The sequence below is a fragment of the Mus musculus genome, chromosome 18 (genome assembly GCF_000001635.26).
Source record: "Mus musculus strain C57BL/6J chromosome 18, GRCm38.p6 C57BL/6J".
In the NCBI taxonomy this organism is placed as follows: Eukaryota; Metazoa; Chordata; class Mammalia; order Rodentia; family Muridae; genus Mus; species Mus musculus.
In genome coordinates, this window is record NC_000084.6 from 67054005 (window position 1) to 67274650 (window position 220646).

The 220646-nt window shown below is 44.6% G+C and overlaps 3 protein-coding genes and 1 non-coding gene across 24 annotated transcripts; 2 read left to right on the plus strand and 2 right to left on the minus strand.

The window, feature by feature from the left end:
- Positions 1 to 34293: 34293 nt before the first annotated feature.
- Gnal (guanine nucleotide binding protein, alpha stimulating, olfactory type) lies at positions 34294 to 172788 on the plus strand. 3 transcript variants are annotated; one of them, XM_030250337.1, is made up of 13 exons: positions 79070 to 79210; positions 79721 to 79966; positions 80209 to 80281; positions 81308 to 81362; positions 81515 to 81634; positions 137366 to 137463; positions 157044 to 157098; positions 158221 to 158294; positions 159068 to 159126; positions 159484 to 159604; positions 163066 to 163196; positions 164500 to 164567; positions 168565 to 172788. In XM_030250337.1, the coding sequence occupies exons 2-13, from the start codon at positions 79822 to 79824 to the stop codon at positions 168709 to 168711; spliced, it is 1146 nt and encodes a 381-aa protein (XP_030106197.1). In that variant the 5' UTR covers positions 79070 to 79210; positions 79721 to 79821; the 3' UTR covers positions 168712 to 172788. The 3 variants fall into 3 exon arrangements, with proteins under 3 accessions (NP_796111.2, XP_030106197.1, NP_034437.1); NM_177137.5 differs by lacking the exons at positions 79070 to 79210; positions 79721 to 79966 and adding an exon at positions 34294 to 34869; NM_010307.3 differs by lacking the exon at positions 79070 to 79210 and having other exon boundaries at positions 79556 to 79966.
- On the minus strand, positions 120881 to 120987 carry Gm23512. Its single transcript, XR_003952701.1, has one exon. It is a non-coding gene; the product is annotated as a U6 spliceosomal RNA (small nuclear RNA).
- On the plus strand, positions 151355 to 153883 carry Chmp1b (charged multivesicular body protein 1B). Its single transcript, NM_024190.2, has one exon. The coding sequence runs from the start codon at positions 151497 to 151499 to the stop codon at positions 152094 to 152096; it is 600 nt and encodes a 199-aa protein (NP_077152.1). The 5' UTR covers positions 151355 to 151496; the 3' UTR covers positions 152097 to 153883.
- Mppe1 (metallophosphoesterase 1) lies at positions 171039 to 191826 on the minus strand. 19 transcript variants are annotated; one of them, XM_011246910.3, is made up of 12 exons: positions 191378 to 191465; positions 189960 to 190043; positions 183346 to 183728; positions 179597 to 179705; positions 175671 to 175774; positions 174926 to 175000; positions 174453 to 174521; positions 174009 to 174117; positions 173800 to 173871; positions 173593 to 173715; positions 172779 to 172919; positions 171039 to 171880 (listed from the first exon to the last, which is right to left on the minus strand). In XM_011246910.3, exons 3-12 carry the CDS (start codon positions 183618 to 183620, stop codon positions 171698 to 171700), a joined length of 1260 nt encoding a protein of 419 aa, XP_011245212.1. In that variant the 5' UTR covers positions 183621 to 183728; positions 189960 to 190043; positions 191378 to 191465; the 3' UTR covers positions 171039 to 171697. The 19 variants fall into 19 exon arrangements, 14 of the variants coding, with proteins under 14 accessions (XP_011245212.1, XP_011245209.1, XP_011245211.1 ...); XM_011246907.3 differs by having other exon boundaries at positions 173800 to 173874; XM_011246909.3 differs by lacking the exon at positions 191378 to 191465 and adding an exon at positions 191102 to 191190 and having other exon boundaries at positions 173800 to 173874.
- Between the last annotated feature and the right edge of the window lie 28820 nt (positions 191827 to 220646).

Genomic DNA, 220646 nt, shown 5'->3' on the forward strand with positions numbered 1-220646 from the left:
TCAGCTCCACTCAGTTCTTAACACTTCCAATCTGAGTTGGTGCCCCCAAGAGGACACTTCTCTAAGTCCCCAGCAACCCAGCCTGGCCAGTCACATGCCTGCTTCTCTCTCTCTCTCTCTCTCTCTCTCTCTCTCTCAAGAAGTCTTGACCACTGTGAACGATTGTGATTCTTCTTCAGGAGAACATCTATCAGGGCCCCGGCTGACATCTCTGCTCACCTTCTGATCCTTTCTGGCCAGCTTTCTTGAACTCTCCTTCAGGAGTTCCTACCCTTATCGCTAGCCAGCCTTTTACATCAAGGAACTGTTCTAAATTCAAACTTCATGACTCACTTTAACTTTCATACCAGAAACTCCCTTCCAAGGTCTTACCCACTTACTGTGGCATGAATACATTCCCAAGATTTCTACCTCCAGAGTGCAACTCTGTTCAGAGCTTCTGTCCCACTCCCTGTCTCTATATAAAGGTTTCAATAACCCCCATCTCAGCAGGACCAAGAACCAACCAGAATCTGCCTCTTCCAGGAGCACAGTCCTCCCTTCTGACACAGACTCCCCCGCCCCCACTCCCACCCCGCCCCCATGAGTTCCTCCTTTCTGAGGGTCTCTTCTTGCCAAATGGCATGTCAATAAGGAAGCCACTGGTGCCAAAGACACGGTGTCATTGCCCACTTCTTCCTTACCTCCTGCCTCCACCAAACCAAACAAGGGCAGGGTTCTACCAACTCTGTCTTCAGAATATACATCAACTCCACCTCCATCTCAACTCCCCCCCACCAAAATACCCATGGCTTCTGTTATCTGAGGCTCCCAAAAGCACCCTTAGGCTCCCTACATGCTCCACCCAGCAGCCAGTCAGGAGAATACTGCTAAAAACTGTGTAACTTCACGGGATCCTTGGTGTGGCCCCAAAAGTGGGGTCTCATTTACCTTGGACCACGCTTTGGTGCCAGAGTATGGCATCCTGAGCTTCTTGGTGCTAAGAATGGATTGCTGTGCTGCAGAAGGAACGGCAGACCACTGACAAAGCGGTGGACATCTTTGCATAGACTTCGGGGTCATTCAGATATTGAGAAAATTCATAAAGGAGGACCTAATTGAAAACTGCCTGAGAGCCTAAAGACTGGTGCGGCAGACAACGCCAACCAATCGGGAACTGCCACTTGGAAGACATGCTTACTTTGGACCAATGAGATGCGAGGATCAATCGGAGTTCTCACCTGCTCCCCGGAGTCTGAGCCATTGATTCCGTACCACCTCATCCCCAAGCCCCAAGGGTGAGCATTTGGGGGGAGGGGGGGCGGTCCAGGGTGCAAAGCAACATTGTGCTACCGGGGGACGGGAGGCGTGGGGGGGGGGTCGACAATGGGAGGGTAGTGCCTAATCTTTCAAAGACAACTTTGTAAAGTCTTTCTCGCGGCAGAGCTGTTTCCAGAATCTTCAGGGAAAGTGAACATACTTTCGTTGAGAGAAGCAGAGAGTCAATGGGGGGGGGGGGGGGGGGGTCAGCGTGCTCAGCACTCGACCTGATGCCAGCAAGGCTTGAGGGATACTAGATGAAGAAACTGAGGCAGAATCCCACTCAGGCAAAGTGGAACAACAGAACTGGCAATAAGAAAAGCACGAACGTGTGCGTGTGTCTCTACACTTTCAGCAGGTATTCAGGTCCCGTCACACGGAGTAGGAAAAAAAATCGTTAACTACAAATCTAGCTAGCCCTGGACAGCTATAAGCTGGGGCTTCTGACATGCATGGGCCTTAGTGCTTATTTGTTAGGGTACAGAGGAGAGAGCAATTCACAGAAGCAATAAAAAGGCCAGTGAACCCTGATTAACCTGACACAGCTGAGTACCTTCATCTCCAGGTGCGATTGGTGTGCCCTTGAATCGCTCGTTTTTTACTCATGTGCCTGCTTGCTATTCACAGACAGAAACTTCCTTGATTCACCCAGAAAGTCCAACTTCCCAAGGGCTCTGAAGCCAACCATCCACCACCACAGCACAGTCATCAAACAGCAAGTTGTCCTCTATGGGACTACATGGAAAAGTGTGGACTACGCCTAGGCCATGGCCGATTGGGACCTGTGCGTAGAACCTCTCCTTTCTTCCATAAGCAGTGTGACATCCCAGATCCATTCACACATGCACACAGTGCCCTGCCTTGAGCAGCCCAGTGCACGAGGCACCTCGGCACAGACAGCTGGGCCCAGCTCAGCACAGAACCCCAGCTCTCCAGCTGCAGCCTTCCTCTCCCCCCCGGCACCCCAGTCTCTCAGCTTCACACTAAGGCTGTCCCTTCGCTTGCTCCTCTGCATCTCTTCCCCCTGGTGGAAAGTATGATGCTTCTGAGCCCATTGCTCTGGGCTCCCATGGCCAATACACCATTAAAAGAAACCCATTAAAGAAACCAAGAAATAACACAGTGCTGGTGCTAGCCCAGGAGGACTAGAATCGAGAAGTAGGAGAGATTCCCCCTAAACAGCCCTTGTCAACTTCTTGTGGTCACAGGTATGAGAAGCAAGAATTGTAGGGGTTGCATGGTGATTTATGTGTTTCTCTGGAGAGCACTGTCTGCCTTAAGGGCCCACAGCTACTCAGCAGCAGTGGTAGAAGAGAGTCCAAATCACAGCTCTCCCCGATATATACCCTCAAGTTTTACACAGCACGTAAAAGAAGACCCAGTCCGGACACAGCTCAGAAGCCATAATTCCATGAGTTTTTCTTTCCAATAACATTCAAACATTAAACTGGGGGGGGGGGGGGAAGGCAATCACCCAGCACTTTCTACGTCCCAGGTACTTTAAAGAGCGAACAAAAGTAAAACTGAAGCCACTGTTTCCCCCTGGTATTAGGGGGTACACAATCCAGACCAAAAAGCAAGACATTTATTGCTCAGGCGTCATTGAGCAACTACATGCCAGGTACCCCTATGGGTGTCAGTGAAGCAGGAAGCTACACAGACCAGGCTCGACCCCAGCCCATTCTACCACCACAGCTGGGGGAAACCCGGCACCAAAGCAGGCAGAAGAGGGCAGGTACAGATCATCAAAGCCAGGGAGACAAAAAGACACGGGGCAGGGGGGGAGGAGGTGCTGGGGGGGGGGCTGAACCCTGTCTTCTCAGAAGTGTCATTGTTGAGCTGTGTCTCTGGAGAAAAGACTCTGCGAAGTCATGGGAGGAAAAAAAAGAAAAGAGAAAAAGAAAAAACCTAGAGCTAAGAGTGGGGCACCCCCTCCACAGATCTAAGGCCAAAGGAGTAGACACCCCCTCCACAGATCTAGAGCCAAAGGAGTAGACAACCCAGGAGATAAACAGTGTAGGAGGAGTTCAGAGCTGTGCACCGGAATTAGGCAGAGCCTTCTGGGATCTTCATTTTGTCCTAAGGGGGGAAAGGGGCTTTTATGTAGATGAGAGGACTACGGTCCCAAAGCTAGTGAAATAATAAGAGTCCTCTCTCGGTGGGGAGAAGTGAGTACCATGTCCATGGGAGATACAGATGTGGCAAAGAGGGCCAGAAAGCAGGACTGTCAGGGACAGTGCCAAAGGGTCTATCACTCCCAAGCTGGATAGCTGCTCTGAGAGGACAGCAGCAGGGGGGAGGGAAATGCCTGCTGCCAAAAGCGTCTTTCTTTGGACGTGGGCCGATCACGTATTTTTTGCTTATACCTATCCTGAGAGAAAAGACAACCTTATGTCTCAAGGTCACTTGCTCATGCTTAATGGGTATATGGGTCCGAGGATCTTAAATTGCCTGCCTGAGGTACCAGCACGGGAAAGATGCTGCTCACCTGAGAAGGAAATCCTCCCAGACACAGGATGTGCATGCACAATGCATCCTAAAGGAGAGGCCCTATGCTTCTCTTGGGGGGCGGCGGGTGGGGGAAGGAACCAGAGTTACAGAGCAGAAGAAGGTCTGGCCTAACTCAAGAGAGCCAGAGCCCGAGATGGCAGGGAGGGACCGGGAAACACAGCAAGGCACTGCAAAGCAATATTCAAGTTCGCACTGTCTCCTGTGGATGAAGTGGGTGTCCACTGGGAAGGAAGCTACCATTCAGGTTACAATCAAAGAGACTCTAGCTAAGGAGACAAAGGGTCACTGGTGCACCCCCACGGAACATATGAAGTTCCCTTACACAGCTACTCAAAGTAAAACCACCAGACCCTGGGTGTGGGAGGGAGGGAGCTTCAGAACTGAGTGTACCCCCATGCTTCCTGTCTCAGTACCCCCTCCTCCTGTCCCACAAAGTAGACAGAGGCTGTCATTACCTCCAGTTTACAGACATGAGAAAGGAGGACAGAAGGTGGAACTATGCAGGACACAGACTTGGGGGGAGTCACCACATTTTGCATAACAGTACTAAGAGCTTAGGGTGCAGTCATATAACCCTCTCAGCAAATTTTTAGAAAAAGTCCATAGATACATTAACTGCCATTTTTAAATAGAGGAGGGGGTGTGTGTGCAAGATGACTAAAAAAGAAAAAGGATCTCAAAATATGCCAGATATACCAGCTGCACCTTTAACCAGAGCCTGTTCACCCCGTTAGCTGTCCTTTTCCAGTATCCTCACAAACCACCCCCGGCTTCCCCACCCCCACCCCATCCTTGGAAATCAATAGCGAGCTTAACCAGTCACTAATAGAAAGCTGCGCTCACCCCCTTAGAGTTCTGCCCAACTTGGCTCTGAGAAGTGGACCACATAGAAGCATCTTTGAACCCTGCCTGCACCCAGCCTTGCTCCCTGAAAACCAGAAGAAAATGAGGGTGCCCCCCCGGCATTTCTGTGTGTGCCCAATGGCGCTGTGGGGCCCCTTTGTCCCGCCCTCCTCCCTGCCCCCCCCACGGGCCTCCCACCCCATCGCAGTCAAGTCTACACCCTGGGAGCCCTGAACATTAACCTCCTCTTCCAGTTTCCCCAAAAAAGCAAACTTGCACAGAAGCTGTTGGCAAAAAAACGTGGACTTTCCAGATTGTGCTCTGCTACCCCCGGAATAGAATGCCCATCCCAGTCGCAGCCAGAAACCTGGTCATCCGTTGGGGTCTTTCTCAGTGCTTCCTCTTTGGGAGCAGATGCCCACGCTCCTCCCCACCTTGCCTGGTCCCCTACCAGCCAGGCTGGTGGCTCCAATCTTCTCCCTTTCTATCTGTTCCAGCCCAGAGTCCGGACAACCCAGACTTCCCATTCTGACACTATGGCCCCCTTTCAAATGACAGGACCTGTCATCCTATCTTTCCATAGCAAATAGCTATACAGCTGTGTTCACGCAATGACAAGATGAGGTGCTATCTAGTTCTCAAATTACTGTTTCTGATTATACCCAGAAAGCAAGCTTTTTTTTTAAGCCTGTCCCATTGTGTCTGTGTCCCAGAAAAAGAAAATGAGGGGCTCAGAGAAGGAGATGGGGAGGGAGAGAAAGAGAGAAGTGACATTCAGAATCGAGTCACTCTAAGGCTTTCGTTGGTGAGAGCTGGCGACAAACATCATTCAGCAAAATTTATATCAGACATCTCACAAGAATACATACATCTTCGGAAGATTTTTGAAAAGTGAGACAAGGAAAAACTAGTGGGTTTGACCTAAAAGAAAGAGAAGTGACAAAAATTTGGAGTCGGGGGTGGGGGGACCAAAGAGGAGACACAAATCTCCCTCTGAATTTCAGCATGACTTTAGTCATATCAGAATTCAGTACAAGCAGTTGTTGGGAGGAAACCAGGTCTGATTGCAGAAAGGGCAGGCAGGTGGCTGATGGAGCGAGTGTGCATTGTGGCTGAAAAGAGCTAGACCGTGTCCCTCGACAGGGATTTGCCTGGATAAAGCAAGGGAGAGCAGAAGAGGCAAGTTCAGAAGGAAGGGTAGCCTTCCTTCTGTGGTAAAATTAGTGTGAGAGTCCCCACTAACCACCCACAAAGGGCAGAGCCCAATTTTAACCATTTCATCTACAACGTCATCTCAAGCGCCTCGTCCCGGACCTCGGGACTGCGAACCTATGAGAAGTCACTTTCCAAACCAGAGTGCCAGCCCTTTTCCTACGTGTGAGGTTTGTGTAAGCCTCATCCCCATTCAAGGAAAAGTCTTTTCCTACATAAGAAAAAAATAGAAACACCTCCTTGTCTCCAGTATACTCTGTTTTTAGTCCCTCCTTAGCGTTTTCAGCCAACTAACTTTTCCTAGGAACACAAAACAAGAGTAAAGAAATAAATTTTCTTCTCCCCATGCAGCAGAGATGTGTGAGTGGAGGAGGGCTGGATCCTCCCTAGAAGGTTGCAGTGATGGCCGCAGCCGGCTGCCAACTGCACTTGTACCGGGAAAGGCTGCTGCTTGCCTAAGAATCTCCAGTCACATATGGCTAGACAAGAGAAAGGCACGTGGGCTTGCCAAGTGTAAGTTTCTGGCCTCATAAACATTGATGTTTATTGACTTCTAGGCTGGGTCTGTTCTCCAGGAGAGTTAGATGTAGAAAGTTTCCTCCTCTAGTAAATAGATGGCATCTACTACCCTCTTCTTGTAAGTAGAGATCAGTTCATTGCAGGGCCCAGGGAGGGGAGGCAAAGCAGACAAATGCCTCAAAGCCAAAAAGCTCTGTCAATCAGAGGTGACAAGAACTTGGGTTTGGCCCAGCCAGCTCTCACCAAATGCCAGCTCTTCTAGGTTGTTTTGGCGAGGGACGGGGGGGGGGGGGTTTGGGGGGGGGAGTGAAGGGTTCAAGAGAAGCCGTTTCCAGCACTGAGAAACTCCCAGCTGTCCTAAAACACTGTCTGTGTAAATCAAATAACACATCCTGGCTGGCTGGCTTAGACATACAGGGTGTCCATTTGTAATCTCTGGCCTGGGGCACAGTCCTCACGATGACGACAACAACGACCGACGACGGCGACCCAACAGTTTAGATTGTCTGGAGCACCCACACTCGAAGTCCTAATGGGAGCAAGGGTAGGTAGGGCAGGAGCCTTGTGATGTGTTTACACTGGAATCCAGTCATAAGAGGATGTGTTCTCTCTGTGTCTTCAAGGGACACTAACGGGACTTTCCTAAATAAGCTGTCTACTTGATTATCACACAGGACACTTTACTGGATGTTTCCCATTAAGAGATTAAGAGATTTTCTTTTCCCTCCACCTTGGCTTTTTACAGAAGATAGGTGACAATGGAAGTATGCTTTGCTCCAACTTTAGGGAGACCCCACAAGGGAAGTAAGACAGAGAATGGCAGTTGTCCGGGTCCCATAGCTCCTAACCAGCTCAGGCCTGAGACTATACCTTAGCACGTGTCATCCCACTCAGGGCCAAACTCCCAAGTGTACGGGAAACTCTAGCTCATAGAAATAATCTTTAAAAAAAAAAAAAAAAAAACTAACAACTGAAGACAATCGCATTTATCTTCAAATGGCAGCATTCCCTAAGAGTGTCCAAAGGCCCATAAGGATCCCAACCCATCGAGACACTCTGCCATTCGAGTTGCATGTATTTTTACAGTACGTGGGTACCTAGAACCATGCTGTCTTCTAACACAAGATCCCAGAGGAAGGGAAGACAGCGGAGCTCACTAGTGCCCACGGAATAAAGCTGGCTCGCTGGCTCTCACCGGGGCCACTCAGGGCCTGGCAGAGACTCATGGTGCTGTCACTCGAAGTGGGAGCAAAAGCAGGTAGCTCCGTCTCGGCTGAGCAAAAGTGGGAACTTTAATAAGTGGGCAACATATCTAAAACTTGCTCAGTTTATTATCCGGAATATTATCCAACACATGACCTTTGTTCTAGATATCGCTTGGGTTTTTACAGAGGCCGCTATCTCCTTCAGATCGCCACCCCTCCCCCAAAGCCCTCTATGGTTAGGACAAGAAACTGATGATTTTTGCACCAATCAGGAACTGGGGTGATATGGCTAAGTCTCAGCCCTAACTCAGAGTATGAACTTAAATTTGAATCCAGGACCTCTGACACGTGAGTCTCTAGACTGTCCCCGCTTTACTTGGCAATCTCTGAGGGGGGGGGGGCGGGGGGGTCAGGTGTCATACCAGACCTATGCTTAAAGATGTCCAAGAAAAGCTGTAACTCCAGTGGCAAAGAGTCTCCTGCCCAATGGGTGGCCGTATCACATCAAAAAAAAAAAAAAATTAGGAAGTGTAAACAGAAAGAGATCCTCTTGTGGAAACTTAGTAGAAGGACCACCCGCATCAAGCAATTGTACAGGAAGCACTGACTTACATGGTCTAAGGGCCGCTCAGATTCTCCTGGAAAGGTGCCCATAATATGTGATGAACCACCCATTCAACCAGCACCCATGTGGCACTGTAGCGCCTCCCTCCCCATCCGTAGTACTAACATTGGAGGTCCCCCAGACAACAGGCTCTTTGGGGGTTGGGGGTTGGGGGGGGAGGTGTCTCTCCACAGCTGTACAGTGACTACAGCAAAAAAAGGCCTGTGACCCATGTTTGCCCAGTCTGACCTCTTACCAGAAAATTAACTGGAATTATGAGGTAAAAGTCACTTTGTTTTTTCTGAGTCTCAGAGAGCTATGACATAAGCCACATTCACCACTGCGCATGGGGAGCTTACTCAGAAACAGTGCCAACAGAGGGAGACGGGAAGGCTCAAGATCCCGTAAGAATCTTGATCATGGTTAAGCCCCTGGGTATAATCAACACTGACGCTGTTATTATTATTATTATTATTATTATTATTATTATTATTATTATTATAATTTCAAGGCTTCTGAATTATTTGGTCAAATTCTTAGTTTTGCTTAGACAAGTTTGATGTGGGACCACACATCTTGACAGAGATGTGCAGTGATCAGAAGCAGTGGTGTGAGTCTTTAAGACTCTGAAGACCCTCACCGACATGTATAGGCACAGTGTGTGAGAGAGCCCGGAGAGACATTTACAGTCATTGGTAACCATACACATCTGTATCAGTGTTGGTGATCTAGAACTCTTTTCATTGGTCAAAATGAAAGACAGTGGCCATCAACATGTTTCAGGCTGCTGGACTGCCCAAACCAAAAAAAAAAAAAAAAAAAAAAAAAAAAAAAAATGTCATCCTTTCGAACAATCGTCCCGCTCATGAGAGGAAGGAAACAACCCAGGTAGAAGCGAGACATTTTTCTTTACTTGAAATGACAGTGACTAACGGGAAGATCTGCCACAGTGAGCAGGAGACTTAGGGAGAAGCAAAGCTCTTAAGAAACATTCCAAGAAACCGCTGGTTTATTCCACTAGTAGCTGGCCATTCCCATCAGCACAGACAGAGGAAGTCCCTTGCTGCAAGAAACGGCCGAATTCATTTGCACAGCATTTCTTAGGAGTGGGTGTGGGTTGTAGCAATTTTAGCCTTTGGCCCTTCTAACCCCAGAGAAAAAGTCAGTAAACCAAAGGGGTGGGGGGGGGGAGGATCGAGTTGGGAATTTCTCTATTACGCAGAGATTCAAAATTAAATCACATGTTGCCCAAGCTGGGAGGGAGGTCAGGGATCATCTACTTCAACCCTGTTGTTCTGTAGAAAACAAGAGCCACAGATGTCCTTTTTAAGTGTGTTTGGCAAGTGTTTGCCACAAAGGCTATAAAGTTAATGGTGGGATTGTCACCATAGTAAAAGTGAATTTAAGGTGCCATGTCTTCCTCATAACCCTACTACCTGCTTTGGGAGATGCATTTAGTTCTTGAAGATGCTTTTAGTCCATTCTTTTCATACATTGTCTCCTCCAAGTCCCCAGAGGCTAAATCTTTCTGAGCACAGTGACAAATCTCAAGGCCTAAGCTCAGGTCCTTGGCTCTAAAGACCTCCACTTGCTATAGCAAAGGTTAATAGCACAGGTTTTTGTTTTTTTTGGTTTTTTTTTTTAAAGCTCTGTATGACACTTGTATATCTCTGAGGTTAAGCTTATGTTTCTTATTATTTTACTGCCTCCTCTTGCCCCTCGACGTGCCGCCCCCCCCCCCCCCACCACGTGCCCTGCCACCAAAGTTGGCAGTCTCTCACCAGGTCATTTCCCACTTCATCACAGTGACCTTCAGGTACACCACCATGATCAGGAAGTAAATCTCCCAGTATTAAAACTGGAAGAAACCTGATGGAACTCTCTCTTTATAGAGAAGTCTAACAGGCCCCGGAGGAGTGCCTGGTCCAAAGTCATTCCTGTGGTCAATAATAGAAATTAGGGACTACCACCCCACCCCTGCTTCTGCTTTGCACTACTCTTGTTGCAAATTTGTTTCGGTGGATACTACTATGCCTCAGGACTGTATCCAAGGAACTAAATAAGGAGAAGGATGCGACTGCTCCTAGGTATGGTGGAGGAGGTAGTTTATTGTAGATACGAGGGAGAGCACACAGAGTGGGAGAGACAGACATGTGGATGAGTCCAGAGTGGACATGACCAACAGACTGAGCAGGGCCGTGTGAGGACAGAGGAGAGGGGTCCTGTGAGCCAAGAGACCAAGAAGGCAAGAGACCAAAAGGCCAAAAGAGCCAACGTAGTGAAAATGGCTGGACTATATATAGGGAAGCGGAGCAGAGCTGGGGAAAGGACAGTCCAGCCCAGTCCCTAGGCTGGAGAAGTTTAGGGTAGGAGTCAGGGTATGCCAGCCAGGAGGACCCCACAACAGGTAGGGGCTGAGGAATACTGAGAAAACCTCCCAGACTTTCCCTGCTTTGACAATGTTAGTAACACCTCAGTTTGCCATTTGTCCCAGGTCTGAGACCTAACACCCCTGAAATGAATTGCTTGACTGTGATGTAAATTTCTATAATCCAAATAATATTTCTCCATGGAGATCTGTGGTGAAATGGTAAATCCATCCCATTGGTTGAGTTCAATGATGCACAAGTCAGCCAAAAAATTTAAAACCCTATTCATTGCTCCCCTGTTATTTTGTTATTTACTGTAACTTCTAAACATGCCATGGATTAATTAGGATTAGCTTATGTTTATCCTAATCTGTTTTAACAGATCAACTCACTCAATATTAACATCCCAGGCATGGGCTCAAGGATTTAAGGACACCGGAGTAATTAAAATAGTTTTGTCTTGTTTTGTTTAAAAGAAAAAAAAAAGCATGGTTACATGAGGTCCATGACATTATCATGAACGACATACATTACTCTTTTTCATCTGCTGCTTTAATAGAATGTTATTGAAGTTTTGTTTCATCTGTATGTTTACAAGGTACTGTGGAGAGGTACCAAATCCACAATGTTTTTTTTTTAATCCCTTAAAGAGCATAAGCAGTGAGGGAAAAAAATGTGCACATTACAGAAAAAAAAAAACACCTCAATTATCAATCGGGTGGCAAAAGATTAATCACAAAATAAATCCTGCAAATAACTTAGAGGAAGAGAAAACAGAGGAAAGTATTAGGGAGCAACTGGCTCGCCAAGTGAAGAAAGAGCAGTTAGGGTATCTGTCCACTATGAAGAGATCAAAGGGCACTGCACACCAAGAGAATTTGGGAAAACATTTTACATATGTTGTAAAAGTTTCTTGGAGTCCCACAGAATCTGTTTGAGGCTCTGCAGCTTCAGGCTAGAAACATCAAAGCTGCTGACACTCCAGTGCCTTCCTCCTCCTGGCACAAGACATTAAGTCGTAAAGGAGAGGAACTCTACTGTGTCCCGTTCTTCTCCCCCGCCCCTATACACAAGTGTGTGTACACTCCTCGCTGTGCAGGATGAAGGCTCGGCCAAATGAACCTGCCGTGGAGAACCACACCTAGCTAGAAAAGTACTTGTCCTTGTGATAAAGACTCTGAACAAAGTGACAGGAAGCAGGGACCGTGTGCAGTAGGGAGGCCCTGGGGATCTTGGGAAACCTAGGACAAGGCACTTCTTCTGCCGAATCCTAGGGAAGCCTTCGAGTGAGGTGAAGAAAGCCCCCTTCAGTAAGGGATTAACTCTAAATGCTTTAGGGTGAGGAGCTTGGAGTCAGGCAAACAACCTGTCAGGAAAGCAGTGTAGCTGCTGCCCACCAGATGCAGCAGGTATTGGGAAGATGTGCGCCTTCTCTGCACATCTCTGTTTCAGTAAGTCTTTGGGAATTAAAAGTCACAATCAATCAAGTCCAACACACTTGGCCAGGTGCTGCTCCCCTGTTAGATAGACAGACATGACTAAGTCTGCCTGCTCACTTGCTTCTTTGGTTTGTTGGCAACACCATGTGGGCACCACCACCCCCCCCACCATGGCTGCATCTGGTGATAGCCTGGCCACCAAGCTCTGATGTAGGCAATACACCCAAGGAGCCCTGGCCCTGGAAGCAGAAGAAGAGAAGAGCTTGTCCTTTATGGCCAGACCCTTCACCAGCCACTCCCTGCCTCGCCCTGCTGCTCTTTGAGTTCATTCTTCCAGCTGTTCACAAGACGTGATCCCAAACTTATCGGCAGTCACTTTAAGAGTCGCAAGAGGTATATGTGCTTCTTGACACACAGAAAATGCTGGGAGCCGACCTCAGGCCCAGCCTGTGACTGACAGCACCTGCCAGAGTATAAGAGCCTTTGGTTCTGGGATCATCCCAGCTGTTCCATGGAACCACCTTTCCCAACTGCCTCGGATTCTAACTGCTGCCCATCAACTGCCCCCAGCAACTGCCATTCAGTGCCACGGTGGGGCATGGTACCACACCCCTCTTTGTGGTCACTTCAGTGTGTACTCTAGTGTGTACACCGTTAGGTCTCAAACCCTGGGCAAACAGCTAACTAAGGTGCTTATTACCATTTAAAGCCGACGCTGGCTGCCAGGTTCTCCCAGCATCTTCTCAGTCCCTACCTGTTACAGGGTCCTCCTGGTTGGTATACCCTGTCCTTTACCCCAACCCAAACTTGTCCAGCCCTGGGACTAGGCTGAGCTTCCCTCTCCCCAGCTTCTCTGGCTCATATATAACTCATTCATTTTGACTATGCCAGACACTTGGCAAGTCTGTTGGATCAGGTTGACTGCCCGTCTCTCTCCCCCTCTCTACTTACATGGCCCTGCTCAGCCTGACTACATTCACTCTGGACTCTCTCTGATGTCTCTGTCTCTGCCTGTTTTCCCCTTATATCTATAATGAAAGCTTCAACCCCTGAGAAGCCATCATGGCCTCTTTTTTTTTCTCTCTCTCTCTTACTTTTTATTTTAAATTTAAACACTACTTCCTATTTTTCTCAGTGGAGCTGGAGTCTGGTGATCATCGCCCTATGGGATATTGTGCCTTCTCAGCACACAGGGCCTATTGAGGGCCTATATAAGGACATTTGTCTAAAGCAGCTGGAGACCACACATCTATTTCTTGAGAGAGAGAGAGAGAGAGAGAGAGAGAGAGAGAGAGAGAGAGAGAGAGAGAGAGACCCTGGTACACATCCCTGCTTCAGCTCATGGGGCCATCCACAAGAAAGTCTAGTGGTAGTATAAGCCTCTTCCCTAACACCAAAGTGCTTTGAATCCAAAGAATATCTGGCTTCCAGGTCCGGAAATCTAGCATTTAAAGCACAGGCTGCTGTAGCCAAGTCCCATCCCAGGAAGCGTCAACATTCTCCTGGTCTGGGCCCTCCTGCCAGGCTGAGTCATTTCACCTGAATCACTGCACACGGTTTCCTTCAAAACTCAACTTCTTAGAAGTTTGACTCTCTATTCTCCTCCTCCGAATATCCCTCTCAACACTTTTTAAAATTTTGTTTTTATTTATGAGCATTGATTGGTATTTTGTCTGAATGCATGTGTAAGGATGTCAGATCCCCTGAAACAGGAGTTACAAACAGTTGAGCTGCTATGTGGGTGCTGGGAATCGAACCCAGGTCTCTGGAAGAGCAGTCAACATTCTTTTTTTTTTTTTTAATTGTGAAAAATCTTTATTACTGTCTCTTGTGGTAAAATAATATCTTATACAAATAGAATCACCTGATTTGTTTTGGACTGAAGATTTTAAGGACAGAGATGTTTCCTATTTCTGTGAAAAATAGATTTACAGGGAAAATGGACTTTCACAACTTAAATGACAGTATCGTAAAGGCCGTGATCCCTCACGAACAAGAGGGTGCCCACCTCGTCCAGACTCCCTGTGGCTATGGTGCTCTGGACAAGGAATGTGGATGTTTTCAGAATCTGAGTCTATGGCCCACTCCAGACATGGCAAAGTGCTGTCCCTAGGAAATCAGATGCCCGGGGCCAGGAGAAGCTTCAGGAGGCTCATATGAGCCAGCGTTGGGCTAACCTGAGACAAGAGCTTATGTCAGCCCAAGTACTGGCCATCTTTATTCCTGTATTTACGGTTCAGAAGGGCAGCTCAGCCCCAATACATGGGGCAAGGATGGAGATGGAGCAGAACTTTGCCTCATACCAGGAAGGGTTCAGCCCAGGGCGGGGACGAGGTCCCCAGGGGCTGCCATCCTCTCAGATTACTGTTCTGGGCATGGGGCATGCATGCCCGACCCCCAAGCACTGATTCCCTCTTCCGCTGCATCACAGGAAGCCACTGTAGCCACTGGTGTTCCTGGACAGTTTGACTTCTGACTCGGCTTCTGCTTGTTCAGTTATTTACAAAGTATGACTTCCAGTTTACTCAAGTCAGGCACAAAAGTTGGAATTTCAAACTCTAGCAAACAGCAAGCTGCTTCCCTAAGCAGTCAGACACGGACCGCTGGCCCTTCAGAAGCTAAAGACTGCTCCATCCTACCAGGATGACTGAGCACCCGGCCTCAGTGTGCTCTGAGAACAGGCTGAAGAGAAAGGGGATGCAGCCCTTCTCCAGCCAGTAGTGTGGCCAGCTCCTCCATGAGGGCTCTCCAAGCAAAGCCAGCATGACAGGCAGGAGACAGCGTGCCAGAAAACAGGAGCGTCCTATGCTGCACGCTACAAAGCTAAGGCCACGCAGCTCGCAGAAGCACACGCTAGGCAGTATTTACTGATACACTGGGTACCAAACACCTCCCGGACTCTGGAATAGAGCAAAGACTCTGAGGCTTGTCAAGAGCATGGAAAGCTCACCAGACGAGCCATGTGAGGAAAGGCAGAGAGACACTAATGTCTGTATGCAGGTGAGGGAGATTGGCCCCGCAGCTCCCAGCAGCACATGGGGCAGAGCCACACTTAAGGCACCTAGAGTTGGAATGGACTCCAGTTCTGAGATCCACTGGAATGGTCAGGAGGTGCCCACCATAGGGCACCTGGGCCCCCTATCTATCTCAGTGGGTAAATGCAGTGCAGCCAACATTCTTAACCATTGAGTCATCTCTCCAGCCCTTGTGTCATCACTCTTTAACCCATGTCATCCATCCACTGTGTTTGCAGCCACTGTGTCTTACAAATCTGACCGCCTGAGATTTTTTTCAGGATCCACAATATACAATGGGACTATGGAGACAAATTTAGACAGGGCCCCTTTCAAACATCTAAAGAGTGAAGGAGACAAAGTTAACTCTGAGGTACACAGCAGAGGCTCAAAGGAGGCAAAGAGAAGAATGAAGAAGTACTAACCAAGTCAAAAACAATACTAAAGAGCTAAGGGATGGCTCAGGTTGCCAAAATAGTGCTCCTACAAGACTTCAAGGCCAAGAGAACAGCTAAAAAGCCCGGGGAAATTTCTATTTCTTATCTCTGAACAGCTATTTCATTCTTTTCTGTCTGCAAAGCAATTCCTAGTCTCCTGGCCGATCTATTGTCTGCATTTGCATGACATACACAGTTCATCAGGACCAGCATGATGGTCCTATAACACAGAGGTGCCAGCCAGAGCACACCCCTTTCAAAATAGGTAGCCCCAATCCCAGCAGCCAGTGGGCTGGGTTTCAACACAGAGAAAAATAAAGTTGCTTCCACGTGTAGGTTTTGAACTGACCTTCGTTGCTTCGCCACTAAGCTCTCTGCCCTGACAGGAAATCCCAAGCCACTTAAACCCTCGTATTCCTAGGTCATTTTTTGTCAACAGGTATTCCTGGAAAACCTTAGCTCAAAAATGTTCTCAGTATCTGCTCTGTTCAGAGGCTACCCCTGCTCCCAGCCTTCTCCCTGGTGTCTGGCTTCATACGTGGGCATATATATTTAGTTGCTCATCCTATGGAGCCGCTGGCCCAGTCACTCAAGAACTTCTTCCAAGCTCTTCCTAATTCCTTTTCCCTTCAGCTTGTTTCTAAAGGGCACCGCTACCATAAACAGTGGTTATACCTCTGACCTTAGCCAGACCCAAGTTCCATAGAGAGCATGCACTGCCAAGGACATAGAATATAGAAACCCTACCCCTGAGAGCTGCAAGGAGTCTGACAAAGCACGTTTCAGATGCAGGTGGCCCAGACTCTGGAGTTAGGTCCAGGTTTGGAGCTAGGGCATGGCTTGTTTTCCTAGAAAGCAGAAGCTGAACCTTGCCTCTCATCTCAAAGTCACACAGAGAGAGGTACCTTTCTAGGACCCGACTTAACGATAGCAGTGCCTCACAAGTTTTGTAAGTAAACCTGTCACCTTGACTCACATCTATCATCATAGTAAGCATTGGTCTTCACTCGACTAAACACTCAAGAGAAGGGGGTGGATAAAGTGGTAAGAAAAATAAGATGTTATTTCCTATCCATTATAATTCTGTTTGGAGACTATCCAAACTGGCAAGTTATAGGTCTGTTGTCATTTGCATGCTCATAAGTCAGGACCTCTGAGAAGTAAAAAAAGAAAAAGAAAAAAAGAAAAATAGGCCCTGATTTCTAGCACTTGTTAATTCCTCTAGTATACATATTCCCACCATGGGAACCACTATGATATCACTGAGCAAGGTATGTGACCAGGGAAATGTAGAATGTGTGTCAGTGGTTCTCACAATCCAGGTAGCCAGCAATGGTATGCCCACTCAATCCCCAGTCCGTTCCTTGGGTTGTTTTTTTTTTTTTAATCCACATAACTGAGATATAAGTTGAGTAACTTTATGTGTGGCGGCTATGCAGCCCTGTGTCGCCTGTCTACAGAGATTGGTTGCATACACTGTTGTGTGGCTCCCTTGATCTGATGACACGACCTGCCACTTTTCTGGAGTGAGCTATATATTGGTGAGCCTCCTTTCACACCAGTACCTCTCTTCACCTCCTTAATTTCTACCTCTGGGTCTTGCTGCAAGGTTGGTGCCTCAACCTGGAATCAAAAGGCACCTAAGCGGGATAGAGGGATATCTCAGCCATTAAGAGCACTGGCTGCCCTTCTAGAGGATCAGAGTCCAACTCTCAATACCCACATGGCAACTCACAACTATGATTCCTGTTCCAGGGGATTTGACTTCTTCACACATGCAGGCAAAACACCAAAGAACATGAAATAAGAGATAAAAAGGACATAAGCTTAGTCCTTTCTCCTTCCTCAACCTTGGAGACTCTGACTAATTTTGGCACAGGATGTGAGACAGGTGTCGGGGAAGCACTCTCCTCACTTTCTGGATCCATCTCCGTTTTCTCGTCATTTTCTCCAGTCTCTCTTTGTTTCTTGGGAAATGCCACATTTTTAAAAGCCTTCCATTTATTCATAGCCATTTGCTATGTTTGAAGCTATTCTGCTTCCTTGGCCTGAAAGCTACTTGAAAAAGTTTCCAGGCCAAGGGAGAGACAATTTCAAAGGCCCCAAAGTCAGAAAGGAATCCAGTATCTAAGAACTAGAAGGAAAGCCTAAGTGTGAGCAATACATGTGAAGGGAAAGTGGCAGGGGGCAACTAAGGAGGCCGAATCTAGGTCATTCAGGACATCTAACTAGGTCAAAGAGAGGTTGAAAGAAAAGGTATCGATCGGCTCAGGACCCCCAAGACCAAATTCTCAGCACAAAGGAGATTTATTTGCCCCAGAGGGACAGAGAGCAGGGAATAAGAAATGAAGCCTTCAGATAGATGGATGAGGGAGAAGGGGAAGGGAACAAGGAAAAGTGGGCAGGGATGTTTGTCCAGGAGAGGGACAAAGTACTACCTCTAGATAGAATGGAGACAGACATGACCCATAGGAAAATGGTGGTTCATGAAACTCAAGAAGGAAGACCAAAGTGTGGATACTTCGCTCCTTCTTAGAATGGGAAACAAAATACCCATGGAAGGAGTTACAAAGACAAAGTTCGGAGTTGAGATGGAAGGAAGGACCATCCAGAGACTGCCCCACCTGAGGATCCATCCCATAAACAACCACCAAACCCAGACACTATTGCATATGCCAGCAAGATTTTGCTGTCAGGACCCTGATATAGCTGTCTCTTGTGAGGCCATGCCAATGCCTGGCAAATACAGAAGTGGATGCTCACAGTCATCTATTGGATGGAACACAGGGCCCCCAATGAAGGAGGTAGAGAAAATAACCAAGGAGCTAAAGGGGTCTACAACCCTATAGGTGGAACAACAATATGAACTAATCAGTACCCCCCGAGCTTGTGTCTCTAGTTGCATATATAGCAGAAGATGGCCTAGTCAGCCATCAATGAGATTAGTGATCCTTGGCCTTGCAAAGATTATATGCCCCAGAATAGGTGAATGCCAGGGCTAGGAAGCAGGAGTGGGTGGGTTGGGGAGCAGGGTGCCAGGGGGGAGGAGGGGGAAGGAGGGTATAGGGAACTTTCGGGATAGCATTTGAAATGTAAATGAAGAAAATATCTAATTTTTAAAAAAAGGGAAATGGTGGTTTATAAAGACAAAAGAGGAAACCTTGTTTTAGGATGAGGTGTTTAATTTTAATTGACCATGTTAATTAGGGTAGCCAAAGGAGGCTTTCAATTGCTGGACAATACTTTGTCAGATAGACCTTGGCAGCCAGCCTGAGTTGGAGGAGGTGGACAAACAAGGGGCTACTCCTTGGTGGCTAGCTTTAGGAATGTTGTCTAATGGTTTTAAGCAAGGCAGAAGGAACGGGGAGATGGGCAAGGACTGCCAGAGTCATGCTCGCTCCTCATGCTCGAGCTTGCCAGAGTCCCTTCAGAGATGATGCTTGCTTCAGCCGTAAAAAGCAAACACTGCCACACAAGCAATGGAGCAACACACTGGCTTTTTTTTTTTTTTTCAAATATGTAAGAAACCACATTGTAGTGGGAGCGGCAAAACTCCTTCAGTTGGGTACCTTCCGAGCGCAAGATGATAACCATCTGAGTTACTAACAAGGAGGCAGTGGAGACAGAAGGACTTGAAATACATGCCAGGAGTAAAGGAACAGCAGCCCGTGGATGCTCATCTGACTGCCAGGGAACACGATAAGGAGAAGCAAGGGAGGCAGGAGTCAGGAGCTCCCGTTTCCAGCATGCCACCCTCCAGCTCTGAGCAGCTGAAGAGAGGGAGAGAAGCTGAAAGAAGGGAGCGTGAGGTTGAATTGACATGTTTGACAATGAGGTGATCACTAGATGTCCAGGGGAGATGTCAAGGATGTATTAGGCACAGAAGTCCGGAACCCGGAGGCCCAGGTAAGGATCCCATGGGCAGGATTCCTGCCAAGGGCCTCATTTAAATTACAACTTGGAAACAGATGGGGGAAGCTCAGAGCTAAGCTTTAGGATTCACTCAGAGATAAAGGGACAAAAGCAGAGGCTATCTGGGTGACAAGAAAGAAAAATGCTCAGGACAAACAGTCCCCAAAGAACATTACAAAGACAAGTCCCAAGAACTGATCAAATGCAGCTGAGTTTAAGGTTTCTCCAGTAGCAGCCACTGGCTCTGACAGCCGAGGAGGTCTAAGATGGGAGTCACTCACCTAAGCTACTTCTGATGATACCTGAAGGACAGGAGGCTGAGGAGTCAATAGGACTTGAATTCCTGGTGGGAATGATTCAGCAGAGAGCAAGGACTGTGGGCAGACAAAAGAGGGACAGAAGACAGAGACAAGCACCCTGAAAGACAAGGAAAGACTGGCCTTTAATAGGAGCAAGAGGAAGACAGACAATGTTATGGTTTTATATGCTCAGCCCATGGAGTGGCACTATTACAGGGTGTGTGGCCTTGTCAGAGTAGGTGTATCACTGTGGGTGTGGGCTTAAGATCTTCATCCTAGCTGTCTGGAAGCCAGTATTCCACTAGCAAACCAGATGAAGATATAGAAGTCTCAGCTCCTCCTGCACCATGCCTGCCTGAATGCTGCCATGCTCTTACCTTGATGATAGTAGACTGATCCTCAGAACCTGTATACCAGCCCCAATTAAATGTATAGGAGTTGCTTTGGTCACGGTGTCTATTCATAGCAGTAAAACCCTAACTTAAGACAACATAGATGAAAATGGACTGGTGTACTTGGTTAAGAGAAAATGACACCTCTGTTCTTGTTGATTCTAGTTGCCTGAGGAGAAGCAAAGCAAGTCCTTAGAATAGGTTCTCTTACAAGGAAGGACAATCTTGAGAGTAAAATCTTTATTTAGCCATTTCCTCGTGTACTAGTGTGCTTTCTATTGCTGGGATAAAAACCAAAAGCAACTTAGAAAAGAAAGGGTCTCTTTCCTCTTACAGTTTCCGTAGTCTATCACTGAGGAGAGCCAAGACAAAAAGCTCAAGGCAAGAACTGAAGCAGAGACTACAGGGGAACACTATTGACTGGCCTGCTTTCTTATACAACTGAGGACCACACCTGCCCAGGGATATCAGCTGCCCACAGTGGGGAATTGATCACTAATCAAGAAAAAAAGCACTGAGAATTTGCCTCCAGGCCAATGTGATGAAGGAATTTTCTCAAAGGAGGTTCCCTTTATCCAGAGGCTTCTAGCTTAGGTGAGCTTGAAAAGAAAGAAAGAAAGAAAGAAAGAAAGAAAGAAAGAAAGAAAGAAGAGAAGAGAGAAGAGAAGGGGAGAGGGGAGGGGAGGGGAGAGAGGAGAGAGGAGAGGAGAGGAGAGGAGGGGAGGGGAGGGGAGGGGAGAGGAGAGGAGAGGAGAGGAGAGGAGAGGAGAGGAGAAGAGAAGAGAAGAGAAGAGAAGAGAAGAGAAGAGAAGAGAAGAAAGAGAAGACCCATGCTACCGTCACCCGGAGGGGTCTTGGTCCGCTCCCGTGTCATTTTTCCTAGGGGAAGGACACTAGGACACTCAACCTTCTTGAAAGATGACATATCTCCCAGGAAGAAGCTCAAATTAGACCGCAAAGCCATTCCAGTGCAGTGCTTAGCCTCACAACTCTCCTGGGCTGCTAAAGCACACCCGCTCCGCCCCATGCAGCAAGACTCGCCTCAGGGGTTTGTGGAGCTGGATGGCCAGCGACCTTATTGCTTGAGCATCGATAACCATATATCGGGGGAGGCACCATGCTCCAAAGCAACAAGCGCCTGGGTTACTACCATCCTGTCCCTCCTTTTTTGGGCTTTAAGATTGCAGATCATCCATAGTAGGAGCAGTACTCCACCGCACACAGCCACTCCAAACAAACCCACCCCCACCCATTCCTTGAAGTAGGAGAATGCTGCAGAAATCCAGGTAGAAAATCCTTCCGTCAATGACAGGTCAAGACGTGTCGAATTGACTTGTAAGATGGCGATCCTCAGCTCCTGGAGTGTCTGTTCAAATTCTATGGTCCAATTCTGTAACAAATGAGACAAAGCCTTTGACAGGTTAGCTACTCTTGTAAAATTCTCAAATTGTACTGAGGTGATACAGGGGCTAGGCAGCTTATGTTCGCAACCCAGCTGAGCCATTTGCCATAGGATATCCACCTGCTCTTGGACCAGATAGATCCGTTGGTTTGCCAACATGAGGCCTCCCTGTATCTGGGAGTTGGCCGTGGCCTGCCTGTCCAGGGCCGATGTCACTCTTGCCAAAAGGTCATTGATGGTTTGCGTTGTCTGAACCGTAGCAGACAAGGCAAGGGCCGAAGCAGTGACAGAGGCAGCTACTGCTGCTGTTACTACCAAGCCAACTATAATAGCAGAGATTCCAAAATCTCTCTTTTCTCTAAATAAGCTTAAACTGCTAGGGGCTTCCACAGGAACTGGAACAAATCTAGGCATGTGAGTAACCAAAGCAAAGGGATATTTAGTAGCATCCCAACACAGGGCATAGAAACATTCATTAAGCAAGCAATCTAACTCTAATTGATTACTATTTAAACTTTTATTACTTACCACCCACAGAAAGGGGGGCCAAACACAAACCGGGGTGACAGTATAATTCACCCTTTTAAATGCTTTATATTTAGTATTAGAGGAGGACCAATCGAAGGACCCCGAACCAGCACTCAAAGTGCCCTTCCACTCAAAACCCATTTGGCCCTTTTCACTATATCCACCTCCAATCATGGCCATAGGTGAAAAATCGGTACAGCTCCCATTAACCCCACAAAGTAACCATTGATCAAAAGGGTTAGCATCTGCCCGATCAGGATTCATGAAGGTAAAATCATGTCCAGCAAAGATTTCATTAATCTCTACACTTATGTATGGGGAAAAGGAAAAATATCCTTCAACCACCCAAGCGGGTTTTCTGGCCTGGCACCCAGTCCAAGAAAGCATGGAGTCCTCCGAGGATCTTCCTTTACAAAAGGGTGCCATTCTGGGTTGCTGGGGTGGTGCTTTCCTGGATTTACGACTAGGCGACCAGCCTTAGATTACAGATGCCTTGGATTCCACAATGCCTTGTCCCTGAGGGTTGTATGGCAAACCAGTTAAATGAGTTACATTCATCTGGCGACAGAACTGTCTGACATGGGTGATATAAACAGGAGATCTCCTATGTAATAAAACAGCCTGTATTTTTTGAAAAATATCAGTGACTTTACTGGATGATTTTATTACCCCAGCAGCCTCTAGAAGGTTAACTGCATTGACCACATAGGAGGAATCTGACACAATGTTAAGCAGTCCCGGGAAGGCCTTAAGGACCTCCAAAACCACCAAACATTCCACAATCTGAGGTGAAGTTTCATTATATTGTTTAGACACTATTTTGTCATTGGTCACATAAGCGCCTACACCAGTTTTTGACCCATCTGTATACACTACGATTCCTTCCGGAAGCGGGTTTTTTGCTGTCACCTGTGGAAACACTATGGCCTGATTCAGGGCAAATTGTAAAATTGGATGTCTAGGATAATGATTGTCAATTTGTTCTAAAAAGGAGGTGACTAATACTGCCCAGTCATCAGATGTAGCCACAAGGACCTGAACTTGTGTGGCAGTATAGGGAACAATTAGCAATTTAGGATCTCGTCCAAAATGAGTGACTGCTGTTTTTAAGCCACGAAGCGCAAGTTGCGCAACAGCGTTAGGATACCAATCGATTACTTTTGCCAGAGAAGCATTGGGATGGATCCATAATAATGGTCCATCTTGCCACAATACAGCAGTTGGTAACTGAGCTGTCTTAAAGACACACAAGTCGAAAGGTTGTGATTCCTCAATATGCCGTAACTGGGCATTTTGTAAGGCATTCTCTACTACTTGCAAGGCTTTATTAGCCGTAGGAGTAAGGGCTCTGGGGGAGGAGATATGTGAATCCCCCTCTAAAATATCAAATAAAAGTTTAAGCTCGGCAGAGGAAATCTTTAAAAAAGGCCTAAGCCAATTTATATCCCCCAATAACTTTTGAAAATCATTAAGAGTATGTAAATGATCTTTGCAAATTTTCAATTTTTGAGGAAGTATCTTATCTGGGAAAATAATGTTTCCCAGAAAGGAACCCACTTCCGAAATCTGAACCTTTTCTGCAGCTATCTGCAGTCCCCATTGGGCTAACATTTTTATCAAAATGTTAGGATTTTTGTAAAAGCATCATATCTTTATGGCACAAAAGAATATCATCCATATAATGTAACAACAGTAAAGAGGGAAAATATTGTCTCACAGGTTCTAATGCTGACTGTACAAAAAGCTGGCACATAGTGGGGCTATTTGCCATGCCCTGAGGGAGGACTTTCCACTGAAACCTCTTATCAGGCTCCATATGATTAAGGGCTGGAATCGTAAAAGCAAATCTTGGTCGATCTTGGTGACACAAAGGGATGGAAAAGAAAAAGTCTTTAATGTCTAAAATGACAATTTTCCATTGCTTAGGCAGGGCAGATAACAGAGGTAAACCCCGCTGGATTGAGCCGAAAAGGTTCATTTGTGCATTAATTGCTCAAAGGCCATGAAGTAACCTCCATTTGCCTGATTTCTTTTTCATGGCAAAAATTGGAGTATTCCACGGGGACGTGGAAGGTTCCAAATGTCCGAGCTGCACCTGTTCTGTAACTAACTTGTTGACTGCCTCCAATTTTTCAGAGGATAGCGGCCATTGGAAGACCCACACGGGTTCCTCTGTTATCCAGGGAATGGGTCTTGTAACACCAACGACCCCTAGGAAAAACCCAAGCCCCGTCTGCCTGGGTTACCGTTGTGGGAGACAGGCTCAAGTCTACCTTGTTCTTTGCTTCCCAATCCCTTTCCCTTTTGTGTACTCTGTCTTCTTCATAATATTAGCGGCCTGAACTGAGTATTCATTGGTTAATGTGATTCCCATCTCAGAAAGCACATCTCTGCCCCATAGGTTAACCAGCAGCGAGAGCACATATGGAGTAAACAGGCCCCTCTGTCCTTCTGAGGTTTGCCATGTCAGGGTGGATGAACTAATCGCTGGGCAAGATTGATAACCCAGGCCTTGTAAAGAATGAGAAGATTTTGTAACAGGCCAGCTCTTGGGCCACCAGTAAGATGAAATGATACTCTTATCTGCTCCGGTGTCCATAATCCCCTCAAAATCTTTGTTATTAATAAAAAGATGTAGAGTAGGCCTGGCATTCAAAGGCATAACTAGATAGGCTGAATCGGGGCCAGAAGAACCCATACCTCTCAATTCTTTTGTGTTATCTTTATCCTTATCGGGGCTGGGCAAGAATATTAATTGTGCAATTCTATCTCCTGGGCTAATGGAAAAAAATACCTTGGGGGCAGGAGCAAAGGACTTGAATGTCTTGCAGGTGTTGGTGGTCCACTACCCCAGGATGAACCACAAGGCCTTGTAAAGTGAGAGATCCTCGCCCAATAATGAGACCCATAGTCCGAGGGGGTAAGGGTCTAGGAGACTTAACGGGGATTGGTTGCACATTCATTTGGGGCATGAGTAAAAAACTGGAGGTGGCACGCAAGTCCACTCCTGTGACTCGTCGGGTGTCATCTCCTCTGTCCTGCTCTGGCTTTTGACAAAGCGGCTCCCATATTTGTGAGGGCCCTGGGATCGGGGGCCCAGCACCCCGTTTTTTTGACTGTGAGGGATTAACTTCACCTATCAGGGGCAGGAGTCTTCCTTTTACATCTCTGACAGAGCGGCATTCACTAGCCTTGTGATAGTCCTTTCCGCAGCGGGAGCAGAGAACAGCTCCTCTTGCGCGTTCAGGTACAGGGCAATTTCTCTTCAAATGTCCAGCTTTCCCACAATTGAAACACGCCTTTTGTTTGTTGACATTAGGGCGCCTCTGAGATTGCAATATAGCCGCGGCTACTCCCGCATTGGTGAGAGGGCCTCCTAGCTCCCTACATATCTTAAGCCAGTCTTGTAACCCTTTGTTTTTTCTTGGCGTGATGGCCGCCCTGCACTCTTGGGTGGCTTGCTCATAAATGAGCTGTTCAATTAGAGGTGTGGCTTGCTCGGGGTCGCCAAAGACCCGGGCTGCGGCCTCAGTCATTCTTGCCACAAAATCAGAGAATGGTTCCTGGGGGCCCTGAACAATCTTTGTAAGGTGACCCCCAGCCTCCCCTTTTCTTGTGCCTTCCAAGCCTTGACCGCAGCTGCACCTATCTGGGCGTATGCCCCCCAAGGATAGTTAATTTGATTGGCGGCATACTGCCCTTGGCCGGTCAACAATTCAAAGGTCCATTGTCTCTGGTTGTCATCAACTGCTGTGGTATTGGCCCTGGCCTGATTTTGGGCCGCATCATACCATAGAGCTTTCCATTCCATATATTGTCCCATATTAGGGAGTGTAGCCTTTGCTATCATTTGCCAATCTGACGGGGTCATGGCCATATTGGCGAATCTCTCGACCTGAACCAGAGTAAAATTGGCACTGACCCCATAGTTACGGACAGATTCAGCAAGTTCTTTAAGTTGTTTATAATCCACTGGGGTGTGCATACGCCCCGCCTCCCCAGTATCAAAGACTGGAAATGCCACCTGTATCTTTTTTAACTCTTCCTGAGGAAAAAAGGAGTTAGCGCTATACCGCAATTCATAAGGCGGTGGCACTGTGAGCACAGTAGCTGGTATGCTACCCTTTTTATTACTTCCTGATCACGACCATCGGTCAGGGTTATATCTTTGTTCTTCATACTTTGCTGCCTCCTCTAATTCAGCCTCCTCACTGGGGTCTAGATCTTCGGACCCTGAACTATCAATCTCTAAGGCCTCCAAGTCATGGATAGGATAAAAATTAGTATAAGGCTTTTTCTTAGTAGAGGGCTCAGTTTCACTGCCCTTCTTTCTCTCTCCCCTTCCTTCTGAATCCTGGGGAGGGCCCTTTTTCTTAGACATGTCTTTCTTTTTTTGAGCTCCCATTCTCTCGCTCCATTCGGTTTCTGACATACTGTCCTGAACCTCTTCTAGTGTTCCCTGTCCCTCCACAATGGCGGGTCGGCAGGTTTCATCCTCTAGACAGTTTTTTATCAGCTTCCAAATTGCCTTGGTGCCCAGACGTAAGTCTCCCTCTTCATGCTTACGGTCAAGGTCCCTCCCTAGCTTATTCCATGAGGCTACAGTTAGAGACCCCGAACAGGCATACCAGGGAACAACTCGATCCACCTCCTTAACAAAGTTCTACAGCGTACAGGAGGCGACCTGCAGGTCGCGTTGCTTTAGCACTGCCTATAACGCGGTGATCACTGACTGTGAGGAGCCCATGATAGAGTGAGTGCCTGCGGCTGATCTACGCCTGACTTATGGTACTCCTTAAGCAAAGTGAAAGTAAACATGGCACTCTGCTCCCTTATCTACAGGAAGCTTACAAGATACCTCGGTGCTGCCGCTTATCTACGTCAGACTGACCACACCTCAAATTTCAACACCAGCCTCGATGAACAGAATAAGAAACAATAAGAAACAGAATGAGGTCCAGGGCAACCAAGACTAGAGCTTCTACCGCCCCTTCCTAGGGTGCATCTAGATTAAGACCGAAATCAAAAGGGATAAGAGGTTCACGATCAGACATACCTCTCCGAACTTACCTTTTCCCTGCAGTTCTGAATCCACCCCATCTCCGGGGGTTCTCGATGCCGGCGATGTTGATCCCAGGTTTCCGGCACCAGATGACCCACGCTACCGTCTCGCCAGCAAGAACGCACGCAGGACATTCGGATCCTTCTGCAGTAAAGCTTTAATGCATCTCGGGAGATAGATGATCAGCTTCAGGAGAAGAAACCCAGAGAGCAGAAAACCCTTCCCTTATATAGACTGCGAAGTACGGTTGGAGACGTGCACCATCCAGATTGGCTGCCCACCATCAGCCCAGATGACGCCACGGGAGAGGCAGGGCTCAGGTAATGGAAAGATACCCTGACGCCTGCGCACACTACTTGTTTTTCAACATGAGCAACGGATGTCAGCGCCATCTTGTAATGGCTAACTGTGAAGGCGGCTCCTCACAAAGAGAAAAAAAAAAAAACCCTACACTCACTGACCAAAACAACTGTTTCTACTCTTAGACCCAGATCTGAAAGCTCATATGTCACAGAAAAGTTAATGCCCAAAAGAGAAGAGCCGAAGAGAAAAGGTTTCCTTGGTGGCCAGGGTCAGGAAACAGTCACTCTGCTGATGTCTGTCAGTGTGGAAAAAAAAAAAAATACATGGGATAAACAATGTTTCTCTAGGGCCTCTGTTGATGCAACCACTCCAGACAACCCTTAAGTTGGGTCACACTCTAATAAATCGGGGATTTAAAAGTAGAAATTGTGTGTGCAATCTAGGACAGATTTTTCAGTCATCAGCTGTATGTAACTTTTGCTGTCAACAGTGTTGTATACTGGCACGTGGCCTATATGAACCAGGTACACCTGGGAGGCAAGCTGGGGCTGAAAAAGACTTAGATGGCAAGAGATTAATGGAGCCAAGATGATTCACTGTTCAAGTGCTTATAAGGGGGAAAGCCCATTCCCTTCCCCCAAGTCCACTCTTGGTGCCTGGAGCCATTCCATCAGCACTCAGTTGCCAGGCTTCTTGATGTATTGTTGCCAAGTTGTTAGCACTTGTCTGCCAGAGCTGTTAGCAGTAAGTCGCCAGTTCCACAGGTAGTCAGCTATCTCAGGAACATCTCAGGAAGACAGGTTCAGCCTTTCAGCAGGTAGCAGAAGAGCAGGGCGGTTGTCACTTCAAAAAGGAGTCAGCCAAGTGAGAAAGCTGCACCGCAGGTGGCCCCACCTACCAGCCTGCTTCAGGCTGGGGGAGGCTACACAACAGGTCTGTGCATTCCTTCCAGCTGGGACACAAGTTTCTGTTGAAAACCTGAAAAGCAGGATCAATGGAAGACAGGTTGTACAAGGCATAGATGGACCCACAGGCAGTGCTTCTGGGGGCACCAACAGCAGTGGAGCTTGCTAGAGAGATGCCTCGGACGCTCTACAGTGGGATAGAGAAGATGTCTCAAGATCACTGGATATCCAAGTAAGATTTAAAGCTCTGACCCATTGATACAGTCCTGGGTACTCTATGTGGGAGTGTCTGCATGAGCGTGGACCCACCTAAAGACGGATAGAGGAGCAGAGAGTATCAGTGTCTAAGGCCATCAGAAAAATATTTGTGTTTTCAGATGGTCTTAGGAACCTGAGAAAGGGATGGTCAACCTCCATGGGGGGTCGGGACCCACCGGCTGAGAACCACCACTCTATGAAGCTGGCCAGAGATGCCTGTGTTCTTAATGTTTAGACCCCTGTCCTGCAGCATGACAAATGCACCACTTCGCTGTAATGAAAACAGCTGCATGTACTTGGCAAAAAGCATATTGGATCCTTCTGACCTCTGCCTTCTGGGCAGATGCGTGCTGAACAGAATGCGTATTCACATAGCGTCCTGAGGCATGTGGGTCCATTTTCATCTATATTGTCTGTCTTCCTCTTGGCAGGCAGCAGGGCCTACAACACTACAGCTTACTATAAAAGGCTGATAAACCTGTGACCCACTCTGATACCTGTAACTCAGGATACAATGCAGCTAGAAAAGAACAGTCCTGCTGGAGGTAAAGAGGCACCTGCCATCACAGGGCTTGGGTCGGGTTGACCGTCTGGCCAGAGGAGCAAGACTCGATTCTGGAGTGGCTGACGGTCATGTGGGCCCTTTTGCTGTCTAGACACGAGATCTGAGTTTTCTAGGGTGTGAGCCTGCTGCCTTCTTAGGCAACAAGCCCTGAAAATAAGTGAAGTTCTTCAACTCCTGTCTCTGTTCATTGGCATTAGTGGTGACAGGCATTACAAACGCCAGTGTTCTGGTCATGGGAGACGTTGTCAACAAAACCAGGATGAAACTAATAATGCAGGGCCAGCTGTGTGACCTCCAAAAACATTGAATAAGAGAGAGAGAGAGAGAGCTAGCAGAGCTTATTTAGGTTTTTCCATCCCAGTATCACCATTGGCACCAAAACCAGTTTCTACATTTAGGAAACCAAAAGGTGCAGCCTACAAAAAGAAAATAAACACTTAGCAGCTGGACGTGGTAGTGCAGGCCTTTAGTCCCAGCGTTAAGGATGCAGAGGCAAGCAGATCTCTGTGAGTTTGAAGCCAGCCTGGTCTACAGATTGAATCTAGGACAGCCAGGGCTACACAGAGAAACCCTATCTAGGGAAAAACAAAAGAGAAGAAAAGAAAAAAAAAAAGAAATGCTTAGCAGGACAGCTAGCATCATAAGCCCCAAACATTGACCACAGTATGAAATATCGATGCTCTGAAAGCAAGAAATGAGGTTATAAACATCAGAGGAGAACAGAGTCCACACAAAAATCCACTAACAATCAAAAGTTTCAAATGCATCAATAAAAGCTAAGTAGATGAGGCTGAGGAGATGACCCAGAGTCTAAGAGAGTGAACCATTCTTGGAGAACACTCCAAGTTCTGTTTCTAGCACCCACAATGGGTAGCTTACAACTATCTATAGCTCCAGCGCTAGAGATCAGATGCCCACAGCAGGCACGCTCACTTGCACTGACCCACACACAGATCCACAAATACACACTTAGATTCTTTAAGGTTGATTTACTTTTCTGTGTTCAAGTGTTTTGTCTGCATGTATATTTGTAACCTTCCCTCAGCCTGAAACTGGCTGAGCCAGAACTTGACTTTGCTGCCACTAAGGAGATTATCTAGGGTGGAGCCTTCCTCCCTAGATCACTCTATTGTTCAGCCACTGTCAACTGCTACCTGCTGAGAGCTATTCCGGAGACTACACCCTATCTTGCACATCATCACCTGCAGCTGGTTCCAAGCTCCAAGGATGAATTGGTGGGAATGGGCCTCCCGCCTTTTTATAAGCGCAGTCACCATTAAACATTTGAACCTTGAACAGACTAGTATGTCTTGGTTCCATTATTTCTCGACCTGCCTAGGTTCCCTCTTTTCTTTCAGCTCCAGGTTGCCTCCCAGGCTCGAACCTGGACATGAGAGCCGCAGGCTAGCCCCAATATATATATGCAGCACATGCACTCCTGATACCTGCAGAAGCCAGAAGAGGGAATTGGATCCCCTGTAATTGGAGTTACAAATGGTTGTGAGTGGCAATGTGGGGACGGGGAACCCAGGCTGCATCATGAGCAGCAAGTGCTCTTAACTGCTGAGCCATCTCTTCAGCCCTAAAAATAAAATGTTTATTTTACATGTATGAATGCTCTGTCTTCTATGCACATCAGAAAGGGAACCAGATCTCATTACAGATGGTTGTAAGCCACCATGTGGTTTCTGGGAATGGAACTCAGGACCTCTGGAAGAACACCCAGTGCTTTTAACCACTGAGCCATCTCTTTAGGCCCCATAAAGTAATTTTGTAACAAAGAAAATGAATGCTTAATGTCAGCTGACTGTTAAAGTGTGCTGTCAACCCTGGAGTCTGGTTGATATAGCAGGTGTCAACTCTTTTAGTTACTTTTCTATTGCTGTGACAAAATGCCATGACCAACACAACTTACAGAAGAAAGAGTTTAATTGACTTACAGTTTCAACAGGTTAGAGTCCATAATGGTGGAGCAAAGGCATGGGTGGCAGCAGGAACAGCTGAGAGCTCACATCTCAAACCACAAGCAGGAAGTAAAACTAGCCTGAAGACTGTGTTAATCTTTTGGAACTTCATTGGCAGGAAGCCGGGGCACACCAAAGCCTCCTGTCATCCCCAGGGCGCACTCTCTGCCTTCGGCCTGTGGATGGAGATGTAAGCTCTCAGCTGCCTGCTTTCGCCATAGACTTCAGCCCTCAGGAAATGTAAGCCTACTTTTTCTCGTTTATAACTCATGGTGTTTTTATCATCACAACAGGAAAGTAATAAAAGTCGTTTTATAGTTACAAATTAAATTAGCTGCATTCAAATTCTTTGTAACTGATAATACATATTTAAGGGCATGATGTAATGTGTAATGTATATTTTACACAGTACATAGGTTAAATAAAGCATGGGCATGATCTCATAGTGACTTTTATGTTGAAGGCACTACTTGTGCTCCTTCAAGACTCTTGTGACATAAGATAGAGTATGGTCGTTACTCCAAAGAAACCAAAACACTAAAATTAGAAACTACCATATCAGGGCTAGAGAGATGGCTCAGCGGTTAAGAGCACTGACTGCTCTTCCGAAGGTCCTGAGTTCAAATACCAGCAACCACATGGTGGCTCACAACCATCTGTAATGGGATCTGGTGCCCTCTTCTGGTGTGTCTACAACCATCTGTAATGGGATCTGGTGCCCTCTTCTGGTGTGTCTGAAGACAGCTAGAGTGTACTTAGCTATAATAAAAAATAAATCTTTGGGCCAGAGCAACCAGAGGTCCTGTATTCAATTCCCAGCAACCACATGATGGCTCACAACCTGTACAGCTACAGTGTGCTCACATACATAATATAAATAAATAAATCTAGAGAAAAAAAAGAGAGAGAAAGAAACTACCATACTTTGGTCGATGAGAAGGCACAATTAGAAAAGGCCTGACCAGAATGACCTTGGTGGAAGAAGGGGCCCAGCTTCAAAAATTGTGCTCTGAACTGGGCAGTGGTAGCACATGCCTTTAATCCCAGAGGCAGGCAGATTTCTGAGTTCACGGCCAGCTTGGTCTACAGAGTGAGTTCCAGAACAGCCAGGACTATACAGAAAAACCCTGTCTCAAAAAGCTAAAATAAATAAATAAAAATAAAAATGTGCTCTGATCTCTACATGCATGCCATGGCAAGGAGGCACGTGCATGCATATACATACATATTTACATAAAACATTTTTAAATGTATTAGAGCTACCATATGACCTAGCCATCTATTACCAGGTATATATCTAGTAGGCTAGCAGAAAGCCTAATGCCAGGAGTACATTACTTCTTTTGGACTTGTTGGTCCCTGAAGTCCCAAAAGCACCCCCAACTTTAAAAGCCAGTATTGGTGCTCCTGGCTGCCCCTCCTGAAGATGCCATATACTTGAGTCACAGTTTGTGAAGAAATTGGGCTGGCCCTACTGACAGCTTCATCTCTATTGGCTAGCTTTCTTAGGAAGGTGCTAAGCATGCTACAGGAGGGCTGAGGAAGTTATATCTAGGTGTGTGTGTGTGTGTGTGAGAGAGAGAGAGAGAGAGACAGACAGACAGACAGACACAGACAGACAGGAGAGTAGGGGGTGGGGAGGGGAGGGGGAGAGGGAGAGAGACCATGAATTCATGCAGGGAGGAAAGAGAAGAGGGAAATGATATAATCACCCAATTTTTTTAAAAGTACTCCCCTCTCCCTCTCTTCCCATAAAAGAAGTCTTCACCCTTTACCCTCTAGCCTTCTTCTACGTGCTTTTTTGTTTGTTTGTTTGTTTGTTTGTTTTGGAGAGAGGTGTGTTTTGGTTTTTTTGAGGCAGAGTTTCTCTGTGTAGCCCTGGCTGTCACTCTGTAGACCAGGCTGGCCTCGAACTTTGCCTCCCCAGTGCTGGGATTAAAAGCGTGTGCCACCACGACTCCAGGCCTTAGAAGCCAGAGACTTGTGGCTCCAGGTGTGCTCCCTGCCCCTCCAGGGTCCAACCACAAGCAGCCTGGCACTCTGCATCCTGTGACACTCTCTGCCCTTGAGTGACAACAACAACAACAGGCAGCAGCGGTTAGTGTCAGCTAGTATTAGGGCCCTGGAGAACTTCCCATTGAGACTCTCCACTCCTATCCTACAGTGACCATGAAATTATAGCTCTGAAGCAGACCTGAAGTATCTGCCCTCAGTCCTGAGGGGCGGGCAGCTCCAGTGACCCCAGCTCCTCTATTTTTTCTTTTTTTCACTTTTCATAGCCTTCCTCCTTCCAACTCTGGCTTGTCACCTCTGCCTTCCGACACTGCCCTTCCCCACTGGGCCTCAGGAGCTGCTGGTGGTTGTTCTCCCGACCCTTCAGGGATCTTCTTTGACATAGCTGGTTGTTCCCACTATTGTTTCTAGCTAAGCTGGATGTATCCATGATAAAGATCACACGCAGGCAAGGAAAGACCATTCGGGGAATCCTTTTTATTAGACCTAATGTCGCAATACCATGGACACAACGTGAAAAGTAGCCGAACCCCCAATTTATATAGCCCGGAGAAAGGCATGGTAAGGATGCATCATGTAAGTGAAGAATTGTATTTGCCCCGATCCCAGCACAGCCTCCAGTTCCACGGCCCTGGCCTCTTACTGCTTCCCCTCCTGCTGTAAATGAGAAGAGCTTCCAGGTCATCTAATAGCCACCAAATCCTATCTTGCTGAAGATACTGTCTTCCAAAGCTGGCAAGGGATGTCTGCAGTGATGGTCACGGCTGGAATCAAGGCCTTCTGGATCCGGAGTCTTTGCTTCAGTTGCCGTTATCCATTCAGCTGGTGTGTGTCACCGGGCTTTTAAGTGTACAGAGCAGGGTGCTGTTTAATATCCTCCCAGCTCCAAGCTGCCAAGCTTAAGGGAACAGTCTGTCGGATAGACTCTATCCATTGCTGCTCATAGGTCTCACCAACCCTCTCTTGGGAGTTTTGCTCACTCATAGAAACTAACATTTTCAACAGTGTTTAACAATGCTCCATCCTGCCCCAGCACCGTAGGTCGCTTAGTCTCTGGCTCAGCCCTAGCTAGTGGTAACCTAACCATCCCTGCAACAAGGCAAGGAGTTCTGCCCGGCACTTATGATAGGCAGCCAGGGTACCAATACTTGCCACAGGAGGCAGTATTTACGGTAACCGGAGCAGTCTGCGCGGCGGTTTTACGGTAAGGGGGGGGGGGGGGGCGGGCTGGCCAAGGCCCTTGGTCAGCTCCGCCTGCTTGGGGCGCTCTCAGGTGCGAGCTCGCGCCTGGGACGTTCGAAGGATGCACAATGGCCCTTCGGGGCAGTGAGGGGCCGTGGTCCCCCAGCCGGACCCACCGCAGCCACGCCCCGCAGCTGGCGCCCCAGGGTCCGAGTGCAGCGCTGCCTCCGGCGTCGGCGGGAGCCCCGGTCTGACCCGCGGGGACTTGCCCGCGCCCCGCGCCCCGATGGGCCTATGCTACAGCCTGCGGCCGCTGCTCTTCGGGAGCCCAGAGGACACCCCGTGTGCGGCCTCGGAACCCTGCGCAGAGGATGCTCAGCCCAGCGCCGCCCCGGCCCCTGCCTCGATCCCAGCCCCGGCTCCCGTAGGGACCCTGCTCCGGCGTGGCGGCGGCCGGATCGTCGCGAACGCGCGGCCGCCAGGCGAGCTGCAGAGCCGCCGGCGACAGGAGCAGCTACGAGCCGAGGAGCGCGAGGCGGCTAAAGAGGCGAGGAAAGTCAGCCGGGGCATCGACCGCATGCTGCGCGAGCAGAAGCGGGACCTGCAGCAGACGCACCGGCTCCTGCTGCTGGGTAGGTCTGCACTGGTGGGAGCTGGGGGGATTCGGGCGGGACCCTGCCTTGGAGAATGTCAGGCGTGGACACTGCAGACAGAATGACTTTCAGCCTGACATTTAAATGGCTTCGTCGCCAGAACGCTCCTGGGTGATTTTGCTCTCTTCCATGCCTTGTGACCGCGGGCCAGTAGCTCACGAATTACTAATTAATGTGCCTCTCTGGGAAATTTCCGCCTTTAATCCATTGATTTCCTCAGCGTGAACTCCACCGGGACGCCTTATCCTAGCCCTGCCATTTCCTGCCACAGTCCGGGCAGCTTAGTTTGTTCTAAGAACGCCAATGATAGGAGACTTGGAAAGCCTTTTAGTAAACCACAAAGCTTTTATTGAAAGCACGGTCTTGAGAACAGAGCTGGGATGGATTTAGGGTGCTGGCTGCTGAGAAAGCGCACCCTTGGCCACCTAGTGTTATAAGTTCCCGGTGCCAGAAGGGTGTTTGCTCTTCTCAGAACCAACGACATAAGAGAGTGGCCTGGCCTGTCTGTTCCCACCCTGTGCCCCGCCCCCAGCCTCAATCGTCCCTCCCAACTGTAATAAAGTGGACATAAACCTGCCAACACTGGGAGGTCCCCTGGTATTTTTCAGAGTTTAGCATGAGTGTGCTCTTCAACAACTGAAAAACATTTTCTGTACAGTCGAGTGTGCGATGAAAATGGGAAACGGGTCACGAATTCCTTGTGCCTGTGTACACAGTGTGTCTGCACACGGCAGAGACCAGAGGAGGACATTGGGGGTCCTGCTCTGTCGCTTTGCTCCTTGTTCCTCTGAGACAAAGTCTCTCCTTGAAGCTGGACTAAGATTTGTAACCGCCAAGCGTTGGGGTTGCCGGGCTTCCCTGATGCTGGCATCCAAAGGCAGGTCCTCGCGCATGAGCGTCAAAGGCGTGTCTTCATCCTCTAAATCGTAAAGTGATTGCTTTGTTTTACAACTTTATCACACTTATTTGGGTGTGTTGGCACACATGTGTAGAGGTCAGTGGACAACTTACGTGTGTCTGTTCTCGCCTACCAACTTGTGGTAGACAGGCATGAAACACAAGCTATCAGGCCGGGCAAGCACTGGCCCTGAATCTTAAATTCTTTGTTCTACTTGTTGCCTTTTAGATTTCGAAGGTGAGGGGTTGGTGGGGGTTGGGGGGGTGGTGGGGTGGAAATGAAGATGTCAAAATCTGATCCAATTTTGTGAGCTATCAGATGGAATGGCTAGCCATCTGCACTCGGCTCTGTGGAGGGGGCTATGCCATGCAAAGTAAAAACTGGCTTCCAAATGAGCACAGCTCTTAAAATCTCAGGAAGAAATATTGAGTTTAAACAGACTCACCTACTTTAAGAGTGAATGATTGAAAACCAAAACTAGCTACTGTATCATGGTGAAATGTATGAATTCTAAAACAAAGGGAAATTTTCTTTTGAAACAAGAGACAAACTATAAACATGAGAGCCCCCCCTTACCTTTTCTTCAGGAGATACATTTCCATATCTCTATGGATAGTGGAGATCATGTATAGAACCCTCTACATACTATGCTTTGCCCATATATACACACCTACTGTGGTGCTTAATATGTAAATTGGGCACAATTTAAAGGAACAACTTATTTAAACTAACACAACAGAGACTAACAACTAATAGAACACTTATGAACAATAACCTGTAATAAATGCCATGTTACAGAATACAGCAAGTATCCTAGCCCATTCTCACACCTCCTATCAATAACATTGTAGTATTAGAGCTGCTTGAAAATACCAAAGTGTATCAAAACTAGGTAACTACTAAATGATCAACAAGCAGGTAGCATATACAGTGTGGCTTCTCTGGACAAAAGACAATTCACCTCCTAGGCAGGAGGTGGAGGGACAGGGTGGGTGCTCAACACAAGATTTCATTGTGTGGGCTGGAGAGATGGCTCAGTGGTTAAGAGCACTGACTAGTCTTCCAGAGGTCCTGAGTTCAAATCCCAGCAACCACATGGTGGCTCACAACCATCTGTAATAGGATCCAATGCCCTCTTCTGGTGTGTATAAAGACAGCTACAGTGTACTCAGATACAGTAAATAAATAGATAGATAAATAAATAAATAAATAAATAAATAAATAAATAAAGATTTCATTGTGTTAATTAAAAGGGTCATTAAAAACTTACAAATAGTTTATTCCTGAAAATTTCCATTTAGTATTTTCTAACCACTGTTAACCTTGGCAACTAAAACTGTAAGTGAGCCCCAAACTTCAAATGAAGAGTTAACTACCATATACCAAGGAATAAAACAATTGGCTCAAAAGAGGAGAGCACAAAGCATCAGTTCTACTCTCCAGCGCCAACTTCTAGAATGCGGTAAAGCAAATGTTTCAAGAGAGCCTGAGGATACAAAATCACATTTCTAGACTTCCGTGCCTATTTTGAACCATAGTGGCAGACTTGAGCACTAAAGACATTTTTTTGAAAGGCAAAAATAAATTTCAACTGCTTGTAAGGAGTTTTGAATGGCTGTACTCTTTAAAGACATTGTCTCATAGCCTGATACAGCTTGTTTGCTACCTCACATTTGAAATAACGAGAGCTCGAAGTTCACACATACTTCTAGTGTTTAATGGATCGTATTCTAAAAGCTCATAACGAGGAGGATTATGGGCTCAAAAGTAGGTTAGTAAGGTAAGGCCGTGAGTTAGGATTAAAATAATGCTTTTATTTTAATTAAATATTATTTATTTAATTGTAATAATTAAATATGTAAAAATAATTAAATAATGTAAATAAACAATATTTATTAAATTATTTTATTTAATTCCTTTTTCTTTTGTATGCATGGAGTTTTGTCTGCATGTATTTCTGTGCACCATGTGCATCCAATATCCTTGGAGGCAAAAAGATGGCATCAAATACCTTGGGACTGGAATTATAGACAGCTACAAACTCCCATGTGGGTGCTGGGAATTAAACTCAAGTCCGCTATCAGAACCCAAATGCTCTTAACCACTGAACCCTCTCTGCAGCCACTAACATAAGGTTTTTCAGTGTGATTGACTAGTCAGACATAACTCCTAAAAAGTAATAGAAATGGGGCTTAGGACATGTAGGTGCGGCTTTGGGTCAATCCCAGAAGCACCACCATCAGAAATATATGAAGCAAAAAGCATTTGATTTGTGATAAAGAAGGCTGAAGCTATAAAAGAGAAGTGAGAAATGCCCTCAGAAGAATGCTCTGGAGGGCTCTAAGTCATAAGTTTCTTTAGCATATGTTTGATTGTTATTCTCTCTAAAGACATTACCTCATAGCGTAATATAGTTTGTATAATGTGAGTGGCCTTAGCTCAAATGACTCATTTTGTGGAGTACATTGAATCTTCCACCCAAGACTATCAACAGGAAAGCCTGGATCTAAGATGAGTTCAGTGGTAGCAGGTACTGGCCCTGGGCTCCCAGCACCAATCTTAAAACACACAAGTAAATCACAATAATAATTTTTTTAAATCTGGTATGGTTTATATATTTTGAGTGGATTTGGGTTATATACAGAAAGGTCGTTGACATTTGTTACAATTTAGAAAGGACTTGACCAGAAATCATGGATCAGACTTGTAGGCCCTTGGTCTTAGATTGTCTGCTTCTGTTGCTCCTATGTCTGCCAGTGATTTGCTTGCCCGCTCCTTTAATAATCCTAAATTGTGAGCCCACATTGGGAACTGTGGTGGTTTGAATGTGCTTGGCCCACCGGAAGTGGTACTGTTAGGAGGTGTGGCCTTATTGGAGAAGGTGTAGCCTTGTTGGAGGAAGTATGTCACCAAGGGGTGTTGTCTGCTGTCCACAAGCAATGAACAGGTTCCATAAGGCTCTGGTCTGGTGGGGAATGCTAGGACTGTTACAGATCTTAGAAGAGAAGCAATGGAGGTTTGGGTGGCCTGCATAAGACAGATAGCACAGGGCCCCAGGTTTCTTAGCAGCTACTGCAGCGGCAGCATAGGCAGCATGAGCCTGGCCAGCCACCAGGCAGGTCTAAGATCCTTCAGCTTTTTTACGAGAGAGAATTCCTCCCCACGTGTTACAGCTCAGTAAAGACAGCCACTCTCAGACAATCCTCAGTGAAATAACTTGTGTGCTTTATTCCATGTGGACAGGGACTACATACATTGAGGAGTAGGGTGGGATTTAGGGGTAGGTGTTTTCTATTGGCTCCGTTTGAGATGTTAGTGACGCTCTACTTGCGTGAGGAAGGATTCCAGGTGTTGCATTATGTGACTGATTACCCACGGTCCTCTCAATGGGAGGTCGTGGTTACAGGTTCCAGAGCAGGTACAAAAATGGGTAGGGAGCTGCCCTACTCCTGCTGATCTCAAGTCTCTGAGCTTCCCAGGGTCTGAGCTCACTCAACCAACTCTCCCTACAGTAGAGGTGGGCTGTGGAGGTCTTCTCCTATGTTCAGGTCCCACCGATGCTAAAGAGAGACATTCTTCCTGGCTGCCTTCAGGCAAAGATGTAGAACTCTCAGCTGCTTCTCCAAGCACCGTGTCTGCCTGGATGCTGCCATGCTTCCCTTCATGATGACAACGGACTGAACCTCTGAAACTGTAATCCAGCGCCCGTTAAATGTTGTCCTTTATAAGAGTTGCCTCGGTCATGGTGCTTCTTCAGAGCAGTGAGACCCTAACTAAGACAGGGACAGAGTTCATAGACTCACTCGGTACACTTGCTTCCATGACCCTCTGACCTAGCCCACTATGTTGAGGATGCTCTTATCCACACCCACAGTAACTACTTAGGCCAGGATGTCATCCCAAAGTCTAGCTCTTCCATAAGGTGGATCAGACAGTTTGACTCTCTCCCGTATATCACTCAGCAAGGTTTCCCAGTAGCATCACAAACAACTACCCCTAAATCCCACCCCACTCCTCAATGTTTATGTAGTCCCTGTCCACACGGAATAAAGCACACAAGCTATTTCACTGAGAATTGTCTGAGAACCTCACTGGAACAGTGAGGACCCTTGATGGGATGGATGATAGGGGAAGCATCTTTCAGGAATACAGGATATTATCGTATCTATGGATGGGATGTGAATGGGATGGAGTCAAGTTTGACCAGCATGGTAAGAATTGGGAGGTGTGGCCTTGGGGAAAGGGTCAGTTGCGGAGAGAGGTGGGGAGGGCCGGGGGGTGTGGGGGCAGCCCCAGTGTGGTGTGTTTCTTCTTTCTTGTTGGTTCTTCTTGAGGCAGTGGAGGGGGAAGAGCGAAGGCAGAAGGTAAGACTTTGTCTTATGAGATACTGGGGTAAGACTTTGTCTTACAAGAAATTTAAGGTTGGTATAATAAAAAAGTTTACTTATCTAAGTCTAAGTTACTATGCTATTGTAGCTGACCTGCCTTCTGTGATCCTCTGAGGCCAGAAACTTCAGTCTCTGGCACTTAGCACCTCATCCTAAAACAGCAGGAGATTAAGTAAAGGACTAATTGCTAGAGCCTTCTCCTTATTGTCCAGATGCCCCCTGCTTGTCGGGCTAGGGGGAAGTTTGGAGCAATGAACTTCTATTGAACCAGGAGACGAGAATAACACTCGAAGAAGGAAAAACTTTTACATAAGCAAATATACATAATCTCACATAAATTCATATTCAGCTTCATTCACGATCATTTATTCATTTTCATTCAAACCCAGTTGGGCCCAGCTTGCATGCATTCTCACAATTACACACACACACACGCACGTATACATTCTCACAATTACATATTTACACACTCATCCATGCTTACATATGCACACGGAGCAAAAGTCCAAGCACTGGTGCAGAAAGAACTCACTCATTCTCATGGAGCACTAAAAATGTGCTCCAATTTTTATTACATAGAAAAAGAAAAGGCTTCTACATTTTTAATGCTAGATGAGTTAAACCCATGTTTGCAAGAAAAAAAGCTTTGTTTCTTTTAATAAGACTAAACCTGCCTTGTCCTTACCATGGGACCTGTTCTGTCCCATGGTAAGGGGAAGCCTGCCTGCTCCTTCTGTTCTCTGCGACATCTTTTTCATCGTTCCCTCTGCATGCTGCATATTGCTCTCTTAGTATTTTATGTTACCTATAATTTCTAAGTTACTCCACTCTGCATTTTCCTTCTAATCTAAAAAGTATTCTGTCTAAAAACTTCTCCTCAGCTGAGTTCTTCTCACCTCCGTTCCTCTCACCCCAGTCCCTCAGTTCTGACTCTTCTCTTTGTCCTCAGCTCTTAAACATCATCCAGAATACATGATCACATGTGAAAAAGTTCATCAAAAGTTCACACAGAAAAATCATAAATTGAAGTAGAAGTTTACAACAGCGAATGTTTACATGCATATCCATTAGGAGTGATTATCTGGCTAAACATCCATTACCTGTCTGAGCTCCACAGGTTCACAGAAGGTCTAAAACCATAACTAAGTTATAAGTGAAATTTGGTATAGATAAACCCAGTCAATATTTTACCTTCTGTCCTAGCACCTATAATAAGTCATTAGTTGCCTTTTTATGACCTTTGGTTAACTATTTTACAACCTCTTAGAATGTGCTCCGGGTAGGAGAAAGTCTGGTTACCATCTAGGAGTAATTAACTGGTGACACTTGAGAGACTGGCAGAGTTCTCATTGCAGCTTTGACTATCAGAAAAGGACCTAATAGCAGTCCCATTATAAAAAAAAAAAAACGTAATAATTACAGATAAAATTTTAGGAATTCTTATAGGATCATCATTAAGACTTAAGTCATCTATTTGTCTATATAGCATCACTACAAAACAGTACATCTTTGTGGATCTGCAGAGATTGGCTCCAAAGGGGTGTGCTCCTACTTAGTGATTGTTATATATGTTTAATAATAACAGGAAAAGTATATTAATAGCAGGACTCTTTCCTAAAATGAGTCCCTCACAGCCTTGATTAATGAGGGCTTACCTGTCGCAGATTATATAATAATCCGAGGCAGGCCACTTCAGGATGATCACCTGCTGGTTCTTAGCTTGTCACATCATGGCTCCTGACAGTCAGTGGCGAGATGTGGAACACAGGCAGTAGGGAGGGATCTGAGAGAACTCTGTTTTGTAAGCAGGAAGTCTGTGATGGAGGTGCTAACAAGTCTGTTTTCTGGGGTGGATTCCTGGTCTTGTAGTCAGCCTCTTTCACATTTGCTATTAAAATCTTCTCTCTGTGTGTAGGTGAGGGGCTCTCTGCTGTTTCTCCTCTTATGAGGACATCGGCACTATCAAATTAGAATCTTGCCTTATAACCCTATTTCATCTTAGAGACCCCCCCTAGGCTCTGTGGCAAAAATAACATTGAGGATTATAATTCAATATGAATTGTAGATGCAAAATTGTGTCCTAACCAGCAGTTAAAGCAGAGAGTTCATGCCCTGTCTTACAAGAGGAAGCTTCATTTCCTTGATGCCTTGTGAGGACCTACACTGGTTCCCACAGTGGCCAGGTGTTATGAATTCCTAGAATAAGATGGGAATACCAGTTTTCCTCTGAAGACTAATTTTTTAAGGCAGGATCTATTGTGTAGCTCCGTCTGTCCCCCAACTCAGAGATCCACCTGCCGCTACCTCCCAAGTGCTCAGATTAAAGGCATGTGCGACCACATCCAGCAAAGCTATTTCTTCATTAGCATCATTAGATCATATTTTTGTGAGCCACCGACTGACTACATGGTCAGCTTGTTCTTGCCTCTGGTTTCCCCCAGGCCACACTGAGAAGGCCCATTGATGACAAGCCTGGATCTATACTAATTAAAAGCATAATTGGCTTGACGAAGTGTATCAATCCATTTTGCAACTATAATGAAACACCTGAGGCCAAGTAACTTTATAACAATGAGAGGTTTACTATGGCTTATACTTCTGAAGATCAAAATTGAAGGGCTTGCAAGTGGTGGTTGTCTACTAGTTAGCCTCTTGGTAATCTCTTCATCTCAAGGTGGTTCTGTCTTGACATCCAAGAGTGGGGAGGAGAAAGAAGAGGAAAAAAGGAAAGAAAAGAGAAGAGAAAAGAGGAGAGGAGAGGAGAGGAGAGGAGAGGAGAGGAGAGGAGAGGAGAGGAGAGGAGAGGAGAGGAGAGGAGAGGAGAGGAGAGGAGAGGAGAGGAGAGCAGATGTCCTAGTCTCTCTCTGTCTTCTTATAAAGCCCTTGGTTATTCAGTCATGGAAATCCATCCTAATGACTTCATCTAGTTTCTGAACAGCTCCTATAGGCATCACCTCTAGACACCACATTGGATTAAGTGTCTACTCTCTCTCTTTTGGTTTTTTGAGACAGGGTTTCTCTGTGTAGCTCTGGCTGTCCTGGAATTCACTTTGTAGGCCAGGCTGACCTCGAACTCAGAAATCCACCTGCCTCTGCCTACCAAGTTCTGGGATTAAAGGCATGCACCACCACCGCCCAGTGTGTCTACTCTCTTAATACCTTCAATTTTCAATTAAGCTCCACACATGAAGCTTAAGGTGCAAACTCAGGGCTGTGCATGGTGGCACACATAATACCAGCCTTTGGGGGAGGCTGAGGTAGGATTGCCATGAATTTGAGGCCAGCCTGGGCAATAAAGTGAATTGCAGGCCAGCCAGAACCAAATAGCAAATAGCAAGACTTTGTCAGAGAGAGAGAGAGAGAGAGAGAGAGAGAGAGAGAGAGAGAGAGAGAGAAAAGGAAAAATGGAAAGGGGAAAGTAATAGATGGATAGAAGGATGGGTGGTTGGGTGAATGGATAGATAGATAGATAGATAGATAGATAGATAGATAGATAGATAGACAAGACAGACAGATAGACAGATATACATACATATTTCAACCATACCTCTTTCATGAAGAGCAGTCTCTTTAGGGACAGTCACTACCGTTTTTTGTTTATTTGTTTTTTTGTTTGTTTGTTTGTTTTTAACCAGAATACTGCTGTGACTTTAACTCACATCTTTAGCTCCTTTAGAAGCACAGGGTGAAGTCCCACAGGAATTTTTCACCACCCTGTGAAGTTAGTTGCTGGTTTTTTTTTTTTAAGTCTATTTTTGATTTGTATGTTTGTGCTGGCTAGTTTTTATGCCAACTTGACACAAGCTAGGATCATCTGGAAAAGTGGAATCTTAATCAAGAAAATGGCTCAATAGGACTGGCCTGTAGATAAGTCTATGGGGGTATTTTCTTGATTGATGGTTGATATGGGAGGGCTCAGTCCACTGTGGGAAGTGCTACCCCTGGGCAGGTAGTCCTGGGTCCTATAAGAAAGCAGGCTGAGCAAGCCATGAGGATCAAGCCAATAAGTAGCACTCCTCCATGGCTTCTGCATCAGCTCCTGCCTCCAAGTTCCTACCCTGACTTCCCAGGATGATGGATTATAAACTGTAAGATGAAATCCTTTCCCCAACAAGCTGCTCTTGTGTTCTATACCAGTGATAAAAACTCGAAGACAGAAATTGGAGCCAGGTCATGTAGTATTGCTGTGACAGATCTGACTGTGTGTCTGGGGGAGGATTGTAGTAGGAGCTTGGAACTATAAGCTGGGAAAGCCATTAAGTGCCCACAGCTCAGTGGGCTATTCTCCGGGAGCTTCCATTAAAATGCAGTCAAAGGAGACATGGAATGTGAAGCTTCAGAGAGGAGTTGGAGAGTCCTTTCACGATTATCCAAGCCATTTGCTACTTGGTATTAAGAATCTGTGGTTTTGGTTGGCTGTAATTAACAAGAGACCAGAACCACTAAAGTGAAACATTTTCTTCGCTGAGACAGCTAATGCTGATCAGCTGAGCCTGAGAATCAGCTGTAATTACGAAGACATCAACATCATTGAGGCGAAATCTTCTGGGAAGTGTTTCCTTCACCCAAGGTCAGTACACAGAAGCTGTGTTCCAGAGGGGGATCCACCAAGGCTGTGCTGTGTGCAGATAGCTGAACTTGGTAATACATAAGAGTTTTCTAGGTGGTGCTGGTCTAGAAAGCATGAGGAGGTCATGGTGAGCCACTGGGGCTTCATACAATGTGGCTTGCCTGGCATCCCTGAAAAGAGGCTGGGAGAGGCCACGGGTGAAGGTACACCCTCAGCTGCAATAGAATTCCATCTTTTGAAGAGATCATGAAGAGACGCCAAGGCTTGGCACCATATGATGGGATCAGAGCCCCTGGAGAGAGCCTAGGAGAGGGTATTGGTAAAGGTGCAGCCCAGTTGCAGAGACTCCAGCATTTTGGAGAGATGGTGCCATGGCTGCAGAGGACGGCCACAGATGTGGAATGGAGCCGGCCTGAGCCTACGAGATAAGTTGTGTGTGCTGTGGGTGGCAGAACCAGAAAAATGGAGTTTCGAGCCCAGGGAATTGTGAGTGAGTCCCAGTAGTCAAGCTCTGAACTTTTTATACTGTTGAACTTTGATCTGGTTTAGCTTGATTATAGCTGTGCCCTGGTTCTTTCATCTTGCAGTAAGAACATACTTACCTGCTTAATATTTAACAGGCGTCTATCGTTGAGAGGTTTTGAAATGTCAAAGAGATGGAATTTTATAGAAACTTTGCAATTTGGATATTTAAAAGAGACAACTTCTAAAGTGATGGACCGTTTAAAAACAGTGGGATTCTTATTTAAATAATAATGTTTTATATTGTCACATTAACATGACATCTTGGGGACAACAAAAAATTTTGTGGCTTAATAAGTGATGTGTTGTGTGACAAGCTGAGAAGGACTCCATTTTTTTCCTTTTTTATTTTTATTTTTTATTACATATTTTCTTCATTTACATTTCAAATGCTATCCCAAAAGTCCCCTATACCCCCCCACCCCACCCTGCTCCCCAACCCACCCACTCCTGCTTCTTGGCCCTGGCATTCACCTGTACTGGGGCATATAATCTTCACAAGACCAAGGGCCTCTCCTCCCAATGATGGTCAACTAGGTCATCCTCTGCTACACATGCAACTAGAGACACAGTTCTGGGGGGTACAAGTTAGTTCATATTGTTGTTCCTCCTATAGGGTTGCAGACCACTTTAGCTCCTTGGGTACTTTCTCTAACTCCTTCATTAGGGACCCTGTGTTCCATCCAATAGATGACTGTGAGCATCCACTTCTGTGTTTGCCAGGCACTGGCATAGCCTCACAAGAGACAGCTATATCAGGGTCCTGTCAGCAAAATCTTTCTGGCATATGCAATAGTGTCTGGGTTTGTTGACTGATTATGGGATGGATCCCCAGGTGGGGCAATCTCTAGATGGTCCTTCCTTTCATCTCAGCTCTGAATTTGTCTCTGTAACTCCTTCCATGGGTATTTTGTTCCTCATTCTAAGAAGGAGCGAAGTATCCACACTTTGGTCTTCCTTCTTCTTGAGTTTCATGTGTTTTGCAAATTGTATCTTGGATACGTCTTCAAAGACAAGGCCTGAGTACTGAGGCCCTACAGCAGATGGAAATGATCCTCAGGAGATGCCCACCACAGGAGCTTGTAGTATAAGTAGCTCTGCAGCAGAGCTCTGGCCTAGCACTGACATGCCGACGCCCTCTCTCAGTGCCCAGCACTGACCATGGAAGGGGGGTTAGTGGTGAACCTAGAACCAAAGTTCAATGACAGAACTAAATGAGAATGGGGAAGGGGTTGGCACTGGAGAGCTGGCTGGGTGGCTAAGAGCACTTGCTCTAAGATGTGTGGACTAAAGGTAAAGTGTTGGACACACTGTGACACACTACAGCTTCCACAGTGAGAGATTTTTTTTTCTTTTGGGGAGGAAAGTTTGCAAGGTCAGAGAGCTGGTATGAGGGGTTGGGAAGGTGAGTGGGAAGGTGAGTGGTGCATGACGTAAAATTTACAAAGAGCTAATAAAAAGTAAAAAAAAAAAAAACAGAAATGGAGCAGATACACAACATTTACCCCTCCCTACCCCCCAACTCCTACCCCTCACCCCCCCACCCACAGTGGAAAAGTGAATGACTTACTGAAAAATGAGATCTAGGGTCACATTTAAAAACAGTGTTTCTAATTTTGTATCTCTGGTGTATACAGTACTTTTTTTTTTCCTATGAGAATAAGCAATAAATACATTTTATTCTTCTCTCCCCTTCTACCTCTCTCCCAAAAGAACAGTCGCTTTTGCAGAAAATCCCGCACCCAGGTTCTCAGTCACATACGGCTCCATTTCGGGGATCTGACCCCCTCTTCTGACCTCCGCGGCCTCTGGGCATGAACATGATAGACATATATACATGCAAACAAAACACTCCTACACTTAAAATGAATAATAAGTTAATCGTTAACATTTTTTTAAAGAAAAAAAAAGTACTTTTAACAAGGGATGGTTATTTACGTCATAGCACTCGCGGTGTCTGGAGCACACACAGTGCTAAAGGTACTGACAGCATCTGGAGGGGAAAGGGTGGCCTCTAACTACAGTCAACTGCTTCCTCTGGGGGAAAAAAAAAAAAAACGTGGAAATGAGATCCTACCCACGGGGCAGTGACCCTGTGTGTTTAGGGGCCAGTGAAACTGTCCGCTGTTTCAGGTGCCCTTGGCAGGGCTAGGAGGAGCCAGGCATCTTTATGGTAGGGAAGCTGACCTATCCATCGCAGCCACCCAATGCCCAGCAAAAATGGTGCACTCTGATTGCAGACCCAATGAGAGTGATGTGTCTGGCTGCTTCATCCGTGGTGCCAGATGCATCTCTCTGGGGAATGATGACAAGGGAATGTGGGACATGGAGGGCAAGGGACAGATGGAGAATCTCTGTACCTTCTGCTCAGCTTTGCTGTGGGCCAGAATGCCTCTAAAAGCTTAAAATCTGCCAAAAAAAAATACCCTGGGGTGTGTCCTTGGATTGGGATCCAGAGCAAAGGAGTTAGTGAGAAGGAAGAAGAAACAGTGGTGAGAACAGAGAGGTACGAGTTACTCCCAACAGCCTGTCTGAGAGCCACAAGCACACATTTATCCTCTTAAAGAGGCCAGGTAAGTTCATTTAAACCAAGCCAAGAGACGCAGCGTCCTGCTGTTGAAAGTCGTGACTTATGAATAAGAAAATCATTGTTTAAAGCTCTTTCCTAGGCTGGAGAGGTAGCTCAGTGGTTAGGAGCCCTGACTACTCCTGCACAGAACCCAGGTTCAGATTCCAGCCCCAGGGGATCCTGCACCCTCTTCTGCTCCCACACGCACTTCACAGAACACACTTACGTGCTCTAAATATCCTCATAACCACTCATAAGTATAGGTATCACCCTTCATCAAAGAAGTCCCTTCGCAACAGACAATTATAGAAAAGCACAAGTCCAAATGCAGAGAACAAGTGACCGTGTGGTTTGAATGAGGACGTCTTCCCATAGGCCTATATTGAATACTCAGTCTCCACTTGGTGGAACTGGTTAGGAAGGATTAGGAGGTGTGGTCATATTAGAGGAGATGTGTCAATAGGGACAAACAGGCCAGTTTCAAAAGTCCAGGTCATTCCTCTCTCTTTCTCCCCCTCCCCCGCCCCCGTCAATGGTTGTGTCTCAAGATAGAAGGTCTTAGTTACTGCTGCAGCACCATGCCTGCCTGCCTGCCTGCCTGCCTTCAGTCACACTCCCCACCGTGAAGGTCACTGTCTCACCCTCTGAATTGTAAGCCCCCAATACACCTTCTTTTTTTGAAGTTGCCTTGGCCGTAGTATCTAATCGTAGCAATAGAAAACTAAGGCAGGTGCCCAGGCCCAGCTGATACATCTACAACAAAATCCCTGCCACCCAGGGATCACAGCATAAAAGATGGCAAGAGCCAGAGGACCAGGAAGTTTGCTGTGCTCCATAGAAAGGTCAGAGAGGATACGCCCATGGAGCCTCATCAACATGGCTGCCTAAACAAAACCTGAACAAAGACAATGTTCCAACAGATACATGAGCATGGAAGGGGAAAATCTCATGACAAGAAAACTTTGGGCAACTAAGGGGTGCTGGGGGTGGGAGAAACCGTTTTCCTCAGAGAAGACACCCTCAATTGGTCATCTGCTATAAAGTGGTCAGCTCTACAATCACAAACAAGTATGTGGACTGAAAGAGGTGTGTGTGTGTGTGTGTGTGTGTGTGTGTGTGTGTGTGAGAGAGAGAGAGAGAGAGAGAGGAAGAGAGAGAATGAATGAATGAATGAATGAATGAATTTGAGATAGAGCATGGGGGTACTTGCAGGGGACAAAGAGAAGGGGGAATTATATAATTATATTTTAATCTCAAAACTTTCTTAAAAAATTTAACACTAAGATTTAGCGCTTAGCTAGGATGCACAAGTCCCTACTATGATCAGTCTTCAGTACTGCACAAATAAAATAATAATATTCCCCTCTCCCAGTATATCGTACTAGTGGGGGAACACAGGAACAGTAGAAACAACTGCTGCCATAACGTTGATGCTGGCAAAACGATGCTGCTGTCACCCGTGGATGCAAACTCTCTGTAGAAGCCACAATGAGCCTGGTGGCAGCCAGCTTTCCTGTGTTCCAGACAGCCACTGGAAGAACCCTCAAGGACCCGTGGCTCCTGGACTTAGCGCTCATGCTCACCTAATGTCACCCAGTGGCCTGTGAAGGCCAGGACAGCATGAGCATGCTGTGACATTAACTAGGGATTGCATGTTTGTCATATCATATCATATCAGACTGTTGCAAAAGCCAATGTTAGGAGCTTTTTTTTATATATAAATCACAGCATCATGAGTGATTGGAGATTGTCATCCAAGAATAGATATAAAGAAAATAGATGAAGGTTTATCTTTCACGTGTGAGTATATTAATTGCCATCCACTACAAAAAGGAGCTTCTCTAATGTGGGCTGAGAGGTAAACTAGTCTATGGTTACAAAGGTAACTCAGGAGACAGTTTATTATTATGTCCATTTGGCACAAAAACAGTATTAGGTTCTCTCTGATGGCTTGTGACCTTGCCAACCATGGGTTTTGTCCCCAGTATCAGTGCCAGGAATGAATCCTGTCTTGTGGAGTTGCCTTTAAATACAATCAGACAGTGAATGGCTACATAACATTCATGCCATGATTTTACCAGTGCCCATCTCTTAGCAGGTTAGTCATTATTGTAGTTAACAGGATTCACAGCTACATAAGATGGACGATGACTTTCCTCCCCCAGCAGTATGCATAGAACACTCAAGCGGTATGAAAACAAATCCATTACAGATGAACCTTCTAGGCTGTTTAACTTGATTTCACCATGTCCCGTGACTTAAGTATGCAGTGCCTTCAGCAATAGGATCTTACCAAAAAGTTCTGGAAGGGTAACCAAGGCAATAGCAACAGGCTACAGTATTGGTGGAGGTTGATGGGACACCACTGACCAACAACTCAGAAAGAGGTCATCTATACCTCTCGCACTTTGCTTTTTCCTTAATAGCCTATGGTGTCTGGGAGAGGCATTGTCTCCGTTATAGGGTAACTCCATTTAAACTCCTCTTCTATGTGTATGTGTTTTAGGAAGTATCTACAGTAGCAGTATTTTCAAAGTCCTTAGTGTTATCCCTCCCCATACCTCCTCCACTACTCGGCCTTCACATCCCCCAATCCATTTATCCATCTTAATCCGTCATTTCCCCTTTCTCCTTCATCACCTGGGTTCTATCCCCAATTCCTTCAAAATCTCCTTGTTGCCCCTAAATTAGTCAGGATTCTCTAAAAGAACAGAAATAAAGGAATGTATGTGTTTGCATGTGTGTGCGCACGCGCGCATGCATGCGTGTGTGTTATATTCTGTTAGACTGGCTTACATGATATGGTCTAGGTGGCCCCCACAGTGACTGTCTCACACTGGAGAGGCTGAGAATCCAATACCTACTCTGTAGTCCCAATCCTGTGCTGAAGGCCTGGAGGACTCCTGGAGAGCTGCTGGTCTTCAGGTTGTGTTGGAATTCTGAAGACCTGGTCCTAATGACTAATGTCCATCAAGGGATTCCATAGCAACAGGAAGGATGGACTTGCTGGCAGGAGTGAGAGCAAGCAGACAGAATGCAAAGCTCCCCTCTTTTACGTCCTTTGATCCGTGTGACCATCAAAAGGTGCTTCCTACACTTAGGGTGTGTCTTTCCACGTCAAGTAACCTGATCAAGAAACTCCCTCCCAGAAGTGCCCAGTGACATGCATTTTGATTGATTCCAGGTACAGTGAAGTTGGCAAAGGTATGGTAAAGTTAGTCAGCACAGCCTCTTACTACTTTTCTTATTTCTATGGGTACTGAGTATCCGTAGCATTGTTTTATCTATTAAATCATGATGTTTCTCAAAAGGAAAGAAATTCACTGAGGGGTTCAGGAGCTATTATTTGCCTTTGAAACCTTTGACATGGGTTGGGGGCATGGCTAGCTAATCTGGGGGTATAGGCAATAGCTACTCTTCCCTGGTCAGCAGCACATAAGACATTACCACAGTAGACACCACAAAGGAGCTCTGATTAACCCTTGTGCTGGCAGCTGCAAGGGAGTCATTCTAAGAAAGATGGACAGTTGCTGATTCAAAGTGGAGAAACCTGACTGTTGAAGAAGATGCATTTTATAGGCACCTCTGGAAACAATATGTTCTGGAGTCTCCACAGAAAGGCAGCAAGAAAAGAACAAGTCAGAGTTTTGAGCCCTGAGGCTCACACTCACCAAGACGCCACTGTTCTTCCTCTCCTAGAAAGAGCATTCCCTGGAAGTAGGTGACCTGCATAAATGTGTAAGTGTGTTTCTCACCGGCACAGGTGTGAAACAGAACAACAGGACAGAGCAGCGCACCCAGGCCTGAGCAGGATCCACAGAACAGAAGCAGTCAGCAGACCTTACCCTCCTCTGCCCCTCAGAGGCCAGAGGAGACAAACCACAAGCTTACACTTAACCCTGAGAAGGAAACCTGGGATGCAGCCAAAACCAGCATAGCCCCAAAGACTGAGTGGCTGACACAAATCAATCAGCCATTGAATGTGTGGCACAATACGTGTATTGACACAGATACTAAGCTGTGCTCTGACCTACGCACTGTTGACTAGTCATTATTGGGATTCAGTAGTAACGTGAACCAGGTTCTGAGAATCTACTTACAGACTTGTCCTCGTGAGCTCGTGGCCTCCAGCAGGAGACAAATGAGTAGGCAGCCATGGCATACAGCTCTCTCTATCCCAGGGGGATGAATTCCAAGATGTTTCCACAATGCCCAAAAGATTGAGCCATGCCCCATAGACACTATGCTTTGCTTTATGCATCATAGCTATGACAAAGTTTAATCTATACACTAAGTACAGTAAGTTATATTAATTTATATACCTAGATTAATACCTAAAACTATTATAGTAATATAGTGTAATAAAAGCTGTTTTAAAATTATGTATTGTTTATTTCTGGAATTCTTCATTGAATATTTTCAGATCTCAGTTAACCATGGCTATACCTTGCTAATGGAGGAAACTACTATACTATATACTATAGATATATATAGTATATAATATATATACATATATATAGTACTGTAGTTTATACTATACAGTATAAACTAGCACATAGTAGACACAGAGGAGCAACAATCAGAGGGGCAGGTGGGAGGAGCCTGATACCCAGAGGCATCTTTTGAAGAACTCACTAAAAAAAAAAAAAAAAAAATTAAAATGTGGACTATACTAAAGTTTTTTAAGCAATAGCTATTCTTGCGGGGGGGTGTCCTATCCTTATAAAGAAGCACATTAAGGTTCCATCTAAAATAAATACGAAATACTTTGTAGTTTCACCTATTCTACATATGTTCCATCTGTTAAAACCCATGCAAAGTGCCTCTCATTGACTTAGGTGGTGGTGAGGGAGTGTCTCTGCTCTTCAAGAAGTATAGAAAGTGTATTTGGTCATGATGAATTTTCATTCTACAAAGAACAAGTTAAACTTTGGGGGTGGGGCATTTCACAGCCAGGTGATGTCCTTTTGTTCCTATAACTTGGAGGAGTGGCTGTGGAGTTCCTCTCCCCTGGAGATTTTTAACTGGCACTTTGCTTCAGAGCCACTTCTTATACAACAACATCCTGAATATTAGCTTCCTCCCACAGAACTAAAAAGCTTACATACAGGCAATTTACCTAATCTCCTCTGCTGTGCCTAATGGACAGGCTTTCAGTTTCTCAGAAATAAAGCTACCGGCATTGGGGCTTCTGTACGGTAACAGTAAGGCCTAGAGGGCAAGCATCAACAATCTGACATGCAGGTGACAAATCATGCAGTTCTCTGTGCATGTAACCTTTGTCCCCTGTGGCAGAGGGAAGGAGATCCTTTCTAGGGGTGGAGGCAGGGAGGCCTCCCCTGGGGCCACAGTATCAGAGAGGATATCCTGCTTCGGCTGACAGGAACCACCCTTGGCCTCTCTACTTCAGTCCCTACAAGGTACCCTAAATGCAACCTTGCCTTGACTTTAGCCAAGTATGGCCAAATGCTTCTTTAGTAAAATGGGTTTCTAGAGTAGTCTCAAAATCCTTGTATTAGTTTCCTTTCCATGGATCTGATAGAACACCACAGCCAAGGCAATTTATAGAAAGAAGAATTTATTCGGGATTAGAGATGGGATGAGTCCATGGTGACTGGTATCCAGGCCGTAAGCAGCAGGCATGGCAGCAGGCATAGGAAACAGAGAGCTGACTGACATCGTTAAATGCAGTGGGAAGCAGAGAGAACTGGAAGTGACTCAAGTCATTGACTGTCAAAGCCCACCCCAAGCGATGCACTTCCTCCAGCAAGACTGTACCACCTAAACCTACCCCAAGCAGTGCCACCAACTGGGAACCGAGTGTTCGAATCCCTAAGACTATGGGGAACGTGTACCCTTCAAGCCACCACAACCAAAGAGAGACACCACCTTAGGGCAAAGGGATGGATGATGATGGTTCTCCAAGCAAGTACAACTAACAACTAATCAGGCTTAGCTTTTCCAATACTTAACAAAATAGACTTCATCCCAACTAGACAGAAGGGATAAAAGAAGATTGCACCATTCTCATTAAGGGATCAATCCTTCAAGAGGATGTTACAATCCTAAATACATGCACACAAGTGCATCCAACCTCATAATGCAAGAACTGATAGATGTCAAGTCACAGATTAGCCCCAACTCAGTAATAGGAGGTGATTTCATACCCTACTGTCCCAATAGGTAGCTGATCTAGACAAAAGGAGACAGAAGAGACATTAGCATTGGATGATGCCATTGATCAAATGGAATAACAGATGTATAGAACCTTCCACCTAAACACCAAAGAGCACACATTGTTCTCAGCAACTTGTAGAACTTTCCTCAAATAGATCACACATTAAGACACAAGCAAGTCTTATTAAGTGTACGATTAAAGTAACATCTTGTATTCTGCCTAAGCAAACTGGGATAAGAGGAATGTTTATAGCTCAAAGTACTGACATCAAAAAACAAAACAAAACAAAACAAAACAAAACAAAAACAGTCGAATGGCTCTGAGTAAAGTGTTTGCCAGGCAAGTCTGATGACTCAAATCAAGTCTCTGAAATACAGATAAAGGTGGAAAGAGAGAAGCAACTGCACAAAGTTATCTTCAAGCACATGTGGGCCCCAAACACCACACACACAAACACCACAAATAATGATAGTATAATAATAATAATAAATATGTTTAAATCAGAAAGAACACAAGTAAATAACTTAAAATTTTGATGACTTAATGACTAAGTCTTTGGAAAAACAAGAACAAACAAAATCTAAAAGCGGTTGTCTTAGTCAGGGTTTCTATTCCTGCACAAACATCATGACCAAGAAGCAAGTTGGGGAAGAAAGGGTTTATTCGGCTTACACTTCCATACTGCTGTTCATCACCAAAGGAAGTCAGGGCTGGAACTCAAGCAGGTCAGAAAGCAGGAGCTGATGCAGAGGCCATGGAGGGATGTTCTTTATTCGCTTGCTTCCCCTGGCTTGCTCAGCCTGCTCTCTTAGAACCCAAGACTACCAGCCCAAAGATGGCACCACCCACAAGGGGACCTCCCCCTTGATCATTAATTGAGAAAATTCCTTACAGCTGGATCTTGTGGAGGCACTTCCCCAACTGAAGCTCCTTTCTGTGTGATAACTCCAGCCTGTGTCAAGTTGACACAAAATTAGCCAGTACAGTGATAGAAAGAGACAACTAAGACCAGTGTAAACATTAATGAAATTGAAACAAGCAAACAAGAACCACAAAGAATCAATGAAATGAAGTGAAATAAAGAGATGGTTCTTTGAAAAAATAAATAAAATTAACAAACACTTAGACAATTTACCCCAAAAGAGGGAAAAGACCCAAATTAGAGGAATTAAAAAGACGACGTTATAGCAGATACCAACAAAATTCGGGTAGTTCAGGGGACATACCTTAAAAACTTGTATTTCACTACATTTGAAAAATCTAAAATACGTGGATGAATTTCTAGATGACCTATAAAAATTAAAGCAATGCAAAACATATAATTTAAGCAGATCTACAACCATCAATGATACAGAAACAGTAATTTTCAAAAATGAAGGATTCCAGCAACCTTTGAAAGAACTAACACCAATGCCACTCAAATCATTCCATAAAATAGAAAAGAAAAGAAAGATTTCAAGTTCATTTTAATGATTTAATGATTTCAAGTTCATTTTAATGAACATCACCCAGATGCCAAAACCAGACAAGCACAACAGAAAAGGAAAAATGAGCTGCACCTGGCGCTGCATGCCTTTAATTCCGGCACTCAAGAGGCAAAAGCAGGTAGATCTCTGTGAGTTTGTGGCCACCCTGGTCTACACAGGAAGTTCCAGGCTAATCATACACAGATCCTGTCTTAAAAGACAAGCCAAGTTCAGTTAACATCAAAGACATTATTCACCAGAATCAGGTTGACTTCACTCCATAGATACAAAGATGATTCAACATAAATAAATCAATATATTTGTCACATAAATGGATTCAAAGACAAAAGTCACATGGTCATGTCTGTAGACATAGAAAGACCATTGACATATTGTGAGGTCCACTTGGATTCAACATAACTCAAACACCAGGTCTGTGCAGATGACAAAAATTTATTATAATCAGACCACTACTGATCGATCAGGACCACAGAACAGACTCTGGTGCTGAACCGCAACCCTGAGCCAGAATGTCACAGTGCTTTTAAGCTTGAAAACTGCAAACAGCTGTGCCAAGTTTCAGCTACGTTTTCCTACCAATCAGATTTTAGGGATAAGGACATCCTTGGGAACATGTCTTGGTGCTACATACACACTTATCCCATTCCCATTGATTGGGTTATTCAACTGTGGAGGGATGACTTCCCTAGCATTCATGTCTCAACTTGCCAGCCAGGATGTCAGTTACCCACATACATGTCTCCTTCTTCCAAGCAGGATGTCAGTTACCCAGGGAGGTCTTGGGAATTTAAACTTTATTTGACTCCCTATTCGAAATGGAAGTTTTATTCAAGATGACTTTAGTTTGGTTCTTTCTTAAAGACAAAATCTAACATGGAAGTCACAGACAGAATAAGCATGCAAGGAACATACATCAACATAAAGATGTTCTATACGGCAAATCTCGAGCCAACGTCATGTTTAAGAGAAAAACTCCCAACATTCCCACTAATATCATGATGCAAGAAGACAAAGGTAGCTGGGCATGGTTGCGCACACCTTTAGTCCCAGCACATGGGAGGCAAAAGCAGGCGGATTTCTGAGTTCGAGGCCAGCCTGATCTACAGAGTGAGTTCCAGGACAGCCAGGGCTATATAGAAAAACCTTGTCTTGGAAAAAAACAAAAACAAAAACAAAAAACAAACAAACAAACAAAAAAAAAAACCAAGAAGACAAAGGTGCTCACTCTTCCTGTTCCTGTTGAGTACAGTGCTTGCAGTCTTGGTGAGAGCAGAGAACAAAATGAAAAGAATACAAATATAAGAAAGAAATCCAATCTCCCTTTTTGTAGATAATACAACTCCATACACCATACATAGGAGACTCTAATGGTGACACCAAAAGATCTCTCAGATCTGATAAACACTTTTGGCAAAGTGGTACAAGATTAACATATTAAAAAAAAAAAAACAAAAACAAAAACTCCACTGCCTCCCTCTAAACCAGAGACAAACATACTGAAAAAGAAATCCGGGCGTGGTGGCACACGCCTTTAATCCCAGCACTGGGGAGGCAGAGGCACGTGGATAATTGAGTCCGAGGCCAGCCTGGTCTACAGAGTGAATTCCAGGACAGCCAGGGCTACACAGAGAAACCCTGTCTCAAAAAAACAAACAAACAAACAAAAAACAAAAACAAAAAAAAAGAAAGAAAGAAATCCTGGAAACAATCCGATTCACAACGACGACAATAAAAAACGTAAGATACCTGGAAGAAGCTGAACCATGGAAGTGAAAGACCTCTACAGTAAAAAAATTTGAGATATTGAAGAGAGTGGGGAAGATGGGAAGATGGGAAGATGGGAAGAGCTCCCGTGCTCAGAGAGCAGAAGAATTAATGTTGTGAAGATGGGTGTCCTATCGAAAGCAACCAACAATTCCCATGCAATTCCCAATAGAACTCCAGGACCATTCTTCATAGACGTAGGGAAAGTCATTTTAACTTTTATATGGAAATACAAAGACTGATAATAGCCAAAGCAATCCTGAACAAAAAGAAGACAGCAGAAGGAATCACTATGCCTGATTTCAAGTTGTACAGAGATAGTATAAAAGCCATAGCAATAAAAACAGTATATGTCACAAAGCAGGGGTGCAGATAAGTGGGAGAGAACAGAGAACACAGATATAAGCCCACACTTCTTCAGCTAACTCGTGTTTTTTACAGAAGTAACAAAAATATACGGTGGAGGAAAGTCAATAGTATCTCAACATATGGTGTGGGGGGAACTGGACATCAGCAAGTGGAAGTGTTGAAGGGGATCCTTATCTCCACCTTGCAGAAAATCAGCCCCAAAGGTATCAGAGACCTCAACGTGAGATATGGTGCTCCAAAAGTGTTAGAGGACAAAGCATGTGCGTCCCCCTGTAAGCGCGAGTTGGCACCCTCTGAATAGGACGCTGGTAGCACATTCAGCAAATGGGGGCCCCATGAAGCTAAAAAGCCTCTGGACAACATAGGAAACTGTTAACTGACTGAAGAGGCAGCCCTGGAAAGGAGAAGAAAAGACTTGGTCAGCTGTACACCTGACGAAGAGTTAGAGCTTAGTGTATGAAAAGGGCTTTATTATTTTTTTTAATCAAGAGAGAAAGCTATCAGCTTGAAACTTGACTGTATTAACAATCAAGTTTCTCAAAAGAAAATCCTCAAAAGAAGAAAGTGCTTGCAGCTAGTAAACACTTACAATGTGTTCACAGCATCCTCAGCTGCCAGGGAGATGCAGATTAAAACCACCTCACCCCTAGTCTGAGTGACCATCACCAAGAAGACAGATGAGAAGAGATGCAGACATGGATGTGAAAGGGGAAGGGACCCTAATACACCGCTGGTGGAATGTGAAGCAGTGGGACTGCCTTAGAAATTAGTTTGGAACCAGAGAGCACACATGGAGGGACTCGTGTCTCTAGCTGCATATGTAGCAGAGGATGGCCTAGTCGGTCATCAATGGGAGGAGAGGCCCTCGGTCCTGTGAAGGCTCTATGCCCCAGTGTAGGGGAATGAGAGGCCCAGAAAGCAGGAGTGGATGGGTTGGTGAGCAGGGGGAAGGGGGGGGGTATATGGAGTTTTGGGAGGGGAAACCAGGAAAGACGATAACATTTGAAATGTAAATAAAGTAAATACCTAATTTTAAAAACATAGAAAGAAAAAAATCAGTTTAGACATTTTTCAAAAAGCTAGAATGATCCAGCTATATCGCTCCTGGGTGCGTTTCCAATCCCACTACACAGAAACTTGCTCAGCAGTGTCAGCTGCTGTACTACTCACAAATGTAGCAATGTCAGCTTATATGTCCGTCAGCTGAAGAACAAATAATTAAAATGTGATTTTTTTTAAAGATCTATTTATTTATTTTATGTATATGAGTACACCATTGCTCTCTTCAGACACACCAGAAGAGAGCATCAGATCTCATTACAGATGGTCGTAAGCCACCATGTGGTTGCTGAGAATTGAACTCGGAACCTCTGGAAGAGCAGTCGGTGCTCTTAACCACTGAGCCATCTCTCCAGCCCTAAAATGTGATCTTATTTACACCACAGGATTTCATTCAGTGGTAATGAAGAATGAAATTACGAAATCTGTAGGAAAATGGATGGAATTGGAAAATACCGTACTGACTGAGGTAACCCAGAGCCAAAAAGTCAAACACTACATGTCTTCTCTTATACGTGGATCATAGGTCCCACCTTTTTATATTTGTTTGTTTAACTTGGAATGTTCGTAGATAGCTGGAAATGACAAAGGAAGCATCCCTTAAGTGGGGAGGGATATTGGGGATGAGACAATTTAAATGGGTGGGTGAGGAATAGGGTATGGGGTTTACTCAGTGAGATGTAATCAAAACAAGGATGCACAAAGAAGTCACGTAGAAGTCCACGACTTTATAAGCCCATTTAAAATATAACTTTAAGAAGACATCAAAGAGGCTGGGCATGGTGGTGCACACCTTTAATCCCTGCACTTGGGAGGCAGAGGCAGGCGGATTTGTAAGTTCAAGGCCAGCCTGGTCTACAAAGTGAAGCCAGGGCTACAGAGAAACCCAGTCTCAAAAACGCAAAACCAAAAAAAAAAAAAGACCATCCAGAGATGCATAGTGAGTGACACCCGGTCTCAAAAGGGGTGGGGACTTTACGTGAAGCTTCCTGCGTGGGTGAATAACATCAATCCCAGAAACCATGGGTTATTGAAAATCCTAGTATAAGGCTTGGAACATCTCCCCAGGAGTTGGCTAGAATGGACTTGCAGCCCCACCCCACAAGCTATACAAGTTATAGCTACTGCCTTTGGTTGCCCACCAGAACTGGTAAGACCCAATTGCTAAAGATACAACATTTCTTGACTGCAGAATGCAAAGCAACTATGTTGAACCTGAGCCAGGAATTGGAAGTGATGCTGGCTAGTCTTCCTAACGCCAGAATGACTATTCAGGAAGCCGAGGGGGGAAAATCAGCAATGGTCTTGCTTATCTTTGGAGCTTGCATGCTACAATACCAGCTTGGCAGACAAGAGGCACTTACTGGCAAAGTAGTGGCACAACTGTTGTAGGGGCAAGCAACTGGTTTTGTGTGTGTGTGTGTGTGTGTGTGTGTGTGTGTGTGTGTGTGTGTGTGTGTGTGGTGTATGTGCACGTGTGGTGTGTGTGTGGTGTGTGTGTGCTGCATTGTGTGGTGTGTATGGGGTATGTGTAGTGTGTGTGTGTGCATGTGTGGTATGTATGTGGTATGTGTGAAGACCGTGTATTTAAAACAAAAGTGACAGGTATTGGTTGGAGAAGAACTAATTCTAAGGCAAAAGCAAGTTAAAAACAAAAGCAACGGAAGAATCTCTGTCTCACACATGCACAAACCCCTGACCTAGGTTATTTACACCTAAACCTTACAAAATTGCATTTCAAGTCAGCACGTAAGTTAGTGCTATTAGTTTCTGTTACAAAAGACTAAAGCTACAAACGTCACAGTTTTGAATTGTGCATAGGCAACACCATTTAAGATCCTACTCCCCCAGGGTGGTTTGAGTGAGGACAGGCTGATGGGAGGGTCCCTGCCCCAAGCACAAAAAAGAACATGGATTCCAAAGACAGTGGGTGTAATTCTAATTACAAATACAATATGCTTTAGGGGGGGGCAGAATGAGAGATGTGGTTTGGGTGGGAACAATCTCCCCAAAATAAAAGGCTGCAGTCGTTAGAGGCAACCGGTAAGGACAGTGTATAAGAACCACAGGAATGAGATTTGGATCCCGACTTGTCTGTATTCTACTGGTGTGACCTTAAGGAACAGCCTTTGTCTGAGCTTCAGGTGCCTGCTCTATAAAATGAAGAAAACCCTGCATCTCTCAGATGCTATCAAGTTTGGGTAGAAAGGGGGCTATGCAGATCAAGCACAGGGAGACACAGTTTTCCCTATAAATATTCTGCAGCTGTGAGCCACTCATTTTTAAAACCCAGATCTGAGATCTGCCCCAGAGAAGAAAGTTCAATATCAGTACTGAGGACCTGGTGCATGCCTTGGGAAGCCGGAAAGCAGGAGTGAACCTATACTTTTTTTTTTCTTGAAATTGACAATTTGTCCAACTGTCTCCTAAATATTTATACTTATACCTCAGTCTTTTTTTTTTAAGATTTGTTTATTTGTTTTATGTGAGTACACCGTTGATATCTTCAGATACATCAGAAGAGGGCATCATATCCCATCAGAGATGGTTGTGAGCCACCATGTGGTTGTTGGGAATTGAACTCAGGACCTCTGGAAGAGCAGTCAATGCTCTTAACCACTGGGCCATCTCTCCAGCCCTATACATCAGTCTTGATCAAAGAAACTTCTCTTTGCAGCAAATGATGGTTAATAGAGAGATTCATGGCTAGTCAAGGTGCCAAGAGCAAGAAGTGACCTTTGAGTGCTTAGCCCTAAAAAGTGACAGCCATGTCACCTCCTCAGGGAACATTGCAGCAGAGGGAGTGGGAAGAAGGGCCATAAAATGCTATTTTTACAGACTTGGCATGGCTGTGTGACTCACGAACTCACAACAGCTGTGTTTGCCTGCATACAGCCTGCACCAGACTGAACCTACAAACATGCAATCCTAGATGAAGAATGGTTGGTGGGTCATACCTTAGGGCATTAATGGCTGTCAACCACTGCTAGGTGAGAGGATGTCTTTGTCCTTTAGTGAAGTAACCACTGGTGAGTTACTCACGCTCCTGTGGATAGCCTCAAACCCATGCCCAAGCAAGGGACCCTGGTTAATTCCAGTGGGTCGCAAAGCAAGAACAAAGCACAGTGAGATAGGGAATCCATGGGAGGAGGGGATCTGGTGGGGTGGGAGAGGGATAATAAAGGATAGGGGGTGTGACAAGAGTATATAATAAACATGAAATTGTCAAAGAACAAGTCGATTAATAATTAAGGTTTTAGAAGAAATAGCAGGAGGTGGAGTTGGAAGTGGGGAGGCTGCTGAAAGACAGACCTGGAGGTACTTCCTCTGCCTTCTGCTCTATTCAGCATCTATTCCAGAGATGCTCAATGTCTGTGCTCACATGTTGGTTATCCCTTGAAGCAGCCACTAGGTGGCGGTGTTGCACAGAGAAACCACCCTCCTGCTCCCCTCCAGCTAGACTTTCCAGTCTACCAAGCACACCAGAGCCTTGGTATGGTGCAGCCTTGGCAGGTGACTGCCCATCCAGGTTCATGCTGTCTGAGGGGGTCACAGGTGCTTATTACTCCGGAAAATACAAAATCAACTTAAGGGATGATGGGTTTATTTTGGCACATATACAGGCTTTGGTCTGTGGTTGGCTGGCTATGTTTCTAGGCCTTTGATAAGGAGAGCATAGTGGGGCAGAGACCTCACCTCTGGACAACCACAAGCAAAGACACAGGGAAACAGGAAGGGGCAGGGACAAGATACCTTCTGAGGACATGTTCCCTTGTAATCCACTTCCTCCAACTGACCCCCACATCCTAACATTCCAGTACCTATGGGGGGGGCGGTGGGGGGAATGCCTTCAGCTAGAGACTGAGTCTTCAAACCCAAGAGTCTATGGGACATTTTGTTATCAAACTACAAGTGTAAACTAACAGCCCTTCAGCTCTGTCACAAAAGGATTTGCTTCACATCGGAAGTGCTCCCTCTGACAGACAAATGCCAAGCCGGGTGGCTGGGCTACTCGGTGAGCACCCAGGTGGGCAAGACAAAGGCTGGAGCTATGCAAGCTGCCAGAGCTCACCAGTGGCTTTCTGTCCTCCCATGGCTGACCTCTTTCTCTCATAGATATAGTTCTAAAAAGAAAGAAGGGAAGGAGGAAAGGAGAGAGGGAAAGAGGGAGAGGGGGAGGGGAAGAGAAGAAGAGAGGGGAGGGGAGGGAAGGGGAGGGAGGGGAAGGGAAGGGAAGGGAGGGAAGGGAGGAGAAGAGGGGAGGGGAGGGAAGGGAGGGAAGGGAAGGGAGGGAAGGGAAGGGAAGGGAAGGGAAGGGAAGGGAAGGGAAGGGAAGGGAAGGGAAGGGAAGGGAAGGGAAGGGAAGGAGACAGAAGAGAGAAGGGGAGTGGAATGGAGGAGAGGAAAAGAGAGGGGAGGGGAGGGGAGGGGAGAGGAGGGGAGGGGAGAGGAGGGGAGGCACAGGATGTATGTCCACATGGTTCTACATGTTCCTGGACATTCTGGTCCACCCTACATACCCATCTGTCCTGGAAGAGACCCTCAGCCTCACACAAGGATAGGGAGGCAGATCGCCCCAGCACTCTCAAGCATTTGTTCAAAGGACAGACATCTTTCTAGAGGCTCTGTGGTCTCCTGGTACAAGTGATTTAGGAAAAAGAAACAGTCGTGTGTCCCTGCATGAGTTGGTCAAGTCACAGAGTATAAGTTAAATCAGTCTGAGCCCCAGAGCTACAGCTGAGAGGCCTGGCCCAAGTGAGTTCCTCTCAGAGAGCAGTGAGCTCTGGGAGAGGTTGGAACGGCTTGCATCCTGTGTGGCATGGGGACTCTGCAAGCTTGCGATCCTGCCGCATGTTCAATAGGTGAGAGTTGGGTTTCAAGGTGAGCACACCTGACTGAATGGATGTTGCTGGAATCCTCTTGCTCACTTGCAATCATCAGTGCTCTGACAGGCTCCTGAGAGACGAACAGACAAGAGGGACTCATTCTGAGAGAATGACCAGGCATTCAGAAGAACCATAGCAATAAGGCAGGAAGTGGGGGGTAAGAGGGATATAGCGGAGTGAGGTGGTTTGTATCAGAATGGCCTCCACAGGCTCATATATTTGAATGCTTGGCCATCAGAGAGTGGTACTACTCGAAAGGGATTAGGAGGTGTGGCCTCTTGGGAGTAGGTGTGACCTTGTTGGAGGAAGTGTGTCACTTGGGTTAGGCTTCAAGGTTTCAAAAGCCCAAGCCAAGCCCAGTATCTCTTTCTTTCTGCTGCCTGCAGACCCAGATGTAGAACTCCTAACTCCTTCTCCAGCACCGTGTCTGTCTGCATGCCACCATACTCCGCACCATGATGATAATGGACTAAACCTCTGAACCTATAAACGAGCCCCCCAGTTAAATGCTTTCTCTTCTAAGAGCTATCCTGGTCATGGTCTCTTGACAGCAATAGAACAGTGAGCAAAACTACCAAGATTCCAGGGTATTGGAGAACAGCAGGAAGGTGTTTTAGGTCTTGTGAACCACGAAAGACAGAAGAAGCTGGCCAGCACACAGACTGGCAAGTATTTTACAAGATATTAAAAAGAGGTGCCAACAATGATCTGGTCAAATAGAAAGGGCGACTATGAAGGACAGATTGTTTTCATGCAAGCTCTTTGTTGGTTTTATTAAGGAAGAGAAGTACAAGTTGATGCTCGAACTCTAGAACCTGGGAAGGACAGGCAGCCAGGACAAGAGCCTTCCTTTCATGGATCATGATGGACTCTTAGGGTGCCCTTCCTGCTATGCAACCAGAAGCTAGTGGCATGATGGTAGCCACCTATCAAACATGGAAAACATCCTTCACAATGATTTTTCTATGACAACTACACAGTGTGGATTTCCCAGCTATAATAAAAGAGGAACCTTAAATAAATAAATAAATAAATAAATAAATAAATAAATAATTTTTTTAAAAAAACGAAACATTCTCGAAACCCTGGCTTGACTCTTAGAAGAAGGATGACAGTGACTACTCGAAGACATGGATTAGTCTAGATTTCATCACCGGAACTGAATACTTAAAGCTAGGTCCCTTGTAAGTTTTATTTAGTTCAGTTTTGAAGGCTGAAAGTCCCAATAGCACGATGCTACCTGTAAGTGAGCACATTGTGGCAAGGGCATTATAATGGAAGGAAAAGGTTACAGTGATGAGAAAGTAAACTACAGAGGACCAGAACAAGCAGGGAAGCTCTTCTCTCAGTCTTCAGTCTCGTGAAAACTAACTGGAGCCCCATGAAAGCTGCCTCAGATCCCTTCCAAAGATCATGTCACCAATGACCCTCCCCCCAACTCCTCGATCTCTTAAAGGCTCTGCCACCTCTCACACATCCACACCAAGTACCATGAGCCTTTGTCGGGGGTACATTCAGGCCATGTCTATAAGCAGAGCATCCTTGACTAGCTTCAGACCCAGACTAGATGAGTTGACAGAGTCCCGTCACTATGTAAGAGACACTTGTCCTTAGCAAGTAGATATTGAGAGAGGCATAATGTCACAGCCTCCTTTCAAATAGTTCAGGGATGGGGGGAATGAGTGATTGTGAAAACAGACAGAGTGCTTCAAAATGCTGACAGTCTGGGCATGCGGGTGCTGAGTGTGCAGGAAACCCTTCCACACTCCTTGCAGCATCCCTGTAAGCTTGACATTATTTCACATTTAAAACGCATACGTGTTTGTTACTGACCACTCATCTGGGGGCTCCTGTACATACTCATTGGGTGTGATTTTAAAATCCCTACATATGAGAAAAAATAGCTTTCTTCCAAATGGTAATGACATATGCATGCTTTAAACTCGATGTATTTATTTGGAGTTAGTTTCTAATAATCTGGAATTGTTTTTCATTTCCTTCACTCTGACTTATCAACAACAAGGTCTTGCAACTTTGCTAAAATGTTTCTCCCACCCCTCTTCTTTTGGATTGTGTTCTCTTCCACATGGTGTTGGGCCTTGGGCTCTCTGAATTAGGCTCAGCAGAGCATCTAGCTTTGCATATTTCCAGTCCACTGGTTCATCTTCCTCTTGAGATCACAGAGCCAGGACTATCTATACAGTCGTACAGGTTCTCAACTAAATGAAGGCACTGACAGATTACGACTGGGGACTGAGAACCAAGACTTTGTCACAAGCCTTGCCTAGTGCCATCAGCTCAGAGGAAGGCACTTTTCTGTTCGGTTGGGATCCTGGGGGGAAGATAACAAACATTCTGAAATGGTTTAGCAAAGGGTTATTTATAAAAGAGTAGGGGAGGGCTCAGAAAACCACCGGGTGGTAGGGATGTGTCAGAGGCAGCAACCACAGGGAGCCCCTCCGTGCCACATGGATCAGGAATGGCTTTGAGAAAGTACCCTGAGTTTTGTCTCCACCATTGAGCCTCCTGCAGTCCCAGGAGCTAGCACGGGGAGTCAGGGAGAGCCTCTTAGCACATAGGGGCTGCTCTCTGGAGATGCAGTGGAGGTGGCTCCTCCAGAACCCGCTGTGGCTCCGGACAGAGAAGCTGCCTGTCTCTTAGCCTGGAGTGCAGATCTCCCAACTGTGTACCTTGAAGGATGTTCGGACCTCTGGCTGCTGGTCTTTTGCAGCCTATACTACCAAGTCACTGCTGCAACAAAACACAGCTAGCTGCAAGAGGTGCCCTACCTATCCATGAGACCCTGTCCAAAAGGAAAGACACTCTCCTGAGACCACAAATCTGTGCTGTCACTCCAAAGACTGACCCAAGTGTGTCTGCAGGTACAGGGAAATCTTAGCTTTCTGGCTTTTCTCAGCACACGGAGCGATCAGTGCACACACAGGCACACAGACTTACAGAGACCTGAGCCAACCTAGTGATGAGCGTGGCCTCATGCTGCTCCTATGACCCCTGTGTTTTATGTCTTTGATTTTGCTCCTCCAACTCCATATTTAGACACTGCCTCTTCCTGTCAGTCACAGGTTGACACGCCTCTGCATTTGCTTACACAATGGCTTACCTATCTTTGTTTAGGTTTTCGGGGGGGGGGGTTGTTTTTGTTTTTTCGGGAATGAGAGAATCCCTCTTGGAAGTCAGCCTTTGTGGTTTCTTCTTTTATCTTTTTTCTCTTCATTTTTTTTCTAGAGCTGGGGACTGAACCCCCAGCCTCATACAAGAAAGCTTTCTGTCTCTGGCACATCCCGAGCCCTAGCTGTAGTTTAAAGTCTTGGGGGGAAAAATGCAAAGCAGGATATGTAAAACATCAGTGTGCAAACTCCACAATGCACAGATACGTGTCAGGTTCTCTCCCACTTATCCACCACCAGTTGCCCTGCGAGTCTGAGGATACTGAATTTTCCGAGAAAGGGATGTAGTTGGCGCCTGGGATAAAACTAGTTTATGCTCTGTTTAATTTCATATTTAACCTGATACCCAATCGTGCGGAATATGGCGGCTTTCAACTCTGTAACTAAACCAAAAATTCTAAAAGAAACCGGTTGCTAAGGCAACTGGGCTGAGAGATAATTAATTCAACCGTCATTATATGCAGATTAATCTCCCTAATGAGTGGGAGGGGAGCCAAGCTTGTTCTGCAACAGCAGCGGGGTAAGAAAGTGGTGTGGTTTCTTGTAGTGTATAGGGAGCCAGGTTCCAGGTCCTCCAGGGAGGGAGACTGCTCCCCGCTGCCCAGTCCCTCATGTTACCTTCAGACAGAACTGTGGACAGTGATGTGCATCTTGTGAGGATCAAATACGGTGTGGGAAGTCAGCTCCCTTTCGCTGTCTTTTTAAACCTAAGGTGAGCATCGGCTCACCCAGCTCAGGGGAAGTTTCTCTGGGAAAGCAGGAATTTTGTTTTCTACATGTTTAGAATTGAGCACACAACGCGCTCCCAACGTGTTCCCACTGGAATCTGGATAGGAATCACAGAACCCAATGCCAGTCTATTTGTCTTGGTCAGGATTTCTATTCCTGCACAAACACCATGACCAAGAAGCAAGTTGGGGAGGAAAGGGTTTATTCGGCTTACACTTCCATACTGCTGTTCATCACCAAGGAAGTCAGGACTGGAACTCAAACAGGTCAGGAAGCAGGAGCTGATGCAGAGGCCATGGAGGGATGTTCTTTACTGGCTTGCTCAGCCTACACTCTTATAGAACCAAGATTACCAGCCCAGAGATGGTCCCACCCACAAGGGGCCTTTCCCCCTTGATCACTAATTGAGAAAATGCCTTACAGTTGGATCTCATGGAGGCATTTCCTCAACTGAAGCTCCTTTCTGTGTGATAACTCCAGCTGTGTCAAGTTGACACAAAACTAGCCAGCACACTATTCTACTTGACAAGACCATTGTGATATCTGAAGTCAGGGATAACATTTATCCACACTCATAATCACAAGGCCCAGCAATGTGTCAAGGGTATTGTACATATTTCTTACGTGCTTTTGTCGGGCTGTAAGTGCATCTCAGTGAGGGAACACTTCCTTAGCATGGAAAGAGCCTAGGTTTGATCCTCATCACTGTAGAAATAAAATCTAATTTTACAAATGTGCCTCATGTGAGATGGATGGTGAAATGGTGAACTTTAAAGGACCCATGCAGCTGATAGCTGCCCCTCATTCTATATACTGCAACCCTCTAGTGAGGACCTAACACTGGAGTAAAAGTCCCTAAGGAGAAGGAAGATGCTCAGAAGTCAGATCACTAGAGGTGGTGATTGCTGTGTTTTATAAAAAGATAAAGATAAGGAGAGAGAGAGAAAAGAAAGAGAGAGAGAGAGAGAGAGAGAGAGAGAGAGAGAAAGAAAGAAAGAAAGAAAGAAAGAAAGAAAGAAAGAAAGAAAGAGAAGGGAGGGAGGGAAGGAGGGAGGGAGGGAGAGAGAGAGAGAGAGAGAGAGAAAGAAAGAAAGAAAGAAAGAAAGAAAGAAAGAAAGAAAGAAAGAGGAAGGGAGGGAGGGAGGGAGGAAGGAAGGAAGAAAGAAAGAAAGAAAGAAAGAAAGAAAGAAAGAAAGAAAGAAAGAGAAGGGAGGGAGGGAAGGAGGGAGGGAGGGAGGCAAGCTAGCCAGACATGAACACCTAGAGAGAGGGGAGTGGGGAATGGGGAGAGAGGGGGAAGGGGTGAGAGGACAGGGTGAGAGCAAAGGGCTAGAATAAGAAGGAGAGAGAGCAAGGAGGGGGCAAGCAGCCCCTTTTATAGTGAGTCAGGCACACCTGACTGTTGCCAGGTAACTGTGAGGCAGAGCCTAGACAAAATGCTAACAGTGATGAAGCACTCAAAAGGCTGAGGCAGGAGGACCATGAATTTGAGATCAGTCTGTGCTATGGAGTAGAGCCCATTTTTTTTGGAGGGGCAGAGTTAAGTTGGCAGAAGCCTTCTCTGGAACTATAAACCTGTGTTCTCACTCCAGAAGACTCTTTCTCTTCTACTGATACCATGCCGAAGATTCTGCTCGTTCTTCTCTTTTTCTCATTTTAATAAAATGTTTATATGACGTGCCACTCTAAACACTTGCAATTGTCCCATTCGGTGAGTGACACTAAGCACACTTACATCGTTGTAGACCGTCCCCACGGTCCGTGCTTAGAACTTTGTCGTTCTCCAGAACTGAAACCCTGCCTTCATTAAACCATGCCTCCTTATCCCCTCCTCCCAGCACCTGACCACCACAATTCCATTTTCTCTCTATTTGCTGACTGTGTATGGGGATGCATGGGGTGATGCAGCATTTGTCCTTCTGTGACAGGTTGGTCCTCTTCACGTGATATCTTCAAGATGCATCTGTTCTAGTGCATGTCAGTTCCTTTCCATCCTAAAGTCAACTCTTCCTCCATTCTGCCCGGGTCACATTCTCTTGTTGATCGATACACATCTTGTTCATTGATACACGTCCCATTGCCTTTATGCCCTCAGCTGTGTGAAGGTCCTCAGGAGATCTCTGTCGAACGTGTGATAGCTCACTTTGAATGAGCCTTCCCTAGTACATAAGAAAGAAGAAGGGCACAGCCAGGGCTACACAGAGAAACCCTGTCTCGGAAAAAGAAGAAGAAGAAGAAGAAGGAGGAGGAGGAGGAGGAGGAGGAGGAGGAGGAAGGACATCTTTAAGGGTTTCAGCATGTTGCCTTGTCTGGAAGACTAAAATGAATAGGTGTGTCTGTTCAATTGCTACTAAATGATAATATTTACTAGGTTTATTGAGAAATTACCACCTAGTACGCACTGTGTAAAATGAGTTCATTCAAACCAGTCTCGTCACAATCCTATGGGCTTGGTCCCATTGCCCTCAGCCATTTGCAGGGCAGTCACAGCCTAGAAAAGGATTTTGAATGTTCTTGCCAACAGACACTCCACCAGAGAGATTATAGCTGAGGAAACATTGCCGTGTTGGCAATGTAAGTTTCCCCAAAGCTCTCCTCATTCAGCCAACCTTGACTTGGTCTTCACTTCTGTCCATCTCATTTCCGGCAACCCCCTGTCCTTACCTTTGCTCTCACATCTGCATTTCTACTTCTTCCTCCGCCTGCCAAGCAGGGCTTTTCTTGTCCCAACACACACTGTTCAAGCAGTGCCGTGGTCTCTCTTTCCCCGTGAAGCGTTTCCCTGTTCTCCAGATCCTCCCACATGTAGTAAAGGTTGTTTGGCACTATTCATCTGTGGGTGCATACAAACTGTCACACTTGGCTCTTGGAATGCCTGGGGTATAGATGTTGTGTGTTGTTTGTTCAAATGCCTTCCAGATTTGATAAGTTTTGGATTTTGGAATATTTGTATTCTGTTCTGGCTTCCTTTCTGTTGCCGAGATTAAAAACACTCTGACCAAAAGCAACTTGGGAAGAAAAGGATTTATAAGACTTACACTTCCGGGTCACAATCCATCAGGAAGGAAAGTTAGGGCAGGAATTCAAGCAAGAACTTGAAGCAAGGTCCATGAAGGAATGCTGCTTGCTGACTCACTCACAGACTCGTGCTTAGCTAGCTTTCTTTTATAGCCTAGGGCAATCTGCCTAGAGAATGGTGCCGCCCATGGTGGACTGGGCCCTCCTACATTAGGCAAGGCAGTCCAAACAACCCTTCATGGACCAGCCTAATAAAGACGATTCCTCAACTGAGATTCTTTTCTCACGTGATATGTACTGTGTCAGGTTGACACCTAATGTAGCCTAGGACACATACATGCACATCATGAGATAATCATGTCTTTCAGATAAGACTCCAGGCTTAATACTAAACTAGCTTGTTACATGTACACCTTACACACACAGCCTGAAGGTAACTAACTCTGTGTTATATTTTTAATGCACCTGTGCTTCAAGTTCAACCTGTCACTTGAGGTCAGATGGAGAATTTTCCACTGCAGTATCGTGTAAGCATCCAGAAAACCTTCAGAATTCATACCATTTTAGGTTTGGATTTGTGAATTAGAAGTAAAGGACACATGCTCCACTATGTTCATAACAGCCTTATTTATAATAGCCAGGAGCTGGAAAGAACCCAGATGTCCTTCAACAGAGGAATGGATACAGAAAATGTGGTACATTTACACAATGGAGTACTACTCAGCTATTAAAAACAATGACTTCATAAAATTCTTAGGCAAATGGATGGAACTAGAAGATACCATCCTGAGAGAGGTAACCCAGTCACAAAAGAACACACATGGTATGTACTCACTGATAAGTGAATATTAGCCCAAAAGCTCGGAATACCCAAGATACAATTCACAGACCACATGAAGCTCAAGAAGAAGGAAGAGCAAATTGTGGATGCTTCAGTCCTTCTTAGAAGGGGGAACAAAATACTCAATGACGGAAATATGAAGAAAAAGTGTGGAGCAGAGACTGAAGGAAAGGCCATCCAGAGACTGCCTCACCTGGGGATCCATCCCATATACACTCACCAAACCCCGACACTATTGTGGATGCCAAGAGGGCTGGCGAGATGGCTTAGTGAGTAAGAGCACTGACTGCTCTTCTAAAGTTCCTGAGTTCAAATCCCAACAACCACATGGTGGCTCACAACCACTCGTAATGAAATCTGACACCCTCTTCTGGAGTGTCTGAAGACAGCTATAGTGTAATTATGTATAGTAATAAATAAATCTTTGGGCCGGAGTGAGCAGGGGCCAACTGGAATGGGGGAGGGGGCAGGGAACAACTGGAGCAAGTAGGGCTGACCGGAGCGAGCAGAGGTCCTAAAAGTTCAATTCCCAACAATCACATGAAGGCTCACAACCATACACAGCTACTGTGTACTCATATACATAAAAGCAAATAAGTATATCTTTAAAAAATAAGAAAGGGTTGGGAATAGAAATACTTGAACTAGAACTATCTCTAAATACTGAAACTAATTTTTTTAAATTCCTTAAAATATATGCTTTGATCATGTAGCTTCTATTGGCTTGCAAAAAAAAATTTTTTTTAATTTTATTTCATGTGGCCATTGTTAGTGAAGAAAGAGTATCTTTCAACCTTGGTAGACTGTTTTTTGTTTGTTTGTTTGTTTGTTTGTTTGTTTTTAACTTCACATTACTGTTTCAATATTTTTGTTAAACAACTTGTACTGGATATCGATCTGCTGGAGCCCAAAATTTTGCTTGACTTCTTAAGGTTAAAGAGCAGACTAAAACCACCAGGGTGCTACTTGTTTTGATTTGCCCTCCTGCTATACCACTGAGCCCTTTGTTTTATGTGTGGCTTGTAAAATATGTTTCAAATGTCACTGTGATACATGCAGTTTTTCTTAAAATACTCTAGTCCCTAGATGTGCCTCTGCCAACCGCCTCTGCCTCAGAGTTGGTGTTTGTCAGAAGCGGTTACAGACACAGATGCTGGCGCGGGTCGGGGGGGGGGGGTCTCGGCTTTACTTTTCTCACAGCTTTGAATGTTTTAGGCCATCAGTATCTCGTTCCATTGATGACACCACTCAGCAGAAGAACCACAGAGAGAGGGAGACAGAGACACAGAGAGAGACAGAGAGAGGCATAGACAGACAGACACAGCAACAGAAACAGACACACACACAGAAACAGAGAGACATAGACACAGACAGACAGACACACACACAGAGACAGAGAAACAGACACAGACAGACATACAGAGACAGCAACAGAAACAGACACACGCAGAGAGACAGAGAGACATAGACACAGACAGACAGACAAAAGGCAGAGACAGCAACAGAAACAATAGACAGAGAGTCATAGACACAGACAGACAGACAGACATAAGGCAGACAGAGACAGCAACAGAAACACACAGAGACAGAAAGACAAAGAGAGACATAGAAAGAGATGACAGACACAGAGACAGTAACAGAACTAGACACACACACACACACACACACACACACACACACACACATATCTTGGCCAAGATGTAAAAGAAAAAGAGGCTAGAGTCTCAATGTCCCTTTGAGAGCTTACCTTCAGTGACCAAAAGAAGACACACTCCCTCCCCCACCAGGCTCCACTTCATGAAAGTTCTACCACTTTGCACTAAGTCCTCTGGCCTGGAGACCAAGCTCTTACTAACACAGAGACTTTAGAAGACATCCACTCAAACATAACAGGGCCTGGTCGAGCTTGGTGGCTTTCCCAGGATTTCTGGACCTGAGTCATTGATGGCTCCGTTCTACTTGCCAGTGTCCTTCTGTGGCTTACAGGATAGGATGCTGTGTTGGGTTTGTTTTTCTAATGTCGATGGTGGCCTCCTACCCCATGTCCCACACAGTAGATAAACTCAGTGCCACAGTGACTATTCTAACAGGGACACCATAATCCTGAGCTTTGGACACAGAGAGAAGTCAGGGACATTTAGCATCTCTTCCCTACTGGTGTGCTGCCATGTTGGTGTTTAAAGCCATCAGTTCCCAGTGCTCTGTGGATGACGCCTTTCACAGCCACTTCATATTACTTTTGCTGTAGGAGTAAGAAGAGACACATCATTTCAATACATTTTAAAATATTTGATCTCAGAGTATGTACAGAAAAGGAAACTTGAAGCTATTTCCCTGCTTTTCTGTTTAAAATTTTAAAAAGGTTAAAATGTACCATAATACTTTCTATGCATATTGTAATTGGGTCATACCATGATCTTGGCTGCTGAAAATGAATGACGGGCTGTTTCCGTATTTCCCACCAAGACTCTAAGTGGTCGGCTAAAACAATGGGCAGCTGTGCGGTTGGCTGTGCAGGAACCCCTGCATGGGATACCCTGTGCTACCACATGGCCCAGTTTGTGGACTGGTGGCTGGCTGCAGCTTCACCAACTACTGTTCTTGCTCTGAAATTAGCGACTCTTCAGCTTTCACGATTGTTCTGTTCCTAGAACATTTGATGAGCTCGCACCAAAGGTCTTGCTGCAGTTTTAGCATTTAATATCATCAAAAGTTCCGATCCGGCAGAACAACAAGCAGAATTCTTTCACTCACATTTAGCGCCTGACAGCAGCTGGCTCCTTTTTTTTCAGATTTGCTCTCATTTTCTGAATCTAGGGCCATCTCTAATTGAAACAGCTGTCCTGAATGTTTTTCATCTACTTGCTAATTAATTTTTTTTTTCAGGGTACTGCCTCAGAAGAAGGCACAATCCCTTCTTGCTTTCCTGGACTTCATTCCCAGTTCACTAGAGAGAAGCTGTGACTCTGATTCAGTGTTGACGATCTTCATTCAGAGGGACTAAGGCACACAGAAACTTTTAAGTCATTAATTTTAAATTTGTAAAACAAAAAAAAAAATGTAAGAGATTTAAATTGGACTTTTGAAACACTCTACCTGTCTTTATCCTCAGTATAAGGAGACTACCACTTGGTTACCTTTGACTTTGGGCCTTGTCTTGGTTAGGATTTTATGGCTGTGAAGCAATAAACACCGAACACCATAACCAAGGCAAATCTTATAAAAAGAAAACATTTAACATTTAACTAGGGCTGGCTTACAGTTCAGAGGCTTAATCCGTTATCATCATGGCTGGAATCATTGACAGCACCCAGGTAGACATGGCTCTGGAGAAGGAGCTGAGAGTTCTATACCTGGATGTGGGCAGGAAGAGAGAGACACTAGGCCTGGCTTTAACTTCTGAAAAGTCGAAGCTCACGCCCAGTGACGCACCTCCAACACGGCTGTATGTCCTAATAGTGCCACTCCCTATAGGCCACTAAATGGCCACTCATAAGCTATGGGCCTATGGTGGCCATTTTCATTCAAACCCATAGATCTCAAAGGCTTTTCCTTCCTCTCTCTCTCTCTCTCTCTCTCTCTCTCTTTCCCCTGATCCAGTATGCTGGCGCCCTCTGCTGGTAAGGCTCATAGGGCTGCCCTGTAGACCCTGCAGGTATTAAGTGCCTTGCCTGGGGATCCTCTTAGTGCTGCCATGTTCAGCTTGCCTAGCAACAGATGCTTCTCCTTGCTCTGACCACAAATTAGTTTTCAAAGTGACCCTACAGCTCTGCTCCCCGGCTGCAGGTGAGCCACTGAGTAGTTTGGATTCTGATTCAAATTTTGGAAACATGGATGGGGGGGGGGGGCGTATAAGAGCAAAAGACAGATTATTGGATTTAAAACTTTTGAAGTTTGGGGGCCAAGAGTGTAACTCAATGGAAGGGCACTTGCATGCAAAAGTTTCTGGGCTTGGTTTTAAACACAAGGAGGAGGAAGAGGAGGAGGAGGAGGAGGAAGTATGTAGGTAGGAAGGAAGAGGAAAAAGGAAGAAGAGAGAGAGAGGGAGGGAGGGAAGGACAGAGACAGATGGACGGACAGGTGGGCAGACAGGGGAAGGGAGGCCTTGAACCTAATAACAGGCTGAGATTGTCTTTAAGATTTTCACTGAAATCACTTAACAAAGCAGGCACCGCCACGATTTAGAGTATGGAGCATGCAAGTTAGCACAGTGCCCTAGTGCACACATGGTTGTATTGGACAGATTTTGAGCCAGACAGTCATCCTTCTAAGTCATCACTCTGAACTCTTAAAAAATGATAGTGACAATAATTCCTATGTTTTGCACTAAAAAATTTTTTCCTAGAGACAAGAGTTAGGACAGTACCAGCCATCACTCAACAGCCAGAAGCCACTTTTCCCGACATGTATGTTATCATAGTATTGGTATCTACTAACTTTCTGGGTGCAGTGTGGTCTGTTTTTCATTACATCAATGTATTTAATCCTTAAATTTTATAACCCTAATTTTTTTTCTGTCTCACACAGTTTATTTCACAATAGGTAATATGGAATCAAGTTTAACAGTCTATACAGCGATCCAAAGTTCATATTTATAAGAAGTCAACTTTAATTGTATGATTTACAGCAGCTGAGGGTTTTTGCTTTTTATTTTCAAGTTTTACAGAAAGTGGTAGCGGGGGGGTACAAAGAGAGTAAGACTGAAAGCAAGCAAGAGACCCCAGACATTTGCATGTTAAAAGCACCCCCACTGGAGTCATTTCTTGCCCTCTTATTAAATGTTGTTCCTTTGTCACGTGTGAAAATAACAACCAAAATCACTCTCAAGAAACAGAAACTACAACATTACATCAGTCTGACTGTAACCCTAGTTTATATAGCTGATCAAACTACAACCTGAGTATCATACTACCTTAAATATGTGTTTGGGGGTCTAATCTAAATCCCCCCTTTATAACTGTTTGGTAAAACCTGTTTTGTTTCCACTTCTTTTAAATAATGTATAGATGTCTTGGCATCTAAAAATGGACAAACCCTTACAAAGCTACACACACAATGCTGTGGTGTTCATCCTGACTTCCTTCCTGTCCTAATAGCTATGGTGTCTTCTGGGTTGGTACCTGTGTTAACACACTCACAAATGTGGCAACTGTGCTAAACAGGTTTTCTACAAAACCAGAGCATTGAATGTAGTTCAAAATGGAACGTGGCTGTGTGTGTTTATATCTACCAGTCAGTGCCAAGATGTTGTTGCTTTTGTTTTTAGGGGAAAAGTGTTTTTCTTTTCAATACAATACCACACTGGAGAAATACTTTATAGATCTAAGAAACTTCTGTCACAACAGCCCAGGCCTCAGCCAAGAATTGTCTCTGGCTTTTGTGAATTCTTCTTACATTCAATAAATATTCACAGTGAATCTCTGGCTCAGACACTGCTGTGGGTGCAGGGGCAGGAGGTGCCCAGCCTGGCCCTTGAGGTGCCCACAGTCTAATGAAGTTGTGATGCATCAGGTGTGGAAAATGAGAAGATCATGGGCTCCATGGGCTCTATGAGAGACAAAAAGGGACTTCTGGGGATGCGGGGTGGCTAATTGTGGTCTTGACAGGATCTGGAATCTATTAAAACAGCAAGCCTCTGGGCACTCCTTCAAGGGCCTTTCTTAGTCAGATTACTTGAAGCAAGAAGACCTACCCTAAATGTGGACAGCACCTGCGGGTGGCAGCTCAGATAAAAGGACGTGGAAGAAAGAAGCTTTGGTTTTTTTTGCCTGCTTGCCCTCACTCTCACTGAGAAGTTCATTCATCCTGTTCTGGAAGCTTTCCTTTGCTGATCTTAGAACAAGCTTTTTCTAAAGTAATCTGAAGACCAGCAGCTCTCTGGAAGTTCTTCAGATTGCCAGCCCATGACTGGTATATATATATGGTCATGTGTCCATTACAAGCTACCCAAACCAAGTCTTTTAAGCCAATCTAATAAATCCCCTTTAGTCTATAGTCATGTGTTTGTTCTGTTCCTCTAGAGAACACTTACTAATACAGTGTGGCTACAAGGGAGACACTGAAGCCAAAGAGGATAACTAGAAGTTGGCCCAGAGAAGGGGCCCATAGGTATCCCCAGAGAAGAGCAACAGTGCACCTGAACCTACCTTGTTGGGAAGGAGGGGGAGGGAGGAGAAGGGGCAGTGGTTGAAGGCTGAGGTCTAGGTGAACTAGGGAAGGAGTTTGCAGATGGGGACAGTGGTATAGTTAGAGTTGTAATGTGAGAGCAACACATCTCAGGCTGCAGTTGATTGAGGCTGGAGACAATGGAAACGGGTCTCTACTGCTAAAATTGTGCTTAGAATTAGTGATCAAAGACCATCGTGGTGGTAAAGGACAGGACGCACATTTAGGAAACATCCAACAGGACACATGACTTTTTTTTGTTTGTAAGAAAGAAAAAGAAGAGAAGGAGAGGAGGAAGGAGGAGGAGGAGGAGGAGGAGGAGAAGAAGAAGAAGAAGAGGAAGAGGAAGAGGAAGAGGAAGAAGAAGAAGAAGAAGAAGAAGAAGAAGAAGAAGAAGAAGAAGAAGAAGAAGAAGAAGAAGAAGAAGAAGAAGAAGGAAGAAGGAAGAAGGAAGAAGGAAGAAGGAAGAAGGAAGAAGGAGATCAGTCTCATTTCACGTAATTTAGAAAATCCAAAGAAAGAGCAGGTTGTTGAAGGTGTGGATAGTCACAGTGGCCAATCTTTATGTCTGGGGAGAAAGGACAGGCTGATTGAGATCCACTAGACAGAGATGAGCAAAACTCGAATGGTGGTGTGTGGCAATTAAAGGCCAAGATTCGAGGAGAGGATCTGACTGGACTGGCTTTCCTGAGAGGACAGAGACCAGACACCCTCAAGTCTACTGGTAATTCTGGTGACTGTATTCTCTGCTCCAGTCACTGTCAGGCTACTGGGATTGAAGTTTTAGGAGGCAGGAGAGATTCAGGACAGGAGTCCCGGAAGGAGGATTGGTGGAACCAATGGGATGGGGGGGGGGTGGCAATGCTTTAGGAAAACAGACTTCATCAGGAGGCGGGTGGGACAAGGAGGGAGGGAAATTAGATTAAGTGGAGAAAGCTGGAGGCAGTCAAAAGAGATGTGACAGAGAGGAATCAAGAGGGCACAGTCTGACTACAGGATAAAGAAACCCAGTCAGTATCTGCTCTCTGGAACACAGGTCAGGTCATGCTGATAGCAAGGGGGAAATGTGAGGTCTGAAGAGAGCTGAGTAAAGGCTCAGTACCTAGGTGTCGCCACATTGAGGACCATCAATTTCTCGTGATCTCTAGGAGTCCTTTCGCCTTCATGTCTCAGTGCTGGAGTCAAATACCTGGACCTGGTCACCTCTTTTGTCCTGCTGATCCCTGGCACTTGCGCTGTGAACACAAAGCGCAGAGCTTAGCAAAGCTAAAGGGCTCTCATAAAGAACCAGGGAGTGCCAGGCTCCTGTTCCTCACCACTTCCTCGGCTCTAAGGTCAAGTTCAAAACCAGAGTGTGTTCTAGAAAAGCAGTGGAACTGCTCGACAGAACTGCAAAGAAAAACGGGGGCTGGAGGTAAAGACGGGCTGGAAAGGTGGTAGCGGGGGCGAGCTGGAAGAGTCTAGAAGCTGAACGGAGCAAATGCGATGTGACTGGTGAGCCTCCTAGCGATCCTCCTCCCTGATAGAATATGCATGATCCCGAGTGAGGACTCGCCTGGGAACAAGGAGGCGTCGGAGCAGTGGGAGCGCGTGGCCAGACTGGGGCACCGCACAGGGGCGCGGGGTACGAGAAAGCCACGCGGACCAGCGTGTACGCAAGCACCCCCTGTCCCTCTTCTGACTCACCAGGTTAGGGAAACGCTCCTCTGACACCCCCCACCCCCAGCCAACCGGTACCCCAGTCCCCATCTCCTTCCTGGGGAGTGGGACCCGCAGCGGTCGCGCACATCAGACAGTAAGGCAACCATCCGCCCTAGCTGATGGCCACAATCGCCCTGTGAGGACCCTTTGGTACGAGCTCTGGCCCTCGGTGCTGTGCTTAGCCACTACGAGGGGCAGGACCCCGCTTTCGGTTGCGCACCACCCCCTCAGCATCTCCGTGGGGCGGTGCTGAGGCAGGAGCAGGCTGAGCCCGGGCACAGCGCCACCCGGCTGTCTCCAGCAGAACCCGGCGCCAGGGGGGCTCCGCGCGCTGTGTGCGCTGTTTCCCCAGCAGGTTCCTAAGACGACCTGCCTTTAAGGAGCGTTTCCCTGGGCGCGCCTGCCTCCCGGCGCCGTTAGCCGGGAGCGTGCGGTGGGCAGGGGAGGGAGAAGCCCGTGCGATCGCAGATCCCCGGGAGACCTGGCCGTCTCTTTCAGTATCAGAGAGCGGAGACGCCGTCGCGGGAGCGCACATCTCGGGGTCTCGCTGGCTCTGGTGCGCCTTCCTACTTGCCTGACCGCAGAGCGAGCCAGCAGGCATGGGGTGTTTGGGCAACAGCAGCAAGACCGCGGAAGATCAGGGCGTAGATGAAAAAGAACGCCGCGAGGCCAACAAAAAGATCGAGAAGCAGTTGCAGAAAGAGCGCCTGGCTTACAAAGCAACTCACCGCCTGCTGCTTCTGGGTAAGGCCGGGGTGTGTGGTAGCTCCGACCCCGGCGGCTCCCGGTGTCCCAGAGTGCACAGTCCTGGCCTCACCGCCACCGGCACGGGCAGTCTGCCAAATCAGACTGAGCATCGCTGGGCGCCTGAGCCTGGCCAGGGCGCACGAACTACTGCGAAAGTCCCCGCGTAAGAGACATTGGATAGCGACAGGATGGTCCGTTAGGAGGACATGGCTGACCACCTTCTTTCTGTTTATTCACAGGGGCTGGTGAGTCCGGGAAAAGCACTATCGTCAAACAGATGAGGATCCTGCACGTCAATGGCTTCAACCCCGAGTAAGGATACCCAAATTCTATGTCAACTGCGTCATTTCTCAGAAGTACTTTCTCCGCGGTTCTGTTCATAATGTAGTAGATCTAGGTGGTGGGGGAAGACGAAATCTAGTATCGAATTTGCTCCATTTAAGCAAAATCCTTCTTTGGCAAAGTCTAGTTTTAAAAGTAAACTGCTTGCCAAACAACAATTTGTTAGGAATTCTTGGGGGAATTGGTTTCTAATATTGGTGTGGGGCTGAACCCTCAGCCAATACGTTGATCCATTATTATCTGAAGGGGGGGGGGGCTTGAAATCCAAGAATATTGGAATCTGTTTCTTAAAGTGACATATTAGTTAGAAAACATCTGTGAACATTCTTCAGTTTACTTCGGATCGCCTCGAGATTCACAGTACCTACTGCAATGCATTAATAAAAGCAGCGAGTGTATCGTGTTGGATGGTTTAGGGAATAGTCACAAGGAAAACTGTCTGTATACATTCAGTGCAGATACGGGTTTTGTTGTTGTTGTTGTTGTTGTTGTTGTCGTTGTCGTTGTCGTCGTCGTCGTTGTTGTTCATTTGTTTTTTTTGCCAAACGTTTTTTGATCTGCAGCTAGTTGAATCCACAGTGTCAAACTGCCTGTATCGCAATACATTCATTCTCTATAGTATAGCAAGTTACATCTACTTCAATTTCTAACCATCAATATAAAGGATAGACTTGAATAAAACTGTAGAGTCATATTTGTATGCACGATCCATGATAACTATTGTGATTCTGTGACCTGGATGTTTGTTTGAACTGTAGATTTTTTTTTTCTGAAGCAGATACGTTCCATTTGTTTAGAGCACAAATTGGAAAGGGTGGTGATGTTTTCGTTTCTGGGGTAAAAACTTGGCAGATGCCTTGGGGGCTTGGTGCTGACCTCTGTCTGGTTGAAACCAGATCTACCTGATGCTGCACATTCACTGGAAATTTAAAATCTTAATTGGCTTCTATCAGTGAAAGGTGAATGAAATTAATAACAACTTCTCCTTCAATGCAGGGAAAAGAAGCAGAAAATTCTGGACATCAGGAAAAATGTCAAAGATGCGATCGTGGTAAGGACTTCCCTTAATGTCTGTCCGCTCACCTGAAGTGTTATAAGTAGGCTAAACAGGATAAACACAAAGTATATATTTCTGATTAATATTCATAGGATTCTTACCTGCTATATCTCTCTGTTTTGTTTTTCTCCTTCATCATATTTTAGACAATCGTTTCAGCAATGAGTACTATCATACCTCCAGTTCCACTGGCCAACCCTGAGAACCAGTTCCGGTCAGATTATATCAAGAGCATAGCCCCTATCACTGACTTTGAATATTCCCAGGTAAGAAAAACCTTTCCTGGAATACTTTATAAATAATAAGAGATGGATCCATGTCTAATGAGGTTGCCTCCTGGAAAGCAGCCTGAATTCTCTAACCCTATAGGCACATCCTTTGTGCTTGTTAAAAAATGGCAAAATAATAATAATAATAACAACAACAACAATAATAATAGGATTGTAAGAAATGTCTTTATGGGTGTCTGTGTGGCTGATCATCAGGGAGACAGCTTGTCTTTCAGAAATGCGACGCTTTTTCCTGTATGTTTTTAAAGCATCGTCTCTTACAACAGAAACATAAATTACATGAGCAGAGAGAAAAGGTTTATGGTGCCTAACTGCCTCTGTGGAAATTTAAAAAAAAAAAAAGTTTGTCTGATCACAAGATAAGAGCGTGCATGATGTAAGTTAACACAGACCAGCATTCTGTGTGTTGTATCAAGAAAGATACAGTGAGGTTTACCTCTGTCTCACAGACAGCTACGATCCATCATTCCTTGGGCCAGAGGGAGGCCAGCCAGTAGGAGTTGTTTCCTGTTTGATTTGCATGTCTTTAAAATATTGTTTATTACTGTGATGTAGCAGATTTAAATCAAACTGTATACTAAGTTTCTGAGAGAGTCAATTGTGTTCCAGTTGTTGCAAAAGCATCTTTGTGTGTGCATGGGTACATTCATACACCTGCCAGCACACTACTTCTGAGTTTTCACTCCCTGGCAGGTGGTTTACAAATACCTTTCCACTAAGTGCCCATTTTGCAGATTACACTGTGTAAATAGAGGCTTAAAGGCCTGGTGCACTCTCTACTCCGCCCACCCTCCTTCCTTTTCCTCCCTGTCAAGTGTCATTCTGTGGGCTCTGTATCAGTTAATGGATAACTTTTTTTTTTTTTTTTGAGACAGAATTTCTTTGTATAGCCCTGACTGTCCTGGAACTTATTGTATAGACCACGCTGGCCTCAGACTCACAGAGATCTTCCTGCCTCTGCCTCTCAAGTGCTGGAATTAAACATAAACACCACCACAGCTGGCTAACAACGTCCTTCTAATTTTCATCCTTCAGTATAGATTACTTTTCTCTTTTTCTGTATCCATAGATAGTCATTATATTTCCGTCCTTTAGTATACTCTTGCCTCTGATAAGCACCAAAATATAGCCAGAACTATCTCTGCAGTTTCTGAAAAGCAGTTGCGGGTGATGTAATGAGTCAAAGGAGCTCGGTGTCTGGCACAGGACACATCGGCTCTGAACTGGGTCTTTACTTACGGATAGCTGGGAACAGGATGAGGAGATGGTAAGGGGGGATGAAAGGTAGCCGGATGCTTCTGCCACACCAGGAAGCCTTCCTACATCCTGCTGGATCTGCAGGGCTTCTGCTCTGTTCTCTGTGGCATTTTGTGCATTGAAGAAATCCCCCAAAATGAAATGGAGAGTGATATTCTCATGCTGCTCCGGGTGTGGACCATCCTGTCAGGGCTTCCCAGAGTCGTTGTAAAAGACCTCCTCTATTCCCCAAGCATGTGTCTTTAGAACATCACTGCCAGCCTGGGAGACGTGAAGACCAATCGCTCTGTTCTGTATCATTTTCTCCCTGCTTATCCACACTCATAGATGATCCCTTCCTTTCTCAAATTCTCTAGTGCTGTCTTGGGCATCCTCGTGAACTGTGAATGTGCCTCTGGGGTTAAGTCTTACATATTTTAATCAAAGCATAAAACTTGAGGAACCATTTTCCACATACGCATAAGCTCTCATAAAATTACCATAAGCCATATTTAATTATCCATTAAGTAAAAGAACATTTGATACCCACTGATACCAATGTAATTAAAATGCAGTGTGAGGCAAACTCTTTTAGGGGCTGCCCTGTTGGGGATTTTGTTTTGTTTTGTTTTGTTTTTGTTTTTTATTTTTCTGCCCTAGCATGTTATGGGTTTGCATATCTGTGCTCACATAAAATGAGAGTGTCTTATTTGTTTTTTTTTTTAAATCTAAAATAAGAACTTAGTACTAATAGGAAACATTGTTTCTGAAAGTGCTATTTCTTGTTGAATATACACGCACTCTCCAGAGACATTATTTCTCAGTTCTTGGAAGCATTCAGACTACTTGTGTGCAAGAATTTGGAGGATGCTGAGTGGAATTCAGGATACAGGCTAGGTGTGGAGAATGGCTTGCAGAAGGCAAGTGTCAAGGGTAGACAGATGATGGTCATTTGGAGCTGACTGAAATTATCCAGACATGAGATGACAGGTTGGTGTGGTATGGGATGCCTTTTACTGGGGACAAGTGAAAGGGTCCTGGGTTGGGTTACATTTTGGAAATGGAGTCATTCGTTGGTCTGTTCTTTGCATGTGGGTACTGAGCCTGGATTTCTGCACAGAAAATAGGGACAGGTTGGGAAGATAGGGGGAACGAGAAGTGTTATTTTCCTGAGAAACTGGAGACCACCGTTAAGTCACTCGGATGTGGGCGTGCAGGGCCTGATATGAGGGATTGGAGTGAGAAGGGCTGAAGGCTGGAAATCCTCTGCACAGAGATTGTAACGTGGGGTGGGCCAATTAGGACGACTTGGAGAAACACTAAGAAGATGGCCGGGTTGCAAGTAGCTAAGAGGCTGTCTAGGATGCCATGGCAGGACACCGTAAAGCAAGGGAAATCAGAGCTGGGGTGACGGGGGCACTAAGAAGAGCCATCCAAGATTGAAAGAGATCCCCACCACAGGCAGTGTAGAAAAAAAAGTAGATCTAAATAGGCATTCACGGAGCATGACGTTTGTAGCCTGAAGATCAGCAGTGACCTTGACAAAGATTAGTTGGTATGCCGAGAAGAGGATGTTGACTGAAGGCAGCAAGAGTATCCTGGGCTTACCACAGGCTCTGCTGTGAAGAAAAGCCAAGAAGCAGAGATAAAGAGGGATATGAAAGGCACAGAAAGATCCTGGGTTTGCCGTGGACTCGGCCTCTAAGAAAACACAGGTAGCACGGACCCGATGCACATGCGAATGTCCAGGATTGACTTACAGAGTTAGTTTCCAGAGAGGTCACTTTTAGGATAAAAGGTGTAAAATCACATCTCAACTCACGTGACGTGTTCTTTAGCAAGGAGAGAGAAAACAATGACAGTGCAAGGGAAACGGACTAATGACAGAAAGAGGCTATGGGCAGAGCCTGGACAGAGAGGGGCGCTATGGGCGGAGCCTGGACAAAAACAGGCTATGGGCAGAGCCTGGACAGAGAGAGAGACAGAGAGAGACAGAGACAGAGAGACAGAGAGACAGAGAGTCAGAGAGACAGAGAGAAGCAGGCTCTGGGCAGAGCCTGGACTCTCACAGAGATGGGAGGCCAGACTTCAAAGAGACTGCTTTTGAGTATGACAGAAGGCAAGGTTAGATATAGACCTAGGTAAGACAGTAGAAATGAGACAGGAAAGAAAAGGAAGGCTGGCTTGCACAAACCTCTTGAAACAAACTGTTAAAGCAAATTAGCAAATGTGCATAAAAACAATTGTCTGATTTGGGAATTTCCATAAACTGCCCAACATGCTGTTTATGGTATTATTCATGGTTATGATGAACAATGCATATGAGGGGATAAAGATTAAGCCCTTGAACCTAAGTGATACCATGATTCCTTTCACAAGCCAGACATTGCAAAAGGAGACTTCACACAAGATGTCAGAAGCAAAAAACTACAATTGTCCTCATAGCTCCCTTACAAGCTATCTGCTGCTAAAACCATGAAATTTTGGGAGACAAAGCAAGCACAGTATGCTAAATTTTAACGTCAACTAAAAGCAAACATCCTCTAAAAAATATAAGTTATATTGGACAGGAAAGGTGTGGCCCTTAAGTACAAATAATTAACTAACAGCTGCATAGTTAGCTTTTGTTTTTTCATGGGTATATCTAGACCTTACATCATCTTGGTTTGAGACTCAGTCTACGTAAGAATCCTTTCACTAGTCAATACCATGTACTTGCAATCAAATTTTGTATAGCAGCCTGCACATCTACAAAGGAAGAGATGGAAACTAAGCAAAACAATGTAAGCGGATTGGTTGATCACTAAATAGGAAAAATGTTGTGGTTGCCTCTCACCCCCAAAATCTGTCAACCTAACACTGGACAAAGCCACTGGTGAGGTGGCTTCTCCACTTGAGTCATTTTTCTTTTTCAAACATGGAGAGCTTATTAGCTCTTTCCTAAATGTGCTTTGTTAGGATATTTTCAAGACAAAGAAGGCCTTATGAGGATGCAGAAGCAGAGCTGTGTGGGGTAGGTGGTTGGTATACCTGTCATCCTGGCATTCGGGAGGCCGAGGCAGGAAGATTGTAAGCCCAAGGGCAGCCTGGCCTGCATAGCAAGCTCTAGAACTGTCAAGATTCTGGCTCAAAAAAAGGAAAAGGGGGGAAGAGGATAGAAGAAGGAAGGAAGGCCCCTGAGTGTGTCCAGGTCAAAGCTGGGGGAGATCTGAGATCCCAGGCAACATGTTGAGTCTTGTGTAATTAAGTTATCTTCTGCTTTTGAGACAGTCAGTGTGTGTAGCCCCAGGTAGCCTCAAATCACTATCTAGTCTAGGCTAGCCTCAAACACAGAATCCTTCTGTTTCCTACTCCCCTGTACCGAGATTTCAGGCCTGGGCATTACATCAGGCTTAAACTATATGCTTTGAAAAAGAGGTACTAGGGACCCAACCCAGGACCTCACGAATGGCAGCTTGACATGTTAGCACTGAGCCACTATCATTTTTATGGGGTAGAGGGCGGGGGGGGGGGCAGCTTGTGGTTAGTTGGTCCAAAGCCTACAATGTAAGCCAGCGTCAGCGAGCTGTTCCACGGAAGCCCAAGCTATAGTTACACTAGGATTCTCCAGTCTCCCGTATCACAGCCTCAAGTCTCCCAACCTCGATGGCCATGGAGTGGGTGTGGCTGCCAGTGCTCCTTGAGACCCACGTGAGGAAGCGGTCTCCATCCCCACCGTGCTCCTCCCCAAAGCTCACAACAGAAAATGTCACTGAATATCTGTTCATTTACAGTGTAACACATGATTCTCTTGTCAGCGTCATTCAGGACAGTGAGTGCGAGATGCCAGCGGACGGGCTGATTAGAATATCATGCTATTGAGGAAGCATTCTAGTGCACACAGCAAAATGCTAGCCCACACTTTAATTCAAAGCAGTGGGAATCATTCTTCCCGAGCAGTTTTCTCATCTTCTTGGAACTGATGAAGCCATGTGCCTGTCTTAAAAGGAACTGAAGAGGGGCTGGGGCTATAGCTCAGTGGCAGAGCACCTAGCATGCTCAAGTCAAAAACCTCAGGACTGGTGTTCACCTCTGGGTGAGCACTATCACTTTTCCTTAGGGAACCGAGATGCTTAAAGACTTCTATTTATGGCATGAAAAGAGCTCTCATCTCAGCTACGGTCAGGCGTGAGGGGCCAACAGAAAACACTCTATGAGATGCTTTTAGGGACAGGCTGTTCCTGTGCTGGGTGGGAGAGAATGGCTGCCTTGGAGGACCCACAACAACGAAGGACTATGAGCCTGGCTGCTTCCATGCTGTCAAGGAGATTGAGGCATGGTCAGGGAGGGACATCCCTGCATTCTCACTGGCAAGGAAGCAGTAGAAGGAGCCGGCTGTATAGAGGCGTCGCACAGGACTGCTGTGCTCAAACCCCAGGCAGACCAAGTGCTTGCCGTGTGACTCTGAGACCTTTACTTCATACTTCATACTTCTCCTATAATTTCTCAACAGTGCAGCAGAGTGGATCATGCCAGCTACACCGTGTGGCTGTGTCGGGGTTAAATAGAGTGGCACCTGGGAGGCAGCCAGCTCGGGAGAGATACACTTTACAATGAGTGTCCATGCTCTGTGAGAGAGAAGATCAGGTAGAATCAGTTATACAATGTCCTCTGATCCCAGCTCAGGCTATGTCCTCATCCTCTTCCCGTGTTATCCATCCCAGAGGTTCTGCCAACTTTTCCTTCGAGGGAGCTAGCAGACCCCAGAGCTGTCCCACCCTGCCTTAGACAGCATTCACAAAGCAGTCTTTTTTGTCCTATGCCAAGTGTCCCCTAAACCTCAGGACACTCCTAAGGGACCTCACCCCTAAGTATCACAATGGAGGCAAGCAAAGGAACTCTGACCTCTGACCTCTGGCCGTCTCAGAAGACAGATTTCATGAGGAAAGTGCTCCATCTCTGTCGCCAGCTGCCCCAGGTCCCACCCTGCTATGTTATTTTAACATTTTTATTTTTCCTTCTTGATTTCTTTGTTTGAGGAAACGATTTGGTTTGGTTTGGGTTGGGTTGGGTTTTTTGCTTGAGATAGAGTTTCCCATAGTCCAGGCTAGCCTCAAACTCAGTATGTATCAAAAGATGACCTTGAACTTGATTTCCTGCTTCCTTCCACCTCCTGAGTTTGGAGATTATGGGTGGTGCTGCCTTGCTGTTTATGGGATGCTAGGGTTTGTGCCCAGAACCTCGTGCACGCTAAAGAAGCACACTACCATCCGAACTCTGTACCAGGCCCTTCACTTGGATTTTCACAAACCACCACAGTCGGTCCTTCTAATGTCTGCCGACCTCCATCCTGCTGTCTGACCCTGCGGTTTCCAAAGCTGCCTGGAACTAACCAGGCCTTGCTGGATCGGGGTGGGGACTGTTATTTAATCTTATTTTTAATGAAAATAGTCACGACATTTTAGTTAAATATTTTAATTAAATTAATGTTCCGTTTGGTTAAAAAAAAAAGTCTGTCCATGTTTTTACCCAAAATTTCACAAGTCCTGTCTAACTCACTCTAGGATTCCCCATGTGTCCAATAAAAGGTGGAGGCTCTCCTGACCCTTGGCCTTAGTTAGGGTGATAACCAAAGTACTTCACATTTTGAGTGACAGGTTCTTTGTGAGTCAAGTTGTCAGCATTCAAAATTTTTGTAATAAAATATTTTGACTGCCCTGGGATATACACTCTGTTCTTTTAAAATGTTCTAGAAATTTTCCTTCTAAAATGGAGCAAGACTCTGGGGGCAGAGGCAAAGGGCTCCTGAGTTTGAGGCCAATCTGGATACTATCTCAACAAAACAATAATAAAATAATAAATGAACAAGTTTTCTCTAAATTTGCACCTCTGCTCTTTGGTATGGTTTGATTTGGTTTGGTTTTGGTTTTGTTGGTGGTGGTGGGTTTGTTTGTTTGTTTGTTTGTTTGCTTGCTTGCTTGCTTACTTCTGGTGTTTAATGAAAATGGCAAACAACCCCTCCTTAGATCCAGGACAGCCATATTGGTTCCATCGAGAATAATGGAAATCATACTTGGAATGAGGGCAGTGCTGTGTGTTTTAGAGCTGGAAACATCTGACAGCTCCAACTGAAAGAGCTCCACAAGAAAGAGCAGACACAAAGAATGTGGGCACTGAAGAGAGCCCCTAGCGTGTGAGTTTAGTGTTTCTAGCCATCTGGGGAGCACGTGGCACTTGGCCAACATGGAAGAAGTCTGTTGGGCTAGCGAGTGAGAGATCGCATTGGTTCAATGACTCTACCCTCTGGACAATAGGTAGCAAGATGAAAGAAGGGGGTCACATGAGCGGAGCTTGCTTCTTTGCTGGTTTTTCAGCAGAGTCAGGACGTATCTGGGGATACAGAGATAAACGGAGCCACGCTTTGCTTGGTCTCGGATGTTGACATTTGACAAGCACGGGAGGTTCACAGGCATTAGGAGTACATGAAGGAGGTCTTCCTTCCTGAGGTGAGGAGAAATCCCTCCAAGCTGGAATCTCCGCATTGATGTGGACAGAGCAGAGGCAGAGAGTGGCTCCTTGTGACTGAGGCTGTGGGGCCTTAACCACACCTGGGAAGAGGACAAAGACAGGGCACTTGTGCCAACAGCAGGGCTGTTCCTCCTCGGGCTTCACAGTGGTTCTTATCATAAGCGTCAGTTCTTTTTGGAAAAATGACTCTGGAACTCAACCCACTCTTAGGTCTACAGTGGAATGATGTTCTGAGGGCTTGGCCTGGGGCGAATGGTATTTCTTCTGCCAGAAAACTTCACCTGGGCCTCATAGGACTTGTCAAATCCTAAGGAAGGATGAAGCATGTTCCTTTGATAATTCATAAGTAAGTTTTAGTAATGTCACTTAGAACTGCAGTGTGTGTGTGCATATGTGTGTGTGCATCTGTTCTTAACAAAATGTTCACTAAACTGTTCATTTGCTAGTTTTATTTAGCACACTGGTGTGTTTGCGCCACAATAAATAAGTAAGAGGGAAACGGGAATCTTCAGACTCACGAATCCTACAATGAGTGGGGAACCTAGAGCTCAGCAGTAAAACCTTTGTTTAGCGTGAGTGAGGCCTTGGGTTCGATCCCAACATTGTGGTTAAAAAAAGTACCATAGAGAAAACAGGACAGAGCTGGGGACCACTGTGCCTTACACATGACAAGGCATGTTGATGTATGTTCCTCCAAGTAAAAACTGCTCTTTACTGTGACTTAGATAGGCCAGCATCCTGACGCCATCATGGCAACATTTGTGTAAGAACAGCGTAGCTGGGCATGGTGATGCACACTTCTAAACCAAGAACTCACAAAGCAGAGGCAGGACTACCTCTGTAAGTTCGAGGCTAGCCTGATCTACATAGTAGTCTACATTTCCAGACTAGCCAATGCTATATGGTAAGACCTTGTCTCAAAAAAGGGGGTGGGGATTTATCCAGTAGCATCCTAGATTTAACTTACCCATGACTAAGGGAATGAAGAACATTTTGACATCAGATCCCATCCACCTTTCCTAAGTAGCATGAACCACAAAAACACTAGCAGCTGAGCCAATGTGACTTTCATGTAAAGAGTTTGTGCTTGAAGATAAATTTTAAACAACAAGGTAAGGCAACTTTTTTAAAAAGAAAACTCCTCGGATAAGATGTCACTGAAATCTCAAGGCCTATGCAAAGACTTCTGACATGACGCTCGCCTCTGGTTAGCATTTCCTCGAAGCTGGCTGCTGGGCTTATCCGAGGGAAGCAGAGCCCGGGGAGCAGGCGCCTTGGCACCCCGTCTTAGTCCTTGTCATCCCCAGCTTTATGTAACCGAGAGGAAATATTTTGAACTTTTCAGCCGTCTCTTTGGGGAATGGCAGGAGGAACAGTAAGTAGGCTATTCTTGTGGCAAATTAAGCCTTAAGTGAGTCAACACTTGTGGCTTCTGAGAAATGCACACCAAGCTTTGATGAGGCAGGAGAGTGGGGGCGTTCCTGAGAGGACTCTTCAAGCATTTGTGGCTTTTTACCTTGTTTTTGGCTTTGCGTGGTGTCCTAGTCCACTTCTCTGTGATAAAACACTGACCAAAAGCAACTTGGGAAGGAAGAGGTTTATTTGGCTCACAGGTTGCAGTTCACCATCCAGGGAGGTCAAGACAAGGGCCTGGAGGCAGAAACCATGGAAGAACACTGCTTCCTGTCTTGTCCCCATGGCTTGCTCACCCTGCTCTCTTATAGAAACCAAGACCACCTTCCTAGGGGTAGCACCACCCACAGTGGGCTTGACCCTCCTCATCATTCTTAATCAAGAAAATGCCTGATATGTCAGTGTGATTGAGGCAATTCCTCAGTTGGAGTTTCCTTTTCTCAAATGACTATAGTCAGTGTCAAGTTGGCAAACATCAACCAGCACTCTTAGGGATACCATCAGTAAAGTTGTGGGGGGGGGGTTCCTTCTCCTCTTAAAATAATTTTGTACTTTTATTATGCTGCAGCATGCGGAGTTGAGCTAATACAACCTTCAGCCTTCTGCATAACATTCTCTCTACACAAAGCCGTTTCATTTTTAAAGTTTTGTTTCCTTGTTTAGGATATATTTCTATATGAAGTAAAATCTAAAAGATATGAGTATGAAGTAGATTCTCTCATTTGGTCTCCTACAAGATCCCCACCCATATGTAGCATGTGACCTGTCAATCAACAGAGTGGTCAGTGCAGCCCTGACTCTTAGTAACTGAGCTGCAAGCCTCGTAAGAGGATTTTTCCCCCTCATGCTAGATCTAAATCAGGGCTTTGAGCACAGCACATTAAAAAGTATTCTACCACTGGGTCACACCCTCAACTCTCAACACATTTCTACCTCCTAGGAGAAATGTGCTAGAAGTGCTCTGGACTGCTGTGCTATCTATCTGGTGACGTTTTTATTTAAAATTTATTTTTATACATTTTTTGCAAAATTTTTTTAGATATTTTCTTCATTTACATTTCAAATGCTATCTCAAAAGTCCCCTATACACTCCCCCGCCCTTCTCCCCAACCCACCCACTCCCAATTCCTGGCCCTGGCTTTCCCCTGTACTGGGGCATATAGTTTGCTAGACCAAGGGGCCTCTCTTCCCAATGATGGCCAACTAGGCCATCTTCTGCTACATATGCAGCTAGAGACACGAGCTCTGGGGGTACATATTGCATTATGTTCACCCTTCCTCATTTTTTCTTTATCCATTCCCAAACTCTTCCTTTCCAGTTTCTTCCTTGTTAAGTATGTATGAAAAGTGTATGCACAAGTTGTTAGAAGATGTAGACACAAATTGCAATTAATCTTCTTAGTATAAAAATTGCCTAATCTGAATTAGCAAGGGAGTGTTTTTCAACAAAATTTGATCCTGAGGTGAATTGTATAGAAACCATCTGGGGTCTGAAACAAAATGTGCTTAGTAATGAAAACACAGAGTGATGATTCTTTTTCACTGTTGCTATGTTAAATATATCAGCTGCAGTCTCAATCACCCTGAGGGAAATCATACATTAAAGAATTCCAGGCAGGACACTTGGAGGCCATTTGACCATTAGGTTCCAGGCAGGTGACTGCCCATTGAGGACAGCACTTCAAAGTGTTTGTCTCATTGCTCATGGATTTAGACTCTTCCCTCTCACATGAGTGGCCCATTCAATCCATGCCTGCTGGCTTCTGTGTCACAGCCTAGTCTGACATCCCCATCCAAGGGTGAGTCTCTGTTATCTCTCATGACCCATGGTGCTTTCCTCTTACCCCTGACACTTGACCCTCCTTCCTTCGGGTCTTGTTATCCCTTCCTCAAAGTCTGGCTCATCTGAAAACAACAACATAACAAAACAAACAAACAAAACCACACCTTCCACGACGGCCTTTGCATGCTCCCTGATTTAAGATTACAGTCTTAATGACTTTGACCACTTACAAGTACTCAGTTAGTGCCAAATGATCAAAGCCCTAAGGAAGCAAGTTGTCTGCCCCACTTCCAATTCCTCCCAAGGGTAGTCCTCTTAGGAAATAGATCGATTTGCTGTAATACAAAGTGTTTTGTTCATATCCTACCTTTTAATTTCTGCAGGCCAGTCTTAACCATGTTGCGTTTGCCACTGTGCCCACATTGGAGGATGAGGTAGCTGTCTGTGCTTGGGATGAGACATTTGGCACCTGTTACGATCAGTAACTGTGCTAAAGCCAGTGTGTATCTTAGTCTCTGCTCTGTATTGTGCTTGGGACCAAGAGTTACACAAGAAAGCCTAAACCCTGACCTCTGAAAATGTTTGCTCAGTGAAGAAACAGGTTGTTAGGAACATTTAATGTGTAGGATAAAATAATGACCAATAAGAATAATGTGACTCCATAGTAACTTCCTTACTGGGGACTTGACCTCCACAGTCATCCAGTGACATTAGTGGTACATGAACTCAGAGCAAAGGTGTCATGACAGACAGCACCTGGTGGAAAGAGAAAATTTCACCACCAGAGCAGTGAAGAGGTCTTGTCCATGAAGGAAAGAACCCGTATCCACTAATGTGGGAGGTAGATTAGGAAAAACAAAATTGAGACTCAGAGAAATGGGATGTAAACTGCCAATCCCACCTGAATTTTTCTAATTAAAAAGTGACATGTGTTTGGGGCTGGCGAGATGGCTCAGGGGTTAAGAACACTGTCTGCTCTTGCAGAGGTCCTGAGTTCCATTCCCTGAAATCACATGGTGGCTTACAACCAACTATACGGGGATCTGATGCCCTCTCCTGGCATGCAGGCATACATGCAGATAGAGCACTCATACACATTTAAAAAATAAAAGAAGAAGAAGAAGAAGAAGAAGAAGAAGAAGAAGAAGAAGAAGAAGAAGAAGAAGAAGAAGAAGAAGAAGAAGAAGAAGAGGAGGAGGAGGAGGAGGAGGAGGAGGAGGAGGAGGAGGAGGAGGAGGAGGAGGAGGAGGAGGAGGAGGAGGAGGAGGAGGAGGAAGAAGAAGAAGAAGAAGAAGAAGAAGAAGAAGAAGAAGAAGAAGAAGAAGAAGAAGAAGAAGAAGAAGAAGAAGAAGAAGAAGAAGAAGAAGAAGAAAATAACATGAGCATGTCATAGGTTTGAGGTGTGGTCACTTGGGACAAAAAAGCAAAATATATTCAGAAGGAAGCCTGTAGAGACCTGGAATCACCAGTCCAGAATACAGTTTCCCATCACAAGTTGAGAGTGTGCCTGGCACAGCAGCTTCACCCCTCTGGTCTGGGGGTACAGTGAGCATTGATAAGAACTCAGGCTGAGCCTGGGTCTACACACTTCTTCCACAGGACTTCCATAGTACATGGCTGTCAATGTATTGCATACCACATGATTACTCAGTGTTTAAAGAAATGTTAATAAGACCAGGTTTGGCTTCTTTAATCCCATCACTCAGGAGGCAGAGGCAGGAGAATCTCTATGAGTTCAAGGCTAGCCTGTTCAACACAGAAAGTTTCAGGACAGCCAGAAATACACACAGAGACTCTGTCTCAAGAAGAAGAAGAAAAAGAAAGAAGAGAGGGAGGAAGAGGAAGAGGGAGAGGAGGCAGAAGAAGAGGTGGAAGGGAAGGAAGAAAAGAGTGAGAGAGAAGAGAAGACAGAAATATTATTAGAAATATTAGTGAAAAATACACTCAGGCACATTGTATTAGATCTACTTTATTTTATAAAGCATGTTCATTGAGGTAAAGAGACATAAATGACTGTTGGTTTCTTTATCTCCACTAAAATGTCTTCATTCTAAGTTGAAGTTTTTGAATAAACTTTACCACAGTCTTCTCCACTTATAACTTTATCTCTCCATCCACATGAGTATCTATAACATGTGTACGCGTAAATATGCATGTGTAAATATGCATGTATAATATGCATGTGAAAACATGTATGTACAGAGACTGAATCACACACAAATATTACTGAAAATGCAAAATTTGTTTTAAAGATATTCCCAAGATCCCTCACTTAGTTCCACGACTATTCTTCAAAAAGTATCTGAAAGAAATGAAGTCTTGTTCACCATAGAGTCAGCATCATCTCTAACATGGGGACTTTCTCAATTCACTTCCCTCCTGCCACCATCCAAGGGGAATATGAGAGTTTTAGCAACTGTGTTTTCACTGTAGAACCAGCTACTAAATCTCAATCAAGTGAGAAAATGTTGGCTAACATATTTGTCAAAAAATGACAATTGTTACTTGAGTTTTTCTTTTTTTATCATGTGTCACCAATCTACAAAGTATCTCTTATGGGACTAGAATAAGTCATTTCATTTGAGAACATACTCGAAGGCTCCTCAACTCTCTTCCCCAAGACTATGCTCCTTATCTAGGCTCCTAAACATTATCTAAATGTCCTGTTGCTTTATACACAGTGCAGGGGATGGAACCAGGGCCCTGAGCATATTTAGAGGACACTCTACCAGTGGGCTAAGCCCCTATCCCAAAATGCTTATTTTTAAGAAATTCTTATATTTTCTTAAAATATTCCTAAATGGTTAATTTTATGTTTATATTTATATTTACTTCATTTCTTTATTATTTCTTATTAAACTATGTAATTAAAAACCAACAAAAATTACACTTCTGGCTTTGGTATGTGCCTGAGAGAACCAAACCAGTAAAATCTGTCATCATTTTGGGTATACTGTATAGCAGAGCACTTACCTAGAGTGTGTGGAGCATGCTCAAGCCCCAACACAGAAAAGAAATAAAGTAATGAGGGACTATCACATCGTATTTGGATTTCTGTGACTGGAGACTGATGTCCTTCAATGAGCAGTAATGGTGTTTTTGGGGTGGTCGCTCAGCTCTGTTTCTCAGGATGATGATGGTGTATGTGCCAGATGCTGTATGGATTGTGAACCCACAATCCAGATGAGCAAGGAGTGAGAGCAGGACTGGGTGTGGCCTGGGTGGAATCACACCGTTGTGTAGGCTGGGCTGCAGATTGAGCCATCTGGTCTACCATGTAGGTCTCTTGCTGTCACCATCCTTCCTGAGTATTTCAGATCTCATTGGAACCTATTAGATTGTACCATGAAATTGTAACTATTTAACTGTTTTTAGTTATTTTGTGACAGTTTCCCATGATTTGACCTGATAGGCTGCATGAGAGTCAGTCTTTTAACATGGTCCCTTTTGTCCCCTGATTCTGGACCTTGCCAGTGACTGGTGAAGGGACCCTTGACAGTCTCCCTGCCATGAGTCAGGCCTTCCCTTCCCTTCCTGTGCCTCATCCCTGCCAGCCTTACTGCTTCAGTGCATTCAAGCTTGCTTCATCCTCATTCTAAACTTGTCCCTGCTGGAGTTATATTCTACCTGTGAAGTGACATGGGAAAATCTGCCAAAAGCCATATTGCCTACCCAGCCGAGATATCCCCTTACCAGGTCCTGCATGCCACGTCTCCATTCTCCACCTCCTAGATACCATTTGGTGGCTGATTTCATACTCAGTTATCAATAATTGTAGCAACTAGAACTTTATGATCTCTCCAAAGAACCTTGAGAAAACTCACCCTGATAGATCCCTGGTGTATGCTAGAGCTGACAGTAGACAAGATGGCACCCTGAGCAGCCAGACTCTAAAATCATTCCCATAATCACCTTGTTCTTGCTTCTTGAGCCTCTTTTAATAGATAGATAGATAGATAGATAGATAGATAGATAGATAGATAATTGTATCCCCAAAATTAATTGTACATATAGGTCTGTTAAAATTGTACCCAAATAATTTGAATAATTTTGGTAGCTGGAATAGCAGCATGCCAACATCAGTCAGGAGTATAAGCTTCACAGTTCATCTCAACTCTATTTCATCCCATCTCTGTAAACCTGGTCACTGGCATCTCTTGACTCTATATTCTCATCTGTAAAATGGAAATGTTAAACATAGTGCCTCTCATGTGAAGCTTTTTGGGGATCAAATACAATAAATGTTCCTGAAGTACTTGGCTGTGCCTGGCGCATTGTAGACAGTGAGTGTCTGCCATGTTCCTTTTCCCCAGCTCTTAGTATAATCTTGCTGGTGCGTGTATTTTGCCTTTTAAGATGTTGCCAAGTGCTAAGCTTTGCACACCCGCCCCATTTAGGAGTCTTGCTATCAAAAACCTTCTACCAGGAGTATAGGGACTTTCGGGATAGCATTTGAAATGTAAATGAAGAAAATATCTAATAAAAAATTGAAAAAAAGGGGCTGGTGAGATGGCTCAGTGGGTAAGAGCACCCGACTGCTCTTCCGAAGGTCCAGAGTTCAAATCCCGGCAACCACATGGTGGCTCACAACCATCCGCAACAAGATCTGACTCCCTCTTCTGGAGTGTCTGAAGACAGCTACAGTGTACTTACATATATTAGTAAATAAATCTTTAAAAAAAATTGAAAAAAAAGAGCCAAAAACAAAATAAAAGACAAAGAGGAAGTCATCTAAAAACAGGGAACGCTGTAAGACAGGGAACCCCTTTAGCATTCTCACTTCTCAAGCTTGCTTTCAAGAACATAATGGAAATTTCATAACTATAATTTGTTTTCCTCTCCCTTCATCACTGTTCCAGGATCATGCAGGGATCTTCCTATCTGGCAGTCACTTCCGTTTGGGAGTGGTTCCTCCATGTCCCCAGTTCTCTATGAGATCTAACGCATCATTTACTTATGGTTTGGTTGGCACTTATCTTGTTGTTACAAGAGGAGGGATGACCTCCAGTTCCTTATATGCTGGACCAGAAAATGGAAGTCCAGTTTATAATTCTAATAATGAATAGAATTTATCAATGGGAGCAATGAAATGTATTTATAAAGCAATATTTACTATGAAAAAAAGGAGTATGGAAAAATCCCAGCTGCTTCCTGGAGGCTTGTGGGTCCTCTCTCATTCTATATCCCCATTAGATTCCCCAAAGCAAGAAGCCTGGGCTCCCATGACAACTGAGTAGCAGCCTGTAACTCCTGTATCAAATACCTCCACCAACAGGTGGCTGGAAGCCACACACAGGCACCCAGTGTGATGCATACTTCTTGGTACAGTCCAAGAATAAGGTTTCTCTTGAATACACTGCCAGTCGATGATGTTTTCAAGGGTCTCTCCATCTTCCGTGGCCTTTCACAGCTCGGTGTAACATAAAAATAGTCAAAATGCTCTACCTGGCAGAAAATAGGTTAGTCTGAAATAAATTAGATAGTTTCAATACGAATATAAAGTAAAAGTCCTCTGATTTTGGGTGCCTTAGTGATGTTGGTAAAGTGGCTTGATAATAACAATATATGGTGCTCACTGTATGCAGGGACCTGAGTTGAAGACTCACACAATTCACATGTAAGAAAACAACACCCAGGAGGCAGTTGACTACCCCAGGTCAACATGGGTAATTTGGGGAATTTTCCCTTGTCCCTCCTAGGCACTGTCATGCGGCCTCCCTGGGTCCACATGACACCCCAGTCTATTGGAAGCCTGTCTGGCTCACCTCACTGTCCCTCATTTTGATTTTGTTTTCTGAGTTTGGGTTGGTGGGAATTCCTCCTAGTCTATGAGTGTGGTCCTTCCTCTCACCTCAGGAGCAGTGGAAGTGAGCATGGGTGGGGCTCGCCTCACCCTGTTTCACACCTGCCTCTTCTGACATACAAAGAGTTCCCTGCAGCTGGCGGGCCAAGTGGCCATGCCTCAGTGGACTCCTCGATCAACTCTGTGTGTGACTTTTGACTCAGACAAGGCAAACCTTGACAGAATCACTGTGTGGCACTTCCAAACCTTTAGTCAGCAGTTCCAGTGGAACCTGATTAGAATCCTTTATTCTGAGCACTGATAACTCCCAGGAGAAATTCAGTTTGCAGGATGGAGAGAGAGAAGAAAGAAAAGGTTGGCCCAGAGAATTAGGTTCCAAGCCTGTGCACATACAAACTTTCATTTATGAGAATATTTTAGACTACAGTTTTGAGGATAATACTTAGTTGTATAGTACTTACTACTCAGAAGCCTTAGATAGGTTACCTAGCATCACACATGCATGTATGTGCACACCCACATACCCCTATGAAGCAGCCTGTGAAATAGATGAGGAAGGCCAGGTGGACTGCCTGCCCTCATATCACAGAGTTGATCATATCACAGATGTCACATAGTGAAGCTGGCACCAAAGCCTGCCTCTTATTTATGATGTCAAAGGCTATCGCCAGATACTATCCTTGTGACACATTAGAAATGAAGAGCAGCAAAGCAAAGCATAGCCGTGCATCAGTTAAGGACAGACGTCATTCAGAGACATGCATTGCTGGGTGTGCCAACATCACAGAGTGAGCTTACAAAAACTGAGATGCGGTGGGCCAGATAAACTCCATGGGGAAAAAAAGGAACAAGTAATGTTACCAATGACTGTCCATAGTATCTTGGACTGCACTGCACTGTGGCTGACTGCCCAGCTGCTTGTCTATAGCAGTACATTATGCTACAGTGTTAAGGGGCCTTAGTGCTGCTAGACAATTACTTAGTTACATTGTAACCATATATTTGTTTCTTTCTTTCTTTCTTTCTTCTTGAGATAGGGTCTCATATAGCCCAAGCCTGCCTCAAACTCACTATGTAGCCAAAGATGACCTTCAACTTTTGGTCCTCCTGCCTCTACCTCCCAAGTATTAGGATTACAGATCTGTGCTAGCTCACCCAGTTCATGCTTTGCTGAGAATCAGACCCAGAGCTTTTCTCACGCTAGGTAAGCACTCTGCCAGCTGAGCTATACCCTCAGCCCTCCTTTGTAGTCTTATGGGGCCACCATCATTATACATGGTGGCTGTTTACGGCATTTCTCTTATATTGCACATGACTTTACCATAAACAAGAAATGAACATCAGAACTCAAAGCAAAATAAAGTTCTTGGAAACACTCAGCATGGAGGCACATTCATCTGGAAGTCAGAATTGAGCACTGGATCCCCTGGAAAAGGAATTGGGGATAGTTGTGAGCTACCATGTAGGTTCTGGGAAGCAAATCTGGGTCCTCTTCAAAAGCTGTAAGTGTTCTTAATCGCTAAACATTCTCTCCTGACATCCAATAATTTTTAAGAAGTTAAAGAGGTATAAATATGGTCATTCAAGGCCTGATGGGAGGGGTACTGGTGACAGAACTAAGTATACAATTGTGCAGAAATTTCTACAGTATGTTGTTCACCTTGGTGAGCCCTCTGCCTCTGAGATGCCTGCTGATCTGACAAAGACAGTCCCTAGAGAGAGGTCACTTGTAATCTGTTCATTCATGGTCTGTGCTCATTATCATCCCCTGATACCTAAATATCAAAAGTTTCAGTTCCTGGATATCCTTCCCCTCCCACTGAGCTCCATCTGGGTACAGAGTCTCCATCTTTCTATCACCTTGTCTTGTTCCATCCCAAGACCAGTTCTCTTCCCATGGCTCTGGGCTGCCTAGAAACCAATGCTATCCCAGCAAGGAGCCTCATAACGTCCCCTGCCATGCACACACATTGAACAGTGCCTGGGGTGGGGGCTTCTTGGTCATCTGCTTATGAGAAGGTGGCAGCTCCATGGGTCACCTGCCTCTCCCACAGTCAGCAGCCCGATCATTCTGGGATTGCTCGGCTTCTTTCATGTGGATTCTACAAAATATTTTTTGTAGGTAACAACCACATTCTTAGTCTATAATTCAAAGAATAAATCTGCACTCCATAAAAGAGACTTTATGTATAGGAACGTATGAATGAAAAGAAGGTTTAAACTTCTCAGAGCCAACACCAATGTGTATGGTTAGAAGTGACCATTATCCTATGTATTTAGAATTTAGAAAGACTGCAAGGCAGGCACCTGCTGTCGGAGCTATTCAGGAGACAGAGGCAGAAAAGCATGAGTTTGAGGCCCAACGTGTGAGGCTAGCCTGAGCAAAGTAGCAAGACCCTTGTCCCTCAGGATATGTCTTCCTTCATGCAGCTTCTCATGTCCTTCTTGTGACTGTACACAGCACATAGCCTGTACATGTGGAGGATTCCCTGAAGGACAGATCAGTGCATAGCACTCATCGCTTGCCACAGGCTTTGACTGTGAGCTGTGGGACCTTTGTATGGGCATGGAAACTCGAGGACAGAGGTGAAGACCTCTAACTCTCCAGGTTGAGAACCCCGAGCCTAGTTCTGGGGTGTGTGTCCTCATCTGGGAGCAGAATCCATGCCTTTCTGTCAGCCAGTCTCGTGCCCAAATCCCCTTCCTGGAGCTAGCTGTCTCACTGAAGCTAATCTATGTCCTGGAAGCCAGTGCTATTCGGCCAAGGAGCCCCCTAACTTCTCCCTCACATGTACAGTGAACTGTACCTGAGGTGGCTGCTTTAAGGTGGTTACTAGCCTTAAGAGTTGAAAAGATTTCTGCTTGACCCCTAATGGCATGCATCTTTGGTGCAGAGGACCATAGTTCAACGTCAAAGGGGCATTCAGTTTTCTCAGCTATCTGAATGCAACTCCTCACTGGCCTGTTCCATGCCATTTACTTCCCCAGCCTTTAGTTAATTTCTCAAAAATTATGTCGAGTTCAGACATCCCTAGATTGTGTCGAGAGCATCCCTAGGTTCTAGAGAGACATCTGCAGATGCATGCGATGAGAACACTACAGGAGAATTTCATTTCTCTGGACTCCCCACATGTTAGCCATGGGGCCTTGGGAAATCTCAGGAATTAGTTGTATTCAGTGTGAAAGCGAATTCTGGGTCAGACCTGGTAGCATACATCTGTAGTTTCAGCACTTGAGAGGCTGAGGCAGGAGGATCACCAGAGAGCCTTTTATGCAATAATGGTATCTATCTTATTTTTTTTAAAAAGTGAGTGTTGGCAAGATGAGATCTGCAGCAATAAGTGAGGCCAGTGGAACATGATAAGTGTCTGCCTCATGCAGTGGGCACACCTCATGAAGTAGGCACACCTCTTGCCGTGGACACACTGATGAACACTGGAGCAAATGAACTCTTTTGCTCTGATTTCCATCATGGATTCTGAGCTGTGTCCTAAAAGAAGAATTGGAACTATTGGAAGAGCAGGCAAGTGCTCCTATTCCGCTAACTATAGCGTTCGTGAAGTAGAGGAAAATATATTGTGATTTCAAGGATACGTTGGAGGCAGATATGCTGGAAGGCAAGCGGTTACAAGCAGTCGTTACAACAGAAGCAGCTTCCTCGAATGCTAGCTCCATACCGGACTAACAGCTTATCATTGTGTCTAAAACTCCCATTCTTGGATTCCTCCCCATGGTTGAAAAACTGTGTTGTGTGCATTACAATTCACAACTACACCTCACTTGTTATCTTAATTACGGTTTCTATTGCTGTGATAACACACCTTGACCAAGAGCAATTGGGGGGAGGAAAGGGTTTATTTAAAGCCTTACATAAGCCAAGTTACAGACCATTGAAAGAAGCCAAGGCAGGAACTGAAGCAGAAGCTACGGAGGAATGCTGCATACTGAGTTGCTTCTCCTGGCTTGCTCATTTTGGTTTCTTATGTACCCAGAGACCACATACCCAGGGGTGGTACCACTCACAGTGGTACACATGTGTATGGTGACACTGATGGAGGGACCCAGTCATAGTTAGTAATTCACTTGATGACCTGCTATGAGGTTAAAGGACAGGCTTTCTTACAAACAAGAACTTACTGGCTGGTACCTGTGTGGCAGGGTGAGAGTTCACAGAGCAACCTGAAAGGTGGCAGTGCCCTGGTATAACGGGCTGGTATTCCTTTTTCTGACATCTTTCAGTTCTAGAAGGTTCTTCACTGTCCTGCTAAGTTAGCTCTAATAGCCATTCCTCAGAAATCCACCTGCCTCTGCCTCCCAAGTGCTGGGATTAAAGGCGTGCACCACCACTCCCAGCTCTAGGAGCCATTCCTAGAGGACAGTAAAGTTGCAAACAGAAGATAGCAAAATTGTAAACGTTACTACATCATTCTTACAGGTGAAGTGGGTTTCCTGAATGCCTCAGGCCAGTGGCCATCACAGCAACCAGGATATAGTCCCTGCCCTGAAGAGCACACATCGTCAACCGAATGGTGAAAGTCAGTCATTTTCCCTTGAGTGCTCTTTAGATTCCATTCATTCCCTTGCATCATGCTATATGAAATGCCACAGCGCCATTGCTAGCAAAGACGGGCATGGAAAATAGCAACCTGGCGTGTTTTTTTTCCACTCACCTGAAAATAGTCAGTAATAGTGTTGCTGCCGCTGGACTTGGGTCGGCAGCTCAGTTACCCCAGCCACAGCCCTGCGTTTTATACACTTATCCTGCTTGTTGGCTCTCTGGTGGCTTGTGTTAGATTTCTCGGATGTAATACAAAACCTATGCCAGCCATATTCATATCCTTTTTTTTTTTTTTTTTTTTTTTTTGCTTCTTAACCTCTTTGTATGTGGTGTGACCTAAAAATGATTCTGTAGGGACTTGAAAGCAGTCTCTGAAGGAAAGACAGTTTCTCTGCAGGCACGTCCATGCTGTCTTACACAGGAATGCGTCTGTGTGCTGTGCTGTGTTTTAGGGCTCCATCCCTAACGTATAGCTTTCCTTCAGAACAATATCTGGTATTATCATCCCTCTTTCTTTAAAACAAAACAAAACAGATTTCTGTTTAGTTTAAAGCATGCCAATTCTGAGCCTTAGTTTTAAGGTCTTCCAAAATAAATAAATGTTTGTAGTTTTGCAGTGAGAACCTCTTTGGTGCTTTAAATAAAAATATTTGAGTCATAAGTGGAGCAGTCAGTTCTGGTGGAGCCTGCCATGGTGGGATGGAGAGAATAGAGCTGGCTCACTCACAACCAGTCTCAGCCTCCAATAGCCTGCCTTCGAGGGTCCCCGCCATAAGTGGGGTCGTGAAGATAAATGCTAAAGAGTCACAGTGAGTGACAACTGGACCACAGCTTGATACGGTTTCAAAAGATAGTTTTATCTCTATCGCTTTTTTGCTAATTTCAAATCCTAGGTCAGAAAGGGACAAGAATTATGTTGGAAGTTACCCACAAACGGAGAGAGCTCTGATATACCCATTGTGGGCAGTTCCATTCCTAGAAATCAATTTTAAGGCATGGCCTGAGATTATACCACACTAAGGTGTAGATGAGTGACAAGCGATTGTGGGACAGATATGTCATTAACACAACAAGCTTTTAATTAGAAGATACTCTATAAGAGAAAGTTGTCAACCAGCGCATGAGGAGAGAGATGACCAAAATGTGGAGATGTTTTTACGAACGTGTTTGGAATTAAGACTTCAAGCGTAAGGCAGTGTGTGTCACTCTTTCTTTTCCTTTCATACTTTAACTCTTCCATGCATCTCTCAGTGTGTTGCAGCCTGTGTGGTAGTTGCAGATGTAACACTCCTCAGATTGTAAACAAAAAATTAACCTTAATGCCTAGTTGTCCATCTGTAAGTCTGAAAGACTCGGCGCGGTCCTTGGGGGTTACCCAGGATAAACTTGGGTTGAGAAAGCTTCAGTGTACACCTTCGGCAACGTGGGACTTCTGCATCTTATTAATAGATGTGTAGATTCAATGGTGATTGATTTCTCCTCCCATACACCCACACCCTCAAAAATCTATTTTTACAACGGTGCTGCATCAAGAATAGAGGAAAATATAGCATTTTATAGAAAATTAAATATATTGCTCTTTTAAAAAAAAAAAACGTTGTAGACATTTCCTTGACTAATTGCATAATTATTTTCTAAAAAGTCATTTAGCACGAGGTGCAAATCAGCAAAGACACCGAGCTCTCTGAAGGCACCGCCCCTTTCCTTTAGTGGGGAGTGTAAACTGCCTCTCTGAGCAGCATGGAGAGGATGCTGTGAGCCACTCAGGAGGGTCACCATGGTGATGAGGATGTTTACTCTGCCCCCTCTTTAGGAAAACTTAGGGAGCAGGGCTTCCAGCAAAGCCAGGGTTGCAATGGATATCAAGATAAAGACATCATAGGAAGCTTGTTATAGAACATTCGTAGAGAAGCTATTCATAAGGATGGGGGAGGGCTAAGAAACAGAGACTTCTAAAATGTCTGACAGTGCAGCAATGTCCTCATGATGTGCAGAAGGGTCAGCCATCCATAAAAGTGGATGTACTGTCGTATCGGAAAGCTGGAGAGTCTTTGTGTCTTTTTCCCTTTCTCTTTTCTTTCTTTTTTTAATTTTTAAAAGTTTCACTATGTACCCCAGGCTGACCTCAAACTCAAGACTCCCCTGCCTCTATCTCTCCAGTACTGGGATTACAGGTATGGGCCACCATGCCTAGCTGGACTCAGCCTCTAGTCTTCTTTTTCTTTCTTTCTTCCTTCCTTTCTTTCTTTTTTTCTTTCTTTCTTTTTGTTTGTTTGTTGGTTTTGGTTTTGGTTTTGGGTTTTTTTGGGGGGGCTGGGTTTTTTGGGGTTTTTTTGTTTTTTGTTTTTTGGGTTTTTTTTTTTGGTTTTTTTTTTTTTGTTGTTGTTTTGTTTTGTTTTTTGGTTTTTCGAGACAGGGTTTCTCTGTGTTCCCCTGGCTGTCCTGGAACTCACTCTGTAGACCAGGCTGGCTTCGAACTGAGAAATCCGCCTGCCTCTGCCTCCCAAGTGCTGGGATTAAAGGTGCCACCACACCCAGCAGTCTTATTTCTTTTAAATTTTGAATTTACAATTTAAATTTTAAATGTATAAGATAATTACATCATTCTCCCTCCCTTTCTCCCTCACTCCAAATCCTCTCACTGACCCGTCATTGCTCTCCTTCAGACCTGTGGCCTCCTTTCTCATTAATTGTTATTATATACAGATATATTCCTAAATGCATAAATACAACCTGTTCAGTCTATTTAATGTTACTTGTATGTATGTTTTCTGGGCTGGCCATTTTGTGTTGGCAAAGCAATTGGTGTGCTCTTCTTTCTCTGGGGAATAATATTGCTTTTGGCATTCCTTAGTTGCCTGTAGGGTTGAGGCCTCACAGGCTCTCCTTCATCCATGTTGGCACGTTTATTGTTGTCCTTGTGAGGTTCGTGGTTAGTCATTCGTGTTGGTGATATTGCTAGAAGACACAATCTCACAGCAAATTCCCTGTGCGGATAGAACCAGAAAAGATCATACTGAGAGAGAGATAACCCAGGCATAGAAAGACAAACGTCATGTGTTCTCTCTCATCTGAGTCTCCTAGCTCCAAATCTTATGTGAGTATATAACCTGGGGTAACTACAGAGACCAGGGACCATTACTCCTAAAGGGGAGAATAATAGAGGGAGGTGTGTGCAGGTGATCTGATCAGGAGAATGGGAAAGGGGGCCCTAATTAAGGACGGGAAGGGACATAAATATAGAAAGATGAAGAGGGTACCATAGCAATAGTATGACAGTCATAAGTAGAACATAAGTCATATAGTAGAACAGTCATAAGAACTCAGGCATGTGAGCACACACCTTGGATCCCAGGACTCGGGAGGCAGAGGTGGGTAGATCTCAAGGCCAACCTGGTCTACACAGTGAGTTCCAAGACAGCCTGGTCTACAGAGTGAGTTCCAGGACAGCAGAGGCTCCACAGAGAAACCCTGTCTCAAACAAACAAACAAAAGCCATAAGAAATCATACTATCAACTATCTACCTAAAAATATCTATAATATATGTAAGTCAGTGTCTAAATATAAATACATAATTTAAAGAAAAATTCCCATCTGCTCTGACAATGCTTCCTCCAACAGCTAAAAACCATCTAACAAAAACCTGAACACTAGACCTGTGGAGCCCTCTTTTCAGTTTTCAGTCAGGGTCGGCCAAGAGACTTCCAAAACATTATAGTCTATTGCTCTTGCCCTTGACTGCCTCGAAAGGTGGATTTAAGACCAACCGAGTTAAGAACTCAGGTTCCTGATATTGATTAACTAATTTGAGTATTAGCCTGAGACTGACCTTCTGCCTCAAAAAAAAAAAAAAAAATGGAACAAAACAGAAACTCACATATTTTAAAATTATTTTCAATGCAATGTTCCTCTATGAAGCTCAAAAGCAGGGAAAACAAAAAACTACTTTATTGTATACAGGTATCTCTTTCATGATCATTTTCTTTTAAGAAAAGCGTGGTGGCTTAATGTTCAAGGTAGCAGAGAGGAGGCAAAGTCTGAAGAGGGGCCTAGGAAAAACCATACAGCTGATGTCCCTTCCTGAGCACATTAGCTGTGGGAGGAGGGGAGCTCTTAGGCCTCCATTGTGTTGTTAAATTGATATAACTAATCCAACGCAAGTGCACATGAAAAGGAAACTAGAACTGTCTTCCTTCTTCTAGGGTGTTTTGTACGGCAATAATGACCAAATCAAGAGCTTTGTGCACATCAGACAAACTCTGTACAGAGCTATCCTCTATGCTCATTCTAAAACAGAGTCATGCATGCCTTGTGGTGTCTCCTTTTAAAGGAAATTTTTTACATAGTCAAAGTTGAATGGGCTCCAGGAACATAACACGCAATGAGGAGAGTCCCGACTCTCTCCGGACTACACTTTGCGGCTGGAGAGATGGCTCATTTGGGAGAGCATCTGCCGCACAAACGTAAGGACCTGAATTCGGATCCCCAGCACCCATGTAGCATGCTGGACGCTGTGAAATGAGTCTGTAATCCAGGTACTAAAGAGGCAGATTCAAGAGGCTCCCTGGGGCTTGCTGGCCAGCAGGTCTAGCCTAATGAGCAAGCCTCAGAATCTTTGAAAAGACACTGACTCATAAATAAATAAATAAATAAATAAATAAATAAATATCAATTAGCAGGACACCTGACTTCTAACCAAACACACACACACACACACACACACACACACACACACACACTCATGCACCTATGTACCCAAATAATCCCACACATCAAAAAATACATACACATACACAAAAAAAGATTTGTATTTGAGCTTTGTATTTATTATGATGGGTAACAGTGCTGGGGCACGCCTTTAATCCCAGCACTCAGGAGACAGAGGCAGGCAGATTTCTGAGTTCATGGCCAGCCTGGTCTACAGAGTGAGTTTCAGCCAGGGCTACACAGAGAAACCCTGTCTCGAAAAAACCAAAATTAAAAAAAAAAAAAAAAAGAATAAGTCATCCAAGCCACCTGTGTTGATGTGTTGGCGTACAGGTATGATCCTAGCACTCTGGAGCTGGAAGCAGGAATATGAGTTCAAGGCTAGCCTACTCAGTCTAGGGGAGAAAAAAATAAAAAATTAAAAACAGCAACAATAAAACAAAAGAACAACCAAGCCAACATTTGCAAAGGTGATGACATTCCACATGTTTCTAGCTGCAGTTTTTTGCAGTGCTGCAGACCCTGACTCCAGCCTTGCTGTATCTCTCTTCTGAGCACAGCACGACAGGTGTCTCCTTCACTACTCTGAGATGGGCACCAAGGCAGCACTTGCCCTGCTGTGAGGACGAGAGGTTAAGCTCACAGTTTGCATATATAGTGAGTGATAAGTGCTCTCTGTGAAAAAGAACTTCGGTGTTTGCAAGGCTACTGACTGTAGTTAAACTTGATTCCAAACACACACACACACACACACACACACACACCAGAAAACTAACATGGGACATAAGTGTAAACCACTTATTATTAATATTAAATAAATAATTTAATTATATAATTAACATAATAGAATAATGATATTATTAATATTTTACTTTGTGGGGGGAGTTTTCAAGTTAGGGTTTTTCTGTATAGCCTTACGTATCCTGGAACTCACTCTGTAGACCAGGCTGGCCTCAAACTCAGAGATCCACCTGCCTCTTCCTCCCGAGTGCTGGGATCAAAGGTGTGAACCACCACTGCCCAGCTCGGTTTTGCATTTTTTAACAACTACGTTTTCAAAGTAAAAAATATATAAATATTTAAAGATGCATTTTACTTAGTACAATATGTCCAAAATATTATTTTGGTCTATGATCCGTCTTAATTACCAGTGAGCGGTTCGACGCTCTCTGTTGTCATACATCACTTACCCTCATGCATATTTTACATGCCAAGCACATCTCAGCTTAAGGGTCTCTCATCGCAAGCGCTCAGGGGCCAACGTGTTGCTAGAAGCTATAAAATCACAGCAAGTGCAAACAGCAGGGCTGGAGGAAAGAGAAAGCCTGCCTTCTGTCTCCTCCATCTCCACAGCCTTGTGTTCAGCCAAGCCCAGAAAATAATTGCAGAAAAGGCTTCTCCACTGGCTAGGTACCGTCTTTGTCTTATCGTCATTCCCTAAGCAATATAACAATACAACTCTCTATGCAGCACTTGACATTTTAAGTAGGCAGGATGACTTGAAGCATACTAGAGACTACGTATGGATGCCCTGAAAACACAAATCCCCCTTTACATAAGGGACTTGAACATCACGCTTTGATACTTGGAAAGAATCCTCAAGCCAGCCTCCCTGCCCCCAGTACTAAGGGGTGACCATGGTGATCTCCCCTTTATCAGCCTCCGTTTTCATGGTGTAGGATAAGAAGCATTCCATCTGTAGTGCTCACTGTCCTGACAGACTGGAGTGTGACAGTCCCCACTGGGGTCTGCAGCCTGAAAATGCATCCACACTTCCACTGGGCCCAGCAGAAGCTTGGCCCCTCTGCCTCTCGGATGCTGGAATTAACCGTGGGCACCACCATTTCCTAGCTACTCTTAGAGACTTTTGTGTAGCACTTCCTTGTGTCTGGGTTAGTGAACACCTTACTGATTGGTCATGAGTCCTAATACAACTGGAAATTCTGTTCTCTGTCAACACCAGGTCTTCCTTCAACATAGAGGCCCTTTCCTATCTACCTATATAGAGGTCCCATACCTACAGTGTATGGAAAACTGATCTTACCCTCGGCCTATTGCCTGTGGGCTGCATTTACAATCCAACTGAGATAGGTAGGCTCATCCTAAACCTGGGTGGTGCCATTCCCTGGTTGGGGTCCTGGACTGTATGAAAAGGGGAAACATCAACATGCCTGCTGTCTACTTTTCTGACTGTGGACACAATGTAGCTAGCAGGCTCCTGCTTCTGCAGTTGTGACTTCTCTGCCATGGTGAACTTCCCTTCAAACTGTGAACTGAAAGCAACTCTTCCTTAAGTGGCTTTGGCGAGGGGCTTTTGCCATGGCAACAAGAAAAGAAACAGATCCCATCATCCTCCCTTGTCATTCATTCCTGACATCCTGATTCTCTACAGAGCCTAATGCTGTGCTTTCTAGTCTTTTCTTCAGTAGCGGAGCCTAAACCCAGGTACTTGAACAAACCGGGAAAATATTTTGTCCCCGAGCCGCACACACAGTCTGTTTAAATATTCTCGGTGCCTTTCCAAACAGAGCCATTTGGTTGTGTGCCACTCGGGCAGGAGCAGATTGTGTGATCTTGTTCTTTTATTTTATGCATGCACTTTTTAGGGCACTTAGTAATTCACTCAAAATACCAGTTAGCATTGTGTCTCTGAGCCAAGAGAGCTGCTTCGGCCTGTCTGTATGTGTTTAAAAGCGCTGCACTATGATTCTGAGCAGGATACATGAAGATAGATCCTTATAGCCTTTTTGGAATGTAGGAGGACAAATTAGCAAGCCATATTGAATTCTGTCTTAGAGGAATCTGCTTTGCATAGCCTGTTGGATTCTGGGAAATCTGCACAGACCTAGTTACACTGTACATAAGGAAGTCAGAAAAGTGGGAGGAGATATATGATTCACACTGTACAGAGAATTCGAGTTTAGAAATGGGAATAAACAAGAGGAATTACTCAGTCACTACTATTTAAAACTAGAAAGACAATTAGCACATGGGCACTCAAAGAAAGTTCCAGCTAATGCAATGTTTTCAGTTTCTCCAGAGTCTGCAGTTACTGACCCCTGCTTTTATCAGCCTACACTATGTCCATCCTCTGTAGCCAATAGAATGGAGGCTTCTCCCAGCTTCATTGTAGAAAAGTCTCCAGAATAATTCTGCATAAGAATTCACCCCAGTGAAGTTAGGCAAGAACTCTAAGAAGCTCAAAGACTGGAAGATATGTGTGGGAAAGTTGAGGTAGCAAAGAGTCAAGCATATACTTGTTCCCATGAGGTCAGCCTTGGGGGTGGGGTGGGGGTCTCTACAAATGTAGAACGGATGTCTACAGAGCAGAGAGGTAATGGATGTGCAGCAAGAAGTCTGTGTACCCAGAATCGTCCAATGAGTAAGATACCTGGTGGTAGAGTTGTCCCTTGATGCCCGCAAGAGGTTGGTTTCTCGAACCCCTAAAGTTACCAGATTCTGCAAACCTTCAAGTCCTTTATGTAAAATGACATCATGTTGCATAGAATCCAGGTGCACCAATCTTTGTATTTTAATCAGACCCACAAATACAGACATGGTTCCGTACAAATATCAGAGGCTGTAGCGGCAAGAAGTAATGAAGATTCTGAGCAGTGCTTGGCCTTGCCAACGCTGGTGTCTGGAGAGACAGCTGCTCTCCCAGTTCCTGCACAGAACCTTCCGCCATCTTCCAAGACAAGAGGCCCTAAAGAATGTCCTATCTAGCCCTAGCACATTTCTGTTTTCTTTCCCTAGCATTCAGTGCAATATCTTAGGCTAAAGGGATCAGTGCCGCGGAATTGTGGGGTGTGTGTGTGTGTGTGTGTGTGTGTGTGTGTGTGTGTGTATGTGTGTGTTTAGAACATGCCTTTCATAATGTGGGTCCTGTTGGTGCAAGAAAAGTCAGAAGAGACCCTTCTGATCTGACACCTATTTTTTTACTCTCCATCTCCCGCTGAGCAGGGCTCTGAAAGGGTTAACCTCCAGATCCCAGCTCTGCTAGTGTCAAGCTGTTATTGAAGGTCTTTAAAGACTTCCACCCACTGCCTCCCACTCTCCTGGCAAGTGAAAGACATTTGAATTCCTCTAGCAAGGGAGGAAATTATTAAAATGAAAGAAAATGACTGTTCCCTGTTCTAAAAAGGAGAGAGAAGGGGAGCGGGGCCTGCCCCTCCTTCTTTTTCTTCCCTACCTGTGAAGGGTATTGTCAGAGGCAGGGAGAGGGACTCTGACTCTCAGAAACAAAGGGAGGGGAAGTTATCCCCTGCTGATGGGAGAGCATCACCCAGTTTGCAACACAGTCCTTGTTCTAACATGGGATCTACACTGCACAGTACCAGGACACATGGCCAGTAGGATTGGGTCCTGACAAAGCCACCTTCTTCAAAGATCCTGAACGTCCTAGAACATAAACAAGAGTGTTTAGTGCCAACATTTGAGTTCCTTGAAACAGGGCTTGTATTGAAAATTAATCTATTCTGGGAAGGGGCGAGTGTCAGGTCTGAGTGAGAAATTGAGTTTGCCAGCTGTTGTCTTTCATGTGGCTAAAGAACTGTGTTGTGTTGTGGGATGGATTTTCACAAATTTCCACTTAAATCTTTTCGCACTTTAGGATCATTGTTTCGTCACGTCTATTAATTTAAATTATCATGCCACGCCCCCCAGGAGACTGAGTCTATTGGCTCAATCTGTGTTTAGTTCCCATAGCACTGCCCTGAACTCTGGGGCAGACACAGAGGAGGGGCAGGACCCAGGTGGGAGTGAATACGATTTGTTAAGGAATTTCTGTGCTGGGGTTTCTGCTCTAACTAGGAAGGTCAACGCAACACTTGTGAAAAGCCAAATCAATTCTAGGACTTAGCCCCAGACACACAGAAAGGAAAGCAAGGATCTGACTGTGGCCAAGCTCTGTCCTGCACACCTGGGAAGACAATACACTTTGCATCCCTATCTCATGTTACAACGTTTAAACTGTGGTCTCTGCTAGACACAACCCTCTTAGGGCAGCAGCTCTTGTGCCTGGAAGTCACAACAGGATTGTGGGTGATGTGGGTCTATGCCACCTTCAACGATGGATACCGTTATCATCATGGTATCACTTAGTGACTTCCTGTAAAGTATAGATAAAGAACATTTCAGACTGCGTTTGAAATCAAGTGACAGTTTGACAGCCATCTGATGCATCCCAGGATGGAAGATCTATCTGCCTCCGTGACTTTACCTGGGGAAGTTCCATTTGCTCTGTGGACTGTCTGCCTAGCAGGATCAGGAGTAGCCTGCACTGAATCGCCAGCTTTCCATTCCTTCTGCATTCTCCACTGTGTGTTTTTTTCCTGGAGCCTCTAGCATCATCAAAGCAAGCTTTGGAGAAGAGGAGCTCAGCTTAGGGAGTGTTTCATTCCCAGGGCTGGCTGTGCTTTAGACCACCCCAGAGGTCCTAAGCCCAGCTTTTGAGGTTTGGTTCAAGAATTCTTAGGCGAGATCTCTTTGAAAATCTCCCCCCACAGGTCCCTAAACCACTATCCAGTTTGACCCTAATGACCCAACAATTGGCTGCCAGTGTTAGCAAAAGTCAGGATGTGGTCACAAACTTAGACGGAACTTTATCGCTTCCTAATTCTCCCATGGGGGGATGGCAGTGCTGATGCCTCCGTGTGTTCCCGAACCCCCTTGTCCCTGCCTTCTCTGTACTCCACAATCATGCTACAAACAGTGTGAATTCTATACTTCAAAAGGGGCACATCTTGGTGTAAGAAAGAAAACCTTAAAAGGAGAATGTGGGTGACAAATGTAAACACTGGTTACAGTAAAGGCAGCACCACAGATATCCTCTCTGGATCTCCTTGGATTTGGGGCCTCCCCAACTCTTACTGCTCCCCCAGCTGTGTCATGCTAGCTCCCAACACCCCACACACCAGCTCACAGGAGAACTGAGGCGGTAAACCACTCTCTGCAGTCATGTGGTATTGCTTTGGCTCGCCAGCAGGTTTACCCAGGCTGCACCCCAGGCAAAATAGTAGCATCTGCTGAAATCATCCCGCTTGCTTCATGGTGATTTCCAAGTCCTCTGTATATCAGCCTGGGTAAATAGGGGGTGATAAAAGACATTTGGAATGGGCTTTAAGCCTGGCCTTATAGGACAAGCCTGCAATCCCATCCACCCAGGAGATCAGGGCAGAGCATCACAAGTTCAAGGCCTGACTAGGCTTTAGAACAAGAACCCGAGACACTCACCAAAACCCTATCTCAAAATAGAAATGCAAAAGGCTATAGACATGGCTGGGTTGGGCTCACCGTGTGTGATAACCAAGATCCTGTCCTCAGTACCACATGCAAAAAGTTTTTTTTTTTTAACTTAGTAGTTTTACCGGTTGTGATAGGCTCCTCCCAAGTAAGTGTTGGTTAAAGGTATTTCTAGGCCTGCTTTAAGCATGTTCGTCCCACCTCTTGGCCCGCTGCGGTGGCTGTGTGCACATGTAACAGAAGGTGGTGGCGTGTTATGGTGTGGAAAGGTGTGTGTAGTTAACCAGGTTTTACATGCACCGATAATAAAATTGTGCATTTCTGGGCTGGAGAGATGGGTCCGTGGTTAAGAGCACCGTCTGCTCTTCCAGAGGTCTTGGGTTCAATTCCCAGCAACCACATGGTGGCTGACAACCATCCGTAATGGGATCCAAGGCCCTCTTCTGGTGCGTCTGAAGACAGTGACAGTGTCTCACCATATACGTAAATAAATCTTTTTTAAAAAATATCGTGTGTTTTATACATTAAAAAAACAAACAGGACAGTCTTTCAAACAGGTTGCTTCAATAAATTACCCAGGGATCTCTCTTCAAAAGGTTTCCTTAGGGTTTAAGGTTTATCTTGGAACTTGTTAAAATTTGGAAAGAGTCATCTGGCTTTCAGAGGGTAGACGGGTGGGTCTGCTGCATCCAGACATGGCCTGTGATGCTTCCATTGGATTCTGCTTCAGAGAATGCTCAGATTTAAGCAGATTTTTATTTGAAGTAGAACAAATCACAAATCTGATGACTTGTAACAGGGAAGGACTTGAAGGAAAGACTCTGGCCATTGGTGATAAAAAAAAAAAAAAAAAAAAAAGAACATTCTCCCAAGTTTACAGGCTAGGGAAGGAGCTCTCTGTAGACAGAGAGCATTTGTCTCTCAGTGGTGAACTTGTCTCTTGGTGATCCACGAGTCTGGACCACTGCTAAGGACGTCGGTTGCTCGAGCCATTCTTCCAAAAGCAGCGTGAAGAGCCATGTCCTTTGAGCACACAGCCCTTATGGGCCACAAGCTTCCCTGGGACCAGACACATCAGTGTTGCAACAGACACATTCTCCAAGGCCTTTGTCACCTTGTCACCGGTCCCCCAGCTTTGATCACTGGCATCACTGAATCCTCTGGGACGCGTTGTTGACGGTAGCACAGTGTCGCGCTAAGGTAGACTCTATTAAACATGGATTCAGCCAGCCTTTATTTTTTAATCATTTTTTTTCTTGATTGGCATATTTTTACCTCTTATGTTAATTCTGAATTCTCAGCACTCCAGAGGGGGTTGGAGTGAGCTAGTACCGAAAAGGGGCTGCTAACTTGCTTGATCTTTTGCCTCCAGAATCTCCTTTAACGCTTGAGGTAAAACCTGTGGCTTTCTATCAAAACTATCTTAATGCTTAATTTAAAAAGAAAAAAAGAAAAGAAATTACAAATCAAGTTTCCAGAGGCAGATACGGAGACTGGAGGAAAAAGGATTTGTGAGTTTTCTAGAGTGATTTTTCTCTCATAGCTGTGGAGGAAAACCCTAATGACTTTGCTGAGTGCCACCTCTGGGGTGGTGGGGACCCATGACCAAGTGGGGAGTGTGGGTTCTTGTACCCTTGCTGGGTCCTGATGAAGGTTCCATGTGATGTGGAAGCCCTGAAGAGACCTGCTGGCCACAATTATTTCTCAGTTTCCTACCTGCATGTATGTCTTACCAGCAACTGGAGTAGGGTCCACTGGTGTTTTTCTGTAGCTACAGCAGAGCAGGCTCCCATGGGGCCACAGAGACACTTAGGCCCACAGCTGAGGTCAGAGAAGCCCACGAGGGACACTATTTGCCTCCTAAACAGAAGGTTGATTGTCAAGAGATTATGCTTGTTTGTTTGAAACAAATGAGCTGATTTCTCTCCTGGGTGTCTTTCCTGGTAAAACATCATAAATACTTTCAGAAATAAAATGAAGATGGCCCTTAATAATCAACTCTGAAATGTCTAAATAGAATACTAAGGTCTATAGAAATAACAAAAAAAAAACACACAAAAAACAAAACGGTCACCTCATATACAGTACATATACAGTAAGAAGTGGTGTTGGTATCAAAGTTAGCCCTGGGCCATCACCTGAACTAGACAGCTACACACACACACACACACACACACACACACACACACACACACTTGCCAAGATTTCTGTTCCATTGGAACAGACTTGCTCTTCCAAGAATACATAATTCTCGGGGCCTCCTGCCTGCCTGACTCAGCCATCAATCTCAGGCCTTAGAGAATATATACATTTGCCCTGAGAAGCTGGTGTTTTCTATGATTAATATCAATTAATGATTAATATCAATTTCATAATGGCAGTTAACATTGCCACTCCCTGCTCATTCTTTGGGGTCAAGCCACCTCCTTTGGAGACATCCCCCTTCTGTCCTGAATCCCTTTAGTATGGCTTCCTTTGCCTTTGTGAATGTCACCATAGCTTAGCTTGTCCTGTTACTACATGATGTCATATTATTTGCTGCTTGCTTATTGTATCTTGGCCATGGACTGTCTTCTAAATGGTTACCTTCTTGAGAACATGATTGTGGTTTCTTCTTGTGTACTATCCCCAACCCCCCAACACCCCAACTGGCTGATGGACACATACTCTATGAAGTACAAACTCCTTGGAGACAGGGTTCTCTCTCCCATTGGTCACAGCATCGCCAGTTCTTCCAGAGCAGGAGCTCAGAGAGCACCTGGTGAGATTTAGCAGTGATTGGGAAGAACTGAGCAATGGTGACATTCATTTCATTGCTGGAGAGAAAAACGTTCCTTTCAAATGTCGAACGTTCCAAGTCGCCAGCCCAGTGGCATAGCGATAGAACTCTCCTGTGGGATTCCCTGGGTTCTGTTTGTAGAAAAGAAGGTAGTATAGAATTCCTAAATGGAACTAGTGTGCTCATGGACTTGAATAATAATATGTGTCTGTTTCCAGTTAGAAATCGGTGTGAATTTGATAAATAACTGAGATTGAATCCACTCTAATCATGAATATAGCCACACCCTACATAGTTAACTCAAATTGATTACCTAAGCACAAAGGCTAAACCTGCACAACCCCTAGAAGAAAACACAGCAATGACTCTCCACAGTGCCAAATCTGGTTGTGATTTCCTGGACCTAAGCCTTAAGGCTTGCCACGAGGGTATCAGTCACATCTCACCAAAATAGAAATTTCTCCTGTGCCAGTGACATGATCAAGGAAGCAGAAGTACTTTCCATGGGATGGGGGACAAGTTCACATGTTGTATTTCACATGGGCATAATATCCAGAACCATAAGGAATCTTTATCACTTAGCAGAAAGACAATTTAATTAAGAAAGGAAAAAGGACCAGAATAAACATTTTTTTTCCAAAGAGGATACACAACTGGAGAATAAAGTTCATGAGAAGATTGCCAAGGCAATGTTACTTCATAGCCAATGGGATTTCCAAAACAACAACAGCCAAATACTGTTGGCAGAGAAACTGTAGTACAGAGTGTTACTGCAAGGGGGAATGGGGGAGAGGTGTTATAAAGGATTCTGACATTATAGAAAACTGGCTGTCCCTTCCCATGTTAAGCTGCAATATTACATCCACTAGCAATTCTAAAGGCACTGAAAGCAGAGAGTCAAATTATTTTTACATTACTGTTGCTAGCTACAGCTCAGAGTAGACAAAGGGTGAGAGCAGAGCAAAGTTCCATCCCCAAATGGATAGATAAAGAACAGGTAATATACGTACATAATGGATGGCCACCTAGCCACAAAAAAAAAAAAAAAAAAAAGAATGGTGTGTACCGACAGGCCGCAATGTAGACAAATGTTCAAAATGTGTTGAGTAAGAGAAGTCAGCCACAAAGGTTGTGTTATTCTATTTATAGGAAATGTCCAGGTTGAGCAGATCCATGGAAACTTAAAGCCAGTTGATGGTTGTCACCTGTGGGAGGGAAGAGCAAACTAGGAGAGTGGGTTTTCTTCCGGCCTGATAAAACTGAGTGAAAGGCCGTGGCCATGCTGTGAATGTACCAACGCTATTGAGCCGCATGCTTTACAATGGTTAACATTACATTTTCTGTATCTCACCTCATTTTAATGTACACACACATACATTTTTAGAGGTATACACAAACAGGCATCTAACAATATTTGTTCCTGTCATTGAGAAAAACCACTGGCCTAAATTTTCATTGGATGGAACAAAATGAAGTTGTATGCAAAGCAGTTTCACCAAGCATCTTCTATGGTAGGGTTCAGAGGATTAACAAAAAGGCAGATATAATAAAAGCTCTGTATCTAAAAATATCATAATGCCACAGTGAGAGTTCAGCTGTGACCTTCTTATACATGTTTTCTTGAAACACACACCTCACCCTGTTTTGAGCCCTGGTTGCCATGTGCAAACCCATGGTCACAACCTAGAGATCTTCCGAATGGCATCTGAGTCTGCACCCTTGGCCATGGCATAAAGGGCTGCAAGATGGCTTTATACTGTGATGCTGGGTTTGGGTGAATCTTGTTGTTTGTAGTTGTTTTTGTTTTGTTTTGAGACCGGGTCTTATTGTGTTCTCCTGAGTGGCCTCAAATTCGTTATATAGACCAAACCGGCCTGGAAGTCTCAAAGATCCTTCTATCTTTACCTAAGTGCTAGGATTAAAGGCTTGTAGCACCATGCTTGGTCGTTATATTTTTTAATATACGTTTGAACTGATTCTTTTTGTTCGTGAAAAAAAAGTTTTATTTCTTGTACATAGTTCAATCTCCAATTCCAGTTTTATGTCACTTGAGGATGAGCACACATCCTCAGGAAAGTGGCTCATTAGGTGTTCTCTTGTCACATGAGCATCATAAAATGTACTTCCACAAACCAAGATGCAGCTACATTGTCTCTGACAATGTTAGCTTATGGGACAGCCATCATATATTTAGTCCATGAATGAGAAAAATGTCTTCTGTGGCACATAACCAGTCTTAATTACTTCATATTCTTTTTTTTCCTCCTTTTTGACAATGTTATCAAAGAAATATCTTCCTGTAGGGTCTCTAAATGAACCTGGAGCTGGAAATGTAGCGTCTTCTGGCAGCGTCCCATGCAGCTGTGTTATGTGTGAGATGCTAGGTTCCATTTTCACTACCACAGAAGGAGAGGAAGGAGTCTGCCAGGATTCGATGTGCATTTATTTTTCACACAGACCCACGAGGACAAAGACAAAACTAAACGTTCACAGTAATTTCAGAAGCCAGCAGTTTAGTGTCATCTACAGTCAGGAAGAGCCTGGGGGGTATGGCACACACCTTTAATCCCAGGACTCAAGAGGTAGAGACAGGGTGGATATCTGCAGGTTCAAGGCCACCCTGGTCTTGAATATATAATATATTCAAATCACACACACACACACACACACACACACATATATATACACATATATAATATATATAAAATATACCATATATGTCTATTATATATATACACTATGTTATATGTATATATTATATATTATATGTATATATTATATATTATATGTATATATGTATGTATATATATATATGTATATGTGTATGTGTGTGTGTGCATATATAATATTTGTGGGACAGTTCAGGACAGTCTGGGTTATGTTATAGAGAAGCCCTGTCTCAAAGATCGAAACAAAACAATAGTTGTAGAAAAGCAGAAACCCCACCTCACTCATCACAGGGGGCTACTGTGGGCACTAGACCTTAAATGAGCAAACTGTTTCTTTTCAATAAACATATTCAAACAAGCACTTTCCTGTAATATAGATGACTGAACACAACCTCCTCCGGCTGGCAGCTAGCATGACAAATACTCCCATAATAGCCATGATCTTTTCATAGAGTTGCAATCTGCAAATCTCTAAGAGTCCTTTCCTTCCCCTTGAGGTCATTAGGCAGAGGATCCAGTTGATCCTGGCAGAAGACACAGGCTAGTATAGACTCAACCAAACAGGGTCTTCACTTTACCCAGCTAGTTCTCTTTATTCCCCGTGCCTTTCAACATTTTAATTTTTTTTTATTTTAATTTTTCGTGTATGAGTGTTTTTGCAGACGTGTATGTCTATGTACCACCTGCTTGCCTGGTGCCCAAAGAGGCCAGAAGAGGGCATTGAATTCCCCTGGAACTGGAGTTACAGATGTTTGTGAGCTACCGTGGGAGCTGGGAACAAAACCCGTGTCCTCTGGAAGAGTGGCAGGTTCCATGACCTGTAGATCTATTGCTCCAGTGTCCCCTACCCCAAGCCTTTAGAGAAATTCCTATTGAACTGCTTCCTGTCTTCTTTTTTTTTTCCATTTTTATTAGGTATTTAGCTCATTTACATTTCCAATGCTATACCAAAAGTCCCCCATACCCACCCCCCCACTCCCCCTTTTTGGCCCTGGCGTTCCCCTGTGCTGGGGCATATAAAGTTTGCAAGTCCAATGGGCCTCTCTTTCCAGTGATGGCCGACTAGGCCATCTTTTGATACATATGCAGCTAGAGACAAGAGCTCCGGGGTACTGCTTAGTTCATATTGTTGTTCCACCTATAGGGTTGCAGTTCCCTTTAGTTCCTTGGGTGCTTTCTCTAGTTCCTCCATTGGGGGCCCTGTGGTCCATTCAACAGCTGACTGTGAGCATCCACTTCTGTGTTTGCTAGGCCCTGGCATAGTCTCACAAGAGACAGCTATATCTGGGTCCTTTCAGCAAAATCTTGCTAATGTATGCAATGGTGTCAGCGTTTGGAAGCTGATCATGGGATGAATCTCTGGATATGGCAATCACTAGATGGTCCATCCTTTCGTCACTCTTCCAAATTTTGTCTCTGTAACTCCTTCCATGGGTGTTTTGTTTCCTATTCTAAGAAGGGGCAAAGTGTCCACACTTTGGTCTTCGTTCTCTTGAGTTTAATGTGTTTAGCAAAAAAAAAAAAAAAATATGGAACGCTTCACGAATTTGCGTGTCATCCTTGCGCAGGGGCCATGCTAATCTTCTCTGTATCGTTCCAATTTTAGTATATGTGCTGCCGAAGCGAGCACCCTGTCTTCTTTTATCCTTAAAATTAAAGGCAAATACTTGGGCAGGCATGAGTGGCTTCCAATAGAGAATCCCGGGCCCTGGGTAAAATCCCACATGCCCTCACCCAGTCCCTCAAAGATACAAGAACTGTGTTTATATTTACAATATAAATATAGCTAATTCTAACATTTATCACATGCAGAACTATACACTTGAGATGTCACCATGCAAGTTATTGAATACTTTGTGTGAGAGACATTTTTCTCTTCTTTATCAGTATTTTAGCAGGAAGTCGAATATTTACAGACAAATGCAGATGGAGAATCATAAACTTCAAGCATTTCAGTGGAGTTGCCTAACTGTTTCAAATGAATACACTTTCTTAACAATGCCTTTGGAAATAAAACCTCAAACTAATGAGTCCCAAGGTCCCTGTCCTGGCTCCCTAAACACAGAATTCATTTGTTCCCATGAGGTTGCTTCTTCTCTCTCTCTCTCTTTTTTTTTTCCAAGTGCAGGGTTTTTGTTTTTTGTTTTTGAAGGCTATACTAAACTACATTTCTCCCTTCCCTTTCTTTCCTCTAAATCCTTCCATACAGCCCTCCCTGCTCTCTTTCAAATTCATGACCTCTTTTTTATTAATTGTTATTGCCTGCATATATGTATATACCCATAGATTTCTAAAACCCTGCTCAGTCTGTATGGCGTCACTTGTGGGTATGTTTTCGGAGAGGACCATTTGGTATTGGTCAACCAATTGTCACACTCGTCTCTGGAGAAGACCACTTCTCTTGCTCTCAGCAGTCATTGCCTGTGGTTCTTGTATAAGCTTTAGGCCACCTGAGGGCACGTTTAAGAGCAGGCAACGCTTGTAGCCTCAGGAGCACTGTTGCCCAAACTGGCCTAAAACCCATGCTGCAGCCTAGGTCAGTTTCAGACTCAAACTCCTGTCTCAGTGTCCTGAGCGTTGGGGTTGCAAACATGGTCTACCTTAAACATGAGTGTTGTATTCTTTCTACAATGAGCAATGAGGCTAGTGTGTGGCTTTTAACAGTGACAAAATGGTATAATAGGGTCACTGCCAGCCCCATGCAAGTTATAACCTGTAGTGTGTTATCAAATAAACCCACCTGTTGTTAGTATTGGTTTTCATATACTTATTTTTTTTAATGGGTTAAGTCTCCAGGACCATAAAAAAAGAGAACAAAGTGAAAATAATTTGTCTTAAACTAATTGTTTAAGCTGACTATGGTGGTGCATCTCTGTAATCCCAACACTCAGGAGGCTAAGGCTAGAAGACTCAGTTCAAGACTAGCCTAGGCTACATAATAAAACCCCTATCTAGTGGGGGGGGGGAACTTTTACTTTGCCATAGACTTTTGACAGAGGCATCAGAATGCCCTGCTGTTTTCCAGTCAGCAAGCAAAAGTGTCTCTGTTCCTGTGTGTGCATATGTGTGCGTGTGTCCCTATTTTCCTACTGTCCCCTATTCTGTAGGCCTGAATGCCATTATTGAATATCATTATCTAACACTCGCCTTGCTGACCTAGATCAAATACCACATGTTCTGATCTCTCCCTGCTGGATCAGCGATCTATGACAGAAATGACAGCTGTGTGAATACATACATATACACACAGCCATCCCTCATCATCTTCAGGTGATGGATCCCAGGACCCCCAGGGGTCCCAAACCCCATAGATGCTCATTGATGCTTATTTAGATTGGCATTATTTTCATATAATCTATTCATGTATCCCCATATATTTTAAATTATCTCTAGATGGCTTATACCTGAGACAGTGTAAGTTTCCCCTACATTCATCCACAACGCAAAATTTATATAAATAATTATGCACTGCACATTTAAGATATCATGACAAAAATACATGCTCGCTATGAATGTAGTCATTTTCTCTCTGAAGATAGCTGAATCCATGGCTATACAACTTATCAGAATTATAGATGATGGTGATAGATGATGATAGCCATGTGGATAGGCTCATAGATGGATGGATATAATGATGAGAGGTGGGGGAAACAGAGATAAGGAATAAGCAGGAAGCATGTAACTAGCTCCGCAATGTTACCCAGAGGTCTTCTGGGGGTCATGCTACAGAGTTCATGGGAATGTAAATTAAAAACATGGCTGAATATGGGTATCAATCACATGTCCCTATGTTGCTGCTCACAATAAGACTCCTACAAACACAAATAACAGTTCATGATGGACTCTCTGAGGGAGGTACGTGAGTGCCAGAAGGCAACTTTGTTCCTACGTCGAAACATCATTTACTGAAAGGAGAGGCATAAATCCTAGCAAAGGCCAAAAGAGAGAAGGAGGCTCCTTCCTCAGTAGACTCTCCCACAGGCCATAGGGCTACATTAAATTTGTTCCTTGCCAAACCACAGAGCCAGGGCCTAAACTCTTCAGCCACACAATGCCACCAGAAGTCCACACCCCTTGGCTCATGTAACAGCTGAGACCAGGAAGGAGGACTTTCAGTGTGGAAGAGTAGGGTCTGAAGTGGCTTCTCGCTCATGGAATACACAGCTCTCATACCCGCTGTTCAGTATTCACAAGTCCCATGCTCCACTTACTGCTTTTGAGGAGTTACTTTAAACCATTCACGGGGTTGAACCAGGATGAACATGCCCTGCAAATGTCAAAACCACAAAACACCTATAGACCTATAGATGGTAGGTAGCTTCCCATCAATTCGCGGGTCCTAAAATAATTCATTTATATTTATTGTGTGTTCATTTTGCCTGCATGTATGTCTGTATGAGGGTGTCAAGTCCCCTGAAACTGGAATTACAAATGGTTGTGAACTGCAGTATGGGTGCTAAGAAATTGAACCCTGGTCCTCTGGCAGAGAAACCAGTGATCCTAACCACTGAGCCATCTCTCCATCCCCCAATTCAGTTTTAAACAAGTAATTTGTGTGGCCTTTGAGTTCAACTGTACAGAATTTTTGTAGCTAGGTAAAAGGGTACATGAAGGAGGACAGTTACAGAAGGCACCTCCAAGAACGCTTACCCATTCGTCCGCTCAGAGATAGTGAAGGTGTCCTGGACAATATTAACTGCTTGATACAGGTCAACAAATGAACCAGAAAGATCCCCTTGTAACAGAGATAAGGAAATTAGAGGGAAAGTACGGGGATTTTTAGAAAAGAACATCTCTAGAGAGAAGGGGGCAATTAGAGTGACCCAGAGATATTGGAGTGGCTGGGTACCCTGTGTAAGAGGGTGCTCAGGAGACCCTCACTGAGGTGCACTGCAAAGGGGGTGGTGTGCTAGGGTTCTCAAAAGGAATACAACCAATGCATCAATATGTATATAAATATGTATGTGCATGCATATGCATATACATATATATACATAAATATAAATGCCATATGCATATATATACATGTATACATTCATGTATACACTTAAGATCTTACCAAATGAGCTCTAAAATACTGACACCATTAGAATCACAGCTGAGAGCTGAGACCCCGGTAGTTGCTCAGACCTTGAAGCCTTGTCTCTCGGCAGTTGGAGTAACTCCACAGCGGCTGTCTCTCACTGTGGGGGCATCCTGGTATCCAGTTGCTGCTCAGTGCACAGGGCCAATGCCTCTAATGCCAGAAGCCAGAAGGTTCCTGGAGAGCTGCTGGCCCCTAATCCAGAGTGAAATCTTGGAAATGCTGGTTCTGCAGTCAGCATAGGAATCAGCAGTCCCAGCAGGGACGGGGCACATTAACTCATCTACAAGAGGGAAGGCCAAGGAACAAAATATGAAATAATCGTTCTTCTAGCACACCTTTTGTATCAAGATGGGTATAAGAAGATGTTCCCCACAGTCAGGGTGGAGTCTTTCTTTCCATATCAGTCAGAATGATCGGACAGTTCTTCAGGGGAGGACCCTCCCTGCTGAAATGATTATAATTTTTGGGCAAGTTGACATTAAAACCAACCATAATAGGTAGTGAAAGAAGAGACGCATCAAGCAAGTCAGAGGTGCATGAGGGAGAGAGTGCTGCCACCCTAACCCTGACAAGGACCCCAAAGGGGTAGGGGCTCAGGAAACATGAGGTTAACTGGCTACACCAGAACATGACGAAGATGATATGAAAGGAGCAAGGTGCAGGTAGAAGGAGGTGGTCTTGCAGAGTGTTGCAGGAGCCCCTGTGGGAACTTGGAGGCAAGGAATGGCCAGAGCTGATCCAGGCTGTAAAAGTCTCATTCATCCCAACTACTGCCTCAGAGGATGCTTTCAACAGGCCAGAATAGAGATAGGGAGACCAAGGAGGCAAATGTAGTCATCCAGGTAGGAGGCACTGGTGGTTAGGATCATGAAGGGTAAGACACTCAAAACTGGATAGTTTTAAATGAGCCTTAGAGAGACCAGTTTGATGAGGAATGGAAGAAAATGCACAGGATAGCATCATGGTCCAGTGTGAGCCCCTGGAGGAAAAAAAAATGAGCCCTGAGATGCAAAGACAGGCAGGGAAAGTGTGTCTAATCACTAATTAAATCAGCCCTGAGCAGATGGAGTATGACATCCATCACATGACCAAGTAAGGTTGTCATGACTGCTTCTCCCCCATCCGTGAAAGTCAGGCTCTCCAAGAAAGGCACTTTGGGATCAGACTTAGGTGGTATCTCTCAAGTGAGCAATTGAAACCTGTCTTAGTCAGGGTTTCTTTTTTTTTAATTTTTTATTATTATAAGTGTGTACACTGTAGCTGTCTTCAGATACACCAGAAGAGGACGTCAGATCTCATTACAGATGGTTGTGAGCCACCATGTGGTTGCTGGGATTTGAACTCAGGACCTTCGGAAGAGCAGTCAGTGCTCTTAACCGCTGAGCCATCTCTCCAGACCTTAGTCAGGGTTTCTATTCTTGCACAAACATCATGACCAAGAAGCAAGTTGGGGAGGAAAGGGTTTATTCAGCTTACATTTCCACGTTGCTGTTCATCACTAAAGGAAGTCAGGACTGGAACTCAAGCAGGTCAGGAAGCAGGAGCTGATGCAGAGGCCATGGAGGGATGTTTCTTACTGGCTTGCTTCCCCTGGCTTGCTCAGCTTGCTTTCTTATAGAACGCAAGACAACCAGCCCAGGGATGGCACCACCCACAATGGGCCCTCCCCACTTGATCACTAGTTGAGAAAATGCCTTACAGCTGGATCTCATGGAGGCATTTCCTCAACTGAAGCTCCTTTCTCTGTGATAACTCCAGCTTGTGTCAAGTTGACACAAAACCAGCCAGTGCAGATACCCAAGCCAAAGTGGTCCCAGACAATAATCAGCTGCATTACACAACTGTTGTACAGACTTCCAGCTTTTTCAAATGTAAACTTGATTACCCATTTCCCTGAAGAGTCAAGGACATTTTTTTCTTTGTTATAAGAACACATAATTTCAGATAAATATAACAAGATAAATATTTCTGCTTCCTGTAACTTCTCAGATGCCTTCAATTATTTGCTCTTGGTAGACTGACAAGCGAGTAAAAACCAGACATTCTATTTATAGGGCTTCTTTTATTATGCAGAGCATGAGGATTCTTTTAAGTTGTTATTGTAATACCGGAACCATATGAAAGAGGTTGAATGTCTCACTCATTACCCATGGTGGTGCTTTGCTTTATTCTTAGTGATATGGTTTAATTCTATCTTATGCCAGCCACCTTTCTGGTCCCTGCTTGTGGTGGTTTGAATATGCTTGGCCTATGGGAAGTGGCACTATTGGGAGATGTGGCCTTGGGAGAAGTGTGTCACTGTGGGGGTGGGCTTTGAAGTTCTAGGCTCAGGCTCCACCCAGCGCAAAATAAACCATTCTCCTGGCTGCCTGCAGAAGACAGTCTCCTCCTGGCTGCCTTTGGATCAAGATGCAAAACTCTTAGCTCCTCTTAGCTGGATGCATCACCATAGGCCTGTCCTAGTCACCTTCTCTTGCTGTGATAACTACCTTGATGAACAGCAACTTAAGGAAGAAAGGAGTGTTTTGGCTTACATGTCTCAGTCACAGTCCATCACTGCGAGAACTCAGGGAAGGAGGCGTGCAGAAGCAGAGGCAGGAACCATGGAGCAAAGGTGCTCACTAGCTTAGTCTCTGTGGCTTGCTCAGCTTGCTTTGTTATACAACCTGGAACTACCTGTCCAGGGTTGGCACTGACCCAGTTGGCTGGGTCCTCCCACATATATCATTAATCAAGAAAATGCCCCCACAGACTTGCCTACAGGCTAAGCTGATAGAGGCATGTTTTCAATAGAGGTTCCCTCTCCCCAGATGACCCCAGCTTGTGTCAAGTTGACAAAATGTAACTAGAGCAAGGCCTGCAGCGAGGTGGAACATCTTGGTGACAAGGAGGTACAGCAAAACAAAGCTGTTCACTGCCTAGCAGCCAGAAAGCAGAGGTGGGGGAGGGGAGGAAGGAACAGGGGAGATGTGCTCTTGCAGAGAGTGGCCAAAGTGGCCACCAACCCTCCTCCACCTTCTAATAGCACATTGATTTCAATCTACATGCTTGTATCTTCTTTTACCTCTCCTCTTCTTCCAAATCCAGGTGTTCTGGAATGCCCCATTGTTTTTGTTTGTTTGTTTGTTTGTTTGTTTGTTTGTTTGTTTTTATTAGATATTTTCTTCATATACACTTCAAATGCTATCCCGAAAGTCTCCTATACCCTCCCCATACCCTGCTCCTCAACCTACCCACTCCTGCTTCCTGGCCCTGGCATTCCCCTGTACTGGGGCATATAATCTTCGCAAGACCAAGGGCCTTTCCTCCCATTGATGACCTACTAGGCCATCCTCTGCTACATATGCAACTAGTGACACAAGCTCTGGGGAGTACTGGTTAGTTCATATTGTTGTTCCTCCTATAGGGTTGTAAACCCCTTTAGCTCCTTGGGTACTTTCTCTAGCTCCTTCATTGGAGGCCCAGTGTTCCATCCAATAGATGACTGTGAGCATCCACTTCTGTATTTCCCAGGCACTGGCATAGCCTCACAAGAGAGAGCTATATCAGGGTCCTATCAGCAAAATCTTGCTGGCATCTGCAATAGTGTCTGGGTTTGGTGGTTGTTTATGGGATGGGTCCCTGGGTGGGGCCCCATTGTTTTTATTAATTTTTTCTCTCTTTCTCTTCCTGGTGTATTCATTTGGCATTACAAGTTGAATCCTCCATAAGATTCAACTGCCTCCGTAGACCTTGCCCCAAGTGTACCCAGTCTCCACCTTCAACACTAAGTCAAACTCTCCTTCCATGGTAATCCCTCCTAGACTCAGCTATGAAAATCCCACCAGGAGCCCGACCCACATGACTTTGAGAGACCATCTTTTTTGGAGTTCACTTCACCAAATGCTCCTCAGCCACTGGCTGCCCTCTGACCCCATCCTTTCTCTCTCTACCTGAGTGCTTGAGGCAGAGGTCGGAATTTGCTTCAGCAGGACTCTTAAGGTTCCATCCATTCCCAGTAAGTGTTCATGAATTAGTTCTAGATACTTTGGCCACAGCGTTCCTTATGATGTGTAAACAAAGCAGGAAATGAGTTGAGCACAGAGAATATGTCAGAGAGGGAAAAGATCCATGGAGAGTTTTAGGAACTTCTGACTGTAGTTACAACACTTATTTTTCTTTTTTTTTAACTTTTTTAATTTATCTTTTGACACAGTATACATGTTGTATTTATGCATTACCCTCTCGTATTCCCCTCCACTTCCTCTGAACATGTTATTCTTCCCAACAAATCCTTTCCGATTCTTACATCTTTTATTTTATGACCTACTGAGTTTACTCAATGTGCTGGCATTTACTGGAGCATGGGCAACTTACCACTGGCTATACCACTGAAGAAAAATAACTCAGATATAACAAGTTGTGAAGGAAAACTAAGAAGACCACTTAGGACTTACTGAGCTCTCGTTAGAATTCAATTGGTGAGGCCAGTTGGTTATCCAGAATAACAGGAAAGTCTAAGATGGAGTGAAAAAAATCTATATTTAATAGACTATCCATAGAATTTAAGACACAGAATGGGAAAGATTATAAAGGAAATGATTAAGCTCAGACAGCAGAATGGGCCCTGAGAACATCCAAGGTTTCAGAGACTTGGAACAAAGGAACTCAGCAAAAGATGCCAAGCAAGGATGATGGCAACATCCTTAAAACCCGAGAAGATGTGATCTGTGGAGCAGAGAGTGATCAGCCATGGTGTGTGCTGGTGAGTCAGACAAGAGAAGACCAAGAAGCAACTACTGAACCAACACACAGGGAGTCTCTCCGGTGGCCTTCATACTTATTTAAAGAAATGCCAACTTCTTTGTCAGGCAAACTTCCACATTTGCCTACCATGCCACCCCAGGTTGTCCCATTCCAGGACTCTGATAAATAATTACTAAGTGAATTCTGTAGACTGAAGAGAAAAAGGGTGAATAAGTAGTTGAGTCTGATGGCCAACCTCTTGGCCAGCCCTGCCCTCTCCAGCCTTCCAGAAGTTGGTCACCAGACTCCCTTATTGATTCCTGCCTCTCGTCCCACATACTCAAGACCTCCAGGCCTTGACCTTTGATTCATGTACTATTCAGTCCCGGCGATGATTCCACCTTTAGCCCAGAAATACTGTATCCACTGAGCTATTCCCTGGGACAGTTGAGGGAACTGAGTTTCAGTAGTCAGAGCTAAGAATCCACCCATCTGGGTTTGAACCCAAGGACTCAGATGCTAAACTCCAAGGACAGCCACCATGGTTATTATCTGATGGGCCTTATTAGAACTCTTAGCATGTCTTACACTACAGTTTTTCCAAAGAAATGTGTATTAAGTTCTATCATCCTGGTCAGTTGGAATGCAGCAGACCTTCCTTCAGATGTCTGCTTTAAATTCAGCTTGAATCTTCCAGAGAACCCCATCTCCTTTCCCTGTGCTGCCCCAGTAGAGAGAAAATCTTGAGTGACTCAGAAGGCCAAGGACAAGAATAATTACATAATTTGACTTTGATTTTTTTTTTCCTGAGGAGAATTCTTGTCAAGTAACAGCGCATTGTCTGAGAGCAAAGGCTTAAAGTCGTGATTCTTGGAGTCTCTTTTTCCTGGTGAAAATATTTAATTATTTTATTTCTGATCCCACACAAATAAGTTTCTGTGCTGACGGCATGCCGCGCTTGCGATTTTCTCAGAAGTTGGGGTTTATGGAGTCTCTTAGGTTTAGGAGTAGGAGTAGGGGGAAAATTCTCAAAAGCATAAAAATTGTTTTTGTGTGAGAAGGTGTAATTAGGGAAATTGACATTCCCATCAACAATGGGTATATTTAATTAATTCTCCACTATGGGCCACAGATCTCATTATTAAACTTATGTGCTTAACACAATTGTTAGGTGAGATAGAATTTGGAAATAAGAGCTGGGATTCTATGTATCTTTAAAAATAATTATAATTTCTGACCTCCACATACACACACACACACACACACACACACACATACACACTATAAAAGCACTGAAAACATGAAGGTTAACAGAGTAGCTGTAGAGGTCCCATGGTTCAGTCGTTCTGGGTTTCCAATCTACATAAAATCAGTGTTCTGTACTAGTTATAACCTTATAAACTAGTAGATAAAAATAGCGAGTGTGTAATAGATGAAACTAAAATGGATACCAATTTGTGTGCTACTCCGAGTGTTCAAAAATGAAATATTTGACAAGATTTTAGAGATAGAGAGAGATCCCAAACAAATAACATTAGGGAAGAATGGGGGGTGGAAGTGTTGGGGGAGACATCACAACAGACTCTTGGGGAATTCCGAGAATCATAAGGACACAGTTTTAAAATATGTATTATACCAAGCTGGAAACTATAAAAGAAATGGATAAATTTTGAGACATATGTGTTCTACCAAAGCTAAGTCAAGATAAAATAAATAATTTAAATAGACTCATAATGTCTAATGAGATAGAAATAGTACCTAAATAATAGCCCAACTGAAACAAATCAGATATATTCAGTGAAGAATTCTACCAAACCATCTAAGAATTGATGCCAATACTCCCCAAAGCACTCCATAAAATAGAAATTGAAGGAATATTTTAAGTTCTTTTTATAAAGCCAGTACTACCTTGATACTAAAACCAGACAGAAAATCAACACAAAAAGATAATTATAAGGCAATAGCTCTGATGAGCATGGGAAAAAAAAACTCTCCGTAAAATACTTGCAAACAGAATCTAAGAACACATTTAACGATGATCCACCATGATCAACTTGGGTCCATCTCAGAGATGCAGAGATGGTTCAACATAAAAAATAGACTCTAGGACCACACAACCATCTCATTGAATGCAGAAAAGGCCTCTTAACAAGAATCCAACATCCCTTCTTAATAAAAGATCTAAAGACTCCTGGAATACAGAGGACATATCTCAGCATAATAAAGGCAATATACAGCAATCCCATCGCCAATACCTTGCTAAATGCAAGGGGAAAATGTAGACCATTTCCATTGAAATCTACAAGGTGAGGACACCCAACTCTCCTCACTCCTATTCAATATAATACTTGAAATTGTGGGCCAGCCACACAGAAGCACGTGCCTTTAACCCCAGCATTTGGGGGTCAGAAGGCAGAGGCAGGCAGTTCTCTGTGAGTTCAAGGACAGCCTGAGCTACATAGTGGTTGCCAGGGCTATGTAGTGAAACCAAGAAAAAACAAAAACAAAACTTAAAATATTAGCTACAAAAATAAGACAAATGGAGGAGATAAAGAAGATATAAATAGAAGAAGAAGAAGTCCAAGTGTCCTTATTTGCAGATAAAATGATTCTATAAATCCTAAGGACTCTGCCCAAAACCTCCTATATCTGATAAATATATTCAGCATAACAATAAGATACAAAAATTAGCAGCCTTCCTATATGCATATAGTAAACACACTGAGGAAGAAATTGGGAGAATCTCATTTACAATAGCCTCAATATATAAGTATATATATTCGTGTGTGTGTGTGTGTGTGTGTGTGTGTGTGTGTGTGTGTGTGTACAATATCCTGAGCTGAGCAGGGAGGAGGTGTCTAACCAAGAAAGTGAAAGAAATATAAAAATTAAATATATATAAGTGAATTCAAAATAAGCAACAAAATTTACTTAGGAAGACATTTAACAAAGGATGCAAAATATGTGAATACTGGAAACTATAAAAACCCTATGAAACAATTCATAGTTGGCATATGATAATCATAGAAGACTCGTGATTAGGTTGCCATTCTTCCACTAGTGACCTAAAGACTCTATGTAACATCAATAAAAACACAAGCAAGACAATCCTGAGATGTTATGTGAAACTTAAAGAGACCTTAGAATAACCCTAATAATGTTCTAAAAATGTTGTAACAGGAAAAAAAAATAGAGAAACTTAAAGCTTCACAGTTTGGAAACTGGAAGTGAAGCTACTGTTAGACTTCACATGACAGAAACTATGGACTCAACTCCAGAGCCAAAAGGAAAGAAAGAGGGAAACTCATCTTAAGGTTACTAGAGATCCACAATGATCAGGACAGCCTGGTGTGGACATAAAGATGACAGAGGTGCCGGGTCATGGTTGAAACCAAAGCTCCCTGCCCTTGCCCTTGCCCTTGCCCTTGCCCTTGCCCTTGCCCTTGCCCTTGCCCTTGCCCTTGCCCCTGCCCCTGCCCCTGCCCCTGCCCCTGCCCCTGCCCCTGCCCCTGCCCCTGCCCCTGCCCCTGCCCCTGCCCCTGCCCCTGCCCCTGCCCCTGCCCCTGCCCCTGCAAGGTAGAACCATGGTATAACCACAATGCAAGGAAAATGGCAGTTTTAACAGCTACACACCCATTCACTATGTAATCCAGCAAAACCAAAGGCCATATAAAAACAACACAGCACTCTTTATATTGGTTCAGAGCTGGAAACATGGCCCGGAAGATGGCTCAACGGGTCACGCAAGCCCAATAATGAATTTGACTCCCCAGAATTGACAGTGAAGGAAGAGATCTAGTCCCCAAAAGTTGTCCTCTGACTTCTGCATAGATCACCATAGTATGCTCATGCCTACCTTCACACACACACACACACACACACACACACACACAAACACAAACACACATACACACACATTAATAATGATGATCGTCATCATTATCATCATCTAGAAACAACCAAACATGTAGCAACTGGTAAGTGAATGAATAAAATTTAGTGCATTTACCATGCAATTGGCTAGAACTCCGTAATTTAAAAGAACAAAGATGAAGGATATAGCTCTGTGGTAATTGCTTAGCATATGGAAGGCCTGGATTCAGTCAGTCACAAGCAAAAAATAAAAACAAAAATAAAACCACTGAAACACATTGGTAATATGCAAATGAAAATGAAAGAATCTAAAATGCATTGTGCTAAGTGAGAAAGAATCTAAAAGAGTATATGATTTCATACGTATAATTTTTTTCTAGAAAAGGCAATACCACAGTGACATTGTAAGCAGTCATCTGTCCCTGGGGTAGTGGTAGGTATTGGACCCATAAGAAGGGTGAATATCATATCTCCTTATATGGTAGTATGTTCCTACCTGTTGTTGGTGGCATGATGGTATAAGAAGGTGAAGTTTATGGCAATTAAAATATGGCTCAAAAGTTGTTTTTAAATTATATTGAGAATAGTTAGTAGGCTAAGTCCTACAGGCAAAGTCAGGTGTGTACATGTGTGCACAGGTGTGTACATGCTGTCTGCCATGACCTCACTGCTTTTCTGGATCCAAGGAGTTGCTGTGGGTCAGAGAGAGAGAAGCCATGTGGGCTAAGAGCATCCTCTGAGTGTAGGCTTGGCCTTTTTCCAGTCAGGTTGATGTGAAGATAATGAAGTCTGCTCAGTGGTTCTCATTCTACATCTGGAATCCAGAACTGAATCACCCATTTCATGGATTATTTGAGACACAAAAAAGACCTAGTATCCAAGCCCCCCACCCCCAATGTTGCCTGGAGCACAAAGGCATCCACTGAGTGTGGGGTGTGACCTCCTCTTACTGTGTAATTCTTGATGCTGTCTTTGATATTCATACTCATGCTAGTGAAGGTAAGAGTTTGAGACAGGTTAGTGGTTCAAAAGGTTGGGTTAGTAGGGTTTTCCTAACATAGGTGTCTGGAAACTGATCCTAAGTAGAATTTTAGACTTAAAGTTGACTCTCCATATTGGTAGAGTCTTTACTTAAGATGCCAACCAATCAAGAATCATAAATATTTGGGGGAAATCTGCAATGGTTCTAAATATGTGCAAGCTTTCTTCCTGACTTTATTCCCTAAGGATACAATGTCACAACTATTTACACAGTTCTTACACGTTATTAATATCATACAACCCCCCCTAGAAAGGGGCTGAAGGATGCAGCTCAGTTGATAGAGTACTTTCCCAGCATGCATGAAGCCTGGCACTCAGGCTTCAGCACTGCATAAACCAGGCATGGTGTGCCCTCCTGTATTCCCAGCGCTCAGGATTGGAGGCAAGAGGACTGAGAAGCACAAGTTCAAAATAAACCCCCTGCCACATAGCAAAGTTAAGGCTACCCTGGGCTACATGAGATCTTGTCTCAAAAAGAGGAGGGAGTACCATCATTGTCATCAAGTCAGGGTCTGTAAGATTAAAAATATATAACAGACATAAATAACCTGGTTTTGCAGGAGGGCTCCTGACACTAACATTAGAGGTATTTTCTTTACGTCATCTTTGAAAGAATATCATGCCCTAAGCATAAGGAGCAATATTTTCTCACTACCCAGTGACAAGTTCAACATGCCCCCAGGAACAGGGCTGGCTGGGGACTGCTGCCACCAGTAAGAGCTAAGCAGCCGCACCCTACAGAGTGCAGGGCTGGTTGCTCATCCCACATCTCAAGAAACTAGAGAGATGCTTCCAATTTGCATTTCAAAATGGAAAATATGTCCCAAGTGCGTATAACCCAGAAGTGATTTGAGTACATTAGCATAGAAATTATATTTTTATGATTCTTGTCATCTGTTTGTTTTCCTTTTTTAAAAGACTTACGAAGAATCTGATTATCAGGAACAAAATCTGGTTATTGTCTGAGAATTCCAAGCTATTATCTAATATACTATCAATATCAGGTTGTGGAAGAATATGGTTTTGAAAACAATGGGAAGTGGTTAGGTACTTAACCCCCTCCCCCCCTTTTTTTTAAACTTTAAAGTTTACTTAAAATTCTGGTCTCTAGGGAGATGGCTCGCCATATAAAGTGCTTGCTGGGCAAGTGTGAGGATCTGATTTCTGATCCCCAGCACCTACAGAAATGCCAGCAGGGTACGGCAGCTCTGCTGTCACAGCAACAATCAGAAGGTAGAGGACAGGGTTCAAGGTTGGAGAAAGATAGTTAGATAGAGTATCCATTTCAGTGAGCTCCAGATTCCTTTGAAAAGCCCTGCCTCAATAAATAAGCCTGAGATAAATCAAGGAAGACCCCCAGTGTCAGCCTTAGACGTCTGCACAGGGGTGCAGCTCAGCCCCTTGAAAAGAGTCAAAGTATCCATACATTTCAGTTGCTTAAGCATACAAAGATCTCAAGATGCTTCTCATTCAGTAATACATACATACATACATACATACATACATACATACATACATACATACAAACATACATAAAAATTGATAGAGAAATAAGAAATACCACACAGTCACATTTCTTCTTAGCCTTCCACTTCTGAATGGAATCCTTAATGAAGCTGGAAACATGTGGGACAGAGACATTGATGCAGGGAAGAGCCCAGTGGATCCCACAGGGATCTTCAGAGTGATGCAAGCACCCCATGAACCTGTCTTTCTCCTGCCCCATCCAGCAATCACCTCTCTTGCTGTCAGTGACTCAATAGCAATGCATTCCAATCTGGACACCTACTTCTCCCCTGCCACCGGCCAAAGGGTTCTGCAGGGCACCACAGTGCCTCCACATTTGCCCTGGACCCAGTGCGTGTGACAAGCTTTCCAGGGCCCAGTCTCCTGAGAGTCTAATCTCTTCCTGTCTCTGCTCTCTAGCCTTCTCCCAAGTTAGTTCAGGATCCAACCTGTGTGGGATCACACTGACCAATTGCTGTGAGCACCACATCACTCTGCTATGTGGGATGTGGGGGAAGTTGTTCTCCTGGCTCTGACATGGGCGAGAAAGGCTTAGAGAGCTTCCCAGAGATAAACAGAAGCCTGAAGCTACTACTGTTTTCCTCCTTAGTTTGTGTTGGCCTTTCCTAACCCAAGAAACCAGATAAAGAGTCCACTGTTCTTTGTGCGTATTGACCAGAATTAGACCCATCCTGGGCACCGCTTAAGCTGTCAATGGAAACTATGTTGACTTTTATAAAACGTGGTACAGCATCAGTGGTTCCTATAGTCATCTCTTTTACATTAAGTCTGTTACCTCGAGAGGAATCAAGTGCCTCAGAGCTAGTGACATGACTTAGTATAAGGAAAGTTCTTTCAGAGGGCCCTGCTGCTATAATGGGTAAGCATGGTGACCTTATGACTCTCGGGTGAACCAAAACTCACAGTGCATATTGAACTCATGGTTTGATGGTTTGCTTTAAACACAAACACAAACATACACACACACACTAAAACCCTCATAGTAAACTGTCCATCACTGAGCAAGCATAGTACTGAAGAGTAAAGCAGGAGAATCATAGATTTGAGGCCAGCCTGGACTCCCTGAGACTCTATGACAGATTTCCTTTTAACGTTAATGAGCCAATTTAACCCATCTACTTGGTATGTTCCTTTTTATTTTCATTACATTTTTATTTTATGTGTCTGAGCATTTTGCCTCATATGAACCATATGTGTTTCTGGTGCCCCAGGAGGCCACAAAAGGGCATTGTATCCCCTTGGGCTAAACTTACAGATGGTTGTGAACCACCATATGAATGCTGAGAATCAAACGTGGGGGCCTCAGCAAAAACAGCAAGTGCTCTTAAACCCTGAGCCATCTCTCTAGCCCTCCATCCTGATCTTACCTCACCTTGAAAAGCCAAAAGATAGCTGTTAGGATGGACCTGAGACTATCCATATCCTCCATTGCTGGGGTGATTGCTTAGCTCTCAAAAGCACTGAACGCCAAGAACCTTGAAATTGGGTTGCTGTTTTGGGATTGATGACTGCCATTGATTTTTGACTCCCAGTTTTCATTCTGATGAGCTTAGTGAATAGTGGCTTACATGAGTGGTGATAGTCAAGTCACCCTGCCTTGTATCATGCTGAATCATGGATACACATGACGGCGTAGAGCTTGGACTTCCACACCAAAAGAATCCCTGCCTTCCTCACTTCTGTCTTGCCATTTCTTTGTGCTTCCTACTTTGTAAAATATCCTGACCTGTGTTCTTGTCACTCTTTCCAACCTTAGGAGTTCTTTGACCATGTGAAGAAGCTGTGGGACGATGAAGGAGTGAAGGCCTGCTTTGAGAGATCCAACGAGTACCAGCTGATCGACTGTGCACAATAGTAAGTTGCTTCCCAGGCCAGGTCTCTCTGAAGCCTGATTGCATTCTTGGCTGTGCCCACCCTATAGCTCAGAGGTTTCCTAAAAGCAGAAATCAAGAGTAACTTTGACTTCAGAAGTTAACTTTCTAAAGAGGAGGTTTTGGCAACATTGTTTCCCTGAAGGTGTATTCAGTAATGTTGTTTCACCAAAGGAGCTGGTTTTGGTAACATTGTTTCACTGAAGGAGATGTGTTCAGTAACATTGTTTCACGAGCGAACCAGAGTAAGTTTCTCTTTGTCCTCTTAAGTTCTTTTCATTTTTTTTCCTATCTGCACAGAGTTAAAGACATATCTACTAATTATAATGTACCCAAATATTCACTATTATATTTTAATTTTTAAGCAAGCCTCTCCAAATTAAGTTTTTTAATATCAAAATGTGCAGGACTGGGGAGATGGCTTGCTATCTATAAAAGCACTGGATGCTTTTCCAGAGGACCTGAGTTCAGTTCCCAGCACTCAGCTCACAACCACCTATAACTCCAGCTCCAGGGGATCTGGTGCCCTCTGCTGACCTCCTTGGCACACACAACTAATTAAAATTTTAAAAAGTCTGTTTCCTATTGTTTCCCTGCTGCATTTTGGAGTTCAGCAGAATGAAGCTTACATTGGTCTCGGGCAGGTTCTTACTCCTTCGCTGCTGTTTTGGAGTGGTTCCAGATTTGAACCAGCAGTGACTTCAGTGTGTTCTGATTGGCTGATAGTGAAAAGGAAAACAGATTGATTATAACCCAGAAGTGAGAGTTGTCCACATACTCCTGGTCATACAACTGCCCTGTAAACTAGGGTACAAAGCTTCAACAGCAACTTTTGTTATCTTGCTGTTTCCTGTGGGATGAATTTGTGTTCCAGGAAAATGATGCTCTTATATTGTCTGAGATCAAGTACAGGCCAGTGTTGGATCCCACCCATAGAATCCAGGTAATTTGCTTTGTGAAGAGGTTTAACCTGTCTTCTCTGGAGCTTTTTGGGATAAATGAGTGTGGTGTGAGTTCCTTCCGTGATGGTTCTCAAGTAATAGGACAACATTGGTTGATTCCCTTGCAAAGTAAAAACTGCAAATTAACAATCCCTGTGTTAAGACCCCCTTCATCCCTTGAGATGCAGAAACAAGCGAAACATGCTAGCCTGGGGCCCAGTTTCAACTATACTGCTATTCATACCACGACCAATGATAACATCAGTTACCTGTTTAAATGCCTTCTGGGGTTTGGTAGAACATAACTCTATAGTGTCATCATTTAATGAGTTAATTCTAAGTGCACTGGAACTTTCTCTGTGAAGGTGAAACTCACAATAAAGCTGTTGTTGTATAAGAAGAATAAAATAATTATTTTCAGAATCATGACCAAGGCCTGACTCTTAAAGCATGTGGTAATCTTTATGCTTATTACATAGTTGAGGCAGGAAGCTCGTGAGTCTGAGGTCTGCCTGTGTTATATAACTTTTATTAACCTACATGCTAAAGCAGAAATTGCCAGCAACTGGGCTCTCTAGCATAGCTCATAATCACAATGAAATTCACATATGTTTGCACCGGAAGTTAGAATGCAGTGTGTGTTTTGTCAACCTGTGTTAGTGTCCTTGTAGACACTCGTCGTCACTTGAGGAATTTAATTTCTTAAATAACAAAAATGGAAACCTTACGCTTGTGTCAGTGGAATGGGGAGCTAATGGTTTAGCTTCAAGCACATTGTGCAAAAATAAATCGTTTTGGTTTTCTTTTGTTTTGTTTTGTTTTGTTGTTGTTGTTGTTGTTTTAAGTGACACAGTTGGGCTGTGGGCAGACCAAAAATCAGAATATGTAATATCTCTGCCACCACCTGCTGCATGAGACTTGAGACAAAGTATTTCAGTGGGGAGAAAAAGCAGTGACACCTAAGTCCCCTGGAGTTGTGATAAGACAAATAAGTTAGACACCCAAAGCCTTCAGAATAGTGACTCCCATAGAGTTGAACTCTGGGTAAGTATCATTCATGCTAGCACGTGACTGATACCCTGAGGCCCAAAGAGGTAGACTGAGGCATCCAGAATCATGATTTCCCAGGACCATGCAACCATAAGAAGAGATTTCTGATTTCCTTCACTTCTGTCCTTGAATACCTCAGAGAGCCCTGAATAGAACATTCCTCATGAACAAGGCTCCTTGGCCTCAGACAGAGACTCTCCCTTTCAGGCTTGTTAGGAGTAAAGCCCAACTTTCTTATCCTCGAACCTGGCCAAGTCACAGGAAGCAGCCACGTTGGAGGCTTAGGAACCCGATTCCTCATAACTCCCCCTGTACCACGGTATTTATCTTAACATGTGAGGATCGTGTTGGTTCAATACCTTTGTCAGGTTCTGGAACTGAGGGAATAGAGAATCTAGAGTGTTTTAAGTTGCTAAGTAAACGTTAGAAAAATGTAACCTCTGACCATCTCCCATTACTGTTGCTTCATAAAAGAAAGCACAGACATGCATCACATTGGCAGTGGGATGCGACCGTAGTGTTGTGCTGTTTGTCCACTCATGAGGCTTTGACCTTCTCCAGGGAATGAGTCCTGTTTCTATTCATGCACCCACGCCTCAGCTGGGCATCACTGTGGGAAAATAGTCTTCATCGGTCTGGTATGTAACAGAGTTAAATATTGCTGGTGACACGGACATGTGCTGAAACGTGTGTCATTAGACAGTTCCGTTACTACACAAACATCACAGGACATACATGCTTATGCAGACCTGGATTGCACCCAGGCCAGCAGGGAGATAGATAGAGACACATATAAGTGTTCACCAGCCTACTGTTCCGAGGACTTTGGTGAATAAAACAACTCAAGATTAAGTCAAGCACAAAAGAGACGTGACGCAATCAAGAGACAAAGTAAGGACTGGGAGATGGCTCAGAGGTTAGGAAAACTTCCTATTCTTCTAGAGAACAGGAGTGCAGTTCCTCACAACCACCTTTAACTACAGAACCAGGGATTCAATGCCCTTTGCTGGCCTCAGCAAGCACCCACACATACACGGCATACACATACAAAGAGATTCATATACAAACAAACAAAAAAATCATTTTATTTTTTAAAAGAGACAAAGTAAACACTGAATGTGTGAGGCAGCTGCTGTCAAACACAGCACACTAGTTTACAATCCACTCTTTTTTTTTTCCACAAGTAGGAGGAACCTACTCTGAACTCACAGTAGAAAGTCTAATATGGGAAATACTGCACTGATAACACAGTCATTCCCTTGCCTTATCAAGGCTGATGGGCTGGATATGAATCATGTGCTGCTCTTTTATCTGGCCAGCAGCCAAGGGTGTGGCTCAGACCAGCATCACTACAAATGCTGGGAAATGCATTGTGCCATGTTCCAACAGCTGTGGAGACTGGGAAACAGACTCATTCCACTCCATACAGTCTTAGAGACCACCATCATACACTCAGTCCAGAGAATACTGAAGTTTCATAGGCAACATAAGATTGTAACTGAATTAACGAAGCAAGAGCCTTCAGTTCAATGTGCCTCTGATTGGAGACACTGACCCTTGACTCCTTCACAAGTTCATACCACACCCTAATTCTCACACACTGCAGCTTACTCTTGTCAATCCCCAGGATCTTGACGTAGTTTCTTTTCTTTTCTTTTCCCTCTCATCTAAATTGCTAGGAAAAGATCTGACTAATGTCTTGGGTGACTCTGAGTCACAGAGCTATGCCACTCGGCAGTTCTGCACTCTGAACTCCGATGCTTACTTAAAAGTCATCTTTCTATGCATAATTCTCAAGACCATCTAGAGAATAGATCCTTAGTGATACTGAAATTCTGTTAGGGACTTAGGAGATTGAGTGGCCCACTGAGACCTAAGAAGCCAAGCCTAGTGGTGCCAGCTTACAATCCTAGCCACTTGGGAGATAGAGGCAAGAAGATAGCAAGTCCAAGGCCTTTTTCAGGGCTATAGAATGAGCCTGAGGACAGCTTAGTCAGCTTGGTGAAAGCCTAGCTCAAAACAAAACTGTAATAAGGACTCTGGCTTTAGTTTGGTAGTTGCCTAGCATGAATGAGGGAAGCCCCATGTTTAATTTCCAGTACTGGAGAGGAAAGTGATATCATGAGAATCTACCAGTTCATGAAAGGCTTGGTCTATAGTTCCCGGCTATTCACTCTTAGATATATGCCCAAGAGAAGTACAATCATACATCTATACAAACGAGTGTTCATCGCAACCTTATCCATAATAACAAAAATCAGAATCAACCCAAATGCCCATCAACAGATAGATGTGCAATGTCCTTGCCATGGAACATGTTCAGCAAGAGGAGAGAAAGGCAATACTAATGCATGGGTAGGAAATGGACAGACCTGACAGACACCAAGCTAAGTGATGGAAGCCAAACCCAAAGGGTCACAAATAAAGGATCCATGTGTATAGAATGCCCATGAATGACAAATCCGTAAAGGCAGGTGGTACTGGGGATGAGGGGAGACTCCTCAGGGTAAATGGACTCTCTTAGGATGATGTAGGCATGGGTTACTTTTGTATTGCTATGATAAAATCCCTGACAAAAACAACTTCGAGAAAAAAATGATTTCTTTTGGCTCATGGTTTCAAGGTGTTCATCATGGCCAGCAGGGCATAGTGGAGCAGCACACTCACCTCACATCAGGTGAGGAGCAGAAAGAGTAATGCCAGTTTTCTATTTATTGACTTCCTCCTTTGTCCATTCTGTTCTGCACAGACCTCAGGGTGTGGGTTGTTAGTGCTACCTACTTTTAGGGTGGGTCATCACCCTAAAAGGGTTAATTCTCTCTAGAAATACCCAGAAGTGTGGCTCACCAATCTCCTAGGTGATTCTGAATACGGTCAAGTTGGCAATGATGATTACCCATCAGAATGAATGTTCTGCAGTTGGCTAGTGTGCTGGCCATACAACCTTGTGAATATACTAAAGCCACTGAATTCTATACTTAAAAGCGGTGACATTATACATTATAATGTATATAATGTATATATACACATATCTATATGTGTGTATTATGTATATATGTATACATATTACATAATTACACATATACATATACATCTCTAAAAGAAAGATGACAAGAGGATAGAGGAATGTAAGGCAGACAAAAATGTTGGGGGCCTGAAGAGATGGCTCAGTGGTTAAGATCTCTGACTGCTCTTCCACGTGGCAGCTCACAACTTTCTGTAACTCCAAAATCTGACACTGTCTCACAGACATGCCTATGAAACACCAGTGCCATGAGATTTAAAAATAATAATAATAAGTAAAATATTTTTTAAACTATGTTTTTAAAAAGTGCCAGGTATATATGGTAATCGGGGCTGGCTGTGTGCAGGGCAGTTGTCATGGAGACTTGGTGACAGCAGACTGCAGCCTCCTCCTTCAGCCCTCCAGGCGTCAGTGGTTCATAATGACATAGTAGAGTCGTGCACATGTGTGTGCAAGGCCTGCGTCATCATACTCAGCCAGTCAGCAAAGTGTGCCCCAGAAGCACCCTGGAAGCTGATACGTGAACAGAGGGAGGTACCCTGAAGTGCACAACACTGGTAAGGGAAATACTTAGAGGCTGCTAAGATCTGCTTTATGCTGTTTGACACTCAAAGAGTCCAAATTTCCTCAGGCTGCTTCTAGAAGAGGTAGGATTTCTCCAAACCTGTCTTTGAGCTGGTGTTGAATCAGCCACACTTTGGGGAACACCCCCACCCCCAAGCAGGTGCTTTCTCTTTGAGATAATAGGTCCATTGGCTACTCTTGAGTTTATTTCTTCCTATTTTCATCTCCTTTGCCTTTCCCTTTGCAGATCAAATTCCAGATAGAGTGAAGAGATAGGGTCCAGCCCGGGTCACCTCAAATGTGCCCTGCTAGCCAGTTACTGGAACTCACTCATCTAAGTCTGCAGCCACTTCTGTGTCCCTTGAGCAGGAACTACTGCTTTTCAGAAACGATGCATGCATAGCTGGGGCCGGGGAGAGCGGGAATCTGCATTCCCGCTGGCTTTGAAACTCACCACTCTGGTACAAATGTCTTTTTAACACCAAGCAAACTGCGAATTACCAGAGATTGTATTTTGCTCCACGTTCCCTAGTTCCTGCTATGAAAATTTAAACACAGTCTACTGAATTATCCCCACCAAATGCATTTCCTCTAAGGCCTCATAATAAGTGATTAAGTAACCATGGAAACAGCTATTTTAGGAGAGAGAAAATTGAGTCTTTGGAAGATCTCTATAAAATCAGACTTCACTTAATGTAACTTTCAACACCACCCAGTGTGGGCTCCTGTGCTTTGTACCAACATAGGAGCTCATTAGAAGCACATCCATTTCAACAATTAGCTGGGGAAGACTCTTAGAATACCAAAGAAAAAGAAGAAAGGATGCTCAGGGTGAAGTGAATGGAAACTCTTGTCTTACAGTCCCAGGTCTGTCTTTTCCTCAACAGCCAGCAGTTTCCCCGGACCTATCTACCATCTCTGATTCTGACTTCCACTGTATGGCTCACTGCTAAGCCCTGGGAATACTAAACTTTTAGAATAATCTACAAATCGTTGGCACTTACATAATTTCAACTGCAAAACTGGTCTTTTGTGGGTAATTTTAAAATAAGAGAAAATAGGATTTAGAAGATACATATTACACTATACCATTGTAAAATTATAACCATCACCAAAGTGGGTAAACATATTATTCTTAACTAGTCTTTACAATTTCATTGTTAGACACATCTATTTTCAGATTTATTTTCTAGATCTGAAGAAACAGCACTAGAACCTGCTCATGGGCAGTTGTTTTTTGTTTCTTTCTTTCTTTCATTCTTTCTCTTTTGCTGTGGGGGACGACAGCGTGGTGGAGAGAATACAAATGTATAGAAACCTGAGCAGCAGGCTCTCAGCTCCACCTCCCCAGTCGGTCATTTCTTCCATCATTGTTTAGAAATATCTGCCTTATAGCATACAAAAAAAAATTAACTACTTTACTTTTTTAACTTTGTGTGGGTCTATGTGCAATGTGTAGAAGTATGTTCACATTTATATGCATAAGTGTGGGCATGCTTACAAGTCCCCTAGTTCCTGCTGGGAACATGTCAGAGGACAAGCCTTGGGTGTCAGTTTGTACCTTCTACCTTGTTTGAGACAAGGCCTCTCCCCCCCCCCCCCTTACTGTGTATGCCAGGCTAGCAAGCCCAAGATCTTCCAAGCCTTCTCCTTCTCTGAGTACAATCCCTAGGTGTGCACACTCTGGTGTCAGGCTTTCTATCTGTTCTAAAGACCAAAACTCGGTCCTCACATTTGCACAGCAAGGCTTTTTACCTTCTGTGCCATCTCCCCAGCCCACAGAAAAAGAAATATTTGAGATGAGTTACTGCACATGATTTTGTGTAAAAATGTTTTAAAGGACCTAGAAATAATGACTCCTCAGTGGCTTAGGGAACTTAGATATAGATGACTATATCTAAGTTCCCTAAGTTCTTTTCCACACAGATAGACTATCACTTAGATGTGTTAATGCCTCACTTGAAATTACTGGGGGCGGGGGTAACAACATTTTTTATTCTTTGATATTTTCATACATGTATACAACATATCATGGTCCTATCTATTCCCCACTATCCATCCAACTCTCCCTAAACCCCTCTCCCATCTCCCTCCCATTTTGTTGTTCTCCATTTTAACTCATCTTTTAACACAAATCGAGTCCGACTAGTGTTGTCCTGCTGTTTCGCCAATAGACCAGAATGTGGTCTACCACATCATGGGCAGTCTATACAGTTTAAACTGAACGGCTATTTGTAACATAGGTAGGCTCCCCGCCACACACACACACACACACACACACACACACTATCTTAGTCCACCATGTCCATATATGCAAAAGTAATGTCCCAATAACTCTAACCTAGTTAAAGGCACAATGTATGCTTACAGCATCATTCACAGTCCTTCAAAAGTAGAACAACCCCAGTGTTCATCAACTGGTAAATGATTAAACAACTTACTCTATGTCCTTAGAATGATATACTATTCAGGAATAAAAAGAATGAGGCCTTCTGGGTTATGGGGGGAGGGGCAGGTGTAGCTAAGTGGTAGGGACTGAAGTTAGCATGAATAGTGAAGGATCTAATTCCCTTAGTACCACAAAAAAAAAAAAAAAAAAAAAAAAAAAGAATGAGGTTAGGCTACAAGGCCTCCTTTACAATAGAAGTATTTATTGCCTCGGGGACAATGGAAAGCTGTAATGATACCCTTATGTAAGTACTTTCCCTCCTTCCAGTAATGCAATTAGAGCATTTAGAAAAGATTTTAGAATGTAAGGAAGCTAGCTGCTCTTTGAAAATTTCACACTGAAGAAAGCAGTCTGAAAGAGGGGTTCCCTAGACTGCTATGTGTACCAGTTATTAGAAAGAAATAACTTGGCCGTGTATGCCTGCATCTGTATTGGTCTGGCTCTGGCAGAGCCTCTCGGGGGACAGCTATACCTGGCTCCTGTTAGTAAACACTTCTTGGCATCAGCAATAGCATCTGGGTTTGGTGTCAGCAGATGGGATGGATCCCTAGGTGAGGCAGTCTCTGGATGGCCTTTCCTTCAGTTTCTGCTCCACTCTTTGTCCCTGCATTTCCTTTTGACAGGAAGAATTCTGGACTAATATTTTTGAGGTGGGTAGGTGGCCCCATCCCTCAACAGGGTGCCATGCCTATCCACTGGATATGGTCTCTACAGGTTCTATTTCCCCTTTGTTGGGTATTTTGGCTAAAGTCCTCCCTCTTGGGTCCTGGGAACCTCATACAGACATACACAGCCAAACACTGGACTGAGCACGGGGACCCCAATAGGGAAGTTAGAGCAAGGACTGTAGGAGCTGAAGGTGTTTGCAACCCCATAGGAAGAGCAACAATATCAACCAGCCAGACCTCCCAAAGCTCCCAGGAACTAAACCACCATCCAAAGAGTACACATGGAGGGATGCATGGCTCCAGCTGGATATGTAGCAGAGGATTGCCTTATTGGGCATCACTGGGAGGTGAGTCCCATGGTCCTGTGAAGACTCAGCAACCCAGGCTAGGGGAATGCTAGGCCACTGAGGCAGGAGTGGGTGGACAGGTGGGGAGCACCCTCATAGAGGCAGGGGGAGGGGAGAAGGGATGGGGCCTTGTGTAAGAGAAACTGGGAAGGGGAATAACATTTGAAATATAAATAAATAAAATAACCAATAAAAATTGGGGAAAAAGAAAGAAAGAACTTTATTATAGAAAATCCCATTGATCACATAATAACTGGACTCCCTCATATCTGTGGTTAACATTTGAGAAATAGGTATTATTCCATTATGATAGTAAAATGATATCATGGAATCTAAACATAGTTTTCATTTGTTTATGGACCCCACTGTTCCTATGGGTGCCCTGGTATCACTTCCTAATTGATATTACAAAAAGCTTAGTACTTGGCATAATTTCTGGGAATAATAATGGAAGAGCCCTAATCTGGCTGCCTCTCATAGGCAGTACCTGCTAAGGAAGAAACTGCTTTGTTGTGACTTTCTAGTAAGAAGGGTGAGCAGGGGCTAAATATATCTTCTGAGATAGAAAAGACCTGAGAGATCATTTTGCCAAAAAAGGTAACTTTGTATTGTTCTCAGCTGAACATGTTTAATCATGTTTCAGATCTCTTACTTCTAGCAACTAGTATGAAGTTAACATTGATGACAAGGTGTTAACATTCGCCACTCTGCTGTGACCTGAACAGATGTGGTTTTTCCTCTGTATGCTCAGGCTGCTGGTTCTGGGTCCCATAAACGTCAAAGTCTGTTGTTACTGAAGTTCCTTATGTAGTCATAAAATGGCAGAAGTGTTTGCACAGAACATGTATGCATCCTCCTGTGTACTAAATCATCCTCAGATGGCTTGTGCTGTCCGTGTGGCATACATGCTTTGTGAGGGGTTACACTGGGCTGCTACGGAACAAAGACAAGAGAAGGCTGTGCATGATCGCCACAGACTTTATTCTTTTCTATTTTTTGTATTTTTAAATTAAATACTGTCACTCCACTGTTGGCTTAAGCACCCATGGAGAATTTGAAGATAAAGAGAAGATGCCCATCTCCCTCCAGAAACATGCACTGACTTCTCAGAGTCCTGGGAAGTCTTCCTGCAGATGGGAGCTTCTGGGAAGTGAAGCTGCAATAGATACCGTCCTGGGCTGCTAACACAAGGAACAGAACAGAAATCTTCCAAGCCGATGAAAAACTGTCGATGCCGTTTCCTCATTTCAGTTCTCGTAAACAGACTGAAATTTTTTTCAGTTTGGGTTAATGTAACAGAAATTCTATTACTTTTCAGTTCTTTCTTTCCTTCTTTCTTTTTTAACACCCTAATCCCTTCTGCAAACCTACTTTCTCTATGTACTGTGACTTCCTGGTGAATGGTGCTTTGGCACATTGGTGTAGGTGCGGGGGAGGGGGAGAGCCTTGTTTTGTTTTGTTCTGTTTTTTTCTGGACTTTGCTCATGCTAAGCGACACTATGCTGAACTCTACCCCCATTACTAGCTGGGTCCTAAGATTCATTTATTTCTTCAGCTCTTCCTGGTGGTTCCCAGAAAGAAATGGCCACACTTCTGCCTCCATCACCAAGTTCATTGGAAATGCTTGGCCAGCACCCCTGAGCCCTTCCATGAAAACAAACTCTAAGGAAAATTAGACATTGTACTTAAGAAGATATCACGAACTGCTCAGGTTTGCCAACTATCATTGTCCCCTATGTTGCTCATCTAGCCTGGAGCTCAGTAAATATTTGTGCCATATAGACACGGACCAACATGTCAATTACTGAAAAGCAATTGAATCTTCGTTACACTAACCCAAACTGCAACATGGAATCAGTAAATATTTGTGGAAGACAGGCATAGACTAAAAGTTTCCAGCATAGCTCTACTAATCTTCATAAGAAGGCATGCATTATATTTTAAATGCCCCCTCATGTGCCCAGATGGATATACAGGAAAGGACACATGTTAGTCTACACAGACCATGAAGACCACCACTTCTAGCAGAATGTAAAGAATGGATTGCTGGATGCAGATGTAGATGTAGATAAGAGCATCCTCAGAGATAACTCCTGAGATTCTGACTCTGACACCTAATGGGCAGTGGTGTATATAAATAAGGATGAGGACAGAGGTGAGCCTCTCTGAAAGAGTTGTCAAGTGGTCTTATCTCACAAATTAGCTACTGCCAAGGAGCCAGCTGTGTGACAGTCTCCACAACAGAATAAAACCTTGCTGCACAAGTGTGTGCCTAGGAGTTTTTTGCTGTAGTTCATGTTGGGTTAGGAGTTATCCATAGAAGAGAAGAAGCAGGACCTAGGGTACTCAGGGAGAGGAGAGCACCTGCCAAGGACAGAGTCAGCCTTCTCTTCCTATGCCAAGCTGCTAACTCTGGGTATGTGGTTCCTGGACTCCACCCACACTGGGAAGTGGGCCAACTGTGGTTCACTGAGTGCAGCACCTTCTAGTGCCTGTTCCACACCCTACATCATCCTTGCAGTTGGTTCCACTCCTTAGTCTTCTGGGGGATGGGGCACTGCTCAGACAATTTATATATCTAGGATAAGCAATGACCATTTGTTTTGTTGCTCCTGTGTTTGGGATTTTGAGACTGAGTCTCATTGAGCAGCTCAGGCTAGCCTGAAACTTTGTATCTTCCAGGCTTGGCCTTCCAGGTGTTGGCATTATAAGTGGGCACCACCCCCACCTGGTTGTTTTGTTTTGTTGTGCTGGGGATCAAAGCTAGGACTTTATGGATGGTAGGCAAGCATTGTTATAACTAATCTACAGCCTCAGCCCCGAGATGTTCTTGTTAAGTTATTTACATTGGATTGATCTATTACTGCTTCTGGGGTATCCAGGGAATCCGATGTCAACCCTTAACCAGAGCTATGGTCTCTGCGGAGTTACCTAGCTCCCTTTGCCTAGGTTTCCTCCCCTGAAAACTGGAGCTATTAATAGAGTCTCCCTACTCCCGTGTAAGGATAACATGAGTTTATTTATGGAAAGTGCTGAGCAATGCCTAGCAGTTACGCATTTAATAAGTAGTGGTAGTCATTAGCTCCACCTGTCAGAGTTTGCCATGATTGTATTCCAAACCATCCCACCTAATTAGAATTTATTATGAAGAAAGCTATTGGCTAGGACGTAGCTCAGTGTAGAGTGTTTGTCTAGTAGTCACGAAGCCCTAGGCTCCATCACCATAACCATGGAAAAAAATAAAGAAAAGGAAAGAGTATAAGAGGAGGAGCCAAAGATCCTGGACAAGGAACTTGTAAATTTCAAGAAAGGCCAGGGACCTAAAGGGGGGGAGCTAGCAGGCTGGGGGTGAGCGGAGAAGCTCAGTACACCCTCTATTCTCACTTTGATACATTTATATATGACATTTATAGGAAAGCTTCCCTTGGAGGAAGAGCTTTGCTAGAGATGGGAGGTGAGTGCTAAGCTTATGGTGTAGGATGATGTCCCAACTCCTCAGCCACACTCCCCGTAACACTTTCTTAGACACACTGCCTGCACCCACTTGCATCGTGGGACAGCAGAGTAATCCTCCCAAGGATCGGGTAGTTAATGTCATAACAGATGTGAACCAGGCTTCTGTCCTGTGCTATGGCAACCTTACAGAATTCAGCTGCACCACAGGAGGGGGACTTGGAAGGCTCAAGGGGGGGGACCTCAGTAGGTGCAATCATGAGGAAGGAGTCCCTTGCCCGTCCCCCCCAGCTCTACTTTGATCAAGTGACAGGAGTCTTGAACAATTTCCATTATGCAGTCTGGTTTGATGGGCACAGGAACAAAATCTGCCCTATAGAGGATAGCCTGCTGTACCCTGTCTCAAACAACAATGATACAAATAAGCTTTGTTCTAAGGAAATGCCTGTAGCACGGGGGCACTTTAACTGATTAACAAGCTATCCCTTGAGTAATGCAGGGCCCTGGACTAAAATAACCTCTAAACAGAATTCGCTCACTTAGTCTCTTCTGCTAACTCATGAGGGCAGTGGGCCTTCTGCTCTCTTGTTAGTGCCGCGTGGGAAGAATGTTTGTAAAGGAAAGCTACAGTGCATATTGCTGCCATGGAAAGCCTACATTTCTTTTTAAAGCACCTAACAGGCAGTGACAGGCTTGATGGGTGCCAGCGTGTGGGTCTCTGCACCTCGCCATTCGCTCCTGCATCATCTAAAATGGCAGCTAACCTGTCAGAATTCAGCGTGAGCGAGGATATTTATAAAACACTAGAAAGATAAATCCGTACCAGCAAAAGATGGGTCTTTCTTTTCGTCGCTCAGAAACAGGAGGGTTTGGGAAGGCAAATGCCAGCCAGCTCTCCTATAAACTGAGCAACCAGCCAGGGCAAGGAGTTAGATCAGGAAGGAGGCATCTGAACTGCACAGATTGCAAGCAAAGACCGAGACGTTTGGGAATGGACTTGAGTTACCTAAGAAAGCAGAGGTTACCCTTATGCATAAAGAAAGCTAGGATGGGGGAAGGGGTACTAACTACTTTGCAGCATTTGGCGCAGCTCCCAAACACCCCTAACTAGCCAAGTCTGGAGCCTGGATATTTTTTACATGCAAGTCTAGACACATTCCGTCTTCTTCGGTAGCTACACTCGCAAACAAAAAGTGCCTGTGGGCGCTGGTTTTGTGGATTCGCTCCTAGCTTAGCAGCTTTAGAAACTAAGCGGGAGAGCTCAAAAGCCAGTGGCAGGTTGTAGAGACGCCGGCGCTTAGGTGGGCGGGGCCCGGCGCTGTCCGTCATGCGGGCACCGCCCTCCGGCACCGCCCTCCCATCAATTCGCCCCGGCGCAGAGTTTGACGTCACCGTCTGCGCCGCACGCCGTAATACAGGAAGTGAGACCAAAACAAAGGAGCGCCGGCCGGGTGCGGACCTTCTTGCACCGGTGTCCCTGCTGCCTCGCCCGCGCCCACCCCACCGAAGCCGCACGACGATGTCCAACATGGAGAAGCATCTGTTCAACCTGAAATTCGCGGCCAAAGAACTGAACCGGAGTTCCAAAAAATGCGACAAGGAAGAAAAGGCCGAAAAGGCCAAAATTAAAAAGGCCATTCAGAAGGGCAACATGGAAGTTGCGAGGATTCACGCCGAAAATGCCATCCGCCAGAAGAATCAAGGGGTGAACTTCTTGAGAATGAGTGCACGAGTGGATGCGGTGGCGGCCCGTGTCCAGACTGCAGTGACGATGGGCAAAGTGACCAAGTCCATGGCGGGTGTGGTTAAGTCGATGGACGCGACGTTGAAAAGTATGAATCTGGAGAAGATCTCCGCTTTGATGGACAAATTCGAACACCAGTTCGAGACTCTGGACGTCCAGACGCAGCAAATGGAAGACACAATGAGCAGCACGACGACGCTGACCACTCCCCAGAACCAGGTGGATATGCTGCTCCAGGAAATGGCAGATGAGGCGGGCCTCGATCTCAACATGGAGCTGCCTCAGGGCCAGACCGGTTCCGTGGGAACGAGCGTGGCTTCGGCTGAGCAAGATGAACTGTCCCAGAGACTGGCCCGCCTTCGGGATCAAGTCTGACGGCCGAACCAGTCCGAGATTTCCCTTTGACGTGCTCTCTGTGTTTTAGAGAGATGTCCCAGAATTGTGCCAGAATGCCGAACGGTCTTCTAAGAACCTACAGCCCTCACCAGATAACGCTGAGAAATTCCAGTTTTTCTCCACTTCTAACTGGATTTTAAAGCTCTTTCTAGCTTATGATGATGTGTATTTTTATAGCTGCCTTTTAACAGAACTGGTTCATTTGCTCTACATAAATCTAGGAAAAAATCGACAGAACTCTAGCCCTCATGTATTCCGTTTTTACTTAGAATTATCAGACTGAAGTTATTTTTAGTGTGGTTGATGGTACAGAGACTGGCAAGCGGTGCATTAAAATGAAAGGAGAAGGAATGGGTACTAACAAGTATGTAAACACTTTGTTCAACTTCTTCGGTGGGAAATACTCTTTCTGTATATCATTTGGTTTTCTTTGTTTTTGCCTTCAAAGAACGACTGCAATTGACTTAATTTATTCTCATAACTTATACTAAAGTTATCTTAGAAGATTATTGCAACATACTCTTTACATTCTGTTAGTTCGTGTAATAATGGAGTTTGTGTAACTGGGAAAATATGCCAAGTAACTTCATTTATTATCAGGAGAAATTAAAATTTTTTGTTTATATTCTATTTACCAAGAGTTCTTAAGCTTAAGATAATTTCTAATTAAGAAAATCTCTAGTTGTTTTCTAATGAAAGTCAACCCTTAATAGACTTCTGATCAAAATAATGTTGAATGTCAACACAACAGTCCTATTACATGCCAAACATTGCCAAAGAACCGCTGATTTGGTCCGGCCAAGCCCTAGGACAGTGTAATTACAGGTTTTGTTTTATTTAATAACAAATAATATAAATAAAATTAGAACAGCATTTTTAAGTTCTATTTGTATGTATTATTTTGTCCTAAAGCAACAACTCTTTTAAAATCTCAAAAAGCATAAGTTAATGCTATAGATATACAGAACTTAACTGTACATTTAGCCAGCTAGAAGTCTAGAGCAAAGCAGTGAGCTGGGATTAGAAGGAAAGAGAGGCTGAAAGTAGCTGCCTTCCTTTATAGCCTCTGGTGTAAAACAAAGCAACTCCCACTTTCTTCTATCCTCAAAACACAGAGAACAGCTTGTGTTTGCTTGGCACATATATTAACCTAAGTTAAATACTTACAAAGTTTGTTTTATTTAATTTCCCCTTTTCCTGATTTTTGTTTTGTTTTTCCATTAAGAGAATTCCAATGTTTCAAACAAGATAGAGCCTCTGGAAAACTCTTTGAAAAATTCATTATTATGTGAATTGTATGGTTTCCCAGGTGAACGAGTGTTTAATGAACAAAGTGTAATCGTACAGAGATGAATACTGACTCTCGGAGTTAAGGAGTGTGTGGGGGTGAGCACATTTGCACACATATATACACATAGTTTTTTCTTAAGTCTGCTCTGTGGGACACTTCTAACTGCCCAGTGTCCTCTCTCAAAGGTCCTTTAGCAGATATGTGACTTCTCATATACACAGTTACGCTAACTCAGGTGTATGATGAATACAGTGTATGTTTTAATCCTTTATCCTGGAAAACCTTGGTTAAGTACAGCTTTAAAAAATAACTCAGTATTGACTCCTCGGTAAATTTTGTACTGCAAGCATTTCCACCAGATTATATTTTATGAGATTAAAGAATGCTATATATGCTTAAACCTTCTTAAAATGTGTTCATTTCATACTATATGGATATACATTTATATGAGTCATAAACATTATTTTCAAAAGCCCATGGGTTATTTCCTCGCTTTTGGAACGGACGCAATTTTGAATTTTAAATCGTGAAAGCTGGGTAAACATATTTTTAAATGGCATATTATTGCATGTAAGTGTGGGTTTCAGCATAGAAACAGAGAATGAAAGCTGCATCCATGAGACTCTGGGCTAGATTCCCAGCACCACAAAAGGCATGGTGAGGGTGACTCTTAAGGATATTTGAGAAAGAAGAACTCAGAAGTAGACTTGGCTCAAAAGTTGTCCTCAGTCCTGGACTCTTATCTGGGTAGCATGGCATTTTCTTCTGTATCCCTGGGAGCCTAGGTGTTCTTAATCTGAATGTTTCTTCTTGGACACAATTTTTTTTTTTTCTAAACTGAGTTTTAGGGTTAGTGGGAGGAAAAAAAACAGACTGATGGGCAAACTCAACTTTCTTATACTAATTTTAGTGCAGGGCCCAGTTGTGTGTTATCAGAGAATATTCTAACCAAACTGTTCTGTCTACGGCCTTTGATTTGGAGGGACAGAGGCGAGGGAACACGTGAGTTAATAAGGTCTGGTGACCTTATTAAACCAGACTGTATGTAATCATTAGTGGAGGATCTCCTTGCAATATATAACAACATTCTCCTGGGGGTGTTTGTTGTTAAAACATAGCTCAAAACTACCCAGCAAAACCTACAAAGCAAGGGACACTAAGCAAAGTGGTGAATGGACTTTTTTCTTTCCTCTTCTTCCTTCCTTCCACCGCATAGTCTAGTAAGCTGTCTGGCCAGTTTCCCCGAGTTCATTTTCTGCAGTCCCATTGTCAGGCTCGTAGGGAGCAGAACCGACAGAATCTGGTCATACAGTAGGCTGCTGGCAATGTCTCAGAGACTCATGCCTTGCACAGTAGTGTGGCAGTACTCAAGTGTTCCCTGATGACCACAGGCAAACAGGTAAGGCCAGTACAGCAAGCAAACAAGCTCAGGCCAGAGTCCTGGTACTCTCTGACTACCTGGATATTTTTATTTGGCAATACTTTTATGTCTCACAGGTAAGTATGATTCAGAGGAAATTTTTTACTTCCCTTGACAGTTACAGCTTGCTCTCTCTCTCTCTTTTCTTTCCACAAAGAAGTTATTTAAAATGTGGATTGATCACAAAGAGCTTTTCCTTGGGTCCAGCAGTCTCATTACAAAAGATGCTAACAACTGTCCATGACTATCCTGGTCCCAGCATATACCCACTTCTTGGGCATCTTCATGGTCACAGACTTTTGAATTACTCTAGTCAAAACACTGCTGCAAACATACACACCTTCAGCTATACCAGGAAATACTGGAAAATAGCAAAGCCAAGGGTTGGGTGGGGAGGGGAGGCATTGCTTGTTTTATAGACTGGAGTTTTGACCCAGCCTTCCTGAGCAGGACATGAACTATATACCCCTGAGCTATATCCTCAGTCTTTTTTCCCCTTGATTTTTATTTTGAGACAGAATCTCTCTAATTTTCCAAGCTGGTCTTTAAACCACTTTGTAAATCAGGCAAACCTTGAACTTGGAATTTCTTTACCACCACCCACCTAGTAACAGATTAAAAACCTACAGCACCAGGCTCATTCTCCCTTAGTATCCAACAACACAAGTTTATTGGTTTGTTTGGGTTTGTTTGTTTGTTTGTTTGTTTGTTTGTTTTATGGTTGAAGTTTTTTCTGGTTTTGCAGCTCTCTATAGCATTCTGATCTACAAAAGGACAATCTTACATGTCCCACCCAGGGTTTTCTGCTTCATATGTCACATCCCAATAAAGGAGAATGTTACAATTCTGGAAAAAAACTTTCTAAAAACCTCTGGCCCATTAGTTACAAGCCCCAACTTGACGAAGTACTTCTGCAGGTTGCTTGGAACTAGGCCAAGGGTCAGAACTGGACAGAATTTTGGAAACTGCCTTGGAAGGAGAGTGGGAAAAATGGAGGCGTCTTTACCTCCTTTGCCTCTCTCCTTGGCATCTCAGTCTCACAAGCTGAACAGGCTTCAGGAAGGTTCCTACCACTTCCCTCCCACCACTTCCTCTGGAAGGCACTGTCGAATTACATCCCTCCAGAACCTCATATGTACTCTCTGTCAGCCATCTCTCACCCTTTCTACTTGCACTAATTATCATCCAAGTATATTATATTCACCCACCTGCCTCCACCCTGTGTGCACCCTGTTTTAAATTGGTTGCTTCCTCAGCTGACTCTGACTCTAGCCTTCAGTTTCATATTTCACCTTTAGCTCCTTCCAGCCCTTCTTGTCGGGGCCCTACTCATTGCCCCTCTCAGTTGAAGGAGAAGTGAATGTGTTCCTTTCAGGGATGTTTCCTGAAGACTGGACACTGCACTAAGTGTTGGGGACTCCAGAGTCCCCAAAACAAAGACCTGCACTCTGGGTCCGTCCCAGGGCCTGGAAAGCCAGGCCTGGTGGAGACAAAGGGTGTTGTCTAAAACAGGCTCTGACCTCTGAGAGGAGGAGGAGGAGGAGGCTTCCTAACTAGGACCCGGAAAGATGCTTGAAAAATGACAGCAATGCTGATTCACCCGCCATACCCTACCCAGGTCTGGTCTTCCTGCCCTTGAACTGACTTACACTGAGAGTTGCCACTGAATGTGTACTGATGAACTCTGCAGATAACTCCTTCACACTTGCAACACACTCATCCTACCACACCCTCACACCATTACTCACACGGACATCCCCTCATTCATACACTCATATTCTCACACACAAAGACAAGTATAAATGAACATACAGTCAAACTCAAGCACACTCTTTTGCGCACATACTGTTTTGGGTTCTTACAGGGAACCTTGTTGCTTTCTGTTTCATAGTAACATTACAGCTCCTTTGGCCTTGGAAATGTCTAGCCATTCCCCCTCTCAGTTTGAGAGCAGCTACCAGCTAACAAACCTTCTAGGACTGGGGAAGAGGGAGGAGAAAGGAAAACAGGTGAAAGGGCAGACCAGCAAAGTCACATGGAATGCAGGTGTTGGCCTCTCCTTGGGACAGATATGTATCAGCACCTAGGCCTGTCCTCACTTTGCAAATGTCCCATTAATGTAGCCCTGGCTCTGGGATCACGTGACCAGAGAACAGGTCTGACCTTGTATTGGCTTCCCTTGCAGCTTCTGACCTTGTATTGGCTTCCCTTGCAGCTTCCTGGAAAGGATTGACAGTGTCAGTCTGGTTGACTACACACCCACAGACCAGGTACAGTGAAAGAAGAGCTTCTGAGATAGACTGCCACGAGCATTCAATGACAACTTAGAAGATGCGGGGGGGGGGGGGGGGGGGGGGGGGGGTAGGGGCATACTCATGATCACTGCTGCTTGCACCTAGCCATGCTGCCCCTCATATTGGTCCTACCACCAAGTTCTGAGCCCTCACTCCCCATCTTGTGCAGTGAAGCCCACTCTGGTCCTTGCTGGCATGAAAGGAAGATCCCATACGAGCTAAGAGTATATGATTTCCAGGCTTCCAAGGACCATCACTGAGAAAGCCAGGCCTTCAGTTCCCTGTTTTGTACACTGGGTCCATTCTGCTTTTGACCCTAGGCTTGAGCTCCAAGTACCATAGCACATATCCAGGTATGCCACAAGTGTGTCCCTTGGGTTGAGCCAGACAGGAGAAAGGAAGGGAAAGGAAAGAAAGCACAAGGAGAAAAATGATCTAGTGGACCACAACTAAGATAGGAGGGTGCTCATTCAAACTAGCCTTCTGAATTCACGTCAGACATTAGCAATCCGGGAGGCCTAAGCCTTGAACTACCTAGAGGCCCTCTCTCCTCCATGTACGCTGGAGATAAAAGTTTCTCTTTCCTCTCTGGGGTCTTTGTCCCTATGGTGGACTCAAAGAGTTCAAAGCAGTCCTTCAATGTGAGGATTCTGAGGTTTCTGAGGAAGTCAGTGATTTCAGGTAGAGACAGTTTTCTCTACTCCTGTAAATAACCCTTCACCCATGTTCACCGTGAAACTACAAGGGACAATTTGGAAGGGGGAAATGGCATTGGTAGGAGGAAAAAAAGAGTCATAGAGGGATGTGCTCAGAATAAATTCTATACATGTATGCACATAGCATACTGTATAGTTAATGCATGCTAATAAAAATATATCCTACAGTGTAACCTAGGCTCTCTGGCATTAAGAGATCCTCAAAAGTGACCTATGCAAGGGTGATGATACAGTTGTTAAACAGCACGGTCATCACTCATCTTCCAGAGTCTGCATTTAATTACACTTTTTTTTTCTTTCTTTCTTTCCACGATAAACATTGTCATTTCTCAGTCACCACACTTATGCCCAAGCCTACCTTACTTCTCTCCTCTTGCCCCAGGACCTGCTCAGATGCAGAGTGCTGACATCAGGAATCTTTGAGACACGATTCCAAGTGGACAAAGTGAACTTTCAGTGAGTACAATGCTAAGAGATTGGTCTGTGGCAGCGATCAGGGGTGGGAGGCCCAGCCTGGTGCCAGCCTCTGAGCAGAATGGGATCCGCAAGGCCTTGGGATTGAGATCCAGGGGCAGGCTGTGTGAAGCTGGACTCCAGCAAGGGCGCTGAGAAGCTCACACCCTGGGAGCCGTAGGTCCAGGAAAGGGGGCGTGAGCTGGAGGGCATGGGCTGAAAGGCCGGGGACCACCTGGTGAGCTTCAAGAACAGCGAGAAAACCATGCATAAACTTGAGCCAAACAGCTGGAGAGCCTCAGGGAGAGAGAAAGCAGTGTCACCTGCCTGAGGCAAGGTGATAGAGACTTCCTGCCTCAACTCGACAGAAGTTTCTGGGTCAGGAGGAAGCCCCGCCCACTCCCCCAGGGCAGACAATCCTCTGAAGCTGAGAAAAGTGATCAGAAAGATCTGCCCCAACACAGACCTAGCATGCATTTGGTACAAGATGTGGTATAAACTAGAAAGCACCGCATCTATTAGGCACCTACTATCTTTAGACACCATCTCAGCAGTTTTTCTGCCATACTTTTGATTCCTACAACCACAACGCAAGAGTTAAAGAGGACATGCAGAAGCTGGGAGAGGCAGCGTGACTTGTAGCTCACGACCGAGGGCTGAGACACAGGAAGTGTGCATCATGAGCAGCTGACAATAAAGGAGAAGCATGAAATCGTGTGCCCTTGGCCTCAGTTTCCCTGGATAACAACTAGTGTCTCTCTGTTTCTCTTCCATAGCATGTTTGATGTTGGAGGCCAGAGAGATGAGAGAAGAAAATGGATCCAGTGTTTTAATGGTGATTTGCATGCTCTGTGGCCACGCACTGGCCCCCACTCCTGTGTCTAGCCATGTTTTAATCAGACAAGCTCTAATCCAACTATGTGTAAATAAGAGTTATAAATAACCATGTTCTCCTTAAACGTGAATCTCATAGAAAATGTAAGCATCCCACATTTCCCGTTATCTTTTTGGGTAGACACCCCCCCCTCCCCCAGTCAAGTGCAGCAATGCCCAGCTAGGCATACAGCCTGTATCTGAGACATTCTAGATGCAATCCCCAAATGACAGTGTCTGGGACCTGAGCAGTCATAACCTCAGAACAACTGACACTGTCTGTCTAAGTGCTTCCCTTTCCCTCTTTCCCCCACTGCAGATGTCACTGCGATCATTTACGTGGCGGCCTGTAGTAGCTACAACATGGTGATCCGGGAAGATAACAATACCAACAGACTTCGGGAATCACTGGACCTGTTTGAAAGCATCTGGAATAACAGGTAATGAATAAATTCAGACTCAACACTAGGTCATACACCTTGAGTTAAAAATATCTCCTGGAGACTACCGATGTTGCTGTTGCTATTGTTGTTGTTAAAAGTACCCACTTTAGCCAAGTACATCAGCGCACACCTGAAACCTTAGGAAGGCTAAATCAAAGGAAACAGAGTTCAAGGCCAGCCTAGGCTACATAGCTAGACATCGTAAATAAAAATGTGAAGCAGAGGAGACAGTTCACTGAGTAAATTGTATGCTTATGCAAGCATGAGGACTCGAATTTGGATCCCCAGCACCCCAAAACAAAACAAAAAACAAAAACAAAACAAAAAAATACTGAACATGCCCATGAGGACCCATAACCCAAGAACAGGGAGGCAGAAACAAGCAGATTTCTGGGGCTCTCTGGCCAACCACCCTAGCCAAAATAGCAAACAGTTCGAGGAAGAGACCCTGTCTCAAAACTAAATAAAGAATGCTTTGGGAAAATATCTGGACATCAGCCTCTGGCTTCCACGGATTCCCTCACACGCATGTGCACACACACACATACACACACACACACACTTATAAATCCTGTCTTAATTAGGGCTTTACTGCTGTGAACAGACACCATGACCAAGGTAACTCTTTTTTTTTTAATTTTATGTATATGAATACACTGTATCTGTACAGAAAGTTGTGAGCCATCATGTGGTTGCTGGGAATTGAATTCAGGACCTCTGCTCACTCTGCCCTGTTCACTCCAGCCCAAAGATGTATTTATTATTGTACACTGTAGCTGTCCTCAGACACACCAGAAGAGGGAATCAGATCTCATTACCGATGGTGGTGAGCCACCATGTGAGTGCTAGGATTTGAACTCAGGACCTTCAGGAGCAGTCAGTACTCTTAACCACTGAGTCGTCTCTCCACCCTCTCAAGGCAACTCTTATAAAGACAGCATTTAATTGGGCCTGGCTTACAGGTTCAGAGGATCAGTCCATTATCATCAAGGTGGGATCACAGCAGCGTCCAGACAGGCATGGTGCAGGAGGAACTGAGAGTTCTACATCTTCATCTAAAGACTGCTAGGAGAATACTGACTTCCAGGCAGCTAGGATGAGGGTCTTATAGCCCATACCCACAGAGACACACCTACTCCAACAGGGCCACACCTCCTAATAGTGCTGGGCTAATAGCCTCCTAATAGCCGTCCCTGGGCTGAGCATATTCAAACCATCACGAATCCTAATCTTCAATAAGTCATTCATCCTATCTGATAGACACACTTACCATGGGGAGTATTTGCTGACAGAGCTCTTACAGGTACTTGGTTAGGATGGTTTCAATCTGTTCTAAAATTCTCAGGTTATATCTGGAATTGAAAATCAGTTTTGTTTGCTGTTTTGACGGTGAGATTACCCAGGCTGGCTCTAACCTCTCGGTCCTCTAGCCTCAGCCTCCTGAGTTACTCGGATTTCAGGAATGTGCCACCATGCCTGGTTGGTTTGTTGGTTTGTTTTAAGAACCCAATTTGGGGTGGAGGATGGAGGGTTGACTCAGAGGTTAAGTGCACTAGATGCTCTTCCAGAGGATGCAGGTTCAAGTCTCACCATCCACATGGCAGCTCACAACCATCTGCAACTGTAGTTCCAGGAAATCCAAGGGTACCAGGCACACATGTGGTGCGTAGACATACATACAGGCAAAACATCCATTAAAATAATAAAATAAATTATTAAAAAGAAGAACCCAATTTGGAATGTTCACTGATAACTAGATGGACTCTCAAAGCCATTATATTTGATATTCCGAGACTCTCAAGGGGGCAGGAGTTATTATGTCAGAAAAGAATGTTCAACACACACTCACAGATTCATGCATCTAAAAACAAGATTCTCACAAATTATTAAGGGGAAAAAAATCACTAAAGAGTAAGGAAAATAAAAGTTGACCTTGAATAATATTTATATGAGATGGCTCTGTACTGAAGAGCACTAGCTGCTCTTCCAGAGGACTCTGGAAGATTCCCCGGACCTACATGGTGACTAGCAATGATCCTAATCATTGTAACTCCAGTCCGAGAGGATCTGACATCCTCTTCTGGCCTCTGCTGGCACCAGGCCATGGTACACCATCGTACATGCAGACAAAACATGCACATGCACTAAATAAGTATTCTTGTAAAACTTTAAGGTTTGTATTGTTGAATAAATATCTTTCAAGTATTCAACTGCCATCCTCCCTATGGTATCTGAATTAATGGGAAAGGAATAAAGCCAGGAAGCGCCAGGTATGCAGAAGCAGCCTTGGAGTGGTTATCCATGAACATACACAGCAAGCATGCATGTTACGGCAATATGGAAAAAAGATTAAAAGTTCTAAACCCAGTATCCAGGAAGCAGGGCAAGATTACCATAAATTCAATATTGTAAAACCATGTCAAGGAAAGAGAAGGATGGATCAGGCACAAGGGCTGTGGCTTAGTCAGTAGTAGAGTTTTTGCTTGTGTACAAAGCTCTGGGTCTGATACACAATCATGAAAAAAAATTATAATCTTATTATTTATAAATATGCATGAGAATAAAAAAGTCTAGGCATAAAGTTATAAATTTTCTAACAGTGATTATCATTTGATATAATGCATTTGATCATATGTACTATAACTTAAGCTCATTTGTATAGTAGCTACAAAAATAACGTAAGTAGAAGATAAAACAGAACCAATGCATCTAAGGCTGCTTCACATTTGTGGTCAGGAGCCAATGGGCTGATCCCTTGGAGCTTGTGAGCGCGTGGGATTCAGAGGGCTTTGTTTATTTGGCAGCTAAGTGCCTTTTGGCTAGATTTCAGCTTTCCTAACCTCACCACCTCTGTTCCTAGGCCTCATCCCTTTAGCTTCTCATATAACACATGGGGAATCTAGTTCTGCCCCTCTTCCCGTGTCCTAAGAGGAGATGAGACAAAGGAAGAGCCACTGGCTGCTAGTTAAGCTCCTCCTGATTGGCTAATGGATCATTTGGTACTTTAGCAACATTTTAACTTTTAACATTTTAATACTTTAACACTGGAGTTTTCTGGCCCATAAGCCCCCACTTACATCACAAAAGCCCAAGTGTATTTATTAGGTGCCTAGATCTCCACTTTGTTACCAATAAAGGTATGTCCCCACAGAGGTTCACCCAAAAAGAGTGAACGCATACATTGTAGGGCTTTCTCATTGTTCATACAGTGTGTGTGAACAATGGTATTTATCAAATGTAGGAGTCAGGTTCCAGAAGACAGCAGCCCACTCTGCCACCACCTTTTTGTTTGCCTGTCTTGCAGAGCTAGGCGTTGGGGGTGAATTCTGAGCCTCAGCTGAGCAAGCACCTGCCACTAAACCACATCATTTGAACGTCCCTCTTAAGCTGGCAACATTGTAATCGGTACTTCCACTGGCTAGTATTGTGAAACTGGTGTGGACTTTTGTTCTTTCTAGGTGGTTGCGAACCATTTCTATCATCCTATTCTTGAACAAACAAGACATGCTGGCAGAAAAAGTCTTGGCAGGGAAGTCAAAAATCGAAGACTATTTCCCGGAGTATGCCAATTATACTGTCCCTGAAGATGGTAAGATGTCAAAAGGCAGTCTCACTTACAATTGAAGGATCCAACTGTTCTTTTCTCATAGTCCTGTAACTGTAAATGAGAGATGTCTGATGAATCGAAGAAATAGCCTCAGATTAAACTCCCCTCTCTGCTGCCCACTCCTAAAGTATTAGAGTACAGTGTGAGTAACTGTCCAAAATACTTGGGACCAGAAGTGTGAGGGAGTTTAGAATATTTTAGATTTTGGAATGTTTCCTTATCTAGGAGATGTGACTCATATTTCATTAAGCCCAAAATTCCTTGAATGTTGAAATGTGTTATTATTCACTACATATACGTAGCATGAGGGTTTTGACTGGCCTGTGACATGAAGCCAGGTATGAGTTTCCACTTGTGGTATGATGTCAGTACGTGAAAGTTTACCATGTGTGGAATATTTGAGATATTCTGTGTTCAGAATAGAGATCCTTAGTGGACATTCATATATCCTACATGGGATTTTACTTGTAAGTGGTTCAGATTTTGACTTTTCCACTAAAGCTGTGCCACGCAAGGAAGGGCTGTTTGAATGTGTGACTGTGTCTTCCTAGGTAAGCTCTCTCATACCACCAGCTGGATCTTTTGTGACCAATCATATCATTCAAACCCCATCTAGTAACCCTGGGTGGTAGCTTCTGTTAATTTCCCCATAGAACAGTGTTGCTCAACCTGTGGGTCATGAGGGAGTCACATCTCAGATCTCCTACATATCAGATATTTACATTACAGTTCATAACAGTAGCAAAATTGCAGTCATGAAGTAGTAGCAACAAAAATAATGTTATGGCTGGGGGGGGGGGGGTGTCACCACAACATGAAGAATGATATTAAAGGGTCACAGCATTAGGAGGATTGAGAGCCACTGCTATAGAACATGGGAAGTGATGGGTCCTGCTCTAGGCCACACAGGTAGAGTTGTGAAGGCAAGACAGACCTCTATCACCTAGTGTCCTGTCAACCATTCCTATGGCTTGCATGGCCCTTGGTGGCAACACTGATGGCGCCCACTGGGTGACCAGTTGTACCAGCCTCCAGAGATGGAGGGCCCAGTGCTAAGGGGAGGAACATACACCAAAGATTCAGTGGCCCACATTCTGCTTGTGCTTTAGTTTTCTGTGTGTGCTGAGCCTCTGGGAGTTTCTAAGAGTGATTTGCGTTGTCATATACATGTATGTTAATGCCATGAATAGACCCATCTCAGTATAGCTGGTTTCTTCTGTGTTGCCACACTTCTGTATCTTTGCTTCCCATCAGCTAAATAAATTTTCGTTTTTAATTTTGACAGCAACACCAGATGCGGGAGAAGATCCCAAAGTTACAAGAGCAAAGTTCTTTATCCGGGATCTGTTCTTGGTAAGCGATTTTCTTGCCCTTCTGTTTTCTGCCACTTTATGGTTACCTTGTTCTCTGCAGTTTGCTAATTACCCCTTCATGCTCTCACTGTTTCCCAAAATTGTGAGCCAAGAGAGAAGCAGCTACCCTTCCCTACCCTCTAATTTATATTCTTCTTACCTCTGCCTCTGGGATTACAGGTGCATGTCAGTAGGCCCTGCGCGTTTGTTGTTACTGTTTTGGAACCTACTGTGTGTAGCTGTCCAATTCTGGATAAATGAGATTCTTTGCTCAGTCAGTGCAGAAATGGTCCACAGCCTTCCCATATGTCTCCCTTTGTCCCCTTACCACCGTGACCCTGGGGTGGGTTTCCTTTCCAAAACCCCTATGGTGAGTTAGAAAATAACTACATGAAGAGACCAGGTTCCATGCCTGGGGTGTGGCTCAGTGAACCTGCATTTAACACAGCATGCATAGAGCCCTGAGTTCCAATCATGTCCCTAGAGAAGAACAAAAGTCTCCCAGGATGAGAAGGACAGAAAGGGAAAGCTACAACTGAATTAGAGATCTGCCGGGTCAAGCAGTGAACCATTTCTCTGTGATTGGACTCTCAGAGCCTTTATTGTGCTAATGCCATTTACAGCCTCACACATGCTAGGTAAACATTGTACTGCTGTGATACATCCTGATTCTCTTTTTTAATTTGGGGACTGGGTCTCACTAAATTTCCCCATCTCATCTTGAACCTGCGGTCCTTCTAATTTAGCCTGCCAAATAGCTAAGAGAGCCATCCTATGCCATCATATGCAGCTTGGAAATCATTTCAATAAGGGAATATATTTTATAATAGATCAGCAGGTTCTTTTTTTTTTTTTTTTTTTTTTTTTGTAATCCTGTAAGGTCATAGAATAAAGGCACATTTTAAAAAGTCATAAAATGCTATTATAACATAAACTGAAAGTTAACCATCCAAATGTTGGGCATTTAAAATGAGGATTTAAAAAGATCTATGCCCCCACCAGTGCACACTCCAGCCTTGGACAACCCTTTTCTTCCTTGACCAAGAACAAACCCCAGCTTGAATGCAGTTTGCTAGCCAGGGGCTGTGAGGGTCCAGAGGCCATAACACACATCTCGACTTGGCCTATGGCAGCCGGAGCCTTGAGTACTTCAGAGTTAGAACTCACAGCTTCAGGGCAGAGACAGCAGGGCAGCCTGCAGAGCTGGGGCTTCAGGGCTTGCTCCATCTGTGCAGAAGCTCTTCTGGAATGACATAATGGCTTTGGCAATGCAGGCCTTTGGGGAGGCTAAAGGGAAGATATAGAGGGGGTGGGGAGGGTAAAGTGACTGGAGTTTCTTTTCAAGAGAGGAAGAAGGAGAATCCGGCAGAAGGAGTCTCCTGTGAGCGAGAACCACATGCAGAGTGCACGCTCTCCTTAGCTGGAGGTTCAGTCATTGAAGTCACTGAGTAAGGACAGCACCGGGCATGGCTCTAAGTCACACAAGCCTCCCCCTCCCACAGGAGAAGGCAGGAGCCATCCTCCACAGGCAGGAGGAACTTAGGACCAGGCGGCTGGGAACAGGAGAGCCAGTCACCCCCACGGGGTCCCACTAGTCACTGAAAGCAGTTCAAAATCAGCAGTGAATTTGTCTTTAAGGCCAGTGATAGTGGCTAAGAGGTTTATACTGGCGTTCAAGTTCTGGGATAACAGGGATGCACCACCATGTTTTGTGGGGTGCTGGGGATAATCCTCTTTGCATGGCAGGCAAGCACTGAGCAAGCAAATCAACTGAACGACATCTCCAGCCCATTGCTGTGTCTTAGCCCCCAGGATTATATCAGGCTTGTGTCTCTTAGACTATGCACCCATGTTCGACACTCAGTTGAGAATTCTCTTATCTTGGGCATCTTCTCCTCAAGTCTTTTGAGTTGGGCCACAGCCACACAAAACTATCCAGATCTCCATTTTATTTTATTTTTTAAGATTTATTATTATACATAAGTACACTGTAGCTGACTTCAGACACACCAGAAGAGGGCATCAGATCTCATTATGGGTGGTTATGAGCCACCATGTGGTTGCTGGGATTTGAACTCAGGTCCTTCAGAAGAGCAGTCAGTGCTCTTCCCCGCTGAGCCATCTCACCAGCCCTCCATTTTATTTTTATTGTTATTTACTGAGACATGATCTCACCGTGTAGCCCTATCTGGCCTGGAACTGGTCGCACAACCTAGGCTGATCTCAGACTTAAAGTTAACTTCCCATGCTTCCTGGGTGCTGGGATTGCAGGCCGCACCTGGTAAGGCCTGTCCAATTCGACTGATAAATTCATTTGTGTTGTTTTGGGTTTTGTTTTGTTTTTTAATGAAAAACAGTGGATGAATCAGGTCCAATGAGAGATCTAGGCTGTTGGGAGTTTGCAGATTCAGTCTGATAGTGACTCACTCCCTAAATGTTGACCCAAACAGGGATAAGCTAATAAATTATAGAAGAAAATCTGTTTCTGTCTCTTCTGTACATACTTGTTTTAGAGATACTGGCCAAAAACCCTACCTGGTGCTTTAGGGCCAAAAGATATTTATGTCTATGTCCTTAAGCCTAAAAGTGAAAAACTGGGCCAGGGCTATAACTCAGTGGTAAAATACTCTGCCTACCTTGTAATGCTTGAGGCTCTGGATTTCATCCCCAGCAACAAACATACTCACAGGGCAAGTTACCATCTACTCTGACCTCCCTGAGAACTTTCATAACCAGATCAACATTTCCCCAAGATTCTTTCTGTGGTCCTAACAGCTCCCTCCTTTCTGTGTCTCGGGATCCTTTGCAGGCAAAAGATGTTGGACAGGACGCCCTGGAATCCTTCCCGTGGCCACATGTAGCTAGAAAGCTGGGGGTTTGGGAGCTGCCAAAACCACATCCCACAGACCAGCATCCCACAGACAAGAAGCCTAACCAATAGGAATGCTCCCTCACAGCTCTGGATGCTGATGTTTAGAATCAGGTGCCAGAGGAGGACCTAATCCTGAGCTGCTTCTCCTGGCTCATGGATGCTGAGGCAACGCTTCTTGGCCCATGGATGGCATCCCCACTTTGTGTCCCTGTGATCAATATCTGCATGTCTGTCCTGACCTCTTCCCCTGGCAGGAACACCAGTTGTGGGGAACTCAAGCTCAAGCTAATGACTTTATTCAACCATAAATGTCTCTTTAAAGACCTTGTCACCAAAATGTAGGCACATCCTGAGGCATTGGGGGTTCAGATCCAACATAGAAGTTTCGAGATGCAATTCGGCTATACCTTCCTCTAGCCTGTCCCACATAGCTTCACAGATGGGTCGTATTTAGTCTCCTGCTTCCCACAACTGACAACAAAAAACTTTTCTGCAAGACAGCACACACACACACACACACACATACACACACACATCAGGCAACATTCTGCTGGCAGCCAAGGTCCCTTTGTGGAGAAGGAAGACATATGACTGGGATATAACCCATCACATGTGGATACTTAAATAAGTGAGTTGCATGAGGTGACACAGGCCTGTGGTAAGGCAGGAGGATGGCTATAGCTCTGGAGTTCAAGGTTGGTGTGGACAATACAGCTCGACTGCATCTCTAAATAAATATAAATGAATTAAAACTGAGTTAGAGATCAGCTTCTTCCCCTATCCCAATGGCAGGCGCTAGTCACAGTAGCAACCCCATAAATGGGCAGAATATATTTCCACTTGCTGAGTTCTGTTCACCAGAGCAACATAGACAGAAGCCACTTCTGAAAATCTTAGCTTACCTTGCCCTCTCCAAAGCCTGCACTGCGTTTCAGCTCAGACTCAGTGCCTGTGGCAAAGACAAGCATGCCTGTCCTGTTACAGGCTTGCTATCTAGAGAGTTTGTAAAGGCAGCAGCTGGTCAGCCTTAACTCCTCCATGGTCCCTATATGAAGTGTCCCATAAGCTATCCCCCCATTTGATTGCACTGGGCCCTGTCATCCTAAATGTAACATTCTTCTTACAGAGGATCAGCACAGCCACGGGTGATGGCAAACATTACTGCTACCCTCACTTCACCTGCGCCGTGGACACAGAGAACATCCGCAGAGTGTTCAACGATTGCCGTGACATCATCCAGAGAATGCATCTCAAGCAGTACGAACTCTTGTGAGGGCTACCTACCCCTCCTCCCCCTAAACCTACCCCTCCTCCTCCTCCTCACTGCTGCCTCTTCTCCCTCTTGGCCACCCCATGAGGCAGCATATCTCCCTAGCCTGCGTGTCTGTCCACCCTGAGCCATGGTAGGGCGTAGTGAGTGTCTAGTGTCATCAGGCTGCCGTCTGTCCTGTCCTAGGTATGCCTACATGTAACCACCAAGCCTCTGGCTACCTCTGTTCCCCAAGGTTTGGTTCTGTGACTTTGTTTTCACCGGACTAAACAGCCCCCCCACCACCAATTTGTATCACTGCGAAGCCACCAACTCTCACTTGGGTGACACTGCAGTGGATTTTTTTCGGGGTGGGAATCTATTTATGCTTTGATTGATTGGTTGATGGGTCGAATCATCAGAGACAGCTTAGTGAATGGGGGAGTTACATTGTTTTCAAGTTATCAAGCATGATCACAAAATCGTCCAGACAGTGCCATGCACTTGATTCTTCCCTTTATAAAACGTCAGGCTACCAGGTGTCTGCCCCTCCTGGTCTGCATTGGCCCAAGGCTTAGAATAGATCCAAGTCAGCAACAGAATAAGAGGAACTTTTTCAGCCACAGTTGCAATGGCTGTAAGCCTTGGGCATTTGGAGAGAGCTTCTGGGAGCCTTTTACACTTGGGCAGAAAACCTGCCACATTCACTACTGCAAATGGTGTCCTGTTTATAAACAAGGGGTCCTCTACACCTTTACAATAGCATAGTCATTCCTATCTTCTTTCTGTTGTTGCTTTAACCAGACTGTAGAGACCCCAAGATGTAATACTCTTTTCTATGGCTACTCAAGAATCCTCCTTGTAGAGTTCTGTGCCTTGGTGGCGGCCACACCTGTAAGGAAACATATCCCAACTGTGTCTAGCAGTTTGCAGTCCACACTGCCTGCTGCTTCACAGTGGGAAATCGATAGTGTCTATTCCTCTTAGGGTATTTTTATCAGGTTAGTACTTAGGGAAGACTCGTTGATTTTAGAATCGTCCACTTTACCAGCGGTATCATCCGAACACTGAAAACTATCACAGCTACCTGCTTTTACTACCCCAAACCTCAGCTGCTGCAAACACTGGAATGACCCACTTCCAAGGCATAAATTACAACCAGTTCTGTTTTCAGGGTACTAAGGGCCCCCCCCCCATATGAAATGTTTCTGATGATCCCTTCAAGTTCTGTAGGCAGGAGCAGGCCAGCAATCCCTTCATTAAGTTCTACACACAGTCCACCAAACAAAAAGCCAGTGGTCAGAGGAACGCACAGTGGTGTCGATGTTGTATATGACTGAGGACAATAAGATGGTGTCTTCTGAAGAGGAAATACTACAAAGCTGCTTATTCATTATCTGTCTCTCTATCTGCATTGCTAGGGATGAGCCCAGCACCTAGAGCATGCTAGATGAGCGCTCGACTGCCAGTCCATATCCCAGTCATAACTCCAGCCCCCCCACAAAAACCTTTAAATATAAAGACAAAATAAATGGCTGTTCCTCACATATGTAAGACCTGCAAATGCAACCTCGAGTTACTGTAGGACACCTAGACACAGCTCACTCTGTCTAAGTTCCGAGGCTTTGGGGGGTCATTCTTAGGCTTAAGTTATCTGTAAAGCTGTCCAAAGTTAAGTTTTTAACAGTACAAATAGGGGGGAGTGACAGCCTGCATTGCTCAATCATCTCTTACCGTTACTTCAAGTTTATTCTAAAAACTGGCATTGTAGAATGCTCTAAAAACTCATCCTGGCTGAGATGCTCATCCATGAAAGGATACAACACATTCTTCAACTCCTCATCACTGTCTTCTTGTGCCATTCACTACCATGGCACAAAACTTCCATCTGAAGCCAGGCAATGAGGACACACGCCTTTAATCCCAGCACTCGGGAGGCAGAGGCAGGCGGATCTCTGAGTTCGAGGCCAGCCTGGTCTACAGAGTGAGTTCCAGGACAACTAGGGCTGCACAGAGAAACCCTGTCTCAAACAAAACAAACAAACAAACTTCCATCTGTACCAACACATGATATGAGAGTGACTTTCAGTTCTCCTGCACTCTTAAAGCAAAGCAAGAAGAAAAACTTGTGTTCACACACACACACACACACACACACACACACACACACACGTGAGGTTTTTTTATACTATAGTTTGCATTACTACCCAGCAGTTCCCTGCTCACTAAATGACTATTGAAAAGTTTTGTTGGGACTGACAAAGCACATGCTTAGCATGCATAAAACCTGAGCTCAATCAAAAGAAAAGAAATATAAATAAAGTTAAGTCATTAGAAAAGATCCAAACTCCTTAAGTAAGAAAAAGAATATGCTTTATCTGACAGAATTATTACATCATTTGTTCTTAAATTCAACCATCCATGTTGAAGTTTTAGTCATGAGCAGACATTGAGTTCAGATGCGATAACATGGTCTCCCGGAAAGAAAATTACACGTACCTAAAAATCCAATTGCATTAGCACAGAAACACAAAAGCCTTTAGTCCTACTCATTGAATCTGTACTTTTGAGCATATAGCTTCATAATCTGCAAGAAACTGAGAGCCACTTCACAGAAGTACAGAGAAGCCCCAATGTTTAGGAGCACACATAGCCTCGAGTGTGCACCAAAGCTGCTGGGTCCTTCCTGTGGAAGAAAGGACTGTGTGTCATGCATGCGAGTGGTAGTGTCCATGACATTTACATTCCATACCTATGGAACCTTTGATTATACATACGTTTCATTAAATGAAAAGATGAATTTGTTGCAGAGAACATGTTCCATTTTTATAGCATGAGAACAGTACAGTCAACCATTTATTCCGTAGTCACGTTGAAGATTCAGAATCCCCACCATGTACATAGGAACAACCAGCATTTGCTCTCCTCCGGGACTTGCAGGACCCTCGCTGGAAGTCCTATAGGTCTTTGGCTTTGATTCGTATCACCATACACAACAGTCACCGGCTCTTCATCTCCTCATGTGCAACCTGCACAGTTTCCAGCCACACAGAAAAGGCGAGGGCAGATGCTCAAAGTGAACTAAGATGAGGATCATGAGGAAGCCAGCCGCTGCACCGTACATGGTCAGCACCGTGTCCTCAAACGGGAGGTAGCACTTGGACAGAGCGTAATCTCTGGATGTCAGGCTGCCCTGGGGGGAGAAACGGAAAGTTTATGCTGCAGGGTAAGTCTCAGGCATAAGTCTGACCTAGAAGCTGTCTTCTAGGTTCCCTCATGTGGGTCTGGGAGGGAAGAGACCTCTTTACCCACGACCAAGAGGCTTCAAGCATGACATGCCAACACTGACCACACAGGTACTGACAAAAGAAAGAAGCCAAAGATATGCTGACTTGTATGCTGACACACCCCTCCCCTCCATTAAAATGCATTCCACACACAGTAGGGCAGCCCCAGAGGGAGACCTAGAAGCATCAGAGGAATGAGAGGATGAGCAATGAGCGTTTCCCTGCCACTGGATAGCAGAGCAGTCTCCCTGTTGCCCAGAAGTGCCTCTGCACCTCCGTAGGCTTTTCACTGTAGGCAGTGTGGGACCAAGGTAGCAAATGTTTTCACCTACTTGAACTTGAAAGCACAAAGGGTCCCCACCTTTTTATAGCCAGGCCTATGAAACAGTAGCCTAAGACTGGGTGCCAGAACCCATGGTAACAAAGATGGTGTTTCACCGAGTCACCACCTTTCACAGACTTGGAGATTCTGCACTACCATGTGCCTGGCACATTTAGACAATAAGAGATGACCAAGTCTGCTATTGAGTAGACAACTGTTTCCCTCGAAACAGACTGGCACTTGCTGGACTCCACCTCTGCTCCTCAGAGTCTCAGCCCTGAAGCCACATTCTGCCTATTTGTCCCCAGACAGACGACTAGAGACAGGTGGTGCATCCACCCAGAGTGCAAAGAGGGCAATTTATTTCTGGCTTTTGTGTGTTTTTACAGATTGCAGCCATTAAGTAGTTGATTACTGTGTTGATTTCAATACTCAAGAAAGCTTTCAGATAAAATAATAATAATAATAAAGGTTTACGTTACCATGATGAAACTTGGGTTGTTTCGGTTCCTCCAACTGAAAGATGGGACGCTCACCTCAGGGGCTCCTCCTGGGTGGAGCACCTCACAGGCACTGTGTGTGTGGCCACTCAGAACCAGGCGAGGCCGGAGCCACCACAACAGCTGGCAGCCAAGGAGACACGGGGTACGCAGTTAATGCTCTGACTGGCAGTGACACCCCCATGGCTTTGCCAGGGCCACTCATTCCACTCAAACACTAATCCTTAAGGCTTGTTTTCCCTCAGATTTCCTACTCCTGGGAAACCTACTCCTTAGAACCCACTCTTCCCATCATATATATATATACATATTGTGTATATATGTATATATATATATAATTTTTTTATAAATTTGCTTCATAACTATTTTTCACAAATACATTCATATTTAAAATATAAATTTACATTCACATTTAAGATTTGTATATTTATATTTTAATATGTATTTCCATAGTATAATATCTAAATATTAGATATTAGATATACATTTCTTAAATATACATGTTTGAGAAAGTATGTTTCTAACTAAATCCAAAAAATTAGGCTCTAGATTTCATTTGCACTCAATGCATTTAAATTGATTTTAAACTTTGCTAATGTAAAGATTAGCCAAGAATGTAATTCTCATTGAGATTAGGAAGTAGTGGATCTACCACAGAAGGGAAAGGGGACAAACTGAGTGGAAATCTGAGATAGTGTCAAAGCCTCCCCCTTTCTGCAGCTGGTGACCACAAAGGTTCTCTGTGTCCATTCGCTGTCCCCATGTGACACTGGCATGAGGTCACATCACCACATACCTTTTGTGAGGCCTCCCGAGAAAGAACATCATATTTCTCCTCAAAGGGGACGTTCCTTTCCTCTGGGGGAGCCGCATCTTCACCTGAACAGTTAGCATCGCTGGCCCGGTAGAGCGGGTAGTGCTGGCCAAATGAAGCTGACATCAGTGATATTCTCAGAAACTCCTGGTGGCGGGTGGCGGCCCTTAGACTCCTCCCCCAGCTCACCTGCAGCAACACTGGAGCGGACAAGGGGAGCCTCGGCTCGGGCTCACGGTCACACTGACTGGATCCCGGCACCTGCTGGTCAGGAGTCACCTTGTTAGCCCATCAATCCCAGTGGTTACCACTAAGAGAGGGAAGAGGAGCCGGGTGACTAACAGCCAGGGCATCTGACTGTGGAGCCTTTGGGAGACATGAGCGCAGAGGTCTCCTACCTCTTGGGAGCAATTCAGTTTACGAGAGATCTCTCTGAGTTCAGCTTCCTCTTCAGAGCATATGATACAACCATCCCCTTCCATTGCAACGCTGTTGACCATGACAAAACTGAGGCCGACAAGAGCAGGCAGAGAAGGTCAGGCCACTGGACATGTGTGTGTGTGTGTGCCCTTGTCCCCATGGAAACATCATGCACCCATAGCATAATGAAACAAACCCAAGAGCAGCTTAACCCCAGCTAAACTGTGAGTTCACACTGGTGAAACAAAAATAGCATTATATCCAAGATACAATGAAGCTGTGCTCGTTTCTGTTGCTCCGAATGAAAGACGAGACGAGCTTGTAACTTGTAGGAAATCCTACAGGAGAGAAGCCATGCGATCTAACTAGCTCTCAACCCAGTTAGAAGCGTAACCTTGGGCAAGCTCGTGAGCTTGTGTCACCTGTGCAGGTGTGGGTACAGTCCCAACTCAGGAGTTTGCCGCTGCAAGGGCAACATAGAAAGATCCTGTCTGAAAACAAAACAAGCCACAAATGCACCTGTACAGAGTGGGCTGCTGAATGTATGACATGTGGGACAGTGCAGCTAGAATGCCACGCCCACACCAAGTGGGCGGAGTCATGCCACGCCTACAACGAGAGGGCGGAGTCATAGGCTGACTGGTTCATTGTAGGTGGTTATAGGTGTTCCCATCTGGTCAGTTCCCACAGTGACCATCAATCACCAAGCAAGGTACAAGCTAATACAAAACGCGGGTCTGACCGAAAGACAACCACCTTTGAATGGCAGTGGATTTAATCAGGGGACACAGTTCAGTGGAAGGGCCGTAGGCTCTGAGCTTCACCCCTCAGCACCTCACTACCAAAAAAAAAAAAAAAAAAAAAAGTCTCATCTGAATTCGTAGATAATACTCACTTAACTCCTTTCAGAGAGAGCAGTCTTTCAGAGCCGAACACTTTCTCAAATCGCTTTATTCTGTATTTACTCATCCTGTATCCAATTATAAAAAAGAGATGTTTCTCAGGTCAAGACGAGTTACTATGACCACGAAAAGTAACTTCCACAATCTGGCATTATTAACCGGACCCAGGCGACTGAGGCTCAAAGGTCAAGTCTGCCGTCTATCGTGAGAGGGGGCAAATTACTTAGCTCCCTGGTGTAGTTTGGCCAGACACAACACCTGGGACCCCAGTGGAGCAATAAGTAACGGCACAGGAAAAAAAGAGAAATTAAGGTACAGAGAGAGAGCACTTAAGGTGGCACATGGGCTAGCACACTACAGTGTGAGCTAGCAAAGGGTACGTGGACTTGTTGTCTGACTTCTAAAATAGCCTGACACTAAACGTACATTTTAATCCAGAGTTGAAGGTGGGGCACGGGGGTTGGGGGGAGGTTGCAAGTTTGAGGCCAGTCAAAACTATATAGTTAAGACTGAGTCTCAAAATAGCCAGATGTAGTGACACTTTTAATCCCATCACTTGGGAACAGAGGCAGGCAGAGTTTGGGGTCAGCCAGGTCTGCATAGTGAGTTGCAGTCAGTCTGAAATATACAATGAGACCCTGTCTTCAAAAAAATTAATTTATTAATTAATTAAAGCATTTTAAGTTAATTCTCATGGCGCATACAACCCGAGGCATGCTTTTTCCGCACGCTACTTACTGATAGTGGAAGCCAACGTCATGATTGCCAATGACCACCTTCAGCTGCACATGGCTGTCATGTCTGAACATCCTCTGAAATCTCTGCACATCGTCTGCCCAGGCCTGAGGGAGAGAACAGGAGCCGCATCTGAGAACCTCAGACCCTCTTCCCTCTGCCAGAAAAAGAATTCTGTCTTGACTGGAGAAGGCAAACCTGCTCCCATCTCCCAAGACAAAATTCTTTTTTCCAACACATCCAATTAGCAGCTGTGGTAAATACAGTAGAGTTTGCCACAACACGCTGAAGAATTTTCCACTTAGGGACTCCACACTCACGGAAGGCAGGATGGTGACTTAAGGCACAGAAAAGAATGTCAAGAAGAATCATAGGAGGCAGAGTTAGGTTTAATTTTTTTAAGTTTTTAGATTGATTTATTTATTATATATACATTGTTCTACCTACATGTGTGCCTGCAGGCCAGAAGAGGGTACCAGATTTCATTATATTTGGTTGTGAGCTGCCATGTGGTTGCTGGGAATTGAACTCAGGACCTCTGGAAGAGCAGCCAATGCTCTTAACCACTGAGCCATCTCTCCCCAGCGCTAGGTTTAGCAAGGGTCTGCATTATAGATTTAAGAGATTGGGGAGAGGATGTGTAAGAGGCTTGACAGCTATGGCTTTATTATTTTTGAAGTCACACTGTACAAAGGATGTCATTTGCAACAAGGCTCAAAGACTACGTTTTAAAATGAGGTAAAATAAACACGAGCTAGTTTATGTATTTCTCATCCTGAAGAATTTCCAATGTCAGGCATAGGCCTGTTGTAATTCCAATATCCCAGAGACTAACGTGGGAATATCCCCTGTCAATTGAAGTTTTAAGCCATTAAGCTAAGTTAAAATATCTATACAGTGAGTTTTTGAGCAGCCAGAGCTAGACACTGTCTCAAAAAAAAATACCAAAACAAACAAAAAACCCAAGACAGAAATTCCCTTTTATAAATGAAATTATAAGGCAAATTATGAAGACTACTGTTCAAGTCCAGTGAAGAGAGGAAAAGAGTTGGTAGGCAGCCTGGCTTGTTTCTGCTGTGATAGAAAACAGACCAAAAGCAACTTGAGAAGGGAAGGGCTTATTTTATCACAGGTTACAATCAGTCCTCAGGGGAAGCTAAGACAGGAACTTGCAGCAGGAACCCAGAGACAGGAACTGAAGAGTCAACCAACTAGGAACAATGATGGCTGGCTTGCCTCCAAGAACAGGCTCACTCTACTGTCTGGTTTTGTGTGCCAGCTTGACACAAGCTGGAGTTATCAAGGAATCTCCCTTGAGGAAATGCCTCCATGATGTCCAGCTGAAAGGCATTTTCTCAATTAGTGATCAAGGATGGGAGGGCCCATTGTGGGTGGTGCCATCCCTGGGCTGGTGGTCCTAGGTTCTATAAGAAGGCAAGCCAGGCTGGGCGTGGTGGCGCACGCCTTTAATCCCAGCACTTGGGAGGCAGAGGCAGGCGGATTTCTGAGTTCGAGGCCAGCCTGGTCTACAAAGTGAGTTCCAGGACTGCCAGGGCTATACAGAGAAACCCTGTCTCGAAAAACAAAAAACAAACAAACAAACAAAAAAACCAATAAAAAAGAAGGCAAGCCAGAGGAGCAAGCCAATAAGCAGTACCCTCCATGGCCTCTGTATCAGCTCCTGCCTCCAAGTTCCTGCCCTGTGTGAGTTCATGTCCTGACTTCCTTTGGTGATGAACAGCAATGTGGAAAGTGTAAGCTGAATAAACCCTTTCCTCCCCAACTTGCTTCTTGGTCATGACGTTTGTGCAGGAATACAAACCCTGACTAACACACTCACCCACAGCTACCTTTTTTATACAACCCAAGATCACCTGTCTAGGAGTGGCTCTGCCCACAGTTAACTCCTCTCCCCTGCCACGTGTTCTCCGTCAATTAGCAATGAAGAAAAATGTTCCAAGGGCCAATCTGATGGAGATAATTTCTTAAGTGAGGTTCCCTCTCCCAAAGTTTGTGTCAAAGTTCCAAAACCTAGCCAGCACAATAGGGTTAATTGCAAAGATCAAGTACATTCTGTGCCTAAGCAAGGATGGCCCATTTACTGGTCTAACACTCTCATTTGAGAGCTCCAAGGAAAACAAGTTGTGATGGCTTATATATGCTTGGCCCAGGGAGTGGCACTATTAGAAGGTGTGGCCTTATTGGAATAGGTGTGTCACTGTCGGAGTGGGCTTTAAAACCTTCATCCTAGCTGCCTGGAAGCCAGTATTCTGCTAGCAGCCTTCAGATGAAGATGTAGAACTCTCAGCTCCTCCTGCATCATGCCTGCCTGGATGCTGCCATGTTCCTGGCCTTGATGATACTGGACTGAACTCTGGACCTATAAGGCAGTCCCATTATACGTCCTTATAAGAGTTGCCTTGGTTGTGGTGTCTGTTCACAGCAGTAAAACCCTAACTAAAACAGAAGTCTTATCTCTTTGACAATCCTCCCTGATTCTGTCAGTTTTAAGTTTTTGACTCTCAGTCCATAAAAGGTTACTGGGGAGATAGCTCTGTTACCCTTGCAGAGGACCTGGATTTGATTCCCAGAATCCCCACAGCATCTTACAACCATCTGTAGCTACAGTTCCAGAGGATCTAACACCCTCTCCTGGCCTCCCAGGGCACGACATACACATGGTACAGGCAAAGACTCATAAGCATAAAATCTTTAAAAGGAAGGAGGAGGAGGATTTTATGGTTGGGGGCCACCACAACATGAGGAATTGTATTAATGGGTCACAGCATTTGGTAAGAAGCAAACCACTGGCTTTTCTATCCCCACATGTTTAATTATAAGAAACATTACAATGGTTTAGACAACAGGTCCAAAGCTAGTCCAGGCCCTCTTAAACATTATTTTACATCTTTCTTTCCATCCTGTAGGCAGCAGGCTAAGCAGTAGAGCACCTCTCCCCGAGGAACTCTCTTCCCAAAGATTTTGTTTTAAAAAGCTTTTAGACTGTTCTGGCAAATGTCAATGGATTCATGAATATTTCCCAATTCAAAACCACTTCCTAAAAAAAAAAATTAGTGGTGGAACATTTTTAAATCAACAGCAGGAATAGTCCTTTTCGTTTGTGCAAAGCTGTGCATCACCCCAACACCTAGCACCCAGCCATCTCAGTCCCCAGATGCAAAGGAACCTCACACGTGTCCCTGTGGCTCCTTCTGCATCTCTCACTCATAAGAAAGGAGTACAGAACAGTGGCAAGTAACTAATTCCCACAATGTACAGCTAAACAGGGAATAAAGCTAGGGGCTGGGCTGGGCAGTGATGGTATACACCTTTAATCCCAGTGCTTGGGAGACAAAAGCAGGTGGATTTCTGAGTTCGAAGCCAGCATGGTCTACAGAGTGAGTACCAGGACAGCCAGGGCTATACAGAGAAACCCTAGCTTAATGTAGAGCACATGCCTAGCACACTCAAGGTTCAATCTCCCGTGTCACCTGAGGAAGAGAGGAAGTGTATGACGTTAACTGCCCATCTCAACATCTATCCTGTCATTCTGGTTACAGGTGAAATAACACTGTCTTGCCTATTTCTACTTTTCCCCAGGAGGTTAAAGGAATATATTCCAATTATACAAATAATTTCAGCCTAACCACATATTTCCATCATAGATAAATAAAAGATTACCTGGCCTAACACAGGACTAGCATTGGGCAGGAACTCTAAGGATCTCCACCATAGACTGTATTTGGGGCCTAGGGAACAAACAACGGGCCTCAAACATGTTAAATGCCCATCCCACCAGGGAGAGACATCCCTGACCAGGGCACTCTTCATTCCCGTCATCAGAACTAAGAAAAACTCCCAGCTCAAGCTGGGACCATCTGGGCTGCCAACGTGAAATCCTTGAGGCAGAATTCAAACCCAGGTCCTACCTGATCGGAGCTCCACTTCCCTTCATCAAAGATGTCTCCCAAAATGAAGACGACTTCCGGTTGCAGCAACCACAGAGCTGTCTGAAAAGCTCTCTCCATTTGCCACTCCCTTGAGGGGAAAAAAAAAAGTCAGTCTGTTTCTTGGGTGAAGGAAACTACTTGGTCCTGCTCAGCCATTTAGAAGGTGAATTAGCCCGGGTGTGGTGGTGCAGTTCTCTAATCCCAGCACTCCAGAGGCAAGCAGATCTCTATTGAATTTAGGGCCAGCCTAGTCTACATAGTAACTTCTAGGGTAGCAATGGCTACATAGTGAATGAGTTAATTGACTAATTAGCAAAGCCAAATAAAAAGTAATTAAAGGGTCCCTTTCTCTGTCTTCCATGGCTCTAATCTTGATTTCCAACCCTAAACTTTGAAGCAACCAATAGATTTGCATCTGATCAAGTCTAGGGAATTTTAGGCTGCCTTCCCCCACCCTCAACTGCTCTGAAGCCATCAGTCCAACAAGAGAACATAGAGGACTTAACAGCTTCCAGAGGCCTAGTAGGCTTACACCACACCGAGAAGATGGTTTCTAGTCTCCGATTCTTTTTTCCTGTGCGTGTGTCTGTGTGTGTATCTATGTGTGTGTCTGTGTGTGTGTCTGTGTATGTGTGTGTGTGTGTGTATATCTATGTGTGTGTGTGTGTGTGTGTGTGTGTGTGTGTGTGTGTGTGATGTTGGGCATGCAGGTTTTGTTTCTTTATTTAGGCATGAAGGCTCTGGACCTACAAACACAGCTCAAGCTTCCCTTCTTAGGGAAACAAAGAAAGAAATTGCAACAATAAATCCAGTCATTTTCAGATATGTGTGATCACCGGTGGAGGAGGAGGGAGAGGAGGAGGAGGAGGAGGAGGAGGAAGTTGCAGGGCAGCCAGGGCTAAAGAGCTATAGAGAGAGCTTGTCTCAAAAAGGGGGGGGGGAGGAAAGGGAGAAAAGAGGAAGAGAGGGAGGGAAGAAGAAAGAGAGGGAGGGAAGGTAGGAGGGAAGGAGGGAAGAAGAAGAAGAAGAAGAAGAGGAAGAAGAAGAAGAAGAAGAAGAAGAAGAAGAAGAAGAAGAAGAAGAAGAAGAAGAAGAAGAAGAAGAAGAAGAAGAAGAAGAAGAAGAAGAAGAAGAAGAAACAAACTACTGTTGCCAGCCACTGTTGTCAGCATGGGGGTGCGCTCCTGTCATTGGCAAGAAGACCATGAGTTCAAGGCTAACATGAACTACATAGAAAGACTGTTTTCAAAAGAAAGTAATTTCTTTACTAAAAATAAAAATGGAAAGCACCCACTTTCGAGGATTAGTCGGTGCTAGAAGAATGCACAGCGCACAGGCACATGAAAAGTGCCGTGCTCCTCAGTCTGCCCCACCTTTCTCCTCATCAACTCCAGCTAAAGCCACTGTCCTATGGATGCCCTCCCTCATCGTTACAGGCTTTGTTCCAGGATGTGGCTCCTCTACAAAAGAATGTTATGCCCTACCATACAGAAATAAAAGAAAGGTGTTTTTGTTTTTAATCAGAGTAATTTTTAGACCCCAAGTATTTGGTATACATTACTACTTAAAGGTTTGTCCTTCCAGAGCCAGAGGTGACTCTGTGGCAAAACAAAACATCAGTGCAATAGCACTGCAGATGAGAGGGAAAAACTACCCAGAGGGGTGGAACTCACAAGTCCCAGTCAAAGCTCAGAAAGTGCAGACTCTCTCTGGCCTTCTCTAACTCATGCACCCATTGGCCAGAACTCTTTTTTTTTTTTCCTTTTATTAGGTATTTAGCTCATTTACATTTCCAATGCTATACCAAAAGTCCCCCATACCCACCCACCCCCACTCCCCTACCCACCCACTCCCCCCTTTTTGGCCCTGGCGTTCCCCTGTACTGGGGCATACAAAGTTTGCGTGTCCAATGGGCCTCTCTTTCCAGTGATGGCCGACTAGGCCATCCAGAACTCTTCTTAGATGAACCTGGCAGCCCTTCTCCCTCCTTCTTTCCTCTTGCCTCTTTCTCCCCACACTGGGAACAACTCTATCCTGTGCACTCTGCTAAGCTCGGGTCACCCACACCTGCAGCATTCACAGGATACTGCCTCTTGAAGGAATGCTCACGTTTTAGAAAACAGCTGAGCTCTGGTGAGGAGGGTTACAGTTGGATCTGCAAAGCTCCCCTGAGAGCTCATATGTGACAGGTTTGGTTGCCCATGTGATGGACTTTGAAAATGGCTGGATCCTAAGGGTTTGAATATCACCACTATAGCAAGTCCAGAGAGGATTGATAGTAGGACAGAATTACTGGGAAGTGTGACCTAGCAGGAAGGAACAGACCAATAGGGACCTTGCTCTTAGCCCCTTCTGTCCCTCTTCCTGCTTCCTGTCCACAGTGAACTGAGCAGCTCTGCTCTTCTAACTCCTCCACCATGACACTCTCCCTCACTTCAAGGCCAGGAACAAGAAAGTGGGCATTGATGATCTGAGCCGCTGCAACTGTTAACCAAAATAAACATTTCTCCTTTTCACGTATGTTGGGTATTTTGTCTCGGGCATGAAAAGCTTAGACAAGGAACAGCTGTAGGATAAAAGCAGCTACTGGCAAGAGCCCTGTCAATGCCTTGGTCATGGGAGCCAACTCCAGTGTTTACCCAGATGAAAGAATTTTCAAAATGTGGTCCACATTAGACCTGTAATCCCAGCCATGGAAAGGTTGCTAGGATTGCCAAAATTTAAAGCCAACCTGGGCTACACAGTGAGTTTAAAGCCATCCTAGGATACACAGTAAATCTCTGTCTCAAAAAGTAAACAAAATGTGAGGTCCAGACAAGAGAATATAGTTCCGTTCTTCAAAATAATGAAATCCCAGCATGTCTACAACATGGGTGAACCCGGAGGGACTTTGTGCTAAGTGACTTGATATAGCCAGTCTCAGAAAGAAATGCTGTGTGGTTTCTCTTATATGTGATGGCTGCAGTAGCCAGGTTCACAGAGGCAGGAAGCACGGTGGTGGCTTCCAGGGACAAGAGAAGCGAGGAAAGTGAGAAACTTAGTGCTTCATGGGTACAGTTGCCGTTCAAAAGGAAAACATCTGGGGGTGGGTAGTGGCAACAACTGCGCAGGAATTTAAATATGCAAATGCCACTGCACGTGTGCAAAACCAGATAGTGATAGCATGTGTTGTGCATTTTACATCGATTCAAAATAGATAACAAGAAAAGCTTGCTAATGCAAAAACAGATTAAGCAGCAGCAGGTCAGTGTTGAAGAGGCAGGACCTCACCCATCCTCGGGGAGACAGGCACACACCTGCCTCATGCCTCTGGCTGTGCAGAGGAGGCCAAAAAAAAAAAAAACCCAATGTGCTCAAACTCACATACCACCAAGATGAAAAAGATCCACCAATGCAAATCTATACACTCCAGCCCAGGGACCACGCCCTCATCCCAGAGGATGTGTGGGTACCTTCCTCACACAGCTTTGGTTGCCTGTACTAACCCAGTAGTTGACAAAGAGGCAGGACTTATAGACTCACCAAACTCCCAGAACTAGTCAACAGCCCAGACTACACTCTAATTACAGGGCTCTGCATATAATAGGTACTTAAATATTAGTAGGAGAAAAAGTCAAACTCGCACACGACTTTAGAAGGAAATAGGTCTGTAACCGGCAGCTTCTGAGCTGACCTGTGGAGAGAGGGCCATGCCTTTCTGCCTACCGAATTCCAGAAGGACTCCTTACCTTCGTAATTTGTCCAGCCAATGGCCTCTTATCTCCCCAAGTAAGTGAGTGTCAGCCAGAAACATGGCTTTCAGTACAGGCTCCTGCCTGCCTCCATGGGCTAAAGTCTTCACCTCAGGCCAATGGCACCGAAAGAGGACCAGGTAATAGATGAAATATTCACAAAACAGAAGCACAGAGATAATGACAACTGTGAGTTTCAACAGCAACGCTCTCCTCCTCCTCCTCAACGGATGGAAGTTCTGTCTTTTCAGCCCCCATCTGACCAGAGCCATGTCTCCTGCCCAGGAGTTGCCAGCAGAAGAGAACCAAGTCCATCAAGAACCCACCATGGAAGCCTGAGGAAGGTAGGAGTGGAGACGGGGCCCAGTCCCGAGCTGTACCTACAGGGAAACAGGAAAGAAAAACTTCTGAATTGATTGTGCGTGTTTCCACCAAGATGGGTTTGCCCTGAAAATTAGTGTTGAAAGTCCAAATGGCCTTCTTTCCTATGATCTGATGTGCCAGAGCTTTGCAAAGGATGCTTAGAATGTTTCCGTGTTCATCCTGAGTCTTGGCTAACGTCGTACCCTGTGAAAGGAAGCGGTGTTTTAAGACATCCCAGTAGCACAGTTGATGAAAAACATCCCGAGATGTGTTATGAGCTTTGTTCTAGCTGCTGCAGAATTTCCCAGCATGCGCTCAAGGTGGGAGTATGAGAAGGGGGTGACCAAGAGGCCACAGAGACCCTGGACATCAGAGAAGCCATGACAGGACCAGAGGCCATGGCAATGACCAGAGATCCCAAATGAGCCAAGAGAGAAAAGAAAGCCACATCTACACAGTTGGCTTTTAGACAGGAATCCAGGAACCGCATTTGTCCATAAACACGGAGTTAGGAACGCACTCATTGCTAGAGGGTTGACAATTATCTGCAGACTCCAGGCTTCGGGACTATTCACACCCAAAACACAGAAATAAAAGTGTCTAGCTCAGGGCTGGAGAGATGGCTCAGCAGTTAAGAGCACCACCTGCTCTTCCAGAGGTCCTGAGTTCAAATCCCAGCAACCACATGGTGGCTCACAACCATCCATAATGAGATCTGATGCCCTCTTCTGGTGTGTCTGAAGACAGTGACAGTGTACTCACATACATGGAATAAATAAATAAATCTTTAAGAAAAGAAAAAGTGTCTGGCTCAGCCAGCCAGTGGTGGTGGCTCAAGCCATAATCCCAGCACTCGGGAGGCAGAGGCAGGTAAGCCTATGTGAGTTCAAAACCAACCTGATGTACAGAGTGAATTCCAGGACAGCCAAGGCTACACAGAAAACCCTATCTTTAAAAAAATAAAATGAAATAAAAATGGGGGCCTGGAGAGATGGCTCAGAGGTTAAGAGCACTGACTCTCGGTTAAGGGACTGTTCTTCCGAAGGTCCTGAGTTCAAATCCCAGCAACCACACGGTGGCTCACAACCATCTGTAATATCCAAAATAAATTCAAGACTACCCAGCACCTTCCCCCTTCAAAAGGACTTTCCAAACTGTACTAGCAGGCCAAGTACAGAGTCAGATAAAAAGCTGGCTGACTAAACAAATATAGAAACATAGTTTTAACGGTCAAAATTACTAAACTTCCAAAACAAGATTAACAATGCCCCACCTCACACTAAAAACCTCAAGGACAGACAAAATGAGAGTCATTCTCTACAAACCAACCAATGTCTAAAAAGGTTATTGACTACACCAATTAAAATAAGCCAAACTAGCCGGGCGTGGTGGCGCACACCTTTAATCCCAGCACTTGGGAGGCAGAAGCAGGCGAATTTCTGAGTTCGAGGTCAGCCTGGTCTACAGAGTGAATTCCAGGACAGCCAGGGCTACTCAGAGAAACCTTGTCTCGAAAAAAAAAAAAAAGTCACACTACCCTGGTGCTTATATCCGGCCCTTACAAAGTTATAAAAAGTGTGTGTGTTCTTTCTTTGTTCTGGGTCTCTCCTCTAGCCTGCGTGCTGAGAGGGGATTCCCCAACATGTTGGATAAGTAAAATCCTCATGTATTTTGTAACGATGACAGTCTCTGTGGTCTTGTGTGAGTGAGGGTCTTTTGACAAGCTACAACACATCCTTAACAAGATCTGCCAGGCAGTGGTGGCACATGCCTTTAATCCCAGCACTCAGGAGGCAGAGGCAGGCAGATTTCTGAGTTCGAGGCCAACCTGGTCTACAAAGTGAGTTCCAGGACAGCCAGGGCTATACAGAGAAACCCTTTCTCAAAAAAAAAAAAAAAAAAAAAGCAAACAAACAAAAAATAAAACAAAAAAACAAAATCTGATGCACTCTTCTGGAGTGGCTGAAGACAGCTACAGTACACTTACATATAATAAATAAATTAAAAAAAAATTTTTTTCAAGTGTCTGGCTCATTTCACAGTGGCATTCTGCACTGAGCTATAATATAGATATGAAAGACTTAAAAACTTATCCATAGAAAAGTAGAGGCCAGGTATAGTAGTATACATCTTTAACCCCAGCATTCATAAGGCAGAATCAGGTGGATCACTGTTGAGTTTGAGGCCAATTTGATCAACATAGTATGTTCCAGGCCAGCCAGGACTACACAGTGAAAACCTGTCTAAAAAACAAAAAGGAAAGAAAAAAAGAAAGCAAAGTTAACAAACCACCTCAGAATTGAAGATGCCTTGGAAAACGGAAACTAAAAGCTTCTGCAGCTACTCAGATAGGCCGGTGACCACCTGGAATTCTTACCACCTGGAATTCTTACTTTGTAGCTGTTCCAAAAAAAAAAAAAAAAAACCAATGAGAAGAGAAGATTTAATTGGTTGCCCTGGGGACTCCCTTACTAACCAAGGTTTGTTTGGGTTTTTGTAGTGGGAATTGAACTCACAACCTCACCTGCTCCATTCATCATGCACCCAACCACAGAGCCACACCCCATCCCTCATTCCTCTGCCTTCATTTGAATACCATTTATATTAAGTACTTAAATTAAAGAGGTTATAGCAAGCATGTTATGTATCAAGTGCGTTGTTACCTAAGGCTAGCCTTGCCTGCAATGTGGAAGCAACTTCTCCTCCTGGAACCTTTCTCAGAAACCCTACAGCATCATTATCACCAGGTGGCAGCTCACCATGGCCGCCTGTTCCTTTACCTTGTTTACTGATAATCCTGCTCAACTCAATTTCTCTAAGACCAAACTACAGGTGCCAAGAGACCAGACGCACCATAGACTCTCTCTCTCTTAACTCTTTAAGTGTGGAACAACAGCATGAATAATCACAGGGACGAGGCCATGACGTGGATGAGGAAAAACAGCAACACAGCTCTCACATTGAGAGGAGTAAGAGACAGCTTATTCTAAAGCCAAATATGTCTGATCACAGCCCAGCAACTCCAAATATCACATTCCAATGTGGTGATGGTTTCACAAAGGGTTTTATAGAAACAGAACAAAGACACTTTTAAAATATGTTGGTGGGAGCCTCAAGTAAGTAGGCAACTGAAAAGCTAGGAAGCCCCTACTGTCCGGCTCAGATGTTACCTGGTGCCATTCTTAGCTATGGCATTACTGGGAGCCAGTATTCTTCCATTCTTCTATTCTTACACACATCTGAGTGTTCTATTGACAGATTGTTCTATTGACAGAGGCACCATGACCAAGGCAACTCTTATAAAAGAAAGCATTTAATCGGAGCTTGCTTACAGTATTAGAGGGTTTTTCTTTAAAGATTTATTTATTTTATGTATGTGAGTACACTATAGCTGTCTTCAGACATTAGATTCCATTACAGATTGTCGTGAGCCACCGTGTGGCTGCTAGGAATTGAACTCAGGACCTCTGGAAGAGCAGTCAGTGCTCTTAACCACTGAGCCATCTGTCCAACCCCCAGTATTAGAGGGTTAGCCCATGATCATCAAGGCAGGAAATTGACAGGCATGGCACTGGAGCAGTAGCTGGGAACTTTACATTCTGATTGGCAGGCAGCAGGCAGAGACTGGGCCTGCCCTGGGCTTTTGCCCATCTACTCTAACAAGGCCACCTGTCCTAACCTTTCCCAAACAGTCCCACTAGCTGGGGGCCGAGCATTCAAGTATATGAACCGCTGGGGACCATTCTCACTCAGTCACCATGTTGAATCTCTGAAGGGACTTAACTAAGTAAGAGTCAAAGGATGTTAGGTCAAACACAGAGTTAAGCACATGTCTATTTAAGGGACTTAGATAATATGGTTCCAGATCTGTAATACTCCAACTATCCACAATTGTTAATCACAGAATGTTTAATGTAGGGATGGCTCCCCGCCCCCTCGGGGAACTTCAGTTAACAACGTAAACCAGGGCTAGCCTAGGGAACAGGATCTGCAACAATCCTCCACCTACCTCCTCCCTGTATTGCTACTGCTGAGTGGATGACAACAATGAGAGAGCATCAGGCTCTGTCTGTTGCCATTCCTGTCGCCATCCCTCTGGCCTGTCACACTGAAGACCAAGAACACTGAGGTAACACCACCTGTGTGGCCTTGCAATGGATTCTCACCTGGCTGACACTCCTCAGAAATCTTTCATGTTTCCCCAGATGATGAAATTCCTAAATGGCAACTCGATAATTACTCCATTACGCCCACTTCCTCTCACCGGAGAACCCTGTTTGAGCAGTTGTGACTAAGGACCTATGGGTAAGAGCAAGGAAGGCTGGGGAGCAGGTGTCAGTGTAGGACAGGCACAAAAGGTACAGGCCTCCAGCTTTCCTGCACCGAACTCAGGGCAAAGGCGCCCTCACAGCTCAACCTATCCAGTGAACACACTCAGCAGGCCCCACCCACTCTGCAGCAGGACCTAACCTGTAAGCCCTCAATGCAGATGAATACACAGCACAGCAAAGGAGAAAGCTCTATCCCTGCCTTCAAATGTCTACCTTCTTTCCACAGAGGAAAAAAAAACATCAGACTGGCACCCATCTGATGAGAGGAGGGTTAGAGATAAGGAAAGAAAGAGGGAGCCAGGCATGGTGGCGCACGCCTTTAATCCCAGCACTTGGGAGGCAGAGGCAGGCAGATTTCTGAGTTCGAGGCCAGCCTGGTCTACAAAGTGAGTTCCAGGACAGCCAGAGCTATACAGAGAAACCCTGTCTCGAAAAAGAAAGAAAGAAAGAAAGAAAGAAAGAAAGAAAGAAAGAAAGAAGGAAGGAAGGAAGGAAGGAAGGAAGGAAGGAAAGAAAGAAAGAAAGAAAGAAAGAAAGAAAGAAAGAAAGAAAGAAAGAAAGAAAGAAAGAGAGAAAGGAAGAGGGACAGAGGGAGATAGAAGATGTAAAGGGAGCAGATTGCCCCCTAGCATGCCACTGCTGCTCCATATTCCCATGAGGAAAACCTTAGGACCATGTAAATCATCTCCAATATATTATGACCACTTTGGGGGGGGGGGTCGTTCAGGGGCAGGGGACAGGGGTTTCTCCTAGGGCTGGTGACTGCAATTCTAGCACTTTGGAGGTTGAGACAGAGGATTGCTCCAAGACCTGCCCAGACTATGTAGTAAAGCTAGCTGGGGATACAGAGGGACAAACATACACTTGGATGACTTCAGACACTACATCCTTTTTCTCCCTACACTCGGACTTCTTGAACTCCTGTTTCAGTGCTGTCTACAGTATTACAGGCAAAAGATGTCTCTGCTTCCCAGTCATGTAGAGATAATGGAAAGGGGGAGGACTTCGTTCTCTCCCTAGAAATAGCATCACCCAAGGCCACCATGCCTTTTTAAATAGTTCAAGAGCTGAGAAAGGAAGTGATCACAATCCTAGCAATACAGGAAGCTGGGGCAAGCACACATTCTAGGTCAGCCTGAACGACTTGGTCAAACGCTGGTTCAAAATAAAATTTGGGAAGGCCTTTGGGTTTGTGTAGTGGTAGGATGAGTGCCTAATATATGCATCAAGTAGAGACTCAATCCTAACTCGTGTGTGTGTGTGTGTGTGTGTGTGTGTGTGTGTGTGTGTGTGTGTGTAGAATATATATCTTCCCTCCCCACCTTGCAAAATTACCTGACACCGAGAACTTACAAAACAAAACTACAGTCATAGCAACAAGTAGAAAAACAGAAGTTACTCCAGTTTGACTTTGACAAAAAGGCTTAGAGACTGTTAAGTAGGTACACAGAACAATTTTTCATCCAGTATGTAGCTCAACAGAGGAAAAGCCAGGCTCATCCACCCTTAGGAAGTAATAACAACCATCTCTTGAGCCTCTTTGGGAAAAGTTTTCTGAAAGAAACAAGCAGAAAACTGAAGTCATTTCTTGGTTCACCCATCCACTCCATTGAACCAAGCATGTGGGAAGTCATAATTCTAACTAAAAAGGTCCAAGGGTTTGATTTTTAATAGGGGTGTGTGTGTGTGTGTGTGTGTGTGTGTGTGTGTGTGTGTGTGTGTCTGAGTCTGTGTGTAGATGAAATTCAGGATCTCAAATGCTAGGCAAACACTATAACAGACCCTGCAAACAGGGGAAGGGGAGGAGAAGAGAAGGGAAGGGAAAGCGAGGGGCAGAAAGAGACAGAGACAGACAGACAGACAGACAGAATGCCTTTGTGAGCCCTGCTTGCCCAGAGAGTCAACAAGCCACCTCACCTTTTAAAGAATGCTACTCCTAGGCTGAGTTGGGTGCCCAGACTCCAGGTTGGTATCTGCATTCCAAAATCAGACCACAGTTATCTGAAATAAAGCAGAAAATGTGTTTTGATGCTAAAATAAATTTTAATTAGTGAACTATTAACAAGTAACCCGACCAAGTGAGAAGAAAGATGATTTTTTTTTTTAATGACTGGCATTATGTTGTCCAAGACCTACTCTTTCTAGGGCCGGGAATGTGGCTCAGTGGAGAAAACTTTTGGTTTCTCACATCACAATCAAGTCATCTTGGTTCAGTTTTTAGATGACCACCATAGCCATTAAGTAACTTGGGAGGAAAGGCCTCCTTTGGCTCACACATCTCAGGTTACAGTCCACTGGTAGCCTGGAGACAGGAACTGAAGCTGAGACCATGGGAGAACACTACTGACTTTTTCCTCCTGGCTTGCTCACTTAGCTTTTATATACACGCCTGCTCAGGAGTGCTTCAATGGGCAGGGTTCTCCCTCATCAATCGTTAATCAAGAAAAACACCCCCAACAGACTCGCCTAGAAACCCATCTGACTGGGATGAGGGAGTGGCGCACTTTATCTGTTGAATTCCACCCTCCCAAATATATCTAGGTTTGTGCCAAGTTGACAAAAACAACCGCCACACGTCCTTTGAATTATATAGAATATGCTTATAGGAAAAATACAGAGCACACTGTTCTACATTACCCAACACATATGAATTGCCACAATCTATAACTGAAAGCAAAATATTTTTCTTCGCAGACTGATTCTTAATGTCAAAGCTATCATCAAATATGTAAACCCTCCTCCAAAACAGCATAAAAATTAATATTTAAATGCGCCTCTTCTGTTTGTTTATAATTTTAAATATATTATTAACACCATCTCATCAATCGCTATCTACACGTGAAAATTTGTATATTAAATAATCTAAATGCTTTTTTTTCTAATTTGAGAACTAACTGGGTTAGCCCTCCACCTCTCTCGATGAATGTTTCCAGAAAGCTATTTATTCAGAGATTTAACTTGCTGGGATACAAGAGCCAAGAAGTTCTGAACACTTAAAAAGAAACGGCAGTTGACCTTGAAGTGTGCATGCGGCAGGGCCGCAGAACCCACTCTTTCACCTTATTTTATTCCTGCGCTGTGCAGGGCGCAAAGCCGTGGAAGCAAAGACTTGGAGAGCCCCAGGGTCCCGTCACCCGCCCTGGGACCTCGATCGCGGCCATGAAGGACCCCGGCTGGAGCTGCAGCCCCAGCGCTGGGCAGGGAGCCCCGGTGTCGATCATACGGGAAACCTAGAGCCCTCCAAAGCCGGCCCCCCGCGTCCTGGAACGTCAGCTGCGGGAGGCTCCACAGTGGGTGCCTGGGAAGAGCAAATGCAAATAAAGATGGAAACCTACGCAGGGCTGCGGCGGCCGGTTCGCCGGGGCCATCCTCCGGGGACCGCCTGCGCCCTTCCCCGGGCCTGGGACGGCGGCGCCTCCAGGAAGTCGCAGCTACACCGAGCGGTGGCAGGAAGGAGCCGCCAGGAGTCGGTGGGTGATGCTCGAATAGAGGACCGGCTCGTTGGGGACCGAACCGCGCGCCTGGGGACCGCGGGACCTGCGCGCTGCACAGCCGCCACTGTGGCTCCCGCCGCCCCGCGCCCTGCGGCCAAAGTCTCAGCCGCCGTGGCAGCTTCTCGGGAATCAGCTCAGGAAGCCGCGAGAGTCCTTCCGGCCGGCAACCACGGGCCACTGCTGCGTTTTATGTCTTTTGTCATCTCCCGAACCTGGCAAGGTGTCGTTTTGGAAAAATACTCAAGGAAGGCGTCTTGTGTCAATGAGCCGGTCAGAGGCTTATTGTGGGGGCTTATTGTGGAGGTTTCGTTTTCTTTTCAATGAGCAAAACGTAGCATGTTTAACTTTGGGTATTCGCACTTCCGCTATTTGAAGTAATTATTCAATAAGCCTACAAGAAGAAAAAGGAAAAAAAAAATGCACCGGGGTCATTAACCCATTCTTCAAACAGCACATTCAGTGCAGGCTTGAGAAACTGTGTACTGGCTTCCAGCCAGAAAATTGCCGGTCAGGTCCTGCAAAGCTGAATACAGTTTGTAGAGTGAGCGACAGGGTGACAAATCAGAACAAAATGCCCGGGACTCCTTAAGCATGCAGTAAATGGTCGCTATCTACCAAAAAAAGACTATAGACTTTTCAACTCTGTCCAGACTAGCAACTTTTAACATCCCCAAAGTAAGGAACACCCAAACCGATGCAATGCGTGGAGATAAGGGCGTGGGATGGTGTGGGGTTAGGTGATGGTGGTGGTGGTGGTGGGGACTAAATCCAGTCAATTTAAGAACTTAAGAAATAATAGAGCCAAGTGAGCATGCTGGATAACACACCTGGAAGCCATCAGCCAGAACCAGAACTCCTGCAAACTATTAAACACTCTTCATTCAAAAGTAAAAGCCAAACACGAGGTTTAGGCTAAGACAGTTAAGTGCCCAGTCAGTTAAATAGCATCCCTGGCTCATTTTTTTCTTTCTTTCTTTTTGTTTTTGTTTTGTTTGTTTGGAGACAGGGTCTCAGTATGTAGCCCTGGCTGTCCTGGAACTCACTTTGTAGACCAGGCTGGCCTCGAACTCAGAAATCCGCCTGCCTCTGCCTCCCGAGTGCTGGGATTAAAGGCGTGTGCCACCACGCCCGGCTCTCATTTTTTTTTTCCTTAATTTACATAAAACTTTTAAATGACACCAGACAAAAAGGGGCAGAGAGAGAGCTGTTATAAAGAGACTTGAGATACAAGTTAGCAAAATGCAGTTGTTGAGCTTTATTTGAGATTTGATACAAAGAAACTCTTACTGCATTTATGTATCCCTCCCCAACCCTCCAATAGGTGGATCTGAGTACCCCACCAGAGCGCACATGTGATCACCATGGCACGCCATTGATTCCAAAGTAGTGAGAGGACAACCTACCAGTTGTCCTCTTCCTCTTCCTCTACTTCTACCGCATGGCTTCCAGGGATCAAACTCAGGTCATCATACTTGGCTACAGTGCTTTACCCACTGAGCAACCTTGGGGTCCCCAATCAGGCTGCTTAAAAAAAAAAAAAAAGACATTTGTGAACAGATTAAGAAATGCAAACATAGGCTGAAAGCTAAACGACATTGGAGAATTATTAGTTATCTTGCTAGAGGAGGCTTTTGTGATCATGTTTTTATTTTGGTTGAGATAGGGTCTTGCTTTTTTAAAACAGGCTGGCCTTGAACTCACAATCCTCAGCCTCGGGCAACGTGGAATCATAGGTGTGTCAGGTTTTCCTAAGAGTCCCTATCAGAGAGGCACACAGAAGAATTTACTTGCAAATGATAGGGTTTCTGAGGTTTGGTTTCATAGCAAATTTTGGAATTTGTCCTTATGGGGGAAAGTTAAAGTAGTACAAACAATAGAGGCACCAAGCTTACCACTGAAGCAGCAAGACTGCATGGGCACTGTGAGGTAGAATTATGACCCCACAAGGTGCACCGTTTCCAGTCTCTGTGGATATGCTACCTTCTGTGGCAAAGGGGCCTGTAAGATACGGTCAAGGTGAAGCCTAGGAGATGTGGAAATCATCCTGTATTAACTAAGTGGGCACAATCCCATCCTTTGGGATAAGGAACCTTCTTCAGTATTATGAAAGTCAGTAGGAAAAGGACTATAACAACAACAGTGAAAGAGGGGAAAGGGAGATTTGAGATTTGGTCTTGCCAATTTTACTAAAAATGCAACTAAAAGTTGTATAGTAGTTTTAGTCTAAAACTGGGTCCTTTTTCTCCATGGCATTATGGAATCAGTAACAAGACCCAGCTCCTGTAATAAGCAGCAAAGGAGATGTTTTTGCTCCTGGTAAAGAATAAGAGAAAGGGGTTAGGGAGATGCGCAGTGCCTAAGTTCAAATCCCCAGCAGAGCATAAACACTCAGGCATGGCTGTTCCTACTTGTAACCCCAGCATTGAGGGCCAGGGACAGGCAGATCCCAAGAGCTCACTGGTAACTGAAATAACATTCTGCATCAATAAGAGACCCAAGTGAAAATATATAAGGAGGAGAGTGATAGAGAAAGACACTGGCCATCTTGCTCTGGCTTCCGAGAGTGCATGTGCACCTGTGCGCTCATCTCCATGCACCACTCAACAAAAGAATAAGGCAAGTGGGCTGTGCATGGCCGTGCACAATTGTAACGCCAGCACCTAGGAGGTGGCAGCAAAACCATCAGGAGTGCAGGGCCATCTTTGTTAGAAATGCCCATACCGTCAGGTAAAGCACCTCCATTTTAGTTAAAGGATGACAATGGAAAGAAATTTGGTTCTCAGCAGTAACTTGTTTCTCTAGATTATTGATCCCCCACCCTGCGGACTCCCAATAATGATCACCAAAAAAAAAAAAGATGTTTATCTATTACCTGACCATCTCTAATTGACCACTCCCTGGTTACCACTAGCAACAGCAGACCAAAAAAAGAGAAAGTTTCCTATCTCCTTCCCACTGCCTTCCTCTAAAACCTGTAAGAAGGGTCACGCCCAACCCGACTCTCTCTACCACATAGGCCTGAAGTCTCTTCAGAGCCCCACCATGCTGCTCTCTATGCCTGCTTGTCTATGGCTTTGGTATCTCTTCTAATAAGTCTTTTAGAGAAAGGACAGCATATCTCAGAAGCCCCATGGAACTGGAATCAACTTCTTAATCCCCACAAACAAACGGGCAGATTGCAGACAGAGAGTAAAAGAAACTGGGGGGCAGGGCGGGGGGGGGGGCAGTATAGGCTAACAGAGAGAGGAACATTCGTGTCTTTTCTGAGGATGAGCACAGATATTTTTCTGGGGCTCGTCACACTTTTTATCATTGTCTCAAGTCATTGTCATGGCAATTGTCAACAAACACTACACTAGAGGGGGTGGTATGTAGCATTCAGATGGAAATACAATAAAATTAGTGGTTACCTGATATCACTCTGGCAACCGGCCCAGCTGACCTCAGTCAACCACCAGAGGAGAGACTTGAAACCTTCCAACATCCTGTTCTCAAAGATAACATGATTGGGCTGAGGTATGAATTCAGGCAGTCAAGATTGGGGTAGGGTAAGAACCATATCGTTTGAAATGCCCCCTAGAGGCTCTGAATACTTGGCCCCAGTTGGGTCATTTGAGGTCATACAACCTTTCCGAGGCAAGCCTTGATGAGGAAGTGTATCACTGGGGGAGGAATTGGAGGCTTTTACAGCCTGTCCCCATTTTCTGTTTGCTCTCTCTGCTTCCTATATGCTGATGACATGTGACCACTCTGTTTCCTGAGTGCCAAGCTGGCCTCATGTTCCTCTGCCATACCCTGCCCACCTGGATGGGCCGTATCTGCCCTGGAACCATAAGCCAAAACACAAAAACAATTAAAAAAAAAATCCCAAACAAACAAACAAAAAAACCCTTTCTCCACTAAGTTCCTTTCTATCAGGGCCTTCTATCACAGCAACAGAAAAGAAACCAATGCAAACCACAAGATTGGGCGAGCCCCCTCAAAGCTAGAAAATGCCAGGACATGGAGAATCGCAGCATGCCCACATGGTCTATAACCACTTCAGCTCTAGGGGACTTGTATTAGATAGAGTCCTAGCCCACAGAACTGCATTTAACTGACTTTAAGATGATTAATTTGTGTTATTTGAAATAAGGCATTTAGGGCTATGGGCAGAACCCTGGATTCAATTGAGCTCCAATACTGAGAAGAGAAAGAAGGAAAGAGAGAGAGAGAGAGCAGGCAGTCAAGCAAGCAAGAAAAAAGCTGTATTGTTTAGTCATTGCACTGGTAGTTAGCTTTTTGTTGCTGTGATTAAATAAATAAATAAATTTAAAACGCCACAGCCAAGCCTAATTTATGAGAGAAAAAGGTTATTTTGGCTATGGTTCCAGGGGGGGAATAAGGGGTGGGAAAGAAAGGCAAAGGAGGGGGAAGCTGAGAGATCACATTCTCCTCAGCTGCAAGCAAGAGTGGGGGGAGGGGAGAGAATCAGAAAGTAGGGTGTGGTGGCATGCACTTAAAGCCCACCCCTAGTGACATGCTTCCTCCAGCAAGGGCTCACTTCCTAAACCTCCACAAACAGTGCAGCCCATTGGGAACCAACTATTTAAATACCTGAGGCCTGTCGGGGGACCATTCCCCTTCAAACCACCACAGTAGGTCTTAGCTAGAGCACACCAAAAAAAAAAAAAAAAAAAAAAAAAAAAAAAAAAAAAAAAAGGATATGTGCAAGCATTTGTTGTATTTCTACCTTCTTGTTTTGTAACAAACTAAGAAATACATTTTTCAAAATATTTCCTTTTTATGTAAAGGAAAGGCTGGCCTAGCATGGGGTATGATACATTGAACTTGAAAGGGAAATGTATGCCATAATACTTTTGTAAAAGAAAGTATAAGCAGTAAAGTAACGTTTGTTTTCAATGTTTCAAACATTTAGAAACATAGTGCAATCTTCTGTAAAGATGTCTAGGCTGGTTTCAATCAAAATCTTCATACTATTCCTTCAAGAATGCTAACATGGGCAGGCAGTGGTGGCTCACAACCTTTAATCCCAGCACTCAGGAGGCAGAGGCAGGCAGATTTCTGAGTTCGAGGCCAGCCTGGTCTACAAAGTGAGTTCTAGGACAGCCAGGGCTACACAGAGAAACCCTGTCTCGAAAAACAAAAAACAAAAAAAGAATGCTAACACGGGGCTGAAGATAAAGTTCTGTGGTCTAAAGCACTCCGTCTCACATATAACCCAAGTTCAAATCCCAGTACCCACAGGGTAGCTCACAACCATCTGTGACTCCAGTTCCAGGGAACCCAGTGCCCTCTTCTGGTTTCTGTGGGCATATACATACATGCAAGCAAAACACTCAGAGGCATAAAATAATCAAAATTTAAAATTTAAAAAAAGCATGGACTGATGAGATAGTTTAATCCCCAAAGTCACAAATAGAAAGAAACAACAGGCCGGGCATGGTGGCGCACGCCTTTAATCCCAGCATTTGGAAGGCTTTCTGAGTTCGAGGTCAGCCTGGTCTACAGAGTGAGTTCCAGGACAGCCAGGGCTACACAGAGAAACCCTGTCTCAAAAAAAAAAAAAAAAAAGAAAAAGAAAAAGAAAAAAAGAAAAAGAAAGAAAAGAAAAGAAAAAGAAAAAAGAGAGAGAGAGAGAGAAAGGACGAAAGAAAGAACAGACTCAAATAAATGTGAATAATAATAATAATAATAATTGAATAAATTCTTGATTGCTGTCAATATTTACAAAAATTCTCTTCCCACTAGCATATATAGATTAGACAAGAGACAAATTAGACAAGTAAATACATTTATAGAAATTTCTAAAGGAAATTATCTCCATGCCTCATCTAGAGCCTACTTAGTAGAGTTTCCATCTAGCATCCACCCTGGGTTCAACCCCTAGCACCACATAAAACCATGTGTGTTTGCTAAAAGTCTGTAGTCTCAGCACTCAGAAGGTAGAGGCAGGATTGTCAGAAGTTCCAGACCATCCCAGAACTACAGAGGCTACACAGCAATCCTCAGCTACATAGGCCAGCCTGGGACACGTGTGCCCTGGTAAAAATAAAAAATAATTTTTCAATTTTTAAAAAATTTTAGGTTCTCTAAAATACGTAAAGGTAAGATCGTTTAAATGGTTCCTTGGTGCTGAGAGCACAGCTCAGCATTAACCTAGAATGTTCCAGACATTGGGTTCCATCCCCTGCAACACTCACACACACACACACACAAACACACACACATTATACATTTTGTAGAGTAACCAATATTTTGAACAAGGAAGTTGGCTCAGTTGGTACAGTGCTTGATTTACAATCTTGAGAACCGGAGTTTAAACTCCCAATCCCACATCAAAAAGCTGACCATCATAGCACATGCTTGTTAGCCCAGAGCTGGGGAATTAGAGACAAAAGGATTCCCAATGCTTACTGACCAGCCAGCTTAGCTAGCCAACCTGAGAATTTCCACACCAGTGAGAGAGCCTGTCTTAAACCCGGCAGCTCGGTCTCCATCAGAGAAGGTTCTTACTCCTTGTAGGTAACGCAGAAATGCATGAATGCCCAAGGAGTCAAGAATACATGATTGGCCAGGCAAAAGGCAGAGGCAAGTGGATCTCTGAGTTTGAGGCCAGTCTGGTCTATATATGGAGTCCCAGGGCAGTCAGGGCTACACAGAGAATTCCTGTCTTGGAAATAGCATAGTAATAATCAGAGAAAAAGTAATGTTTAAGTGCCCAGCCCCAAATGGGACAGCTGTATCATCCTCCAAGGATCAGGAAACATCCCCAAAGAGGGGGCAGAAAATAATGTAAAAGTGTAGTGAAGGTACCTTCTTGATATGACCGTTTGTGTGCTCAGAAACACTGCAGCTGTGGCTTCTCACTGTGACTTGCACAAGTCCGAGCTACTCACCCTTCACCGTAGATGAGGGAGGAACCCTTGGAACTGTTGGCAATTAACATTTTCTGAGGGAGGAGGTGTCATTTTCCCCAGTGGTGTAATGACAGAAAAGCTGCCCCTATGCCCTTGAGTAACCTCTCTCCCACACTCGGGCAAGAGACTAGTTAAACTCAGTGGGCCACATGCAAAAGGGGGAAAGAAGAGTGGGAGGGAGACCTGTGGAGAGCAAGTGTGCCAGGAGGAGAGGGAAGGGTGAGGGAGGGGCATCAGGAGTGAAAAATAATTAAAATTCATATGTAAAGCTATAAAACAGTCAAACAATAACATTCTTAAAATGTGGATGGTGTCTGAGGAACCGAAGCTGACCTTATACACACACACACACACACACACACACACACGCACAGGCACACATGCACACACACACACATGCACACACACAGGTGCACATGTATACACATATGATTAGGAAACTTTCCTACAATGAAAACATGTCATAGCATGCCCACCTACCAACACATCCGTCAAAAGTGTGTGTGTATGTGTGTGTATGTGTGTGTGCGCGCACACACATGCTATGTGGATTGTGTCCAGTACACTGGCCATTATAAGAGCATTCTGTTATAGAACGATGACGTTGGTGCTTAACCTCTTACTTCAAAACAAGTTTAAAGACATGCAGGGAATGACTGAAGCTAAAGGAAAAACAATAAGCCAGCGTTAAGGAATCGTTGAAATAAGTGACTCATCAGAAAACAGAAATTAAAGGGGAAACATTTGAGAAATAAAAAATAAACCAAAAGGAATATAAGAGGAAATATGACTCACACCACCTTCAAAAATAAATAAATAAAATGAAAGGCCAGGCACGGTGCCATACCCCTGTGGTGCCATGCCCCTGTGGTGCCATGCCCCTGTGGTGGCATGTGGTGGCATGCCCCTGTGGTGCCATGCCCTTGTGGTGTCATACTCCTGTGGTGCCATGCCCCTATGGTGGCATGCCCCTGTGGTGCCATGCCCCTGTGGTGGCATACCCCTGTATTCCCAGCACTTAGGAGACTGAGATAGGATTGTGGTTTTGAAGCCAACCTGGGCTACAAGTCAAGACTATGACAAGCCCATCTGGATTGACTCTTAAGGAAGGAGACAATTGTACAGAATATTCTAATCTTTGCAGCAGAACAAAATGTCATGTCTCTAACCAGACCTAGAAGTAACCCTCGGATCCCGTTCTTTTGACCCTGTAGAAAATATCTTTCCCTTAATGGACATCTGGTGCTTTCCACACAGATGTGCTGCACTGTTGATATACTATAGTCTCCCTTACAACTTAGTGTCACTTTTACAGATTTACGTGCCACCCCTTTAGGAGTGTTCTGGGGTACTCACCAGAGAAAACTGCTTGAACAAGGGTTTAAGCAATAGAAACCCTTTATTAGCTGACTGGCTACCATACTGGGTGTTCAGGATCCCAGTATAACCTGGAGTCTTCCTCAGTGTGAGCTTTAACATAAAAACAAACAAACAAACAAACAAAAAATGTCCTGAGTTGGCATTCTTCCGTAAACAAGAACAATTAGCCAGTTAGCCAGAAGCTAGACTACAGAAGTCAAAAAGCAGGGTAGTACTTTTAGAGACTTTTCCATAACTATGAACTTTAATGGATGAAGTGGTTCGAAGAGGTTTGGCCTCCATAGATTCATGTGTTTGAATGCTTGGCTCATAAGGAGTGGCACTATTAGTACATGTGGCCTTACTGGAGGAAGGGTGTCACTGTAGGGGCAGACTTTGACGTCTCCTATGTTCAAGCTCCGCCCAGTTTGGGATTCCAGTCTTCTCCTGGCTGCCTTCAGATCAAGATGTAGAACTCTCGAATCCTTCTGCACCACGTCTCCCTGTTGAGGTTTTGTCTCTCACTGCTTATTGTAACGCTAAGTGCTGGCCTCCAAGATTTGGAATCTGCACGTAGCCTAAGGGACTAGACTACCCCCAGTTAATTCTAATTGATAAATAAAGATGCCAGCAGCCAGTAGTTGGGGAGAAGAGACATAGGTGGGGTTTAGGTTTTTCTGGGCTTGGGACCACGAGGGAGAAGAAAGAGAGGAGAGAGAAATTGACATAGGATAGAGAATACACATAGGAGATGAGAAAGGAGAGGCACCATGGGCTAAGGGCCAAGAGAACATGGTGCAGAGGACTGCCTTATTGGAGCTAAGAGCAGGACAGATGGAACATAGTGAGTAATAACTTGGGTTATCAATAGGAGGTAGATTCTAACAGCATGGCAGATAGGCAGATTCCCAGCCATTGTGCTGCTTAAGGTATATTTAAAACTAAAGGCTGTGTGTGTCTTTCATCTGGGAATATAAATGGTCAAAGGCAGGAAGAAACACTGTACCCGGGTTTTATTTAATTTTTTTTTTTTTACCACATCTACCCACATGCTTCCATGCTTCCTATGATGATAATGGACTGAACCTCTGAAACTGTAAGCTAGCTCCAATTAAATGTTTTCCGTTGTAAGAGTTTCTATGGTCATAGTGTCTATCCACAGCATTGAAATCCTAACTAAAACAATGGATCAGGTCTTTGTTTTCATTTTTGGCAGGTGGTACTGTCTACATGCAGAGTTTTACAGCCTGAATGGTGCTTCCATCATGGAATCAGTTGTGCTAAGGTTAGGGGGTGGGAGGAGTGGTGAGTGGGGGTAGCTACTACAGTCTGGGGTCCTGTTACAAGGGGCTCCGTCCTCCAACCCACTATCGATCATCTAGGCTTAGTGGCTTCCTAAAATCTCGATGGAAGACTTCAGGACCCCACCAGGTTTACATCTGAATGACTGGGAAAAACAAAACAAAAGGTTTCTGCATCTGCCACACCAAGTGCTCGCTTGCAGCAGTGTTTACTGATCTCAAGAGCAAATGGATCAAATGGACAAGGCTAATAAAACTACTTCAGCCAGTTGGGTCAACTACTTCAAAACTGCTGCTTTAAGCACTGTTCAGACTCAACCTCAGGATCCAAGAGCAGAACAGGTAAGGAGAATGTGGTCACAGGCACAATGGGATTTCTCAGCCGTAAATAAGAGCAGGATTTTGTCATCTGCAGGAAAGTGAATGCAGAAAGAGGCGATTACAGAAAGTGCATTAAGCCAGTCTCAAGCAAGTGCCACATGTTTTCTCTCCTTTGTGGTTCCTAGGTGTTTATATGGTTACATAAAATCACTTGTATAGGTGACAAGAAAGTGAAAGTAAAACCACCTAGGGGCCAGGAGAACCAGTGGGAGGGGGAGGGGGTTAGAGGTCATGAGGTGGTGTGCTCAACATACAGTGGATACTTGTAAAAAAAACTTTGGAGATGTTCTTGGTTTGTTGGTTGGTTAGTTTCTGTTTGAGGTTTTTCTTTGGGTGGTGGTGTTTGTGGGGCTCTTTGTGTTTTTTCAGTGTGTGTGTGTATGTGTGTGTGTGTGTGATACTGAATTGAATCATGTAGCCTAGACAGGCCTTGAATTCTGCATCCTCCTGCCCCTCCTCCACACCCCAGGGGCTGGGATCACAGAAGTGTATCATCACCGTGCCCAGCACTGTTAAATTCTTTCCGCACCACTACATCTGAAATACACAGCACAGTGCCTCAAACAAAGCACAGGTAACAGGACTTAGGTGTTTCATGGAAAAAAAAAAGTTGGCAGCTTATTTTGATGGGGATTTGAGGATGTTGCTTCTCCGTCTGTGCCTAGGAGAGCATAGCATGCCAAAAATACAGCTGCTCTCAGTTAGGAACTTGTGATTTCACTTCTGCAGACAGCTCCATCTTCTCTCCAATGTTTCCTGAAGCAGGAATGTTCTCCATTACGGACAGAAGTCTTCACCGCAGCCTTGCTCTGGGCTATGGAGAAGGAAATTGTTAAACACCTACAGCTTTGTCTTCCTGAACACTTGATTCTCATTTGTGTGCACATCATCACTGCAGAGACTAACAAAATACTTTTCGGCATGAGCATATGATATGTAATGAAAATATGATTCAAGACAAAAGAAAAAGCATAAGCTCTCTGCTATATTTTTCAGTGATGCAGTTGGATCTAAGGCCTCACACTTTCCAGGCAAGCCCTCTGCCACTGACTACACTCCCAACATTGATTTTTTTTTTTTTTTTTGAGACTGGATGTAGGGGGGTTGGTCTCATGCTACTATGTATTCAAATGCTAAATAACTGAAGATCTGGTTGCCCTGACAAGGAGATCCTCTCATATACCAAGTGATGCTGAATAACCTTGCTCCCCAAGTGAACTAGTCAATAAAAGGCCTGTGATTGGCAGTAGATGGAGGTAGGTGGGTTTTCAGTTACCTGGCTGTGGGTTTCAGGAGGAAGGGAAAATGGGGTTGGGAGGGGCACCATTAGAGGGCATAGATCATGGCCAGGAGAAACAGCAGGTAACAAGGGACATATGGCTGACATGTAAGTTAGAATAGCTCAAAACCTGCCCAGCCTAGACTTAAACCTTGTAAATAAAATACCTGGATTGTATGTCTTTTATAACTAGAATTTATAATTTATTTTACACAGGATCTCACTATGTATCCTTGGCTAAGCTGGAACTCACTAGACCAAGTTGGCCTTGAATTCAGAGAGCCATCTGCCTCTGCCTCTGCCTCTGCCTCTGCCTCTGCCTCTGCCTCTGCCTCTGCCTCTGCCTCTGCCTCTGCCTCTGCCTCTGCCTCTGCCTCTGCCTCTGCCTCTGCCTCTGCCTCTGCCTCTGCCTCTGCCTCTGCCTCTGCAGTGCTGGGATTAAAGGACTACAAAATCACACCCAAATGATATTTTTATTATTAAGCTTGTTCGGGTTGATGATATAGCCCAACGTTAAGACACTTCCATAGCATGTGTGAGGTTCTAGGTTCATTTCCCAGGACTGCAAAAACAAAACAAAGGGGAAAAAAGGAAAGAAAGAGAGAGGGGAGAAGAAAATTGAATTGGGCCTGGAGAAAAAAAAATATAGATATATAGATATAGATAGGTATAGATATATATGTAAAACACATACATGTATAACACCTTCAGGGGTCAGAAGAGATTGTTAGATCCCCTGCTGGAACTGGAGTTACAGATGGTTCAATCATGTAGGTGCTAGGAACAGAACTCAAGCTGCCAAGAGCAGCAGGTACTCTTAACCATTGAGGCATCTTTCCACATCTTTTCCATGTGTTCTTTTTTAATATATGAAGGTGGGAGTTTGTATTTCCCTTGACCGTTTTAAAAATATAAATGTGACTGCTTCATTGTGAATGGTTTTTTTTTTTTTTTTTGGTTTTTTTTTTGTTTGTTTTTTTGTTTTTTTGTTTTGGACTGGTCTGTAACTTACTATGCTCCAAAGCTGGCCTTAAGCTCTTGATTTTCTGGTCAAGTGCTGGAATTACACATATGCATTACCACAACTGGCTTCATTGTTTAACTTCAATGTGCTAGTAGTTCTAATGCATGGACCGTTAAATCCACTACAACCATGTAAACTTAGGAAGAACGGTTTGGAGACAAAGTAAAGTGAGTGAGGTGCTGCATTGGTTTATGGTGGTGTTTGTGAGACCAGGGCTCAGAGCACAGTCATTCAGTATGCTAAGCACACATTCTTGCCTCGGCACATTCTTGCCTCAGGCTCCAGCTCTAACTTAGAGACATGGTTTTGCACCAGTCTTTTAAAGTTGCCCAAGTGAAAAATGTAAGCTTACTGTGCTCTCCACCTTTATCAGGGAAGCTCCTTGCAGTAGATGGTAATTAGCACAGAGATCCACAACTGGGCAGTGTGCCGAGTCTGAGACTTTGGAGCACTCCGGCCTAAATGGGATGTTTTAGTCTAAGCCATTCTCTCTAAGCTCAGAGATCTATGTGGAAGAGGAAACAGAGAGGTTATAAAAGTCCGAGGTGATGGATGACTCAAAAAAAAAAAAAATCAGTGTCTTCTAGATACAATGCACATGTGACCTCACAGAGACTGGGACAGCACACACAAGACCAGCACAGGATCAAAACAAATACAAACCCCAGCTCTGAGACAGGGAAGCGCCCACAATCCCTACACCTAAGCATGAAGCTATTTGCAATTGATACTTGCTGGGAAAGAGAAAGTTCATTTTCTCCAATGGAGTGTCACCGGGTGTGTCAACCACACTCCAGGACAGGCTCCAAACCCAGGAGCAGTTAACCAGCACAAAGTAGACTTCCTGTTTGTTGGCTTGTGGATGTGTGAAACCAAAACAGCAGCTACATTGTTGTTAAGGAGCCACATTGTTACACATCATTGTTATTAAGAAGCCACATTGCTACCTATTGTGATTAAGTAGCCACATTGTCTCAAATTGTTGCTATTAAGGAGCCACATTGTTACACATTGTTGTTGTTAAGGAGCCACATTGTTACACATTGTTGTTGTTAAGGAGCCACATTGTTACACATTGTTGTTGTTAAGGAGCCACATTGTTACACATTGTTGTTGTTAAGGAGCCACATTGTTACACTTTGTTGTTATTAAGGAGCCACATTGTTACACATTGTTGTTGTTAAGGAGCCACATTGTTACACTTTGTTGTTATTAAGGAGCCACATTGTTACACATTGTTGTTGTTAAGGAGCCTCACTGTTACAAGTCAGTTTCTGTTTCCCAGACCTAATGTATCCTGCAGCTGTGCCTTTCATCCTAAACTGAACTTGTAACTCCAAGATGTTTATCCATCCCTTTGTTTTTGCTAAACTCCTGAATTCCTGTGATGAAGCCCCTTCTGTGGATGTAGTCCTGTACTTATCTACCCCACAAGCAGCCTAGAGCCCTGAGACCCCTATTCTTTAGTCCAGGTGCTAACAGCCAATGGTTTCAGCAGTTGTTTTTTAACCCTAGCTCTGCCTTATAAAAGGTACCTCAAAAGCCAATGAGAGGCGGCTACTTTCTGAAACCCTGACTTAGGAAAAGACAGTCATCTGGCCAGTTCCTTGTGCACTTCTAAATCCAGCTTGCTTTAGTCAGACAGTTGTGGAAATGGCTTTTTCCTCGGGTCTCACAGGTACTTTTTATTTGTTTTATTGTTTTTCTCTGGTTTCTTTTCTTCTAGTTCACTTGTCTAATTTGATTTCTATCTCATGGGAATTTTGTTGTTTTCCTTATTTTGTTTTGTGGTTTTTTTCTTCTTTCTTTCATTGTTTTCTTTCTTCTTTTCTTATTTTATTATTTATTTGTTTGTTTATTTATTTATTTATTTATTTATTTTTGGTTTTTCGAGACAGGGTTTCTCTGTGTAGCCCTGGCTGTCCTGGAACTCACTTTGTAGACCAGGCTGGCCTCAAACTCAGAAATCTGCCTGCCTCTGCCTCCCAAGGGCTGGAAGCATGAAGCAGAGTAGGTAGGGAAGTGGGGGAAAATGGGAAGAGTTAGAAAAGATATGATAAAACTGTGTTGTATGAAAAAACATTAGTAATTTTTTTCAGACGGAGTTTCTCTACATAGTCCTGGCTGTCCTGGAACTCACTCTGTAGACCAGGCTGGCCTTGAACTCACAAAAAAAAAAAAAAAAAAAAAAAAAAAATCTACCTGTCTCTGTCTCCCTAGTGCTGGGATTAAAGGCATGTGCCACCACCACATAACTAATTTTTTTTTCAAGATTACTGAATTTGATGAAAGGGAACCCTTTTTCCATCCAAATTAAGGATGTTTAGCACCTGTTGTTGTTGTTGTTTTCTTTTAACACAAAGTCTAATTTTATTCATACGCAGTTGGCAGGAGATCCATGGTTACCAGGGAAACAGCGCACACCTGGAGGCCTTCCATTCAGTGGCAGATGAGCCAGAGCTGACGCACCGCACCGCCAAGTAAATGTCATTCCAGACCGTGTAAACCACAGGACACCAGCTCCTTAACTTTACCACAAGTTACGTTTCTATATTTCTCTCTTTTTTCTTCAGTGTTGAGGCAAAACTGAAGCCTCAGATAAGCACTGAGCCCTCCCTTTTTTTATAAAAAGCATTACATCTATTTAGTGTGTGTGTTCCCATTTGGTGAGTATGCATATACATGGTTGTCCCAGCTGGAATGTAGACATCAGGCACACTTATGGGAATCAATTCTCTCCTTGAAGATGCCATGTGGGTCCAGGGGAGCAAAATCTGCTTCCATCACATGATTTTCCAAGTCAAACTTAGTCACCCGGCTTGGTGACAGGAGCTTTGACCCTACCCTATAAGACATCTGTGGCCCTTAACTCTTAATTGAGTCTCACTAAGTTGTGAAAACCCTCCAAAGCTATCATCCTGCCTCAGCTTCCCAAGTAAGCAAATTGGAGTCCTATAGCTATAGGAACTAGAGACCTATAGCACCACACTGGCCTTTCTACCCCACCACTGATCAGGAAAAATTAGTAAGTGCATTAGTAAGTGCCAAGAGTATGCTACCTTGTATTAAGAGAGACGAAACTCAGGCTGGAGAGATGGCTCAGTGGTTATAAGCACCATCTGGCCCTCCAGAGGTTCTGAATTCAATTCCCAGCAACCACATGCAGGCTCACAACCACCTGTAATGAGATCTGATGCCCTCTTCTGGTGTGTCACTCACATACATAAAATTAATAAATCTTTCAAAAAAAGAGAGAGAGTCAAACCAGGCAGTGGTGGTGCGCTTAGGAGGCAGAGGCTGGTGGATTTCTGAGTTCAAGGCCAGCCTGGTCTACAGAGTGAGTTCTAGGACAGCCAGGGCTATACAGGGAAACCCTGTCTCAAAAATAAAAAACAAGAGAGAGAGAGAGAGAGAGAGAGAGAGAAATACAAAATTCTATTTCTACTCTGGGTTAGGGCACGAAAATTAGTTAATTAAAAATAAAAAAAAATTTTGAAGTTCGGTGGGTAGGAGGTAAGGGTGTAGAGAGTGGATCTGGGAGGAGTTGGAGGGAAGCATAAAATTATCTTTAAAGGCATTCAAAACACATCCAGTCATTTCTCCATGGTCAGGACACTTGTATTATAAAAACTCTAAACTTCCACCCCAGAGAGAGACAGACCACCAGTGCAAAACCTAGTATTACCTGCATTCTGCATTTCTTTTTCTTTCTTTCTTTTTCTTTCTTTTTTTTTCTTTTCTTTTCTTTCTTTCTTTCTTTCTTTCTTTCTTTCTTTCTTTTTTTTTTTTTTTTTTTGGTTGTTTGAGACAGGGTTTCTCTGTATAGCCCTGGCTGTCCTGGAACTCACTTTGTAGACCAGGCTGGCCTTGAACTCAGAAATCTGCCTGCCTCTGCCTCCCACGCCCGGCATGTATTTCTGTTTCATGATTTCCCCTCTCCACTTCATGTTCATATTCTTTCCCTCTCTCTCAAAAACAGACATAAGTCAAAGGTCAAAAAAAAAAAAAAAAAAAGCTGGGCTGGAGAGATGGCTCAGTGGTTAAGAGCACCGGCTGTTCTTCTGAAGGTCATGAGTTCAAATCCCAGCAACCACATAGCATAGCACTCTTCAAATAGCCTCCTCCAAAGGCCCCATGTTGACCATAGGATCTGAAGTTAAGTTACATCAGCCAGTGATATAAATATTGGTAAACTCAATCTGTTGTCACTTGCAGATGTCTGTGAATTATTTTGAAGGCATTATAGGGTGGCTTCTGAGGCTACATGTGAGCTTTAATGAGCAAGCAAATTTACAAACACCAAATCCACAAATAATGGGATTTGCTGGGAGTACATGTATAGACATGTTCGTTCTAACTAGAAAGCAAAGAACAAAATGCAGAAAACAATGTAGTATTCAAGTAAATAGACAGGGCTTCAGATAAAGCACTGTTTCACAAAAATAAGACCAATGGGGGTGTGGATGCAGCTCAATAGTAGAATAATTGCTTGCCGCCTACAGGTACCCAGAATAGATCCCCAACACCAAAAATAAACAAACCAGTGGGTAAGAAGATTAAAATGGAATATTTGTGGCTTTTATTGCTGCTGCACTTAGTTATCATGAAGATAGTATTCTAAAAAACATAAATGTGCCCTTCAACTTTGTCAACATTCAGGAGCCCTCCACAGTCACAGGGGACTAAAAATAAAAATCCCCCTAGGTCTGGGTTCTTCCTGGAGGCTCAAGGAGTTTTCTGTCTGTATCAGTAGCATTCAGAGTCTGCTCAGTCCTCAGCTTTGGTTCTAATCCATCATTCAAGTCATGAGAGAGAGGGAGAGAGACAGAGACAGAGACAGAGACAGAGACAGAGACAGACAGAGACAGAGAGAGACAGAGACACAGAGAGATTGTCTCTGAGAAGGACATGGCAGGCATCCTGGGGCAGATGGCAGTGCTAAATCATTACAGCCTCAGAACAAGCCTGCTGCTGGCTCACAGCAGGCAGACTGGGCTCAGAGTAAGGGCAGTATCAGAGAGTTAATCATAGCAAGCCACAGTTATAAGTGTCCCAGGGTCGTGTAGCATTGAAAGACTGCCTGGTTGTTCGCGTAGGGATTCCGCAGCCATAAAAGCAGCCATGTGGAAAGCCTGTGGGCAGACAGTTTCTCTCTACTGCCTCTCCCACTGCTCTTGAACCAGAGTGGACCTAAGGAATGGTTCTCGCCTTTTCCGCCAGAGTGAATTATTTTATAACATTCATTGGTCACTGCTGTCTCACACCGCAGAAAATGAGGGAAGGTGGAAGAGAGGAAAAGAGGGGGAGGAGAAAGAGGGAAATAACAGTTATGAATACACTTGGAGCTTGTGTTTCTCTGCTAGACCAGTGGAGAGTGACCTCTTTGGAGGTCAGATGACCCTTTCACCAGGGAAGACACATACATTTACATTACTTTTCATGACGGTAGCAGATTTACAGATATGAAGTAGCAATGAAAATAACTGCATGCTTGTGGGTCACCACAACATGAAGAACTGCATTAAAGGGTCGCACCACTGTGCTAGACGGTGCCTTACAGATAAAACACTAATTCGACAGCATTCCTAGAGAAAGAAGCAAGCGTGAGCAAATTCATGACCTCTGCCGATCTCACAGAAGCACACAGTCTAATTCTAGAGATCCAAGTTTCCCCACCTGCCAAAGTGCCTTTCTGTTACCATGGAGAAATGGGAAGCACCTCCTCCCTATTCCTTTCCTCCTCCTCTCTCACCTCATAGTACTTCTGACACTGGCTGACAGGTGTGTGGGAGGTGGGGAGGGGGACAGAGACACAGACGTTCTCAAAATGTCTGATCTGGGATTTAAATAGCCCAGCTGCCAGGTGATGTATAGAGGCAAGAGTAAAGTCCCCATGCCCCAGGTGGCTTTTAAGAAACTGCTTTTGTCTGGAAAAACTAACTATAATGTTGGGGCAGTGGGGGTGGTAGGAAGAAAGGGTTTCCAGTAGCCCAGGCTCATCCCAAACATGCTTTATAGCTGAGACTTGAACTTCTGACTCCCCTTGCCTCCAAGTGTTGTGATTATAAGTATGTACCATCACATTCAACATTCACATGCATATATTCAGACAGACAGACACACACACACACACACACACACACACACACTTATATAATATGTTAGTTTCCTAATCGATGATTACTGATGCTGAACATTCATCCATATTCTTGGCTTATATGTCTTTTTGAAATTTACATTTACTTATTTATCTACTTGGGGTGGGAACTATGGGTCCTCTAGCACAGATGTGGAAGTTAGAGAACAACGTACAGGACTCTCCTCTCTCCCGGTAAAGTCACACTCAGGTCCTAAGGCCTGGGGACAAGCTCTTGTCACAGCTGTGTCATCTCTCTGGGAAGTTTTTGGATCTCTAACCTAAAATCAATTTACTCAATACTCAAAAATGAATAATTGGAGCTGGGCGTGGTGGCACACGCCTTTAATCCCAGCACTCAGGAGGCAGAGGCAGGCAGATTTCTGAGTTCGAGGCCAGCCTGGTCTACAAAGTGAGCTCCAGGACAGCCAGGGCTATACAGAGAAACCCTGTCTTGAAAAACCAAAAAAAAAAAAAAAAAAAAGAAGAATTACTCAAATATATATATAATATATTTGTAATGTATAATATATGTTAGATGTGCTTTATATAATACATTATGTTATATAATATATAATGTGATATATGTTGTTTATAATGTTTTATATAATATGATATATAATCTTTGTGTTAAATATATTATAAAGAAGAGAAAGTGTGTCTAAATTATACCCTTCTGAGTTGTCAGATCCTCTGAACTATTTTCAACATCTTTTTTATTTTATGTATGTGGGTGTTTTGCCTGTGTGTATGGCTGTGTACCCCAAGTGTGTGCACCCCCATGAAGGAAGGCCAATTACAGATGATTGTCAGATACCATGTGGACACTGGGAATTGAACCTGAGTCCTCTGGAAGAGCAGCCAGTGCTCGCTCTCAACATCTTTAGACTCTGTACAAGTCACATGATGATCGTTTGGTTTCACACTGGCCAGTCAGTGCTGGGATCCTTTCCAATAGCAAATGAGCCTTTGCATCTTTGCTTTTGTCAACTCAGTCACTTGCTCCAAAATTAAAATCTGCACCACAGAGGACACACTGGTCACATGGCTGTGTGGTTATTTAGGAAATCTACAATATTTCTTCAAAGCTAAGGCTCCATCCAGAATGCACAAAGCCCTGAGTTTGATCATTGGAAGGAGGGAGGGAGAGAGTGGGGAAACATGGCACATGTCTTGTATAAGATGCATTTCAATGTAGGTCTTAGGATAGATGGAGTAATTTCTTACCACCTAGTACTGGAAACAGAAGTATTATTTTCCTAGAACATAGTGGGCTTAGGGTGTTAACATGAAGTCACTGGCTCAAGATTTGGCTCACAATGGATCCTACAGAGATATATACGGCAAAAGGTTGGTATTTGGCAATGCCCCATCTCACAACTTCTGTGCTGAGGAATTCCAGCGTGCTTAGCTGGAGGACATGACCTGGATATCTTAGAAGGCCATCAACCAGGTTTGTTCCTGTCTTAGAAGGCTGCAGAAAACCCATCAACCAGGCTTGTTCCGGCGGGGGGTAGAGAGGGGGCTAGAAACTACACTCACTTCCTCACTCAGTTCCTATTAGCCAGAACTGATTGTTTGCAAAGATGACCTACTGGTTAGTGTCCTGAATATCTATCTCCCCCACTGTGAGAAAGCCCAGAAGTCATAACCTCTTATAACCGAGTCTCAGAAATGACATGTCACAACTCCATACTGCTCACAAGGACAATTATGTAGGAGGCTGGGTACTTGGTTATGGAAATAGAAAGGCTTGTTTCCACGGTACCCATACAACAATAAGAGTAATTTCCTTCTCATTTCAGGTGGCATCTGTTGAGCACTTACGTTCTACCTTTTGTATCATTTACTTTCCTCATTGCTGGGACCAAATACCTGATAAAAATCAACTCAAGGGAGCTGGAGAGATGACTCAATGGTTAAAAGCACTGGATGCTCTTCCAGAGGACCCAGGTTCAATTCCCAGCACCCACATGGAAGTTCACAGTTATCTGTAATTCCAGTTCCAGGGGATCTGACACCCTCACACAGACACATACATGCAAGAAAAATGCCAATGCACATAAAATAAAAATAAATCCATCGTTTTTTAAGATTTTTAAAAAAGATTTATTTATTTCATGTATGTGAGTACACTATCACTGTCTTCAGACACACCAGAAGAGGGCATTGGATCCAATTACAGATGGTTGTGAGCCACCATGTGGTTGCTGGGAATTGAACTCAGGACCTCTAGGAAGGGCAGTCAGTGCTCTTAACCACTGAGCCATCTCTCTAGCCTGGAAGAATTTTTTTTTTTGAAGAAGCAACTTAAGGAAGGAAGTTGGCTCACAGTTTGAGGGTTCAGAGCAGCTGTCCACTGTGGAGTAGACACATGAGGATCAGGGGGCAGAGAATGTGGCACAGAGCTAGCCTTTTCTCCCTTTTCACTCAATCTAGAGTCCCAGTCTGTGTAATGGTGCCACTTATAGCCAGGGCAGTTCTCCTCCTCAAACAATTCCCTCTAGAAACATCCTCTTAGGCACAGCAAGAGCTGTGCTTTACCTATACCTTAGGCATTACTTAATCTAATAAAATTAAAAAATTAACCACCACACTATGTTCCTTACTCCAAACCAACAACTCATTTAATATAATCCAATAAAGCCAAGCATGGTGGCTCACAACCATATCAACCATATTCCCAATACTTAGGGGGCTGAGACAGGAGGTTATGGCAAGTTCTAGGCTAGCCTGGGCTACATAGCTGAGCTCCAGGCCAGCCTGGGCTAAAGTATGAATTCCTGGAAAGAAAGAAAGAAAGAAAGAAAGAAAGAAAGAAAGAAAGAAAGAAAGAAAGAAAGAAAGAAAGAAAGAGAGAGAGAGAGAGAGAAGGGAGGGAGAGAAGAAGGGAGGGAGGGAGGGAGGGAAGGAGGGGAAGGACAATTTAGATAACTGAGAAAAACAAACAACCAATGAAATGAACCTACTACCCTTGGTATTTTACAATAAAATGAAGAAATTAAAGTTGAGAAAGGCATAAAACTTTCTCAAGGTCACACATTAGTAAGAATGACTGCTGGGTCTTCTTAGGTTTCACTAAAATGCTATCTATTCAACCTTTGCTTTAATGTATATTAATGTAAAATGGCAACCTATGAAATCCTAAAAGAAACCATAAGCATCTAGAAGTCTTCACTTTCTTCGCCACGCCCATTGGTTCCTTTACCACGCCCATCACTGACTCAAGGGAAAGCTCTCTCCTGTGTTCTAACACTGGTGCTGTGGATTGAGCTCAGAGTATTTCCTTTACTAAGCACAAAGTCTATCACTGAGTGACTCTCCCCTCCCTGTCCTGTTATTTACTTTGTTGTGGTGATATAGATATAGGTATAGGTATAGGTATAGATATAGAGTAATAGCCTGTGGACTGTCTGCATCTTGGATAAGGAAATGAGCGTGTGCGCGCGCACACACACACACACGCATGTATAAACACACGTGTCCTCAAACATGCAAAACTGAATGTTGGGACACTTGGTTCACAACACAGTATGGGTAAATAATGAAGCCAGAGCCTTTGAGAACGTTGCTACATCCACTCCAGTAGTGACACACGAGACAGGCCCCAAAAAACCTGGGTACTGTCCAGAGGCGAAAAGTTCACGGAAACTTAGTCTCTTGGAACCATGGCATCCTGTATAACGAATGCTCCAATGTCCTTGCTTTAGTTGGTAAACGGATCTGTGTGCTTTCCCTTAATATTGCTTTAGTATAAGTGCCTCTATTTGGCATATGGCTAAGTTAGATTCTTCACCAGTACTAGGCAGTCAGTCCTTGAGCCGACCCTGGGCATAGATAGCTAAGTCACTGCCCTACACAGGAATTTGCCATTATCTAGGAAGAAGGAAGGAACCAGAGTAGATACTTAGAACTATAGATAGCTGAGTTACACCCATACACAGGAATTTACAGTGGCCTAGGGGGAAGGTGGACTATACAATAGACTAGAATAGGAACTATGGCAAGGGCACAAAGCCCTTGCCCCAGGCTTCTAAGATTAAGCTGACCTTAAGTGGGGCTGCTTTTGATCCCAGTTGTTAACATTGAATTTTATCTATCCCAGCTGGTTCCTGCCCGTCCTTCCTTTTTTTTGCATTCCTCTGTTTTGTGTAAGAGTCATTAAGCATCCGGTAACCTCCTAGCACCTTGCTGGTGTGTCACCTAACTTCCCTATTTTCTTCTGTATAAAAAGTCTGATGCACGATTTAACAAATTACATTCAGATCCACACTCCCTGTGTCACGTCTGTTTGTCACGTCACCCCTCCTTCTCACCGACTCCTTGCCCACCTGTAACCGGAACCCAAGTTTCGCCCATGGATCGAGGACTCAAGTAAGCTTTGTCTGCGGCAGAACATATGGATAATTTCTCCTGTAGACAAATTGTCTTGAAAGAACCTAGTGAGGAAACCCCCACTCAATTCCCGTTCAGCGTGCACCCAAGAATCAGGAACAGACGACCATCTTGATGTAAAAGCATGAGGTAGTTTAATGACGGAGCTCCGGGCCGACACATATCTCCCGCAGGAGACAGAGGTGTTGACCACATGGTGGAGCCATAATGGCGGAGCTCCGGTTCAAAACGTATCTCACACAGGAGACAGTGGTTTCGACTCCGAGGCTTCGAAGCTAGGGACTTTTATAGAAAAGGGGTGGGGCTGGGGGAGTGATTGGTCAATTTAAACATCAACAGACTGTCAGAAGGGCGGGAGATAGGAAGGCACTAGGCCAGTCAGGACATGTAACGACGGGCCTGCCCAGGCATGTGCTGGCCTGTTCTGCTATGTTCTCAGCCCCAGGTTTCAAAGCTCACAAACAACTCTTTGGGCTATTTGACATAAATTACATGAATCACAGGTCTCAAGTTTTATTTCCTTTCAGTCTCAGGTGAAACTGTTTCAAGTTGTTGTAATTTCATGACAGGATGATAAGACAAAGACAATTTTCCTCCCAGAGACATGGGGGTTTTTTGTGTGTAGCCCTGGCTGTTCTATAGGCCAGACTGGCCTCGAACTCACAGAGCTCTGCCTGCCATTGCCTCCCGAGTGATGGAATTAATGGCATGTGAACGATCCTGACAAAATATAAAAGATCACAGAAGCCCTGAGATTGGCAAAATAGATTTCATTGTTAGCAGAACTAGCTTCACTGATTTAGAAAACTAGAGGTGCACAATGTTCTGGCCACTCCTTGAACCAGTGTGTCTGCCAATGTTTTGACTGTTCCTTGAACTCATGTGTGTGCCCACTGATGAAGCCAATTGTCAGGTGTTTGTGATATTGGTTCTGGGGAAGAGTTGGAAAATCTCCCCAGCAACCACAGCCGGACCAATCTGGAGTTGCTACACCTGCACCAGACTCTTTCCTTGTTTCCCTCCCATACCCATTTCTTGAGAATAGACATTGTTTAGATCTGGAAATCCCCTACTCCCCCCTTCTCCTTTCCCCACTGAGGGCCTATAAAAACTGGGACCCCTTCCCCCTCGAGGTCGACTCCTCTACCCCTGCGTTGGATATGAGTCGTCCCCAGAGCTCTGGCTTTCCCCGAATAAAGCCTCATGTGGTTTGCATCAAGCTTGGTATCTCGTGAGTTCTTAGGGGTCCGCTATTGTCCCGAGGCTTGAGCGAGGGGCTCCTCTCGGGGTCTTTCACATGCACTACCACCACCAGGCCAAAGACTACTTTTCATACAGTGGAAATGACCAAATATGAACGCCCTCTAAGCACTCGGCAGGCAGGCATAGGGCACAACCAGTCTAACCCAAGACTGAGAGCCAGGAAGTCGGTATAGCGCCTCCAGGCTGCTCGGCAAGCACACTTCCCCTGCCTGCATTCACCCTCCTCCTTTCCAACACGTCTGTCCAAGTCATTCCTATAGCGAAGCAGGCTTAGGAAATTAGCTCCTGGGGCTTTCCAGTTCATATTAAACCAAGAAAAAATTTTCAAATGTCTGCAAGAGAAGTTCACTGGAATCGTAAAATACACACTGCTCTTGACATCCCAAGGGAAAGCGAGGGTCTAACTGCCGGCTGGCTCCAGTCTCAATTAAGCAGAGACAGCTAGAGACCAGGGGCTCGGCGCATAAGAAGCCCTACCCCAGCAGGACACAGATGAGTGTTCATCAAAACCTAGGACCTGAGGAATCCCAAGACAGGAAGCCCAACAGGGCACGTGAGGGTGCTCCTCAGGCGGGGCTAGAGGGACACACAACTGACTGCTGAACGCTGGAGACTGCAGCAGTCCAGCAAGGTTGCCACTAGGTGGCGCAAACTGCCTTCTGCTGCGCGGAGATACTCTTAACAGCCTGGAAACATTTATTTATAGTTTTAATTAGTTTTTTTTTAATTGAAAAAAAAATGTATGCAATATAGTTTGATCATGCTATACCTTCCCCCAATTCTTCGGAGATCCTTCCCACCTTTCCACCCACCAAATTTTATTTCTTTTTCTCTCTCAAAACAATACTCCCCCAAAAAGAAACACAAAGGTGGAAAATAAGCAATCAAGAGAACAAGTAGGCCAAATTTTAATTAGTGAATCAATTAAAGCCCAAAACAAATACCATGGAGTTTGTAACTACATCTGGCATGGAGCCAGCCCTAGAGTGTGGCTGATACATTCAATGATGCTCCATTAGAGAAAACGGATTTCCCCTTTGCCAACAGGTATAGTTGCAATAGCTTTTTGGTTAGAAGTAGGACCCTGTGCCTACTTACCCCTCTCAGTGCTGAGACCCCACTTGACTTGAACCTGTGCAGGCTCATGTGTACTGTCACAAACCCCTCTGAGTTTATGCGTGCACCACGTGGTCTTACTGTGTCCGGAAGACACTGTTTTCCTTGGTGACATCCATCACTCTGGCTCTTTCAATCTTTCAGCCTCCTCTACTGCGTAGCTCACAGAGACTTGAAGGGAAGGGGTTGATGAAAACATCCCATTTAGGCATGCATGATCCAAAGTCTCTCACTCTGTTCCTTGTCCAGTTGTAGGTCTCAGGATTAATTCCCACCTACTGCAAGAAGCTGCTTCTGGGATCTGGAGAGATGGCTCAGAGGTTAAGAGCACTGGCTGTTTGTTCTTCCAGAGTTTCTGAGTTCAATTGCCAGCACCTACATGGACGCGCATGATCATCTATAAAAGGATCTGATGCCCTCTTCTGGTGCGCAGGTGTACATGCAGCAGAGCACTCACATTTAATTAATCAATTATTGATCACTTTAGCAGTGTCAGGAATGGGTTGCATCTTGTGGAGTAAGCCTTCAGTCCAATTGAAAAGTGGGCAGTTACTCTCATAATAGCTGTGCCACTGCTGCACCAGTATCTCTTGCAGGCAGGTCAGTGTGGTAGGTCTTAGCTGGGTGATACTGATGAATAACTTTCTCTTTCAGTAGTGTTTACCTTTCAGCACCATGAACACTAGTCAGTAGAGGTGAAGTGTCTAATTAGTCACTAGCTCAATTTCTCCGTGTTGGATGACACTGATTAAGTATTATTTAAAAAAAAAAAAAAAAAGACAATAAGGCCTGTTGTTAGGTTGTGAGGGTAACCAATAGCCTTGGCTTTGATGTTTGGTGGGGGAGGGGCACTCATGAGGGCCCTTTGGATGGTGATTCAACAAGACATAAACCCATCCCAGGTTGGGCTGGAGAGAAGGCTCATCAATTAAGAGCACAGACTGATTTTCCAGAGGTCCTGAGTCCAATCCCCAGCAACCACATGGTGGCTCACAACCATCTGTAATGGAATCTGATGCCCTCTTCCGGTGTGACCGAAGACGACAGTGTGCTCACATATATAAAATAAATAAATCATAAAAAAATCCCAGGTATTGGAGGTTTTACTTGGTGACATTGTTCCCCCGTTATTTGGTGACTCTACTTAGATTCCTTTCCTCTATGTATGTATTTTAGGGAACTTCTACAGAAGTAGTTTTCCATATGGTTTTTCAAATGACCTTTGGTGTCAGTTGTCCTTCCCATATCCCTTCCCTCACCCTTCTGTTCCTTCCTCCTCCTATTCTAGTTTTTCTGTTTTGTTCTGTTTACACACACACACACACACACACACACACACACACACACTATATTCTATTTCCCCTTCCTTGAAAGGTTCCCTCCTCCCCTGAGTCTCTAACAAGCTACTTAATCTATGTCGTTATTCTGAATGAAATCCACTTACTGAAAGCTTAAAAGCTAACATCCACATATAAGAGAAAACATACTACATTTGTCTTCTGGGGTCTGAGTTACATCCCCCAGGATGACTGTCTTTAGCTCCATCCACTTACCTGCAAACCTTACAGTTGGGATAGCTGAATAATATTCCACTGTGTAAATGTATCATATTGTCATGTCTGTTGATGGACATCTAGGTTGTTTCCAATTTCTGGCTACTATGAATCTCTGTAGTAGGATGTAAAGTCCTTTGGGTGTAAGGCCAGAAGTGGTGTTTTGAAGAACTTCCACGTTGTACCAGTTTGTACTCCAAACAGCCATGAATAAGTATTCCCTTTCCCAACATCCTTGCCAGAACGAGCTGTCATTTGTTTTATTGATCTTGGCCCTTCTGACTGGGGTAAGATGAAATCTCAGAGTAGGTTTAATTTGCATTTCTCTGATGGCAAGGGATGTTGAACATTTCCTTAAGTGCTTTCTTTTAAAGATTTATTTATTATTTATATATACTGTCTTCAGACACACAGTAGAGGGCGTCAGATCTCATTAGGGATGCTTATAAGCCACCATGTGGTTGCTAGGATTTGAACTCGGGACCTTCAAAAGAACAGTCAGTGCTCTTAACCTCTGAGCCATCTCTCCAGCCCCCTTAAGTGCTTTTTGTTTAGTTTGGTTTGGGTGTTTTTGAGACTGGGTTTCCCTAGATAGCACTGGATATCCTGGGGTTCACTCTGAGGACCAGCCTGGCCTCAAACTGAGAAATCCACCTACCTCTGCCTCCCAAGTGCTGGGGTGAAAGGCATAAGCCACCACTACCCAGATAGCAACCTTTTTTTCTTTATTCTGTATATTTACTGTTTTGATTATTGTATGTTGTGGGGAAATTCCTATCTACTTCCTTCCTCTCTTCCTTCCTGCAGTAGAGTCCCATGTCTGCCTCAGATTCTCTGTGTGGCTGAGCTGTAGTGCTGGAGACTAGTGCAGAACCTCATGGAGGTAAGGCAAGCACTCTCTACTAACTGAGATGCCTCCCAAGCACTCCATGAAGATGTTTTTTAAACCACATCAACTCTGAAGGAGACCATGGGGAAGAGATGTAGATGGAAGATGATTGCTACCCTGATGTTCATGCAGCCCTGCTGTCTATTAATGAGTAAATGGGAGCCCATGGCCACAGCCTGATGCTCTGGTCAGTGTATTCTTCTTAATGAGGGGAACTTAATGAGGAAAACTGGAGGGCTGGAGAGATGGCTCAGTGGTTAAGAGCACTGACTGCTCTTTCTGAAGGTCCTGAGTTCATATCCCAGCTACCACACAACCATCTGTAATGAGATCAGATGCCCTATTCTGGTGTGTCTGAAAACAGCCACAGTGTACTTACATATAATAAATGAATCTTGAAAGGAAGAAAGAGAGAGAGAGAGAGAGAGAGAGAGAGAGAGAGAGAGAAAGGGTTTTAAAAAATCGAGGGGAGCTGGGCATGGTGGAGCATGCCTTTAATCCCAGTACTCGGGAGGCAGAGGCAGGCGGATTTCTGAGTTCGAGACCAACCTGGTCTACAAAGTGAGTTCCAGGACAGCCAGAACTATACAGAGGAACCCTGTCTCCAAAAACAAAACAAAACAAAAATCGAGGGGAACTGGAGGCATCCACTTTCCTAAGTATTCCCACTCATTAAATACCTCACTTTGGAACTATCTACTCTTTAAATTTTTATCTATTTTATTTTCTGTGTGAGATTATAGGTGGAGGTCAGAGGACAACTTTCTGGAGTTGGGTCTCTGCTTCTAGAACCAGGTGGGTCCGGGGATTGAACTCATGTCCTCAGGCTTGGTGGCAAGAACCTTTACCTATTGAGTCCTCTCACAGGGGTCTTTAAAATTATCTTTTTAGCTGGGCATGGTGGTGCACGCCTTTAATCCCAGCACTCGGGAGTTCGAGGCCAGCCTGGTTTACAAAGTGAGTTCCAGGACAGCCAGGGCCACACAGAGAAACCCCTGTCTCAAAACCCAAAAAAAAAAAAAAAAAAAAAAAAAAAAAAAAAAAAAGAATTATCTTTTTAAAATGTTGCTTAAACCTTTGTGTTTCTTCTTTTGAGAACTTTTTGTTCAGTTCCATGTCCCATTTTTTAATTGACTCATTTGACAATTAAATTCAGTGAGCTCATGTGTATGGTGGTTAATACAAAGTCCCCAAACTGGAAAATATGCATAGAGTAACAGACTATGGAGTGCTTTAGCCCTAAATGGAACATCTGTATCATTCCCCCCTCCCTATAAGGTCTGGGGATCATCTGAGATTGTAAGAGCTGGAGGTGGTGGAGGACTACCCTGAAGCGGTGCTTTCCAGATGTGCACATGAGCTCACTGCAGCTGCAACCACTAGCACAAGACCTGAAAAGATCAACTCAGTCATAACTCAGCTTGGGTGGAAGGGAGGCCTCACCCCTAGCTCCACATCTAGCTAAGGAGCTACTGGCAACTAATGGATGCTGGC

Bases quoted from the DNA above. Each gene is read 5' to 3' on its own strand.
- Mppe1 (XM_011246907.3), bottom strand. From the start codon at position 183,620: ATGGCTCTGGTCAGATGGGGGCTGAAAAGACAGAACTTCCATCCGTTG. The intron at 174,522-174,925 runs GTGAGTATTATC...TTTTGTTTTCAG, and splicing joins CTCTCTCTGAAAGGAGTTAA to ACAGGATCTTTCTATGTTGC. The intron at 172,920-173,592 runs GTATGTGGTGAT...CTTGGCTGCCAG, and splicing joins CTCGGGAGGCCTCACAAAAG to CTGTTGTGGTGGCTCCGGCC.
- Chmp1b (NM_024190.2), top strand. From the start codon at position 151,497: ATGTCCAACATGGAGAAGCATCTGTTCAACCTGAAATTCGCGGCCAAA.
- Gnal (NM_177137.5), top strand. From the start codon at position 34,524: ATGGGCCTATGCTACAGCCTGCGGCCGCTGCTCTTCGGGAGCCCAGAG. The intron at 158,295-159,067 runs GTGAGTACAATG...TCTCTTCCATAG, and splicing joins GTGGACAAAGTGAACTTTCA to CATGTTTGATGTTGGAGGCC. The intron at 164,568-168,564 runs GTAAGCGATTTT...TTCTTCTTACAG, and splicing joins TTATCCGGGATCTGTTCTTG to AGGATCAGCACAGCCACGGG.